Source organism: Coloeus monedula (assembly GCF_965178545.1).
Source record: "Coloeus monedula genome assembly, chromosome: 4".
NCBI lineage: Eukaryota > Metazoa > Chordata > Aves > Passeriformes > Corvidae > Coloeus > Coloeus monedula.
Genome location: NC_138784.1, coordinates 44,056,732 through 44,345,089, shown reverse-complemented (window position 1 = coordinate 44,345,089; position 288,358 = coordinate 44,056,732). Strand labels below are relative to the sequence as shown.

Genomic DNA, 288,358 nt, shown 5'->3' with positions numbered 1-288,358 from the left:
AAAAACTAAAATTTTAAGTCAACCTCCTAGATCCAAATATAGGAACATAATAGCAATAAAATCTTCAATCGTTTTGAGCACCCAGAAGACCTACAAACAGCTTGCATCCAGTTCCAAATTTTTTTTTTCTTTTACCTTAGTTCTATTACTAGTATCTGTTACTATCTCACTGTAAGGATGCTAGCCTTGACATATCATTTCTGTGGTAGATTTTGTGTAAGTAGGCTGCTGGGACCAGGATTCCAGTTTTGCAGAGCTGTAGCCTATTTTGAAATAAACATTTAATGCAGAAGGTTTTCCTGAACCTCCATTCATAGAGTTTCAACTGACTGCATACCAAAGGACATTTTTCCAACCACATAAAATAGATTCATAACAAATTTAATGACCAAAACCTACAATTATTACATCCGAAAGGAAAGAAGTGGGAGAGAGCAAAACTTTTTCAGAAATAAACATATCAGGCTACCTGACACCTCAGGGTTAGAAATGCTCACCTTCTCAAAAGTACATCCAAAATAAATTCACTGGAGTTATTTCAGCCTGCAGCAGCAAACTGAAGAGAGTTTGACCACAAGGCCAGAGTTCAGAAACATTGTTAGAACTGTCTTATACTTTGAAAAATCAAAGTTTAAAAATGTCTGGTAGCTACAAAACATTGACATCATCTACTCAGCATGGGAATAGGTAAAATGCTGATTCATTTCCAAATATAGTGGACTTTACTGTTATTCTCTTGTAAGTACCTTCCTAAAATAATCTCTTTCTAACAGTCTTTAATGTGCCTCTATCCTGCTGGAGAAACTTGTGATATTTTCTTTTAGTCAAAGCTACTTTCAGAATATTTTGATTATTCTTTCTTCCCCCACATATTTGATGTTTCTAATTTAGATTGTTATACCAGGAATAAAACTAATTAGTTCATGGAATCAACTGATATGCAACTTAAAGTAATTCATTTTTTTATTTCAAGGATATCTTCTGATATCTCCTGAACCATAATTGGGCCACTGGAGAGGTTAATTAAAACTTTGTAGATTAATTAACCAAATTCCATCTACTTTTCTCTAATTTAGAAATTCTCAGTTAGTTTCATTCTATTAGTTGCACTGATGTGTCTATAATGTTCCAAGTACTGAAAACCTTATGTTTTTATTATAGAAATGTTCTTTTACTCTCAAAGCTAAAAATACAAAAAATATAAAAACTTTGGCTTAGTCTGAATTTCATGATGGCGATATTGAACTTTATTTTTCCTCTGTGTTTTTGCAGTTTTTTTAGTGTTAGAACCAAGAAATCATTTAGAATCAGAATCCCCTGTGTTGGAAATGGCCTTTAAGATCATCAAGATCATCAAGATCATCTGTAATACAGTATCTTTCTTTCACTTGACAATGAAGTGTCACTGTCCCCACACATGACTACCTAATCACCTAGTTCTTAGAACAGCTCCTGGGAACCAGGGAAGTTTTGGTTCTAGGAGGACACATTTAAACCCGTTTCCCAGAAGGGCTCTACTTCCCAAATAATTGTCAAGCTTACAATGAACATCAAAATTACTTTAATGAGAATGAGGGCATTGCTGCATTACCCAAGCGAGACAGATAAATGATTCTGACCACCTGTTTGAAACATGTTTTAGGGAATTGTAGAAAATAGCTTCTCTGTTCTGTCACTGGGATGAGAGATAAGCATGCACAGAGAGATTTTCACTTAATGGTGAAGCTCCATCTTAAAACTTTTTGAAACATGACAATTGTACCAGCCTTGAATGCAATACTATCAATGCAATGTAAAAATGCATTATTGTTCCTATACTACTTTCTCTACCAGAAATACCATGTAATAGTAATACTTCAAACTACATTTATATTTTTATATCATGTTAGTGGTTCAATACCACATTTACCAATCAATAATATCCAGATATTCTTCCCTGCCATTTTCCAAACCTGTTAATCTTCCAAAAAGACTAGATCCAAGACTGAGGCATCTGAAAACACCCTGCAGTGAGCCACAGCTCCTGGTTAAATGGTTAGTTTCCTTAGTTAAGACCAGGGAGTTGATAAATAGATTAAAATGAGATCCAAAGTCCAAAGTCCAAGACACAAGTAAGAACTGCTGAACAAAGGGGTGTTTTTTAAATCTGAGGGTCATCATGCAGGGGTGTTGGGAGGTGGTGTTATCCAGCTATAAACCTTTGACCTGGAATCTCTTCCTAGGAATGATGCTTATAATGTTTTTCTAAAGAACTAAGTGACATTCAGTCAGCTGAAACATAGCTTTGTGAGAAGGGTATGATGGTGCTCACTATTCCTAGAGCGAAGAGAGGGGCCTGGGTGCATTGTCTTGCTCCTGCTGAGCAAACTCTGATATCCACTGTTCCTCTCCCAGGAGAATGCCCTTGCCACTAAGATTATAATGGGACTTAACCCAGTATCCAGCAGTTCTGTAGAGTTGTGCAGCAGAGTTCACAGCTCTCTGAGTCACAGAGGAAAAGCAGATACATAAGGAAAGTAAGAACATGACATGATACAAAGCAGCATTCCCTGGGAAATTAATCCAGGCCTTGTTCCCTGCATGGTTTCTACGCTTCATATTAAATAAATAAATAAGCCAGTTTACTATTTATGTAAATTGCTTTTAGCAGTGAGTCATAACACATACGAGGTAGAAGTGTTTCAGTAAAGGAATTACTGCATGTTTACTTAATGGTGCTTCTGTCACAAAGCAGGCATAAAGATGCTCAACACAAGCAAAAAGAGGGCACCCTAGGGAATGGTAAGATCCTGCTATGAAATAATGAGGTAGTTAAAGCACTCTGCAGCTAGAATTGCACCCACTGCAAGGTTAGAGTTATGTGTTTGGACATTACCTTTCACTTGACTTCACTAATACTAGCTTAAACTCATGAGTAAGTATCAGGCCCTTGGTAATTTACTTTTTTCTTTTGCCTTTTGCTAGCATTACTCTTTTTATTTCTAGCTAAAAATTGATTTATATTGACAATGAACCAAATGTTTCTAAATCAGAAAACTTAATAACACTTTTAATTTTAGTACAATTGTGAAAATATTGATCAAAATTGATCCAGAGACCAATCCTTAAAGTAGTCCCTGGCAACTTCTTTTAAGCCTGAAATTTCACCTTTTGTCACAGCTTGTGCTGCTTTTTCGTCTCTACCATGTATTATACTGAGTTCCTATTCTAATTTGACTAACATTTTCCAGTGAAGACACAGATCAAACATTTTGTGGCAAACAGATTTACTACTTCCCTTTATGTAAGGAACTATTTATTTTAATCAAAGAAGGATAATCTATTATTCAGACATGAGTTGTCTTTGATGAGCCATGCTTAGTTGTTCTATGCTTTCTTTTCACGTCCATGTCATTAATTTACTTTCCTGAGAAAGATTTCCTAAAAAACACACAATATCTTTTGAAAATGAACTGCTGAGTCACTCTAGCTTCCTTTTCCAGCAAATGCAGTGTTATTAGAGAGCCTTTGTTAAGAAAAGTTATTCACAAGCTCATAGATTTGTTAAAAATTCTGACTGACCTACAATTTGATTCACTGTGTGAGCCAGATCCTCAGTTCTTCTTGTGTCAAGCTCTCAGAGCTTTGCTTTTTCATGTGTTACTCACTTTTTTCTGTCCTTCGTTCTCATTAGCTCTGCTTTCACTCCCATGCTCAAAGACAGTAACTGTACTGAAACAAAAGTAGTAATTTTATCCTACGGCTCTAACTTCCCTACATCTTTAACCTCTGGCCTGTCATCTTTGTACTTACTTTCACCCTCATGTTTGACATGTTCAATAGTATTAGTCTGACTAAGACAAATTTACTTACTAATTTTATTTCTTTATGGAAATAGAAAGCCAACATTTTCTGATATTTTTTTAAATTATTATTTTATCTCCAAACTCCTAAAAAAGGAAAAGCGAAGATAGATTGTCACTCAGTTTCAGTTCTCATCCATATAGATTTCTTCCCCAATTATTTTTTTTAAGACAACACTTTTACTAGAAAAACTGGAAGTTTTTCTTTATAGTTTTCAAACACTTTGCTTTTAACTTGTACATGGAAGAATGTAATTTCTTCATGTCTCTGAATCAGTGGGTAGTGAGTATTTCCCTTAGATTGCTAGAGTTTAAATTTCAAGGATTTAATTTATTTTTAGAGATGTTTCTGGAGCCTCGAAACATTGAGGTTTTTCAAGAAGTCTTGACCCATCAAAAGTCTGTATCACGATTGGGTTAGTGTTCCCCTAACAGGTTTAGAAGACAGAAGGAATATCTCAACAAATGCAAGGTCTTTTCATTAAGTCTACTTCTTTAGGTTTCAGTACTTGATGACATAAATCTTCTAATAGCCAGCAAATTTTTTACATAAGTGTTCAGGATTAATCGGGTATGATTACTTGTCCTCTTAAGGAGAGCTATTATTTTGGTACTAGATCAGTAACTAAAGTATTACAAATTCATTCTTTCATAGGTCAAGACCTCTGGAGCTGTGCAAATTATCTTGCTGTGCATAATGTCAGTCAAAGATAATATGCTGGTTACCATGTGTTTTTTTTTTCCATTTTGCAGTTTCAACATGGTATCATTTGACCCTGCATTGAGCCACAACTCTACAAGCTAAAGATTGCTCTGGACCAATCATAACCAATGGCCCAGGTCCATCTATACTAGAACTCACTTAAAGATCCATTAAATACAAATTATAGCTCAAAGTCATTATTGTGCATAAGCACATTTCAGTGCAGTCTGTAAGAAATAATTTTATTTCATTTCTGGATTCCTAAATACTTCTACTTCAAACAGACACCAACAATGTACCAGCAAAAAAAAGGAAATTTAATTTTTAGACTTATCATATTTTGTGCTCAGCATTACAAGGGCATCAAGGAGAAAGTTTCAAGGTTTCTGACAAAATAATTACCTTTTCTTTCTGTTCTCCAGCATTTTCCAAATAAGTATGCGCCTCTTGATAGTATTATCTTGACTTAAAAAAATTGTACCTTGAATATTGCCATATATTGCAAAGATCTTTCTTGTTCATGCAACACTGTTCTCTTAAATATCTGTTCTGTTACATATGTGCACACACAATCATGGTCTTGCTGCTGAGAGTCCTACTCCCTGAAAGGCATCACAGCACCATCAAGAGCAGGGCATAACTGGGCAGAGGCATGACAACAGAACCCCTGAACCTCTGTGGTTTGGGATTCTGCGCACAAAGGAACGGGTATCAGAGGACACTTTACTCAACAGGAAAAACATGCACAAATAAAGGGTGAAACTCCAAACCCACATTCTGAGGCTTGCCCACTGCTCATTATAGCTGTTTCAAAGCTAGTTATTAAGGCAAACTCAAACTCAAACTGTCTTAGTGCTACGCTTGCTGCATGCTTCTACTGCAATCAGTGCATTTCCTTGGGAAGCTGCTGTCTGTCCTGTAGCTTCCTCATCTACAGCAAAAACTTCATTCATCCTGGGTTTGGTGTGCTGAGGATTTTGCAGGGGTTGTCAAAAGGAAGACTGGGGTCTATGCTCTGGACACAGGGGAAAAAATTAGCTAGAGCAGTTCTTTTCACGTTTAATCTACCCACTGATTTTTTCTAAGGATCTAATATTCACATTGGAAGTACTGAATATCTGCCTGTTTAAATTTCCTACTATCCCCTCCTCAAACAGCCCTTCTTAATGTCTCTGACTTCAAGTAGATAATAACAAGTAGGTCAGATGAATTAAACTAAATTAGCATAAAATCTAGCACAGTTCTCATTTTTATCTTGAACTATATAATTGAGAATTGAGAAAATAATTTATTTAATTGAGAAAAGAATCCTAAAAACTTGAATTTCAGCTCTATTGGTATGCTAAATATGGAAATCATATAAATCAACTGCAACTTTGAGCATAAAAAGAAATAAGAGCTGTAGTGGTAATTGTGCTCCAAACATGATTTTGAAGCCACCATAAAAAGTGAATTAGCATGTATACCAATAAGATTTTAGAAGATATTCTTCATGATTGCAGGATTCTATATTAGTTGATTTGTTGGTATTGGTTACTTGAAATATCTTTGCAGTTCTTTCAAGATATGCACAGGCAGAAGTATATGAAACCTCAGCATAACCTCAGACACCAAAAATCAGTGTGCAAGAAAGAAAGAGAGGAGTGGTTAATTGCCAGAAACTCAACACAGCTTCTCAGAACAAATTTTTTTCAATAGGTATGATTCTGACAGGACTTTTCTTGGTTTTAAAATGCTCCAGTATATTATGTGACTTTTGATATGTGGAGCATCTCTCTTACAAAGATAGGATGAAGAGCTGGACCTGTTCAGCCTCAAAAAGCAATGACTGAGGGGGGACCTCATCAATGTCTTTTAAGTATCTGAAGGGAGGGTGCCAAGAGAAAGAATCCAGGCTCTTCTTGGTGATGCCAAGCAACAGGACAAGAGGCAATGGGCAGAGACTGACACACAGGGAGTTCCACCTGAACATGAGGAAGAAATTCTTTACTGTGCAGGTGACCATGCACTGGAACAGATTACTCTGACAGGTTGTGGAGTCTCCCTCACTGGAGATATTCAAGAACTGTCTGGGTGCAGTCCTGTGCTCTGGGATGATCTTCCAAGTGGTTTTGTTTGAAAGGATGTGACAGGACAGAAGGATTGGAAAAGTTTGAAAGCTGTTGTTTGCCAATATTTCTTAAGTAATAACAATTTTAGGAACTTCTGAAACTCAAAATGGAAGTCTTAAAAAATGCTTCATCAAACTGAGAAGCTACAAATTGCTTAAGGTGAAAGAAAAGAAAGCTGATTATATGTTAAAACAACCCTAACAGGGGGTTAAACAAAATGGTTAGATGAAACATTCAGATGAAGAGTACTGAGGAAGAAAGAGAACAGTAGCTACTCTACAAGACACTTTTTATATCATTGGGGTTTACTTTTATTTGTTTGAGTGACTCTAAACTGCATATCTTTTTCGTTTTCTGCAAAAAAGTTTAGAAAATATGTTCCCTATACAGACCTGGAGATGATGTCCACTGCTTAAACATAATAAATTAAATTGAGCCCTCAATATTGTAGATAGCTGTGTTTATGCCTAGTTATATTAACATGAGTTATCCCATTATAAAAACTAACAAAATAGATGTATGCAGCATTCCACACCTCATAATACTACTAGAGTTCAGAGGGATAGCAAGGATCTCCTTTCCTTTGTGGGACTGGGTTACAAATTCAGCATTATATTCCCCTTTTTACAAGTGAATACATTACAGCTGTATGTGCTATTAGAACTTAGGAATTTCTTTACTGAACTACATATACAATTTGTGAACTGTCAAAAAAAAAAAAATCTCATCCTGTATTATAGAACAGCAAAAGTAAAGCTTTGTGATTTCACACACTTTCCATATCTTTTTTGACATCTCCATACATATTTAATCATTGTTTCTGATGAAAAAAGAATAACAGGTTTTTTCCCTTAGTGAGGAAAAATACTGAAAGCAATAGTTCACCAGAAACAACGCATAATACTTCTCACACTCTGCTTATGCTAATGAAGTCAAACCTGTTCACACTTTACATGTATGACAAATAGCTACAGAAAAAAAATTCAATATTTTTCATTTCTAGATTTTTTTTCTAGAGCAAACCATATTTCTAACTTAAGTATGCTTAATACTGTCCCCAAATGAAATGACAGCACCCTGAACCTTGGACCTAAAGGAAGAAAGATGTTAAAAAATGCTGTTTAAAAAGGAACTTTCTTTACAAATTTGTACAATATATAAAAACTTAATAAAAAAATATGTTTCAGTCAAGAAAAAAAAAACCAAAAAAGTCTGCATATGCACAGGATTCATGATTTTAAGCTGTGCAATTCTAACTCTAATGTTTCAAAGTACTGAATCCTTGGGAAACTGTAAGAGGAGCATACCTTGGGTCATGGATGATTTTAAGTTCCACAATGTAGTTCACAAATACATTATAAATTCCATAATTTCTGTAAACTATTTCACCCTGTTCATTTCAGTATTTCTGTCAATGAACACGGTATCAATACTAACTATAAAATAAATATTTATGTCAGTGATGACCTCACAGAGTAATTATATAATCTATTATAATACAGGAATTCTAGTTCAAGGAAATAATGCTCTAAAACAATAAGATAAGCTAAACTGCATTCATGTCAGTTTTGGATCATTCTTGATTTTTCTCATCTTTTACAAGGAGAGGACTCCAGTTGTCCATCAAATGTCATACACTTAATGTACATTGGTCAGCTTATGTTTAAGCAAAGATATTAAAGATGGTCTTTAAAACACTCAGTTCAGTAGTTGCATGAATCACTAACCACTGATAAAAACATCATCAGGCTTGTTCAAGGATTGGGTTAGTTCTTACTCAGAGCACCACACAGCTTTCTATAGCAGTGAATCAAGTTCAGTACTGTTAACTATTATGAGGCATTGTGCTGCTCAAAGTCTCCTGAAGAACTTGCATACAAGGGATAAAATCCAATTGCCTTGAAAGCTCAGATAGCTTTTACTTAATGACTTTTTAAAATAGTAATTATTGACTCAGTTAACAACACTGGCTTCAGAGGTGCTTTGACCCACTGTGTAGATGGATAGGCAGTAAAGGGTTTTTGAGATGCCATAATGGGACTAAAGGAATAATTTTGGTCAATTGTGTAAATGTTTAGCCTACATAATATTGACTTGAGATATGTCACCTCCCTGGAGACTTAAGACCCACATGGTATTGAATTCGTCAAACCACTTCAGTGTAGAAATCAACAAAAAGTCACTGAAGGTGAATACCTTTTAAAGAAAAGCATCCTTGTAAAACACATAAAATCCAGAGGAAATTGGAAAGAGTAAGTTTTAACTAGACATAAAAAACTTCTAAGCATTTAGCATTGATTGCATACTAGAAAAATAACATGAAATATTTAAAAAATGTTTGAGCTGAAAATTGCAGAGGTTATTGCTATGAAATATTTTTCTCAGTTTAGAAAAATAGGAAAAAAACAGTTCTATTTTCTTTTGTATCATGCAGTTAGTTCAGTGCAAATGCTCTTTCTCCTCCTCATCCTGCCCCTCTCTTTTTTCCCTTTCATTTACTCCTCATGTATAATGACCTTAGGATCAGGGCTGTACCTGAATAGGTAGTATCCTTTAGTACCACAATCTTTTCAGTCTAAAGAAACTGGCAAGCAGCGCACAGCAGATACCTCACATGAGAACCAAAGTGGGTGACGTGGTTTTTTTCATTTAAAAATCTTCACAAAATAACAGTTTTTTAAGAGGAAAGGAATGTACTTTGTGGTTTTTCCACTTAGTGATCTCCTAACCATATTTTATGAAAACATGCACATGCTTCTGAGATCAGAAAATAAATTTAATACATTAAATAAAACCTTGCATTATCCTAAGGAGGAAAACAGTACCTTGCCTTGGTAAAGTGCTCATTTCAGGGGACCACATGAAAGGCTCTGTTCCCTTGCATAGTTAAGCGTGCCCAACTTTGAAGTCAGGTAGTTGGACTTTATATACGGAATTTCCCAATTTCTTGAAGTGATCCAAGACTCCACTGTCTAGCAGTATTGCAAATCCCAGTTACTGTAATATAGAGGTTGAGAATACACTTACTGTAAGAATGTCACTACAAACATTCAGAATGCCAAATCTTTTGAGGGAAACATAATAATACAAGACCATTATGATCTACAAAAGCCTGGATTTAGGTCCTGATTATTTCTTCATGGAGACATGATCCTCTATACAGCCAGGCTCCTGTCAGATTTAGATAATGGAGAGTAACTTCTTCAGTCAAAAATAGTGGATTATGTATAATGTTCTTTTGAACCTTCACATTTTGAAAAACAGTATTCTCAATGTCCAAGTGTTCACTGATCATCTGCTATGACAGCTGCCTATTACAAGAAAGAACAAATCAACTCAAAAAACCAAGAAATAAGGAAATTCACTGAGTAAGGGATTCAGCTCTCATCTAGGTGTCTTTATATGTAATCTGAATAGATCAAGCCTAATATTAGGTCTTATAACTACTGCTCTGATGAAGAATCTGCAATTAAAATTATCTATTAAATAATGGGTGTTCATCTTTTTCGTATTTAGATTTCACTCTTTAAACTGGGTATCATCACTATCAGTATTATAATGCAAACGTGAAGTGAAATCATGCGAGAAGCTTTAATGATTCCCAGGTTCCACATTACACAGATCTTGCTTACGTAAGAAGCATTTGGACTCTTCAGTACAAAGAGTTACAGGTGAAAGATAGGTAAATAAGCTGAGAAAAAAATAGATGAAATATTGTCAGGGCTCGATGTTGGCTAAGCACCAGGCAGTCACAAAAAACTCTCCACTTATTTTTCTCTGCTTTAGCTGAGCAGAGGAGTGGAAATTAAAAAGAAAACTTCATGAGTTAAGATAGGATTAGGGGAAAAACACTTTAAAGCAAAACAGGTTCAAAACTTAAACAGTATAAAGAAAATTTATTATTAACAGAATTAAAAGTTAAAAGGGTAATGAGAACTAAAGCCTCTAGAACACTTACTTTCTTCCCAGCCCCTCCCTCTTTCCCACTGACTGCAGAAGGAGACAAAAACATGGGATTTTTAGTCAGTTTGTCACTTCTAAAAATCTTTCTTCAGTTCACTTAGGGAGAGGAGTCTCTTCTGCTATGTCATGCGGTCCTTTCCATGAGAGACAGTCCTCTGTGAACTTCTCTAATGTGGTTTTAATTTTCACAAGCAGCAGTTCCGCTCGACCTGCTGCAACATGAGTCCCTCCCACAGGCAAACAGTCTTCCCACAACTCTTCGTGGGTCATTTTAGTTCAAGGGGTTTAGTCTTTTAAGGATGAGCTATTCTAGTTTGGAAGCAAGGGCTCTCTCTATCTCTAGAAACAAGGGTTTTCTCCCTCTGTTCGAGTTTCTTACTAGATTACAGCTTTTCAGCATCCATGCATTCCAGCATGAGCACTTTTCCTCACGGGCTGCGTGTGGATCCCCCCATGCACCTCATGAATAAGAGGGAAACTGTTGCATTACAGTCCTCACTACGGCTTGCAGAAGAATCTCAGCTCCAACACTTGGAGAACCTCCTTTGTCGCCTTCTTTTCACAGACCTCAGTGCTGCCATGTTGGTTGTCCTCACATGTCCTCACTTCTTTTTCTCCGACTCAGAAGAAAACTGTTGTCCATAGGGATTATTTTTCTCAAGTACTATCAGTTGAAAAGTTCTTACAGAGCTTCGCTGCACTGAAAAGGTTGATCTTTGTCTGTGTTCTGTATTGGGGAATTGTTTGCCATGTTTTTGTTGCTGGCCACATGGTCCCCACTGGTACCACACAGGTGGCCCCAGCCATGCCACTCCTGACCCTGGGAGGGCTCCGGCCACACTTCTGGCCATGCTGCCCCAGCCACGCTGGGATGGGCCCCGGAGGCCATGCCAGCATCGCCCCCGGCATCCGCCTCAGCACTCCTTGGGAGAAGAAAAGAAGAGAACATCCCTTGGTTTTTCCTTTCTTAAATATGCCATCACAGAGGCATTAGCAACTTGTCTAATTGAGCTAGTAACTTGCCCATCGTCAGAGCCTTCAGCGATTGGCTCTGTGCCAGACAGTAGAAGTTTCGAGCAGCTTTTCCAGCCCACTAAAAACCAGGCTGTGTTAAACCAACAGAAATATTAAAGATGAAGACAAAGCATGAGGTTGGACTTGATGTAAAAGGAAACTGGAAGCCAACAAAGAAATTAAAAAAAACAGGAAGAGGTATGTTCAGTATAACAGGAGAAGAGGTAATCCTGGCAGCACTATAGTTGATTAACTAGAATAGGGAAGCAAGCTGGGCTTCACAGTAAATTCGAGTAAAGATAGCTGTGAATGAAAATTGTTATTCTAAAACAACTTGTGAAAATTTAGCTATGGACACAGATACAAATCTGGGGTCTCAGTCCTGCAAAGAGATAAATGAGAGCAACCAATGTCAACATGCATTTTTAATAATGAAAAATATGTACATGCTTGTGATGATTGTTGAGAAATTTTGGATCAAATATGTTACCTGAGCCTCAGCACAAACTTTAGTTACAACAAAACATGAGCAATGTAGGATCAGAAGTTTAGTTTGACTATACTAGGACATTTTAGTCCCCACACTCCTAAAGAATCAAAGATAAAGAAAAGCTCTATGTTTCACCATCATCAGAAGGATTTTGTTGGTACCATACACTACCTTAAGCTGTTTCTAATAAAGATCTAACCAAGCTGTCATTATAAATGATGCAATGTACCATTTAGAAATATTATCCCTGAAAATGAAAACTGCAGAAATTTAGAACTCAGAACTCTTGAATCAGCATTCCAGAACATGTCACAGAATAGGTAAGATTTTTTTTCTACCAAAATGTAACTAATAATGTGAGCAATTAGCACTGCCCATAAGAAATTCCTCATGTTTGTTTGGAATCACTTATATTATTTTCTTTTGATATTAATCAGTCAAACATTAAACAAGAGTAATGTATTTAATTGACTCTTATGTAGATCTACAGCAACAAAGCCAAATGCAGAAAATCTCTTCCTCTCTTTCACCAGGACCTCTACTGGCTTTACAATTACTGTATCACGATATAAGAAGATTGAAAGACAAAAGCAATAATATACAATTTATGTTAAGAATTCTTTACAATAACTTGAACAATAATTTAGCAGTGTAGCTCTATGTGGCAGAGATGTGCAGGGGATCCAGGCTATAAAGAGAATTATGGATGTAAGGTGAGGTGCAGATATAGGCAAAATGTTTCCTGAAGCTAGAAGAAAAAAACATGAAGGGTGAAATTTGTCGATACAATCCTCTGAAATGGTGCCCAGCATCCTGGTTATAACCCTTTCATGGGAAGCTGGAACCACTGGGTCCTCCATAGCTTGCAGCTTACTCTGCGCTATGGAAGCTTTTATGCAAGTATATAATCCAAAGGCTGCAGTGGAGTAGGCCACCCTTTTGCTACTCACTATCTATAGTAATAGTTATTTCAAGGCAATGATCTAGTACAGATCTGGACAGGTTATAGAAATAGGGAGGACTGTATTTTTGGTGCTTTTCAGTGGATATGAGAGATCATATCCAAAAATTAACAAAATTCTTCTTTATATGCAGTACATAAATCATACAAGGCATAATATTCTTGGTATTAGAAATTGTATAGGGACCATAGGGAATATGGGAAATTGGGTCAAACATCAACCTCAGATAAATTTTTTAAAGAATTATAGAAAGTGTTACTACCACACATATTTAATGTCATTAACATTATTGACTTCAACAGGTGAGTTAAAATAATCTATTTCGTTTAGTTCTTAATCGCTTGTTATTTTTGGTATAGACTAACTTGAGGTATAGAGACCTTTATCAACCTATTCGATTGTCATTTTGTCTCATGAGAAAGCTTTCATCTCTCCTGAGATCTCTCATTGACACTTATATAGACTTGAAGTAAAACACTAAAGAGAGGGGATCCTGTTTATTTTTGAGAGAGCAGCCTATGTAGGAAAAAAATTAAGGAATGGCGACTTTGACAAGGAAGGAGCTGTGAAGGAGTAGTGGAGCTTCCAACCATAGGACAGCTTTCTTATCCAGTTAAAGAGGTGATATTTTAGGGTTCAATAGAAAAAAAAGAAAATACAGAACAACTGAGTTTTCTAACAGAGATTTCATTTGTAACTTTTACATTATTTATTTAAAGAAAAATAAACTTATTTTTCTTTCCATAACAGAAGAAAGCCACCATGAATTTGAAGAGAAGGTTTCTTCATTGGATTGAATTTATATTTATGCAGATTATATTATTTTTAAAAATCTGACCAATTATTTAGTAAGCACTCAAGGCCTAAAGAACAATGGTTTTTAAACTCTTCTGTCTGTATTTCATCAAGGAGAGTAAATTTGAAGAGCTCCAAGGGCATCATCTCTGCTTCCACTGTGGTCTCCACTGGAGTCAGAAAGAAGCGTAGTTGCCACTGCTCATGTAACTCCTTTCTCCATGGTGCCTGTTCCACAGACAAGGCAAAGGAGGAAATTAGTTGACAGTCCTTCCTTGCGCTATTCCTTTATGAGACTATTTGAGTTGTAATAGGCCAAAGAGCTCCAGAACTGCTAGTGGGTGCTGAAGGATAGGAATCACAAAGGCATTTCTGACATTGTCTTAGTGTGTTCTGTATATAAGGCCTCAGGCAACCAAAAGCAGTGGAAACATTCGCAAAAGAACATCTTTCATGCAAAATTTTTCAGTGCTCCTCATGCTTACCTCTTCATTAGAGAAACCATGATATGAACATCAAAAAATACGGAGCAGGAGGCTCAATGGCCAGCAGCCTTGCACCTACTGGGTGCATTTGTGAAAGCACATGGCACTTCATGGGAACAGTTGTGTTTATCAAAAATTACTTTTTGAAGACCATGTCAACCAGTTTAAGAGCATATCATCAAAATAACATTTTTTATTGTAAGGAGAAACATCTGGAAGGCCCAGACTTCTTAGGCAGTAAACCTTATTCTCATGTACTGCTAATGTACATTTTGTCAGTGTCACAGGCGGAATGGAAGCTTTGGACAAGGTTTATTAGAGGAGTCATCCTGTTGAACCACAAGGTTCAGAACACACCTTGCTTTCTAAACTCCTTCTCAGAGAGGAGTCTAGGTGCAACTAAATTCAATCCTAGTCCCACACCTGGTAAGCAGTTTGTATCTAAAGGATTGTATAGATGTAATTGAACCTTTGTGCAATTTTGACCTGCAAGACTAAGGATGGCAGACATAAAGAATTATTTATTTGAATTGATTATAATAATGATTAAACTATATTACCTTAATCAGAAACACTTTCTACTCAATATAGGTAGCTATAACTACTAGTACAGTGCACTATTTTTTGAACAATAGTGAGGCAACAATACTAGAGCTAGAAAAATAATTATTAAGTAGTGGTTGATGTTGCTCACCCACACCAATGACCATGGGCAGAAATCTTTCACTCAGTTTGAGGAGTAACCTTGAGGGGTGTCCCCACTCAAGGGAGAAATCTCCACACATTTGTAGAATGGGTGTGTTAGAAGATCCTGCTGTTAAAAAGTGAGACTGTGCTTTTATAGTACATAGTGATGGACTGTCAGTCATATGTTTCTAGGCTAGCCATCTCAATTTGGCAGCTCTAAACAAGCTGTCAGTTCTATCATTTGTTGGTTCCTTTATAAGGAACTTTTTCTGACACATCTTCACCAGTGCAAGTTTCTGTTCTTCATATCCTCAGAATGTTTAACTTTGGGATTGATGAATCAGGCTGGTCTCAGCATTCTTTAACACCGAAAGCAGTGTAACCCCCTTTTTCTATCCACCATGGATAACTTTTGCAAATTGGGTAAAGTTCAAGCTGTTTTACCTCCCACTTAGTCAGAGCATCCTACTAAACTCAGCCACACTGAAGACTGACACAAGCTTTCAGATTATATCCACCTCAGGTATGCATTCAGAAGTCTACTCTGTATTCTGAGATCTCCAGCCTATAAGTATTAATTTGCAATTATAAACAGTCATTATCCATAGTTACTGGAAAGGCAAAGGCTGTTCTGAAAGAAATAGAGAAAATAATTTTACAGAAGTGTATTCATGGTAAATTAGGGGCTCAGGCAAAGTTCTGATTAAAGTCAAAATATCCTTTATTTCTTTTTTTTCAAATTATTTCATTGATACGTATGTCAGGAATTGGTTCAAATAAAGGAACAGTTTCTCATCTTGTGCAGAAGTAAAACAGAAGACAAAAGGACATTTTATAAATAGATATGATGAATACCATGGACAAAATAGAGACGTTAGTTATTGTAAGAAGCAAAAAGAGGTGTATAGAAAAAAGAGGTTAAAATATTGGAAGATAGAATTTAAACTACAAACAAAGAAACGTGAAAGTAATTAACAGAGAATATTAAACTAAAAATACAAATCTGACAATTGAAGGAATAAGATCACAAAGAATATAGAAAACTTGGACAAAAAGCCATACTAAAATCTTACAGTAAGAGTTGTGTGCAAACACAATATTAATATTGCTGTAGAAAAAAAACTTAGATCTGGGTTGGGTTTTTTGCTTCTCACATGCTCATAAAATTAAAAAGTAAAACAAATGACCACTATTCTACACGTCATCTTCATTTTATTTTTTTACCAAAAAATGTCCCGCTACCAATATCTGAGAAGAGTTGTCAAGGACTTCCTCAAGAAAGATTCTTCTGCTCATAAAATAACTCATAAAAGGTTCCCCTGATCATAAAAGTAACCTGTTGTCATTTCACCTTATCATTTTTCACTAACAGTGATTTTTTCATCAGAGAAAATTATTGTTTAACTCCCAAATCAATATAATGGAGAAAATCACGTATCTGCCAATACAGAAGACAGAACAGACAGAGAAGTGTAACTTTATGAGTGAGGACAAATAGAAGTTTGGATAAAAAAACTAACAATGAAAGCAGGAACATTGGGGAGAGGATGGAAAAAAAGAACAAGGCATACAAAGGTTATAAATCTGAAAACATCCTTAGTTATCTACTTAAATGTTGTGTTTATAACAAGAAAGCTTTATTTTTGCTTAATTTGATTCTCCTTGCCCTTCATCAGTGGCATATATCAAGGAATTTGTTCTGATAGTCAACTGTTAGTACAGAATTCAAGAATTGTGTGTACCTTGAGGCAGGAGAGGCAACGAAGAGAAGGTACATTTCATATTACACGTTTAAAACTTTCTCAGCTAAGATGGGGTACCAGTAATTCCTTGTGCTGCATGAATGTTTCTGAGACAAAGACATTCTGAAAGTAAAATAAGGGGAAAAACAACTCTCACAGGACAACCAACATGGCATCCAAATGATGAAAATTATGGTCAGCAAACATAGTTTAGAAACAGCTACAAAAATATCCTTCAAATTAAATAAAGCTCCCATTTCCTGTTTCCCTGGAAATGCAACAAATATATATTTCACAAATAAAGAATTTGGAGTAGTAGATTTCAAAAATTACCTTATAGACATGTCATATTTTGTATTAAATAGATTATATTTAAATGCAACCTTAAAACCAGATAAGTATCCTATAAAGTGTTTTTAAAGATTTTTATTTTCCTAAGATTTTTTTTAAAGGTTTAAATGTTTTTTACACAGATACTCAAGAGCTGCCCAGGCAAGCAATAGCAGTTCCAATTTCTAAATCAGAATAGCAAATGCTGTGTAATCAGATATGAATCTGATAATAGGATCTTCAGCTTAGGTCCATTATACTCAGAAGAGTAAATGTACAAAAAGTGGTAGGCGATGGAGGGAGTGGAGGATTTTTCACCAATGGCCTCTATGTCAGAGTGCTGTGATAACTGAATGAAGTTGTGAATTATTATCTAACCATTATATCCTATTCTGAATAATTGACAAAGGCAGCCACAGTCAACTTCATGCACTTTTTATTTCTCTTTTTTCACATTAAATTGAAAGTAAGTAAGTGCATGGATAGGGAGAAAATAAAGACGTTCTTTATCATGGACAGTACCGCTAGAGAGGGTAAGGAGAGTAATAACAATTCAGGGAAATAATCTCCTTGAAGGCATATAAAATGACAATAAAATACCTAATGTTCAATATATATGGAATTTCATAAATATATTAGAAAATATGTTGGCAAGTATCATAAGTAAATGTTGTGTGTCCTGAGGAGTAAGAGGGAAATTTAAGAAAAAATTTAAACAGAAGGCTACAAATGACAGCCAGATATCAAGAGACTACTTCAGTGGCTATCTTCTGTCAAATAAACATCTGCCAGTTTTTAACTTTCTCTATGAGGTAACAAATCTGTTGTTAGAACTAAACAGCAGCTATCTAACAGAATATTCATAGTGAAAATGATAATAGTTTGTGTTATCGCTTCTATTTCCCATGCTTATTCATTTATTCTTTTGTTGGTGTTTGGTTTTGGGGTTTTGGTTTGTTGTCATTCTGTTTACTTTTTTTTTTTACATAAATATCTGCATCAATTTCAATAATTTAAATTACTGATATCATTTTAAACGGAAAGCTGAAAATTAACCTAAACAAGAATGAGATAAAATAAACCTCAAAACTTTGTGTAGGTGTCTGTCTATGAGGTGGAATTGCTGGTTCAGATTACACTGTCAGATTACCTCACTGATGTTTATATTGCTAAAATTAAAAGGGAAAAATCACAATCTCAAATCCTCCTACCACCATAAACAGCTCCCTGAGGTCCTTGTACCCAGGACATGGATCTGCATCATTTACTCATGCAATAATCCCTAAAATTGCTATCACAACATACTTTTTACTTCTGATCCTCTGCAAAAGGTACTTTGGAGTGGTGGTATTTAGCAGTTTACCAAGGAATTCCTTATACTCAAGGAACATAATTATAAGTTGCAAGCCAGGTGGGTCATGTCCGAATTGTATTATTGGCTAAATCAGGACCACGGATACTAGAGGACTGAGGTCCACACTGAGGTATTTCAGGATGTTTTACTTGAGACTTTTTTAGTGTGGTCCTGTGCACTGAACTGCCCTTGGATGCTGAAAAATGAGCTTCAACCTGATTAACCAGAAAGGCATTCAAAATTCTTATCACTTACAGTCTACAATCTCAATAAGGGGATTGCCTCAGAACTCCACAATTTTGTGTATTAAGGTTTTCTTTCACAAATAGGAGCTCTGCAACTTTGACATCTTGAGCTTGGAACCAGCAGCACACTCAGCAGTGCTCATCATGCAACAGAAGGTGCACAACACACGGCAGCCCTTAGCTTTATGTGCTTGGACTTTGAGTGCACCCTTCTAGAGACCTGAGATCCCACACAGAGCTAGGATTTAGCAGTCCTGGACTGGGGTCTTAAAACTGTGTTCTTCAAGGTATATCAATTCCCAGCTTCATGCATACCTATAGCTGTCCCTTACTTTGGGGCATTTGCCATGAATTTGAGGCAGCCTAGTAAGTCTTTGGGGATTTGGTGGCTGATTAGATATTACACAAGAAGCTCCATCCCTTTCTCCTTTTTTCTTGTTTGGTTTTTTTGTGGTTTTTTTTTTTTGGTTTTTTTTTGGTGTGGGGTTTTTTTTTTTGCTTTGTTAAAAGGTAAACCCAGGTGATTCTCTAATATGCTTTTAATGTCTCAATTTTTTTCACTGCTGAAAAGACTAATTTTCCTTAAGAATCAGAATAAAAAATTTTTCAAAGTCTAATTTTCCTGCAACACAGAAATTAAATTTCACCCTCTCCACTGCATTTAATTGGTAATTGCAAGCCAAAGGCACAGGTGTCTGTCTCATTCTTCACAATAGCAGCTCTACATGCACTTATCTATATCTCACACACACACACCTACCAAAGACTAATGAATACTCAAGAAATTGTCTGTGATCTTTAAGACATCTTCCACAGATGGTGCAAGGACAGGGCAAGCCTAGCTTGAAAAGAACATGAAGAAATTGGGAAGTCTCACTTCTTTTTCTTTTAAAATTAAAAGCTGCAGAACAGGAGTAAAGGGAAGCAATAACTCACGGGGAAATAAGGTTCATAGAAGAAATAATACAAAAGCTATTCTTTTGAGCCCAGCAAAGCATGTGTGAGAATGTACTAAGTAGGAATGATGTTTTTCAAACTTATTTCCTGTTGACAAAAAAAAAAAAGTTTGTCAGCAGATCAAGGGTTCCCTAGATGAATTCATTTATTAAAATAATATTTCATAGAACTATGTTCTGCCCTGTGGATTGATTACCAACATCACATTTTGAATATCTCATATCTCCACAGAAAGGCTTAATTGGATGTATCAGTCATTTGATACACTCTTCTTTCCTGTCTAGATTATTTTAGCTTTTCAGCAGACAAGTTACAGTGAAGGTGAATAAATTCAGAGAAGAGTTGAAATCAAAGTCAATGTTGAGAATGAATGAGAACAGACGGTAATATATCTATACTGAGAAAGAGAAAGACACATACATTGATAATAATAACATCCGTGCACACAGTCCCAGATCCCTAATATTTCCTTCATGTTGGCACAGTATGCTTCTTATACTACCTTGAAACTGTCCTAAAATACTCATGTATTTTCTAAGATCAACTGCCCAAAATCAACCTCTCCCCCTAGCACTCAGTAGCTACAAACTACTAGTTTGATTCAAACCAGTTTCTCAAATGAACTTATTCAGGCAGGATGCCTAGTAAGAAATTTAACAGTGTGTTAGACAGCAGTCTAACAGTGTTAACACTGTTTAGACAGCATATAGGACCATGAGGCCTGGACTAAGAATGCAACCAGAGAGAAAACAGCAATCTGTTATTTCCAATAATTTCCAATGTTATTTAATGACTGAAGTAAACCGTGTGTTGAAAAGGATTATCCAAAAAATGTAATAAACTTCCAGTTGAGAAAAACATCTGTATTCCAGGCTTAATTGTGTATTTAACTTACACTAAAGCAAAAGCTGATGTGCTCCACAGTCTTACATGCTTTCTTAATGACAGACAACGAACCATTGCACTTGAAGAGCAGTAATCCTTCTGCTCCCCTACCAGGTGTCTGCCTTCTAAAGAAGCTTCTCTCCTGGTGTAAGAAGAAATAACACTCATTTCCAGCCTTCTTTGTAAGTACTATTTTATTCATCAGGTTGGTGTTACAGCACTTTGGTGGAATGGAAATCACCAGTTAATTAAGGTTCTGGAGATTCGAGTCATCTACATCATCCTAAGCATTCTTTTGCCTGGCAGCATGTAAAATGTCAGCATCCCAATTAATATTTAGTTTTTAACTGTAATTTTAAGGTACATTTGGAAAAATTATGTGAGAGAATTATGCCAAATAATCAGATTGTGCAGACCTTAAAAATATGCTTAATGGAACTTCTTACTCTCAGCCTTGTACATCTGAACTTTGATATTCAAGTTTTATGTGCCAGCTTCCTAAGGGACTTGCATCACAGTTTGAAAAAACTCAGGCAACATTTTGTATGAAGCATAAATGAATCACCAGTAAAGACAACCATAATGAAATAAACCATAATTATGTTAGACACTACTAAGGAGGTCAGTGGGTATTATGAACAACTATGGTGAACCCAAAGAGAAGATTGAATCAAATCTTAACAGGTAAGTGTCATCATCAAGGCTGTCATATAGGTCAGTTCTTGACTTTGCTGGTGGCAGGGAACAACAATTTCACCCATGGTCCTTAGATTTTCTATTAAGATTGGCACTGAACTTATTTCTTAGGATGCCCTCATGGAAAGCCTGTAACTTCTCTTTTGAGGTCTTCCAACCATAAAATCCTTGTTGATTCATTGAAGCTTTCCTGATTTACAAAGCACCGCAGAGGTTTGATCCCCTCAGAATCAATACTTCATTCACACCTCAGACAGCAAAAGTCTATTGGTCTTCCAGGAAGATAGAAGGGCTGCCACAAAAAGCCTTAAAACACCTCAGCCTGACCCTGTCTGAGGTATTTACATGGACTGAGAAAAGCACATATAACCACAGAAAAAATCTAAGCCTGTGATTAAAATCTTGTTTTAAACGAAAACAACTACCTTCTGCACAATTTTCACAGTGTGATCTGCTACAGGATAAACATTAAGATGAAGATAAACTTTGTATTAGGGTGTTTATTTTCTAATCAGTTAAGAGAAGAGAAAATATTTATGGGTTCTTTTAGTATCTGACCGTTGAATATGCCTTACCTCCTCAAAATGAAAATGAGGACACATTGATCAAGTTCTCTGCTTGGAAACCAGATTTTCAAGCCCTGTGGTCTTAGCAGAGCCTTAGCAGATTCATTCCAGCATTGTGACTATTGACAGTGAAGTGGATTAAGTTTTTCTGGCAACAGTCAAGGATATTTTGCTTTCCCCGCTAATCAGCAACTCCTCCTTGCACTGGGAAGCTCTCCCAAATCTGCAGGGTGATTTGGCACTCAGCTTTCTTCTGCTAAGGGAGTTAAGAACACAGGTCCAATCCCACACTTAAAAGCTGCTGGAGGGCTTATATAGGCTCTGGAGTGATCCTAAGCCCCGGACTGAATTTCATTAAAGGCTGTTGACAACCACCAAGTTCCAATTTGTAGCAGATTGGGAAGAAAATTATATTCATTCTGAAAATATGTACGAAACCTTTATACAAGTAAAATCAAACACACATATACACAATATAGTTATCTTTTATTGGATTTTTTTTTAGATATATTGATTTAAGATATTGTGCTATATTTATATATATGTATATCACAATGTAAAAAACACATGGATTTGTTGGGCTATATAAAATTACAATTGTAGCCTCTTCATTTCAAATCTGCGAAGTATTGCTAGGTCTTAACTCCCTTGTGAAGAAATTTAAGTATCTAAGAGACCTGTGAATCTAGTTGTCCTGCGTGAAACAAAATCCATGGAATAGAATGTTTCATCACTGATGCATTGTTGTTCTTTTTGGAAATCTTAGCTAAAGACTTAAGGATTTGAATTGCCTAGATACATGCTAGAGAACAAGTCTCGGCAGTTGGAGTTTGGGATTTATTGTTAGGGGAATGCTGGAAAATTATGTGTACTAAACTCTTATCAATGGATAAACAGAAGTTCAAAGATGCTAACCTGTCTGCTTTAGCTCATAAATAGGATTTTCCTGCACATGCAAAGCAGAAAGACAGAACCCAAATTCACAGGTTAATCAGTGTGTCAACAATGAAATTTCTTGATTGCTCCACATATACAAGATATAAGAGACTCCACTACAAAAATAAACACAATATTAGGTATAATAGAGACACAGAGATAGGCTTTAAACAAATTCTCTACCAGAAAACGCATACAGACCAAACCAGAGGCCCTTTTCCAAAGAAATAAAGAGAGCTGCTAGATGAATGCTATCTGACTATATCACCGACAAACAGAAACTAAAATCCTCACAAAACTAAATTAGGATCAGTGTGTAATGTTTATCACACTGAACACATAGAGCTAATGAAAAATAATCTTGAATCAAAATGTCTGATTTAAAAAAATGTAACTATAATCACTCTTTTTAGTATTCTGAACCATATTGTGTGCAATCACATACACTGATGCAGAGTAACTAAATACTTACAGACTGGCTACCTGAGGACACCATGCTGTTAGGGTCATCCTCCAAGTATCAATGATCTGCATTAGCAAGGGAGATAGAAGCCTGAATCTCAGCAGTTGTGTAGCCTATGAGAGCCAGACCAAGATCCTACGCAGAGGTGTAGTATCGTTTTGGAATCACACTTTCAATTTTTACTCCCTTAAAAGATGAAGATTGTGTCTACAACTGAGTACCTGGAATTTCATGCTCAACTATCTCAAACATTCAGTATGGTTTTGTTAGGTTCACTAGTTCTTTCTCTCTCTACCCCACCCCTCTTCCTTCTCCTCTTTCTTCCCTGTCACTTCTTTCTCATACTGCATTTAAAAGGAGCAGAAAAAAACCCTTCCATTTTCAGTTTAGCTCATGACATCTTCTTCAACCTTTAAGCCAGCTCATTGAGGCTCACATCATTATGAACTCAATTTCTGCCACAGTGCTTAATACACACACCCACATTACCTCTCTAACATCTTGTCTAAAATTGCATCCTGCTAAAGGGTACCTTTTAGACTACAGACATTCTCTTCATTGTGCCCTTTTCTGTATTTCACTGATACCTGTTCGCATAAGTGACTAAAGCAGGAATTAAACAATTCCTGATTCACCACTGCACACATCTAATCATATTTGAAGAATGTCATAATTTATGGAAAAACTAAGCATATAATAGAGGTAAAATTTCAAAGATGACAATATACAGCTTTTGTCTAGAGTTATTATTCCATAGTCAGACAGGGGGCTCTAGGGGAAAACAGGGTTTATTTGCATTCTAATAGAAGAAGAATCCTTTTTTGAAACCTGCCACTATTTCATTGTAAAGTAAGACATGCCTGAATAGACTCTTTTCAGCATTTCTCAGACACCTTTAAATTACCATATCCATTTAATTTTCTCAACTGAAACTCCGGTAGGATAGCAACGTATAGCATGGGGTTAACACACTGGGATGTTCAGCAGAGAAGAGCAGTGTGGCAATATGGTTCCATTGCAGAGAGGTTCTAGCAGGCAAGATAGACTCTTATTCTTCTAAATGGTCAGACCCCAGTGAGCTGTGATAGGGCTGACTACAGCACATTGCTCTTCTCAGGAAAAGAAGGCAAGGAAGAATGAGACAGGGAATGTTGATTACATCTGCATCCTTCTGACTGGCATATCTGAACTAAAATGAATTGATTCTGTTAAATATTTCATTTTTTGAAAAGGCTGAGTAAAGAATATTCAAATGCAAAAGTATGCAAACTGTGTAGGCAAGGTACTATCTATATAGCAACAGTATCAGAGAGTTTAAAATTGTATTCATTCCTGTGAGAAAGATACCAGAACACTGAAATTTAGTACTGGTCCTGGAAATACCGTATCACTAAAAGTCTAAAAATGCTTACTCCAGATATTTTTTTAGTGCTATTTTCTCTTCTGTGGGGGGGAAAAAAAAAAAAGTTGAAAAAAAACCCCAAAACAAAACACCCAAACATACAAAAAAACCGACCCAAAACCACACACACTGTCCCACTCCCCCACACACAATAGAGAGATCTTTTCTGTTCCTGCACTTCTTCAGGTGTAATTGCAACATTCTATTACTGGTTATTGATCTACTTCCATGTCATGTGCTGCTTTTCCTCATGCCAATAGGGAAAGCAATCTTACAATAAGAAGCTACATCTCAATAGGATGGGTCCTAGGAATTATTTAGCATCTAATATTTTCCCCAGGGCAAATCTTGCAGCATAGCAGAGTGTAATTCCAAGGAAGATTCAGAGAATGATTCAGAGGAAAGATCTGATGTCTGTCCCTTGCCTACAGAGCAACAAGCTGAGTTCTCACCAGGTTTTCACTCACAGGATGTTACTAACCTAAAGGCATAACCCAGTGATGTGTGCAGGAACAAAATATTCTGAGGACATTTCACAATTTGATAACCCTTTGGAGTAAGATTATCGGAAGTCATTTGTGACCTCCAGCATGATGTTAGCAATACATAGTTAAGTTCAGGAGCTGACTGAAACACACACACAATTTTCTCATTAAAGTTTTAAATTTAATCCCCCGCCTCTCACAGGTTTCCCAAAGGTTGTATTATAAAACAAGGGACTACCTCACCCCCAAAAGTTATCCCCTAATTCTTATTAGTTACAATTTATTCATGGTACTCTTCTTCTTGAACAAGGATTGTACTCTTACACACTGCAAAAAAGCAACCAAAAGACAGTCACTGTCCTTGCATCAACTAAATATAAGAGATAAATATTAATACAGATCGGCAGGGATATCACAGGAAACAATGAGTTATTATTGGTCAGGACATTAGGGGTTGATCTCAGTATAATATCCTAAAATGACATATTTTTAAAAGTATCCTTAGGCCTTATTGGCAGGAGCCTTTTTAGGGTTAGTGGTCAATCTGAAAAAGCTCAAGAGTGGAAACTGCAGAGACCAATAAATACACAGGTTTACAGAACTTAGGAGATAATGACTGAACGTATTGCTTGGTGCACAGTAGAAATCAGCAGGGCAATTTAGTATTCAAACTCTACAACTGGTCACCAAAATCTCATTATATGGCTTCTTTTTTAATTAGAGCTTTCTGATCAGAAGACATGATGAACTCACCAGGGACTTTTGATTTTTTAAATAAGTGTAAGTAGGTAGTAGTAGATCTAGTGAATAAAATTAGACACTCAAAGTTTCCTTTTTTTTGTAAATCAGGAAAGTATTTTGGTGAGGTATATAGACATCAGATTTTTCCAGCATGAACAAACAGAAGAAAGGATAAGCTCACTAGAAAATAGTTCTATTGACTTCGTGTAGCACACAGTATTCTACTGTCTCCTGCCACATTCATGAAAAGTAATTGCATTTTCATATACATGCAAAATTCTTTTCAGCACATTTGAGTTCCATTTATTCTGCCTACACACCATACCTTTCTGAGAAATAGTACGCTCACAGAGCACTTTGGCAAGTAAGAATACAGGCCCTTCTGTAGCTGAACAGGCCTGCCCATACAGCATTATACAATTCAGCCAATGTTATCTCATCCTCACTGATTCAGCTGTTTCATCCACTTCACCTAAAATTATCATCACAGAAGAAAAACAGAATTTACCCATAGTAGTTTTTCAAAGAAGAGACTGCAGATTTGGGGAGAACTGTTCATCATGATCTTCTAGGAACTTTAACTGATGTAAGCACTAATGGAAGCAGGAGTCTAAATAACAGCTTTTGAATTGACCTAGGAAGACTTAATGGACAATCTCTCTCCTACAATAAATAACACAGAGACAAAAAATCTTCACGAAGATCAGAGGAAGCATACATACAGCAAGGAGAGGAAACATTTACTTACATCAACAAATAGACTGATTTTTTTAATGTGACTTTATATATCTAATATGCACTCAGAAACATTAAAAATTAGGCATTAATATGTAAAGAGCATATTGAAATAAGTGAGGGTATACAAACGCTCTCGGATCTAAAATCTTTTCTTACCTGGAATCAGAGAATGGTTTGAGTTGGAAGGGACCTTAATCATCATCTAGTTCCAACCCCCCCTGCCATGGGCAGGGACACCTTCCAGTAGCACAGGTTTGTCAAACCTGCATCTAACCTACCTGATTCAAAAAATTAGCAAACAGGTCTTGGTATCATAGAAACCAGACTCATCACTAAACTCATCAAGCTAAAGTCCATGTTCTTCTCAACTTCCTAACATCTCTCTGTATCTGGAGACTTCTTCCCCACACAGAGCTAGCACACCCATGCTGGGTGTGGTCCTAGCAGGGTATCCTATGACAAGAGAGTGCAATGAGCAGAGGTATGGGGATATAGACACCATCGCAATTCAATTCATGCCTAATTAAGTCTGAAGGGCTGTGCAAAGAACTAGACTGTGTCAGCTTATAGAAGCTGATTGATACTTTTATTGACTTTTAAGGCTCTGACTCAGCACACAATCAGGTCCTGGAGTTTTAACTCAAGCAGTGTACTCAAGAATATGTACTACCGCAGCAGGGCCTTTTCCCTTAAGCCTGCACATCAGCATAACACTGAAGCTCTCCATAAATCTGTGTTTTGTTGATGCGCATGAAAAAGCTGCTATCATGACTGAGCAATTTTTGGTGAATGGAAATATTAGCTTAATGGCAGACCTCTATTACACTGTTTCATTATGTAGCTGGACTGTTTTTAAAGGGTTCAGTTCCCACTGATTTCAGCGTAGAAACACAGTTAGGCTTTAGTGCATCTGAGATTCTACAAGATTTGAGCAGATTAATTACAATCTCTTATATTCTCTCATTTTAAGACCAATTACAGGTATAGCAAGCTATTGTCTACATCTCCGTGTATCTATAATATCAGGTATATTTTGAAAGTAGACAATTTACATTAATATTAGATTTTGAGAAGCAAAGTATATTTAGATATTTTCATTATGAGTGTAATATAACAATTATCAAGGAAGGACATACATAGGAAGTACAGACTGCTTGAAAATTTGTTCCTTTCATAGGAATGTGCAGTATCAGGGCTCAGGTCTTGTAGATGAATACATTATCATGCATTACACTGCTCAAATGCACACTCCTAGTTCATGGCAAATGCAACGTAATTCAGCTCAGCCTTCTTTCATTGTAGACTCCTGCATTTATTGTGTTTTAAGACATGTGCACTCAGTTCTACTAAGGTCACTAGACTATTTGTTTTGCCTCTAATGGTAAGAAACCCCAGCATGGGAATCTTGGCAGTAGCCAAGGAAGAAATCCTGGCTATGAAGGATGTTTTTTTTCCTCTCCCCATTCCCCTACAATGACCACATTACAGCAAATGTCATCCACAGAAGGAAGTATTCTCCTTTGGGGTCTCAGTAATCCAGATTTTATAGGAGTGTACTTAGAATTAGTCCATATTTGAAATTGCTTACAGAATGCTATACATATCAATGAAAGGTGGTAACATGACACAGCAACAAGAATATAGATGAGGCATGAGAGTTCTCTGCAATACTGGAGCTTAGATTTACACTTCAGTTTCAAAACATCAGATCATTAGTAAAATCACTGAGTAGAATTCTTCAAGAAGTATTTGTATCACTCTCGATATTAACCATTAAAATTTTTTTCACGGATTACAGGAATAGAAAAGACAGAGAGTAAAAGGAAAAAAAGAGAAAAGACAGTGGAAGGGGATTATTTGAATCACATCATACAGAGAATGAGACCCTTATCTAAAAAACAAGAAAAAATAATCAATGGAAATAATTTAAGTACCATCTTATTTGGTACTTAAATAGAAAACCCAGACTTTTTCAGGTTTTATTGCCATGCAGACTTTAAGAGGCTTAAGGCTCCTAAACAGCAGTTCTTCAGATGGAGTTCCGAAGGATTTTGAAATGTCAGTAAAAATTTTCTAGGACTGAAAAAACAAGACTCCAAAAACCCCTGATCAGCACTTGTAAATTCAAATATTTATTTTGTTTTTAAAACACCAAAGATACTAAGACAGAGACAGAAAACCTGGCAGCAGTTTTCATGCAGCTGCTTAATTTTTAAGCATACTAAGGAGGGCTCAAGAAAGAAAGCATTATCAGCACTTTAAGGATTAAGTGTCATTCACTAAGGAAATTGGCTTCAATTTTCCCCTGCCCATCCTCCTCCAATTCAAGATTTATTTAATGTGGTCAGACTGAGATTGATCAAGGCAGAAGACAGAACTGCTTGCATGCACATCTGGTCCCAAATTCCAGTGACTCATGAGAGAGTCTCACTCACATTAAAATGAAATTTTTTAAACACGCTTACATATCTTCTGTCTTTATGACTGATCTTTATCCCACAGTATTCATACTTTTTAACATTAAGCAAAAAGTATGTAAGCAGGACACCAAAAAAATCCATTTCTGCAGCTCTTCTATAACCAGTCACTGAAGAGCTGTCATGGAAACTGATTATGAGCAGTAATTTATTACTTATGAGCAGTAGTTCATTTCCCATGAACCTTTCACAGGAGGGCATAGCTCTTGGTGGAACATAATAGTGCAGCTCATATGGATCTCTGCCATCAGCTTTGGATACAACCCCCAAGTGAGGGCAATTGTATCATAATATGTCTCTTCCACCAAAATTCCATTTCAACATAAGTTAAGGTCTTGTCTGTGTTGAGTTATCTGGCCTCTTCTGGAACCTCATTTAACTTTTGATTAGAAGCTCTCTTGTTTTGAGGCTAAACATTAAACTTCTTTCAACTTTGGGCAAATCTGGTACATAACATCAGTACTGGGAGGATGAACTGTTGAACTCCTTTGATGTTCTGAGAGAAAGTTACTATATCACTTTCAAGTCTCTCTTCCTGTGTTAAGAAACGGAGAGGGGAAGATGTTATCTCTCTTCACAAAACATCTGTGACCTGTTATCATCCTATCTTCCTTCTTCCAGATCCCAAATACAGCAGAATTCCTCTTCTGTGAGAGAAGTATAGGTATGATGTTCCCAAATCCCAGCTACTGTACAGCAGACTCATTACCTCTGTAGCTCTCAGGGTGAAATCCTTTGCAATACACACTCTAGGATGACATATGAAGAAATATTTTTGAAGAAGACATGAGAAATCAGTAAAGTAAAAATGTAGGCCTTAGTCTCTGAAAGTTCATAAAGAGATTCAGGATAGTTTCTTGTCTTCTTCCTTCATAATTAAGAGCAATATTCAGAATGTCTAGTTATAGACAGTTTGCTCACTGATATTTCAGGAAAGAGCACCTACAGAAATCACTACTGAGTCCAGTTACATGTTTGAAGAACAAACATCTAGTGTCAGTATTCTTGATTTTCTGAAATTAGGAACTAAGAGCTGATTTTTTAATTAATAAATAAATAGCAGATGTTCAAATGGGTGAATATACTATGCAGATGAGCAGAAAAGATTTTTCAGTATATTTATTAATACAAGAGTAAGTATGCTTTGATGACTTCATTGGCTTGATCACACTTTAATTTCACCAGCTGCCAATCACCTAGTTACAGACTGAATTCAAACTCCATTTTTAATTTAAGGCAAAAATTAAGCATCCTGTGTCATCACTGTCTTGCCAAGCAGAGACAAAACCAATTTGTAACAGCTGAATCAGCAGGGTCATTACAAAATCCAAAACTATGGCGAAGTTAAAGTGGAGTTAAATTAGCTTAATTTCTATCTCATGCGCTAACATTGCGATCTTCACTGACTCATACCTGTACCCATGCCATGTATTCACAGCGGGCTCAATCTGTCACCAATACAAACAGAAGTGCTAATGTTACTAGAAAGAACATCTACACCTTAGTCACAATTTATTGCAACCATGGATGCACATTTTATATGCAAGAAAATCCCCAGTACCATCTATTTTTACCCTTTTCCTTAACTCAGAAATGCTTTTTCCTTCTACTACTTTTTGACACTTCGTATGCTATCTTACTGTAGGAGAGAATATACATAGTCACCTGGAGTATTCAGAGGAATACTCTAATTAAAATTCACTGCTAAAGAATTTTTATTGTGGTTACAAACTTAAATTATGGGGGGGTGGGGGGGGAGGGGAGAAGGAAGGAATTGTTTCTATTGTTTAGTTACTTTTGAGAATAAGAACTCATGGGTGACTTCCACTTTGTAATCTCTGTAAACTAGAAGAGACCTGCCATTGTTTTGAAAGTTTTATCCCTTGAAAGAGGAATCCTGTCATACAAAATAAACCATTTTTGTAGAACTAAAGAAAATTATGTTCTGTTCTTCACTTACTATAAATTTTCCCTTATGAGTTTTTCTCCTCAATTATTAAAACACTAGAAAAATATACCTGAATTATTAGAAAGATTAACCAGAATTCACCTAGGCTTTATTTTTAAAAATTCTTGGATTTTTTATCACTTTTATTTGAATAACAAAAGTTAATTTTGGATATTACTACGTTTTAATATTTAGAAGTGTCTAAGAAGTCTAAAGTTAGTTAAAGACACTAATGTGTCTTTAAGAGTATCTTAACAAACGTTGTTTAACTCAACATCTTTTTCTGAACCCATGTCTAAGCATAATAAATTGGAAGTTAATTTTAATCTCATTCCAGATTCTCAAGCTTTTAGCCAAATATTAAGGTAATATTCTACATGCCCACAATTGCAACTGCATATAAATAGATGTTAGCAGGGTTGGGGTTTTTTACAAAAGAAAATTAGTTACAGATGGTTGGAGAGTTAAAAATGCTATAAAATAATAAAATGCTAATGTGAAAAGAAACCATAGCATCAAATATCAAGATCTTCAAAATCTGAATGAAGAGACTAAAGGCCATATTTTCTGATACTAACTTCTCCAGTTTCCCAAGCAAAATATGCATCACTAGCCTCTTCATCCCACCATGAAGTAACCCTAGCTCAAAAACGAGAGAAAAATGCTTTTAAATTTCTGCTGAAAAATATATATTTATGATCATTTTTTGGGAGACTCTTTAAAATATGTCAAAAAAATGAGATGAATGCACCACTCAGACAGCATTCTTTCTTACTAGGTTCAAATAAATCTTTGTACCAAGGAAACAATACATATTCCCTCAATTCAATGAAGTTACCTACCCCATCAAAAATGAATGGTACTGCTGATAGCTTAGTACTATTGCTACTAAGAAACATCCTACTAACCTGAGACTGGTTTAACAATTTATTTCAATTTCTTTGTTGGAAAAACTTGCCCAAAGAAGAAAAGTTCAAAGAGTTCTTTAAAAAAAAAATGTTTTCACCCAGAGGGTGGTCGGGCACTGAAACAGGATTCCCAGGAAAATGGTCACATCATCGAGCCTGACAGAGTTCAGCAAGCATTTTGACAATGCTCTGAGGAAGATGGTGGGATTGTTGGTGTGTTCTGCACAGGGCCAAGAGTTGGACTCTATGATCCTTGTGGGTCCCTTCCAACTCATCATATCCTATGTTTCTATGATACGTCTCCTTGCCAAGTCTTGCATCTCTGTTCGTTCCTACTGGCAGCTTTAACTCATTTGAGTCTAAGTACATCAATTTTATGGCTGGTAAAAAGTTTCTGTGTAAAAGATACTTATCTGGGAGAGAAGAAACAAACCTAGATAATGCTTTTAGTAGGCTTCTACTCAAATAATATTTTCTTTTTTCTTTTTTTTTTTTATTAGCTCTCATTTTTTGCATTAGCTCTCTGACACAAGCTTTGTCTTTCCCTAGAGGTAGGTGTTACAAACACTTTCTCAAATTGCTACCACCATAATGCTCTTGGTGTTTGAGTTCCAGTGAAAGTTAGTTACAGCTTCTAAACAATATTAGTGACTCTTAAAATTAAATAAACAAAAAGGTTGTGTTTCAAAACACCATGCTCCATCAAGCAAATTTGCCTGTGTTTTGAAACTTCTGGTTACAGAAATGTACTCTGAGAAAAGCTTGTAGCATAGCTGCAGTGGCATGGGGTCCTCCACAGGCTGCAGGGGAACCTCTGCTCCAACACCTGGAGCAGCCCCTCCTTTTTCTCTGACCTTAGTGCCTGCAGGGTTGTTTCTCTCACATTCCCTCTATAACAGCTTCTGCACAGTAATTTTTAGCCTTTCCTTTCCTAAATATTATCACAGACATGCCACCAGCATCACTGGTGGACTCAGCCTGAATCAACAGTGAGTCCATTTTGGAACCAACCTTAACTGGCTCTGCCCTACTTGGGGACAGCTCCTAGTATCTTCCAACAGAAGCCACTCATAAAACTCCCCTACTACCCAAAGTTCACCACATAAACAAAACACACTCAGTTTAAGAGTGATTAAATTTGAAATTTTTTTAAAGCAGATGGTGACCTGTCCCCTATAATTCCAGGGGGATAAAAATGCCTTTTTACAAGGGCACATAGTGATAGGACAAGAGGGAATGTCTTTAAACTGGAAGAGGGTAGGTTTATATTAGCTATTAGGAAGAAATTCTTTACTGTGAGGGTGGTGAGACACCGAAATGGGTTTCCCAGAGAACCTGGTGATGCCCCATGCCTGGAAGTGTTCAAGGCCAGGTTGGATGGGACTCTTAGAAACCTGATCTAGTGGAAGATGTCCCTGTTCATGGCAGCAGGATTGGACCCAGGTAATATTTAAGGTCCCTTCCAACCCAAACTGCTTCATTAAACTGATTTTTTTCTGTTTTTTTAAACTGATTCTGTGCTTGAAAGTAGAAGCATGTCACACATGGACTTCTGTATAATACCTAGACTGAATAACAGAAGTAAATATAGTGCATTGTCTTTCTACACTCAAGATTATATACAATTCAGTGACTGGCAGAAAGTTCTTTTAATTTCCCATCTCTATACAGTGAGACAGCCTTAATAGTGTTTTCTCTACAAAATTAGAGGAACTTTAAATTTGCACTAACTTTTCCAAATAGTATTGCAGTCTATAGGCCGGGTCATTCTCATCCTCTCAGAGGAACCTACTAAAGCTGTGTTTCAAGTACTGCACATGTATGTGATGAAACTGTCACCAGGTACTAACCAGTATTTGCTCAATACCAAGCACGTCTCTAACTAGTCCTAACTAGTGTTTTCTTGTGCTTAAGTATAGCACAATTATCTCCTTACTCCTTATGTAAATACATGTCATTCTGTAATTTCCAGTGCTTTGTCTTCATTTGAAACTCCTAAAAGACATGACATATTTTTCTGCAATCTTCCTGAAATTAGTCTTTCTAGATTTTAGATTCTGAGGACTAGAAATAAAATCGGTTCATACAGAACTAGATTTTTTGCATTTGATTATTTTATTACAGTTGTCATTCATAGAATCATATTTTTGAAAACATTCCATGTTTGTAAGTCCTTGCAGCCCTGAAAACCACCTTTACAGCATAGCAGCAAAAAAAGTCCAGAAACTACACTCTCTGCCCCCAAACAGCTTATAACCTAAGATACTGTCAACATCAACAAAAATTATTCAAGAGCACTGCAGAAGAAAAGAGAGCTTCTAACAAGGGAAATAAATGATGTAGGGTAGATTTTAAAAAGAATAGGGTCTTAATTAGGGAGGGATTTGGAGAGAGAGAGAGAAAAAAAATCTTGTAATAAGATAATTAGTGGCAGCAGTCTACATCAGCACAAATTAGGACAGGCAGTTGGCAATTAGAAAATACTGCTTCCTTGGTGGTGTCAGTCAACTGGCACAGAGCAGCAAACATTTCTAAACCCAATAAAGTGCCAGATATCATCTGGAAACACAACCATCTTCTCTCTCTTTGTCACCATAGTTTTGAAACTCCTTTTCTTTAAGTACTTTGAAAATGAAATGGAATATTTGAAAAAAAAATACTAGATACTCCCTAAAAAGGAGACTATGAATAGGCAGAGAGAAGGGCAAAAGGAAGTTGTCAGATTTTCAATTTGGGCATCCATCATATGTGGTGCCCAGGATGCTTGTTCAGATAAGAACAATTTTATGCCCAGGAAGGGGTTAAGTCTGAAACAACACAATTGAAAACAGATTAGTTAGATTACACACAAAAGGCTTACTATCTTTGATCTTAGTAGAACCTAGGCAGCTCCTGCATTTTTGTCTTACTGAGGCATATATTAATGTTTTTGCCAAAGAAATGAAAAGATAATTTACAACCAGCTAAGCAAACCCTGTCTGTCCTCTGGCTCCCTCCTGAAATGGCTTTAAAGACTTGGAAGCTACAGCAAAGCATCCTCTTGTCTAACCTGTCAGAGGCAGCAGAAATATTCACTATGACTTGTACTGTTTACCCTCTATTCTTGGCACTTGGTAAATAAAAGATCTTTTTTTTTTTTTTTACAACCCGTGTCTGTGGCTCACTATAATTTCTGACACAGCAACTACCTTGCATCACAGTGAGTCTATTTTGGATGAGTGCTCTGAGGTGTGTGCTGACTGACATACAGCATTTTGGCAAATCTTTCTAGAAGCCAGTGCCCCAGAGCATCTTGTGGTGCATCCTACACCAGCCCTAAAAGGGTTGTCACCAGCATTGTGTTTGGGAATTTACATTTACAATTGTAAAATAATAATAGGAAGCATTTACAATTTCTTGCTCTTGAGGAAAACTATGCATAGTTCTAAGATGGTGGAAATCTCCAAATATTAAACCAACAGATTCAACTGCTTCAGCCTTCTATTACCTGATTACATTTCTCTAATATGCCTCTTTGACCACCTTATCTTTTTTCCCTTTCCTCACTGTGTTGAGATCTCCCCACAGAAATTCTGAAGTGACCTTTCTCACTACCACTTGTTCATTCCTCCCACCTGCAGCCATGCACTTCCACAGACCATGAGCCTTGTCTGAGCAGGAAGAGCTTGAGCAGGGGCCATGTAGATCTGTGTTGCTGAGCCGAGTCTGCCAGTGAGGACCTCCATCCGCATGGTACCAGTTACAGCTCTTGGGCCTAAGGAATAACGGGGATAAATGCTGTCAATTATTAATATCATACTCCTAGTCAGGCCTTTGCACAGAGTGTGCATTACTGATTGGCACTACATTTGGGGCTTTTCAGATGCTGGAACATTCCAGCTGTTGGGGATGAATGAGGACAAAAATGGCATAGAAATCATTCCTATATTTACAGTAATGGGCTAACACAGAAAAGAAACCATGGGCACAGCTTGTGTTTCTGAGTGGGTGAATGGGATGGTTCAAGGGCAAAGGGACAACCAAGGATTATAAACATCAGGGAATTTCTTGTACATTGTGTTAATTGAGTCCATCAGTGATTTTGCATGCTCAGTAGTCTGGTTTTGTTGTATAGTGATCCTGACGTAAAAAACATACACAAAAAAAGGGCAACTAAAACTCCTGCTCCCAGAAGAGATCAGTTTAAAAGGAATTCCATGTTAGTGAAAGCCACTGCCACACTGAAGGGAAGGCAGGTACTCTTACAGAAATACATCCTGTTCTGGGTGACTGGAGTTGGTCCTCTTGAAAGTAAACCATTGGGTTATTAATCACTTCTGAAATTTAGGCCACTGCCTTTAATTTACTCTTCTGGGAGCAGTCAAAGATTATGGAAGCAGCAGGAAGAATAACAAAAGAAATTCATTTTAATCTGAAAATGGCACAGGGGTTTTATCTTAATACCATTTCCGTTTGCAGTTTCTATTCACCAGGGGATCTGCTGTAGTGTTTAGCATATTTGATACCAATGGCACTGATGATTCCAGGAGCTGAGTCAAATGACGTAGTGAACTGCCACCACAGCACTTTGCTTGAATGAAGAAAGCTTCTGAGGCTCAGATATCTCACGGGCTTTACTTATGACAACAGTAAGACTTTACTATGCATTAATGTTTCAAATACTCATACTGCTAAGCTTTTGAAAGTTAACAGCACACAGAAAATCGTTTATTCTGGCATAGCAAGATAATCTTTGAGACGCCTAAATCCTCACACACTCTCTCCCATTCTTGTCTCCTATCTTTCTCTTGGACTATACCAAGCTTATACCGGGGGGGGAGGGGGGGGGGAGGGCTAAAATATATTTAGAGCTACTTTTTCTGGCAGGTAGGAAGAATCAGCACTCACCTGCAAAGCCTGCATAGGCACATGAAAATAGTTTAAAACAAATGGGATGCTACATATCTGTTAAAATTTCCTTACACTGTAATGACTGTTTTTGACTGTAATAACCAAAAGTTAGATTCTTTCTTAAAATTACAGTCAACTGAGAATTAGAATAGAAAAAAAATTTTCTTACTGTCTAAATAGAGGTGTCTGGGAACTTCAAAGGAGAATAATTTTATAAAAATATTGTGTCCATCAAGCCCAAAATTTTTTTCATAAATATCCTGATGACAAGTAATTTTCATTGCACTGAAGGCAAGGTTTCAAGGTAGTATTTTCTCTATTTACCATACGTGTACTACAAAGCCAAGTAATGTGGAAGTGGTGGCCTACTAACCCTGTCATAAACAAAGTAATAATATAGAAAGAGCCTCAAAACCTTGGCTTAGTGAATACATGCACTGTCCAATATGTCCCAAGCCAGAAGGCTCTAATACCTCCTATATTACTGTCAAAAAATAAAAAAAATTCAAAATATGGAGAGTGCACCAGGGCCTCCTCAGACCACCAAAATTCCCTGGGAAAACAGCATGACATTGGCCTTGATACTGAGTAATCCTTCCAGTGTCTCAGAAGGGAAGAGAACTTCAAAGATTTAGAGGAGTTTGAGAATTTTTCTTATTTGCTCTAATTCAGAGTGAATAAAAAACAAACAGAACAAAAGAAAAACCCATTGAAAACTAAATATTACTCACTGGCCAACTGTGTAAGGAAAGAGACATACAGTGTAGTGTAGCAGGCAGTGGGCATGGGAACAATGACATGACAGAGCTGTGCAGATGTCTTGGTTACCTCGGGCCATCTCTAATGACACGAAGACCCTATAATTAGGCAACATATCTATATGATGAAATAACTCTAAATTAAAAGATATAAATGTTAATCTCCACAAATTTAATGTCTAAACTCTCACTATAATGGATACAGCCAGTGGAACAATTCAGCTCATCCTGAAGTTCTTATTTAGCATATGATGACCGAATTCTCTCTCTAGACTCCACTCGTTGGTTTGACTGGATATTTATTTGCCATAGCAGATGTTTGGACTTCACTGACCTGCATACCCATAATTTTAAGTGTCTTAATTTCTAATTGTAATCTCACACCAGTGATTAACCCCTTATCCCTTTAGAGAAGAAATTCTAATTCTTCCAGTTGAAACCACCTTTTCAAATAGATGCAGGTCTCTCCTACTACTTTCAAAGTTAGGGACCCACATGATCCATACCAAAGGTTGACCAGAACCTGATTTATTTCGCAGTCCAGTTAAGAACATGTGGATCTGACATCGTCAGTTTATTAGGATGGAAAAAGTTCAAAGAAATGAAAATAATCAGGGTCAGTTAAAAACAATTTGCATTAAGCAGAAATAAGCAGATTAAGGTTCAGGTAACATCTCAGAAACCACAGGGCAGTTTGCAGAATTAATTCAGGAGCAAAGGCAATCTCCACATTTCAAGGTGAGCTTGTATATAACAATTTGGTGCTCACAGGAAGATATGTCTACATGGTGGTGACAAAGATTCATGTTGAAGGGCACACTAGTCCTATGTTACAGCTGGAGTATGTTTCATATTAAAGGTCAGCACTTTAATGTTCCACAAACTTTGTTACACAAACCTCATTCTGAAAAAGCAGAGTAATACTACTTTTAGCACTTTTCATATATAGATTATACCTGTTAGTCTAATAAAAAAAAAAAAATCACACAAAAACCTAATAAATAAAATCTCTCTTGGAATACCAAGGGAAGTACTATGAGAACTCAGCTCACAATGAGGGTCAGTACCTTGAGCAGGTCAACAAACATCAAGTAGAGTGCCAAGCACTGTTCAAGGTGAGCAAAACAATTAGAATTTGAGCTACAGGAGTGGAAAAGAGAAGAAAGAGAGAGAGTGAAAGAGAGAAACAGAAATCATATATTTGAAAGCACTTTAGTAGCTTCTGCATCAGATTCTAATGCACCTGCTCAGGTATTCTGAGTTCCCGAAAACACTGAAATAGATCCTCTCACAAGAAGCGCCTAAGAATAATAAATCCACATTTTAATAGGACATATGAGTGACTCTGCTAATGAAAACTAGCGCTAAATTTAAAAAATAAAATTTACTTTCTGGTATGCACCACTTGCAATGAAAAACCCATCCTTGGAAGTCTGAGTAAAAATCCCCAAAAGAATGCAAAATAAACAAGCAAAGCCATCATGTAACACGTCTATAAATAACTCTTCAGACCAACCTTTGGGTAGGGTAACATCACACTCGGGCATGTGCTTTACAATTTGATTTTTAAAAAAGCTTCCCACATGAATAATCTATATTTGGTTTATCTTTTCCTCCTCTACACTCCCTTTAACACCAGGTGTTTCTTGTGGTAGTTTGGCCCTGGCTGGATGCCAGGTACCTACCAAAGCTACTCTATCACTTTCCTCCTCAACTGAGCAGGGGAGGGGAAATATCACAAAAGCTTCATGAATTAAAAGCAGGCAGAGAAGACTCACCAATTAGCACCATGGGCAAAACAGCCTCCACTTAGAGAAACTAGCTGAATTTATTACCAATAAAATCAGAGCAGAATAACAAGAAGCAAAACAAATCCTAAAAACACCTTTGTCACACCCCTCCCTCCTTCCTGGGCTTAGTTTTATTCCTGATTCTCTACCTTCTCCACCTTGCTGGTGGAGATATGGAATGGATGTTACAGTTAGTTCATCACACACTGTTTCTACTCCTGCTTCCTCCTCAGAGAGAGGAGTCCTTCCCCTGTTCCAATGTGGGGCAGACAGACAGTCTTCCACAAACTTCTCTGATTAGATCATTCCCACAGGCTGTACTTCGTTCAGGGTGGGCCCCTTTCTATTCCTTCAGGAACAGGCTGCTCCAGTGTGGATCCCCCACAGGGTCACAAGTCCTATCAACAAACCTGCTGCAGTATGGGCTCCTCTCTCCAAGGATCCACTGGCCTCTGACAGGGGTCTGCTTCAGTGTGGGTGTCCCACAGTGTCACAGATGTCTTTCAGGCAACCACCTGCCCCGGAGTGGGGCTCCTCCACAGCTAGCAGGTGGATATCTGCTCCCCCATGGCCCTCCAGGGGCTGCAGGGGCACAGCTGCCTCACCATGGTCTGCACCATGGGCTGCAGGGGAATCTCAGCTCCAGGACCTGGAGCACCTCCTCCCCCTCCTTCCTCACTTGGTGTCTGCAGAGATGTTTCTCTCATAAATTCTCACTCCTCTCTTCTCTGGCTGCAAATGTGTATGCAGAATAATTTGGTTTGGTTGAGGTTTTTTTCCCCCTTTCTTAAGCATTTTATCACAGGTGCATTTGGGTGATCTGGCTACCCAGTGTTTGCTCAGTTTTCATCAGCAGCCACCTGTGGAACTCATTATAGTGAACTACCCAGTCTGACCTTGCTGACTTCAGGGTTTACTGCTTATTTTTTTGTATTAGCGCTGTTGGTCTGTTAAGTTCACAAAGACATCACAGAACTATCTAAGGTCAACATACAATTATCAGGATTTTGCTGACACCTCTGTATTTGAAGTGCTACTGTAGTTTATACAGTCACAGAAACAGCATCTCCTATTTGAGCGCAATGAAGACCACCCAGAAACAAGTTTACAAACTATTTTAAACAGACATTGGAAAATACATCAGGCACATACACTGCAATTATACAGTTGCCAAGTGGAGATAGTAATAATCAATTTATCAAATGGCCAACAAAAAATCTCAAAGCCTAAACTCTCTTTCCAAAAACATATGTGATCCTGGAGGAACAGTAGTTGCCCATGACACTGGCTCTATCTGAGGGGCTCCCAGCATAGCTATATGTCAGCTAAAGTCTATGCCAGACAAATTTTGAAGCACAAAGAAATCTGAAATGTAGCTATAAATATATAAGTCGCTAGTGCTCAGGTTGCTCCCAAGACTGATCCAGCCCTAGCACAAGCAGGTTTCACTCAGTTTAGATCCTGCAGCCTGAATGTCCCACTGCATCTTGTGGCAGATGCACGTGGATGTGCCAGTATTGTCCTCTGCAACCTGCACAGCAGCTGCTGGGGCTCTCCTCATGGCAGATGTGATTGCAGCATGCTGGATTCCATTTCACAAGACAAACAGGAACACCCCATCAGAGATCTCAAGACTGATGCTGTCAGCATATGATTTGCTGTTTTGCCAAGACCAAATTGAGAATGTTCTAAACAGGAGTGTAAATGTAGACAATCGATCCACAAAGACCTGACCAAATGTCAAAGTATTTTGCTGGTTTTGTAGATTGAATAAATATAGTCTTACACTACACAGCTTCCCCAAGGACTTATGTAGCAGAGAAGAGTAGCATTGGCTGGAATAAAAGGGGGCTTTTTAAGAAACTGCAGAAGACTCTTGGTGTTAAGTAACAGTAGAAACTAGATACTTAGCTACTATTGTTGTGGTAGAGATCAGATTACTTGTGAAACATAGAAAGTTCTATTATTAAAGAAAGCTGAGAATTTGTTTTTTCTTTTGTGCTTATTACATCTTCATGTTTTAACATTGACAGCACAACAAAAATGACCTGTGCCTTCTGAACTCAGGAACTGAGTTCCTAAAGGTATTTCCTGCATGCCCTAAGAAACAAATCAGCTATACCTTTTTTATGAATTAAATTATCATTCATGCCCTTTGGACTTAGGGCACTCGAAAAAAGAGATCCCCATATCATTGCTCCTATCTAAATACCTTTATCAGATCTCAATTCTCTCTGTGTTACCACCCTCCCCTCCATGTCTGTTCTTCGCCTAAAAACAAAACAAAAAGCCCACCCACAATGAAGAGGCACCACCCTATACTTCAAGATAGTGGTTTCTCAGATTGTGTAAAGTAACATGCCCTTCAGTCCTGCACCTGCCACCATGTTTGATCTCTAAGGTGACAATGTGTTATACTTGGTAAATGCAGACTAATGACACCAGGAGAGTGAAAGCCAAATTTTCCTGTGCTGAGACCAATAGGGACCATTCACCAGCCCGATTTTGTCTGTTCTCACCAACAGACAAAGGAACTGCATGAATCTAAATTCAAGATCAGTATTTTTACACTGATTGACTTTAACAGAGCTCAGACAACCGAGAGGAATCAATTGCCATTTTCAGGACTAGATCTGTGCTGAAAAAATGATAGAGACAAAGAGCATGATGAGAAGGTGGAATAGTTTACTGTTGGTGAGGCAGGAGGGACCCTAGCATGTTTCTTTAGCCATTTCCCATTTCACCAGCAGCATTATTAGGAACTAGGTCAGAGTGACATTTTCAATATTATTGCAGCTTGCTCTCTGCTGTGGTTTGATCCCAGGTAGCAGCTAAGCACACACTCATCTGTTCATACACTTCCTTCCCCCAGCAAGACTAAGAGAGAATAGGAAGAGCAAGAGAAAAAAAAAACCTGATTAGTTGAGATAAAGATAGTTTAATAAGTGAAGAAAGGAGGGGAAAAAACAAGTGATGCAAAGGCAGCTCTCCACAACCCACAAGCAGATCAATGTCTAGGCAGTTTCTGAGTAACAACTGGAACATAAACCACATGATTTTTCTTCCTACCCGTTTTACTGCTGAACATGAAATCTTATGGTAAGGAGTATCTTTTCAGCAGTTGGGATAATTTGTTCCAGCTGTGTCTCCTCCCAATTTCTTGCCCACCCCCACCTACTAACTGGGGTGGGAGGGAGCAGAGAGGAAAAAAGAAAAAGCTTCTAGTGCTCTGCAAGTATTGTTTGTCAGCAGCCAAACACCAAGTGGTTTCAATCACAAATCCAAACCAGCACTGTGTGAAGAAATTTGACTCTATCTCAGACAGGTATTGCACACTCTCTGTGGGGATTAGAGACAAAGGACAGAAATGCATGTTCCACCTCCCCTGTTTGGAGATGGGATTCCCACATTAGAATAGGAGTGATTTGCTCTTCACTGTCTCATTTCTTTCACTGTTCACCAGCTACACTGTATTTTTAGACTACCCTACACCAGGATGTCATTAACCATCAAACTCGCACCACCTTTCCAAGGTTTTAACCCAGCAGAGGACAACTAGTCTTTACTTACTCTGCTGTTTGATTAGTAAAGTACACATTACTTCTGGTCCCACATTCAGTTGTCATTCATCCAGTTCACTTTATAATATCTTTGATCAATTGGCAGGCTTCTAGAAATATATAATAAACTACTTTACAGCTCTTAACCTCATTACCCAATTTGCAAATAAATGTGAAGTGGCTAAAGGTCACTCTAAATAATCCTGCTGAAGTTCAAGAAAGAGGAAGAAAATATTTTTCTCCTATATCTTTTTATGAGTATTTTTATTATTCTTACAGTACTTAAATCCTTTTCTTACAATTTGAAATGACTGAAATAACTTAGAAAAGGTAATTGCATTCCAGGTTTTAATCTGAACCTGTGTGCAGAGAAGGGCAAGTTATAGTTTTCATCTTTACATAATTCCAAAATTTTTGAAAACTGAGGTATTACTTTAGTTACCTATTGAAACTGGTGAATGTAAGGTGTAGCGGGTTCGGTTTGTAACCGGGCAGAAACACCAATTTAGTGTAGTGGTTTGGTCTAAAATACTAATTACTGTTTACCTTCTGTGAGATAAGAATTAGGAGAAACACAAAGCAGGCACCAAACTTGAAAGAATATAAAGAAGTTTATTAACAGACCTAAAAGAAGAAAAAAAAATCATACCACAACTTCAGAACTCTTCTCCTCCCCCCCCCACCTTTATCCCTTCTCCCACTGATAATGTAAAAAGACAACCCTTGCGATGTTCAGTCTGTTTATCACTTCCATAATAACCTTGTTCAGTCCATTTAGGAAGAGGAGTCTCTCTTGCCCATGCTATGGAAACATTATCACAACGAGACAGCCGCCCTGGTTGGTTCTGTGCTCGCATGTGAGTCCCTTCCCATGACTTGCAGCTTTTCCCACAACTGCTTTCGAGGGTCCACTCTTGAATTACTGGGGTGAAATTTTAAGGTTGAGCCGCTCAGAAACAAAAGTTCTCTTCACCCATCTCTGGGAGCATTTCATCTGTAAGAACAAAGGCCCTTCTCCTTCCCTGGGAGCAAAGGGTCCTCCTCATCTTCATCTTTAGGACTATCTCTGGGAGCATCTCTAGGGACTGAGGTTTTCTCCTTTCCCATTTGGAGCAAAAGTCCTCATCGCTTCCATCTCTCCCTGTTCAAACTTCTCAGGAAATTACAGCTGCGTCAGCATCTGCCTATCTCAGCGCAGGTGCTTTTGCTCACAAGTTGAACACTCCACCCCCCCATATCTTCATGAAATTACAACGGGTACTCTGATGCATCATAGCTTTACAACAGAATTTCAGCTTTAAGCATCTCCTCTTTCTCTTCCCTCAGGTTTTCAGCTCTTCACAGCACTAAAAAAAGGGTTAATCTCACCTAGGCTTTGCAGCTGGAATGAAGCTTATCGCTGTTGGTGACATGATCTTTTGCTGGACAGCAGGGCAGCTTCAGCTGAATCTTGGCCGCACTGGAGAAGGGGAGCCGGGCCGCTCCGGCTGCAACAGAGCCGGGCTGTGGGGGGGATTCCGTGGGTGGAACAGGGCCCATCAGCTCCAGGATGGCCGTGGCCCCGCCCAGCCCGGCCCGAGCAGGGTCTGGGCCGGGCCCGCCGGCCCCTGCATGGGGCCCGCAGCCACCTGTCCCAGCACCAGAAACAAGACAGAGACTCTGCCTTGGGGTTTTCTTAAGTGTGGATCACTTAAGAGGCGGTCACAATTTTAAGTGGCTTAAAGAATTGTCCATATTCAAACTGACCAGCGGATAGGTTCTGTCTGGTCACAGAGGAAGCTGTAAGCACCCCTTTGCAAGAACATCACTTCCGGGACTGTGCTTGCTAACCCATGACAGTAGGTTAGATATTGTGATTGACAATACTATGGGGAAACCTTAAAAATAAGTTCTGAATATGTCTCTGTCTGGACCCTCTTACTGTTTCACACCTTTAGGATTCTATGAACTACACTGGACTTTGAATGAAATTGCAGTCAGTGAATCTGCAAATTTACAGCAACTGGGGAGATGGACCATTACTTTGAGAACACTTTCTGTTGCTGAATACCAGAGTAACTGTTTCTGTAGTAAGAAGCTTTCAACAGCTGAAATGAATGTGACAGCACCTCACCTCATACTATTTATTGTATTTCTTTATCACTTGAAATAGAGAATAAGCTACCACACTATGTGATCCTTTGTGGAAAAGCTTTGTGACTGATGCTCCCAAGCATGCCACTAAATCTTAGGAAAGTCACTTCAATGAATTGAATTGTGAATATTTTAAAACTGCTGACAAACACTTTTAAGCTGAAAGGCTTATTAGCATATCCAAGTCTGTTCAAAAGGCGTATCTTGTGAGCTGTTTGAAGGGGAAGCTTTAACAGAACAGTCAGGCATGTAGTTTCAGTGGTACTTGATGGTTCCTCAAAAGGACCTAATTTCTTTTAATTGACTAGCAGACTGTGTTTTCAACCCCACTTTATCATTTGGAAAAATTTGCTCTTAATCCTTACCTACTATTCCAAACAGAAATGAAATTGACATTTCTCTAATATACAAGTAATCCCTGCTTTTCATATTCTATTAAATGCTTCTACATCTTGCAAAAGCTGATGTTGTGGATGCTTTTGGAAAATAGAGGATGCTTCTGTTAAATCATCTAAATAGAAATGTACATTTTGAAAATTAAAGCTGCCGTAACTTTACTCCCTAATCTCTGCAACATTGCAGGTGAATTAAAGGACAAGGCTTGAAAATGATACAGCATCCTCCAACTACAGAATGGTGTTTTTCAACTTAAGTTCAGAAATATCTGCAGGACTGTTATCCTTACATATGTCTTAGGTGTTAGCGGACCAAGCTTCACTTCAAAAACCTGATGAGTCATAAACCTTGGACAGCAGATACTGTTCTCACTGAGTGGCACTGTTTAACTTCCCATAGCTCATATAAAATTTTACCAGAGCAAATGTGTTGCTGTGCGAGATTTGGTTTAACAAGCTTCAGCTTTCCCTGGGAGCTCAGCAGGGCTGCTTAGGGCAGAGCAACTATTTCATCCTCCCAAAGTCTTTTTCAGACAGCCCCACACTCTTGCTCTGGCTAGCTATCAGCTCTACAACACAGTGACAGCAAAGGAGGCAGAGAAGGGACCTTCATTGTGGCTTCCGAGGCCCTTTAATGGTTACATCTTCTCCCGGCGATCACCAGAGGCAGAGAGACCTGTGATCCCAGCACAGGGGGGTTTTCTCAGCTCACAGGGGCAGTACATGGGTGGAGTTGGGGTACAGGAACCAATAGGCAGAGCCCAAGGGAGTGGCCAGGGCTAGGGGAAGGGGGAAGGGGGCAGGGGGGGAACAATGTGAAAGTGAATCAGTGGGAAATACAATACCACATCTCCCCCTTTCATATTAAATTGAAAAGGGAAGGGCTTAATTTTTATGCAATAGAAAAATGGTAAAATAATGCAAAATATTTAAATTTAAAATGATGAGGCAGCTGGTTGTTGTTGACTTTGGAGATCGGTGCTGGTTGAGTTCTCAGACAGCAGCTGCTATTGTAGCTTATCACGTTCCTTCTTCTGCTGGGTCTGCTGAGATGGCATCTTTTTGGTCGCTGTTTGTTTCACTTCTGGTCCATGCAGCATGGTGAACATGTGAGGTTACGCCGCCACTCCCACGCCATGCGGCGTGTGGAGTCACAGCTCCGCACCCCACGCCGATACCACTTGGGACAGGCCAGGTCGCACGGTCCCCAGGCCAGGTCTGCCCTGCAGGTTTGCTCCAGGGCCAGGGCTTTTCTCCGGCACAACCGCTGCTCCCACAGCGATACTAGTTGAGGCTGGGCCCGCCCCACGCACAAATGTACTAATAAAAGTGGAGATGCCCATGAACAACCTGCCGAAGACACAATGCCCCCTTTTAACATTTGATTTCCTTGATCTTCTTTAACTTTTTTCCTCATAAATGAAACTCTGTAGGGCATTTTGATAACAATCTTTGTGGCCAGCATCTATGTGACATTTGATTAAACCGGTCCTTCTGGGCTTTAATTTTGAAGTTACTGGATTTTTCAGTGTTAAGAACTTAATCACTTTGTTTCTGATGTGAGACCATTTGTAGATTCAACTAATATTTTCTGTTCTCTGGATTACTTTAACTCAAAGCCTTCCCACAGCTAGTTAATGCTTATACTTTTTCATAAGCTGAATCTACTTATGACACTGAATCTGAGAGCTAATCTTATACTGTATTTTTTAAATCCCATTAACTTACTGTGAGTCTAGGTATATTGTGCAATACAGTGTTTGCTAGAGGTATAGTGCAGTGCCCACACCATTTAATATCTGCTAGACTTTACGCCCATTAAAAAACAAAATGCGCTTTTTAAATGTAACTTCTTAGATAGGGTCCAGTTTTGAATAGCACTGGGAAAAATCTGCTTGATTTTTCACAGTCCAAAGACTAAAAATACCTAGGGTAGACACAGAAACCTAGACAACATATGTAATGACCTTCATCCCTTCACAATAACAAAAACAAAAACAACAGGCATTCAGCTCAGGAACCTTGACTGGTAAGTGTCGGCAGGAAACGGACATCATCTCAAATCTCGGCATGGGCCAGATGAATTTGTAAAAGCATGGCTTCAAAGCCTTTTTTATCAGCTTCTGCTATCTCTGATTCTCAGAAAGACAGCAAACTCTTTACATTTGTCCTTCCTCTCTAGGTTCACTGTGTGCAGCAGGCTGCTTGGAACAGAGTCTTCTTATTTCTCATGTTCTATGTCCAACAGAGAATTTAGGTTAGCTGTTTCTCATCTTGGCATATATAATTAGTATACTAGTTTTCTCGTGAAAGAAATCTGCAAGAGGAAAGCTTCACAAGAGAGAGGATAAAGATATAAAGGAAACATCCCAGAGCAGTGGCTTGTTACTGCAGGAGAACTCACAGTGCCATGAACTGACATCACCAAAATACTCTAAGGGCCCTGTCATGGTGAGGGAATCAAAAATTAAGCTTTGCAACCGAAAAGCTGAACTACCTTCTAAGTATCCTTCTTGATCAACTCATTAAGAGAAAACTGACAACTGCAAAATAAGTATATTGACAAATAAGAAACAGGAGTACAAGAAAATAGGAAGGTGGTCAATTAGAAAATCCATGAGTTACCCAGTTAGCAAATGAATACCCTATCCTACTAGCAGGTACTGCAGCACATGTGTAGAAACTGCAGGTGCTGAATAATCTGAGATACAGCTAATAGAGAACCAGTGTTCAAAATAAACACATGAACCCAACAGTTATTGCCTAGCAAACTTCAGGTTGAGAAAAGATGGGCGTAGTGGTTTGGTCTAAAATACTTATTACTGTTTACCTTCTGTGAGATAAGAATTAGGAGAAACACAAAGCAGGCACCAAACTTGAAAGAATATAAAGAAGTTTATTAACAGACCTAAAAGAAGAAAAAAAAATCATACCACACCTTCAGAACACTTCTCCTCCCCCCCCCACCTTTATCCCTTCTCCCACTGATAATGTAAAAAGACAACCCTTGCGATGTTCAGTCTGTTTACCACTTCCATAATAACCTTGTTCAGTCCATTTAGGAAGAGGAGTCTCTCTTGCCCATGCTATGAAAACATTATCACAACGAGACAGCCGCCCTGGTTGGTTCTGTGCTCGCATGCGAGTCCCTTCCCATGACTTGCAGCTTTTCCCACAACTGCTTTCGAGGGTCCACTCTTGAATTACTGGGGTAAAATTTTAAGGTTGAGCCGCTCAGAAACAAAAGTTCTCTTCACCCATCTCTGGGAGCATTTCATCTGTAAGAACAAAGGCCCTTCTCCTTCCCTGGGAGCAAAGGGTCCTCCTCATCTTCATCTTTAGGACTATCTCTGGGAGCATCTCTAGGGACTGAGGTTTTCTCCTTTCCCATTTGGAGCAAAAGTTCTCATCGCTTCCATCTCTCCCTGTTCAAACTTCTCAGGAAATTACAGCTGCGTCAGCATCTGCCTATCTCAGCGCAGGTGCTTTTGCTCACAAGCTGAACGCTCCACCCCCCCATGCCTTCATGAAATTACAACGGGATACTCTGATATATCATAGCTTCACAACAGAATTTCAGCTTTAAGCATCTCCTCTTTCTCTTCCCTCAGGTTTTCAGCTCTTCACAGCACTAAAAAAAGGGTTAATCTCACCTAGGCTTTGCAGCTGGAATGAAGCTTATCGCTGTTGGTGACATGATCTTTTGCTGGACAGCAGGGCAGCTTCAGCTGAATCTTGGCCGCACTGGAGAAGGGGAGCCGGGCCGCTCCGGCTGCAACAGAGCCGGGCTGTGGGGGGGATTCCGTGGGTGGAACAGGGCCCATCAGCTCCAGGATGGCCGTGGCCCCGCCCAGCCCGGCCCAAGCAGGGTCTGGCCGGGCCCGCCGGCCCCTGCATGGGGCCCGCAGCCACCTGTCCCAGCACCAGAAACGAGACAGAGACTCTGCCTTGGGGTTTTCTTAAGTGTGGATCACTTAAGAGGCGGTCACAATTTTAAGTGGCTTAAAGAATTGTCCATATTCAAACTGGCCAGCGGATAGGTTCTGTCTGGTCACAGAGGAAGCTGTAAGCACCCCTTTGCAAGAACATCACTTCCGGGACTGTGCTTGCTAACCCATGACAGTAGGTAACCTAAAAAATGCCTGTATTAAGACATTAACTGAACTTAATAAACTCTTGCTTTATTAAAAGTCTATTATGTTGGATGAAATTAGTATGTTATGGGAATACAAACACATGGAGGCAATTTTCAATTTTACAAAAGTTTCATTAGTGTTTTTGGGCTATCTGTTAATGTTTAATCAATCTGTCCTGAAAATAAACAGGTCATCATCAGAAAACCAAATGAAGAAAACACAAGCAGTGGAGTCATAATATAATAATAAATAGCAGTAAAATGAAATAGACAGTTTTTTACAAGATCTGTAAGTGCTGGATTTGTACTCTTTTAACATATCATTTTTCATTGGCATTGAAAATGGAAAAATGTAAGACATTCATCTTCATTAGCAATCAGGAAGAGGTTAAACAGCACAATAATTAAATTAGCAGATGATAATAAATTGGGAAGTGTAGTAAATGACCTTTCTACAGCAAAGGCACAAAAATGCAGTATAGAATCTCCTTAGATTCAACTAAATATGTAGAAGAGGAAGAAACCAGATTAAGTTATTTTTCAAAACACGAGAAAAGAAACTGAACTACCAATATTACCGCAGTACAGTAAAGTGTGAATTACATAGTAGTATATTGCACAGAAAGGACAGTGTGATTTTGAGCAGCACGTATAAAACTACCTTGACGTATGGGAAAGAAAAAATATTTCATTTTACAAAGTTAGTAGAATTTAGACTAATGTATTCAATTCTAAGCACAGCCCAATAGACATTGAAAAGCTGAGGGAACCAAAAGCACAAAGGCAACAAGAGTGTGAAAAGAGAACAATTTAACAGAAAATACTTAGAGCATGAAATATCTATAGATTGATTAAGAGAAAATGCCTAAATAATCTAAATGAGTTGAGAAGTTATTATTGAGGTCAAATTAGGCAAAATAAGTAGGTTGGGTTGCAAGTGTTTAAAAGAATTTTTGGGAGAAATGAGATCTTTCAAGTTGTGTTTTGTTGGAAACCCTTTTTGAAGTTTAGAATAAATTGTTGGAGACCATCCTACCTTTGCCAAGATGTTAATTGCTTATTAAATCCACCCACACTGAGCAATTTCTCCATACCCTTCAAAAACAAACCAAGGAAAGGCAGCCAAGCAGGAAACCCTAAGGGAAAGAAGTGGAAGTAACTGAATGTCTAGCAAAAATACTAGATTTTCAAGTATGTAGTAATGCCCATTGAGTTCAAAGGTCTTCAGCTTACTTGCTCTAAAAAGTAATTTAAGTAGGTTATCTGACTCTTCGGCTCCTTATATGTATCTAGAAAATCATTACCCTTAAAGGCCACATTGGTTTGTTTCCATTAAATATGAAACTTCACCACTTTTGTCACTTTTTCGCAACACTATTTTACATTTAAGTGCAGACACACATACTACAGACCACAGACTGACTTGACAAAAAGGTCACAAACTCATAATGCTGATCCAAGACTGATCTGTCAGCAGAAAAAATCTTTTTTTTTTCTTTTCTTTAATTATCAATAAGCTAGTCTATGGGCACAATTCCAGAAATTCCCTATTCTTTCAATTTTTCATAATATCTTGCAATTTTAAAACTTACATAACACATTTTTGTTACGTTGTTTCAATTTCTCATATTATGTCAAAAATGGTACTTTGAATAATAAAACTATTGCATGTCTACTGCAATAAAACGAGTTTCAGATAAGATACTGTTTAGGTACATTAAAACTATAAAACATGCATTTTATTATGTGTTCTAAGAGAATTATTATTATTATTGTGCAAGCATTGCATTTGTAGCTCAATATAAATTAAAATGTTTTATGTTTAGAAACTAGCAAGACCACATTTTTCTGAAAATCTTCAAGATAAAGTTGAGACATTTACACCAAATACATTGCATGGCTGAGTCCCTTAAAATTTTCATTGCAGTTTAAGATGCAAAGAAAGTTAGCAGGAGTTCATTGTACTACTATAACAACTAAGCATTCATACTCTAAATTAAAGAAAATATTCAAGGAAAATGCATGCAGCAAAATGCCAAAGTCAAACAAGTTCCTGAAAAGTTAAGCACATTTCAATCTTTCTTTTCTCTTCTATTCCTAATCATGTCCACCAAAAATATGTCTAAAGTTCACAGGTTTTATTTTACTAGCACAGCAGGTACCTGTAACAACAGGCTCGCCATCAGCTGCACAGGCACAGCTGACTCATTAAGCCACACTAATTCAATCACTTTCAACCATGGTCAACTACACTCAAATGGAGACGAGGGCTCTAAAACAAGCACAGTGCATTCCATATCTGTACCAAGAGGCACAAGAGAGCACACTTTGAGAAGGTATATTATATGGTATTTTTAGGGTAAAGCAAAGTCTCCATAATTTTGAAAAGATATTTAGTTCCTGGATTTAAACTGAAGTGTGTAAGGGGGTTTTCTCACGGAGAATCAATTGAAGTTCATGTTCCCTTTTAAAATTTAATTCTATGCTTCCTCTGCTCTATATTGCTCAAGTGCCACATGTGACAAGCACAGCCTTACCCAGCCCACCCTGTTGGCCTGGCTGAGGCACACCGGCTGCTGTTGCCCTTGGACTGACATGCTGGAGTGCTCCTGTCTGTTTCTAACTACCAAGGCCTCATTAGATATGTTCAATGAGGTTGAGTGGAATGATTTGATCTCCAATCGGTGTCTTCATTTCCTTCCAATGATTCATAAAAGGTAAGGGAGTTACCACTGCCCAGGGCCCCATACTTTTTGAGTAGGAGCCCCATATTTACAAAGGTCCTTTACTGATTCGGAGCCACATTCAACTGCTTATAGCATTCCAAGGTGGAGTTAGCTTGCTACAAAACCCTAATGGACCAGAGTCACTACAGGGTTAATTGACTTTTGTACAACTGACAAGCAATACTCTCATAAAAGTCTTTTCCCACCCAAAATAGGATGAATTTTTATCTCGTATCAGACTTAACAATACCAGAGTAAGAATTCCTCCCCCCTCCTAGAAGAAGTACCTTTTGTGGTACAATGAAAGATTTTATATTTGAGAAGAAAAGTTTCTGACCTTCATGCTTGCTAAGAAAACAGCAAACACACAGATGAACTGCCCCATTTTTTCCAGCTCTGAAATCTGAAGATGACAATTTAAAATGTCAGAATTGTTAGCTACTCTAGTGCACAAAGTTCTATAGATTCAGGGGTATTAAAGCCAACAGGCATTAATGGGCTAACATAATCTGACCTGCATAATATATGTCACTGAATTCCACCCATCCTTTCCTGCATCAAGTCAGTAACTCCAGGAAAGCTGGTGCCTGTACCTCTACAGCTGGTGCCTTTACCTTTAGAAAGATGTTGAATTTTTGATCCGAAAATTTTCCATGATAAACAAGCCATCATATTCCAGAAAAACTTATCCTTGGCATGAAATAAAAATAAGATCACTTGTGTTTCCATTCATTTTTCTGCCTCTATCCTTTAATTAGTAGCTTATTATTAAACATTTAAATTACTTCCTCTATAAAGGTTTTTTCTCCACTTAGGAAGCTACAGGATGTGTGTGCACCACACAGCAGAGTTCAGTGCAAATACTCCCAAGTTAATGGACAGTCAGCAAATCCATATGGTTCAGCTTCTCAGTATGGCTTTTAAAATGCAGATCAAGAGCCATATGAACACAGCATAAAGGCCAGAAGCATTCTCTTGCCTTACACATATTTCATGAGTCTTTGGATCTGTCAAGTCACCCTACAGCTACAGAATTCCAGTGAAAAAAAGCCATTTTCTCAGTACTACATCAATTTCCTCTATTCTTTATGAAATTGCTGCAATACTGAGAGATTAAAATTAAAGAGGGTTTGTATCCCATAATCCTGGCAATATTATTCCTCTTTGTTCCTTTCATGAAAAACTGCAGTAATAACGTTATCACAGACTTTCCCTGTTCTGAATCCAAGGTTTCTTTCAAGAGACGCAGGGATCTCCACTCCTGGCTATCATTGCCCTAATCCTTTCACTGAGCAGTTCAAAACCCTACTTGGAGTCAGTTCCCCAGGTTTAGCTCTACACCTCTATGTATTTTTCCACAACTGAGACTCTTTCTAATTAAAGAATTACAGAGTAGGAGGTTTCAGAGCAGTTAGATATGCCAGAATGCTTAGTTCTCTAATGCAGTCATTCATTATTCTACTTCCAGGTTTCAGATTAAAATAAATGAAAATCAAAGTAACCTCCCTCTCTCTCCAGTCTCATTCCAATACACACATACTGCTATCAGCCTTTCCCACAGCAGCAGCAACATTGTCCCTGCAATGATAACTTTCTTTATTCTCCTCTCTTCTTTATTTCAATGGTCAGTTCTGAAAATTGATGGAGTTTTTGCTTCCATTGTTTTAAAAATGTATGTGGGACTTTCTGTCCAGAAATCTCTTTTCTTAATTATTATTCCTCCATTTATGCAGGCTTTTTCTGCTTATAGCTGCTGTTTTCTCTCACCTCTCTCCCCTCTGCTGTGAATCTCCTTTGAATCATTGTTGCTACATATCATACACATGCAGACTAATCAAAGAAAAGGTCTCCTAATCTAAACTGACTCCCTAGTATGAGAATGATTTGCTGTAATTGCAGGCAGTACTCAACCCATGCACGAACATATTAGCTTTATCTTTCTTTTCCAAAATCTACCTTCTAGAGATATTTTTCCTACTTTAAGTCACTGCTGAGTACAAAAGAGATATATTTCTTGTCCCACCCTTGCTAGAAATTAAGACCACAAAGGTAAAAACAAGTTGGGTTTTGTCTCTGAAGAAATGTTATGTTGGAATTTACCAACCAAGCTGAGCTAAATGATATTATGCCAACACCCAGAGCCTGTCATTCATAGTTTAACAGTAATGCAGCTTGAACAGTCATTTACTATAAAAAGATAGTGCTATGAATGAAGCTCAAGCCAGTGAAAAGGAAAATTAGCTCAGACAACAGCAGTTTTATTAAATCTCATATTCACTATGGTCTAGGTTTTCTTCTTTCAGCAAATCTTTTTTATAATATCCAATATAATATGGACCATGTGACAGGACTCCGATGGAGCCAAAGCTTTGAGATTAATTTGCTCCAGGTTATTTCTGACATGTTATAGTAAACACACTTAGGTCCCGCAAATCCACATCTTAAAAGATGCATTTTACTTGAATTCAAATTAGAAAAATCTGACATTTAAAGTAGAAAAAACTGATCTGCTGAGTGAGGAAAAAAAAAAAAAAACAAAAAAAACCACCAAACTAAATCCCTTTAGTCCTGTGTACTTCCTAGATCAGTGTTGTTCTCAGTCCAGCAACTTGCAAAGGCTTTCTATGGTACATTGCCCTATCCCTGTTAACATTCAGGGCCAGGCTGGAGAGGGCTCTGAGCAACCAGTTTTAGCTGAAGTTGTCCCTGTTCATTGCAAGGGTTTGGACTAGGAGACCCTTAGAGGTCCCTTCCATTATATGATTCTAGGATTTTCCTCTGCTCCATGGGGAAAAAACTACTTTCCATCACAGCTTTGGCTACACTTCAGTCTAGCATGCTTTTCAGTAGCCTTCCAGTCTGGCTGCCACTGGAGCATCCTGCAGAGTATGCCCTTCTCTCTGCCAGCTCCCTCTGCTCTCCTCCATATCCATCTGCCCAGATAAAGCCTCTCATCTTCTGCCCTGAAAGGACTCCACCTGACAAAGGAAAAAGGCAGCCTTCCTCTCTTCTCCTAGATCACAGTCTTTAAAGTAATATATTCAGCCATGAGATACAGAACAGGCTGAAGGAAGATGTTTAAACACAGGCTGTCACAAGCCACATAGATATTATCCCCTGGCAAAAGACCTGGAGAACACATCTGTTTTCAGTACTGGAGGACTGTATTTGAAGGTTTTATAGCAGTACTCAGGGCAAGTCAAGATTAATGCTCAGGCCTTAGTAACAGAAGGGCATAAAAATTGCCAAACTAGGTCAGTCCTGCTTCCAATAGTAGTTTCCTAATAGATGCTTTGGGAAAGATTATATCAGGAAGAGTAGGAACAGTGTGATCCAAGCATAGCCTCACAGCTTCCAGCAATGTGTGTTTAGGGATTTCATGAGCTGGACATTGCATCTGTCCATCACATTTAATAGCTACCAGGGGAGCTGCCTTCCATGAGCTTGTCTAATCTGTCTTTGAATCCATTTTTACTCCCGGCCTCCACAGATTCTTATGACAACAAATGCAGTAATTTCATCATGAATTACATGAAAGAAGTGAAGACAGACATCTGTCTTCACCAAGCTCCTTGCTTCTCATATGAGGAAGCTATCAGCTCCCATTCACCTTCTCTAAACCATTCATGGGTTTATAATCCTCCACAACATACCTTTTCCAAGCTGGAGTTTTCCTATATTTTCCTCTTATTCAGAAGCTTTTTTTGTAGTTCTTATTAAGGAATGTCAGGAGCAACTGCTCCCTCCAGCAGCTGTGGACCAGGACTCTTCTGCTTGACCACTGGACCCCAGCTTGGTATGCCTGTGGGTCCAGGGTTTCTACCCAGGTTTGCAGGTTCAGTGGGTAGTGAAGGTGAGCACATACCCCAGGCACACACACACACACAAAGGCACACACAGGACACTCTCTGGAGTCATACACATGCACAGATTTTCAGGTCCCCTGAATACACTCACAGGCCCCCCCAGCAGCCTGATTCCATGCCTAAACCCAGGCCTCCATGATTGCTGGCTGCTCCAGCCTGAGGTTTGCTGGTGAATGACACAGTCACACCACACCCATCCCAGTCTGGGGACGATGCAGACTCTGGCTCCCCCAAAAGTTGGCATGGGGCACGTGGGCTGTCCCACTCCAGCTGACAGCACTGAGCCCCTCAGTGACCTCATTTACACTGGTCACCCACAGTAGCTCGATTTTTTTGGAACACACACCACAATGGAGAGAGGCAGAGATGCCCCACCCACTGAGGCAGCTGACACTGAGATGCCCCGTGCTCCAGTAGTTGATAGCACAGACTGTGGGGCACCCATACCCCCAGTCTGACTCCAGATGGCACCAAATCTGCTCACAGTGGTCGCCCTAGTAATTGGCACGTAGTCTTTGCAGGACTGGTGGGGTAGAGAGTGACATGACAAAGAAAGATACTTAAGAAAGGATTAATATAATGGTCCATCAATTACTGTGTCTGAGGAGGTGTGTTCTGCTCTCTGCCTCCCTTATATTCATCTCTCAGGTTTGTGTCTGTATATTCTTTTTATGGCTTCTTCCTTTTCTTATTATGCCCTTTTGTATTGAAAAGTCCTTGACCAGATACCCTCAAGGGAGTATCCACTCTCTCCTTCCACACACCCTTACATTTCTTAGCCTATTCTTTTCCACAAATTCACATTTCTTCCAGGGTTAGTATGCCAAGCTTGAGGTCCCCATAAACTGTTATAAAACACTGAAAAGTGTTTTCTACTTGATTCTTACTCTATAATTCTTGAAACTCAACTTGATTTTTTAATTGTCATGAAGATAATTTCTTATGTCTTTAGAGAATTCTATGTCACAACTCTCAGATATTTACAATTGTGACTCTGAAATTTCAGATGGTTGTGTATCACAATGTTTCACCATCATAGTATAAAATAATATTTCATGTATTTTTCTTTTTTGCACCTATAATTTCAAAATAGAGAAATAACAACTTTATTTTCATGTAATACCTAAATGAGGGTGTTATATTGATGAGTAATTTTAAACGTTTGCTTTATAAAAATAAAGATTTTCTTTCCTATCATTTTCATATAATATATCTATTTTGTGACCCAGCTCATAAAATAAAAGAAAATGAAACCATTTATGTATTACTTTTATGTTTTAAATGGCATTGTTTGGGAGACCCATATATGACTGCCTAAATTAGGCAACATAATTGCATTTCCAGTGACACCATTTCTACCAATCTATGTTTGTTCTAATTTGACTGCTTGTGGGTAGAGGTCTTGGCTATCCTTTTTCTGACTTGAGAACAGCCATATGTTGGTGAATGAGATACTGAGGAATTTCAGTCACATGGGCTTTTTGCATAGCTAAAATTTTGGGAGTCTGGCGAGGAAGAGACTGCTGGAGTACTAAAATTTAGTTACTTTTCCACATTTTCAGTGGTAGAATTTCAAGGTAACTATTTAAGCAGCAGGGTGGCAAACAACTAGACTAAGAAAGAGATCAGTAACTAATGGTGATTTTGCTCATACATGACAGAATTAGGAAACAAAGGCATTATGAGATAAATTCAGGGCAATCAGAACTGTTCATGTTATTTCTATATTAATTATTATCACTAGTGAAGGATGATATTATGTCAAAGGTTTTTACAAAAAAAAATCAAGATAAGTCCTCCTTTAAAGATATTCTGGTTCGTGCAAAACACGATGGCTCAGAGAGTGGAAGGTGTGCCAAACAGTATAAGCATGGAGGCCAATGTGTTGATTTGCAAACACCACAAATATTTTCTGCACTGGTTTGTGGACCATGTTGCAGGCATATCAAGTCTCACACTTCCTGTGATCAGTGCAGTTGTTCACACTTATGTTCTCCTATCACACACTGATATTCTATGTTTGGTACTAAGGCATGACAATATTTCACTCAGCATCTGTATCTTGTAGAACAATAGAGAAGCTGTGGTGCTGTATTGCATTTGGGAAACTTTCCTAGCAGGGCCACCAATCAAAGAAAAGCTCTGCTATAAGACACATTACCCATCAGCAGCTTAATTTTTCCTGAGCGTAGCCTGGTGCCTCTGTGGTCTGACAAGTAGCATTTCCTACAGTGGGGTTCAGAGATCTAGATGATTAAAAAAACAGAGAAAGGGGGAAGGAAAAATCCCAGAGGGGGATTTTTTGTGGATGGAAAGAGGGGGGAAATACCCCTGCTCTTTCTTAAGCAGAAGCAGGACAAAATTACAACCAGTAAAGAAGGCTGTCCAAGGAAATTCTAGTTTAATGCAATCTGGAAAAGCACTTCATCAGTCTCATCATCTGTCATCAATATAAACATATGCACATTTTTTGGAAGCCATATAAAATACTATCTATTTTTAAAAATCAGAATTTGCAAGCATAAATCATTTGGCCAGTTTGCACAGAATGTTTTTATAGATCTGCTTTAGCATAAAAAATACAGTGAAAATAGTAAATTCTTCTAAAGGCAAAATGACTAAAAGGAACAACAAACTTACATGCATAATAACAAAGTTCTTTCTAATTAAAGTTATCATATTCTCATTAAACATTAGGTGAAGATTATCATTCATAGAATCACAGAGTTCCAGGTTGGAAGGGACCTCAAACATTTTCTGGTCCAATTTTTCTTGGTAAAATCATATTCTAGATAAGATTAAATTGTGCCCATTACTCCTCCTTCTTTCCATGTGACTCCACATGAGTCTCCATCCTCTTTGTAGACATCCTTTAAATACCGGAACATGGTGATAAGGTCTCCCTTAAACCTTCTTTTCTCAGGTTGAACAAGCTCTGTTTTCTCAGCCTTTCCTCATATGGCAGGCTTTCCAGTCATGTTTGTGGCCCTTGCCTGGACCCTTTCCAGCCAGTCCACATTATTTTAGCATAGGAGAGACCAAAGCTAAATACTGTGTGGCCTGAGAGGTGCTGAGTGGGATAACGTCTTTATCTCTTGGTGATGTTCTTATTAATGCAACCTGTTGGGTTTCTCTGCTGCAGAGCACACTGTTCACTCATACCGAGTATGTTGTCCATAAGGGGCCCTAGATCTTTTTCAACAGAGCTGCTCCCAGTCAGGTAGATCCCAGTCTATGCTGCACTCCTGAATTATGATTCCTGTATTGAAAGCCTTGGGGAAATCCAGGTAGACAGTGTCCACCCTCACCCAACATCAGCTGAGCAGGTTACTGTTTCCTAGAAGATGATCGTGTTTGTCAAGCATGATTTGCCCTTGATGAATCCATGGTGGCTTTTCCCAATCATGTTCTTCATATGACTTGTGATAGCCCTTAGGGAGATTCATCCCAAAACTTAATTCAGTGTTAGGTAACATAAAATTAGCAGGTCAGTAATGAATGTAACTGAAAAACTAGCAGTCTGGAAAAACTGCTGTTAAGATTGGCTGTAAGAGTTAAGTTTTGTTTCCTTCTAGAAGAGTGTCTCATTTACAGTCCACTTTCCTGATATCAATACTTACACAGGTGCACCTGTAAAGTTGTAATATTTGTTTTCATTTTAGTAAACTCAAAGAGAAGAAGAAGAGTGAAAAACTAGCAATATATTACAGGAGAAAATTGCTTGCTGTTAATAATTAGTGTTTTCCATTTCAAATAGAAATGTATTTCATTCTGTGAAAACTAATAGTTACAGAATTTTGTTCTTGTAATTTAGTCAAGTTATTCTATTTACACTTTTAGAACAATGCAGTAGAATGATAGCATGATATCTTCCCATGAGATTTTTGAACATAACAACAAGTAATGTTGTCTTTTCACTTACATAAACTGACAAAGTTTAAGCTTCATTCAAACAAGAATGTTTTTTCCACATAAAGGCAGCAAAAAACATAAGTGTCTGATGTCAATTATAGCAAAACCTACTACTCGACTTTGTAACTATTTAAGTGTAAAATAAAATGTTGACATTCACAGAGGAATATACTCAAACAAATGATAGGTATATACCAAGCAATCACTTCATTACTGTCCTTTGAACAACTACTTTATATAGTTTATTAATATGTCAGTCACTGGAAAACAACAGACTGCTGTAGACAGGCAGCAGAGGGAGTTCAGGTTTATGCTGCTTCTCAAAAGAAATGCAGTACTTGGAGTTTCACAAGGGAGGGGGAACATGAAAAGGCAGTTTCTAAATCAGTTGCACTTTTTTAAAATGTTACAGCAGATTTACAGGATTTACACTTACAGTCTTCCAGATTCTTAGTCCCTTGTGCAGAAAGATTTCCTACATGATGGTAATGCTGAAGCTGTAATGCTGCATATTTTGCTCTCCTGAGGGAGCATGTGGTAGAAATGTGGCTAACCAGTTTCCATAGCAGAAGTCCTCCTGTTCTGGCCCACTTCACCTTCCTTGTGTTAGTCCCCTTCTCATGGCAGTAACTGTTTCACTGGTCCAGTTCACTATCTTCCATGTTGGACCACAACTCTTGATAAATGGCCACATCTTTCACAGAGACACTTTATGGAAAAAAAAAGGTTCACAGTCTCTAATATGTTTCTACCTTTGATCCTGGTTTACTACAAAACATGCTAAGTCACTTTAAAAAGCACAACACAAATAGTAAGGTCAGAGCAAATTTACCTTCACCCTATTAAAAGTGGTTTTTCACCAAATATGGATTTGTTGAACATAGAGGCTTTTCCCCAGCCTTTTTGAGTTTCATGACTTTTCTGGAGACACTATTGTGTGGCAACTTGAAAAGCCCTCTGCTGATTTGTTACCATTTTAACTTTTTTACTAGCTTTGTGGCTTTGTTTCCACCAGAGGACAGAATAGTTAATTTAAGTTTCACATCACCCCATTCATTATCTCCTTGGGTAAGCTTGGTTTCAGTTTTGACCAGCTCAGAATAGGTACTGTCCTGGGGTGACTGTATGATACTGTATTCCCTATCATCTGCCCTATGTCAGACAGGAGTTCTGTGCCTTTAAAGCTAGGTCCAGGAGAGGGAGGGGGAGCTGGTGGAATTCTTTCGGCAGCTGTGTACAAAAACACAGATAACTCGTTTGTTTGCTCACCAGCTCTCGGCTTCAGAAGCAGGGAAGAGAGTTACATTCCTTTTCTTTTTATCTAGCTTCTTGTTCATTAGCTGAGGAAAAAGGTTTTCTTGGGACTTTGGCTTCTTCTTCTTCTCTTCTGGACTGTTCAGCAACACCAGAACATCACTGGGAGGCTGTACACTGCAGCCTGGGCGGGCCCAAGCTGCACCCCAGCTCCAGAGGGAGCACAGCCATCACCTACAAAGAGCTCTGAATCTCCCCAAGTTTTCTCCACAGCGAGAGGTTTTGTTATTTAACATTATTCATTCTTTTTGGTGCCTGCGCACACCCTGCTTCTTAAATAAATAACTTTTTTTTCACTTTCCTCCGAAGATTTTTTTTTCCTGAACCTGGTGAGGGAGGGACAGCTGAAACTTGCTTTCTATCAGAGGAAGTTTCTTCCAATTTGTCTCAAACCAGGAAAAATAATTTTGGCACCCAATGTAGGGTTTGAGGAAAGTGAAAAAAACCTGTACTAATTACATTTTGGCTTGGTTTTAATTACTTTGTATTGGGGTAAAGTAATCACCATGTTGTTTGAGGAACTAATGTCTTTCTGGTTTCAGGTACTAATGTCTTTCTCGTCCTTAGGTTTGAGGTACTAATGCCTCTCTGGTCCGTAGGCCTGTTTGCCAAACCGGGACAGGTACTGAGTCATTTAGCACAGGGAGGAACACTACAGGCTGGTGGTTCACATTCCTTTCCTTGTGCTGAGGACAGTGGAGGTGTATTTTTCAGAGAAGACACTGTCAATGACTCACTCAGATTGACTTTGGCAATATCAGCTAAGTGAAGGGGGTGAAGGGGGAAGAGGATGCAACTGGGCTCTTCAGAAGTGAGCCCAAGGCTGGTAAGCCATAGCCAGGGGTGAAGTCAGCAGCCCAGCTGAAGTGCATGTACACAAATGCATGCAGCATTTGTGCAACAAGGGCTGGAAGCCATGGTACAGCAGCAAAGCTGTGATGTAGTCACCATCAAGGAAACATGGTGGGATGACTCACATAACTGGAGCACTGCACTGGATGGCTACAATCTCTTCAGAAGAGACAGGAGAGGGAGAAGAGGTGGAGGGGTGGCCCTTTATATTAAGGCCATTTGATGCCATGGAAATTGAAACTAATGACAATAAAGTTGAATGCCTATGGGTAAGAATTAAAGGGATGGCCAATAAGGCTGACATCCTGGTGGGAGTCTGTTATTGACCACCCAACCAGGAAGAAGAGGTGGATAACTTATTCTACAAGCAGCTGGAGGAGGTTTCAGGATCACCAGCCCTTGTTCCTGTAGGTGACTTCAACGTACCAGACATCTGCTGGGACCTCAATACAGCAGAGCAGAGGCAGTCCAGGAGGTCCTTAGAGTGTGTGGAGGACAACTTCTTGTCACAGCTGGTGAGTGAGCCCACCAGGGGAGGCACTACGCTAGACCTGCTGTTTGCCAATAGGGATGGGCCGGTGGGAGATGTGGTGGTTGGAGACCATCTGAGGAATACTGATAATGAAATTAAAGAGTTTTCAATATTTGGTTAAATAAGGAGGGGCATCAATAAAAGTTTCACACTAGACTTCTAGAGGGCAGACTTTGGTCTGTTTAGGAGACTTATTTGGAGAGTTCCTTGGGAAGCAGCCCTTAAAAACAATGGAGTCCAGGAAGTGTGGGAATGCTTCAAAACAGAGATCTTGAGGGCACAGGAATAGACTGTCCCTGTGTGCTGAAAGATGAGTCAAAGAGGCAAATGTCCAGCCTGGATGGGCAAGGAGCTTTTGAAGGAACTAAGGAATAAAAAGAGGTAACTAAAGAATAAAAAGAGGATGTATCATCTTTGGAAGGAGGGTCAGGTTTCTCAGGAAATATTTTAGGGGGTTGTTTGGGCACGTAGAAAAAAAATTAGAGAGGCCCAAGCTCAGAACTTAATTTGGCAACTTTTGTGAAGGCTAATAAAAAAAGTTTTTACAAATATATTAATGGCTAAAGGAAGGGTAAGGACAACCTCAGTTGTCTAGTGGATGCGAGAGGGAATTTAGTGACTGCAGATGGGGAGAAGGTGGAGGTGTTTAAGGCCTTCTTTGCCTCAGTCTTTATTGGAAAGACAGTTTGTCCTTAGGAGAACTGTCCTCCTGGATTGGTAAATGGTGCCAGGGAATAGAATGTTCCCCCTGTTTTCCAAGAGGAAGCAGTCAGAGAACTGCTGAGCTGCTTGGATGTTCATAAATCTATGGGACCAGATGGGATCCATCCCAGGGTGATGAGGGAGCTGGTAGGTGAGCTTGAGAAGCTGCTCTCCATCATTTACCAAAAGTCCTGGTTCACTGGTGAGGTTCCAGATGACTGGAAGCTGCCCAATGTCATGCCCATTCACAAGAAGGGTAGGAAGGAGGATCCTGGAAATTATAGGCCAGTTAGTCTGACCTTGGTACCCAGTAAGGTAATGAAACTGTTTGAGTGCCATCACACAGCCCCTACAGGATGCCTGGGGGATCAGACCCAGCCAGCACGGGTTTAGGAGGGGTAGGTCACATCTGACCAACCTAATCTCCTTTTATGACCAAGTGACCCGCCTGGTGGATGCAGGAAAGGCTGTGGATGTTGTCTATTTGGAGTTCAGCAAGGCCTTTGACACTGTCTCCCACAGTAAACTCCTGGAAAAGCTGGCAGCCCACATCTTGGAGAGGTGCACTGTTTTCTGGGTTAAGAACTGGCTGGATGGCCAGGCCCAGAGAGTCTTGGTGAACGGTGCTGCATCCAGTTGGCAGCCAGTCCTCAGGGATATGGGCTGGGGCCGGTTTTGTTTAATATTTTTATTGACGACATGGGTGAAGGTATTGAGTCTACTATCAGTAAATTTGCAGATGACACTAAGCTGGGAGTGTGTGTTGATCTGTTGGAAGGTAGGAGGGCTCTGCAAAGAGACCTGGAAGGGTTGGATAGATGGGCAGAGTCCAGTAAGATGAAGTTTAACAAGTCCAATGCCGAGTCCTGCATTTTGGCCACAATAACCCCCTGCAACACTATAGGCAGTGTGGCTGGGCAGTGCCCAGGCAGAAAGGGACCTGGGGATGCTGGTCGACAGCCAACTGAACGTGAGCCAGCAGTGTGCCCTGGTGGTCAAGAAGGCCAATGGCATCCTGGCCTGTATCAAGAATAGTGTGGCCAGCAGGACCAGGGAAGTCATTCTTCCCCTGTACTTGGCACCAGTGAGGCTGTACCTTGAGTGCTGTGTCCAGTTCTAGGCCCCTCAGTTCAGGAAGGACGTTGAGACACTGGAACACATCCAAAGGAGGGCTGCAAGGCTGGTGAAGGGCTTGGAACACAAGCCCTATGAGGAACAACTGAGGGAACTGGGGTTGTTTAGCCTGAAGAAAAGGAGACTCAGAGGTGACCTTTTCACTCTCTACAACTACCTGAAAGGTGGTTGTAGTCAGGTGGGGGTTGGTCTCTTTTTCCAGGCAGCAACTGACAGTACAAGAGGACACAGTCTCAAGCTGCACCAAGGGAAATTTAGGTTGGATGTTAGGAAAAAGTATTTTACTGAAAGAGTGATAAAGTACTGGAATGATCTGTCCATGGAGGTGGTGGAGTCACCATCCCTGGATGTGTTTAAAAAAAGACTGGATGTGGCATTCAGTGCCATGGTTTACTTGAAGTGGTGTTAGGGCATGGGTTGGACTCGGTGATCTTAAAGGTCTCTTCCAACCTGGTGATTCTGTGATTCCGTGTGATTCTGTGATTCTGTGTGATTCTGTGATTCTGTGAAGTGCTTCATTTATCGTCTCCCCAGTGCCTTTGCACACCTTTGCCAGGCGCTCGCTGAGCACGTAACTTAGTTCAACAGAGACCACACACTGCAAGAGACACATTCATATCCAATGAATTTCAGTTTTATGAATTAATAGTATTCCAGCAAAACCCATACACAAGGGTGGCCATCAAACCCAACAAAACCCAAACACAAGGTGGAGCACAAGGGGGAACATAATCAGCTCCCATTTTGAAAATTCTGAGGCTAATAAAAGAAGGAAAGGAAAATTACTTTCCACCCCTTTCTTCTCCCTCTTTTTCTTATTCAACTCTATTTAATCCAGTCAATTTGTCTAAAACAACGCAGATTACTATTCACTATATAATAACAACTTCCGCTAATCTCATTTTAGCAGAGGACTTCTTGCTATTTGAAAACACATAGTACTGCTTTTTCTCATTCTTTCCTACAATACTGGTGATTTTGAAATCACGTAGCAAAGGTACCTTTTATTTTTTTTTATTGATTTGTCAATTCTTCAAAGCATACACTCTGCTACTTCTACATCTGAGGAGACAACTTTCAGAAAAAAATTGTTTTAAAAGGATCAAAAATCATTAAACACAGATCTTGGCATTTCATTACAAAGAAAATATATCTCCTGGGATGGTTTTCTTGCTTCTGGAGATGGTATAATGGTCAACAAGTTTCTCAGTGTACAACTTATCTTCCAAGAATTTGTCAACTGGTTTTTTGCACCCATTTGTCAGAATGGTGCAAAATATCTTTATAGATATTCAATTTCAAATAATGGAGGATAGTAATTTATTTACTTGGTTTAAATGACTCAGAGTTGTCATTACCACTGCAGTTGTATTTCTGGGAATTCACCTGCTCAGAAGGGAGATAGTATTAGACTAATTGCATATGAAGAAGAGGCATATGTCTTCTCTCTTTACCTTTTCCTCCTAAACAAATAAAGCAGTCTGGGTTGCTTCATATCCTGTGGGACTCATTTAACTAAAAAGTGCCCATCTAGATTTTCTCATAACTCTCTCCCAGTTAGACTGGACTAAGAGAGAATCTCCTCTAGTCTATTCTATGTACTAAGGCACAATTCCCAGAGGACTTGAGGAAAGTGTATGAAGGGTAGGAATAAAGGATGAATGTTATATTTTACATTACAAAACCAGACCCAACATGTGATCTAATAGCTGGGAGTATGAATTCCAAGCGAGGAAATGCAGAAAAGTAAATTAGCAAAACATAAAACATCATAAATAATAATTAAATAATAACATATAAACTTTTTCATTTATTTTATATATATATGTGTATCTATATTTATATCTATTATGCAAAGAAAGAGACATTTGACTGCACTGTTAAGTGCTCTCAAGTAGAAGTTCAATGTTCATAGAGCAAGCACTTTCCTGGGCCAAACCCCATCATATCTATAACACAGTCATCCACCTTCTTTTTTCTTCATTTTAACAGTCATTGTCAATCCCAGCCAAGGTTTTGAATATAAATTTCTTCAGTTTACCACTCAGCTATGTCACCATGGTGCAATAAAATTACAACAAATACTACCAAGAGTCATCACCCTAGTGTCAGAGACTGAAAATAGTTCATGCCTCAAATATTGATATAAAGTTTTGCTCATTATAAAGAAGCTACAACCAAAGAAGCCTCCCTGAAGAGTGGGACTTTGAACTGAAACTCAAACTGTTGATTAAATAAAGGGAAATGCATTGTTCAATCACCTCAGGCTGAGGGAAAGATATGCATCCACAAAAGGCCAAAGCCACCAGCTGCAACTATGCCCAGCTGAGTTTGGGGTGAGGGAAGAGCACAGCTCACAGAAGCCAGGTTTACACAGACTGCCCCCAACCGAGGAGGGGGAAGGAGGAGGTTTTGGGTGCATGGTGCAACCTCTGGTGAGAGGCAGTGAGCACCCATCCTCCGTTACACAAACCGGCCCAGCTGTGGAACCCCCAACCCCACAGGGCACATCCACAGGACATTCCCGTGAGAGGCTTGGCCCCACAGGGCTGCACGTGGTGCAACAGACCCAGACTCTGCCGTGAGAGACTGACCCCCACCCCAGGGGACATGGCCGGACATGCCCACCCAGCCTGAGCATGTACACCCCTGGGACTCTGTGCCTTCTCGGGGACCTTCACCACCAAGAGACCAGCTGGAGAGGATCAACAAACATCGCTGGGATCCATGAAGTGGGAATATTTTCCTTATTCTGTCCTGTCACTCTTTCTGTCCCCCCCCCACCTATTTTCTACTTCTTTCTTTCCTTCTTTCTCTCTCTCTCTCACTCTCTCTCGTATTTACCATCAAATAAAACCCTTACTATTGTCACTGGCATATGGTCTCTTTTGCACCTTAATTTGGGCAGAGGCATTTCTAAGAACCTTAAAACTGGATCATAACACCTAGTTTAGGTCAAAAAAAGTCAAATGTTTTTTATTTCACAGTGTCAGTGTGATGTGATAGAAGGCCCTGTTTTGATTTAAGCCAGTAAACCATAAGTTAACACCATTCCAAAACACGGGGTTCCTCTTTTCTTTTTATCTGTCATTTCCAAATTTCAAGCTATATGATATTATTAACTAAGAAAGAATTCCATTATTTATCCAGAAGACAATATATTTAAAAACAAAAAACTCCATTAAAGAGGTAGGTATCTCAATTATATAAATATTTAAACAGACACAGCAACTTACAGTATCAAAAACTGAGGGCCATTGAGTACTTAAGCTGACACCATTTTGAGAGATCACAGAGCAAATTCTTGGAGCTTCCTGAAGAAAATATCTTTAAGATCTCTTTCTCAGGCTGCATTATCTAAATTTTGGAGGACTCCAAATTATTACTATGTAGAAGATTAGATCTATTGAGCCAGTTAAACTTTAATTAGGGAAACTAAATTAAAATAGAAATCAGGATTGTCAGTATAATTGTAATCAGTCGTGCTTAAGAAAAATACACTCAAACTAGAACTGTTGCAGAGCATGGTACTATGATGATGAGGGAAAAGGAGACTTGTTTAGCCCAACAGAGTTTATAATGATATGCATTAGCAGAACAGGGGGACCACAAATTAGTACAAAGTGACTGTGACTAAATTTAGGATGGAAACAAAAAGAAGAAAAAGGCTGTCACAAAGTACAGGGCTATGGCAGAAAAATGTAGAGTTAATTAAATCTATTACATGATAGACTGCAATAGCAGCAACTTCTGAATTAATTTGCCTGCATCCAGGTACAATTCTTCCTTATCGCAGTATCCCGCAGTGGTAGGGAGGAGAAGAGAGATCCAGCAGGCAGGAATTGTGCAGCAAGATTGATTTATTTAATTATTTTACAACTCTTTTATAGACATTTTTCTTCATAGTCTAATTGGTCAAAGGATCAGCCACCCCTTGGGGTGATTGGCTAAAATCGTAAAACATCCATTGTCAAAATATTTTTCTATTGTGCTATAAACAAAGGTTTGCAAGGTCGCAGGTGTTCATAGCTTACAGAACACTACTAATATCTTCTGTGAAAGAGAAAACTATCTCACAGGACTGGAAGGAAGCAAGAGAAATTCTTGCTAGCTGCATATTTGTATCCACACTTCCTTTTCTTTCTCCTAAAGGAAAATTCACCAGGAACTCTTAAACTTTCAAATCTTCACCAAGTGGATTATGTGGATGAAGGTCTTTTTTGGTCATACATATCCAGAGTTTTTTCTCTATTCACAGGACTAGGAAATACATTCAACATAATTGTTTGTGGTGCAATTTGGTACCATTCCTGAATTGTCTTTGGAAGATTTTGATTATGCAGGTGAATTCATACAATCCTGAGATTGAGATATATTCCTTGGACAAAAGAGGCAGTCATGGGAAGTCATGTAAAAATCATGGGAGGAAATAATTTAGTTAAGCCTAATTTAGTTTCTGCTTCAAAACTCTTAATACTGAGCTTCCTTTATGACTCCTCTGCTACTTAAATGTATTGCTTGTTACTATAAATATGACAACATTTCAAAAATTATTCATTTGTGGCTGACTGCTTTAGTGGCTTAGTGAAAGTCAAGTGGATTATTTTTGCAATATGTTCCCCACAATTAAGCCTTCTGTCCCAGCCTGACAAGAACCAAGACTGTCCCAGAAGAACTCTAAACTGTAGTTTGAGGAAACCAATAACTCTGCTGTGCTCGTTTTTATTAACCATCTTCACTAGATAGCAACGTTGTCAAAGAACTAGGCTTTTGTTCTTCACTGCAATTGTGACAATTGTTTCCAGTCCAGGGCATTAATTTTTGACCTGTTAAACCAGGATTCCCCTGGTGGCAAAAGGGCAAATTCAGTCTGCCCTCTGTGAAGCTTCATTTAGTTCTGTCCTAAATGTTGTCCAGAAAGGAGCTGGAAAGGTCAAGAGAAACCCAGAAAACAGAGAAGCGTGTTCTTTCCTCAGCTGAAATCTGTATGTTGAGTTCAAAAAGCAGCAGTGACCTTTCCTCTGCACTCTGGTTTTAATCAAGGGTTGTCAGTGATCCTGGTTTCAGTGTAGTCCAGGTAGCTGTTAAAGAGTGAATGTACCACCTGCAGCCATCTGCTTTAGTCCTCAGGCTGTTATGGATAAAGATGGTGGTAACACCAACTTTTGCTAGACATCATCCTTACATATACCACAGAGCTCAGTAAGGTTTCACAGCCACATGAGAGTTAACTCACTGTACAGTGAGATAGTGCTTCTTACTAACTCTGTGCCGAGCTTTGCATGACCCAGCACAGGATACAATTTATTTATAAAAGAATTATAGTAGAAATATATAGAATAGGAAACAGCAAAGTAGCTATCTTCTTCTTGGATGATTTTCATGGCCAAAGGCAAAATGAGAAGTCATGACAAACTCCTCAGTAAATTAGGATTCAGGGTTTCTCATCATATTCTCTTTAGTGAATATTTTAGAAATGTATTTTGCTGCCACCAAAAACTGCAGCATGTGCTAAAATTTCCAGCTCTATTGATGCAGGAAGTAGAGAATCAAATAGAAAATATCCTTAAAAATTGTCCATGACATGACAGAATATTTACCTCTCACCCTGAGTCAGCATGTGTAGGTCTGTGGCAAGCAGTCAGACTTTTTAGGAGGTTTCCATATCCATGCATATAGCTGCTAATAACATTCTAACCTCTGACTTCTTAATTACTACCTTCTACTTACATCATTCAGCAACTCAGTGTTAAGACCCTATTAACATATTATAAGACATTAATAGATTTTTTTTTTATTACCAGTTATATTTCAGGATTGCTTTTCATATAAATTTCCTACTGCTAAGTGCATGTCATCTCCATGACTCTACTCTGACGTATCAACACAGTAGTTAAAAAAGGCTAATAACTCGCTCATGTAACATTACAGGTACATTTGGTACCTTTCCTCTGATTATAGGCACATCAGCTCATTAAACACTAGTATAAGAACACTAGCTGAGCCCTTCCTTTTAACAAACTACCAGTTTGAAACTAGAAGCTACACCCTTCTCTTTTAATGTATAGGTAGCTCTGCCTCCATAATCAGGGGAGGCTAGGAAGTGGTGTAAGGAGACCATACCGTATTTCAGACAGCATTTATTGCTGCAGAAGTAGTGGGTTTTCATGTCTGATTTCAAGCATGTTTTTAAACGTCTTCATGTGCCCTTTCCAGATTGTTTCTTTTATTAATAATGTTGATGTTCACTCTCAGAAAGATTACTATACCTGTGTATGTGCCACATTGAAGGTAATTATTCCATGCAATCATTTAGAAGCTGTATAGTACTACAGATACAATGAAAAACTAGTATAGCTTGTAAACATGTATTCTAAATAATATACCATATAGTTATTTAAGTATGTACAACAATATATGTTGTAACGCTAAGTCAGACTCTAATTTGGAACCTTCAGTGGCCCCCAACAAAACCCCATTTGTTTCTACAGAGAATAGGAAAGTATTTTGTGTGATTGCTTTAATAAATAAAATCAGTCATTTTTTGCTCCCAGTCCAATCATATATTAACAGTAAATTGTGTCATGGCTCTTGTGGGTTTCCTCTCCTGAAGATTTAAAAGTGTAAAAAGGCTTTATCTTCACTGAGAATTGAGCCTGTAACCTCTGGAAGGTTCTCTACCCTTACCATTGGAAACAGCCTTCTAGCTATTGACAAGGAAGTCCTTCCTTTCTGGGTTTGTCAGTGATCAGAAGGAAAAACAGATGCAGAAATAAACACAAAGTGAAACACTCTTCCCTTAGAAATTCTTGTCCCTTAGATACTACAAGGGCATGCAGTGATAGGACAAGGAGGAATAGCTTAAAACAAAAGGAGGGCAGGTATAGACTAGATAGTAGGAAGAAGGTGAAGGTGGTGAGGCATTGGAACAGATTGACCAGAGAAGCTATAGACACACCCCATCCCTGGAAGTGTTCAAGGCCAGGTTGGATGGGGCTTTGAACAAACTGGTCTAGTAGAAGTTGTTCCTGCCCATGACAGAGGGGTTAGAACCAGATGATATTTAAGATGCCTTCAAAGCCAAATTATTCTATGATTCTGTGATATTCTCTGGTGAAACTTTCCACCCAAGACATGGACCACAGGGCCCCTCCTCTATCTGCAGAAGCATACAAGAAAAGAGTCACTGCAGAGACAGTTGTACACAGTCTTCCCTAGGCACAGCAGACTCTCCATGAGCCTATGCCTTCCCATTTTACACTTGCTCATGATTTCTGTTTTCCTTTTCCTTCCTTTAAGTCTGATTTTCATACTGGTATGTTGGGGTAGAACTCCTTGATCTCATCACAGCTCATCAACCCCTTGTTTGGCAGTAGCATACCTGCATAACTGTTCACAGGGCACCACTGAAAGGTACAAAAAACATTTCATCAGAAATATATGCTGCAGCAATATAACAGTGCCCATCGGACTCTTGGCTGATTTTCATGACTGAAGGCAAGATGAGAAGTAATAACTAATTCTACAGTAGATGAGGATTTAAGGTTTCTCATCTTTTCTTTGCTGAATATTTAGATAAAATGCATTTTATAGCTGCCAAAAAATTAGAGCACATACCACAATTTGCAGTTCCATTACCCAAGATAAATTAGTACAGTATGACAAAGTGATTCAACAGACTCACCCTGTTATTATTACCCATTTCAGAACTCCCAAATAAAATCAGTCAGCTGTAATGTATGCTGTGCTTCCCAGAGCTCCATTAGTTGTTTTGGTACCTTAAACATGAGTAACTGCTGGAAAGGGAAAGGTTTCATTAATGTTTCTAAATACTGTACCAAATAATTAAGTTGTCAAAAACAAAAGTAACAAACTTATTTTAGGACCTTCCCTATGCTAACAATTTGGTAATATTAGCAGTTAATGAGACACACATCCTCAAGGGCTATTAAATTACTTTACAGATGACAGTCCGGGAAATAGCACTATTTGCATCTTAAACTGAGGAAATTCAGAAACAGAAATGCTATTAGACAAAACATCAATGGTGAATCACATTGAAGTCATAAAAAAGAGAAATGGTGACACAGATTAATTTAGCTGAATTTAACTGCGTCAAGCTAGGAGTATAGTCATACCACACTCCCTTTGTTGAGATAGAGAGTATCCCAGTAAATACATTTTTGCTGTTCTTAACAAAAGGCTTCATATTGTCCTTCCAGTGCAAGGGTCTGAGAACTTACCAGGAATTATCTTGGCATGGCTTAGCCATGATATCAATTGTCTAGAAGTGAGGCAACTATCATCAAAAATTTCTTCATCTTAGTTTTAGTTCATAACAACTGGGTTAAATAATCTAGAAGTCTAAAGCAAAAATTGAAAGGTTTATCTGAGGTCCCAGACTGCAAATGCTGATGACAATCAACAAGCAGGCAACAAGTGGTCTTTATATAAGTGCGGCCTCATGAGTAATGTGAAACTAGTTGTAAAGGAAAAAGCAAAGAGAAAAACTGAATAATCTGGAAACTATTAAAATAAGCAGCATATAAGAAGTCTGTGTGAAGAAAACATGCAAAAGTAAATCCAAGCAGATGCAGGACTGAAGAAATCTCTGTCATGAACATCACGCTCCATCTGACGAAGACGTGAGGAAGCTGATGACATTTTATATTTCCCTTCTCCACTCTACTTCAAAAGTGTTGAAGGGTCAACCTTGGACTCAGAGGGATACTGAAAGCACCACTGAACAAAGGATAAATGCTAGGAAGGTTTAGTATAAAAATGTTAATACTATTGATGAAGATCCACTGTGTTAGTTTGAGTTATTAGCCTGTTAAAACATTGGGCTAGCAATAAATTCTTATCTCCATATATATGATATTAATGCCTTTTGCTCATAACTGAATTTTGAGCATAGTGAGACACAAAGCATGGTCAGATCCTAAGGCACACAGACTGCCATAAAGTACAGGGGCCTTTCATTCCCAGAGTGAAGCGCTGTAAGTTCTCCAGGAGCTCATACATTCCCATCCAGCAATAATACCCTACTTACAGACTCAGCGATGAATTCTTCCTCTATATTTAGAGGAAGTGACACTATTTCAACATATAATAATTATGGAACATATGAATGCGAAATTCATTTTCTAATATGAATTATCAATCAAGAATATCCATTTTCAGAAGGAGCAACTGAACTCCTGGTCAGTTTCAAAGACAGTAATCTGTGAATTTCAAATAAAGCTTTTTCACAAAAAAGATTTCATCCTTCCTGGTAATGGCTCTACTGATTTCAGTCTTATAATACACGGTATTGCTGTATTCTGCCTGCACTGGAATGGTTGCATTTCAATAGGAGTTGAAATAACATTCTTCTAATACACATGCCAAAAAAAACCCTAGCATGTACATAAAATGCCATTTTTATTATTAGCTCCTTTCCCTTGCATTCTTTATAATGGAAAATTAGTACTTTTCAGCAGACTATCACATTGTAAAATATTCTCTTTCTCTCTTATATTTGGTATCACAAAATACCATGGCAAATTAGTCCTGTTCGGCAGCATGATGCCCCAGCAGGAACATAGAAAAAAGATACCCCAGCTTTTTAAAAACCATAGGTCCTGCAACAGGAACTTTAGCTTTCATTTCTTTAGAATTCAGGATTTCTCATGAACAAGAATAAGAGTAGGAAATTACTGTTGATGAGCCTAAAACAAAAACAGAAAAATAAAATCAGTATTTGGTAAAATCCTGAGCAAGGGAATAGTGGGGAAAATTATTTTGGTACTGTAACCAGTGCAAAAACAAACAATATCAAAGTAAAACAATTCCAAATAGGAAATGTGGTAAGACTAACTTGAGCTCACATGGAGCTTTCTGAGAATTTCAGAATCAAATAAGGATTGTCCAAAAGTATAAACAGGAGGAAATCGCTTAGGATGATTGAGAAAGTAGTACAGAAGTACAAACAGACAAAACAAGGAGTCGTAAGTGCAAATATGTAAAAGCCAGCAATGGGTAATAAGTTTGCAAATGGTAGCCCCAAAAAAATAAAAAAAAAAAGGGAGATAGAGACAATATATAAAAGCTTTAGAGGCAAAATGAAGTAAAATGTCTTGAGCCTTATGGGGAAAGTGAGATATTAACAGATAACATATCAGAGGCAGAGATATCCCAGGGTTTTTCACTTCCTTTTTCACGAAAAGGTTAATAGTGATCAGATTATTCATAAGATTGCTGTTAACAACAAAGGGATGTGAACATAGGCCAGAGTAGAATAAAAATAAATCAGAGAATATTTAGGTATTAAGGGAAGTTATATATATTCAAGTCACAAGGCTTGAGAAAATTTATTGTAGAGCAAATCAATCTTTGAATTGTTAGTGATTATCTTCTAGACTTCATGGAGAATAGATTAAATCTGAAAGGGATGGAGAAGGACAATTATTGATCTAAACTTTAAGAAAAGGAAAAATAAACACCTGGGGAATTAGAGATTAGTAAACATAACTTTATCTTAGCAGAATGATACTGAAGTAAATGATTAAATAATCAATTTATAAGCTCCTAAAAGCAATGAAGTAGCTTTAAGCATCCACTATCCATTTCTTGAGACAAAACCTTTTCAATGACCAACCTGTTTGTCTTTACTGGCTGCCTCTCCCTCAGTAAACAGAGTAGAAGGGCAGGCCGAACTCCGATGAAACTGGGAAATGTTTTTGGCACAGTCACTCTCAGGAGAAAAAAGCTGTGTCTGGTATTTTGGTTCTGGCTGAACACAGGTGCCTAGCAGGTAAAAGAGCCAGTTTTAACATAATTATCACTAGGTTGCATCACACTGTAAGATCATATTTGGTGGGAACAAGGTAAGGCTGCACTACACATAATTCTAGTCAGTGTTCTCATGGACAATACGAATAGTGGAAAAGCTCCTTAAAATATTTGTAGATAATTGAGCTGGGAGGGACTTCAAGCACTTTGGAGTGTACATTTAGAATTCAAAACAATTTTGATAAAGTGGCGAAATGGGCTCAGATCAGTACAGCAAAATTCAGCAACAACATCTATGAAGTACTGCAGGAAACTCAAATGCATGCACATAACAAGGCAAACAAGTGACTAGATAGCTACACTGCAAAAAAGGATCTGAGGTATATAAAGGCTGTAAAACTGGATACAAGTCAACAGTGTGCTGGCCTTGCAAAGAAAGGTTATATTATTCAGGGTATTATTATTGAGAGCATATAAGAAACAGAAGGCAACCATCCTGCTGTCCAAGGCACTAGAGTGGCAGGCACTGGAGTCCAGTTTTCAGCAGCACACTTTCAGAAAAATATAAGTAAATAAAAGAAGACAGTACTTTTAGGTTGAAAAAATCAAAAAGGAAGGCAAGATCCAATCTGTCATTGCTACTCCTTGGTCTGTCACAATCTTCATGGCTCAGCTGACTCGTCCTGAGTAGGTCTTTTCCTTGACAGTTGGTTAAAAAAAAAAACTAGACTAAATTCTTTCATATTACCAGCAAACTAATAGCTGTGTGAATTAAAACTGAAACAGCTTACTTCTCCACCTAAATCCTGATTTCTTACAGCTTTTCTTAATAATTCTGTGACTGTAGTATGCAAATTAATCTGCCTTTGAAAAAGCGCAACTAGACATTACTGACGGGATTTAGTTCAGTGCATGACTTATTCACTGATACATTTATGAGCATAAATTGATCTACCACTTTTAGGACCAGATACTTGATAACATGCACAATCCTTAAAATATGCAAGATACAGATAAGAATACAGTCTGTTATCAGGAAGTTATTCTAAATCAGCTCCAAAATCATATCAGTTGAAATCATACTTCTCAGCTGATTTCTGCTTTTTAAATGCTACCTCGCTCCCAGACTATCATAAGTGATGCATTCTCACAAAAGAAACTTAGGTATTTTGTGGCACTTGTGTGACATTTCTTACAAGACTTCAGGTAGATGGAAATAACATATTTTATCAGCTGGCTCAGTAATTAGAGAATTTCAGCTGGAAATTATACACCCTTGTTTACACTGGAAGATGAAGCTGGAGAAATGGTATCCATCATATCACCCTGTATGCCATGAACTACAAGAAGCATTGAAACTTTGTTTGAGTGCAGAGAATGTCAAAAGGAACCTTCAATTTCTTTTTCATGTAAGAATCAAATAAATGTTGGAAAATTTTCAGACCAAACACCACCAGATACAGATAACATGCAAAGCTGACTGTTCAGTCAGATAATAGTGTGTTTTCAGACACTTCAGGGTGAGCCTGTATTTCCTCTTCCATTTTGGTTTTCCGTTGCTGGAGACAGCATTTCTACATTTCACAGCATATTTCTATTGCAGACAAGTATTATTTATAGTTTTTTAATTTTTCTTTTTAAATATTCTCTCCTAACCTCTGACTAGGACAGAGTGATGACCCTCTAAAACTCATGAATAAGAACTAGAATGTTTCTTAGGAGTTTTAGCAGTGAATTTATCTCTTCTACTATTTTTTTTTCTACTTTGGGCTGCAACCTGACATGACAGCACACGATCTTAATTAATTGCTAAGGATTCACAGATAGATGGATAGATAGATAAATAGAGAGAGAAAAGCAGTAAGGTAATTGCTCCTAATGGAGGCGGCAGGAGTGGTGGCAGAGAAGGCAGAGATTATAAATACTCCTAAATCAGACTGTTTCTTTTCTTATATCAGTGCTTGTTCTATTCATAGTTACCAGTGGAGAAAGACCCACATTTTAAAGAATTTTAAACACATCATCACAGTGAAGGAATGAGAAAGTTCTTGGAAAAATGCAGTTATCAGCTCCCAAGTTAAGCCCAGAGTAAAAGGCAGAATGTCAGGAGAAATCAGGCCAGATTTAGCAGCTCAGGGGCTCTGAGGATGCTCCATGAGCAAAACCTGGGTTCAGCCAGTAACAGGGCTGAGTGTGGGTTCTCAGCTGGCATATACAGAGCACATGTATGCATTGTACATACTATGAAATGTATGCAACTGGCTGTTCAGATAACATGCACAACACTCACACAAACACACGCAGCACAGCAGCCTCGTCCCGCTCCCCGCTCTGACTGAGCAGAGTGGAGTACCAATAGCAAAAATGTACATATATCTCTCCATCTCAGACAGAAAGAGAGAGAGGGAGAGATTCATGCCTCCCATGGTTCCCTGCAGCCAACCTTGCTGTGTTTACCTTCTGTGTTCCTTTTGGGTGTGTAGACCATATTTAACTAGGCAGTTTAGCTAGGACAAGGCAGTCAGTGACTGGAAATTACATTCAGAGATGGGAAGGAGGTAGTTAATTAGGCAGGAGAGAAGTCCATTCAGGATTGTAAGGAGGGAAATCTGCAGAAAATTGAGGCAAATTCTGAAATTGTGGGAGAGGGTTCTTCAATAAAACCATAAGAAAACAGATTAATATTTAGGGACTTGGTTTGGTTCTGAAAAACGTATCTCAGTAAGAACAGTTATAGAATCATAGAAAAGAATGTTTGGGGTTGAAAAGGACCTGAAAGGTCACCTAATTCCAACTCTGCTGCCATGGGCAGAGATGTGTTCCACTAGACCAGGTTGTTCAAAGCCCATCCCAACAAGACCTTGAACACTTCCAGGGATGGAAAATTTCTCTGGGAAATCTATTCCAAATATCTCGCCACCCTCATAGCAAAGATTTTCTTCCTCATATCTAAAAAATATCTAATAAAAGGTTGCCAAAACACACAGTGGGCAGAAGCTCAAACTAGTGTTTGGGAGTGTCACTCACCCACCACATACTGGATTGGGACTGGCAAAACAACTTTAGGTAAAACAAAAATTTTCAACCATTAGTTGCAAAGAAACCAAAAGACTGTGATATATGTACAACAGGGAAGTGCCCTACAGTTCATAACAAAGAAAGCCTGCCAGATGTTTGCCAATTTATGCATGCCTCATGCCATGGCCCTTCATAGAATTTTGTATGTAATGGAAGAGAAGTCTGCACAAGGGGAAGACAAACAAAAGGAAGGAGTAATAGAAATGGACGTTTTGAGCAACAGAATAGGGAAAACAAGTCCATTTTGTCAGACACTTTCCCAATATTAATCTTCCCTCCATTAAGATACCCCATTTTTCCTAATTAGACTCCATATGAAAACACCACTGAAAGCTTTATTTAAACAGTCATGTAGTCTCCATCCTTGGAGATTTTTAAAACTAGTCTGGATGAAGCCCTGAATAACCTGGTCTGATCTGAGAGACAACCTTGCTTTGTGTCAGAGGTTGCACTAGAGACCTCCTGAAGTTTCTTTCAGTCCGAATTGTTCTGTGATTCTGCAATCCTAAGAAACTTTGTACATCAAAAAGTTCATTTGCATATCTGAAAGCAGTCAAGGCTGTGGGCATGTTCTGGTAAGTTTTTAAACATGTCATATCTGCAGATGTCTCTTTCTGCAGGCTATCAGTTTCAACTGTAGATAAATGCATGGCATAGAAGTTTGGGGCGGTTTTACCTCAAGAACTTTTGAGTTCAAACCAAACATTCCATTGAGCCTGAACCCAAATCATCTCAGAATGTCATTTTGTGACATCTGTCAGTAGAAATATCATCAAACTATGACACAAGAAGAGAGTGAGTTTCAGGGAGGAGTCACCCGCTCAGAGGAGCTGTCAGCTTCTTTAGCTGGCAGGAATGAGACAACAGACCTTGGACTTGTACCAATAGCTCGTTTCTTGACAATTGTCTCTAAGCAGACTCTTGATGGTTTTTCTCATGGTTTTTCTAGGCTGCCATAACACAGTTGGTGTAAGATGATGTTTACATTATTTTTTAAAATTCATTGTGACTTTCTAAGATGGACTTTTCTGTCAGCAAAACCCACTTTCCCCTGTTCAAGCTGCATGAAGGGTATAATTGATAACTGATGAGAATTATGCCTTTGCCAAGGAGCTTTACATTGGCAGAAAGATGTGAAGGCAGAATTGTCACCTCTCATGGCACCCTATTTCATGTAATGGATAGAAAGGAAAGCTCACAATAATGGTTCTGAAACTGTGCATAAAGTCAACTGATAAATACAAACTGGAGGTGTGCTTCCAGCAATAGAACATAAAAATTAAAAGTTATAAACATCACATTGCACCTGAATAAAGCTCAGATGTAGTTTAAGCTCTCTTCCCACTGTCCCTGTTTAATTTGGTTAACTGCCTGTGAGTGGTTCATATTTTCATTCCAAGTTCCTTCACCCCTACCTTAAAATTTTCTGTAAATATGGAAGAGAATGCGAAAGATACCTAATAATGCAAGAATTGGGAGAAATCAGAACAATTACTGAAAAGAAGATGTCCCTTCCATAAATAGGGTGTTAAAAGTGTTGACATGAACAACAAGAAAGCTTAACTGTGAACAAGACTGTGATTTCTGTTCAGGCAAGCAATTGATTCCCTTTAAAAGTGGTCATTCATAACACTGGGGGAAATTCTCACTATGCAGCAACTGGTGGGATGTTCAAATGTCATGCTTGCTCTGTGAGAGCAGGAAACTATTGAAGAGTAAATATGTTAAAAGTAAAATAGAGCTAAGCAGGGTTTTATGGGCTTGGGAGATTTGTCCTGAGAACAAGGTTGTTCTTTCCATTTAAGTTATGCCCATGGCAATTACGAAACATTTTTTACTGTATGGTGGATACGCATGGACGAAGAAAAGCTAAATATACTACCTTACTTGAAAAGTCACATAAAGATTTGTATAAATTCTTCCTTATAATCCTAGTTGCCATCTCAGCAAGATGGTTATAGTGGTAAAGAATTTTCACATTATGGTATGGAATGTTATTATGGCATAAACACTCATGTTTTTATACCAATGACTCATTCTTATTTCCCTTCTTCTGAGCATATTATATATTACTACATATCATATATTACTACAATTTGGTTTTCAAAAACAAATACAGAATAGAGATCTAAAAATATTAGAGCACGCACACACTGAACACGAAATACAGGTGGATGATGATCATGAGTCTATTTTCTGCACTGGTTTCTGGACTTCATGTGTTAACGTCCAATCAGAATGTGCTGCATGTGTCTCAAATCCTGTCAAATCAAATAACTTCTCATCTTTCTGGAAGCTAATCTTTAGCTAATATAAAAGTTGTATTTAATAAAATTGGATCAAATAATGGCACATATTTTGGTTTTTGCTCAGATGTGATAATTGGTAATACCTTTCACTACTATTTTCCATTTCTAGCATATATTAGATTACACTGGTTGATTTCATCTTGTAGATTGAGGAGATTAAACATTGCAGGGGCAAATGAACCCACTTTGAGTCTCATTTCTTACGGTTCTGTGAAGGATAGATTGTAGGGGTGATATAACCATAAAAATTACCCATTTGTTTGCTGAGCATTTTAAGCAATTCTGCCTTCATGCTTTTAGTTATACAGCTGATTATTGACAGTTCTGGAATCTAAAAAGGTCTCCCAATTCGCTGAGGAGCGAAGTGAAATTTAGTGCTTGAAAAATAGTATCCACAGATTACACTACATACAATAAAGGGTCGTCTTGAAAGTGAGGATCAAATACTTTGTGATCATTCTACCCTTATCCTTTTTGATAAAGCTGCCAACACAACATGTTTAATGATGATGACTTTGAAATACAAACATTCATCCAATAGAAATGAGTGAAAGACTGAACAGATTTGTAAGATCCGCTGGGGGAAAAAATCCCCATCAAATGGAAACCACTTCCTGATTCAGAGCCAAACTGCAATTTGTATTGGTTATTAGCTCTATGGTAGGATCTTCTCTGGCCCAGGAAAGGCTTACTGGAACTACATCCAACACACAGACAGTAAGCAAAATACTTCTATCTCCTCCTTATAAATTTGTCTAAAAAAATCCATAGCACTGAGTACCTGCATTGAAATATCCCTACTGATTCTCACAAGAATCTTGTGCAGGAATGCCTTCAGAACCATCCCAGATTTGCCAACAATTTATGGAACTGTACGAAAAGTAGTTACATGATGAACACTGGGGAAGGACTCCTGTTAGTGTGATAGGGATTTTTGTTGGTTAACCACACTCATCAGTTCTGTGTCTCTGCTGTCTAAAGCAGGATACATTGGAAGAGCTTTCTGTAAGCTCCAATGTTAATCATATCCAAACACCTTTCATAGGGCCTGCACCTGTTCTTAGGCACCAAAGAAGCACCGGCATCAGCGAGGATAGCAATTTTTCTTGCGGAGTGGGCTTCACATAATTCAGTGTACTCCACAGCACATTCACAGCCCCTACAATGAATCCTAGAAGCAGTACAGTCCCAGCATGAAGGCAGGCAAGAAAACTCTGGCACTCTCTGAATGCTGATATCTATGGCACACATGATGCAATCGTTGATTGTACATGCATATATTTTAATGGAAATTACTTAAAACCTGCTGTATTGATATCAGGTTTTTAAAGAATTGTGTGTTTAATTTTTTTTATTGCTGCGGTAAAAGGACTGCTAATCTGCACTTAGTATATTGCATCTGATAAATTTTATGGGTTTGACTGTATAAGGGTTGATTTCTTTGTCAAAGAAAGTATCAATTTAAGTGCAAGCCTCTATGGTTTTTACTTCAGGGACATAGAGCGCTATTTAATTGTCTTGTGTATATTGCTTGCTGATTTTTGATACTTTAATAAAACCCTTAGGCATTGCTGTGGTTTCTCATTTCCTTACAATTAAGCAGAAAACAAATCCTTAATAAAAATGCAGAACTTTATTAGACTTAGAATTATATGCAATAATAAAATTCCAGAGCAGTGCAGTCTAACTTGTGATTGCCAAAAATGTAGGAAAGTGCTTTTTTTAAACTATCAAACAATGCTTCATCTAAAAATAAGTAAGAAAAAGAAAGGAAAAGTTAAAGTTAATTAAAGCAAAAGTACTAAACCACAGTTTGTAAATAACACTGTAAAACATCCTACAGGCAAACTGAACGGCACTGATCTCTATTTTCTTCCCTTCACCTACCTTTTCTGTTATGCATGCTGTAGAGCCATTGCAGAGCAGAATGAGTAGGGAGTTTTTGTTCTGTTCCTCCTACAATTACTCCAGCTGTGCATCCCCTAATATCTGTGAATGTAGCTAGTAAATCCCACATTGGGGTACTCACTTGCTCCCTATGTGATGGATTGCCAATATCATGTTCCCTGCTTCTCTCAGCTCATATTTTGAAACTTTATGAGGAACCCAGAGCTGGGGAAAATCCAATGCATCTGCAATAGCTGACATTTCATGATGTCATGCAGACAGAAAGACCATAGCAGAGTCTCAGTGTAAAGCGGAAATTAACTGCATTTGGTTGCACATTTCAGCTGCAGCAAACTTTATTTGTGCATAGGTTTTAATCCTGATCAGCCAGAGAAGAGAACATAATTGGGTGGTCCGTGTTGCTTGTGACCCCGTGCAAGCTTTGTGTGCTTAAGCACGTGCTGATAACAGTGCCATTCTCTCACCTGTGTTGCTCTGTTTTGTATTTGTGTACCTTTATATCTTCAAAGTACATGCCCAGCCTTGCTACAGCCTGGACCTGGAATTGAGACCATCGGTGGCCATGTCTGGCAGAGTAGGAGCAGAAACCTTTTGTGTGTTAAAGCCCTCAGGATCTAGCTTCTCCTAATCTTACTAGAATCACAGCTTCAACATACAAGTTCTTCCAGAGGCCAGTTTTTTATGCATAAACCAATGTGACATTGTGATAAGGAGAAACCTGGCACAGCTGGGAGTACTTTAGCATGAACTTGATTAACTACAAGAGAAGTTCCCAATCAACAGGGAAGCTATTTTGTACTGGCTTGTCTATGTGTGGTGAGAAATGTTCTTCACTGACAGCAAGGCTGGTCATCTGTCCCTGTAGTGATTGGCTTATAATAAGGAACATGCATGCTGCTGTGATTCAACCCCAGCCAGCAACTAAGTACTATGCAGCTGCTCACTTACTCCTCCAGGGAATGGGGATGAGAGTCAGAAAAAAAGTGGGTTAAGATAAGAACAGTTTAATAGTTGAAACAAATTTAAATGATGGTGATGATGATAATAATAACAATTACAATAATTGTAATTTTAAAAAAAGAGGAAAATAAAACGCAAGAGAAACCAGTGGCCCAAAATACAGTTGCTTACCACCCACTTGCCAATGCTCATCCCAGTGATCACCCCTCCCAGTCAACTCCCCCCAGTTTATAAACTGAGCTTGATGTTCTGTGGTATGGAATATCCCTTTGGTCAGTTAGGGTCAGCTGTCCTGGCCATGGCCTCTCCCAGCTCCTCACTGAGAGCATGGGACACTGAAAATTCCTTGACTTGCAAACCACTTATATACAAGCAAAGTACCAGTGCATTATCAACATTATTCTCATACTAAATACAAAACACAGCACTGTACCGGCTACTCAGATGAAAATGAACTCTATTGCAGGACAGATGTGAACAGATGTCCTTCAAATTCTGCTGGTAATATCAGTTCTCCTTCCCTTCCTCACAGAAGAAAAAGCAGCAGAATCTAGTTTTGTTAAAACTGCAAAGCATTCATAAGTCAGTGAAAGGTTTACTGCAATGAAAATACGATTCCTCTGTTAAAAAAAAAAAAAATTAAAAACCCAAAACAAAACACAACAAAAACAATCAGAAGCAGAGGAGAATTTGTCACAGAGGCAGATCTCAGGCTGGATTTCAAAAAAGGGGGATTACACGCAATGGTATCGTTGATAGAAGTACAGCATCGCATGGCACCGCAACTGCCTCATCCTGTAGTCTGGACCACAAACCCCATTACACCTACTCCAAATCTCTGAAAAGTGAGTTAGCTCATGCTGCTGGGCAGATTATTGCTCCTGCTCACACCAGCTCATTGCAAGCTGGCTCAGGCATCTCTTCAGTTTGCCACATGGATGCCCCACAGTGCCACAGATCAGCACACTCTGCAACATTAAACTCCTCAGCTCAGACACTTAGGCATTCACACAGCATTTTTTGTTGTAACTGTGAATGAAGCATGTTGAAATTCTAAGCAAGCACCATTCTACAAGCACCAATATTTCAACCAAACCCATTTGTGCACTTAGTGGTTGATCCACAGCCCACTAGAGACAATGGGAAGACTGCCATTAACTTCACATCAGGCTCGTAAAAAATGAGGCAGATAACTTCCATTAATGTTAATGAGAGTCATGTGTATAAATCACCTAACCACTGACGGAAGAAGAAACCTTCTTCTGTTCTGCTTTTTACACAGCTCCCACAGTCTGTGATCTTCATCCTCCTCCAATAGCATTGTGAAGACAAAAGGTTTTTCAACAGCCACATCTTCCTAATGATTTTGTTTTCTGTCAACATGAGTCAAGCTTCACGTAGACAGAATACATCTAATCATACAGTCACGAAACAATTACATTTTAACATTGTAATGGACAGATTTTTACTATTATAAATTTTTTTCTAATTACTTCTATTTGTATAAGTATGTATGTAAAAATTTTAAAACAAGCAGAAATTAATCTTCTCCTTTTAAAAGGTCATTATAGGGTAATAATATAAAATGGCATTTATCTCATTAATGTTTAAATTTGAGAGGAGCTTTAACGGCAATCCAGAAGCTGCATTTTTCATGTACATTTCAACAATGGATGGTTGAGACACAACGCAGGAAAAATGACTTATCGTTAATGACTTGACACCAGCAGCAGATATTAGGATTCTAGAAAGCATTGCAAATGGATTTTTAGTTTTCAAGACTAGACTGCAGCTGCTTTGCTCCACCAGGTTTAGTCTTTCTTTGGCTGCTTATCCTTAACTCCTTAATGTGACACATTAATTATACCCTCTCAACGGTTTCATTCCTTCAGGTCCCCATGTCTAGAAATGATGCCACTCAAATAGCAAAGTGCAAGGTTTCCATCATTCTAATAGTTAAATAATGGCAAGGCTATGCAATTGAAACAGCATGAAAGGTCACCTTGACAATATTCTGACTGGTAAAATGTAGCTTAAGGCACCACTGTTCTTTATTGTGAATGAATTGACTGAGTTTATTACTACTTGTGATATTTGAATCATTTACAAGTTTGAAACAAAGTAAGAAATACCATTTTGGAGTTGCTGCAAATTATCAGATATATAAAATTTAAAGACAATGTTTACAAAGCATACTTTTTACTATATTGATCAACAAAAAAATGAGGAGATGCAGGACTTTGAACCAATGATAGTTTTTGGAACAGCTGGCACAGGTAGTCAGTATGCAATGTAAGCCTCATCAGAAGTCCATAAGAAGCTTTAGTCATCAGCAGAGTACCCAGAAAGCTCTATTTTCAGGATTTAAGGCGCACAAACACGAAACAGAGACCTTACACTGGGGTTTTGAGAGGGAAAGTTTTGTGCCAAATGACATTCATAAACCACCTTTGGTATGCATTTTATGGCAGGAATAAGAGCAGGGCAGGACTGAATTTCACAAATTTCTCTGTTGGAGGTGGGACCAGGACCATAATTCCCACAATTATATACCAATATGATATCTGGTGAAACAGTGAAAGAAACCTAAATTTTCTGTCATCTTTATTTTATTCTTACCCAAGCCCTTGAAGTTTCACGTGCCCTTTAATGTAAGTCTTCAAATTAACTGCAGATTAAATTTCTGAACTATTTATATAGGATGTTAAAACTAGATTTACCTGGAGAATAACGCCACTAAAGACAGTGGAGTTAACCCAGGCATAAACAGCCTTGAACTTGCTTTTGTGTGTCCTTTCAGATCTGCTAATTGCAGAAATCGATCAGTTTAAGGTCCTTATGTTACGTGCTTCAACAAAAGGTGAGGTAAGATCTAAGCGACATGGACTTGAGCACTAAACACATCATTAACTGAAGTACAGTGAGCACTTCAGCTGCAAGTCTTCTGGTATGTCTCTATTTCCTTCCAAGGACATAAAAATGTAGAAAATACTTGCTACTTTCCTTATCCATTGGGAGCATTAAGTAAAGCCCTTGATTTGAAATGTGCTGGGTACTTGATCACATACATCAATACTTAAGGATCCATCTTTCAAGTCACTATTAATCTTTTATATTGATACTATTACTGCCCAAATTTCTGTATAATCAAATTTGAATCAAAGCAGAGGGCTGGATATTCTGAATGATGGAATACAATCTTACACATAGGAGCTATAACTTCCTTCACTAATCAAGGTCTATTTGCCTGAGATTAATTAAATCAGTACATCTTCAAGGCTCTTTTACTACTTCATCATCTAGTTTCTCATGCACGTACTGACAGAATGAAAAAAACACAACATGCTGATGAAAGACTTACCACCCATTGACCATTTTCCTCCAGTGATTAAAAAAATCACTAATGGATGACACTATTTTAAAAGGTGCCACCAACAGCTGACAGAGAGACTAATATATATATAGCACAAATGAATAAATTGTAATAAGATAAACATACAAGAAGCTGCAAATACATCTTTTAAGTGTATTGTTCAGACTGGTGCAAAATTAAAACTTTTACATTTTCACGTAATAATAAACATTTTTTCTGTAGCTGTCAGAAAAAAACCCACAAACATAGAGAACAATCAAGGTTGTCAGTATTAAGACAAAATACGTGTGATAATGAACATTCTGCTTCCTGCTGAGGCTTGTCGGAGTAAATATTCTGTTCTGAAAGGTGCAGGACAAGTGGTGCAGCTTGCCAGCAGTGTACTGTGTTACTCTGGCTTAGAAGAACAGTATAATAACACAGTCCATTTCCAGCAGCAAAGGAGGAGGGTTGGATCTGAACTTCTGGAGGCCCTCTCTCACAACTTGACACCAAATCTTGGCTTTAGGAACCCATATTGGCCAGGGAATACATACACAACTCTACTACAGATACTACCTAAACGGCTATGTTCTGTCTTTTTTATAAAAGGCAGTGACCTAGATGGACATCCTGTGGACATATCAGACAATTTTAAGGCCTGTAGAGCCACACTGTAATAGATGCCCACACAGTTTCTCTATGTCCTTCTCTATTGATTTATGTATAACATTTGATTCAGCTCCATGTAGTAAGAGACACCCTTTTGGAGCTGGGCAACAGTGATGCCTGCAGAAGCGTTTATCTAGAAACACTTTCTACACTTTCTCTAGGTGGTAGGCCATATTTTACCAGCCACTGCACTAAGGTCATAGACATCAGTCTATCCACCTCCCACATGTCTAATGCATAGCTTCTGCTAGTGCCCACATCTACTACAGGGACACTTTATAGTACCCCAAATGCTCCTTGTTTAAGCCAGTTTCATGGTCAGTCTTGAGTGAAAAATAATAGAAAAAAAATACCGTAAAACAGGAAGGAGTCCTAAGTGTAACTAAAAAAGCATACAAACATTGGTGTATAATACTTTGAATTAAAGTATGATTAGCTTCTTTTTTGCTGTATTTAACTATTATAGAGGATAAATAACTAATTAATAATACTCAGTAGTCATTAAAACAGCTCTGCACTGGATATGATCCCCTTCCATTAGTCAGCTGAGCTGGATGAAATAAACATTAACAATTCTTTCGTGAAACAGAAACATGGTATTCATCAAAGAGATTATGTTGACACTGAAATCAACCCATAGCCAAAGGCCTGATCCTGCCAACAGACTTGTATGGGTGGAACTTCTGGTCATTCCTATTAGTGAAAAGATCTGTTATAGTTTAACCAAATATTTGGAAAAATGTAGAAAATACAGAGTTGTCCTCAAATTAGCAGCAAAATTGCCACTATTATCCCAGGTTTTAACCCACCATCTAGAAGTGGATTTGAATGCACTGAGATAACAGCTCCATAAATGTCAATTTCCTTATGAAGTGGAAAGAAAGAGTTTGAACTTTCTCTGCTAAGTTTGCCTGTGCACAGAGGTCTTTTATAATATAAATTTAAATACACAATCTGTTTTATAATGTTTTCCATCATCTCTCTTCTCCATATGTTCTCCCACTAGGAATCTAATGAGTTCTACATATGAGGGATGACAAGGGAATATGCCTGAGAAAGAATTCCAGGAATTACAGCATATGGAGGCATTGTTTTTGAGTCATTTTTGCCATGAACATTAGGCAGAGCATCTGGGACCAAATTATGTCTACCTGCCCATGGACATTAGCAAAATCATCATCTTCCATTTGTAAATTCTGCTGAGGTAATCTGCCATACAGAGAGGACCATTTCATCAGCTTTACGATCAGAGAGCACACTGAAACACAGTCCATTTATATTTAGGAAAAAATGTTTCTCTTTAGAAAGGATAGTTTAAACTGGAAACTATTTTGAGATAGAATTATAGAAACTTATCATCTTTCTCTCTTCCCTCCTGCGTTCAGTTCCAGGCCACTACTTACTAAAAAACTTTTCTCATCACTACTGGAGTTTTGTAAGAACTAACTGGATTGTGGGACAGGAGAAAATGACCAAGGAAAAATAAAAAGAAAAACAAAAATATGCACAAACTCTAAATCAGTAATAGTAAGGATTATGTTCTCTGTGCCCAAATACGACAAGGTATTGGTAATTAATTATAAGGAGGAAACAGACTAAAAAAACCTACTTTATATGGAGACATAGTGACTGAAATAGTGTGCATTTTGTAAATTCTGATTTAAACACTAAGACATATGGCTGGAGAATTCAAGTACAGTTTCTATCATGTTTCTTATGACAGTATGGAGAAAAGAGATCAAGAAATTCAACCATTATGCTCATATGGGGTAAACTTGCAACTCTTCATATTCCTCATACTCAAGAAAAATGTCTCAGCAATGTAAGTAACATAAGTATTTTTACGTGTTGTTTTCCCAGCTGTGCAGCTGAAGCAGTGAAAGCCATAAATCCTGAAATACAGTGTCCTTAGGTTACCTCTGTGTTTTAGCAGAAAAAAGAATGTCCCTGCTGTTATAGAGGATCTAAACCAAATTTGACATTTTTCAGTTATGAATATAAATATAATTTAAAGAGCTAATATAGAACTTTTACTGTTAGGGTTACATATAAGCAATAATATTTCAATTACACAAACTATTTATTTAATTTAGTTGGGCAATAAAATGGTTTTCAGAACTGAAAGCCAGATTTATTTCACATCTTTCAGTCATGGCTAATATTGATGGGGTTAGTGATATTTCATCAAGAGAATCTATTATCAAGGAATGACTGGATTTCTCTTCCAATTGCTACACAGGTTTCCCTGTATACTTGCAAGGAAATAGAGAAAATAGAGAGTAATTGCTTTAACCATTAACTTGAACATGTGAACTTTAATTAATTTGCTCATTCAGAATTTTCTAAACAAAATACTGAACATTCATCTGCATCTGAAGGCCTTATCCAAACCATACTGAAATCAACAAGGTGCCTTGCCATTTCTGTAATCTGGCTTTGGAGCAAATCCCAGAGACACGAGACAGACCTTTCCTCCACCCCAGAGAACTGGTCTAAGGTCCTCCTGTCACCCCCACAGCCTCAGGTTCAGGATGCTGACTGTACCCCTGTGGTCATATGCTGGATCCACTTCCCCAGAACCTACATCTCTGGTTATGAAACCATACTACAGTGGTTTGACTCTCCTGGCATCCTATTCACAGCAGTCTGATAAAGAACTGTCACTCCCTTATACAAGAGTTTCCAGTGTCATCATCAGTGGCCCTCCTACCAGTCTTGTTAGTTTTGGATAAAGAGACATTGAAAACACTTGTAGTCTCATCTCAATTGTAATCTCATCTGTCAAAACAAAGTTGTGGGAAGTTCAACCTTTTCATATACAACCTCTTCTGTAGTATAGATGAATACAGAAGATACAAAAATACCAGCCATATTTTTACTAAAATATTTGCAATGACTGTCTGTAAAGTAGTGTCCAAAAGTTACATAAGCTCCTACAGAAACAAAGATGTAATCTGGAAATATTTGCTCATTCTGTGAAAGAATAAACAGAAAAGTTTATCAGGATACAAACTGTGTTATAAAGACAAAGTGATTAGGAAATTCTTATTATCAATTTAAGACCGCTGAATCCATGAGAAATCATTTATTGCATCAGATCCTTCAGGTGTCACAGGTTTGGCAAAAAGAAACTAGAAATTAAGGCAACACTTCTCTTGCAAATCAAAACTGTGCTCCTTTGCCAATATCTTGGTTAACAACAGATGTGTAAAGTTTGAGGCATGAAGGAGGAGACAGTGAATCAACAGAAAAGGATGCCAATCACATATTTTTGTTTTGTTGTTACAGACTTCCATGCATTACCTAGAAATTATAAAAGCCAGCTGTACAATTATAATGAGCAAAAAACCACTGCATATATTTTTATGAAATCTAACACAATAAAATGCTTTAGATCAGATTTTTTAGTTTCAAAATAAATGTATCTGATGCACTCTTAAAGCATATAGATTCTGCACAAAACAGAGCTGCATTAGTTTGGTGAAGTATTGAAATGCTACACCAGTAACATTTTTAGGCAGAGCTGAAGGAGCCAAGACTTAAAAGACACAGGATAAATACAAAAATTTAATATACATAAGCACAATAGTTGTATTTATAGGTAGTAACAGTGGTATCTGCAGCAGTGCTGTTTTAAAGGTTCATTATGACCAATAAACCAGATACAACCAAGATCTAGACTTGAATGTCTTTTAAGCTCTATTTTAGATTTAATTGATCTGATATAGCATATTTTTTCATTAAGATTCTTATCAGAATTTCCTGTTGTGCTTTGTTGAAATGATCCAATACATTTAACTGTGAAAGGTATGAACAAAGCTGTGATTTTTCTTTCCCTCTCAATGCACTGCCACTTGGAACTGCAAAACTGAAATGTATATTCTGCAGTTCAGAGATCTTGATGATTATTCAATTCGAAGGGTAACTCTAATCATAATGCCTGATCACTTTTGTAATCAGATGAAATAATCTAGGAAGTAGTATATAAGGAACAAATGATTAATTGAAGCAATTCACATGCCTACAACATGAATGCACATAGCTGATCCAGTCACCTGTACTCTGTTTTCAAAGGAGCACCAAACCTGCTTGCTTCCCATCTTGCTTCAAGCTGCACAAGCACATCTGACAAAAGGGCACTTTTTCATTTTTCTTTTAAACAGTTCCACAAATTAACCTGAAACATTACTTTTTCAGGATTGTCTATCACGTCTTGTTGCTACTTAAAACATCTAAATTATAAGTTTTCGGGATTCACATTTTGGGAAGAAAAAAAATTTTACTCAGTCTGACCTGAAAACAACAGTACACCCACCAGAATTTGCCATAGGTATCAGTTCCTTTCAAAAAGAACATTTCAAAGTGGTAGGAGGTATTCTCAGCTCTACTGAAGAAATATAAAGTTAATATAACCTTTGAGATTCTTATTCACTAAAAAATTATTTTGTTCCATGAGTAAACAGAATAGATCTCCAAAGTGCACATCCATACAGGGAACTCTATTTTATATTACAATTTTATTCACTTGCTATGAATAGTCACAACATTTATCTAGTGCAGATAATCTATTCAGTATATTTGAAAATCCATTTATTTTCATTTATTGGTATGCATGTGTTACACTTGTATATAATACAGTATTTTCAGAGCTGTTTAAGAACAAGGAAACAAAGAAAACAAGTATTGAGAAGCATGATATAGATTTTCGACCAAATAGAGGCCATATTCAGATTTTACAAAACAGCACATTTATACTTTGCACTGTCCCAGACAACCTCTTTAAGATTCTTCCTTTCTGAACCTGTTAGCACAAATCCATATAATACTAATCCATCCTAAAATACCAAGATACCTAGTTTCTGCTACAAACAGTTTATTCTAATTAAATTTTAATCAGAAAATAAGATCTTTTTCTGTCAACATTTTTTTTATTATTTCCCCGCAGAATGATAGAATATACTTCTCAATTTTATTCCCAACAGTAATTTATTTTATTTAAGCTCTCCTGTGCAATAGTAGAGCAGAGGTAATGAAATGGTTTTGGAACAGCAGGGGCTACAGTGACAGGCAGAGCACTCCAAGGTGTTCATCCATCATGGAGCATAATATATAACTACACTAGCCACATCAATGGCTTGTAAAGTTAAAATAATTTCCTTCTATTTTTTTTTTCTTTTTTTTTTTCTTTTTTTTTTCTTTTTTTTTTTTTTTTTTTTTTTTTGGTTTGCTGTGTCTGGTAACCACACAGGACTTAAATAAGCTTACCTCTATATATTTTTGACTACCATTAAGTGTGTGTGGCTTTGATTTCAATTCACCAAAGCATACAGTCAGAACCCCCTCTAGTCAGTATGTTTATGCAGTGTCACTAAAAGAAATTGCCAAATTTCTTTTGTATCAACATTACAGGTGGTACAATATATATTAAATGAAGTATAAAATTATACATTCTGTAATAACTTAGAAAAAAGCTCAAAGACGTTTAAGGCCTTTAAATATTGAGGATTTCTTTCATGTAACAGCACATTGCAAAGTTCAAGAATTTCTAACAAAACAATACAAAACAAAGAAAATGAAATTCTGGCAAGGGTCAGATCTGAATTGGATGACTGTAAGCAAGCAAAATACCCATGAACTAGGTGAATCTGGGAGAGCATTAGGACTTTTTTCCTTTACAGCAAACAGACTGAGCAGACATCTACATAAGCATCCATCAGTACTTAGGTTCAAGCAAGAGATTTTATTTTTTAATAAAAAGACAAAAATTCTGAATGATTACCATCCAATATCATAATTGCAAAACTCATTTACATCCCTGCCTACCTTTATAAAAAAAGGGATGAAATGCTGTAATTGACTGCTTACCATTAATTTAAATGAATTAAAGGTTAGGAAAGTAAAGTACATTTTGGGAACACCCATTTCCTTCAAACTAAATGGAAATGTATATCTTAAAGATATAAAATGCCTTATAATGAAAGTGGTAATTGAGTTTTGACCACTACTTTCTTTAACTGTTAAGCTGCAGTAGTTGGTTAGCCTTAGGGAAAAACATGTTAACTTGACTGTACATTCTAATATGACTGATGTATTCAGATAACTATTACTTGTCAACAATAATTATTAACAATGGATATATAATTCCATTCCTATAACAAAACAACTTCAAGATGTTGAAATATGTACCTTTGAGAGCTGCAAGATTAGAACACAAATAAAAATGTCTAAAACTGCGCCATGCCAGAGGACAATTTCTGCAACAGAAATTTAATTAAAGCAGTGTGCAGTCCCACCAGCAATCTGAAGAGTGGACCAGGGATCATTTTAAAGTGAAGGATCCAATACATTTCAGAGGTTGACTTCATCAAGATGAAAAGCCACTGATCTGCAACGGAGAACCCAAAAGTTTGCTGCTTTTCTGCACCTTTAGAATATCAGCTCGTGATTACAGCTGCAAATTCCTTCAGCAAGTGCAATTTTACAAGTGTACACAGTTCAATCAGTTGAAATATTTGTGACACAGAAGTTCAAAATAACTTTCCAGTAGTTTAGATCTCAAGGCTGTTGCTGATTACAAGCCAGGTTCTCATTGAAACAATTGATTCTGAAGGATACACCCCAGCAGTATAAAATTTCACTTCAAGGATTGCCTGGAGGAATGAAATTCCTATGTGTTGTATTTAATGTTATCAGCCTTGAGACTGGCTTGATTTCTCTTTAGCTATCGGGTTACCTGTAAAGAAAAAGAAAATCAGAAAATCAAAGCTGGACATAGTGAATCTACTTCCGAAGTACTGGAAACTGAGACTGAAATGTAAGATCTCTGTCCAGCAAAGCTCTTTAGATTGTTTTTAAATAAGTGAATAAAACCCAATGGTATTAGATAGCATTGCTCCTCAACTTAAATTGTGTGTTTAAGTGCTTTGTGGGAATAGGATTTGACAAGGAGAAATTGAAATGTGACCATGCCTAAAAAATATGATAAAATCATGAATTACCAACCCACAAATTTCTGTTTTCTGTTATTCTTTTCTTGGTTTTTTAAAAAATTCTGCGTGGTAACAGCTTTGCTTTTAAAATGTGAGCCATTGAGTATACAGTGACTGATACTGGAACTGTATTCTTCCATTCCTTGCATGCTTCTTTTCGAAAAAATCATAACATCATAGAATCATTTAGGTTGGAAAAGGAAATGTCCTGTTAAAGTTTTAATGCATCTTAGCAAGCAATAATCACTTAGTGGAGAAACAGGACAAAACTCACACACAAATTAGAAAGAGATAGAGGTCCTCTTATTCACAAAGTACAAAACTATCAAGGATTTAATTTAGAGTTGTTTCACCCAGCCTAACATGAAACAAGAGGGAAACAGAAGGACCACAGAGAAAGAGTGGGAGACAAAAACCTTCACAATAATTGGATTTTGCCTCTAACTGATTTAGATTTTAAACTTTAGAAGAAAAAAATCTGTCTTATCAAAGAAACATAACTTTGAGGAATATTTCTGCTGTGTCAGTGGATACAATTAATCATCACGCAACCTTTTAATACCAAACTGTGTCAGGGAACAGCTTCCCAAGGCTTGAGGAACAACTCATTGGAATGGTCACAACACTTTGCGGCATCAAGGGGCATATGCTTTTCATTTTGATCACAGAGAGAAGGGTCATGCTCCTTAATGAAAGATTCTTTTGCTCTCAGAAAAACTGTTTGCATATAGCTCTTGTCAGCTCTGCAGAGCATAAACGTAGAACAAACAGAATATTAAACAGACTGTTCAAGGAGTTCATTACTTCAGTTTGCCTTCTCCACAGAGTTGTTTCTAGGAACTGCACTTAAGGCAATAATAAAATTGTGCTTTGTGATTTTTATGATACATGGGCTTATTTATTACCCTGCTTTTATTTCGCTTTGGTCTTGCTGTTGGAAACAGCCTCATGTGGCCCCTTCTAAAGTAGAAGATTGCCTGAAAAAATAATAAAGAATTAATTTAAAAGTCAGGCAACATGTTTCTGTGCCTTGCACCAAAGCTCAAAAGGCTGATGCACTGTCTTATTGTTATTTATTTTTTGCTTCATTGTAGCAAGCTGGAATTCTATTCATGGAACCAGGTGCCACTGAGCTACACAAGGTAAAATATACATCTTCTGATACTATCCACAGCTGGATTTTTATTGACTTCATTTGTGATACATGTCTATATATCTATATCTATGTCTACCTATCTGTCTATCCAGTAAAGAGCCACGACGGCGGCTAAGACATAGGAGCATCTCATGTGAAGAAAGGCTGAGAGCACTGAAACTGTTCAACCTGGAGAAGAGAAGGCTCAGGAGGGGATCTCATCAATGTGTACAAATATGTGAAGAAAGGGTGCCAAGAAATGAAGCCAGACTCTCTTCAAGTGGTGCCCAGCAGCAGGACAAGAAACAATGAGAACAAACACAGGCAGTTCCCTCTTAGGAAAAAGGTTTTTACTGTGAGGGTGACTGAGCACTAGCACAGATTGCCCAGGGAGATTGTGGATCTTCCATTCTTGAAGATACTCAAAAGCTGTCTGGTCCTCGGCATGTGCCTATATATAGATGGCTCTGCTTGAGGCAGGGAGTGCCACTTCAGAGTTCCCTTCCAACCCCAACTATCCTGTGCTGTATTATTTCTGTTACACCCAGCTCTGCCATGCCTGGGCTAAGGTGATAAACTGAAGCTAGCAAACCCAGTATTTTTGCAGATACATGACTGCTCAGTTACATGGCTGTTTGGAAGTGCAAATATATTTTCAGTCACAAAAAAACTCAGTAGAATCATAATCTGCAGGCCTATCTGCTCCCCCCACCTAGCACTACAACCCTGTGGTGCAAATACCCCCATGAAAGCAACATACACTGGTACATAAATTAAATAGGTGATAAAAATGAGAAAAAAAGCAGATTGCCATTCAAATTTCTGCTCTATGTGTTTAGTCTATGTCACTGACATACCTATATGGTCCACATTTGCCTCTGTGTAAAATGGTAATACCTGTTACATGCAAGCATAGATTGCACATCAACATTAATAGAAGCTATCTATCCATACACCATGCACATCAGGGAGTGAATAAACCTCTTGGATATTAAAGGCAGTCTCATATAGGAGCAATGAAATTTTAGCTAATACCTAGTGATGGTATTCCCAGAAATGTTTAATTTTGGATATAGTAAATGCTATTTAATTTAAGTGTCTGGGAGGTAAGGTATTAAAGTATTGTGCCAAAGGCCTTTATAGGAAAAGAGGGACCAATAACATTATGTGCCTGATCTTTAAAGTCCTTAGAGAACTGTAAATAGGTGCAAATCAAGTTTTCAGTTAATAATTAATATGTATGGAAAATTAACAATACAAATGAAAAAAGTACATTAAACCTTTAGCATCCTAGGTGTTATTTGAATTAGTTTGTTCATTCTTGGAACACAATTACTCTTTTATACTAATAATTTTTTTCACATCATTGTTATATCATAAATACACCACATTAGATTCTCTTCATTTTCTTGTCCTAAATGTGCAATTAAAGCATAATTACTCTGCAGTTGCAGACTTTTTAATTTAAATTAGTGAGTGGCTGCTGTAAATTGGCTGTAATTGTATGTAGACTCACTTGTTTTATTTTAACATAACAATATATAATTAAATGCACCTGAAGGTTTCCACATTATTCTGCTCACTAAATGTTCAGAACAAACTAAGTCTTTGGGTAAAACATTTTTGCCAGGGTAATGCAGAATGGACCAGAGATGAAAAGTCCTCATGACATCACATTAGAAAAGCTACCAGCCTCAAGAGATTTTTTCTGGACAACCTCCATTCCAGTGCTGCTCACAATGGGTGAAAAATATCCTCACTTGTGAAATCCACACAGTGGATGAATACAGCAGATAATATTGTTTATTTCATTAGAATAGATTCTCAATAAAAACCAAGTCTGATACCTTTATTCAGGACTTTCTTCTGCCTTAGAAGAGGAAGGAAGAAAAATCAAGACTATAGGATATAAAGAATGGCTGAGTGAATATTCCCTGAACAGTAAAGCCCTTCTCCCTAAATTCATGCACCTAAACATCAAAGTTACAGAACCACAATCAGGTATAATAAAAGTCTTCTGTTTGTTCAGAGAAATAAATATATCACAAATCATTAGCTAACTACAGAATAGCTTATATATCCAAAATCAGGCACATAATTAATTATTATTTAATAATGTTAGAATAAAATAGGTAACAATATATGTTATATTGAAATTGTGTGCTGGAACATTTCATAACACAAATTGTACATTACTATTTTTTGACTGGCAGCTTTTTGAGTTTTTTCTGTGTTTATCATAAACCATACTCAAAATCCATATTGAAAACTGGCTCTTGAGTTTGCAAAGTCAAGCACTTGAAAGTTAGTAACTTGCTTTTTTATATGTCCCCTTGCAATTTAATTCTCTCTCTTTTCCGCCATGCACAGTAAAGAAGAGATTTTAGCGGGTGAGGAGAGTTGGAGAGAAGACAGGACTATGTATCAATGCAAAAGCAGAAAAGGTAAAATTTTTAAGCCAATGTTTTTTGCTTCAACAGATGATTCCACATGGATGGACTCTCTGTTCTAGGTTTTCTCCAAAGAAAGTACTTCATAAAGGAAGTTTTCTTTTTAATTAAAACTGTTCCATCAACCATATAGGATTGTGTGTGGTCATAGGCTGTGTCACCTAAGCATTCTCAGGCTTTTTCTTTTCTTTTCTTTTTTTGCTGAGATACATAAGACGCAGAAAGGAAATTATTTTTTGTGAAAGCAGTTAATAGCTCACCCTAAGCTAAGTGGAACTTCATGAGACAAAGTCATCTTGGCACCCCTTCCATTTTTCTCTAAAATATTAAAAGCCTGTGGGAAACAAAAATGGTATGGGGATTTGAAGCAAAAATAAAAGGGGTCTCACAAATTTATTTGATGACCAACATGAGATAAGCTAAATACAGGGAATGACACAAGCTATAAGGAATGGCTTGAAGAAATGCCTAGCTATGGATTGTCGTCCAAGTCATGGAGAAAAGACAGCAATGCTATACCAGAACAGCCCTTGTTTCTATGCAGTATATTTCTGTTCATTTTGTGTCCTAATTGTTGTAGTCTTTCTTATACTGTATGCAAAAGACCACAAAAAATTAACAAAATGGTGAACAAAGTGATTCTTTAGCAAACCTTTCCTAAAGAGGAATGAAATTGGGAGGGCTATATCAGTCATATTTTTCTAGAAAATAAATAACTTTGCTGTAGTAGTAAGAACTTAATGTAAATATTACAATGTAGAAACCAGAAGGGCACAATAACCAGAAACAAACATCTGCCAGTGCATTTTTTCCACTCAGGCCCTCTGAGAATGAGGTTGAGGTTGGAAATGAATCTTTTGAACAGATGGAAGCACACTATTTACTGGAACTTTAAAATCCATACAGCGTGTTTGCCATGCACTATCATTCATACATGGCTTATGAAAGCAAATGACGGTTTGCATTACCACTTGTGCATGTTCATGCACTGAAACAGTTCAGCTTGTAAGCTTGGAAAATGCTTCTGTTCTAATACTACTATGTTGTACTAGTGATAATCCAAAGTATTTTGAAAATGTTAACAAAAGACAGGTTCACAATTTCCTCACAGATGGATAATCCTGTAATTTATGTTCCAATGAATTGAGGAAAGTGGACAAAAAGGTGTTAAGGACCTTTCTGCAATAGGGCTTCTATATGTATATGCCCTTTACAGTAGGCAGGTGTGGATTTGGGTGTTTATTGCTAGATAACTAAGTTTCTGGAGGCAGGAGGAACCATTTCAAAAACCTGAGGAATGAAGGTGACTCAAGCACATTTGAAGGGAACTGAAACAGAGAACCATTAATTAGAGCATGGGCCCTTGTTTTAGTATTACAGATGGCTCTTTGACTTGGGCTACTGATAAAAGGCAAAATTTGAGTGACTTGTGAGCAGTCTGAGAAACAGATATTTAATGATAACTATATGGATTCAATTACCTTCAGAGGAGGTTACGTATTGGAAGACACTTTTTCAAGTCAAACGTTTCACTTCTGTTTATAAAATTTTGACCCTACCTAACTTTTTATTTAAAGACGCAAGAGCTTCAAATTGTTCCCTTAGTTTTATTTTAGGCACTATAGTATGAAAAGTATTTATCTAAATGCATTCCCAAGCCTGTTATTAAGCAATCTAGAATTCTAGATCCTCATGCTTGTCCTTCAGGAGCTATGACTGGCTCATTTTATTAATTGAAATGAGTTATTTCCCAGTACATGACTCAAAAGGTTCCCATGCCTTTGATAACCGTAAGACTCTAAAATCTTATCATTCTTTTATATTTTTATTTCATAGTGACGAATTGGAGCTGCATTTGTGATAGCTCCTGTGTTTAGGACTTCCATTATAGAGAGACAAACATTTTGAAAATTCATTTCATGCAATGCCATTTGAAATATAACTCTGTACTCCTTTATTTCCCACTGCTCTTAAGGATTTCAGCAGGAGATTTTTGGTGGTAATGTGGAGAGCTAGACAATCAGTGTTAAAAATTGTAATTGAAACTAAAAAATGCTTTGGAAATCTTCCACATGTAAATTGAGCTTTCCCCTTACGTCAAATAATCTGAAAGGTAGGACTAGAAAAGTAGGTAAAGGAAAAATACTTCAGAGCATGGCATATTTTCCTGTAAATGATAAAGGTCTTAATCTTTAACACAGCTTTAAGATAGATAGACAACTTCTAGCCTATTTTAGGAATAAAATGGAAATACCCATTTCTTAGCTTTTTTCTGAAATTTAAGTAATTCAGTGTGGGATACTGAGCTTTCAACTACAGATGCCACACCAGACTGAATGTACTAAGATGGACTTCTTTTCCAAGTGCTGTTCTCCAGAGCATCTGTTGTTTTCCCATGAGAGTGAGTGACTTAAGTTTACCAACTGGGTCTACCTTTGACACTCAAGTGTGTGAAGATATTTTAATGCTCCTAGAAACACTTAAGTAACACTCTGAGGCTGCTTAGGAGCACAATCAGAGTCTCTCCAACCACCCTCCAGCAATTGTGTCTACAGCAAACTAAGCAACTACATTGAGGAGTAAGGTACAACAATTCCTGTTAATACTATGTAAACCTGTATTTGTACACACCTGCTGCTCTGTGAGTAATAAACCGGGGCTGGAACACATTTTCTGGAGTGGTTTGACTCTTTATTCCTCAACGAACGTTCTGGCCCTTCCTTAGAATCCAATCAAGACTAGGATTCATCACAACTAGTGCTCCAACGTGGAGCCAGAATATTTTTTGTGTGTGGAAAAAACAAAAATTGTCATCAGGCACAGCAGAAACCTCCTTTCTCTACTTCTCCATTCGGACTTCAGGAATTTTACACGTTTGCCTAAGAAACAAACACATGTCAAGTACTACACTGTTATGAAATTAGTTACAAAAAACAAAACTGGGATAGTTGGAATATTTTTTAAACTTACAAGGAAAAATACAAAATGACAGGAAAAACAAATTTCAGAATTAGAGAAAATTCTTTTGGAAAAGTGCACGGTCTTCAAAATACCCAAACATACTCAAGTGCAAACCAAAAAGCAATAGAAACTGATAGATTACACTCATTTTTTAAAGTATATCAGCAATATTTAAGTATGACAAAACAGGAATCGAAAAGTTCTTTGAGAATAAGTCCATGCATAGACCTGTGGTACAGAAAGGAGTCATGAAGTCAGAAGACACTTCCTTCAAAATGAAAGTTTTGAGTGTGTTCTTCTCATATATGTTTAAAGTAAAAAAAAAAAAAAAAAAAAAAAAATAGAAGGTTACAGGAAACACCATAAAATAACAGATGACACATTACACATTTCAAAAGACAATATTCAATTCAGACAGATAGTTCCTTATCTAAATACTTGAGGTAGATTTTGGACCCGCTGATAATGATTGCTTCTGAAAAGGGTTGCACAGTATCTCAAAAGATCACTAACATTTCTTTAAGTCTTCTTCTTTTATTTTCTTAACCTTTTTAACTTAAATCTCATGGTGCAGTTCATTAGAAGTATACAAGATTAAACTCAGAACTTCAATAATTTCTTCCTTAAATAAAATCTCTACATATTTGAATACTATGGAACAAATTAATATGGTCCTGTGTTCATATTTCCTTGAACTAGATAGTTTACAAAATAAAATTATTTGGTACAACTCACTGGGACAATTATGATAATGAACAGCTGATGAAGACATATGAGTTACATCAAGGCTAAATCCAATTCATTAGTCTTTCATTTGTACTCATTATTACTGTCTTCCAAAAGGTTATGCCACTATATTGAACATACCCTAGTTTTCTCAATGTTTCTGTAACTCAGTAGAAAACTGAGTTTATGGTAGAATTATTCTAACAGAATGTTTCATTTACAGACAACAGTTTGTATTAAAAGAAGACTTAAACATAAACCTTATTTTACTTTCTGTAACAGATAATAACAGCAGCGATTCAGACAAGGATATATCTTCTTGAGGTTTTTATGGTGATCACAACTCCATAGTGGAACTGCAGCATGGCGGCATAAAAGGCTGCAAGACAATTAATTACATAAACATAATTCTTTTCTCTTCTACACCACTTATCCCACCTAATCATCCCAAGTGGGAGATAAAAAAAACCTCTTTCCTTTTGACATATGAGGACACTGAAGCATAATAAAGGGTCATGTTAGCCTTTCAACTGTCAGGAAGTGGAAATGGAGAGATGGGAACAGAGTCCTTCTGTCTTTGACGTTTTCTGCATTCACTTACCTAAAGAAAAGCCTACACTTGTTTTTGATCGGAAAGGAAAACCTATAACAAGTGCTTTCCTATGTTTACATTCTAAATATGAAAAAGCAAAACAAATTTTAAAAAAACTAAACCCAGCCTTGTTTTAAAACTACATTGAGGTTTTAAATTGTCTAACAGGTATAAAGATTTTCACCTTGTAATATATTTTTCCAGAAATGGGGTCAGACTGAACTTCAGATTATCCCCACTAAAAAAATCAGGTAGCCTAAGTTGCTCAAATTTGAGACCTTTTTCTTCTTCAAATTTTATGCTGTGGGGTTTTTTCCTGGTATTTGGAATGGAGAGTAACAAGCCATTTGGAAAAGTTCAAAATAGAAATGTAAATTATTTCCTTACCTGTAATTTTATCTTCTCTATAAGAGTACCTGCTGTTCTGTTAGTGCAGTACTGATGTGTTTTCTGCCTTTGTCCCAAGCTTCAGAGATTCCTCTGGTGATTTTTCCCCACTTGCCTACCAGCTTCCACTGCTGGCATTTTGAGGAACTGCACTCACATTTGGCTCCAGGAGTACTGCCACAGCTGAGGGAATATAAGACAACTAAAAAACAAGTTAGAAAACAGCAGAACCAATATCCAGGCTGGAAAAGAATGCTTAAAAACAATGAATCAGTCATCAACTTGAAACCCTTTGATAATTTTCTTTTCTCTTTTCATCTATTTAGAATTTCCACAGGAAGAAAAGACTTTTCTGTGCTTGGAGAAATTTTAGCCTAAGTAATGGGTACTGACAGAGTAGTGGGTACCCATTCAGAGAATATAAAATTATTTCAAGGAAATCTAATTTTAACTTTCTCCTGTATGAGTACCCATCATGCCATCACTCCAGTGCAGATAAGAAAGAGAAGAATGTGGCAGATTTGAAGGAATATGAGAAATCCCTGTCATCTTTTCTCAAGTCCTAATAGAACTGTGAAAAAGGAAGAGGCTGTCATAGACGAACAATAAGAAGGATTTCTCATTACCCAGGAAAATAACACATAAAATCTCTTTCACTAAGACATAGTCAAGATTGTGGTTGCTGATTCCCAGCTAATATTTGTAGTCATCTTGGTCAGAGATGAAAAGAACAACTAGTACTGTCAGCTTAATAAGTAAATGTTTTCTTGCTTGAGCATTATGGAGACATCCCAGTGAAAGTTACAACGCCCTATAACACCTCTCTACTCAGGATCATCTGGATACTATTTTTGAACTTCACAGTACACAGAAAAGGAGTATCATGTCAAAGCTAAAAATGAATGCTAGGAGTTCTAAGAACCTGCTGTGGTATTCATTTAATTTGTCTTTCTAATAGAACCTGTCAAGTTGTCTTCATGTCTGCATCTTCTCATTATCTCCTAAATAGAATGTAGCCTAAGACAAAGTAAGTATGAATGACTCAAAGAAGCCAACTGCAATTAGACACTGGTATTCTAAAATCTCAAGTAATGAAGGAAAGACCAAAAGGCTCAGAAGAGGTCGTTGCCTTCAAATTTCAGGAATGTAAGTACCAATGATGTGCTTTAAGGTTGCAAGAAAGAAAAAGGACTCTGGCAATTTCCTGAATGACCTTCAAAAAAGGACTTGGCTTTCCAAGTAATAAGCTTCAAATTTTTCAGGTTGCATTCTAGAAGAAAGTCTGTTGTTCCTTTTTTGTACTTTTGAGGATAATGAACAATAATTATTAGCAAGTGGAATTGGAATGATGCCTTGCAGATGATAAAGTTGCATTTTCCAAGGTCACTCTGAAAAGGTGACAAAGAGTCAGGATAGAGAGCTTTCCAATTTCTAGAACAACTAATCTGATTTTGGAGTGCATTTGCCTGAATTAGGAACAGCATGAGCAAAGATAAAGTCCTTTGGTCTTCCTTTGGCAGGAACATGTTCCTAAGCCATAAAGCTTGAATTCAGGATGAAGAAGCAAGTTCTTCTGGCTGGCATCAGTAAATTATCTTCTGACGTTCTTCATCCTGAAGAGAAAAAACTGCATCTCTATTAAAATTCTCAGATCTATTACTACTGAGTTTGTAGATACATGTTGGTTAGACACAATCCATTGTTTTCTTGAGTTCCCATTGATTTTCATAAGCTGGAGACAAACTTGTGTTCGGTCTTGCGAACATAATTTTACAGGTTTCATCAGGAAAAGAAGCCCTGATGAACTGGGTGTTTTGTAGCTTCACACAGAATCTGCACTTCAGAGCTCTATGGCATTTATCACTGCAGAAATGACAGATGATGGATGATAATTAGGACTGTAAGATCTGAGAAGGGGTCATCTGTGTATTATGCATAGTATATGCATAATAATGCAGTAGAAGAAAGCTCAGAGTCCATTTTATAGAACATGGAAAATCCTTAGGAGTATTTTCTCTATACACAGCAGTAGTGTCTTTCCTGAAATTGACTTGGTGTTCACTGGGGTGGAAGAAGGAATAAACTACAAGTCATGACAAATATGAACAATTTTGAAATTCTCATGGAAATTAACTCTATGTTGATTGTCTTCTTTATTAATTTAGTCATAGGCAGCAATTTTCCACTTATTCCTGCCTGAACTTTTTCTTCATTTTGAAGAGATCTCACTAAGGATGGGACTATCTTCATCATTCTTAGGGAGAAATATTTACGATTTACCACCATGCTCACTTTGCTGTGCAAGGGAATAATATCTGAGTAATCTGATTTCAACTGGTTTGAGAATTGTTCACTCCTCCAACAGTGACTGTGTAGGCTCAGAACGCTCTGTATGTCTGACTCTCCATAATCACTTGAGAGTGATTATTATCTATTTCCTTCCCTAACAGAAGGCAGAAAAGCAGACCTGAGACAAGGGGGTGTTTTTGATGTTTTCTATAATCAGTCCTCATGAGTAAGGAAATACAACAAGAAAACTATGTTATTTTGAAGAACTAAAAGTATTACCTTTTGAGCAATTGAGGGCCACTTTTCCACTCCCTCATACATTTCTGCAACTAAGCAGTGATGCAGAATTTGTGAAGCCTGTGCCAAATACCCAGGGAAAGAGGCAAAAATTCTGCCTGCAGCTATTTAGGCAGCAGATAATGTGAGGTTTCAGAACATCACAGTCTCTCTGACCCGAAATGTATCATTTCTGACTTGTAGAAATGATCCAAAGAAGCCCCTACAGACTAAAAAGGAAGGTGAGACAAGGAAGAAGTGAGTTTTAGAGCATGTCAGCATGACTCACATGATACTGGCATTTGAATATCGTCTTGTATGGTAACTTCTGAGATATTAGAAGATGAAAAAAATTTTCCAAGAAAATTTAAAAGGACTACTAGATATTCAAAGAGCCCTTCTTGCACAGCTGTGAATGGCAAAGAGACTGACAGAATGAAGCTGCAAATGGAAGTGGAAACATCTTTGCTTTTGGTGTCAGGACACCGGAAAAGTAAAAATTCATGGAGAAGTGAAAAAAATCAGTCATTAACAAACGGCCTTAAGAACTTGTTCTTATTTTCCATCACAGAGGCAGAAAATTATTCTTCAGACATGAGGTCAATATCTCAAACATGCCAGCAAAGGACAAGGCAGAAGAATAAAAAAAATAAATCACAAGTTGAATCTTTTGGGACAAAGGCAGAAAACATCTTGGCTGGACAGGTGAATTGGAGGATTTGGACATGGAAGAAAGTAATGGTTGCAAAAATCACTGATTAGTAATTAACGACATGCAACTGCAATCTATTTGCATTTTTCTTGAAATATTGCAGAAATAGTTTCCTTTGATTTCAGTGTAATTCTGTCAATGTTCAGGTTCTGCAGAAGCTAAAATGGTGTTTTACATTGCGTCCTAGCTGCAGTCTTACCTTTGGAAAAAGTATTCCCCGATAAAAATGCATAAACTACAGCATATATTACTAACACTGTGTGATGAAGGGATTGCAAAAGATTTCATTTCTCATGATTTTCACAGTGTGTCTGCTCACAAAAAAAAATTAGATTACCTCTCCAAATATCTTGAGACCAGACTCAGTGTATTGACAGATAGATACAGCAAGGTAATGTATAATCAGGCTCCCTTTTTTCAAAAGATCTGTACCTGTGAATATTGCCTTTAACTCATTCTCTCTTTTGATGTTACTCACTTTCATTCTTAGTTTCAGTATCCATAGGGATAATGTCAGAACAGAACTAAACAAAATTTGAAACTGAAAGTGTCTTGGGAGTCAAATGTTTGGATTATCCTCACCTGCCCAACAAGTTTTACTGGCCTTTCAGTCTATGCTTACAGCATTTCACACCACAGCACTTCTTCCTTTAATCCTTTATTCCATGACTAGTCTTTTGTAGGTATTTTAGAGTACTTTTGCTTTTGGGGAAAGGACCATGACTTGTCTAGATTTCTTTGATCACAAATGAACATCTTCAACCTGTAGGCCTAGGCTCCTGTCAAAGGGACACTTGCAACTTTACATAGGATAGAACTAGGCACACCAACTTCACATTAAAGAAGCAAATTTGGTATATAAAGGCTATTTTTAGGAAAATCAGTGAATTGCATAGCCCTGAATACTGATGATTCCTTTTAACATGTGTTGGCTGGCATGCTACCTACTTTCATCAAAATGTCCAAGTGTCCCAAAAGATTAGTGTTTAGGTGCCCTACAAAAAATACAAAGCTTTAAAATGAAAGAACTGTGATGCTAGATCAAAATGATAATTACTGATTAATAAAAAAATCCTGCTTGACCCTAGAGAATGTAATCATATTTCCATTACCAGCTCATTTGCCCCTAAAATTTGTATTTATTCTTAGAAAATATATGCATACCACTTACTGCTCTTTTAATGACAGGTTAGATACAGCAGTCTCCGAGTTAGCAATGAGAAACATGCTGAGACAGCTGCAAATTTCTCCTAGTGACAGATTAGCCAAAGGCATGGAAAGAGATACCATAGCAACAAAGAGGCTGTCATAAGTGCAATCACTCTTTACCACGGGTAATATTTTGCTACAGTCTGTGCACTCACTTATATTGTAATCACATCATTTTTATGAACCACAAGGTATTGCTGGCCACTGTATATGTACATTATTCCTATAAATCTTCATTTGAAATTAAAGTAGGAACTGAGGAGTCTATACAGAGAGGCTCTGAAGTAAGGCAGGGGAACAGAGTAGTTTTACAGTGAGGTGGTTTCTTCAGTTATATAAACCCTTATATAATATTAGGAAAACACTTCCTGTACCTGACATATGGCAGATCATTGATCCATCCTATAATTATTTCACATTTCACAGCGGTCAAAACAAAAGGCAAATTTTTTAATGTGATGTAAGTTAGTAGCAGTTTTACACTGTAAAACATGTCATGTGAGAAATACACTGCCTTATTAGCACTCACTGACCCCAACTACCATACATCCGGCCTATCGGAAACATCCTGGAATAGCCTATACATTGTATTTAGACGATGAATTTCTGCTTTTTCTAATTGCATATCATTACTACTGCTGTTTCTGAAAAACCAGGATGAGGAAGAGCAACAAAGACATGAGGGAAGAAGCTATTACAGATTTATTTTTAACTTTGGCAGAGAAAAGAGAAACACTTAAAGAGCCTATGGATCTGTTGCTTCTGTGGAGAAGTACAGACCAACAACTAACATTACTGCATTGCTAACGCTAGGTCAGGCTCAGTTACAAGAAAAATGCCATTTTCCTTTCATATCCAGACACATTTTAGCTCTCTTGCATTGTGCTGTCTTACTCAAGCAGCAGTTATGACAGCACTGGTAGTGGTTTAGTCACCACTTTATGCTGCCTCTTGATACTGGGAATCTGAGTAGCCCATTGAAATGCAAAGGTACCAAACAGAGATGCTTTCATTGCTTATGCTAAAAGGGTTATGAACAGCATATTTTATAAATTGAAACATAAATAAAATTACTGTCTCTCCTTTCACCAGCTGTAATTAATTTAGAAACAACACAGCATCTGCAAGTGAGAAAGAGGAGATAGGGTAAAAATGTAAGCAGTATTTATAGATAGCAACAAAACCACATTGACTGAGAGCAGTGGGATGCACATACTGAACACAGTTTGGTTTCATGTGCAGCCAGTTGGTGTGTTTGGACAGTACACTTTCTCTTCTTCCAAGGATCTTACTCAATTTTGAGTTTCTTTTAAGTTCTGGATGCTATAATGTAAAATTAGATAAATAGGAATATTACAAATAACTGACTTCAGGCTCTCTCCTATATTGTTTTTGAATGTATAGACACTTTCAGTATGGATTTCTCACCATCCTGGCAATATTTCTGTTTTTTTCACACCAGTTGTCTATCTCTGGTATTGATTTGGAATGCAGATTTGGGTTTGGAATGTAGATGAATATACTCACTATAGATATTTTTTTGGCCCTGTCATATTTCTCTGTTATTTCTCTCTGCCCTTGTAATATTTATTTTATTTTATTGCAGTACTCTATTTCTGATATTGGTTTGGCATACAGTTACATAGTAATATGCTAGGTATTGATTTCTTTCTGTTTTGCAGTGTGCTTTCCTCCACATGTTAAAAAATCTTAGCCAGTTTTCAGAGCAAGAATTGCAGTTCCTTCAGTCCATTTAAAAGTGTGGGTGCTCAGCTATTTCAGAAGCTGAATGGTCATTTCCAAACAATAGCTCTTTACAACCTAGTTGAAAATACTTCTTTCACTTGTTTATAGGAAAAATTACTCACTTTCATTTTCTAGAGATTTTCAGAGGTTAATTATTAATATCTGCTATGTACCTGATTATTTTGCTGTTGTTGATTTATATTATTAGTATTGGTATTGCACCAACAATTCCTAAAGAACATGCACTGTTGCCAACTTTTAGTGAGTAGTAGATACTGGACATGTTGCTCATTACATTATGAGTCACTGATTTAGCTCATAGATGTGTCTCTTCAGACTGTGAACATTTTTTAAACTCCTATTTTATTATATTGCATTTTATAGTGGTCAAAGTCCAAAGCTTCCCAAACTGACAAGGAATGAATGGGTTTTTGTGGTCATCTTCCTGCTGAAGACCACATCAAAGTGACTAAATTATCTAAGCTAGTTGCTTCCTATTCAATATTGAGTATCTAAACATTAGGGGCTAAGTTAGTCATGGTAGTTTTCCTTTAGGTTATGTGAGAGACATAAGCACTTCCAGAAGACAATTCATCTGACTTACCTTAGAACAAAATCAATTGTCCTCTGGAACTGAACAATTCTATCTAAAACTAAAAAGACAGCCTAGAGCCTGGGCTAGTTGTCTCACTCTAGAGAGTCCTAATCCAAGTAAAGTCCAGTAAATTCTACCCCACATATTTTAACCAGAAGTCAGTGTTAAATTATGCCTCATTCCACAAGCAATTCTACCAAATCAAATTAAAAGCTTGAGGACAAGGTACCATTTAATTACTGTGCAATGGTTCAAAGCTGCACCAGGGAAGGTTTAGACTGAACACTAAGAAGCTTTGGAAAGGCTTTCTAGAAAGGTGTCCAAACCTATCATTGTTTAAGAGACATTTAAACAATGTCCTTACTTACATGTTTTAATTTGGTCAGCCCTGAATTGGTCAGGTCGCCAGATTAAACGATCATTGTAGCTTCCTTTCAACTGAAATAGTCTATTTTATTCTATACTTTTTCTCATGAAAAATACTGTCAGAGACTGAAATACTATATTTTATGACTTAAACATTTTCTCAAAGGACTCTTAAAACGGTATTCCAAAAGCTGCAGAGAAGACTACTGGACCCTGAATGGGGCCCTGACTGAGGCCTTACACTGCTCACTGATGAAGATAAGATAAAGTAACAACTCAGGGCTGGGGACATTCATGGAGCACAGGCTTAACACCTCCAAGGTGGAGACCACAGCCCCAGGGCTATCAGCTGCCAGGCTTGAACAGACCCTCAAACCAAGGGGTGGAGGAAGGAGAGGCTTTGGGTATCTTGGAAAAGCCTCTGGTCAGAGGTGCAGTGACTGCCCATCCTCCACTGTGCAGAGGAGCCCAGCTGAGGGATCCTCACTGGGGAAGGGGGGGAGCTTATCCACAGCAGAAGGGGTGACATGGTGCATCAAAGGGGGACCCCCCCAAGGGGTCCCCAGACCCTGCACCAGAGCACCAGAGATGATGCAACAGACCCTCAGTGTTGCAAGGGACAGTGTGTCAAGCTCGCCCCTGCAAGAAAGACACGTGGGAATTCCCACCTGGTCCGAAGTGTACATTAATCCATGGGATTCTGTACTCTTTGGCGTGTGGTGTGGTGGCATGTGGCATGGCGTGTGGCAGCATGTAGCGGCGTGGCCACGGCAGCAGGGGACCCTGACCACCCTGACCTCCATCAGATGGAGGGGAGCAATGAGATGTCATCGGGACCCTTGGATGGGTGATCTGCTTCCACCTAAGCCCTGTCACCTCTCCCTGTTCCCCCACCCCCCACGCACACTTCTTTTTTCTATGTCTTTCTTTTCTCTTCCCTTCTCTTTGCCTCTCTACTCTTAAATAAAATACATCAATATTTTGGCATCAACACCTAACCTCATTTGGTTTTAATCTCGTTTCTGGGGATATTTTGAACCTTCTTTCCGGTTTATGCACAGAGACTTAGCTTGCTTTGCTTTTCTGGGTTTAAACAGGATCGTAACAAATACCAATGCACATTTCTCTACATCTTCATAAAATATCAGCCCAGGAATACTGTCCCACTGCCTGGAGCAAGTACACACTTCTTCAGTCATGTTCCACCTCCAGAATCTCAAGATGAGACCTGGGATACAGCACTTTACCTTGTTCTTTTTCTCTAATTTCTGCAGGAAAGGCAAACAGGTTGATGAGGCGCCTAGGAACCATTACATGTTGCAGGCTAGTCCCAGGGTGGATGCCTGGAGAACTGGGACCCCAGGAGGCACTGCAACATGCACTTTCATACAGATTATGTGCACTTTCTGGTGCTCTCATCTAAAGTCTGCCTGTTTGATAGAGATGGCGGGCAATGTACTGTTCTTAAAATTACAAATAAAGCCTGGCATCTAGATCTGCCCAGGGAAATGCCCTATACAGAGAGAGAGATCTGATGTGGAATATACCCCATAACGAAGAGAAATATTTAGTTCTTTCTCTTCAGCTGTTATCTGACTGCAAAATGTTAGTTTTCCATCTTTGTAAAGGGTTCATCTGTTTGATATAAACTCAGAGAATTTTTTAAATGTCATTGTCAGTTTTATACATAATAAAGATATATTTTTCAACTGATGGAAAAATTAGGGTTTTTTAATACAGACATTTTCCTATATTGCAAGAAAAGAAAGGAAACACAAAAAAGAAAGGAAACAAAGAGAACTTCTGAAACTAAAATAATTATATTAGAAAGAGGCTGTAAGAAGAAAGAGTATTTCAAATGTAAAAAAAAGTTTAGATTTTCACTTTTTTTAACCACTTTTGTCCCCATTTAAAGAGGGCAATGTGACAAAATTTTTGGGTTTTGTGTATCAAAAATTGACACTAACCATGTGGAAAAAAAATGCAATTGTTTCCTTTCGCAACAGTTTCTCATCCTGGAAGAGAATGCCCAAGTGTGCCTGGTAAAATCTCAGCTATGCTCATAATCATCTCATAATTCTCCTAATGTATTCATGAACATCCTCTATTGTTGTGGTATTACGCCCAGGAACACAAGCCCGTATTTCTTTATATGAAGTCAAAAAAATTACTGATTTACCTAAGTTGTCATTGGCTTTTTTCCCTTTCCTCTCCTGCAGGCTACATAGACCCAAAATAGTCAATTCTAAATCAACACAAGTTAACTCAGTACTCATCTGATTCATACACACTTTTTCTCTCTATTCAGTTCTTTTCTATGGTTAATTCCTAACATCAGCCTTTTCTCACCAATATGCAAACAATTAGGAAAACAATACCTGGTTTTGTATTCTGAAGGTAAATAATTTCCAAATTAGTTTTCTTAACATTTGAATTCTGAGTACTTCTAATTCATTATTCATGTATGACCTTATTAGATCTCTATAACTGAACAAAATGTAAAACCTCACGTAGACCCCATTTTTAAAAAAACAATTCGTTGTCTCCCATTTTTCATCCGCCCTTTTTACTTAGTGACTAATACCATAAGTATTAGGAAGTCAGTATCATAATTTTTTACAATAGTGAGATTAAAAATGCAAACAGAGGTGGACAAGCAAAATATCTCCTTCCTCTACTGTTTTTGTTTCTAACATAAAGGTTAACTATTAAGAGATGTGGAAACGTAGGTGCTACCTTTGAACTTGGTATCCTGTAGAAGAGCAGACAGTACTTCAGCAGGTAATTGGGTTAGGATTTTGGCACATGAAGGAGGCAAACTTACAGAAAATGGGGGTTTTTTTGCCTTTCAGGAAAGCCTTGACAAGGCTTTTCTGTAATCCACTTAAATTGCCCAAGCTGTTCAGTTGCCTTGTTTTCTTTATGCTCCTACATTATACATGATAATTGCATATGGCTTATTTCATTTGACAGTCAGAAACTTATTATTCATGACTTCTTAATACTGGCTCTCTGTACAGTTTTTTTGGTTTTCTTCTCAAAAAAAGGGGGTGGGTGTTTTGAAACAACAGAGCAATTTAGAATTTTTCCTTTTATTTATATAGAGTTTAGAGAGCAGAAAGAGGAGCTACAAAATACAATAGTAACTACATATTAAGGAAAAGTGCTTGTCCTTTGATAATAATCTATTCTCCTAACACAAAGAACCACTCATATTTCCAGTAGCAATATATATTTTACTGACCATCAGAATGATGTTTCTTAAAATCACAGCTCCCTGTACCTGAAAGACAGAGACTTTGATTCACCTGTCACTGACCTGGTTTCAATTACTTATGTCAACTTTTAGTCAGAAATTTGAATTCAAGTTTGTTATTGTCTCAAAACAGCCTTGCAGCCCTGTGGGAAATGAAGGAAGAAGGAGGAAATCATACAACATCTGGACAAACAAGAAAGCAGAACAAATAGTGGGGATTTAAGGTGACTAGTACTTCCTTTTAGTAGTGCTAGGTCTGTAAGCAGGTTATGGTAGCCATGATACGGAATCAGTTTTTATCACAGCAAATATAAAAAATGACTGGCTTTTCCAAGCATCATTACTGAAGAGGTATGAAATGAGTCCTGAGGACTGCCCCCACCATGGAGAACAAGAAAATTCCAGCTGCTGCAAAGAGACAAACCTAAAAGTCTCACAACAAGGGCATAAGCTCCTGAGGATAAGAGCCTTGGGCTTCTTTAGATCACTAACACCAGAAAAAATTCCATAACCTCAACCAATGCAGAGAAACCTATACTCTGACAAACTTTTAAGAAGCAATCTCATCAAAGCAATCATAATTGATTTTTTCCCCTTTTGTGACCTCTTTTTTTCCTACAGAAATATAATCCAGGTCCACATTTTGTTAAACACTCTCAATACATATAAAATGTCAAGTATTCTGTAACACTAATAGTGTCATGTAGTAGTAACCAGGAAAAATTTCAAAACACACACAATTCTATTTCTATTTCTATTTCTATTATTAAGTATCTGTCTAGTTCCTTTTGATTATATTATACATGCACATACATTTTACACACATATAATCAGATTTGCATTGGCATGCACAAAGTTAAGTGTGGGCAGCATTCCATCAAGTTTATTTTCAGAAGAAACACATCTGAAAGCAGATTCAGGAAGGGGACTGTAAAACAAACATTTAAGAAGCATCCTTCCTTCAAAGAATGTCAAAATGTTTTAGAGACTTATAAATACAGAAACTGAGACACATAGAGCTCTCTATGGAACAGAAGGAATATAATTCAGTCAGTGCATGCTACATTTCACCACAACCAATGTGTACCAGAAATGTAGTGCCTATGCAAGGAAGAATTCAATAAAATTATGTAGCTACTCAAACACCTGCATAGAGTAAACACCACTCTAGCACATTATGGACTGACACTACAAACTATTAAATACTTAAAAGAAAAATCAGTCATGAGTATATGTGGTGGGGTGCAGGGGGGAAGGTGTTTATACTTAAACACATGCATATGTGTCTTCAGAGTACAGTTTGATCTTTTGTATGTTGATGAAGAACTGTGTTGACCCTGCTGAGATACAATGCTGTAGTTTTAGGAAATTTGCGTGTTCAGTGCTCATCTGAAGAATTTTTTTTCTTCTGTTTCTCTTAGCCACTAAAATGCAAAGATGGCAGGATGTTTACTTTGTTGTCAGGCATTGTATATGATGACTGTCAAATATATTTCTGTTACTGTAATTTTGAACCAATAATATGAAAAGTGTCAAATGGAGGAAAGTAACTCCCTGAAACTCTGTCAAAACTTTTTAGTAAATCCCAGTCACACAAGATAGAAAGAACCAGATCATACTGTAATGACACATCAAATGCTTACCACACTCAGCACTTTCTATGTAGAAATATGATAATTCCATGTAACTGATAAAAATGCATTTGTTTGCTATCCTGTGAACTGAGAGCTTAGCAAAGTGTACAGACTTTGTGCAACTGATTTCAGAGAGAAATACATATTAGATTATAATACACTTGATCATTACTGTTAGTTGAAGGGATCAACTCTACTATCCCCAGTGCTTACCTGAGAAGGTCTGGCACACAGCTTACTATGTTCAAGCAATTGAAAAGTATGCTGAGAAAAGTGTGCAGGACCAGGAAGTCCAATCCCAGTACAACTGTCTTCCCATGCTTCTTTAGTCTTCTCAGCGTAGGTCTTCTTTGTGCACCTAATTTCCTGTGCACCTTTTTTTTTTTTTTAACTTGTTGGTAACATGTCAGGTTGGTATCATACCTACCCTAGTTGTTTTCACTTTATTCCCAGAGGAACAGCTCCATCCCTTACGATCTGGAAGAACTTTACATTCCTCCCCTTCAAGACACGGTTGCATGTGGCACCACCATTTCTGCTCCACTATTGAAGCTACAAGAGAAGAAAACAAATATATTTGCATTTTGTTGAAATGGACACTTTAATATACCATTATGTTGCAACATTTATTTTATTTTCCAGGAATATATTAGAAATATGTTGAGTGACATCTAGTCTGTAATTTTCAGCCACCTCAGAACCTTCATAAGAAATTCGGTTTCCAATTTGCAAAAGGTGCTATGTGTTTCAAAGTCAATCTCTTCACAGCAGTTCTTTTCAACCTCATTTTTATCTTGCTCAGCCAGATTTTAAAGTTTTAAGTAGAATCTCTTCTTTTGCTTGGTCTACAATATAGCCTAGCATAGCTTGATTAAATTTATTCCCCAATGACAACATATTTACAGCTTCTCTGACAGCCAACAACATATCAACATTAAAGAGATCATGTAAAGGGTGATTCCTGCTACTCTTTCAGAGAAAGAGATGTGAAAAATCAGCTATTATTTTCCCAAATAAAACATATGAGACTACCAGAATTGTTAAGACACTAATATTGCACTGTGAATAGGAATAATAGTGTAGGTCTAAAAAGATTTAAAAACAGAACTGTGTTCTGTTTGTCTGCTTGTTTCTTTCCAGTGTGGTAAATATATAAATTAGGTGTAAGACTGTAGCACATAAAAATTATGTTTATGTAGGTTTTGCATAAATACTTTTAATTAAGTGAATTTCATACAACTCCAAGAATCCTCTTTTAGTTAGATCAAATTTAGCGTCTCAAGAAGCCTCTTTCACTGGCATCTAATAATTTTGTTTAGCACTTCCACAGAGCAAGAGCAAATAATTAATTTTTCCATCTTCCTCCCATTCACCTTGGACACCCCCTTCAAAATGCAGCTTTCCTACTCTTACTTTAAATAGTTAACTGTAATGGAGTGGGTCTCGTTAATGACCTTAAGCCAGCAAAAACTCCTAGGAACACAAAGAGGAAGCAATAGAAGGAGTCGCACCATCAACACAAGAAGGAGCTGCCCGGGTGGTACCTGCTACCTGCCCAGGGAAGCAGGAACACTTCACCGTCTGTGATCTTTCTTCTATCTTATTCTTATTGCAGCATCTGTGAAGCGCCACCACTTCACAGGTCCCAGTTTTAACATGGTGAGCTGTGAAAATAAGAAGATGAACAATTTGATAACTTTGTGAAGTAACATCATACTGTTTCGTTTGGATTCTTTTTAATTAGAAATGCATTAAACTTGGCTCTGTAAGGTAATCTGCCACACATGAAAACAGAAGTACAATGGTATTAACACTAGAATGAAGAGTTGATTTCATTTCCAAATGTAGTATAACTATCACAGGCAGAAAACACTGGCTAAAGAAGAACAGTTGGATAAGGCTGCATATGGGCCTGTTCCAGTGAAGCAGGAAGCAGAAACATAAAACTAACCTAGAAACTACATTAATTTCTGGACTCCCATAAACAGCTGTGTATCTTTACCAATTTTTTTTTTCTTTTTCCCTATGGGAGAAACTTTGAAATGAAAGTATATCAATGGTAAAATACCCCTATATGCATATGTTTTCAGAATCTATGTCTTCAGACTTTATGCCCAGAACACACTTTGACATGGTATTCCAAAACCTTCCTACAGGCAGACAGAGAATAACTGGCAGGATACAAGGAAAGCCCTCAAATGAAACCCAGAAATAAAATCTACTAAGAAATCACACTTGAAATTTTTCTGCCTGGCACTGCAAAGTTTGAGAACATGGGGAACAAAATCTTTCAAACAAGGGAGGCAGCAGGACAATCTTAATTATTCCATATCTGTACCTATCACTCCCATTCATGCTGCTCTAACTGATCACCAGAATAATACTGCTGGAGTTCAATGAAAGGACCAATTTCGTAAGAGGAGAGCTACCAAAATACTCTTTCTGGTTCAGCAGTCAGTTACCAAATGATCTGGAGTTCGAAAAAAGTAGTTTTAACTGAACTTTCAGCGGTTACTTATACAAGACCAGATATTCTTGGGGGTAGTTCATTACCATCAGAAGAAAGAGATTAAAAAATCTGAACTTTAGCTGGTATTGACCTACAACCTTGTATGGGCAGGAATACTAATTATGTGAAGCAATATGTGTCCTTTATTTCTGCTGCTATTTAAATTTTTGTGTGCTTTATGCAAAGCCTGTGTACTGAATGCTTCAGCTACCTTTAATATCCCTAATGTCAAACAATAAACAGCTTCCACAAGGAGAAAGCCCTAAGAACAGGAGCCCAACACGGATCTGTGAGCTCACTCAGTTGTTATTGCACAGTGTCAGCTCCTAAAAGGCCTGAGGTAGGAAAAAACTTGATGTAGGCTATGGAACCCATGAATGTTCCTAGAGGCAAAAGCCACAGACATCAATTAGACTCCAGGTCTTCATCAACAAAACATAAGCTGCTAAATGTTTCTTGGGGGAATTATGCATTTTTCAGTATAACAAATTCCAGTGAACAGTCTGTGGTCTTTGCCATCACTCAATGTATTGTTCTATGTCAGGTTTGATTATACTCCACCACATCATGCTGTGCTACAGCTGAAACAACTGTGCTACAGCAAACAATTAACCCATGATCCATCATATTTTGATATGCTTAAATGTTACATTTAAATAAAAAATCTAGGAAGAAAGAAAATCTCTTTATGTACAAACACTGATTTTCTTCACTTTCTAACTGTAATTTTTAATTCAAGAGAGGATGAGGAAAGCAATTCATACTATCTGCCTGAACTTTGCAATCTCTGGTATTTCTTACCTTTGATGACAATGAGCAAATATTTTTACAGCTACCAGCACAGGCTGCACCAAAAATTACTTTTAATTATTTTTCAATTAATTCCACTGGCATACATGCCAATAAAGCAATTTAAATAAATACATTCTCTTTTTTTGTCAATAAAACACTTGTAAAGTTTTTTATCTGTGAACAGGAAAAGAAATTATTCTAGGATATATTGGGAATGTATAATATATAGTAGAACAAACACATCCTGCTTTTGCATGTTCACATTAACTTTTATTTTGATAGGCAATTACACATCTTATACCCACTCATCCTAACACAAATTCACTAAATTGTATTTTATTAAAGGTACGTTACAAACCCGAGACACTGAATCTACAAAAGAAAGTAAATTTAGTGGTAGGATGAGAGCTTCAAACCACTTATTTTTTCACTATATTAGTTTTAATTTGTATTCTGCATATCGCCAATCCTGAAATTTTGTGTCCTCACTCACTTATCGTATAACTTTACACTGCTTTACTGGGTCTACAGAAATGCTGTAATACAACTGCTGAGGAAAATAAAGTACAAAGTACACCAGTAGCCATCAGGAATGGAAGACAGTTAAAAGAGCTATTGTAAAATTCTGGGGGGGAAATTTTCACACTGAAACAAAAATTTTGAAAGCTTCCTTTGTACTAATTAGGAGGACAAAATCAGGCATTGTAAGACTATTATGGAAAAAGAGTGTAATGAAATGAAATGGTCATAGTCATGTACAATACATAAAAGCATTTCAAAGGGTGAAAAGACGTGAATAATGGAAGACAACAAAAAATAACCACATACTATTTATTGAGAGTATTCAGGGAATCTTTAATAAAGCTGCCTTGAAATTTTCTGGGTATAAAACCAAAACATCCTAGAAAAATATACAAAGATATTTCAAACATTGAGTAATCTAGGCTAAGCAACCCCTAGTTTCTATTTGCCATCTAGAATATGCTATGAAAATTCCTTGAGAGGAAAAGCAGGGATTTCAGGTCCTTATGCTGTCAAATAATTAAGTTCCAGTGCTGTAAGTACAGTATCTGTCACATTCGTGTGAAATTAAAGCTTCTATGCAGTAGATAAAGGATTTCCCACAACCTAAAACAAATTAACCTCATTAAGCCACTGAATCATTCCACAAAAGGAGGATAGTACTTTGGCAGATTCACATTTTGGTTTTGTTTCTTTTCCTCCTAGCACAGACTTCAAAGTATGCTGCTTGCTTTGCAGAAATTGTTTGAGGAACCGAATGTCATTTCTGTAATCCTACAGAAATTAGTTATTCAAAACCACTGCAAACAGTATTTCATTCCCTGCTAATGCAAGTAGTCCTCCCTGCAATCAGTGTGGAGAGGGACTGAAGAAAGAGACTCAGAGATCTCTATGTGTACAGACTGCAAAGTTTTCCTGATGATTGTACATAACATAATATACATATAAAAATTATGTTCCAGAACATATAGCACTGTGGAGCTTGGAAAACAGGCATAACCATATCTCACCTGTTAATGGTATGTCCTGTAATTAATCTGGCACTTTTACAGCTTTTTTTCATGTAGCAAAATCATCAATACCTATTTCATAAATCAGAACCAGAAACTTAAGTGATCAGTATCATGTTCTTGGAAAAAATAAAACTAGGCAATTATTAGTGTTCATTTTACAGAAAACTTTTCTTACTCCTTCATGGTAGGTTTAGATTTCTTTCCTTCAGGTGAATAACATTTCAGTCACATTTGCACAGTTCATCTGGAACTAAGTTATGACCCTTACTCTTCTACTTTTGTGGAAAATTGCTCCAGGGAAGAAGGGAAGTTACTACTCAAGATTATTATTTTTTGCAACTCAGCTCACAAATATGAATGTAAGGTATTTGGTGTAGGTATGCAAACCTTGCATTAAATCAAGAAAATCTTCTGAATGCTATTGTTCATCTTGATCACTTTTTCCTAGCCTCAACACTTAAACACTGTTGTTCAATTCTGTCACCCATCTGCTCAGTCATTTGAATCTTTTCTTTCCTGAAAGTTGCAGAGGTCATGCATCAACACATACACTGGCCATTAACAAAGAGGAAGAACTAAACAAAATAAAGTCACAGCCTGTTTCTGTCTTCAGGTTGCCTGTCATTTCAGTAGACACATATAAATAGCAGGGAAAAAAAATACCAAAATGCTCTATTTTATGCTCTCTGAGAAGACACTGGCACAGCTGGGTGATACAGTTAAATCCATCTAATGACTAACAGCTACTGCAAGCAAAAGAAGATCCCTTGTCTCTTGTCCAGCACTCTTCCATCCCTTGCTTGCATGAATACTGTCATTTGATAGTGAAGATGGTAAGCCAGGAATTTGAACCGGCAGAAAAATTTCCCTTTTTTTTGTTTTTAGGGTTAGTTCTCAACCGGTTTAGCTCCTACAACTGGCTGCAGAGAACCAGTAAGAAGCAATTTCAGCCATCTGGAAGAGGAAGGAGCTGGCAGCCACAGATACATGATTAACTCTTTTTGCAGAAACCAGCTCCTGTATCACCTTACAAGAACTGCAGCTCTGTACTCTTACATGAAATAAATGTATCTTATTTTATTCTATATCAGGTAATTTTTCTAAGGTCACAGAGACTATTTAAAATCTGCAAAGCTTTGTTTGTTTGTGACTCTTTTACAGTTGAAAAAAAGAAGCATCAGCAATAAATAGAAGAATGGAAATTACACTTAGCCATGAGTCTCAATCCATATTGCATCCAATATTTTATACACTTTAGCCTTTTTGTCACCTAGGGTACGATCAGGAAGATGTCCAATATGAAATAGTACAGTAACCCTGTCTTTCGAAGTAGAGTACATATGCATTTTTTATTTATGTATATTATATCCACATTAAGGATTATAATGGAACGACTCTTTTAAATAATCATCTGTAAGGAAAAATAGACAGTATTTCAGGACATTGTCAACTTACTTCATCCATTTCCCTAAGTGACTAGTCACTACTCTATACCACAATACTCAAACAAATGTGTGATCAGGTGTTATTGATAAAATAAGTCAAATTAGTGGTTATAATCTACCATTTTTCCAGAATGGGCTCTAGATCATTGCCCTACCCTTAAGTAACCAGGAAAAAGAGGGTTTTCTTGTTCACATGGTTTATTTGCTTTGTTCATACTGATTGACAAGGAAAACAAATGTAGGTTATTTTTCTGCTACACTTCAGCAATTTTAGTATGTCATATCAGTCTCAGTGTGTCACTGAGGAAGAATACAAACGAGCTTGCAAAATCTCCCTCACATACACAAAACACACACTCTCACACAATATTGTTGCAATATTTCAATAGTTTAATAAGTGTTAGTAGCTGCCACTGCTAAGCAATCAAAATCTTATACAACCCCAGCCAAGTCAGGATTTCCATCTAAACTTTCTCTTTAAATGTCAGACAAAAATATATGAAAACAAATACACTATCCAATTCCTACGTTCAATTAATTTTAACATTTTTCAATATTTTCTGTAATATCCATGTAACAGCTGTTAGGGAAAAATCTGAACGTAGTTTATTTCAACTCTACCAGCAACGGTTCTGATATTACTGCAGTTTTGTGATCTAAGGACACAAGCAATGTAAAGTTTTTTGTTAAGGATAAAATCTTTGATTTGACCAGTAATCAGTGCAGCTGGGAGAAAAGCAGCCAAGTGTAGAGGTGCAAATGGCTGCAACCACCCTGACCCCTGAAGATCCACCAGACACCAAGCTGCGGTGGTCAGGCACCGAAGCTTAATGCCTCAGTCTGCAGTTAGGGTGAGAGCCCATAATCCCCCCGTCCCGCAGTTTATATATTTTTATGTGATAAGTTCATGTTTTCCCCTCCCTGTTTTATGTGTAAGTTTGTTAATAGTCCTTTCCCCTAAGTTAATACGTATTAATTCTAGAAAGCTCTGTTGTACATGACACCCCATTGGTTCCTTCCCTACATCCCTCCTTGGTGTCATTTCCATTGGTTCCCTTGTGCTCAACCCCACCTCCTGTCAAGCATCCCATTGGCTGTATCCCTTATCCCCACCTTTCCTTTCCCCACTATAAAATCCCTGGACACCGTCAGCTCTTTGTCTCTGCCCCCCATTGTTTCATCTCAATGAACCTTCTGCGTGGAACTTACATGGAGAGTCCCCTCTCTCAACTTCTCCGCTTCTGCCTGCGTGCCTTCCCATCAGCTCAGGGACAGCCCCCTCGGGTGAGCACCGCACCCCCGTCTGCCTGCGCTTCTGTGTGTGGCTGTGCCTGCCCTAGTGCAGTCAGGTTGCAGCTAGACTTCTGGGCTCTCTTTGAGCTAGGATGCAAAAACCTGACAGCCAAGATTTTGGGAACACAAGATTCAGTTTGCTTTTGTGTACACAAAACAAAGCCCACCTCCATTTCAGCTCCATGGGCCAGAGGGAGAACTGGCAGCACAGACATCAGGAAAAGATGCCTAAATCCCAAAGCAGCAGTGGTAGATACACATCAACAGTAACCTTAGTGAACATTACCTTTAAAGATGAAATTCAAAACATTTTTGTTTCGATGCTTTTGGTTTGATAGGTGATTTTGGATCAGAATGCCAATGACAGACTAATTTTTTTTTTTTTTTCAATAAAGGTGACATCTGGATTTGCAACAGATTCTGATAATTGAGTACGCAACACGTCTTACAGTGATTGAGCAAATGATGGTATATAGCCTAGACACGTGACTGAAAAGTATGATGAATTAAGATTATTAGATAAAGAGAATTGTATCCACAAGATTATTTTATTTTGTACCATTTTTTAAATTGGTTTGAAAAATTTATGAGATTTTTTAAATTGCAAAAATTATCAAAAACAGAGGGGTTTTTTTATTTTTGAAAAACTTACTTGGTGTTTTTCTTTTTGTTTGTTGGATTTTTCTCTTGTTTGGCCAGTGAAATGAAAAATCAATTACAGACACGGCAGTAATTCCTCAGTGGTAAGTCCTCAGTGGTGACAATGAGGCATGACACAGTTGTGGTGCAGCTCAGGAAAGGTACTCATGTTGCTTTATTTTCAGGTGAAATATGGGGTTGTACTATAGAATCAACAGGAAAAAAATGCAAATTTTGTGCTATCCTATTCTACACTATCACAGAATCATAGAATGGGTAAGGTTGGAAGGGACCACAGAGGAGCTCCATCCTTTTGACAACCTCCCTTCAGACATGAGGTATATTGGATATATACAAGGTGTCATGAGCCACGGTTGTTTCCTTGTAGCCAAGAGGGCCAGTGATATCCTGGGGTGCATTGCCAGGTTGATGGAGGTGATCCTGCCCCTCTACTCTGCCCCAGTGAGGCACATCTGGAGTGCTGTGTGCAGTTCTGGGCTCCTCAGTACAAGAGAGACATGAAGTGGGGTCATACAAAGATGATTAAGGGACAGGAGCATGTGTCTTAAAAGGAAAAGCTGAAGGAATTGGGCCTGTTCCTTGAGAAGAGGCAACGGAGAGGCAACCCTCATCAATGCATATATTATATATTCCCATACAATTATTTCTGAAAACCCTAAAAACACACCTGATTGACAGGTCCTATTTACTACAATCACGTTTCCATGCTTTGTAGCTCAGCTACAGTTATTGCGAGTCACTTGGTCACTTTGGGCCCTGAAAAGTTCAGATAGACTATGCTCTACTCTACACCAGTAGAGAATCAATTTAGGTTAAAAGTACAGCATTGTTTTCCATTTCTCTTTGATGTGTCTTGCATCTTGAGATAGGTTCTCAGGTGAATTGCTAAAAAACCCATAGCTGATTGCTTGGAATACTTTAGCAGTGCCACTTGTAGGCAACACACAGAGAAAATATTGCTAACTGCATCTCCTCCCAGGTTTCTTGGATTCAACATAATGTTTTCTCTCCTGAAAGAATCATTTTAAAATAACAAGAGTCATTCTTGATAAGTGTTTATTCTGCAGATGCTAGCCCAGCTCCTCTACCCCTCAATTAACCCGGTTAGTCCACTTGGGTGAAGGATGATGAGCAGAGTTCATACAACAGCGCTATGCACACGGCATCTCCACTAGCCGTTAAAACCTGAACTGATGAATGGTTTGCCACAGTCACATTGCCAAGCATGATCTTCTGCACAGTGCCAAAGAAAAATTTCATCCATCAGTTTGTCTGCCAGCCATCATTTACCGCCATCTGTACAGAAAGGTATTTTCCCTTTTGGAAAAAAATCAAGGAAAACTGCAATATAAGCATTCCCCTGAGAAGAGCTCACTAATGAACCAGTGAGATCTAGCCTCAGATATTCCCATACCAAAACCTATGTACTGAAATGGACTGAAGGACTGAGTTTTGTCCACTTAGAGAGGAAAAGACTTACTGGAATAAAGTAGCAAGCTGGCATAGTCACAGCTGTTCTCACAAACAAAAACTAAAGATGGAGAACTTCATGTAGGATCTCTCAGTAGGACCTGGAGAGTCCACAGTCATCTCCTGGCCTTATTGAGGCTAATTGTATTCAATCAGTCCTCTGGCAGGAGTGAGCCAGTCTTACTCAAATAAGCTTACCTTCGCTCTCTCAGAAGTCAGTTCCTTTTTATGGCAATGGCTACAAACTATGACTTCATACCAAACTTTTGCCAAAGAAACAGGAACTCGAAACATAACTAGTTTTCAGGTAGCCTGAAGAATAATTTCCTCTTCTCCATATGAGCCTAAAGTGTTGCCCTCCCTCGGTCCGACTTTTTAATTTTGAAATCAGGTAATCTCTAGGTTCACAAAACCACAGAGCATTCAGAGACAGGATCACAAGCAGCAATCATTTTGGAGATTTACAGCTCTTTATATGTCCACTCACTGGAAGAGGAGGAGAAGAAGCTTCTGCATGTTATCCCAGTCCTCACCATGAGCTGGGCTCCCTGACAGCAGCCTGCCTGCCAGATCTTTCCCCACCTCCCACTGCAGGTGCCCATAGAGAAGCTGTTCTGCCACAGCCACCCCGTTTGCCAGGCAGTGGAGTGGATGAAAGGATGATGACAGCAGCAAAGGCTCCATGTTTCCTTATGGGACAGAAATGGAGCCACTTTGCTTTTTGTAGATTAGATTCTTCCCACATTTCTTCTCCAGCAGCTGTGGGCTGACACAATCCATGAGAAAGTTTGTGTAGAACTGGTAGAAAAACACTCAGGGCGAGGTGCAGTTTATAAATACTACAAGTCAAAAGCCCCAGTATCTCTGAGGTTGTTATCAAACATGTTAAGCAAACGATATATTAAAGTGTGCAGACATTTTGCAAATTACCAGGCTGATGCTTGAGATTACTAATTATATGATTTCACAGAGAAAAAAGACTAATCCAGCTTTCAGGCACTCAAAAGAACATTTGGCACAAAGACTTTTTATTTTCTCGTACTCTCTGTGGGCCTTCTGCCAAATATCTCAACTCAGCAAGAAGCAGTAGCACATGTCTCAGCGCAGTCTTCAGCCTTTGGCAGAATACAAAAAACCCCACATTTTTTCCTCAATCTCAGCATGTCAGAAGCCTGTAGTTTACACAATTATGGGGAATATATTTCTTGTTTCCCTAGATTACTCTCATTATTGATTTTCTTTTCTTTCTAGCTGACCCAAATGGTCTCAGGGCATATTGTATAGATGACAAATTAACAGGTTCTTGGGGATGCATCAAAAAAAAAAAAAAAAGAAAAGAAAGGGTGTTTCTAATTCCCTGTATTTGTATGACCCTCTGGCACAACACCTTCACCCTAAGTAGTGCCTTAAGAAAAAAACTGTGTATGGAAGTCTCTATGGAATAGGATTAGTGCAACAAGATGGAGAGGGATATTCACCAGTGCTTTTGAACTGCTTGCTTGCAGCCTTCTCATCCTTGTTAAAAAGTATCTCAGGCCCTTAGAGGTGCCTCTACGGAGACAGCAGCTGAAGCCCAGGGAAGGGGAACCGTGATTTCCCCAAAGAGAGGTGCAGCTGGGTCCCTGTGTTTTATTTCCATTGCAACACACATATAACTGCTTATGTGTGATCTTGCTTCTGCAATTAAGATATTTATTTTTTAAGGTCCAGAAACTAATTTCACAGAATCTTAGAACGGCTGGGTTGGAAGGGACCTTAAAGGTCTTGTTCCTAATCTCTCTGCTGTGGACAGGGATGCATTCCACTAGACCAGGTTGCTCAGAGTTTCATCCAACGTGGCCTTTAACACTTCCAGGGATGGGGCATCCACAGCTTCTCTGGCCAACCTGTTCCAGTGCCTCACCACCCTCACAGTAAAGAATATTTCTCTAATATCTAATCTAAATCTACACTCTTTCAGTTTGAAGCTATTCCCCCTTGTCACTACATCCCCTCCTAAAAAGGCCCTCTCCACTTTTCTTGTAGGTAAAGACCTCAGTTATAAGATGGTCAATTCATATTTAAGCACCCGAATGTCAGCAGGAATTCCATTATCAAACTATTCATGTTTTATTTCATTTTTCAAAAAATTATGCTTAGCACCCCTTATTCAGCCTATTCTAAGATTTTTCAAGCTTTGAAAAATGACAGTTCCCCAAATTTATGTTGAAAATCTAATAAATCCCACCAAATAAAGAAGAGTAAAGAGAACGCCATGACTTCCAAACTAAGCAGCATTTTTTTTCCTGAAGATGAATATGAACATCACTTGTTTCATACCTATATGGAAGAATTATTAAAATGATGAAACCTGCTATAACTGAAGTGCTCTGGGATTTTAGTGATGACCTGATAGAAACCAGTCAGTGAAGTTAAGGTAAAGTTCTGAAAATTCTGTCAGTGTCAAGATAACCATTGTGCAATATCTTTCCAAAGATAATAATCAGAATAGTGATGTTACTCACTATCCCTCTTCTATACAGAAAGATATTCAGGTACAGCTGTGCACTCACCTAGGAAGTACATTTAAATGAAAACATACAATAAGATACTGAAAATACCTTTAAACATTTATTTTTGTGTATATATTCATCACATAAATACGTGATGACATTTAACATAGCATCTATAAAAAACATTTAATTTTTGAAATTCCACCTTTTAAAAGCTCTGCAAGACTTTTTCTTGCTTTCTTGCCTTGATCATTGTCTGGTTGGCTCATTTTATTTTATACATAGAGTTTTAGATGGTATGTTAATATTTTTTGTTTTGGGGGTTGTTTTGGTTTTGTTTTTCTTCACCTCATCTATTTTCATGACTGAATAGCATGTACTAATTTAAAGTTTCTTTAATTCTCTAATGTATCTTTATAATATATTGCATTCCATTTTTCAGCTCTGGAATACATTTTTACTCAATCTGTCAGTTAAAGCAAAATATCAAATATACTTTGAAATATTCCTCACACAAACCATAGGCACATGTATACACAGTCACCTTCCTGAAAACTATGTAACTGCTTTTTTGTTCATTTTTTCTTTTTACACCCCTGCCTTCTAGGACTTCCATGGTCCATCAGACTCCTCCATATGTGTTAAGGAAAACTCTATAGGATATCCCAGCAACATAGTTCACTGCCTGAAAGAAAGATCTTAATTTTAAGTTTCAGCTTGCTTCTCTAGAGCCCCAGGCAAGCTCTTTGAAGTGCAGAGTCAGGAGGGAAACTTAACTCAGGCCTTCAGAAAAAAACTGCTAACAAGGCACATGTCTAGTATTATGAAATGCCTTCTTTTGGAGTGATCTCCCCTGCTACAACCTTCCCTCTACATTATTGATTCCATATAAATAGCAAGTCCCTGAGCCATGGGTATGATGAATCAATAAGGATCTAGACAGAGTCTATGAATTGAAACTGGATGGCCTGAGAGGAGGCTGCCTATTCTTCAAGACAGAGGAAAAGCAAGCACATTCCAACAAGCCAAGTAAAAAAGGAGAAACTGCCAGGAGAGCCATTCAGAGCAGTGCAGTGAATATTTTTGCTCAAGCAAAATAGATAATACTATCTAACGGGATCTTTTAAGATGTTCCTAGCAGACTCCCTGGCATTTGTTTCTGAAGGAACTCTGTTTAACAGAAGCTGTTGATAGGAAACATACAGACCACCCTCATAGCTATCCAAAGTCAGAAGCTACAAAAATATTACAGTCCCAGAACTCCAGAAGTGTGCTTTTCAACTACTGTCAGGTAACAAAAGCACCTGATGTAATTCACACCTTCAAAAAAGCCTATTCAAAACAATATGGACCAAAAAAATCGTAATTATTCAGGGACATTTTCAGACAACAAAGATTTGGCTTCATGCTTGTCATCTTAATCCTATATCTTTATGGAAGCTCATACATTGCACACAGGGATGTAAGAGGCCACACCAGGCCAGCTCAGGATCCTTTTTCCTTACTGCCTATCCACAAAATTAGCCATGCACCTTGTGGAGCTAGGGAGCTAGACCACTGCTGGGACACAAGTACAGAGCACAGCAGAGCTTGGTGGGCAGCTCTTGGGCATGAGTTTTCTGGGACTATAGAAAGCACACCTGGACCACAATAAAAGCAAATTATTAGTAAACTAATTTTCTATTACCCCAGAGAAGTCAAGCCTCCTGCACTGAATATGAGACTCACAGACCAGCCAAGCAACTCAGCCATGGAGCAGAGGGAAGCCTATGGTGCTGTGCTGTTGCTGCTGAAAAGGCTGGTGAAGGGGCTGCTACTTGAGGCAAGCTTCCAAACAGGTCCAGCTCCCACAGCTCCTCCTCTGCCATGTTACCCAACACCCAGATCCATCATTCTCCCACAAGAGCCAGAGAAATACTTCTGCAGGTGCCAGGAATGAGGCATTGTCCAAGATGTTACGTTGGTGCCAGAGACTGGTCATGCCAAAGGGTGAGTCCAAAGAGGCATCCACAGCTCTCACATCTTTCTCACCATTGTGAAAGGGCAAAGGGGGAAAAGGAGAGTGGCTGGCTCTCAGGGAGATATGAAATCTTAAAAAAAAAAAAAAAAAAAAATTGAATCTTAATGCAGCTGTTGCCAGTAGGAACTTGCAAGGAAGGCAAATGACCTACTGCACATAAAATTATAGCATCCAGTACTGGCTGCATACATTTTTATGACTGCGTATTCTTTTATCTTTTTGCTACTTTAATGTAGGATTTTTCTCACAGAGGTCAACATTAGAACCCCAAAACCTCTGACCTCAGTGCACTGAAGAGTTGTTTTTAGTTAAATAACTGAGAGATTGGGTAGCAGTTGTTATCTGTGGGCTATTTTGACTCTTTCAAAGTCCCAAGTGCAAAGCTGAATGCCATGTACAATACATTGCAGTGCAGTGTATTTGTCTGCCAGTGTCTAACAATGTGTCAAAAATGACAGCAGACTATTTATAAATATCCATAGGGCTGTGCCTCTTTCCAAGGTTAGATGAAATTGTAATGGGGAAATAACTGACTACCCACAATTCCTTACAAATATCTACACTGCCTCACAAAAATATTTTTACTGCTTTAGTTCTAAAATGCACACCAGAAAAAATACATGAGTGTTAAATAACTGTCCAGGTCCACAGCACCGATATGCTGTGAAGGGAGCCAAGTGTAATCTTCTTTAGCTTGTGGAAGACTGTCACAAAACCAGAAGAAATTTGCCTTCCTTCAATTCACCACTTTAAAAGCTGAACAGCAAGGGGATACACCAGAGGATTTGACAAAATGCCATTCATGAGACACCTTGCCTGATCACATACACAAATCTAGCAGGAGTTTTATCTTTACAGGGCTCACAAGTCAGGGAAATCTTCAGAATAATCCTAGCACATATCCTTCAGGTGCAGCTGTAGTTAGCAGATCATTGTAAAACAAACTAAAAAGATGAGGAAATCAGAAACTGAAGATGTAGCAGAATGAGTCAGCATTTCCCAACTTCAGTGGGACAGCCTTGCTTTAACACCTAATTCTTTACGTGGAAGTGGTGCCTTGTCTAGGAATTCTATGTTGACTAGGCACCTATAATTTCTAAAGCACTAGACCCACAATAAAGAAGTAAACATAGGTACCGTGAATCTCCTTTTATTTCACACACAACCACTCTGATATTTGTGGTTTGTGACTGCTCTTCACTTGGCTTTTTACTTTAATGAACATGCTTCATAACACAGATGTATTCTGATTATTTTTGATCCTCTGCCTCATCTCTCCAAGGGAGTCACATGTTCATCCACCTTTCCTCTCTCATACAGTTGTTTCTAGAGTCTAGCAACACACATATTACTATTACATGAATACATTGTCATCTGATAGAACAGAAACCTATTTCAGCAGTTCATGCATGGTTCAGAACCCCAAAAGCAGTGCACAGCACTGTCCAAACCTGCAAACTGGGAAGACTTGCTGGAGTTTTGTCCCTGATTATTTTTTCTCAAGTACTATACCTATGCATACCTACATACACACATATACAATCAAGAACATACAAGAAAGTGTCTCTAGGTAGAAGCATCCAGTGTTTTAACACAGCATTGCATCTTGACATTTTTATTCACTTTCTGAATCTTTATATCATAATTTACTATATTATTATTACAATAAGGAGAGTGGGGTTTCGACTGTTCTCGACAAAACCAAAGACATGTCACCATACACTGGATGTCTACAGTGTCTAATTTAAGCTGGACATCCCTGTATAATCAATGCAGCTAGAGAAAGAAGCACCTCCAGAAGGTATTACCCAAATTTTAAGTGTGCAAGATTAGATCCCTCCTTAAGGGAAACAGCTACATCAGGAGAGATATTACTTGATCCCTGGTTAGTCATTTCATCTGTGAGACGGCCCTCATTGGAGTCTGACATTGCCACAATACTGATACAGGCCTAACAGAGGTCAGTGCTCTGTAATGACCACGTCTGCTCTAAGAATGATAATATATATGTATAACTAAACCAAGCTAAAATATATCCACTGATTGATCCTCCTCTGTAAAGCTGAATTTTAAGATCTACATTTGCCAACACCCAGCAGAGGAGTCACTTGTGGGTCCAAATACAACACTAAAGTCAGAGGAAGAAACACACTCCCCTAGCTTTTATTTCAGGAGCTTTTAATACTTTACTAGTTATAGTAGTAGCATATCAATACTAGTTTTCAAAGTTCTCTTTAAACAGTGAACTTTCTCCTTCAAAGAGAAAAAAAAAAAAACTTAGATGACTCAGACATCTTGCATTTAAAATACATCACCGATTTTTTCTTCATTGTATCAATAAAAGAACACAAAAATAATCTGGAGCCTTTAAATCCCACCCTATAGCTGTAAAGTAATAGTTCCACATTTTTCTCCAGGTTGCCTGTAAGGAAGAAATCTCATTTTTCTCATCTACATCCTCTTTAATTATTCATATTTTCTATGCCTAAACCTAGGAGAGTTTTCCATAAAATAAGCAAAGTAAAAAATAAATGCCAAAAAAACATAAACACTTCATTAAAAACTATTGAAATTTTTACCCCCTAATGATTATTTTTATGAAAAACTGAATGATATTTTATAGTTTAACACTTCTCTCCTACAATGACTCTATTAGGATAAGCCATAATTTGGCATTTTCCTACATTTTTTGTGTGGGTCATAATGCTGCTGAAGTGTAGACTGTTGTATTCCTAGCATCCAGCAGAAGAGCAAATTAGTTTATAATCACTCCTAGAGATCTGTTCGAAAGATAGATTTTTAGGAGAGCTTTTCTGGCAGCCAAAAATAGTCTGATTATTGGGACCTTTTACTTTTTTTTTTCCTCCATACACCATTATTTAGTGTGACAGTTTTAAATGGGAGCTCTTCACAGGATTTATTGTATATCTAGGTTAAAAAATGTTCATTAGGCTAATTCATATTTGAAAACAGAAACAAGAACTAGACTGGAGAAATATATTTCCTTCAGCAAAATCATTATTTTTAAAAATACTTTCAGTACTTACTGTCAATAATGTCCAACAGACTAGCATTGTTTATTTCAGAAAGACAAAAAAAAAATGAGGCTAAAATATTGCCTGTGATGAAATAAACCACATGTACTGCAAAAATAAAGTATGATTTCCATATGCCATTCAGCGTATTTTAATTCAGTTTTGCTCTCACTTTCAGAAAAAAAAAGCCAAAAATTTAAGTTCTAAAGGCCTTTAACATGAAAAAAAAATTGTCTATATGCTATCAGTGGAGGTCTTAGTCCAAACTAATTAAAATATTTTTGTGCTTTGCTATTTCCAAAAATAGCTGACTGATTCTGAACATTTTAGGATGCTTCTATAACTAAGAAACAGCTGTTCTAGAGTATGGCATTTTTATAGGCAACAACATGCAGTGCTCCTTCTAGTTTGTGTTTTGAGATTTTTGAAAGAAAATTTTAAATTACATCAGTTTAAAAATTCTTCCTTTTTCTCTACTACTTAGAGAAAAGTACCGCACACTTGACTGCACACTTGTGAAGTAGAATATACCTACCCCCTCTCCAGTGGCCATGCTCTTTTCTTCAGTCATGTTCCTCTTTACAAGCTCTTCTTCAGAGTAAACCCAGGAAAACCTAATGGCAGAGATGTTGTGACAGAAGAAGGGTAGAAAAAGGTGTTCTGTCTTTAAATCTCTGCAGAAAATGCAACTTGCAGGGCAAAAACTGAAAAGTCAAGAAAGTCGTAAGACCAGTGAGCTATGTGTAATGGGGTTTCTCCTAATTCCCCACTTTTTAGCTGTTTGTATCCAATCCCAGCTTCTTCCCTAATATTAGGCAGAGGGCCTGAGTGCACTTCATTCCTGCCATCCCCCAGGATTCCAGGACTGGTGATCTTCTAAACGATACTATGAACAGGAGTACCCTTGAAAGGTCAATTCTTCTCTCAGATGTTTCCAGAGCACAACCTCTGCAGGATGTCCTCTGTCTTCTGCAACACAGCTTTCTAGCATACTATGTGGTGTTACAATGGAGGAGAAAATATGGACCATTTACTTTTCATAATTGAGATTTTCTGAATTTTCCCAGACATAGACATAGGAAACAGTATTTTAACTCTCCTAAGACAATTTTTGACCAAAACTAGCAGGAAAAAAGAGATTTGCATAGCCTTCATATGCACAGTGTGCAGCAGTGTAACAAGATGGCACAAAATTACTCTTCCTCCTTCCTTATTTAAACTTTTATCTTCTTTCAGATGTAGTCATATTTGCTCTTAATATCTTTGGCAGATGTTCTGGGGTGAATGAGGCAATTAAGAATCCAAAATTCCCATTTCTTCCAGATGCTTCTTTTCTCAATATTCACTCCCTGGAAATATATTTACTTTCCACTCTGCGGTGTGTACATTTAGCACACCTTCTGGGTTCCATTTCACAAAGTTTCCACAGTTAATCTGACAAATGCCAACGCATCTTAGATGAAAGTTTAGCACCAGTAATATTTTTTTCTATTAGTAGCATATTTACATAATAGAACATAATAGAACAAAATTTAGTGAAGTTTTAAATAAGAATTTTACTTTAAAAATATCTTCATTTTGTTTTTCATAGGTACAATACTTTCTGCTGTCTGATTTTTAAAACTTAACTTTGGTTTTCCTCAGTCTTTCAGCTCACTGTAGGGATTTAGTGATAGTTTTGGTCTTTTCTATGATTATTTCTATTCACTGAGATTGAACTACAGGCTGAAGTGGTTCATCCTTGCTCCTTACTCATCAGACACAATACATAGCCTTGGGTTCAAAACCTGGATCCAGAAAAATTCTGACCTTCTCAGTAATTCAGATAGCTCTCCTCTCATACATTGGTCTGGAGCACAGACTCAGCTGAAGCAATTCTAATAACTTGCACCTAAAAATACCATGGCACAATGCACCCAAGATATGTGTTGGTCTTAACAGAATACTTGTATTGTGCATATCCTTTCTGCAGCTCTGCATTCACCCAAAATAACCCACACATTCAGCTTTATACTTCAGTCATTCCAGGGCACTTGATATTGAAGCCAGAAGTATTTTGCAAAAAGAATTCCAAGTCTACTGCATTTACTTGAGAACAATTTGAGTACAAGAGTTATACAAATCTATGGGGAAAAAAGAACAAGACAGACTTGGCAGCTCCTGCCTCAGCCTCCTCATCATTACAGACAGAATTCTTGCTCAGCCTGGTAAAAGAGAGCTGCACAAGGCAGACTGCTCTTTTATGATTTTCCTGCCTTGTGTCATCTGAACCCCCAAGCCAGCCTCCATCCTCCAGTATTGCTCCCATTTAAGTAGAGAGGTGGTTTTTCTTGGCCACAGTTAAATAGTACTTTCACACTCCCAAACAGAAGGTCAAAATTTCACTACTATTTCTTTGCAAATTTAAGAGTTCTTCCAGATTTTCTCTGCATGCACACAAATATCTTAAGTGCTGGTGCCAAGAGGATGAGGCCAGGCTCTGTTCAGTGGCGCCCAGTGACAGGACAAGGGGCAACAAACAGAAACTGAAACAGGAAATTCAATCTGAATGTGATGAAAAACTGCTTTCCTGTGAGGGTGTGTGAGAGACTGAAATATTATGGTTAATGGCTTAAACTTTGTTATGAAGGATTTTTTGCCCAATATGACAAAACTGTACAAAGAACTTTTGACCACTGAAGCCCACCCCTCCCTGAACATGCATCCTGACTGGAACTTTGGACTGTGAGTGGAGCTGCCTAAGGGAACTTGAGACAAGATAAAGGTGACACTGGGTTCAGCAATCTCAGGTCTAGGGAGAAGTAAACAAGGCTGAGGGAGCAGAATGTATCCACAAGAAAACCAAACCCAGCAGCTATCCTGAAAATCATCTTGGGCTGGGTTCAGGATGGGGGAGGCCATAGCTCACAGACCCATCTGCTGAGAGCAACTTTGTACACACTCCACCCCAGTTGGGGGCAGTGGGGGGAGGAGAGTTTTGGGTGTGTGGAGTAACCTCTGGTCAGCGGGAGTGAACACCCATCCTTCCTTACACAAACTGTCTCAGCTGTAAAACCCCCCCACCCTGGGAAGGTCACATCCATGGGACATTCACATGAGGGACAGCTGAGGGAGTGTCATAATCCATCAAAGTCTCCCAAAGCTCCTCCCAGACTCATTCCTGAAGCCTTGCACCAGGGGATTACACATGATCCAAGTGATGCAACAGATCCAGAGTCTGTTGCAAGAGACAGTGTCAAACTTCCCTCCCCCAGGGGAGGTACCTGGGCATTCCCACCTTGCCTGAACATATATTAATCCACTGAACCATGGATTAATTCCATTATTATGGAACCCTCACCACCAAGAAGACAGACCAGAAGAAGAGGATCAATGGGACACCATCAAGTTCCACCATCAGTGAAATTTTCTACTTAATCTGTCCCTGTTTTTCTGACCCCACCACTCTCCCCCCCCACCCCTTTCTATTTCTTTCTATCTCTCTGACTCTACCTCATATTTACTTTTAAATAAAATCCATATTATTGACTTGAGCATATGGTCTCATTTGCAGCTTAATTCAGGCGAAGCATCTCTCTAAAAATTTTAATTAAATATTATCCCAACAGGGTAACAGACCATTGGAACAGGCTGTCCAGAGAGGTTGTGGAGCCTCCTTCTCTGGAGAGACCTGCCCGGACACTATCCTGTGTAACCTGCTCCAGGTGAACCTAGATGAGCTCCAGAGGTCCCTTCCTACCCCAAAAATTCACAGATTCTGTGTATTTTAGCTCAACAAGGAGAAATGGAACAAATGTAAAATCCAGGTTTAACAACTAAACCTTTTTTAACACAACAGAATGACATCTGCAGATGTTTGCAGAATGATATACAGATATAAATAAATCTGTCACAGACCAGATTTCACTGGCTTCTAAACTGTAACATGAGACTCTATTTGAAAATTAGAAATAAAATAAGACCTTTAGAATTTTATTCTATGACCCTTATGCAGGAGAAGAGCTTTTAGGCAGATAAAAGAATGATATCCAAACTGAATCCTCCTGCTAAGAAACTTTCCCAAAGTTCCAGAAGCTATCCAATAGGTTGTGAATTATTTGCTATAGGAATTCAGGGAAGTACTCACACTTACACTTAAAGCTTGAGGTCTCACTTTTTGAAAGGAATGAGCTCTGAAGGGTGTTTCAGAGAACCTAAAAGAGATGCCTAAAACTAGATGCTGTGGAAAATTCCCTGAGTTTTCAGTTAGTTTTGAAAAGTACCACTATTTTGTGAAACTCACATAAATAAATTATAAGCACTTTTAAAAACATTAAAATGGTCCACGTAAGCTATTTCAACAGCGATGACCTTGCATTTTCCTCTTTCATCCAGGTCTCTCGTACCTTTTCACACATATGCATACATATATGCATTGTCTTCTAAAACTATGATAAATTTTACAAATCTGCATTGAGTCTTTTATGGCTGGACTAACTATCTCAAAGGCCTTTTCCCACCCAAATAATTCTATCATTCTATGATTCTAAATCTCTACTTCAGAGGAAGACTGCCTTAGTGAACTTTAAAACAGTAAATTCCCTCAGGCCCCCAGTGAACAGAACTCAATTTTTTATTCAGAAAGAAACTTTATAAACTGCAAACCAAAACAAAGAAATTATTTTTCTATGGATACTTCCCAGAACAGCTGACTGCTTCTGAATGTCTCCTTGGCACCTGTATAACTAAAGAACATCTGTTCTAAAATATGACATTGTATAAGCAATTACTTAACACTGTTGTAAATTCAATGAAGAGTGTCAAGAGAGAAGGGCACAGTCTTTATACATCATCAGCAGAAAATTAATACAGATGAAAGTTAGATTAACACATGCCCTGAATGTTATAGAAATAATCTCTACATGGGATGTGCTTTTTCAGGCACAAACCAAACAATCTGAATATGGAAAATCCTTTGATTCAGATTATGGGGTATGCAGTAGATACCAGCGTTTATATGGGAGAGTCATTGCTGATCGTATGGAATGTATATTGGAAAGTCTAAGGAACAGTGCGAAAAAACTTAATACTGGCACTAGAATAGATGTCCTCCATACATGAAACCTGATCTTGACTTTGAAGATGGAATTGGTCCTAATCCTGCCATTACAGTAACTTTACACATTTGGATAGAATGGTTTTTGTTGTAAGGGACCTTAGAGATAATCTAGTTCCACATAGATAGTATTAAGGATCAGACCATAATTATAACATGATATTGATTCATTATATTTGACCTATAAATATGATATGATCTTAAAATGTTGAATTTGAAAATAATATAATGTAAAGGAAACTGTAAACTATTCAGATTTTCTTTTCAATTATATTCTTGTTTGATAGTCCCAGACGTATTTCTCCAAGGAAAAAAGACAGGAAGAAATGAAGTTGTCACACCAGTGGAGAAAAATCTGCTTGGTTTCTCCACCACAGAAAGCTGACTTCAGGGTCTTGGACATAAACTTGTCATGATCGTCCAATATATCTCAAGATAATTCAACCATTGGCTCCAAAGCCATCAGAAGACCCAAACACAGCCTGTTCTACATTTCATGTCAAATTCCAAGGCTGGAAACTTCAACCATAATGAACATGCAGAGCTTTCCTGCACATAAGGATTCACACTCTCAGAGTAACTCAGTAGACTCTTGTTACCAGCATTAAGTACTTACACAGGGACATAAAATGACAGTTCCTCAAAAGGTTTTTTTGGTTAAACTCATGTGATATTTGCCTTTAAAACTTTGTAACAATTTTCCTGTTTACAACTCCTATATTAGGTCTCTACTGGAAAGATCATTTTTAAAGAACATGTAGCCAGTATACTCAATGAGTAAAAATGTTTCCAGAAAGGGGGAAGGTTCTGGGGAGTGGGCACAGGCAACTGCAGCAATGCCATTGGGTTGCTGTGACACAGCATCCTGCTCCATGATGTTTAATAGGAGTCTAAAGGAGGACTAAACAGTCCTTCTCGTACTTCCTGATCACAGCTGCATGTAACATCCATTGTTTTCCTGTTCAAGTCCAAAGAAAATTTTATATAAGATATTCTGTATGACATGATACACATTTAGGCAAATGAAAAATTCAGAATATAACTGCAAGCCCAGAAAATAATATTTTAAATATGGAAATTATAACAAAAATATGTGCTACATTATTTGAGCACTTAAAAAGTTAATGAAAAAAGGAAAATTCTGATCAACAGATCCAAGAGAGTTTACTGTGTAACAATTTATTTCATACTATTTTTATTATTTTAGTAAAAACCGTGGCATGCAAATGTAATCACTCTGTTTTCCTAGGCATAAGGATAAAGGAATCTAGCAGAATGCATTACTCAGTACGCGTAACAACTCTACAGGAGGAATTTGGAACCAAGAATATAAAACTGGAAAAGTAGGTCTGATTCCAGTATTAGGGAAATGTCAACATTTACTCATGATAGGAACAAGTAACAGAAAGATAAGAATACTATCAATGTTTTTTCAGTCCTAGCATCTTACAATATATTCCTAACAAAAAAGTATAGGAAAGCTTAATCTTCTGAAACAGAAAATGGCTAGAGAAACAGTTGATTGGTGGGACAGTTATCTAAAGGAAGATAACATTATTATAAATGAAAATATTAAAAAGTTTGGAATTTGAAACTGTAAAATCAACTATATAACATTTACAAGAACATACCATTTTTTGCAATCATCTTCTTTCCTCCACAACATAAAATCTGAATGTATTTAAGAAAATTACCCTGGGTACTCACTTGTAGAAACTTAATAAAAATTTGGCAGTGGGATTACAAAACCAGACCAAAAGGAAAACCCTGCCCTTTTTCTTTTCTTAGAAAAACCTCCAGAAGCCATACCACTTGCCAAATAGAAATATTTTTAAGTGATCAGTATAAGGGAAAATGCATGATATGTCATTGCAACCCTCCAACTTGTATCTCCATGGCTGCTTCAAGGACAGAGAGGATTCACAGCCAAGGTGATGGTGGGAATAATGAAGGCAGTCATTTGCTGTGGTGGAGCTCGCAGCATAGGGAAAAAATAGGTACAACTCTGCTATTGCAATGATTTCTGCACTCATGTCCCAGTGAACCATCAGAACTACTTGCAACTTGGCAATTAAAGAACTTTTTTTTCCTTTAGAGCCTGGCAGAAGGCCAAGGAATGTTATCTCCTGAATTCTAACAGATATGGTATTAACATTTTAGATTACAGTGACAGATAGTGATATAAAAGTGTTTGACTGACTGTTCTATTTTATCTTTAAGCAAATGGCAATTTTTGGATTAGGTTCTGATCCTGATGACTGAAGGTTTCAAATCATGCTCAAGCTAGATAAGAACATCTAATATCTTTCTTCCCTATGACTGCTAAAATAACTATTATCTTCCTTTGTTTCTATATTTAAACATTAATTACACTTAGAATTAAGTTAGTGAAAGCTGCACACAAAGCATTCTCATTTAAAAGAATCCATCTCTGGGCCAAACTTCGACAAGAGATAAGATGGTCCATGTTTGAGACAGCAAATATGACTAAAGAGTTTGATGAAGCAGTACTGAGAGAACAACAATACATGAGTGGATGTGTCCACCTAATATTTTGATAGACCCTACTCACAGTTTCCAGCCTCACCTGGTAGCTCCTAAGGCATACACACACATTCCTCTGTATGCCTGCAACTTCCCTCATTTAAATATTAGACAATTTGTTTCTAATTCCAGTAAAAACCAGGGAATATGCAGAAAAACTCTTCTGTCCTTTGTCAGGTCCACACAACCAGAAGGTGCATTTTTAAAACATGCAATTTACCCACAGAGTCAGATCCCTCACCAAATGTCACAGTGCAGGTACTTCAAAAAAGTGCAAACTGAGGAAAAAACAGTACTTTATCTGCTTACCCTTTATATTAGAGCCCCCATAGTGGAACTGGGAGACCTGCATTTGGTGCCCTCTTTAGCTCACAGTTCAAACCACACATCTTATGTCCTCAAACAAAAGCATTACCTCCAATCAGGCTCACTCAGAAGGAAAACAACCAATCTAATGGTTACTTAGGTAGAAGGAGAGATGTCTTATATGTGGTTTCTGTCCTCTGCACTGAGGTTACTTTCTGTTTTTAAAATTGAATACAAACACCCTCTATTTCTGTGTTATGAATGTGGTCTTCTACACTGTGTAAAATCTTCAACAGAAAGGACAAACATAAATCCATAAAACAACTATAACCTCATGATGAAGGTATTTCTACAGAAAGTTTGAATACTTCAGAGATGCCCCATGTAACCATTAGGGCTATTCTCTATTCTTAGCCAGACAGAGTCTCAAAACACTAGGCATATAGCTTCTTGCTTCTCGTAGTCACACCCATTTCCAAACTCAGGGCATGTGTGGCACAGGCTGCACCACAACATTGGTGTCAGCAGTGTTCCTGCCTCAGCAAGGCAGCTGAGGAAGGCTCATTCATCCAAGAAGGGTGACCTAACCCCCAGCTTCAGAAGCTCAGTAGCTCCTTCATTCAGCTGGATTTCAGAATAGCTCCTCCTCTGCAAGGAGAAACCAAAATTCATTGTCTCCTTGTGAACAGAAAGACATTCCCTCAGACTTCTACTTTAGTGCAAATTCACAGACAAGTAGGAGCAGTAATTCTGCATCACATATCATAGTTTAGTTTATCTATATGATAGGTATCAGATGAATAAGCTCAGCTTCTGAGTGACTTTTTTTAAAGGAAAATTAATTATCATGACTTTTCATGATAAATCCAAAAATACTCAATTACTTACCTACCTATAGTGTTTTCAGGTTCCATAACAAATTCCTTCTGGCATGAAAGTATTCATCATTAGCCATATTTTTAAACTATTTTTTTCCAGGTTTTAAAATTAATATTAAACATATTGTTTTGTATTTTGAGAAGTAGTAAACTATGCTTAGATTCAAAAGCACTCTTCATTTAATTAGAATATTATATTGTATTATCAATGTAAAAAAAAAAACCTAGTGATCACAAAAGGTTCACAGAATTATGTATTTTGAAAGGGTTTTTCATTTTAGGATAGAAACTTTGTGTCACAGTAGCCTCTTGTCTAGAAAGGAGTGCTTGTAAGGCGGTATCAGTACATTTTTTTCTCAAAAGGACCAGTCCAATACTTGACACCTTAAACATGGGCTGTGATACAATGGTCGTAAAATCAATTCATGCTCCCTATGACAGAAATAGCAAGCAGGCAGTGGTGGTAAACTGATGCTTCCCTGCCACATCTGCCAGCAAACACTATATGTTTGTACAGGTTTGTTTGTTTTCCAAGGGTTAGCAATGTGTAGGAGGATCAGGATCAGTCGTCATCAGTTTTTCGACTCATATACTTGACAACATCCTTTTGGAGATTGATATGCCTCTCTCCTCATACTGCAGCACAAATGCTTATGTTATTGTGAGCTGATTCTCAGGTGCATGTGCCTGGGTAAGGCACCCATCACCACGGTATCTGGGTCCACAGCAAAATGAAAAAAAAAGCAGAGTTAGTGGGATTTTTTTACAGAAGACAGGATAAATGGAATATAAGTATGTGCACAGCCAGGAATCACACAGGACGACTCATAATCCTGTGTTCAGGGGGAAAAAATCAAGCTTTGAGTTGTTTTAAATGCTGTTTAATTTTTTTAGCTCTTGGACTTACTGTCCAGAATGATGAAACTTGAACCATCAGTCAAGATAATGGGAGCAGAAGTGTATTCAAACCAGACTTCTCAAGAGAAAGAAGGATGGATTTGGCACCCACACACATCACACTGAAAAGATGCAATCTGAAATCCCAGCTTGTAACCCTGTTTCTCAATTGGTCCTCAGAGACTGGTTTCCCATGCCCTGCCTTGGCCTCTCTTTTTCTTGCTGCTGACTTGGGAGTTTTCATTTGTGCCATATCCCTGAAATAAGTGCAACAAGCCTAGAGATAGCCTGTCAGAGTCATCTGTTCATATTCCTCCTGAAGTCTGCCTGGAGAGCAGAAAGCTCATTAAAAAAATTTTCACACACTGATGATCTTTTTCTTCTTTTTCTTTTTCTTTTCTTTAACAATAGCTTTTGAAAAAGAGATGGGTTTGAAAGTTAGTGCAACTAGTGAATAATATGAGTAAGTCAATAGGAAAGTAAAGATTTTTTTAAAAGCAGATTATGGATTTTTGGAATTGTAGGGGCTCCTTCAAAGTCATTAGGGCTTGTCATGTCAATATGTTAGTAAGGACTTCTATAAATGAAGATTAATGATGCTAGGGATAATTAGTGCTGAAAAAACTCACATATTTCTCAGTATTTGGAAACTCCATGCAAAGGTGAACAGCGTCAAGCTCTCCTTCAATGTACCTTAGCTTCATTTCTGCCATGAGAGCAGGGGGAAGATTTTTTATGACACAACGGGAAATTAAACTCCCAGTATCTTTGGAAATGAATGGTAATTGAGCTGCATAACTCTGATTTTCGCTTTTTTAAAAATCCCCTATATACAGTGAGGGTAGCTGATTTACTAAATCCAAAAGCCAAAATCTTTCTGAATATTTTTTCTTTCCAAAAGAAACTGAACAGATAAAGTAGCTGTTTTTCCAAACTAAACACTCAAGTCATGCTTGTTGTTATTATTTTTCCCTGCAAGACTTCTTCATATATTTTGTTAAAGACATGAAAAGATACAAATTAAAGAAAAAGGAGCTTTTTGTTAGCTAGCAAGAGTTTAAAGAAGTCCCTGCAGCTAATAATCTGATTTTTCAGGGGGGCTCATGAACTTTCCTTTTTTTTGGTTAAAAAAATTAGATATTCCCCAAGTCATCTCTGCTATAAGGCTGAGGCTCAAATGACAAACACTGTTCACATAATTAATGGTATAGTTCTGCTGGGTTTTCCTTTGCACAGAAAATCTAAAATTGGTGGTGGATGTTTTTATTCTCAGTTATGAAGCACTAATTCCCAAAATAGTCCTTATGATTATAATTTGTTTCTATGAAATACTTAATGATAGATGTTACTCATCAGTTTTTCAAAAATAGTAGCAAGCATACTTTGGCAAAGTTTGAATTCCATAGAAGCAAACACAGCTTGACCAGCCCATGCGTATGGAATCAAAATGGTCTGGATATTGGCTTTTTGGATGTTTAAAGAGAAATAATCAAAGCAAAAGAATTCTGAATGCTGGCTAGGATATCTTGGCTCTTTTCCAATAGACAACTAAACTGGGAAGCCACAGCAGAAAACCATATTCTGGTTTAGAGGGGGAAAAAGGCTGAGCAAAGGGTGTCCGCGCAGTTCGTTTCTGGCATGATGCCCATCTTTGGTGGCCTGCAGGACCACATCAGATTCTGTTTTGTCTGCAGTCAAATTGCAACTTGCAAAAGACTTTGCAGAAAGTGTCTCTGCATCCTGAAGTCCTGAATCAGTGAGGCATTTTGAAGAAAGGTATCTTCACACAGCAGAAAAATACCTAGCAGATTGATACATAAAAATACCTGCTCATGAAATGCTATCATCAGAGTGAACATTATAAAATCTAAATGGAAACAGAGAAATTAACTGACTGGGTTTTTTGGAATCCTTCCTCTGGGTTTAACTCCTTAGCTTGTGGTAATACCTTTACTTTATCCAGGTTGTTAGAGTTTATTCTGATCTTGTATAAGCAGATAAACAGCTGACACTATATGATGATGACAAATTCAAAATCCTATTATACTGCAGATCACATTTCAAGTTATATTAGCCTATAAGAAGGCATTAGTGTGTGAATCTGGAGAGCTTGTTCATTGTGTTAGGGTTAACAGAAACACATGCAAAAGAAAGACCTTTTTACAATATTAAATAATCCATCACAGCTTGTGCTGGTATGTATGCATAGATATTAAGGGCTGGAATGACCAAGAGGAAACAACTCTCACATTGTCACAAGCTACTAAAGTTCCTGGTCAGCTGTTAGGAGTGAAGCATAGAAATCAGGCAACGCTGCAAAGCAGCAGTCTTTTTTTGATGATGAAATAATCTCATTCAATACACATTATTCATGAAGTTAGTCTTGGCAGATAACTGCACACAGAAGCATCATATATGTTACTAAAAAGTGTTCCTTTCTAGGGTTCATTCCAGGAATTCATTTGCATCATACATATCTCCTGATATAAATATTTGTATGAGACAAGAAATATTCTTTTTATTTAACCATGCTTTTTTTAGCATTTTCCAACTATACCATCATTACAAAATGACGTAAAATCAGAGAATGCTGAAAATGGCAGTTGAAATACTTAAACTGTCAATAGATTAATAAAAGTCTATCCATTGAAAACTCTGATTCTTTGGTACTGATTAGTGAACCAGTGTCAGGAGACACAGATACACACAAGGAGAAAATGTTGCATAGACCAGACCCTTCTGAATTTGTTGATGGAGGCCACAGATACAACAGTATAGTAGAACAGGATAGAATTTCTTACCTTTATGATGATTTGCCCCAGATGCTAATTTCCCCCACAGCGTTACAACAAATATTATTATTAGCAGTTTTCCTTTTGTTGCTTTCTGTAAGTATCTCTTATTCATCCTGAAAACAAAAATACACAAAAAATAAATATTTATCTTAAGATTTCTTAAAAAGACATCTTTTTCTTAATTTAAGGAGAATTGACTAATTTTTTATAAGTGGCCGGCTGACAATCCTAAAGTTTTAAATTCTGCTTAGCTCTACATGAGGTACATAGAGCAGCAACATAACCTCCCTCCCTGGCCTGACAACATTCCTACACCCTACACCAGGAGAATTCAACATCATCATCATCATTTCTCCCAGGGTAAAAACAGAGTTCATAACCACAGCAGACTCCAAAGCTGGCAAGAAGGATGAACCCCTGCATCTCTGAGCAGGTTTTGATAAACAGAGCAGTTCCACTAGTGTGTCTGAAGCCAGTCATGGTAATGTAGTTCTCTCTGATTATACAGTGGTGTTTTAACTTTTGGGATTGCAGGTCTTCTTGGATTGAGCCCATGAGTCATAAGGCAATAAGAGATTTGAATAGACCTTCAGCTCATGTACCAATCCTCCTGCAGAGAAATCCTGTTAGGAAGACCTAAGTTGTTTGGAAACATGAAATAGAGCCAGGCAGATTCACTACCCTCTCCCCTGTCTACCTTTGGGTAATGAAAAGATATGATTAAGTGCACCAAGGGAAATCGCACAGAGCCCCCTCATCTCACTCAGTGATGTTTTCACTGTGACAGCAAGCCACCAGGGTGGTTCAAGCACAAGATAACACATGACTTATTTCTCAGTAACCTCCTCCAAAGACAAAATACCCCTCCACCTGCAAAAAAGACAAGTTTAGGAATGTAGGCTCTGGTGCTTAAGGATTATAATTGTGCAGAGTGGCAAGAGGTATAGTAATGAGTCCTTCTCTCACTTCTTCCCTGTAGAAGAACCCCTAGGGAGCTAGCTATGAAACAGATCTACACAATCGTCCTGTTTCTGCTGATAGGTCAATAGAACAATGATAACTGTTTCAAACCATTTATACTAGAAAAGCTGAAAATTTGATCACTTGAACAAAATTCTTGCTCTATTGTAATGCCTGGAACTAGGTTGCTTTTCTGAGCAGAAAAAAATGCATTGCTTCATTATGGTTGCACATTTATCTCCTATTATGTTCATAAGAAACCCAAAGGAATTCAAGTGTTTTCCCTCTGCTCATGTACAGTGCTGTCCTGGGCAGCCACAACTCTGAAATGCAGACTGCTATAACACAGAATTAACCAGTACTTTGTTCAAAGTCCCAAATCATTTTCCACTCCTTCAAAACAATTCCTCTCCTCTCAGCAAATTTCTTTCAAATATAACACCACATGCTGATAAGGCAACACACACCTCACAACTCCACTTATGATTTCCAGACTTGAAACCAGACCACTTCCCCCAGATCTGCCAATCTTGCTCTCCAGGAGATTGATGAGCAGGCTGTGTGTAAGAAAACACGACTGAAACTAACAACCCACTGAAGAGTGTACTAAACCCTTTTAAACATGAATTCAGAGCAAACAGAACTCAGCATTCTTTTACGGAAGTCATACATTTATTATGTGTTTCCCAGAGGTTTAGATATCACGTTTATCAAGCAAAAAGAGAGAGGAGTAAGCAAGTGCCATAGCCAGGATGGTGCATGTGCCCCTGAAAGCCTGACTGATTAATAATCACAGCAGAGGTCACAGTGTGCTGTGAACCACTCTAAGGTCTGCTTTCTTGCACTTATTCCAGTGCCTTTGGAGTGTAAACTGCATATTCATCATCAGCTCCAGGTTTATGAACCACTCAAAGCTAAAGGGAAATACATTATTTGTCACTGTAAATAAGAACAAAAAAATGAAACTGGAATACACATTCAGCATATGCCCTTTCACAGCTATCTCTGTGAAAAGAATATGAATTAACTCTTTCACTCTAGATTCTCATGGTGCACCTGTTATGCTGCTGGTGCCAAGTCATCTCTCATTAAAATCAAATCTTTCTTCCTCACCTACATAACACTGCTCAAAACCCAGTGGGAATTGCACCATTAAAGCAAGGTTGAATCTAATACAGTTTCTTCCTGTATTTTGCTGATGCCAGATTCCCTCACTGTGCTGCGAGACTGGCAGCAAATGCACATCAGAAAATGCAAATGCATCAGGAAAAACAGTAGCAGCAGGAGAAAGAGAGAAAACCAACCTCTCTGCCTATGAACCACAGCCCTCAGGATGCATGGCAGAGTGAAGATAGAAACCTCTGCACACAGCTGAGAACACCAAAAAGGAGTAAGCTAGCTCTGAGTGAGACTGTTTTCTGCTAAGGCAGGGAATGGTTTCAGCTTTGACACAGAAAATCTGGGCTCAGTGCCATTGCCAGGTTTCCCAATTATGAGAAAAACTATACACCATTTTCTGCACCACAAGCCTATTACATTATTCTGCACTAGTTATTTGTGGTATTCACCTTTAGAAGGATAAAAATCTGAACTGTGTCTAATAGTAGTCCCATAGTAGGCATAATTAACAGAAAAATCAGTGCAAGTAGCAGTTCTGGTTTGGGACTAATAGTTCAGAGGCCACCAGAAGAACTACAAAAAAAATCTGAGCAGTTAAAGCATCCATAACATACAGCTGCTGAAATTGAAAAAGCTGGGAAATTATGTGAAGCATCAAACTAATTATGCTGTATAACCCTAGACCTAGACCTGTGATTGTGTGCATTGTCCACTCGCAGTGGTTAATCCAAGGACAGACGAGTGGCTGCATAAGCACAAACAAGATATGAAGATCTCTGCTCTGAGCAGTCCTGCTACACACAGGGACCACACTGTAGCAATACATCCCTAGAAATAAAAAATGAAGGGTCTGTAGTCCAAGAAGCTGAGTGGTTGGGATAGATGCACAACACAGTGTGTCAAGACCTAGAAAAGAAGGAGCATGCATTATCACCTGGGCTTGGAAACTCTGATGCTGGTTATTTTGTTGTTGATTTGCAAAACAGCCCATGATAGAGCACTGAAAAGATACTGGAACTAGATAGCATTTGACCCCATCTCTGAAACAACTATTAGCCTCTTGCAACCCTGATCGATGTCAAGTAAGCACATTCAGGAAATAAAATTGAGTCCATTTCAGTACTGTTATTGCACTAACATAACTGGCTGTGTTAAGTAGGACAAACGAGCTCTGAAATGATGTCTTCTTTTACTAGAGGTGATGCAGAGCTCCACAGACAAACTATAGATATTAACCTGAACAGTTTCCTTTTTGAGACATTTATTCTTTTATTTACCTTCTTTTCTGCGGAACCTCTCCCTCACTGTGATCCGTCCAGCCTTCAATAATGCCACAAAGCTGATCAAAACAGAGAATAGCCATGGTATAGGAAACACCTGCATCTGAAATTCAATTTTACACTAGCTTTATGTGTAACAAAAAATTTCCTTCCGTTTCTAACCCAACATATTGGAAATAAACCCAAGGAATTCTCAGCACTTTCACACAAAAGAGGACATGAAATTCTGCTGTGTCTGAGTTCATTTTTCAATGTGCTTTGAGGCAAGGAAAAAGAAAGATAGCTCCTTTTGTGGTTCAGGAACACATTCAAAATATAACAGAAAGGTATCACCCACATAATTCAAGCAGGCAGTGGCTGAGTGTGAGATGGCTCTCTTGTGCCCAGCTCTTCACTGACACCATACACAAGGAATACATTCATAGGATTTGTTACTTTTGCTCCCTAAGATTTCTTTTCCCTGAAGCGCACTTCATGACACCAACACCAGTCTGCTATCAAGAACTCAAGAACAGACTGTTTTGGTGATTAGTGACAAAAAAAAGCCTGCAGGACTTTTCTTCTCAGGGAGAAACCATATCTGATGCTGCAGAGGAGTTTCACAAGCTGCCATGTCAGCAGAAATCCCTCTCCCAGCCCTCTGTGGCTCAACAGCAGCAAACTGTGAATACACTCCTAGGTTGCACAGGCTGTCCTTGTCACTGCTTCACCTCAGTGTCAGTCCACTTTCAACAGCAGATGTGGTCCAACCATTCAGCTGTACTGAAAATGCTATGCACAGATGGGTATTTTCACTGTAGCATCCATAAGCTTTGAGCTTCTACTTTCTTCCTTCTTTGCTTCTGGACTTGAGATCAGCCATCTTTCCAACAGCTCAGAATTAGAGAATCACATGGGAATTACCTTACATCGTATGGCCAGTGCTAAATTGCCTTGCTTTCTGATTTTAGGTGAAGCGCAAACTCATGTAATCTTTGTTGTTGAGGAGTAAAAAAATGTAAGGAAACAATAGCTTTCATTCTTCCTTTAAAAGCTTATACACAAATAAAATTCTCATCTGTTTCCTAGGAGTAACAGTATTTTTCTCTGTTGCTCCTTGTTTTTCTTTTCTTTACAAACAACAACTTCTCTGAAGTTGTTCAAAGTTCATTTGTTCCTGCTTTACGTATGTGGGAAGTTTCACTGTCAGTAAGATCCATATGCCTTTTGCAAACACACAGAACCTGTGAATGCAAGTGTTCAAAAAGAGATACAAAAGCCTATTTCTCTACTGAATCATAACAAAATGCTTAAGAGACAAAAATCTGATAGAAAATTAGTCCCACATCCTCTTACTTTTCTTTCTATGACAAGTATTTTATTTGCTGCTTCAGAGAAACCCTAAATGAGTAGTAGAAATCACTTGAGACCCCAAATCTCTTGTACAGAAATAATGCAGCCATTTAAATTATCTTCTCTGCTGTGTTGAATCTTACATTATTTATTAGTTGTGTTAGTTTCTACGTCCCACACAATGCAGGTATTTGCAGTTTTATTCAGCCTTTCCTGTGTAGACTAATGCAGATTTAAAAATGCCCCCCTGGTGAATAAGGTCGCTTTGTAAAAGTAACACCGATGTGACCCCTGGGCATTTGCATATATATAAATTCCCTCTCTGACATTCCTGTCATGTTTGCTCAGTGAACAAGTAATTTGCCACTCTCATTACTTCAGGTACAAGGTACCTTGTGAAAATCAATCTTCTTTCTGCTTCATACATCACAGCCTGTAAAAGACACAAAGTGTACCCTGATTCCAAAATGAAGCTGGGGGACAAACATGGACACGTTCTCGCACATGTACTTTCTTTGATCAAAAGAAAGAGAGTAGGCATTTAGCCCAGCAATGCCTACTGCCTATGAGACAGCAGTCTCATATAGGAGATGTGGGAAATCCCTTCAGGCAAAGCAAAGGGGTGGGGTTTGTTGGGTATTTTTTAAAAAAGTTGTTGTTTAACAGTGTGGATCTTTCAGTAGACAGAATAAGTAGCCCATGAGAGCTTAGCCCCACTACTGAGAAATATTCAGAAATAGTTAAAGCACTGTAAGCAGACCAATACATTAATGTTGTCACTGTTACTTTCAGTAAAGTGTAGCAGAGGAAGCTGATTGAAGATTTTGAGGCTTTAATGCCATAAAGAGGGTTTTTGAAAGGCTACTGTGCTAAAACTTAGGACACTGAGGCAAATTAAATCTTGCCAAAAGTACTTTAGCATATGATTGATATGCATGCCCATATTTGTCTTTTACTTAAATCAGTGTAACTTAAGCACATACTTAAACTTAAGCACATACTTTCCAGAAATGTATGTACACAACCTGAGTTCTTGGAAACTGATTAGCAAGTAAGCTTTTGTGAGGAGAGACAGTTTCAAGAAAAGAAAGCCTCTCAAATATCTGAAAAACAAAAAGTTACGGAATGTATGAAAACATGGGGGAAAAAAGAAAAAAAAACAAACAAACAAAAAAAAAAAATTCTTCTTTGAATACTTCAATTAGTTTCCCAGCAGAGGGAAACTGTAGACAGATGCACATACAGGTAATTACATTTGCCAGCAGTCTCATAGCACTTGGATGTGAAATTTACATATATATTATTGTTTCCAAAATCTGATAAGCATGAATGTTCAAATTACCAGAGGTATAAAATGCTTTAGCCACCTATCTGTATTCCATCTCCCAGCTAGAAACACTGAGAGATGATGGAAAGAACTTATTCCTTCCAAAAGGGTATGTATGGTTGTGATGATACCCCCTTACAAACTTAGATGATAGTGATGAATGGTCCTCCCTCTAAACTGCTATCAGTGTTAATATCCCTTGTTTTCAGATTAACCTCAGTTCTCTGTACACACAGTTGATTGTAATTTTCATCTTCATTAATTTTCCGATACAACACCTAATTGAAAGCAGTAAAGAAAGCAAAGAAATTGTAAACAAGAAATGCACAGCCCTTCTAGCCAGCTTCAACTCAAACAATACAGATGTATTTAACTGTGTATATATTAAATTTCCTTCTTGATCATTTCATGAGGACCGGCAAAAGAATTTTCACCTGATGAACATAAATGCTGACATGTTACTCAGTATGGAGAAATAAGATGTCATTAATTTTGGGGAGGTTAGGTTCTATACTTCTATGTATTTACAAAACCATAAAACTGAAATAATAATCTAGCATTAAACCTACACATTCCATTCAATGATTTTTTTAAGTGCTAGCATAAAACATTATGGAATATTTAAACATCCAAAGTATTAAAATATCTTGAATCTGCCCAGTGGAGTCCAACACCCTTGTGAAATAATCTCTGACCATGAAGCGTTCAGTATTAGAGGGTGCTTAGGCTCCAATTCTCATCATTTTCTCTGATATTATCATGCAACTTTAAACTGTTTCTCTCCCAGTTTCTATGCTTAAGGGAGCTTTAAGTTGCTGGGGGTACTAGCTATTCACTTAATCATCAAGGCAGCAGTATTTGCTTATATTTTACATGTGATCCTCCTGCAGATGGTTATTTAAATTTTCTTTATTCATATCTCACTAACCAATCAAAAGCTTAACTGTGAAAAAAAAAAAAGATAACTCTGCAATGAGCTTTGAACAAAGTGTCTCACAAAGACCTGAATCACTAGGTGTACTGTGATTTCATAAAGGGCATTGCAGTGGCAGACATAAGCCTCCAAATCTATGAAGGCAGAGAAAGCATCAAATATTAGTGGAGAATGGGAACTGAAGTGCCCATATTTAAAAGCAAGGACAAAAATTATCTGGGCAAGTGTAAGCCTATTAGTCTGACCTCTTCAGTTTGCAAGAGCTTTGAAGGCTTTGAAGAAAAAGATAAATTAAAGACAGGGAAGTAAATAGAACATAGGATAAAATGAAGCAGTGTTACCAAAGGTAGCTCATCTAACTTGGCAGCTTTTTTGATAACTGATTTTCCAGACAAAGAAATGAAGTAGATATAATTCGTCTGGTTTTAGATAAAGCATTTTCTACAGTGTCACTACAGAACTTCTACATTAATCTGAAGATGCTGTGGATTACTATAAAAATTGAAAGGTGAATCCAGGTGCAGTAACAGTATGTAGTACTGAAAGGGAATATCAGGGATTAATAGCATTTCTGCTACAAGTCGGGAACTCATCATCTGAAACAACATGTGTAAAAACAATTTATTTAAACTGATCACCAAGGGCACATCAGTATCAATATCACACAAGATGGCTGTGAAAAAAGCAAATCCTATAAACAATTAAATTATATCTTCCTAATAAATACCAGAAGGACAAGTATGAAGTTTCTTCAACTATCATTTGGAATAATCTCTACAATTCTGGCCAGTCATCTTTATGAAAGTGAAACTGAACCCACAAAAAATATGGGGACAGTCTTCCAGCCGGAGGAATAAAGTCTCCACTACAGGAGCAGTTTTAAAGGGCTTGGCTTGTGCAGCAAAGGAAAGGCTGAAGGGAAACAGAGAAATCAAAAGGAAATAAACACAGTGAGGGCAAAAAAAAATATCCATAAGAAATGCATTAGATGATATCTTGCTAGCAGGCAGGATCAGGACACTTAGCTCAGTGATTCCAGAGGTCTCATCCAGTCTTGTCTCTATATCAATATCATGATTCCTTTCTTGTACTTTAGTACAAGACAAGGGCTAGTTTTTTTCATGAAAAAAAACTATAAGCAAGTTCTTTGCAAGTTCATTAGTGAAGTGGTTTTTTCCACGTCATTTCATTCTCCTCAGAATAAACCCCCTAAAGTCACAGAATTTCACGGTAAAAAACCTGTGAGTCTCCTCACTAATTACCTGAACCCACATTGTGTTCCATCCAAAAACTGACCATGCTGATGAACATCTGATTAAGACGAACATTCCTTCTTATTATTTTACCATCTTCAAAGTATGATTGCCATCTCTGTGTCATAAAATTTAAGGTGACCCAAAAAGTCACAGTACTATACTGGTGGATCATTCAGTACCAAAATTGCTTTTTGACTAACTTCAGTGAATTAAAATCATACTGTTGAGAATGGGTGACTATTCCATAATTAAGACTCCCTCACTTTATTTAGAACTCACTCTCTTTTCTATCACTTATGTTTTAAATTTAAAATCTTTGCATTGTCATGCTGTTTGTAACATTGACAACATGGAAATGTTAAAACTGGCAAGCATAACAATTTTCAAGACATGAAGAGGTCTTGTTTTCTGCAAGAAACAAAGAAAATGTAGAAAATGTGGAGATGTAGACACCAAAAACTATGTACTTTCAAGTCCAAATATTTTCAGATAATAGCAGAAGAAACTATACCATTAGAAGTATTTTGAAAGTGTGGATACAGGAATTTAAAAATCTCTGTTGTTATTAGATCTATTTAAAGCGGCTACTATCTTAAACATAGATAGTGTTTCAATAGATAAGATTTTCAATAGATAGTGGAGGACTAATTCTGTGATTCTTACATAGATATAAGAGTATGGATGAAGGCGATCATTATATTGCACAATCTTGCCAGACCTGGAATGTGTATCTTCAGTCAGATTCTATTGCTCAAATATCCCACTGAAAGTTAAATTTTGTTTTTCTAAAGAATTCTTCTGGCAAATAACACTATGACAGACCTCTGCAGATGAACAGGGAAGCGGGACTCAGACTGAGTTCTCCCCTGCTATTTTCATGACAATTATATCTGTCAGTAGGCATAGTAGCACTTCTGACAAATATTAGGTCTGAGCCTAATCTATGTTTTATACCTGACTCCTACACATTTTGGGCCACACTTGGAAGTAAGGATTCAAGTGTAAATAAAAATGGCAGGTTGCTCAAATCACAGAAAAATATGAAGCTTGCTTGTGCAATGACCAAAATAGCTCTAACAGCTGACATAACACACTAAGAAGACAGGAGAGTTGTCAACTGGGAGTAAACCTAGTTGAAACGCAGTTGGAATATGTTCCTCCACTCTTTTAATGTCAAGTCCTAACACATGCTTATTTGTCACAGCCACCACAGGCATCAACCACTTCCAGAGAAAAAAAAGTGTGATCAAAGTTAGATCAGACTCTTCCAAAATATGGATCTGGTACATAATGAAAATCTCTATTTCTGAGCAGATGCATAGGAAAAGACATTTTCACTCTGAGAGATGCTGAAGAAAGGCATCCAGGCTGCACAAACAACCTTCAGCTACCAGCTGGGAAGTCAAACATAAAGTCCAGCAGGTAATCCAGATAGGGAGCTTTGTACTCAGCAGAGGTATGGCCACATGGAAGAAAATATGAATTTTCTACTCAGAGAAAAGAAAAATGGCTTTTTTCTCTCTGCACAGGGCTTTATCAAATATTAGTGGGTTTTTGGCTCTGGCACTTTATCTAAGCTGTTGCATAAACTATAATAACTACTGCTATCTTGAGAATCATCTGATATGCTAGACAATTTTGACTCTTAGTCTCTACTTCCTTGTCAGTATTCTAAAACAGTAAGATATTATTAATACCAGCTCATACTGAAAAAAGAAAATTCAGAGTATTCCTGTGATGGCTCACTAGGAATGAATTCAACCCAGGTCATTGCTTAATGATAGCTGAAATATCTAAATGGCACCCATTTTTCCTTGAAAAATCTAATCAATTTCCCATCCCCTTTTCAAATATCCCCTTTTGATAACAGCAGCTGTGTAAGAGTTATATGGACCTTCAGCCCTGATTTTCATCCAAGTGAGTCTACCTCAAGAAATAATGCACTCTTTGGCATGTACTATGCCTGCCTTGCAATGGCATTTAATATGGCCAGGAGCTCATTAAACAGCCAGTCATAACCAGCACTTCTCAAAAGTCTACACCCAGCTTCCTGATGCATGATATGTATTTTGAGATTTGTAGGTGGAGTACAACAAGAGAATGAATGTCAAAAAAAATCAATAAATAGTGTTTTGTTCCTCGAGTTCCTTAGACTCTTACAAAGTGCATTTATTTCAGCATTTCAGTTTGAAGCTGGACTTCAATTTTCAAACAAATTTTCAAATTGTCTCCATTTACTATGATCTGGATCACATCATGGAATGATTCACAGCAAATTAATCCCTTTTAGATGAAAATTAAGTACAAGATGAGCCTGAGAGTGCACCTAATGCATTCCTACAGTTGAGGGGTATTCAGTTCAGGACCTAAGGGCTAGTCAAAACAACCTCCTCCACTAAATTAATATAATGTGGACATCATGCCCTCAGCAACAACACTTTGGGTCTACTAAATCACTTCTGTAGGGATAAACTGTTTGCTAATGTAGATGCAGCCCTATAATCTCATGAGGAAGGAGATAATTATTATAATTATTTTATCCTTGGATGAGATGCCCTTTTGGTTGTGATTAATCTGAAAAGCCTTTTCAGATCCTCAGAAAACCTCAATGGCATGTTTAAAGGGACCTGTCACTCAGGAGGCCCTCAAACAAGTTCTGATCTGCATTTTAGGGCCATTATTCCTACTGTGACACCATAGCAAAGGGAAAAGACAGCTTGTGTACCAAAGTCAGGGAACAGTTACCTGCAGTATATCCCCTAATTTAGAGCGTAGAATACAGAATAAATTACTTCAAATTACCCAGTGAGTTGTTCCCTTTTGTGAAACAGCAAAAACCCTTGTCTTTCAATGCAATTAACGACAAGAGCCTTTCTGGTTTTTTTTTCCCAGTGAGTATTACCTAACCTACAAGCAACTCTACTGTTAAGAAAAGCACAGCTCATTGTAAAACTGCCACACTGGATGCTTTACTGGCTCCATACCTGCCATTTTCAACCATCAGATTATTGACAGTTTTTCCCTGAGTCTCATAGCCAAGCTACCAATAGCAGCACTGCTAAGATGAGTAGGTCGACCCTTTTAGGTGAATAACACACAGAAAATGACAAGCTAAAAGGGAAAGCCTAAGAATTTACTGACTGGCAGTGGGACAGACAGACTTGCCCTGCTCACCCCTTACATCCCCCAGCTCTGGCTTCATGTAGCCCTGGCAGACTGGACTTGAGTAAAGGACCAAGCTGAAGTACACTTCAGTTGACTTTGTCAATAAAACATTAAGGTCATTATTTATAATTAGACCAAAATCCTTTTATTCCAGCCTAGCAATGTCCTTGAGTTAGAAGTTTATAAGAGTGAAATAAATTTGAATAAAGATGATTTTGCTTCCTAATACAGACTTGGCCCAGAAAATACTCAGATGTTCCCATATTTACAACAGGTTTAAATGTTTCTAACAAATTGTGCATTTGCATTTTTATGCATGCTTAGAAAAAATTATTTACTTTTATTTGCATATTATTATTAAAGAGAGCTCTGTCATTATACTTTCATAACAATTACGTTAACAGCACCAGTATTAGAGACAAGGATATTCAGAATTTCATCCTGCTTGTTTCTAAACAAGAGGTTACAGTCAGTGTTTGTAGTATTCATGATTAAAGAGAGGGTTGGTTTTTTTCTTTTCATTCTTCATTTTATAATAATTAATTGGAACTGTATAGGAACTCAACCAAGTAATGCCTAATTTGCTGCAAGTAGCAATCTAAATTTGGTAACATACAAAAAGCAGTACAGTCGACTACAATTCTTTTAGTGCTGTCTTAGAAAGGCTTTTTATGTAAGTCCTATAATAAGAGAGCATTACTCTCTAAATGTGCAAGACCTGAAAAGGGTCTTTAGGTAAGAAATAGAATTATCTAGTACAACATGGGCATGGCCATAAATGAAAGACATCAGAAAATTACCAAAACTTCTAAAGATAAATGGTGAGGTAGAAGGGTTTAGAATGCTGTTTCAATGAAATGATGACTTAATTTTAATAAGGGAACGTTATATTTTGCAAGAGCACCAGTATAATACTGTTCAAATATTACTTGCTAAGAAAAAAATGGTATAATAATATTTCCATATCATTTCAGTCACAAATATAGCTATTGCAGTGCCATCACCATCAAAGGAAATGATTATGCATTTGCCAGACTTGGAGGAGATTGTATGTATGATACTGAGATCAGCAGTTCATCATGTGTTGTTTTAATTTTGTAAAATCACCACAGCTTTCAAAATTTAAAGAGAAACAAAATGCAATCTAAGCCGAAGTGTATTTCCTTCTGCATCAGTTAATTTTATTTCATTTTAACAGCTATCTGCCTTGTGCTTCCCAAAATCCTTGCCAGTTAAAGGTGAAAGCCCTTCTTAAAACACTGATTCAAGAAAGGACATTCTCTGGTTTTATATTGCTCCTTGCATACTTTGCAGCTGCAGTTGCTAACAATGAGTCTCCATTTCAGTATCCCGTTGCACATTTTCCCTGGTGTTTCTCTTGAGTCTTTGATATTTGGTGTTTCTCTGAAAGCTTCCGAAGTCCAATAATTAGACAAGAACTTCAGTTGCAATTATCTTTTGTGGTTTCATAGAAAATTGGATTTCTAAAGGCAACGAAACAAAAGGATCCATTTTCATGTATTAAAGCCTTAAGAACTTGAAAAAGATGAACCAAAATTTCTGGACCATCAGATTTGGCAAGTATTGCCAAATTTCTTATTTGGAAGTAATCAGTGGAGTCATTTATTTTATGCTTCTTTTTCCATATTATCTACAGATGCTGTATGGAAATTTATTCTGGATAACTATATTAAGTATAATAAATTCACTTACGTCATTATTGTTCATGTTTAATTAATATAAATGCTGAACCAGGAATATAAATAATTTGCATAAAACAAGTCACAAATTCTGGAAAGGGGAATTTTCCCATAATTTCCTTATGTAAGCTTTGAAATTTCAGAGAAAAATAAAATTGATATTTCAAGGTCAAGGTGTGTTAGCAGCCAAGTGATTTAAAAAATGCTACCTAAACGATGAAAATTACTTACCACATAAAATGTTAAACATAAAAAAGCTACTAAGATAAATGGAAGTAAAAGTCTATTAATCAAGACTGATTCTTCTGGTTTGGGTTTTTTTCTGGCTTTTTTTAATAGGAAATAGTATGTCCCCCTTCCTCTTTTACTGGTATCACAACAATGCATGTTTGATTTTCACTGTCTAACCCAAATGCTGCTAATTCTCCTGTGAATGGCAGGAATGAGGATGAATTCACATCTCAGAAACAAATCTGGAAACATGAAGAGCTATGAATCTGTAAAGATATTGTCTTCAGGTATTTCCAGTGGCTGCCTTGCTCCTGTATGTCCAGTCTAATATACTTCATTTGATGGTGGCAATTCAAGTTTTGTCAATAGAAAAAGGGGACTAAAATCCAGTTGAAAGAAAGTGTCTAGAGGACACTTCTCTGCACACTGAGACCAGTGTCCTTTTCCAATCCTATGTTTCCATTGTATTTCACCTAAGATAGCATAGAGCTGATGAACCTAAAATGCATGCCATGACCTCAAAGTTTAGCAGTCATCTCAAACTATTCATCATCTCATTAACTGCAAGATGTGCAAAGTATTTACATGAACAAACAACAGAGTGAAGTAGGAAAGCAATTCACCCAATATGTATTGGTCCCATAAACATAAACCACTATATATTTCCAGTGCACTGTCAACCAAATTAAGCTCATCAAATACCAATTCTTTGCTCAGCTATAATGAAAATCTTTTACGTGAGGTAAAAGATAAATGGGACATTTCTTATGATTGCTGTAATATGGAAATACTCATCTACAGGCAGTACAAGAAAAAAAAATGTTAGTCCTTGAGCCTCACCATAAGCTTTTTTTCTATTTTGGCCTGTTCCTCAAAGTATGATATTTGTCAAATACTATTTAAAAATTAAAATACTATGTTTTATTATTGCTTGAGTGATGCCAATACGTATATATGCATTAATAATCTGAAACGCAGGGATCGATGAGATGAAGCCCACTCAGTGGAGTCCTTTACTTATCCAGCAAGAGTATATTAAACAGCTGCAATTTCCTCTTTTCACACAGTTATGATAACTCTTTCCTCCTGGTAGGAGCAGCACCAATTGCACACTTATGCGAGATACTGCAGTGTGTTTGTGTGAGAGCATTTTGTTCACTCTATTGTTCTCCCACACAGAGTTCTCTACTCAAATTATTGCTCATAGAACACCCCAAGGCACTGGCTCTGGAAACTGAATGCCCAAATGAGATATAGAAATGAGTCTCTTCTTTGACACCATTTTCCAGAATATCTGATGTTACATTTTGCAATACCCTCCAAAGGTGTTCTGTGTTTGTTAGCTTTCTTTATTACTGGAAAGAGCAGAAATGACATTTCATCCAGCAAAAGCTGTGATTTCATTATTTCAAAAACTGGAAGAGAGCCAGAACTACTATGTTCTGGTGCCCACCTTAATCTCTGTAAGATTAGAGAACTGTTAAACTTTCTGCATTTTTTACTGTCCTATAAAAATAATTCTTAAAATATCTAAAAACAAAAACCAGAAAAATAACCCAAGGACAAGAGCCCTTAATATACAGACTTACATGTTTTACAGATTTTTAAACAATTGAAATAAGAACTTTGCTTTTCTAATCAGAATTTACCTCCTGTTTCTTTAAAATTCATCACTAAAAGTGTATTCCAGTTGAGGGTATTTGACAAGTATCAAGAGTTTTGATTTACCTGGTAGCCAGATGGCAACTCTTGGTCTGAGATTTGGTGTTACTTAGCTGGGTTTTAGTTTTTGTTCTTAATAGGTATTGCAAATATTGTGTTCTGCCACTACTATATTTTAGCATATTTAATTACCAAGTTCGCAAGAAACATACCCACTCCTTTTCCCAAACAGATGGTGGAAGTTGATTTTAAAACTGTAGTGAGACTTGTTTTCCAAAATGCTTGCACAGCTTTATGAAGTCTAATTGCTGTTCGGTATGCACATGGAGTACCAGCTCAGGAGCATGTATGCAGTTAGAGGCCAAGTATGCAAGGTGTTGAGCTCTCTAGCCTGGAACTCTGCACTAGGAAAACTTTTTGTATTTAAAATTCAGCACATGTTCCAGTTTCTGTGGAACTGGGGCTACACCTTCTGTTCCTAGGAGACACAAGATCTTAATAAACACTGCTGTCCATTTTGGACTTTATTATTTACCCTTTCATTGTATATTTACTCTTTTATTAGTTTTAAATATGGGCAATTTACAGCTTTACTAGTCAAATAGGCATACAGTAAAAACTAATTTTTAAATGAATTCTACTTCCAAGCTAAATCTATGGGTGCTGCAAAATCAAAAGTGATCTAGAACAATGGTATAAAAATGAAGAGTTTACATTAACATCTTGGCAAATAAAAAATATGAAAAACAACACTAGGTGACATAAGTCAGAAATGCAGGTCCTAATATCTCCCAGCAGCCTCTGAAGTTCAAATCTGGATCGGAACCCAAAGCCCATGTCTCACCAATCATTATTAACTGTAATATTTGAGAATAACTTGAGTGCAAATAAGGAATAAAAACCTAAAAAGCAGTAAAGCCACCGTTTGACAACCCACATATAGCACAGGAATACAGCTAGGGACATGACTTGGATCAGCCTGTCTGCCCTGATGTGACCTAAGAACTCTGTCCCACAGCAAGGGAAGCTCCTGCCCCCCCACCCAGTCATGGCAGCCCTCGGCCGTGGCTACAGCAGCAACCACAGCCCATGAACTGCGCTCTGCTGGAGAACAATTGCCAGAAGCAAAGTGCACTGCCAACAGCCTCCTAAACCTCCCCTTACCTCAAAGGACCTGACCCATATATTTTATAAGAGAAACTATTAAATACAGTTGTTTCACATAAGTACAGTCCGATTCACGCCGAAGCCATATATAAATGCCCACAGCTTTTGCACCGTGCTCAGCACAGCACTAACTCCAGCAGCAGATGTCCAGAAAAATAAATAAGAGCTACAACAAATAGTGTCCAAGTAACATGAAATCCTACCAGGAACTGAACCATCAAGTTAACAGGTCACTGATATTAATTTGGATTTTTGAATACTGCAAAATATTATTCATTTGTACAGTGAAAGTCTGATTCCTTACATCGTTACACAAAGACTAGGATAGAATAAATATAATGGATTAATGAATAATATGAGAGAATTAATAGTATGCATTATGCTGTGGGAAGATAATGATGTGCCATTAAATAGATCCGCTATTATGCTTCCTAGATTTCAATAATGTAGTTAAGGAAGAGCAAATAGGGCAAAAAGAAGGAGTGCAAGAAATGTAATTTGTTATTAAAAATGTGTGCCTAAGGACCTTATGTGTATACTCCCTCACTATTTAATCTGATTAACAAAATGTAATAATTTTCAGCTCAGCGCTACTTATGGGAAAAAAACCAATTTTTCATCTTATATAAAATTTTGTATAAAATACTTCTTAGCTCAAGATAGCTAACAAGTTAGCTATTAGAGAGCCTGCATAATTTTATGACACAAAGTAGGGCTTATCACACATTTCACATCTAGACTCTAATGTAAAAAATTGTATCCAGTCATTGCTGGGTTTGACTGACTGGAACTAAACATGGAGGGAATAAAATGCACATTCTTTTCCAAATGCAAGAAGAAAGGATGTTCTCATTAAAATGATTTGCTGATATGACTTAAAACAATTTATTTAATCTTCACCTTTTTTATGTAAATATCCTTCAACTGAGAATTTAAAAAGTATAATTTAAAATAGATTTTGTAACTATAATGAGATGCTCTGTCAGATGGGAAGACAAATTAAAAGTGCAATTCACACTGTTACAGCAGCACTGCCACCACGGAGCTACTAATCTTTTGCACAATGCTCACAGTAGAATGTACTCCAGTCTCTGTAGGGCACGTGATTATAGACTTGCAGGGACACTGAGATTTAAATTATTCATCAATGCAGACTTCCTTTTGCAGAAAAATTAGTGTGTCACATAAATAGCAAAACTGTTAATTCTTGGCCTTTTGCAAATTAACTGCCTGGTAATAGCATCTGCTATTACAGGCTAGTTTCCCTTGCAGTTACAATAGCAATATTCTTTCAAACTGAAAGCAGTATACAAAAATAATGCAGAACATCCTCACTGCCAATTACATGTCCAGAATGCATTAGGTCCTCTAAGTGCAAACAGCCATGTATAAGCCTGTCAGAGACCTGACAAATGCCAGAATATGGCCACAACCTTCATGTCCAGAGAACAATGCCATCATAGCTACAGCACGCCTTTATGTATGAACACCCAGAGGGAATAGGATATCAAAATAATTTGCCTGAAAAAGACTTGCAATTTTCAAAACTGACAGGTATGGATTTCCAGTGAAGTGATATGTGCTTTCATCCACCTATTAACCACAGAACAGTAGAAGCCCATTATTTACAAAGTGAAACTCCATTGACATGTAAGCAGTATTTATTAAACTTCCACACAAGTGGTGCCTGCTCCATTTGGGCAGCAGAGGTTGGCAACATCTGTGGCATGTCAGATCTATCAGCATTTCAGTGGAGCAATACCAGAAGTTGGTTTCTTCTACATTTGAGGGAATTGTCATAAAACTTTCAACCTATGAGATAGATTTAAATAACCTACTCCTACCAGCTTCACTGAAGGTATTCATTGGGCACAAAGATAAACAGATACCTAAAGTTTGGCCATTATGAAAAAAAAGGCAGAACAAATTAGTGAAAGGCATGTCTTGGCTCCTTTCTTCATGCCTAGAATGGTACTTTGGACTTGTGGCTCAAAAATTGTAACCGACAAGAAATTATAAAAAATGAAAGGCTACACAGAAAAACACTTTTGACAGTTACTTCAAAAAAAGCAAATATCCTTGATTTTAATACATAATTTAATTTACTGCTTCTGTATTAGGAATGAAACAGTCAAAACAACTAGTGTCAAGAAGGAAAATATCGAACTCAGCGAAATCTGGGTGAAACACCAATATTAAAATTAGAGAAAAAAATAATCAAAGACACTACCTAAATAATTAAGTGCAAAGAAGTGCATGCGTGTTGATACTGGGCCGAAACACATGATCTCCAGTTCAAAATGTGAAATCTTTACCTTTGAAGCCTGAACAGTTAACAAAAATGTATCTTCTGCCTATACTTCAGTTAAACAGAAATCAAAACTGTCCATAATGAAACACAACATGGAAATTTGTCCATTATGTCAAATTTCAGTTTACGGTTCTGAGAACTCGTATGACAATATTTTGGTCTCACAGGACAAATTGCCTTCTCATTTTAGTATAGTTCTTTAGGTACCACAGTAACCCTGCAATGGAACTATAATGCAAGTGGACCAGTCCTATGTCCGACCAGTAAATCCAAACATTTTGGTTAATCTTGATCATTCTCTCCCGGAAGGCCAAAACCACCACACCCAAAAAACTTTGGGAACATAATCCAGTCTCCCCAGAAACACAGTTGTATCTAGTCAGCCTGCTCTCCTGCCATCTGAAGGGCACTCAGAGGATACGCAGACCAGCCAAGACTCGTCTTTTTCTCATGGCTATCAATGGAGGCACCCTGGCACATAATACTTCATTTCCCACAATAATAATCACAACACAAATGTTTACAGCTCAAGGAGATCTGTCTACAGGAGCTGAAAACATAATTTGGGACACAAACCAGTCACTTCTAGAGGAAGACTTTGCTGTCTTACACATTGCTTTTCTTTGCTGACTTTTTAATTTTTGCAAATATGTTCAGGATACTGAAGAAGGATGTATTTTATTCTATAAGAACATGGTTGATCTTAATCCCTAAACTAGTAAATATCACTGATTCTACTGTGACAAAATCCATGAGGAGTAAATTGCCACCACCAGCAAGTTATACAGACTGAGACACTCCACCCAAGAATATAGACCTGAACCTAATCCAAGAGGAAAAATGCACTGCAATACTCTTCCCAGTTTTTAGTCCAGATAACACTGTAATTTAAAAATATATCAGGTTTCATTATTTAGAACAGGTTTATTTGTTACTATGAACAATTCTGTTTTGTTCAAGAACAATATTCAATTAATTCACCTTCCCTCTTACTCCATGACAGAAGCAATGCAAAATAGCACCCATATGGAAATCAGCCCGGATTCCTAGTTATTTTATGACAGTTTGAAGCACTGACAGATGAAGATGCAGTTTTTATTTCAGTTAGGTTTCAGGTGTGAAGTTAAGCACCTTTTTTCACCAGTGTTTATGAATTGAAAAATTGATGCTGAAATTATTATTAGGAAAAAACAATTCACATAATCATAGAATGGTTTGGGTTGGAAGGGACCTTCAAGATCATCTAGTTCCAACCCCCTGCCATGGGCTGGGACACCTTCCATACGTCAGTTTGCTCCAAGCCGCATCCAACCTGACCTTGAACACTTATAGGGGCACTATAAGCACCATTTCTCTGGGCAACTTATTCCATAGTCTCATCACCTTCACAGTAAAGAATTTCTTCCTAGTATCTAATCTAAACCTATTCTCTGTCAGTTTAAAGCCATTCCCTCTTGTTCTATCACTATATGCCTTTGTAAAAAAAGTGCACACGGTGACAGGACAAAAAGGGAAACTCTAAATAATGTTCAGGGATTTTTTTCACATAATCTTCCCTACAAAATTTCTATTCAAATTATTCTAACTATCTTCACATAGATACAGACAGCATATTTGACTTCTAACGGACAGAACACCACACAGTGGTGATGACCTGAAGCATTTCCCCTGCAAGCTTAGATATCCTTCCAGGAGAGCTCCAGAATGCCAATGTTTTGGACACATGTAAGGATAAAAGAATTAAATTTTTTTATTTAAGTGTAATTGGTTTTAAACATAATATTTCCCTTTTAAATGCCATTTATTTTCAAATATGTATTTCGGTCTTGATTTCTCTAATTAAAAAGTAACTGAGTTAAAGTCCTATTGTCTTACCCATATCTCTGAAACTAACAATCCCAGTACTTGTGATAGACCTGTACATTGTAGGTAATGTAGCAACCAGCCTAAATACAGCTCCATGCCACTGCAGCTGGTTTTATTCTGTTACTCCAGCTAGTTCATTTAGCAGGAGATTAAGTACCTCAACACTGCACAAAGAAGACTGAAGGCCAAGTCCCTCGGTAACTTTAAAGAAAGTCCAAGCACAGAGGAAATTCCTTGCAGATAAAGTACAGCCTATAAACTTTCCAATTTTTCTATTCCATTCCTTTCCTCAAAGAGAGAAGAGGGCTGAGCCTGGATAATAACATTGTCCTTTCAGCATAATTACCCAGCTTTGTCACTGCTTCACACATAATTAAGTATTAATATTACCCTATAAGTAAACAATACGAACATGATATCCCTGCAATGGGCAAGAAAGCATTGCCTTGTACACATGCTATTCACTGGAGTAAAATTGCAAATTGCATGCTGAATCAGAAGCCATACTATACTGTCAGATATTTTTTATTAAAATGAATTTGCTTGCTCTTCAGTACAATGAACCATTAAAAAATAATTTGCACAATGCTAGAAGTATTCATTATTTCAGGGATTCCTATACAGCAAACAGTGTGTCTAAACACATGCATCATCACATAAAAGCAGATACTGGACACAAGACTGCTGTTTAGAAACATCATTATACGTGTGTCCACACTGTAAAACTGCCTGTGATGGCTTAACCCCAGCCAGCAGCTCAGCACCACCCAGGTCACTCTCTCCCTCCAGAAGGATGGGTAAGAGAATCAGATGGCTAAAAGGGAGAAAACTCATGGGCTGAGATAAAAGAAGCTTAATAGGGAAAGGAAAAGCCACACACTCAAGCAAATCAAAACAAGGAACTAATTACCTACTTCCCTTAGTCAGGCAGGTGTTCAGCCATCTTCAGGCAAGCAGAGTTCCATCACACATAATGGTGACTTGGGAAGACAAATGCCTTCACTCTGAATGTCCCCCCTTGTTCTTTCCTTCCCCCAGCTTTTATTTTTGAGCACAACGCTAGTCTGCATTATCCCTTTGGTCAGTTGGGGTCAGCTCTCTGTGTCCCCTCCCAGCTTCCTGTGCATCCCCAGCCAACTAACTGACAAAGTAGTAGGAGAGGCCCAAAGCCTTGATGCTGTGTCAGTGCTGTAGAGCAGTACCTAAAACATCCCTGTTTTCAGCACAAAAAAAAATTTCCAAGGAATAGGGGCACTATATTAGATGTTCTTTGCCTAAGTGCTGATGACTGCGTGGGGAAGGATGCAAATGACTGTTTTGAATGAGGTCTTCCATGTTCACTTGTGAACTTTCAGACAAGTCAAGGTCTGACCTCTGTCCTATATTTAAAAATTACCAATCCAGGACAGAGTTCAAACAGCATGATTCTTCATACAGCAGCCAGCAGTGCATGGACTCATGGGTCTTTTGCTGTACCAAAACCATTGATATAATAACTATAAATGCCTTATTTTCCATAATTTGGTTTCGTCACTTTCAGAAACTCTGTCTGTGTTTGCCTTTCAAAATATTCTACAGTGATAAATTTTAGAATTTACTTTTCAGTTGTAGGAAAAAGCACTTCCATTTATTTGTCTTAAACGGCTAAAGGTGCTGCTCCTTAGTTATAGTGTAACAAGAAAGAATGATCATTTATGATTTTATACATATTTTAACATTTCATTGCACCTGTCTGTTTTTCAAAGGAAAGAGTCCTATTTTGCATTGTCTTTTCTAATAGCACAGGTGCTCCATGCCTCTGGTTCATATTTGGTTAAATTCCCTGTACCCTTCAGACCTTTCGGAGATAAAATGAGTTAATCTTCTGTGTAGTATTCACACAAGCTGTGCAGCATGTAGTTGTGTTAATTTGATGAAGTTCTGGTGTTTGTTCTCAAAGCTGTACCTTTAAATTTTCAACACCCTCTTCTCTTTTTCACTCTTTAGCATTGAGGTGACATTCTGAATGAAATATCTGCTGTGATTGCAATATTGCTAAATGATAATATTATCATGATAATAACAATGGAAATTTTGAGGTCATTATTCTGTATATGTAGTTAAGACTATTTCCTCTGCATGCATCACTTGGTATTTACTGACACTGAATTTCATTTACTATTTTATTACCCAGTAACTCAGTATTGTACCATCAGAATCTCATCAAAGACTGTTTTAAATACTAGGCATTACTTTGTTTTGCCTGCAAACTTTGTTGCTATAATGTTCATCTCATTTTCTGAATAATTTATGAGTCTGTGATATTCAAATTTATGAACATGTTTAACAGCCCACGCTCAGCACAGACTTCTGCAGGATTTTATTTGTAACTACACTCCATTATAAGAACAAACCATTGATTTCTACCTAGCAATATTTTAATAAGGTGGAAATATGGGTGTTTCTTACAGGAATTTGTCATAATCTCTTTCAAAGTTGTAGCTAGATTAAATAATCTGCATCATCTTTAGACAATTTTTACTGACATATTCAAAGAACTCTAGAGTTTTGATTCATGACATCCCTCTAGTTTCCAAGCCATATTAGTGCTTACTGCATCTATTTTTCTATGTGTCCACCAATCTTACTCTTTATAATAATGTCTATGAAATTGTTTAATGCAAACTTCAGATTTACTGGTATGTAATTCTCATCCTGAGAATTCCCATTTTAAACACTAGAATCATATTTTCCACCTCCTACTCATTCAAAATCATAGGTTGCTTATCACTATTTGCAGGCCAGCAGCTTTGTATTTAAGTTCCTTGGAACATTTGGATGAAAACTATCAGAACGTGGTGAACTGTTACAATTAATTTTATTGACCTGTTAAAAAATGTCTTTTATTGACACCTTAATTTAAGAAAGTTCCTCAGATATATCATCCATAAACAATAACTCTGAAGAAGGTATTTTCCTAGCCTTCTCTGCATAATACATAAATGCACACAATCAGATTTTCTGCAAAATGGCCTTATTACACTCAGTGGCTTTGATTAGTTCCCTGTCGTCAGCATTCTCTTGCAAATTTCCCAGTTCTGTTGCAGGGTGGGGGACGGAGTCTGTCAGTTTTAGGTTTCCCTTAGAAGTTGTCTCTCAAAATGTTTTTGTCTCATTTCATTGCAATTTTACATTTGACCTGCCAAGTTTACATTTATTTCTTCATTTGAATGCATGTCTGTGGGTTCTAGCAGTTTCTCTCTCATTCTTATTTAACATGTTTTTAGTATTTCAAAAGTATTTTCCAATTAGCCCTTAAGTTTATAGTTTATTTAAATGTATTGAATTTACCTGCAAGCATTTTTATCCATGCTGCTGCTTCCTTCAATTATTTTCTTTATTTTTCGTCTTTCTCACAGTCCACCTTTTTAGTGTTAAAAGGACCACTGGAACTTTTTAGATTTCTTTTGTGCAACATATTTGTAGGCAACGGAAATATCTAAACATTATTGTTTTCTGCTCTAGTGTCTGGTTATTCATCTGGGGAATCGTCATTTACTGTCTCTTCCAGTATAAGAATTACAAGTATCTATGTGAAACTGTAAAATAGAAACTTGACAACAAGCAATGGAAAGGACACTTTTCATCCAGTATTTCTTCAGACTATGGAATTCATTGTCAGATTTAGGCTAGGTGCTCAATAAGACAGTATAATAAACATTTCTCTACTTAGGCATGTCATGGCAACCTCCATAAAAATCTGTGTCTTATTTTAACAGATACTGTATAGGACTTAATACTCCCATCAATCTCCATTGTGTCTTAGCACATTATCTCTATTTGCTTTCCACTCTACCAATGCATGTCTCCCTCATTATTTTCTCTCCATTTTACTCCATTGTCTTTTATACCAATAAAATTTAAAGCTAGCCATTTTCATTTCTAAATTTGGGGTTCAGACTTGAAACGCTGAGATGGAGCTGAACATGGAAGACATACACAGGGAGTTATATGGAATATAACTAGTATTGCTTGTACTCAAGTTAAGTGCAGGATTATTTACCAGTTACTCCAAAAACTAGAAACAAAAATTGACTAGGAAAATGTGTTTACTTACAAGATACTAACTGTATCATATTAATTCCATGTGTGTATCTTCTCATTTTAGAACAAGACTTATCACAAAACAGTTTACTCCTGGAAGTGTGTGTACATATATATAACATTAATCAGACGACTCTACTGCAAACAACTTTTCAGAAATCTCTCATCAACTAAAGTCTTCATTTTCTTAAGTCATAAATATTCAGTGACAGTTGGTTTTACTTTTCTCTAAAAATTTATACAAAATAAACACAATGTTGTTTACTTCACAGAACTCTCTAAAATAGACTGATGTGTACTCTCAAAAAAATTGTCTGACTTCTCTTCCCAATTCAAATTCTGCAATAATAATTTATTTTTAATCTTCTAGTTGAATGGAAATCTCAAATTAAAATTGCAAAGGTAAGGGTGAAGTGGTCAAACTGAAACTAATCACACAAAAGTGAAGTGGAATGCAAATAAAATGGAGGGGCAGGTGTGGCACTTAGGGATGTGGTTTAGTGGAGGGCTTGGTAGTGCTGGGTTAATGTTAGACTTGGTGATCTTAGAGGTCTTTTCCAACCTAAACAATCTATTATTTCAAACTTTCTTCCAGAAGTCGAGTGAAATATAAAATTATACATGCACTTCATTGGCTTTCAGTTCTTAGTATGTGTTATTACCATGTCATACTTGTGCAGACATATAAAACAGACAGACAGAAAGGCTATAACTTTTCTTCAGTCCAGAAACTCTAGTCTACTATTAGGCAAGAAGTGAACATGAAATCACAAGAAAATATTTCGTCCTGTTTCTCTCCATAGGAACAAGGCCTAACAAAAGGAGAAGCAGCATGTCAGACCAAACATTCTTATAACTCAATATCCTGTCTCTGGCAATAGTGTAATGACACCTAAGGAACAATATAAAATAAAGCACATCATGGCAACGCCATTATAAACTCTCCTTTACCCATGGAATACTCCAACACAGAGCTGGTCAAATGCAGCTCTTTCAGGTTGAAGTACACTGGCACAGAAAGTCACTCTTAATTTAAGGAAGTCATTACACACTTTTCATGAGTCACATCCTCTTTATCTTTTCTATTTCTACTATATGGTTTTCAGGACTAGAACCCTAGAAGTGTACCACTTCTCAAGGATGAAGATAGGCCAGAGATTTGTACAATGCCATCATGATGTTGCCTGCTTTGTTCTCTATTCCTTCCCAGCACTTTTTTCCACTTTATATGACGCTTTTGTGTGCTGTTGAATCAGTGGCTATTTCTATGGACTGAGCTGACTTTATCATAGAATGATCTATTATAATTCCAAGATTTATACCTTGAGTGGAAATAATCATTCAGATCCCATCACTATGAATGCAAAGTTAGCTTTTCTTCCCAATGTGCATCACTACCAACACTGAATTTCATCTGGCACTTTATCACAACATCCCCCTGTATTGTGAAATCTTTTGCAAATGTCATGATTTCCAATTTTCACTTCACAGAATAGATTAGTATCAACACACTTTGTCACGTCCCTATTCACCTCTTTTTCTAGATCATTTATGAACATCTTGAACAGATAGGCTTAACACAGATTCTTCTGGACTCCACCAATCTTTTCCTACTGAAAAAAAAGAATTATGATCTTTTTCTTAACATTTAACTATTTATTAGTCTAAGAGAAGAACTTCCCTCGTCTCATTGCAGCTTAATTTGTCACTAGTTTTGATGAACAATCTTCTAAGAAACCTCTCTTCAGAATGCAAGTGAAAAATAATTTGCAAATATTTTCTGTTATTTTGATGAAAACAAATTTATTTATTTATAATTTTCTGATTTTTGACCAAATTATTTTTCCATAAAAATACGTATGTTGTTGATTAAATACCAACAACACCTCAGAATCATCTTCTGTTACAGTTCTGTGCATTGTGGCACAATGGCCTTCATTTGGCAAGCACCCTGACTTTATGGAAGTGGCTCTATTCAATTAAGAGCATCAAAAAGTACTTCACAAGAGTGACTTTTTTATAAATCAGGACAAACAGTAAGGTAATTAAAACCAAAATATGAGGTTTTCTTATATGGCAGTGGATGCAAGTCCTCACTGCTTTCAGTTTCTACACATTGAAATAACCACAGTCTACACAATACCTTTTTTTTTAAGTTATTTACTAGTGAGATGCTAGATCATGGTTCAGAAGGCCTTTTAAAATTTACCAAAGAAAATTACACATTGTGGTCAAATCCCAGGACATCTAGAAGTACCAGCCTAAGACCAAAGAATGCAGAACAGCTTACAAGCTTTATCTTTAGCTAAGTTAGCTAAGCTCTAAAACCACCACCGTTCATGGCGCTGGCCTCTAGAAAAGGAAGCATATCAGGATTTTTTTCCCAGGATGCTGTTGTAAGCTACAATTTACTGGAGAAAGTGCCAAGCCAGCAGAGGGTCACAGGATTCCAATACTAGCAGGAATCAAAAAATCAAAAGGTATCACTAAGAAAGCAAGGTGACTTCACTACATGAGAATCCAAGAAAATGCTGGCTATGTAAAAGGATGGCATATGCATAGAACACAGCAGATCAGGGAGAGACACAGACAGCAGTTATTCCCCTCTGGACTCCTGCCATTATAACCCTGTCTCTCCATGCATGGTGGATGTTGCTAGAAGTCAAGCCTCCTAAAGTTTAAATATACCTATTATCTGCTAAAAGTGGCATTTTTGCTATACAAGAAATCTGTCATGAACTATTATTGACTTATGGGTCACTTAGCTGTTCATTAATCTTGGAAAACATATAAATTATACGTCTCTCTTACTTGTCCCACAATGCCATGCCTACTTCTTGCATTAGGTACTTAGAATGTTACCAAGGTGCTACCAGTAGGTTTCCAAACTAACTCTCCGTAATGAGATTATCACTTCTTCTTCAATACCCTCACAGAAGACTATTTACTACCTGTCTTAACATTACAGATTCTCAAAGCAGTGATACTCAATTATTTTTCTTCTTGTTCGAAATGAGGTGAATTAAACCTTAACAATAGATAAATTGTTTCTGAAATGCAAGAAACCTGCTTAAAGAAATCTGCTTAAAGATATCTGTTTAGTAATCTGCTAAAAAATTCTGAAGCAGAGGTCAATGTTAGCTTCTATGACTTACCTTCAGGCGGTTCTATGCTGATTTTACTTTAATACAATGCAATTTTTATATGAGTATGCTGGCACAATATCAACATGAATGCCACAACACTAAGGGATTTATATCAAGAGATTTAGCTGACTTTCTATGACCATTATTCTTCTAGTTTTTTTCAAACTTGTTTAGTTTTTCTATTTTGTACTAGCCAGATGATTTCTACATCTTGTGCTTTTATATTTACCACATCAAGTTGCCAAGAAGATACCAAACATGGATGATCTGTAAATGTTATAACTCTTTGTGCTTTTACTTTGCAGATAAGCAGCTGAAGAAAGCTGGAAACTGTACTGCTGCTTTTCATTAACAAGATATCAATATGATTTGCCAAACTAGATGCACAGATTTCTCTGTTTCAGTCACAGAAGCACCACAGAAGAAAGATAAATTGGAAGTACAACTTTATGTTTCTGCTCGGTCACGGCCTTTATAATCCTTATCAATAAACGAATTGAGCTCAGCCAGCTTGCTCTCTTACACTCTTCATGATGAGGCAAATATCTAACTTCAGCAATTCCTACAAGACAGTTGCTTTGCAGTAAATTCAGGAATTTTACCAATAGAAATTATTTTGTAGTGCTTGAACCACTACAAGGCAAACTAATCTTGTCACTCAGTCCAGAACAGATAGTCTTTCCAGCTAAAAAGGGAATCTGGAAGAACTGTTCTGCTTAACACCACCAGTGTCCAAGCTTCCCTTGGCTTTCCTAGGGATATGCCTTCTTTGCTTCTTTCAGACCACAGGGATTAGCTACACATTGTCCAAAATATGAACCAAACCCTTCAAACCATCAATTACCTTAATTGTTCAGTTTCTCAATATAAAAATGCAACATGCACATCAGGGTACTTTAGTTCAGAAAGAAAAGTTAGTAACTCACATGAGCAACATCCAAAATTATGTAGACAGTGGCAACTGAGGGCATACACTCAAACAAAAAATGAAGGGGGGAAATATTTTTAGTGAACAGAGAAGGAGACTTGTTTCCTTTCTGTTTCTCTTGTTTTACACAAGAACTGCAGCAAAGTAAGCCAGAACTCCCAGTATCTGGCCAGTTTTAGGAAAGAGAAAAAAGAAAAAAGGAATGAAAAGAGGAGAACTCCTCAAATACCCAAAGAAATAAGGCTAGACTGCACTGAAGCACAGAGACACAAGGATAGGGGGACAGGGTCTCAGAGACAAGGAAGCAAAAAGAGGTAATGCAACAAGGAAAATTCAGAAAGTTTTGTCATGGCTTGAAGGAAACTGTATGACTGTATTTCACTGTTCTGCTTTGTGCAAGTACTGCTTTCAGGTCCTGCACTGCTGAATGCAGGGAACTTTCCAAAATGTAGTCAGTAACCTCTGCAGACACCTCCATGCAACATGCCCCAGCATAAGCAACAACTCAAATGCATTTTGGACTTAAACGCAGTTTTTCCATGGGCAGTCAAGCATGGAGCATATGGCAGCACCTTGCTGTTAGCTGAAAGTCTGCAGCCCTGTACATTCTATTCTGCCTCTGAGTGTCTGACTGCTAATTTCAAACTTTTTAGTAGATATTTGTTGGTTAAGTTGTAACTCTCATCACATTTTTTTTCTTCCTATTCTAAGGCAGTACATTTTCATAGGTTTCTAAGGCAATAAATTTGTTTCATTTTTACTTTTGGTTTAAATTTGAATTTAAAGAATAAAAATCTAGTAAAACTTTCATAAAATCTGTAAAAAGGGCCATAAAAAATCCCCAGGAAGGAAAATAAATCCCACATAAAATCATTTTTATTTAAAATTATTTAAAGGTATGTGAAATCTCCCTTGATTCTTTTCATTTACTATTAATGAGTAATAAGTAAGAAAAATTATACAAAACATTTTAAAAATAAGCAGTTTCAAGTAGGAAAATGAGCTCTTATCCCAAACTGTGCAATACAGCATGATCACCTTTGATTCTTTCTCAACTCCTATAAAGGGTCAAGAGAATTGTATGAATACAGCCAAGCATCAACTGTGCCATCTCCTATTCTATCATTGTGCTGTAGCTTAAATATTTCTCTGGAAATGGAACATTTTCAAAAAAATCATAGAATCTTTATGTTGGAAAAGACATTTAAGATCACTGAGTCCAGCCACAGAATGGACAAATCCCAATACACATAATGAGGAGTGAATTATTGTATAACACTTTAAAAGTGGTAAGATTCAATTAGACTAGATGAATATTGGGTTAAAAATCTAAGTAGGTATAATTACCTTTTTTAAAAAAGAGAGGTAATGTGATGATTCTCATCTACTTGCAGATCAGTATAGTGGAATGGTGGAAAGGACTAATGAGATGCTTTCCCAGAAAAGCATTTAAAAGTTCAAATGAAAAGCAAGATTAAAAATTATATATTTAAATATGTTTCCATCATACAAATTTGAATAGGCGATTTAGGGAGAAAATCCTTCAGGCTTTAAATCATCACATTGTGGATAACAGCAGAAGAAACTTTGAATCTCCCTTTACAAAGAAAAAAAATTATTTTGAGCTTTCCTTAAGAATTTTGTGGGTTTATTTTGCCCTAAAGCACACACAAATACTTAACACAGTTTTATATCTATCAACTTACAAAATATTTTCTTCAGTTGATTTCAAGATGTAATTTTAAAAGTAGTAATAATTTTCACTGTTAATGTTGTTGTAACCCTGCCCTGCAGACTCTATTTATCACCTAGTCTTCAATGTATTAATATTGGGAAAAAGAGTGATGGTCAATAAAAGGAAAGAAAAGATTCAGCTTTGTAGGACATTGGAATCATATTTGGGTGACATCAAGGAATGACATCTAGTGATTATGTAAGACAAGTGCATCTACGTACGTGTATTACAAGTTTATTATATAGTCCAGGAAGCACTCGTGAATTCATTCATTAATTTTTCAATAATCTAGAAAAAAAATGAAATAAATTTTACTTAATTTTTAAAATCATCTTATTTTTTTCAAAATAAAAATACAAAATATGTCAATGAGATATCCCTGGAGACTGTAATTTTGGATCAGTATCTCATTGACCACTTGTAAATCTTGGAAAGTCTCCAAATACTATTTTTCAAAGTGCAGTAAGGCTTTCTCTGCAAACTGTTTGCTTGCAGCAAACATCAGACAGCCATAATTCCAATAAATATTGTTCAGTAAATCCTTTCTTTGTCAAGAGACAGCACCATTTCCCTTACAGTCTCCAAAGTGCACAGTTGCCCCGAATGCAGGTAACAGCTAAACAACTCTCCCTCAATCAACTGTGTAACAAGAAAGCCACTCATTAAGATAGTGAAAGGTCAACTGAGTTTCCCAGGACAGCAGCAATAATCATACAACTTTAATATCCACCAAGCAAAGAAATTAATTCCTTAAAAAAAAAAAAAAAAAAAAAAAAAAAAAAAAAAAAAAAAAAAAAAAGGAAGAAAAAAAAATTCAGACCATTCAGTCTTCTGTGATCAGCTGGACTTTGTAGTTCAATGGAAAATTATTTCTTTGTGTTAACAAACTCAGATATCTAGGGCAGAAGCAAAGATAAATATTAATTTTATCAGCATCTACTATAATTCAGCACGCCCACATTCTTAAATCTCCAAACTCCTGAGCCAGTGGCTGATTACTAGGTTCTCTATCAGCATACATATATCCATTCCAGGAGCTTGAAGTCTATCTACCTGTACTTCAGCTGCTACCTAGAGATGGTAGCAATTCTGGACAGTGTTAGTGCATACTGCTAAGTAGTTTAAGGACACTCATAGTGGTATCTCGTTTCATGAGGATATCCATAAATCTGAGAGTGGACTTTATGGACTGCAAATCATTCCAGATCTAGACCATTATTGTCCATCATCGGTCTGGCCTTGCCTCCACACATTCTTGTCTTAAAAGTCATATAACAGACAGTATTTCAGATACTGCTCTGTGTGCTCCTCTTCCACATGCTGTCCATGCTCTCCAACACTCTCCTGCTGCTTCACCCACTACAAGCAGCTGCCAAAACTACTTGAAAATCTGTTCAATACTGGCAGTAGGCATTGTACTTGAAGCATCTGCAGATGAACAGCAAATGCAACACACAGACAGTTTCAGGGCTGCAATAGCCATTTTTCCATGCTGAAGAGATACAAGCAATGTTTGGTAGCAAAAATACATACCTGGAACTGGAATAAGTCAATGAAAAATGTGTCATTTAGCCCCAAATTGCAGAATTCCTATTTATCCTTGCAGATTTCCAGTTTTGCTAAACCTCTACCATAGCAGGGCACCAGTGGCAGGGTAAAGAGACTGAGATCTGTTATCTTGTTTTCAGTATACAAATTTATGCAATTATGGAAATCGCATAACCAATTATGAATAATCTATAGAATGAAAACTGTTCACCTAAAAGCTCTGTACAACATCCAATGAATTCATTTAGGGAAATAAATTATTCTAAGTCATAAGTCATTTGCCAAATAAATTATTCACTGTGAATTGTTCACCCGCTAGTAATCAAGAGCTAATCTGCTGTTCCCCCAAAGACCAAGTCAGCGGAAGAATGCAAATTAATCTGGAAATTGTAATAACCATTGATCCATCTCTTTGGCATATATAACAATGCAACTTGATACTTCCTGTTTCTTTATAAAGGCTATAATAATTCATTTGATGAAGATCAAATCTAGAAAGCAGAAATACTCAAAAGAAAATAAAAAGCAGAAAGAAGGGAAAAGTTCTTCTCTTGCAACAAACAGTAATATTCTGCCCAAGCAGAAACCATTCTAAACAGTTTAGGCGCTTACACTTATGTTGTGCTATTATAATCCTCTTTGCTCACTCAGTTATTCACTCAGATCACTTACACAGCTTAAATTCGCTAGGTACTATGTTGAACAAGAATCTTTTTCTCAAGATTTTCAGTGAAGGAATTTGATACCTGATTTAATTTCACTTTCACTTGGAGAGATAATCTGGGAGGCTGCTGCAAGAAAAGCAAAAACCAGTGTCTGAAGGTAGTTATTCCATGCTTCTCCAAGGAGAAAGATCCCTGAGGCAATAGCATACTTGTTAAAATGATGCTAAATGATTCTCATGAAATCTTACCAGAAATAAAGTAGCATAAATGATTTGAGTATGCATGGTTAAGTAGTGACCTTGCACTGGAGCTTGGGTTTGGATTAGTAGGCTTCTTTTGGTTCTTATTTTCTGTTATTCTATACTTAAGTAAGTAGAGGCTTCTACCCTAGCTGCAATATCTGTATTTCTCATGCCTCTTCACTGCTACAGTATCCTCACCTTCTTTATGTTCCTTACTTTTACGTGCAATACACTTGTCTCCTGGCATATCCTCTATCCTACTCCCCTTGGTGACTCCTAACTTTCTGCATTTTTGTTTGTCCCTTCCTATCTCCCTAACTACATTTATTTATCACAAGTTTGTATTTTGGTTCCCCCTCTACTATCAGAGTACTTGTAATTCCCTGGAAGGGCTAGCCTGTGGTCAAACCACTTCCCATGGCATGCCAGCTCATCATCTGGCAAATCTTCTGAAGGCAGTGGACACAGGCATGTTATTTGTGAAGCAGTTCATGGATTCCCAATTCATGTGCCCTCACTAGTGAAAGGAGCATGTGTACCCCAAGAGCTCCAGGTCACCATTCCCTTTTCAGATACTCCAGATTCTCTTGCTGATACTCTGGATGCATTGGTTTCCTCATCTCTTTCACTTATGTTCTCTCTGAGGCCCCACAATCTCATTGCACCATGTTGTCCTCCTGGCTCTGGCTTGCCGGGATCAACACCATCAGAAGGAAGAAAATAATGGCAAAGATCCTTCATCAGCTCACCTCTCCGAGCAAATCACCACCAAATGTTTCTGCAAACAGTGGACTCTCTCAGACATGCTCTGCTCCATGCCTTTGTCCTGAACTCAAGCAATCCATTTTTGAGCCCTTGACCCTCTAAACCTTTCCTTTTCTTTCCCTTGGTTGTTATCCATCATCAGTTGACTATTTACTTTATGCTTGCCCAAGAGATAATTTAGGAACATTAACAAAGGAAGGCTTTAGCAGTGTGGGAAGGCCATCTCTCTTGACTGATATGCCTCAAGCTCCACTCTTGTCCTCAGTGGATTCCTTAGGGTAGCTATATACTATCCCTTTCCATGTACTGTAACAGATCTCAATGGGAAAGTAACTTCCTGGCACACAAAAATATTCATGATTTCAACTGCTTTGCTTTCCCATTGAGAGGAAAACAAATGCCAAATTCGCCAATCTTTTGCAACTTGAAAATGTCAACGAAAATATTTAGTTTTTAAAATTCCCATTCCATTGCTGATATTACTATAAAACAAATACATGTTTCAAAACAATTGTTTCAACTAAGAAAAACTAAACTCTTCATTTGGAAAATGGCAAAGTGGGTTGTTTCCACAACTTTAAAACTTTTTCAAAACTATTTTAAGCCAGGAAATTAATCAAAATGGATCTCCCACAAGCAGTTTAAGTTCAGTTCTGTCAATGTTTTCCAACTAAAAATGGTTGAATCAAAAATTACTCTGACTACTGTATCTTGTACATTATTGAAGCTGTATTGATAAGTAGGTTTTTTAAGTAATTGTTTCAATTTGGTTGTTCTAAAAACTTTATATTAAAAATGCATTAGTACACAATATGGATCTTGTATTAGGTTTCTCATTGCATAATTCCACCAAGCTCAGGTGATGTTCAAATAGTCCCAACATTTTCAAACCTTACCTCTACTCTAAAAATGGTGCGCTCTATACTTAAAAATAATCTGAGAAACAGTAAAAGATTCATTCTTTATTATAGTTGACATCCCAAGTGTGGTGAGAGCTTCACAGGTTAACACAGGTGCTTCAGAGAACTGAGACATAAATTAAAACTTAGCTCTATAACCTCCGTTCTGAAAATCAAATCCTACAAATGGATCAACTGCAAATACAGACAATTCAGAAAGACAGGACCATCCAGTATCATGTCTTCAGACTATAAAATCTTGCAAAGAGAGTCTGAACAGAATATATAAATTGTGTGTGTGAACATGTGCCTACAAAAGCACAAAAAATAACAGTGAAAATCTTTCTGACTAAGCAAGCAGCAATTCCAACAAACCCTTTCACTGCTGAAATTTCATTTAATTAAAAATAGAATTTTTGCTGGGATAAGGGAATATTATTGTTGGTTTATATAATGAATCCTAGGTTTTCTCACATTAAAGGAACAGACTAATTTGTTTTTAATTGGAGAGATTAAAAATTCACCAACATAGATATCTACAAAATTATGCCACCTTTCACATCAATAAAATTTACTTAAATTCAATAAAAAATGGTAAGTATGCAGAATCACTTGCACTTAACTTGATGTGTATTGACAAAATCTTTTTCAAATTAAGTTAATTTCAAACAGTAGAAAGCAATCTGAAGTAAAAACAGCTGCAGTACATAGCTAGATATTTCTGGTTGCTTATGAGTTAATCTGGTCAATTGGTCACTAAAAAATTGTATCAGTCTCTACACTAGGTTCAATGAACACTGAGATGTAAGCTTATGATTGTAACTTGTTTTCTCCTCTGCTCTGGATGTTGATTGTTAAAATTAGAGAATGCTATCTACAGGCTAGACATCTGGAACATGAGCAAATAAACTCTGTATCCTCTAGTGCAAATCCACGTGACGGCAGAACCTGTTTCCTAGGATTGTTGAAAAATGTTACGAAATTAAAACCCCTCCAAATAAATTTAACCTATTACTTTGTTTTCTGAATTTCAGAACTGCAATCTACATTTGATGAACTCCTCTTTTATTAAAACCAAAAGGCTCCTGATCAGACAAATTCTATGTAATAAAAAATTAAGCCACCTCCTTTTGCAGCCTCTTGGTTTTTATCCTAGCCTGTAGCGATAGCAGCTGAAGTTTCATAAGGATACAGGTACCAAAGCCTTGTACTTACATTTCCCAGCAGAAAGAGCTGCAATTTTTCACATAGTCCATAACACCTGTGACAGAGCTGCGAGGATCCCTTCAAGTGCCCTACTGAATTCTTTAAGCAGCAAAAACCAGTGCCCACCATGCTATATTGTTTTCCTTCTTTTATGACAGTGATAAGTGAGGCCTTGCAGCAGGAGGACCATTCATTCTGCACTATTAGATACAGCCCTTATTTGGTGCCTAATGTTCCATGACCCATAAGCGTTAAAAGAACTGCTAAGAAGTATTTGATCAGGTAAAAGGAGGCATACAAAAGAACATATTGGAGAACAAAAATGTTTCTTATAATGAATAAAATACAGCACAGTCAGGTAATAAAAGAACAAAAGGATAGTTTGAGTTGGAGGCAAATTCTTGCACAGAAAAACCACCACATTCTTTGGTGGTTTCAAAGCCACAGAGACTGTCAGCCCCAGGCATGAGAACAACCAGCCTCTCCCAGACATGCTGTTTGACCCAAGCGTTGCAACACTGATAAAAGATACAAGAAAAAAAAATCATGTCATGTTTTATATTAGTCCATTAGTGCCTGGTTTCCTCAGGATTGTTGATAATCCTCTGAGAAATAGACTTTCACAAAGCCAGCCACAGGGTTAATCCCTCAGGAATGCATTGGTCTGGCAGACTAGCAGAATAGGACAAGCCAGAGGAATAGCAATACTATGTCAAAGCCATACTTGGTGGCCTACACAAAATAATGGGATATACAGGGACAGTTTCTCTCTTCACCTTCCTTTGTTCACTTCTCTTCCACCAGCAAAGGAAAGGTTATTTTAGTCAGGCAAGGCTGGAAGGGACTTCAGGAGGCAGGAGGTCTCTAGTGCAGCCACCTACTCAAGTGGTCGCCTTTGAGCTCAGACCAGGTTGCTCAGGGCTTTATCCTACTGAGTTTTATAAACCCCCAAGGACAGAAAGCACAACTGGACAGTCTGATGGTAAAAAAAAAGGGGTTTCTTATGTTCAGTCTGTACCTCTCCTCTTCTAGCTTACACTCATTATTTCCCAGTCTCTGAAAGAGCCTGTCACCATCTCCTCATTAACTACCACACAGGCATCAAGAAACTGAAGTTAGGTCCCCAGTAGGCAGAGTCCTTCACACTCTCCTTGCAGGGCAAATGCTCAGATCTTGAGCCCTCTGCTGCACGTGCTCCCGTTTGTGTCTTTCTTTTGGGGGACCAAAACTGAGCACAGTGAGACAAGGTCTAATGAGTCCTGAGTAAGGGAGGATGATCCCTTCTTCCAGTCTACCACTACCACTTGTGCCTCTATTTGTGCAGCCCAGAAGTCCAATGGCCATCCTGGGCCAGGGAACAGGGCTGCCCATGCTCAGCTGCCCACCAGAGCCCCAGAGAGCTGCTCCCCAGCCAGGAACAACCCCACAGCCTGGGCTGCTGCAGAGGGGCTTCCTTCCCAAGGCCAGTGACGGCATTTCTCCTCCTTGAATTAATATGGGTCCAAACACTTCACTAAAATGGGTAACTGGGACTACCAGCAACAGAAAGAACTGAAGCTCTTACAATAATTGTCTGCCCAACAAAACCACTCATTTTCGGCCTGAGCAGGGCCAGAGCAGCAGGAGCAGCCACTGTGCCTGTAGGAGTATCACTGGCTCTGCTGCAGTCATAGCAGCAGCAGCCACAGAATCAGGTCCAGTCGCCATCCCTATGCCTGCTGGCGCAGGAAGCCAAAGATGAGTACAGACAGCAACTCAAAGGCTTGCTTAAGGATATCAAATGAAGTGGCAGTGGCAGTATCAATGAGCAAAGTCTGATGAGCTGTTCAGGGAAAAAGCAATCATCTTGTTAGCCCTTAATCTGACAAAAGTAGCACAGAGCCCATCCTGAGAGCTGAACATGATTAACAGTTATTCTAAGGTACCCCTGTGTAATCAGGAAATGCTCTGACAACAACTCCAGGAGGAGATTAAGGTCTTTTCTCTGCCTGAAAAATAGGTAAGTCTGCCTTCCATAAGCTCAGTAAAGAAAACACCTGTTTTGCAAACAGGCAAGAGCTGGCTCTGCTCAAGCTCTATACTGGCTCTGCAGCCAGAAGCTGTGGTTGGAGTTGTTCTAGTGATAAATCTCCTAATGTGCTCTATGAAAAAATGGAATCTGTTGGTTCAGACCTAGTGTTACACCCTTCACATACACACAGAGAACAGCTCGTGTCTGTTCAGCAAGCAGCAGAGAGGCAGTGGAACCTTCCTGCTTTTATTTAGCCAGAGCACAGCAGCCCTGACCCTTCCCTTACTCCAGTGCTCCCTCCCAGCACATTCCAGGGCAGCCCAGACCATGGGTGGCAGTAAGGACACAGCCCCATAAGGTGGCAATTGCAGAAGGGTGGCAGCAGCACTGAGCCCAAGGAGCTGCCTCCCACCTCTGCAAACCAGGGCCCTGGGGAACTCACCCAGCCCAGCTGCCTCTGAAACACAATTGACAGCAACCCCAGATGCCTGGACAAATTTATCTTGTTGCTGCAGCAACCATTATCTCTGGCCCCACTTGGCCTTGCCACCTCCTCCATTGCCTCTAAAAAGAGATTTCTTGGTAGGGGAGGATGGGAAAAGTTCCTAAAGAAAAGGAAATCTGTGAGGGAAAAAATCCATTTAGATCTATACAAACTGTAGAGCCAAAGAGATCCTAAAGACATTTTCAATGAACAACCACTTGAGCATTCCACATTGAACCTGGGAAGAAACCAGAAAGGAAAAGAAAACCAAGGGCAACACAAACCACAGCACATTACCCTTTGAGCTTTTTTTTTTTTTCCAAAAGATAATGCCATGTACTTCATCACTGCACTACTCCAAAAGAATTAGTTTCTTTTCCTTCTATATATTGCTGTGCCAGCTGACAAAGCTAGTAACAGATTTCAGTAGAAAAATTTTGCATATGTGTAAGTTTTACTCACTAAAGGTTGAAACTACACTGCATAACTCCCTACAACTGCAGTAATCATTTAATGTCTTTTATTTAATGATACCAGCAAACCAGCCTATGCTAAAAGCTGGCTTTCATAAAAAATGAGGCAATTTGTTGACTTGGCAAATCAAAAATATGAAGAAAAAATACACAAACAAGGTAATAAACAATTACTTTCAAAGAACAAATCATCAATTTAGTAACTTACATAATAAAAAGAGATGGTGACACAAATATAGTGTAGCTGCATCTAGAAGATGTGGTTTAATTGGTAGAATAAATCAACTACAGAAATTAATGTGAAAAATCCAGGATTTTGGAAGTTTAGGAAGAAGGTCTCCTTACTGGTTTAATGCATAGTATTGTTGCTATTCTGCTCCCATTCTACTGACAAAATGTCACTGATGTCTACTGAAAGTTTGTCAAGTCCCAAATATGTAACCACCTTGCAGCCTGCTAAGCTTTTTGACCCAGGCATGTACTCAGTAAACACTCACTATTCTTCATCATAATGTAAAAATTCCTTTCCACATACAACAGGCCCATATAAAATTTGAAGTTAGGCCTCTCAAAGCTCTGCATTTTTGCAATCTTTTCCTCTATTTTACCTTCTGGCCTGACAAAATTGATGTGCCCTGAACTGAAATAATACATTGAAGATCCCTCCGAATGCAAAACATTCTGTGATTCTATGAATTAAGGAATTGTTGTTTAAAATAAACTCACCTTCTTCTTCCATGGGATCTCACACTGAGTCTCACTAACTTTCTACTAACAGTGAAGGGGACTGTGCAGTTACATGGCTGCAGCCTGGCATGTAATTTACCAGCAAGTATTAAGGAAGGATTAGAGCAGCCATGATCATAAAATTTTAAAAAAGAAAAATAATTACCCTTTAATTATCTAGAGTATTCTGGGTTTGTTAGATGATGTTTTAGGAATCCAAAGTCAAGGAGTCTCCTCTATGACAATTTATTTCAAAGTATCTTCCTGACTAATGCTTGTCTCTGGAAGATATGTTAGTCATTCCTAATGCCTCAGATACAAGATCTGAAGTATGTTCTCCTATGGAGACATTCCCTTTTGGATATCCTCAAGGTGCACATCCTGGGGACCTGGGTGCTTCCTACCCTTGTAGCAGCTGGGCTTTAAGGATCATTATCCTTTTGTTTGGGAACATCCTGGCATTTCAAACCACCCATTGTTCAGGTACCTGTTGCACTGTTTGACCATACTTCTGGGGGAAAAAACATACAACAAAATAAAATCTCCTATCTAACCTCAAATTTCTCCCCAACCTTGCTCATCTACAGAAAATCCAGAATAAAGTTTTAATATTCCTTCCACTAAGTTCTGAAGTAGATGGTATATAGGACTCACATATTTCTTCAGCGGGCAGGTACTATTCTTGTATTTAATGTATGCTTGGCCAATTAGGAGTAGAACTTTCCCCATATTTCAGCGTGGATTGCTTCTATCCAGTGAACATTCTATTTTGCATCAGTTTGTAGTGCAGCAGATATAAAAATAGAAATGTGATTTATGCATGCAGCTTTTCACTGTTTCTTCACTGAAATCAGACACATGATAATCAACCATTTGAGATGACTGTGAGTTTGAGATTGCTAGACCCCAAGTCTTCGAGGAATAACAGTTTTCTAAACAGTAGAAATTCTCATCCTGAACCTTTTCTATGGCTTTTTAAAGTTAATGTTGGAGTTCTTCTATTCTTGAAGGTTTTTTCATTACTGATTAAACTGGTGTTTGGCATGGTGACAGCAGCATCTGACTGTCAAGGATAACATGACAAAGTGCCTTAACAAAGATTACTCATCAGGGACATAAGGGAAGTTTTAATGTCTACTTAATCCTTGCCTCTTTATTGAAACTTGAAAGGCCATAATTAGTACAAAACAAGAGGGCAATTTTGTGATTTGGATCTGTCCACTATGAATTTAAGCCTTTCATTTCACACAGGCCAAACAAAGACTCTCAGGTGATAACTACATTCAGAGAGTGCCAACCTAGCCTGCGATATAAATCAATGTCCTAGAGGTGAAACACTTCAAATCCTGTTAGTGTGTTACTAAACAATCTATTCTCCCATCTTAAGGACCCTTGGGAGCTGTAAAAACCAAGGCAATAACATAACCTGACTGAAGAACAGATTTTCACACATCCCTTAGTATCCTGTACTGGTCAGCTTATTAAGATTGTCTGCATGTGTCAATACAGAAATATTTGGCCATCCAACTGCAAAAAGAGTTCACAAAAATTAATGGCAGCTATAAAAACCTCATCACTTTATTTAGACTGAGTCTATTCTTACCATGAGCTTTGGAATGTGACAGCTATATGTGCTGTACGCATGATACAAAATGCGCTGTAGCAGAACTACAGCTCCGTGAAACTTCACAGGAAGGTTGGTTGGAGTTTTTTTGCAGAGAACTCCATAAGCAAAAACTCCACCAATTCATGAATTCACCTTGAATAAATCAAAATATTTTAAACAAGTATCTGCTTCAATTTTTAATTTTTTAAGATTATTTCAATTAAAAAACCTTATTTAGTTTAAAACATTCAAAATCAAAGTATTTCCTTTTGATTCAAAACACAATAGTTTCTAATTTTTAGTTAAAACTCACATCTTCCAACACATTTCATATTTTCAGTAGCCCTGGACAATAAAGAACACACCTCATGCAAGCATTCCCCATTCTCTGCATAGTACAACTTACGCACCACCTCTTTACTTATTTGTTAAAAACCTTCTGCTTTGATAAGCTCAAGGAACCACAGTCATCCAGTCAAATGCAAGGAACATGGAATAATTTGTATGCCTTGTAAAAACAAATTAAAGTTACTCTTTCTCGTTCTCTTCTGTGTATAATATTTTAAAATATTATTACTGGTTAATTTTTAAAAAAGAAATATTAAAATATTGCAAAATAATTCCTGAACTAGAATGTCATATCAAATTGAATGTGTGACACCTATATAGTAAGGCACTTTTGCTTACCAATATAAATAATAATTACAGCTTGCTCTTCAGATAATTTGCATTTTCAATCTTCAGCTGTGGCAAGAGTCACTTGTGTGCTGCTGGCAGGGGTGGTCATGTAAGAGCTCAGAATTAACTAACAGCCTTTTCAGCTTCCAGTTTTCCTCTCTGGTTCTTTAGGTCATGTCAAAAGCAAATTTCTCTGCAGGCTCATGGAAACACCAGCCAGGGCACCTTGTGCCCTGCCTTGCAGCAGGGTAGCTTTTCTCCCTCTCACCCCAGGATGCCACCCAGCAAGCTCAGCTGTTTTGCAAATGCGATGCTGCGACTGTTTGCAGAAGCTGCACTTTTCAATTTTGCTCCACAACTTTTAATACTGCTTGGAGAGACATCAGCATTTCCAAACCAGTTACTCAAAATTTACATATAAATAAATGGCTTTTATACATAAATACCTCCTTTGAATATTTAGTAGATATTTATTAGGATAATGTCCTGGAAGACATTAAGATAAATAGGATAGGATACATATTAGCAGAACTTGATACAATTTTGAAAGGGAGGATGAAGAAGCCCTAGAGAAAATAAGTGAATTTCAGTGGTATCTACGTGTGCTAGTGAATGTGATACTACTGTTATCACATTACCTTTACATTGTGAATACAGAAATATATTTTTAACAACAACTGGCTTTTCCTTGATCAATTTTAAGTGTGATATAAATATTTTTAAAGACAGAATGTAGACACAGCAAAAGAAAACTACAAAATGCCTGTTTTCAGATATGAAGCTCAGATCTGAAAATCTCTTACTTCACTTAGAATTTTATCACAAACCAGGCAATTTCCACTTTTTTTTTCCAGATTAATACCACCCAAATATTTTCAAATGACAGAAAAAAAAAAAAAAAAAGTTGTAGTACCCTGGATTTTTTTTTCCCCAAATACTTCATTTTGACAACCATTCATTTAAATCCCATATTAAGAAGACATGGATTTGGGAAAATTACATGAAAATAATATTATTAGGTAACTACGCTTCTGAAATAATCTCATCCCTGATGTTATCTTTTCTAAGTCATAAATACTCATTTTACCAACTGTTTCCAGTATAATGCTATTTCAAGTAATTTAGCTAAGTATATTAGTAAAATTCTAATTATGTGTTTCGTAGTCCACACAATCTGTTACTATGGCTTTGTATATTGCTGTCAGTTGACTTGTCCCAGCTGGGGAGCTGACTTTTTGTTGTCACTGTTTTTGTCAAACAAAAATATTGGAGGATCAAAAGATCAGGAGACCTTTGGAGGGTATATTTTCAATCCATTTGTGGCACTATGTTCCTCTTCATCAGAGCATTTGCACGTTCCATTAGCGTGACAGTTCCAGAGATGGATCAAGCAGCAATCTCTGGTGCATTCTTCTGCATGGCATTATGAAACTGACTAATACAAGTTGTCTTTTATTTTTTAAGTGTGGAAATGCTAAATCAGCATTAACATTTCTTCTTGTACATGGGAGGAAAGAGAAGAAGCAGCAAAAGGGCAACTAAATCTAGCCCTCATTATTTTAGGATCACATTTTGGGGCCAATCTCCTCTGGCACTGAGTAGCTGAACTCTGCTGAATGAATGAATTTAAAAGTACTTTTTGTTGGATATGTATGAAAAAATTTTATGCTGCAGCAAAATAGAATCATAGAAAAAGGTGTGGTTTATACACCTAAATAAGAACTGAGATGCTAACATTAATCCACATTCACAGATTTTCAAACATCTTCTATATACATATATACCTATGAATACCTATGTATATTTGCCTACATAGGTCTATACATATATACTGTCTCTATTTTATGTATTCAGGAATTTAAGCATCAGCTAAAATTTGGTCAGTTCATATGTTGTTTTCAGCTTACAGATATGGAAAAAAAAACTAAATGTAAAGGAATATCCTTTAATTTATGCTTTACTCTTTAAACTACTTTCCTGTGTAGACCCATCAAGATGATTCATTTGGATAGCTCTCAAACCAGTGACTACAGCTTTCTCTATACCATATATAAAATATAATGACATATATATATATATATATGAGATAGATATATACATATATATCTCATATAATGACATCTATATATATAAAATCAATGATAGCCTTGTCTGTTATTTTTCCTTTCCAAAACACTACTGAAATAATCTTGTCTAAACACCGAAGTAGTCAAAACCTCAATCATTACAAACACAAATCTTGACCCGGATCCCACTGGGAAATGTTCAGTTTTTCACAGAAAAGACCAGAATAGAAAGTCACTAGATGTTCTCCCTCCCCAAAGAGGGAACCAGCTGTATTTATGTCATTCTTCAATGGCTCTACATCAGCCCCATCTTTTTCAGCCTCCCTTCGATAAAATGTCTTACCAAAGACCATGAGAGATTCCCCAAATAGTAAAAAATAAACAAACACCCTTAGTTCCATTTTAGAAAGATATTTTAAAAATTCCTCTTCATCACATCCTGGGGAGTCTGGAAAAAATCCTTCAAATCCTTCAAATCCTTCAAATCTATACTCTAAGGAGAGGATTGCACCTTCACTGCAGAACAGATTTGCAAGTACACTGCTGCAGACAGACACTGCAGTAAAAATTTCCCAGTTAACAAAAGAGCTGCATAGCCTTCACACACACACACACACAGAGAGGCGCTTTTTTGTTGCAATGTTGCAAATTAATCCTTTGCCCGGGAGGCTTCCGTGGCCCTACCGTTAAAATTATGCATGTTGGGAAAGGCAATGTATGGATTACCTGAAGATGCTGTCAAACAAATTAAGGCTATTGTTGAATGTTTGCATTTCAATGTCAAACACCAATCGGCTTCACTTGGACTATCTGCTACAAATAGCAATGAAAATGCAGGACAGCAAATTATCCAAAATTACAATTTATAAAAAAATACCAAAATAATTTAAACCTTTAAATCTTGAGAAAGATACATTTATCTCAATGCACTGAGAGAAATCAAGATCCATACTCCGACACATTTTTTATTATATCCTCGCAGTTCAGCTTAATAGTGGAACAAGAAATTTTCATGGTAAAACATTTCTTGAGATATAATTTAGCTAAATAAATGTAAACAATTAAAATTTAACAAAAAAAAAAATAAATAAAGGCATGCCACACCACTCTAATGTGCATGAATAGTAAAGTTAATGAAGAAAAAGTCAAGTCTCTTAATTTTCCAGGCAAGGAGCTACAGTCTGACATTCAAGAGAGGTCTCATCCCAATATCACAGTCTGTTACACCTTATGGTTTCAAAAAAAGTTATGACCCTCAATTTTATCTCAGTCCAGATAAGACCATCTCCTTTCACACCATCAATTTTAAAATAGAACAGTGCAAAGGAATCAGTGAAGAGCATACTTAATAATTAATATGGCCAACCAAAATTCAAGCACTAGCCATTGTACAGCTGCCCTAAGACATGCAATAAACAGTGGCTATTATCAATCACAGTAATTAGACTTCTGCAGCATAACCATATATTGGGCTGTATAAAAAACCCTATTTGGTGTGTATTGTGATTCGTTTTAGATAATTTTCATGACATATCCATTCCAAGAACAACAGCAGACATAGCTTCTGCTATTTGTTTTCGTTAGTACTACAAGATAACATGCAATTTATTTCAGTCTTCAGTGCAAAATAACTACATGTGTTACTAAAAGTATGATGATTATAGATATTTCATCTTTCTTAAATAGCTAAAATTGGTAGCTCTGCTAATTCAACACGGAATAGATTTTAAAGAATGAAATTTAGTGTTTTATTCGTATGTTCACTATGGAAAAGTTGTTCAAGAGAAGACAGGTGACACAGAGGGTTGAGTGCAAAAGCTCTTTGGCACTGAGTTTAAGTCAGGACTGAAAATGAGCTTTACTGTTCTCATACAGCTAATCCAAAGGAAGTCGGTGAGCTTCAGAAGAAAACATCAATTTGTCACAACTGATAGCCTGTTCTACAGATATATCTTAGTGAAATAAAAGAAGGTTATTCCAGGGCAAAAATGTCAGTTACGTGATGAAACTCCTATATAAAAAACCACCTCTCTAATGCCAATAGGGTCTGTCTAATGAGTTGAGAAAGGAAATAAAAAATGTTGCAAGGCACTTAGGATCAAGTGAACAGCTCTAACACTTTTTACATATTCTTTTTTAAATGTGACAAGAATTAGAATGTTTCTGCCCCTTCTATATTTAGATCCTGTCATTATAAAAAAGCAAAGCTTATTAACATGGATATTGAATTTTTTAAATTCAAGATACAACTCTTGATTATTCTTCAAAAGCAAATTATTTTATAAGAAAAAGAAAGAATTTCAAGTACCATTTTTTTTTACATTGGACTACATTTTTAAATTAGCACAACTGGCTCCTAATCAAATTAAAAGAATAATTTGATCAAATAATAGAAATATGCAGTTTAACAAAGCTAGTGCATACTATAGGGAGAGAGGGAGTAGCACATATTTTTTCCTGCAACTTATTATCATACCATCAAACTGTTAGATTAAACAGAAAACTACTAAAAAGTTTTGAATATTTTGGATATTTATTGAAGCTAGTTTAACTTCAGGTATGTATTTGGGACTTTTGAAATCTGCCATCAGCTTCACCAGGTGGAACACAATGTTTATTGTCTGCCAGTGACAACTGGAAGGTTGTTATCCAGAAATTGTTTTGTCCTCTGCTAAACCGGTAGGTGATATCTCACTCTGAAATTTTTTAGTTCTTTTACATTTCATTTCATAAGCTCAAACATAGAGTTTGCAGAAAGTAATGAGTGATCTGTTGTGCAATTGTCTTGCTTCTCAATAACTGCATTGAGCTGGCTGATATTTTACACATACCTTCATGCATAAACACAAACTTCAGGCTGAAATAAAATCTTAAGACAGTAAGTATCTATCAAAGCTATAAGAAACTGAAAATGGGGCCCTGTGACAGGACTTATTAGGGGTTCTGATTATAGGCAGGGCTAGTAATCCCATTAATGAAATAGATACATACACTCTGTATGACACATTCATTGTTTATGATGACTAAAACTAGTTCATGGCAGCAGAGAATCAAGCTTTGTAACTTTAGAAGTCCTCTTCTGTATTCTTGCTTTAGCCTTCATAGAAATATTTAACTCTCCATGAGATGTGATGTGAAATTGCACAGGCAATGGTTTGTTTTGGGGACAAGTGGTTGATGGGAGTTGCAGATGAGGCTTGTAATGGAAGCAAACTTCAACCTTAACTGTACAATAGCTATAACTGTTCCATAATAAGAAAAAAGATTAAATCTAGGTATATTGTTTTGTCACTCTGGCACCCTGGAGTTGGTAAGGACCATTTGCACAATCCTGTCAGGACATGACACGCTAAGAAAATTGAACGAATATAGGTTTCTAACCTTTCTAGGGGAAAGATTTGTCAGATGCCTCTTTCTTCTAGTTTTGTTCTGGAAAAGGCATTTCAAGCGATTGGGGTGCAAAAGCATGTACAGTACTGCAAAAGTGAATGGCAACCTCTACAGCCACAAGACAGCCATTTATTTACACAGAGGTCATGGTGCAGAGTTAAATAGGAGAAATACTGAATATTGCATTACACTGCGTATTCACCAAATGGATTATGATATATCTGTATCTTATTCATACTTCAGCAATGATTAAAAACTATTTTCTTATATATTTGATATTTTGAAGGAATTTGAACTTGAATTTGCTTCTGTGTAATGAAAATAAAGTCAACAGAAATAAACTACTCAAAATATGCAGTGTTTAATATATAATTATACACTGTATAATTATGCACTCTGCATAATCACTGCTTCTGAGCAATTATTTTTCAGCAGACCAAAGCACTAATCCCATGCTACTACCAAGCACATTTTTTTTAAGGTCTGCTTCAGTGGGAAGACAAGACACCAAGTTGCCAACTATTGCTACTACACCTCCAAAAGAATGAGAGAAACAATGAACTGCTCTTGACCACAGAATCACAGAATATGCTGAACTGGAAGGGACCCACAAGGATCATCAAGTCCAAATCCTGGCCCTGCACAAGACTTGTCCAAACGCTTCTTGAACTCTGCCAGGCTTGGTGCTGTGACCACTTCCCTGGGGAGCTGTTCCAGTGCCCAGCCACCCTCTGGGTGAAGAATAATTTCCTAATATCCAATCTAAACCTCCCCTGACACAGCTTCAAAATGTATAGGAAGGCATTATTAATTAACATGCAAGAGTTACCATTCTACAGATAAAAAACCACCCTTACTAATGGTCATTAAAGTGTTCTGGTCATATAAATTTTACATTTGCATAGCACAAGTCATGATGCTTTAAATCTCTTCCTCTTAAGTCATGCCTAATGTCCTGTCCAAAGTAATTTCAAGATGCTGAAAAAAATCCTATATAGTCTTACAACAACAGTAAAAATATTTTCAGGAACAGCTTCTGCTGTAATTATTTTTACATGGCACAGAACTAATAAGTATCTCAGAAATGTGAGAGATTACTTATATTCATTAACAAAAGCTAAGCTGCTATCAGCTCAGAGAGTTTACAAAACATTTGGATTTTGTAGTATTTCAAACAAAGTGTGAGAAATGGGGCCATTTTCTTTTGGTTGCGGAAAGAAATCTGAATACAAACAATTGGATTTCTCATGTCTCCAACTGTTAAATTACATCCTTATCATTTCTGACTAATTTTCTTGTGCCATAAGATTAGGAGACCAGATAGTTCATTATCTCCTTTAACATATTTTGCATGTCATAAACACACTTAAAAACCGAAGTCAGAAGTAAAGCAGCTCTTAGATTTGGCAAAACTCTGATTATAAATAAATTAGTCTGCATAAAAGTTATTATTTTCTTCATTCTTACAAAATACTTATGTTCCCAGAAATTCTTTCAAAACATTTTACTCAGTTGTGACTTTAAAAAATTCATCTTATTTACAGCACTTTATAAACAACGACTCCAGAAAAGTTCATAAGGATCTTACTTTTGTAATTCAAATGAGGTCAATAAAAATGAACAATTAAAAGATGGAGTAACAGAATTCAATTGTGAGTGAAGATAAATATATTTTGCTTTGCTGTTAGGAGTTACTATACTGACCTCAACAAGTATAAAGGTGCCCTGGGTACTTTGAAAGACAACTGGAACATTTTTGTAAGCACCATATAATTTATTTCCAGAAACGCAGGCTGGCTGACCTTGAGATGTCATGTCTGGACACACAGTCCTCCTGTTGTAAGACCAAGTCAATGATTACAACTTTTATTGCACCAGACAGAAGGTATTTGTAGAAAAATAGGTATTTGTAGCTAAATCTTGTTTTAGAAAATGTCTTTTGAATATACATCCTCGACTGGATCAGAAAAAGCTGTATCACATACTAAATTCCTTATGAATTGTAACATAGGCACATAAGATTTTAAGAAGATTAATCACCTAAAAATGCAGACAGCTTGCAGGAAAATGCCTGTTTGAATCTCCCGGCAAGGCTGGTAGCCATGTCAACAATAGGACTTAGGCACCATTTAATCAACTTAGAAAAAATGGGCCACTTACAAAGTCCCTGCATCCAAACTCCTGTCATCCCTTAGTGAGAAAATAATCAGCAAGTACAAATTCTGTGTTCCAGTCTCAGCTTCCAATGCATATTATTCAGCAATAGTTGTATGTGTAAACTTTGTAAGTGGACTGGATCTGACAGTACCTTGCCTCTACTCAGGTGGGCTACTTGCTCTCATTGCTGGGCTACTTGCTGAATCCTGGTCCCTGGAAAAGAAGACTTAGATCACGTAAAATACCCAAAAGACTGGACAGAAGATGTAATCTATATATAACCAACTAAATCACCTAATGGAGAAAAATAGCAAAGTCAGGAGAAAAAATACTTTAAAAAAATGGCCAGATGACAAATCATTCTCTGGAGATGCCTGTTTTTCACCACTGACTAAAAGTAGCCTGGGATTACCAGTTTAGCCTAGCTTTAAAAACAAAAACTGGACTCTCCCAAGACCAGAGTTGCAGAGCAGCAAGATGATTGCTCAGCAAGGCAGCAGCCACTCCCACTATGGAGGAGGATGGGGCAGAACTTTGACATATTCCTCAGTGGAGGATTCACTTTATCTTTTGGAGGTTCACAAGAAAATATGACTTTGTTTCCTTTTATCCTCTAGGAAAGAAAACACTAGTTGTACAAGCCTGTTTAATTTGGTAAGTGGGGAAGTATTTGGCACCTAACAGAGTTTTCCTGGGCCTCAACACAGAGAGATACAGTGCCTTGCACTGTAGAGAGGAAGGCAGTGCAAAGCTTTAACAATCCCTTGAATCTGGTCTTTGCTATGGCATATCAGAACCTGGCAGAGCTATCATACAAATAAATGTAATAATAGTGTTAATTTTATCAATTATGTTGTAAATTTCATTTTGCATGCTTTCCTACAACTTCTGGGATTCTCAAAGAACAGCAAACCATACCAGAAGGGTGGCATAAAGTGGTCAAACACTACTTAGCCCATATTTTTTCTTCACAGAAGCTGGATGGTGCAATACATGCCTACCATATCAGTAGTAAAGTTTGTTTTGAAGGGACCAAAATTTTCTGCTGTAAACAGTAAAAAGCTGAGCTCTCTCGCATTAGTCTCCAAATGATCTCTAGTATTATAGAAAGAAGGAATTTATTAAGGATTTAATGAAAACTACTCTGTTTCATCAAACTCCCTGCAGACAAGAGAACTTAAATGATATGCCGTCAATAAGCACTATAATTATGTGAAGTTCAGAAACATCATAAAGTCAACAAAGTAAGAAAGAATATTTTAATTTGTAGCTTTAGTGGCAAAAACATTTACATGTTACATTTTTTTTAAAAAAAGAAAGAAGAATGCACTAGAGTCATGTATCTACCTACTGCTCCCTGGACAATCAAACAGAAATAAAATTATTTCTAAAATTCTTTATGCAATCTGTTGAACAGAATACTATAGAAACTTCAAATGTTTCAGTAAGAAAACAGCAGTACCATAACAACACCATGAATTCAGACAGAAGAATGAATTTCCATTGCTGAAACTAAGTGTTGGTTTGACTTAAAAGAACAAGTAACCGGCCTTTTAACACATTTTACTTTTTTTTTACATTTAATTATCTATGGTGATCTTGTTAAAATACTTTATTCCTTACTGTGATTTTCACATTTTATGATTTTATCTCCAATAAATTTTTTAAAAATCCTATTTCCAGAGAGATCCAGCATATAGATATCCTTATATAACCCCTTTCAAATTCACCATCTACTGTTTGCATTCTACTAACACTACCCTCATAAAATCCCGAATGATTTACTCAAAGCCTGTGCTTAAAACCCATTGAATCCCCATCCGCCTTGATTTATCCAACAACTTCAAAGCATATATAACCTTTTCTTCTTTTTAAAACACTTAATTACAAAAATTTGACTGAGGAAAAGGTTGGCACTTGCATCAGAGAGATGAGGACCAAAAGTTGGCCCTTTTATTTTTAATCTTTTTCTCTGTGGCTTCACAGAAGCTTGACACCGCTTCGTTGAAGTGGGATCCACTTACTTGGGATGCACTTACTTCTTTGTCAGAAGGATAAATCAAAGAATGATTAAAATAGTGAAAGTTTTGAACTATTCAGACTAAATAATAAAAACAGATTAGGCAGAGGAAGATACACAGTATTTCCTTGATACCCCTTTGCAAAACACAGGGGGAAAGGGCAAAGATCTAACAACCTACAGAGAATTCCTCTCCCGGAAGACTTGTTGCTCAGGGGACATACAAACAAAGTCAAAACCACCACAGTCACAGCATTTCAACACTGTTTGCAAAGGGCTTCAAAACTGGGAGCCCTCCTTTGAAGGCCTCTCCACAGCCCCAAGTCTGAACAGAATGGAGTTAGAAACTGCTCCTTAGGCTGAAAGGACAAGGACAAGTCAACATCTAGGCTTCTCACATGCCCTGTTTACTGTTAGTTCATTCAAGCTGGGTAGTCAGGGCCTTTTCTTTGGATGCTTAAACATATTAATACGAATGTTGCCTTTTTAAATTGAGTTTCTCTACACTAATAGAACTTGAGGGCACATCAAACCTCTGTTGAAAGCACAGATTATTTTCTGTTTGTGTATTGAGAGAGAAAGGAGAAAACAGAACTTTAGAAATTGAACTAGGGTATACAGTACCACTGAGGGGACATGGTTAAAGAAAGTACCTCTGTATTTCACGCATATCCATTTTTCTTTTGTCAGTCTTCCACTATTACTAAAGACTGTGAAAAATATAAGAGGATATTTAAAATCTGAAGCAAAAGGCCAGAAATAGGACAGAAATTGCTCAGTGTTACTCCCCTCTTCATAACAAAGAAATACAATTCATAAATAACCACACAAGTCAGGGAGGCTGTGTGGTTTACAGAAAGAACCACTGACCATCGTTGGTTGACAAATATTCCTACAGAACAAGGTATTACTGTGTTCATAGCAGGCAGGACAGTAACAGCTCTGTTCATCCATGCCATCCAATATCAGGTTCCTGTGCTCCTTAATAGAGTTTTGTGACCAAAAGCAATGGTTGGCTCTTTGTAGTCCTTGGCATCAAGGGATGAAGCCTGATGGCTACCAGCCTGATGTAGTTTCATGCTGTGGGACCTCCATACATACTTTGCAAGGAATGATGTTTTACACAAAATCACTTCTCCTTAGAGGGAGTAGGTTTAGGTCCAGACAGTTTATTGTCTGTCTGGATCCAAGGAAGCTGTCTTTACTAACCAAACATATGTCTCCACAGATGTGAGCAGTTCCACACAGAAATGCTCAGATTAGTGTGGACAAAACTAGCCCAGTTACTAGAAAGCACAGAACTCTCTTAGCACGGTGCTCCATGAGTAGTTCACCCAATTTCTCAGTAAAGCTGCCTGGATGGGCAGTGAAATGCCCTCACTGTATGTCTGCTGGCACCTCTTGGGCAGTGATCACATGTTGACCACTGCTTTATAGACATGTCATTTACAACTTGCTAGCTTGGAGAAATAGTATTCTTTCTCTGAACAGAACTAGCACTTTTTTCTCATTTTCAGACTCCTGCTAGAGGTTCGCAGGACTCTTCATATGTGAGGGTTGAAAACACCGCTATTTATCCTATGTCCAGAAAATGAATCAACAGATCCTTGATATAAATGCTTGGATCTTCCCCTATTAAATCCTTTAAGATGACCTTGCAAGGTCCTCTCCAGTTGTTTTCAATCGTAAATTCTTACCTGGAAGATACAATCCCATGCTGCAATTCCTTCAAAAAGAAACTTCTCTGTTCCTGTCAACATCAATGCTTCCTTCAAAAAGAAGACAAGCCTTCACTTTCTTTATGGTATGACAGGAAGTAGAAGCTCCATGAAAAAAATTCTCCACAGACCAGAAAAAGAAAGAAATGCTCCTTTTCAAAAGTGTTAAAAATTGATATTTAAAACTATTTCTTTTGGTTTTTTGCATCAAAGATCAATTAGGACACTGATGCTACCAAAAGACCAAACCCATAAAAATGGTATTACTTCAATATTGGAATAAAAACAACCAACACTGTTTATAAAATTAAAGAAACAGAAGAATGACAAGCTAGAAGAGTAAATCTCAATGTGCTTCTAGAAGAAACAGCCCAGTTCATGGAAAGAGAGAAAAAAGAAATGTTTTTTCCTTCCTGAGTATTTGATCCAATAAACACAAAAAAAAACATTAATAACTTCCAAATTATTTCCTCTTACTTATGATAAAAGACTCACAACTCCTACAGCAGAACTCCACAGAAACATTGTCTTGAGGATGGTTTATTTTAAATAGAGCATTACCAAACTATGATGCAGAATTATTTATTTGGGGTTCTTACAATTATTGTGTATGTCTTTTTATAAAACTAGTTATACACAGCAAATAACCTTGCAAGTTATCAGGGTTAAGTTGGATTTTTTTAATAAGCTAGAATTTAAATATATGGAAACATACAACTTTGAGGAAAAAAAAACAGTCAAGTCTAAAAAAATTTGAATTTAAATGCTCAGCCATACTGGCTTCACTTATGAGACAATCTCTAGCTGCAGGAGATAAATCAGAGCACAGCAGTAAATTATAGTCTTAATTCATCTGATTATATAATTTTATTCTTCTCTTTCTCTCTCTTTTTAAATCAGTGCTTGAAGGAATGAATTTATTGCTGAGGCTTCTCTTCCTGTTCTGAATGATGGATTCTTCATTATTCTTGGAATTACATATATCCATAATTTAGTCTTCAAAATAATTTTCTTTGTTTTATAACTTAGCTAAAAATATCTGCCTCATACTTATTACTGAAATATTAGAAAATTGGGGAACTTAGAGAATAATAAAAAATATGTAAATGTTCTGCAAAAATGAGATTTCATCGTATTTTACATTTTTTCTTATCAGACCTTATTTACTGAATGAAACTTTTCCAAAAAACTCTGATGTGAAAATCTGAAAATATAGAGTAGCCCGGTTACATTATTATGATGAAAGACTCAATTGTGCTAAAACTGGGAAGTTTAGAGTAAACAGATCCCTAGATAATAAAATTATTCAAGAGCTCAAGTCTACAACACACTGGCATTAGATTAAATTGCTGCAGATACAGCTTAATTGTGGCATTAGTGGGAAGAGGGTAAATGCAAAAGGTGTGACAGGTGAACACAGCTCAGGGAAAGGAGCAGGTGAATGAAGCCTTGCTCGGAGTATTCTTCCCTTTACTCTTTTCTAAAAAAAAGTAGCAAGACTTTCTCTGTGCCCTGCCTTTCTGAAGATGATGCACAAGGAAAATGCTATTGAAGGACTTAAGAAAAATTCCTGCCAAGAGGCAGGCACTCAACACTAGCAGGACCTGCAGACTGGTGAGCTTGGCAGGTTGCCCTTCTCTTCTTACCAAACTGGCTTTTTAATCCCTCTCTTTGGATTAACATCCCCTGGATTTCAAATCTCCAGCCACTTTGCTCTACTCATTTTCTCTAGCTTTTTCTTCCTTTTTAGATAGATCATTGCCTCTTTCCCTCACTAACTCCCAATACAACATCATTCAATGAAAAAAACCCTTGTATTTTAACTAGGTTTGAGAGGTACTTCTCATATAAGAGAATAATCACAAAGCAGCCAATTCCTGTAAAACATTTGCTGTTTGTCCTCACAGTTTATACATTAGGAGAGGCTGAAATAATTTGTGTAATAACCAGCTGGATCTCAATATTTTTCTCTCAAGCTGTTGGTTTGCTCAGTTTTCTCTCTCTTTTCAATACAGCAGTTTCCCCACTGAACTTGCTGCTCCTTAAATTCCATCTGTGCTTTCAAACTATTACCCATCTGTGCAGCACGAACTCCAAATGAACCTTTGACCATGTGCTGAGCAAGCTTCCTCTGGTTTTGTTATACTCTGTAGCCTCTTTCATGAGCTGGTGAATAATCATTAAACAAGACCAACATTAGCTCAAATCATACAACATGGCTATTTCTCTGTCGTAAGAAAAGAGGAAATTAATTTTTTTTCTATTTAAAAATACTGGTATATTTAAATGTAAAAGTAAGATTTCATCCTAAATACACTAAAGCACTTGTTGCTGTGTCCTCTGTGTAGTTGGCTGTCATTTTCAGAAGTAGATAGTTATTGCCATTGTGCTGGTTTTGCCTGCAGTAGAGTTGATTTTCTTCATAGTAGACAATATGGGGCTATGAATTGTATCAGTGCCCAGGAGTAGCAGCCAAAGGGACTCTCAGAACTTTCTTTCCTTGGCACCAAGCTCAGCTCTGCAGTACCACTCACCCCACCTATCCAGCCCCACTGCACATCATGAAGCCACAGTAAATATTTGCCCACAAGATACGTCACTCAGTGTGTCACAGTTTGTGACTAGCAAACAAGATCAACAGCTGCACATCTCAGCAACGCAATGCTGTTAAAGAATGCTTTTAAACAGTAAGCAATGCAGCGATATCTCCACTCTATAGGTGTTTTCTTTCTGATAACACAGTTTTCCTTTTTAGTAGAAATGAAAAAACAGCAGAGATTACATATTTGGCCTACATGTATCAAGAACTTTTCACATTTAACATGTTTAGCTAAAACCACACTGAATGACAGGACCACCCTTAAAGATACAGTCTAGTGGTGAGGTCATGTGTCAGCCCAGGTTTTCACAAAACGATATACAAGAAAGCTACAACAAAGAACAGTCACTTGGATCACAGAACATGACAAACATGTTTTGCAGGATTATACAGGATTTGATTTCTATTGCTTCCTTAACAGGCCTACTCTATAATAGCTCCAGTGATTCCTTAGCAAAAATGGGATATGATATTTGCAAATGCAAAGCTATTAACAAAGCAAATGTGTTATAATACTAATTAAGAAACCACTAAGCAACCATGCATGACCTATTCCTGATTTGTGCCATGAGACTCTACACACTGAAAGCAAATGAGAAAATTCAGCAAAGAGGATGACCATGCTAAGTTAAATGAATTCGTCATTCTTTATTAAATTAGCATTTATATTCTAAAGTGTTGTTAATAACGTTTGGTTCAGTTAATACTGAATCTGAATTACAGCTAATTATGTCAATAAAGTAGAAATCTGCAAATCCATAGCATGAATTCTGTGAAATTTTGCATTAAAAATTGTTATTTTATATTCCCCTAATCTTTACTACTACAGTATTCAGAATTCTATTTAAAAACTATCTATGTGTTTGAATTAAAAATACATCTTTACACAAATATAGACTGATTCCTTTTAAATTTTTTATTTACAAAAGCATGTTTATGTCTTAAAATCTCATACTATGTAATTTTTTTCTTATACTTATCATTTTTCTGAATTTGTAAAGCAAAGACCTTGTAGTATTTCTAATATTTCAAAACAGGACAAAAAAATTGCTGAGGCTTTGGAATGAATACTGTGGGAGCAGACTGGAGACTTCTGCTCAGTTATGTTGTAAGACATAGAATTTTTTATTTAATACTGAGAAATACTATTTTAGTATTCTCTGAATGCACAAGTGTCACATCCACTGTGTGCACCAGATCTTGAAATAACATTTTAGGTTCTGAAGTTGAACTGACTGTTCTCACAGCTATTTTCTTCATCATTACTCTTATTTCTAGATGCCTCACAAAAAAAAACAGATTTCATCTAATTTTCACTGGCAAAATTGTAGTCATGTAAAGAAAACACTGTCCACTCTGCTAGTGAAATGCTTTTTTCTTCTTCTTCCTTTTCAGTGTGATTGCTCAAAGTCCAACTGACAATTGGATGCACTACCATCACTATAGCAGGACAGTCTCACGGTGTGGGGCAGGACGGTCGTCCTGTGAGAGAGAACAGATCCTCCTTTCACTACCCCTCTATTGCAAGCCTGCTTGATTCAAAGCAAAACATATGCATGTCCAGTTTTGCACCCAGGCTTAGTACAGGACCACTTGATTTAGGCTAGATGAGTTATTTTGTTAACACCTGCTTTCTTAGCACAGTTGCATAAGAATAGGAAAACTAAGATTGCAGCACTCAGTCTGCAACTACTTGAAGGTATCCAATAACCTGCACAACTCTGCAAACTTCCATATGCACCTGAAAAGACCAGGATGCACAAGTGCTGGGAGATAACACCTGCCTGGACAAGGTGAAGTAGCTTCATTCCCACCTGAGGAAAAATGAGGTAATCCTTTGATCCAGACTTGTCCTAATCCACAGAAAACGTTTATTCAGATGTCAGTGATGTCCAGATGACACCAGATTAGTGTAGTTTTGAGGGGTTTTGGTAAAAAAAAAAAAAAAAGATGATACTAATTTCAGCTCCAGTTTCTCTCATTGAAGAGCTCTGGAGTCAGGATATCCTGACCTCACACAGCTGAGAATCACCCAATGTTTTGGCCATCAAGCCCAAACACAACATTAGACTTGCAATATTGTGTACTCAGAGTGTGGCTGATTTGTTTGACTAATGCTTGATTTCCAGTTGTTGAGCATAAGAAAAGGCTTGTTTGAAATTTTGAGATTTGTGTACTGCCTCAGCCAGACTCTTGTGTAGAGCCATCACAGCAGCCCCTAACTCCCTAACAGTAGCAGCTGCAACACACAGAAATGAAAGCTGGTATCTGGAAGGGCCATACATTTGGTGAGAAGTATTTTTCATCTACCTCTTGCATATATACCTGAAAATTATAGTACCCAGAGTACATCCTTTCCAGAGGTTTGAAAGAGATGAAACATACTTATTTTGAACTAATTTTCACACATGGGGTATATGTATGTAGGGAGGTACAATAACAAGATCCCAAGATAGGTTTTCTCTTAAAATTCTCAGAATTTTAGAATTAGGACTGAAATTCAGTCTTTAATTTCTATTATTTACATATATAAGTCCCTAATTATACTAAAGCTTCTGAGATGAACCTTTATTCAAAGAGCAGGCCGTTACATACAAATATGTAACATAACTTTATTGGTGACTTGCAATCTAAATTAAATCCATCTAGGAAACATTTTACCTTTCAATATTCATGCAAGTTGTGTTTAGCCAGTGGCTATCTGAATTCATATAATTCTACATAAAATTCTAATTCAGTTCATACATATATATTGGGATTCGATATACTTGTTTTCCCCACAGAATTTTTTTAATATCAATAATAGTTATGGAAAGTGGGAAACCAACAGGTGAGAGGTTGACAAGTTCTCAAATAACTGGGGGCAGTTAAGAATAAGGGCAGCAGTAGTACACATGTGGCCTACTAACAGTACCTTTATTACTAGGTACAAAAAATAGCTGGCTACACTGTAAAATGTCTATTATTAAGTAGTGCAAAGCAAGTTCTACATTACAAATCTCTTTCAAGAACCCAAAGAAGAACACAGAGATATTGTTTGAGGAGAAATCTTTCGGGATGTGTGAAAAATTATTTCTTTAAACAACAATAAAAACTGTGGTTAAAAAAAGTAAATATTTGAAAAATAATTGTACATCTTCCATTGAAAGCAAAAAGGCTCTTTGGGAATTCCCATGATATTACAGCTTGGCTGTGAGGAAGGTTGATTAACAACAAAACAGCTTGCATGTCACTGGAACTCTAGGAGACAGCTCTACTGAGAATTGTAAAAACTCCTTTGAAATCTATAGATAAATAGAGAAAAAAAAGTCTACTGACATTATAACAGAATGTACATTAACTGAAACCATGACATATCAATGCAAATGTATGTAACCTTTCAACAAAAAAGAAACTAATATTTCCGAACATAGAGCATACATGTTCTATGAACTTGATGCAGTTTCCTGGCACAACCAGGAATTTTACTATGCGCCAGTGGAATTCAAATTTAGTACACATTATATTAATTTGCAGTTAGGAAGAAAGAAACTCTGACAGTAATAATTTTCCCTCATACTGAAGGTGAAGGAAATTTGTAGCCATTCTGGATTTTTATGCAGTATCTACCCCCAATGTATCTCTGTAAAAGATCTAAAAGTATGAGGTCAAATCAAAGTACTACACACGAACAATCAACTCGTGATCCAATAGTGCACTGGAAGTTCAACAAAGTTGTCTGGAAAATGCATACAAACAGCAAGTTTTCTTTCTGGTGAAAAATAACCCACCTTATTTGACAAGTTGTGTGTCTGTTTTTTGCCTCTGGCCTGAGTCCTACACACTTTGAATCACTGTAGACACACATTGGACAAACTTTTTATCATGGAAGCATTCTCTGCTAATGATGACAGCTACCAATCAAGTCAGAAGCTTTCATAACGTTTTTTAATACATCTGTACTACAATATTTTTCAAATACTTTTAACTATTGATATCAAATCAATAGCTTTTATGTCTAGCTTTAGGTTTCAACTACTGCATTTAAGCTCTCTGTTGTCACTGTTAAATATGCTAAACATTTTAAAAGTCATAGTCAAAGTACACGGCTTTGATCACAAGTAAAACTGCGACGGGAAGTTTAAATAAAGTAGAATAAACATGAATGATAGGCTAACAGGAAACTGGTAGCTAGTATTAACATGTTCCGTCCAGGATTTACCACTAATCCTGATAAAAATAATATTAATATTCTAGAAACATCATAAATTACTCTGGAAAATAGTAGGAAAAAAGAGAAACACAGAAGTTGATCTCTTTTGTTGGAGAAATGCTACTACAATCATTTTGTTATACACCATCCTAGCAGTATAAAATCTAATGAGTTGTATGTTACTGACATGCAAGGTATTATGCAAATTATATTCGAACCACAATGACTGATAGCAGGTCAAAGCAGCATGTATTAATATTCTACCAGTGGCACTACAATTACTGTAAAGTACTGCCTACACACCACCAAGACAATTAATGACATTCTCTACACGTACACTAATCTACATTAATTTTTTTCTTAATCTTCTTTATTTCAGTCACAGTGAAAAGAAACCTACTCACTACTTGAGCATTTTTGCTTTCAGCAGGACATACAGAACATTTCCAGCTAATAAGCACTAACCCTTCTAGCATATGAGTTTCCAAATGCCACCATCGCACGTTACCCACAAGATACACATTTTAATCTCACTCTTAATATGCCTCTGTACCAGTGAGCCAGAATTTTACTGCAGGCTAACTAAGCAGGAATATAACTTTTTGTTTCATTTTCCCTTTCAAACCATATTACCTGTGATAAAATTAAGATATCATTACACATAACAATGCACAGTCACTGTGAAGAATAACACAAGAGTCAAGTATTTAGCAAAGAGTGGCAAAGACCATGTTCTCCAAGCAGAGCCACTGCTCTTTAGCAACCACCTCACACCACTTTGGGAGAGCATTTATACATAAGAAAACTGACATTTTGAATGGAAAACTCATCTTAAGCCAGGAAATTAGCATGACGTGACAAAAACAGCACAGAAAAAAATAAAAGTTATGGCTAATAATAGAGGGCTGCACATAACTCTGATGAAATTTCAAACATTTTCCCTAGATGGCATGAAGTGATGTAGACTGACACTAAGGCAACGCTGCTGTTCACTAAGCAGAGATCTCCAGGTTCCAATGTTAGAAACCAGACCCCTTTCAACAAGTCACTTTTCTCTTCTTATCCCATTCCAATTCTTGTAAGCATCATCCGTTCTCACTCCTCAGACAGAAGGGTAAAAAGCAAAATCATTCCTTACTTGTTTCAGTCACAACCTAGGTCATCATATGAATCATCAGCCACAATCCCCTCCTTCAGATGATTCCCTTTCATGTTATTTTTAAGAGTCTGCATAGATTAAATATCATATCAATTGGTGTCAGATTAATGTATTTTGAATAGATCCCATTTTGGAAGGATTTAATATTTTGGGAAGTGTTCAAGGGTTCACTTTTTTTGGTAAGAAAATTCTTGGTACAGAACAAAAGCCAACTTTGAAATCCCAATATACTGTGGCACAGACAACTCTACACAATGACTACTTTTTTATTTCAAACAAATCCATGTTCTAGTTTAAAGTTTTGTATGTTTTTCCATAGTAGTGCAATAGTTCAGGAAAAATATAATTTTACTTGATTTTAATATCATAACTTCTTTAAAAGTTTGGGGCTACTCTTGCAAGTTATCTCCTCAAGCACATGCCAAGAGAATTGATTTGATACCAGTTGCTACTAAAAGATCACACCAGCTATAAACAAGCTAATTAATTCCCCAGCTGCAGATTATGTCTATTTTATGATGTTCAGCTGTAGTCTTGTAGCTAATCAGTCTCCTAAGTGTGGGTTCTCTCTATTCTACCACAGCTTCCGTAGTGTTACAATCTGATTCACAACTTTAAAATTTGTAATGCTGCTACTGGGTCTTCTGCACACACATGCACTAAACATATTCTTTGGCCATTCCTAACATTAATGTTGGCTTCAACAGGCCAACAAGACTGAGTAGAATGAGTCAACCCTTAAGCTTATATTTTTAATGTCTGCACAACAGTTAAGCACATACGAAAGTGCTGTGTGCTGTTACCCACACATGGTTTCTCCAGCTGAACTGAAGCAGAATTCACTGGACTGTTGGCAAAAAGAGCTGCCCTTCACTGTGTTCTCTCTGCTTCTGGCCTCTCTCTGTCCAGCTGTGCATACTAACTCCATCATAGTTTTGTTTTCCAATTAAAATTTCACTGAGAATGAAGAAAATATGACTAAAGAAAAATATCCACTGGGAGAGCAGTGGATATCATTTACCTCAACTTTAGGAAGGCTTTCAACACTGTTTACCAGAATGTTCCTTAACAAATATTAGGGCATTACACTCTGGAGGGGTGGACAGCCAGAGGTGTAAAAGATTGGGAAGATAAGGCTCTGAGAGTAATGGTTAATGGGACATACTTTGTCTGCAGGCCAGTAAGAGGTGATGTTGCAGGAGGCTCCTTGGACCTGCCCTGCTGAACACCTTTATTAGGGACTTGGAGGAGTGGCATGCACTGGCAGGCAGTCTCTTCAAGACTGCAGCTGATACTAAGGTGCAGGGCCAGCTGATAAGCTGCGAGGTAGGCCTGCCATTCAGTCATCTGTCTCTCTGTCACACATTACTGCACACACACTTTTCCCAGCCTCTCCATCTTCGCAATGAAAGTATTACATGAAGGGCATTTACCCCCTTCTAAGCATTAGTTTACACAGAAATACAGATCTTTTGAAGAATTTCCATTTCCTCTATCCAAGGATTGCTCAGTACCTCTTCATCCGGTTCCAGCTACTTGGATTCTCAGCTCCTGAAATGTCCTTTTCCTTCAGACAATTCAATATTTAAGTATTTTCAGAAGTACTGGATACCTGATGTTTGAAAAGAAACATGCTTGAAAAGAAACAGTCCTGTATTTGTGTGTCTGAAGTCTTTTATCAAAAGCAAAAATATTTGCATCTTTGTGAACAAGAGATCAAGAAATCATTTGCATCACATATTATGAATCCTTCCAAGTAAGTTAATTTCAGTACAGCACAGTAGTCTGGAACAGCCATGTTTCCTTTGACTTGAGCATCAAGGATATAAGACAGTAAGAAAAGAGAGTTCAGTGACTGGACCAACAGTTCCAAATTTATAAGAATCTGCCTCAGTTCTCTAAACTTCTATAGGTTTCCTACAGGACCTTAGGGGACCCAGTCAGTCTTCTTATATAGAGACCACATCCATAAAACTGCAAGGCATAGTAAGACACGTAATCACCTTACAGTATAAAGTAAAATTTTTAAACACTCAAATATGATGGTAACAAAGGTGGATCATGTACCTACCATCAATATATCATCTTCAAATTGTGTCATGATACAAATGTGGTGCATTGTAAATTTCTTGAGTAACAAAGAAAAGAAAATCAAACTAATTTATAGAGGTAAATTAAGTCTGCTGCAAAGTAGATTTCCAATCGATAAAAATGGTGTATGTGCTTGTTTTTAACATAAGAAACATCAGAAGTTGGGTTCCCAGCAGTACTTGTGTTTGTTTTGAGACGTTTGCTGAAGGGCTAGCATTGTCTAAAGAACTCGAGCAAACAAGGACATCATCCTGAGCGATACCTTGCTTAGAGCTTGTCTATGTGTGACACTGTACAAAAATTTGTCTCTGTTTTCATCAGCCATATCCTAGAGATGTGAAGTAACATTTAGGGGCAAAAACCAAGCAGGTGCTAACAAAATAATGATTATAGGATGGAAATGGCAGTTAAATTACAGAGATTTGCTGTGAATTTTGGGGGACCAAGCGCTTCTACTATTTTAAAGAGACTACCCCTCACATATCTCACTTATTCTTGCAGTACCGTTCCTAAACACGCCTGGTGGGTACCTACCTGTAAGTAAAACAAAACCCGTGCTATTTTCCCAGGAGCACTTTCTTAACACTCATGATTATTTCTCAGGCACTTATTTCTTGTTTGGAGCTGGAAGTGGTGGGGCATGATTTTGTTTGCTGCTACTCTGTGAAGTCTTGTGTGTGATCATATTTCAAGGAGGCTTGGCACAAGCTCAATACAGAAAATCAGATCCTCTAGAGAGACCTGTCCATCCCCATATCTTACTTTTATTTCTACAGAGGTGTTCCCAGAGGATAAGAAAGTCATTCAGCATAGTTTTCCCTCTAGGGAACATAGCCACAAATATAAACTCAAGTAAAAGATTGCAATCATATTCCAGCTATTTTAATAACAAGCATGTGTTTTTCAAAAAAGCACTTTCAAGTATCTGGCCTATTTATTTTAGAAAAGAAGTGCTCATTATTTGAGCACTTCACTGTCTGTGAAAGGAAGCACAAACATCCGTCAACAGTTAAATGCCAGAAACAATCTGATTGGGATGGGGATTTACTTGATTCCCTCTTTACCACGACGCCCAGCCAAATGACAGGAGGACTTTCAAGATTATTTACAGAAAACAGTTGCTCATTACGATAAAGCCTGTCTTCTCAGCATGAGTGGCTGAGAAGACAGGAAGCCACTTAACTGTCCCTTCAAAGCCTACTAGGAAGGTTACACACAGGCCATGATCTCTGCAGTGAAGAAGACCTCATCCAGGGCCTCAGTGAGCAGCAGACAGATTTCAGTGCCTCTGTTCCTCTCTCATGAATTGCAGAAGACTTAGCCTCAACTTTTTCAAGGCAGAGTATTTTCTTGTGTTCTTACAGCACATAGAACAATTAAACCTGAGCAGAACTGTGTCTATAAGATGGAATCAAACTGAACACTTTCATTCCATCTTTGTGCCTCAGGTGTGTGTAACTAATAAGAAGTCCATTGCTTCCCTTCTGCTGATACCGATTTTTTAGTGGGGCACAGAAAAAGGTTGTAATACTCTCTTCTTCTTTGATGAACATTACACAACCATGTAAATACCACTTTTGACAATCCTGTTTCCTGAATTCTACTCGCTTCTTCTAAAAAAACCCCTTCCATTAATCTATTTTAATTTCCTACATAGAGTGAATAAATAAACAGAAAAACACAGTACTGATCACCAGCATCAAGATAGCCTCTGTTATGGTCCTTTGCACTACAAGATGTTCATCAAAAATCATCAGTCATTCTTTCAGCTAGGGAACAATGCTAAAACCAAAAGGGCTCTTTTATTTTCTCATGAGGGCTTATAACTGGAGTTTTTAACAGCCATCTTTGCATCCCCAAAAAGTCATTTTATTTTATAAAGGAATCCACATCAAAGATTTCATGCACTGTCAACACATTCTCATCATTGTTTGCCTACACTCTTTGAACTGTCTCATTTCAGCTACTGAAATACTAAAATTGCATTTTCCTCTGTTCTGTCAAAAAGTTGTGCAGATTAACAGGACAGTATTCTATAGTTCCTGAACATTTTGTTCTCCCCAGAGAAAGTGAAAGTGAGAATTAAATGCATTATTTTATGAAAAATAACCATCAAAATATAAGAATGATGGGTTTGCAGTAGCATGCAAAAGTGAAGAGGAAATTATCATCCATTGGTTTTTCATAATAAATAATAAATGCTACTTAAGAAGTATAAGATGAAATCAGACAAAGTTAAAAACAAACATGAATAGCAATGTTTGGACAGTTAATATAGCAATCACTGTAATAACAGGAAATGTAGATATCTAAAGTTTATATGGGTTCAGCTAGGTCAGCTCATGCAAGAAAAGTGTCACTGTCCATCCAACACGAAGATACAACCTCTGATTCCAAAAGTCCCCAGATGCAGAGAGCTGCAGGGGTATTACCAAGCAGGCAGGACCTCTGAAAATCTGTCCTACTCTCTGCAATTCCACAGGTCTCCATTCACCAAGGAAGCCCAGGCTGAACTGATCCAGTGAAGCTGAACTCATATAAAGCAAGACTCATGCATGAATTTTAAATAACCACCCAAATCCAGTAGTTCAGCACAAGGCACAGAGAGCAGAGCTGTGACAGTCACACATGATATTATGTGTTTGAAATGTTTGAACTTAGCTTTAATGACTAGTTCTTACTAATTTGTTGATTAGGCTGATTTCATCATTCTTCTGTTGAGCATAATGCTGTAATTAATAATGGAATGCTCTCACATCCCTTCTTCTCATAAGGAAGGAAAATGTTCATCCTGTTTTACAGCTGAGTAGTCAGAGAACAGGGAAATCATTAATTCCTCTTAAGATGACCCAATTTCAATGGTATATTTGGCCAAAGATTTAAGTCTGCTGAGAGAAGTTAAGGAACTTTAAATCGCTTAAGATCAGTCAGAACCATATTTGGAACACAATTATTATTCTCTACAAGGCAGGTAAATATAAGCTAACCACTTAGTAAATACCACCAATACACTGTGACCATTCTTATACCCTCTGATCAGATGACAACTTTGCTAATAAATCAGAAGTTCCTCCATGTGAGCCTCATACTTGCACAGAAAGATAAGGATTTCATGGGATACAAAGGTAAGACCCCAACCATAAGATTCAGATTGCCAAATGTGTAGTACATGAGTTCCTTAGAAAAAAAAATCACAAATAAATAATGCAATTCTGAAATTTTCTCATACCATGCATATTTCAGTACATGCTTGGAAAATTTATTTTATCCACTGGATTACAGTTATTTGCTTCACAGAGTCAAAGTGCAGTGAGTACGTAGAAGATAATAATTTTCATGGACTTTTCCCACCAAATATTTTGAATAGTTTTTATTTTTGATAGTAGAACTTTTCTAATCATTAGATCTCTAGACTTTTATGAGGCATCAGATATTTAATGCCATAAGATTTAAGAATTATACAGAAGTTATAGCTGCAATCCCAAAAGTATTTCAGACAAAATAAAGTCTCTGGATGCTGCCGGTGCCAGGAGAGTCAATGAAAAGCTGGGAGTGATTTCACACTGACAATATAATTCAGAGTGATTTCTATAGAAACAACCTCAGAATTCTCATTGGGTTTGATCCAAAGTCTTATTAAGTTTGTGGTAAGGCTTATCTGTCTTCTTTGTCTTGGATTTTTCCTCTGTTCAAAAAGCAGTGTGTTATATTGCTCTGTTTAAAACCTGTTTCTTTTGAGTGCCTTCATTCATTTTTAAGGTATTTATAGAAACATCATCATGAATTATTGTACAACTGCTAATAATGAACAAATAACTCAAAAACTCTTTGACCTCCCAATGTTTTCCACATTGCAGTTTTGATAGCTGTCATATGACTAATCAGTGAATTACTGAACAGTTAGAAGTGTTGATATACAAGTCACTTTTTATTAGTGCTTCTGTTAAAAAACAGAGTACTGGTGAATCCAAGCAAGCCAATAGAAGAATTAACCCTCCTGTGTTCCAAAATGCTTTCTTGTAGACAAAAAAAAACCTGAGACACAAATATTCATCACAGTCTTTTCTAGAAAGAAAACCTAACAGGATGTTCTGACATTATGTCTGATCTACACCCCAAAATACTAGCTTGCAATTTTCTCCAAGAAAGGTCTCAGAGATACTCCTGTCTACATCTTCTAAAATCAACTTTAAAAATAGATAAATAAAGGCAGATCTAATAGTACTGGGATCATCTTAGAAAAGATATGTGAGAAATTTCTGAAGCACTGGTCCTAGAAAAAGAGCTTACCCTGTAGCACTGGGACTTCAGCAGTAAGAGTATTTTATGTTCATTTTCATTAATAGCTCTTCATCACAGTCCTATTCTTACATGTCAATGGGGGGGTTTTTGTACTGCAAAAGAAAAATTAAAACCCCATTAAAGTTCCAAGCAGCCTACCCCCATTGTCTCATCTATAGTGCCCAACAGCATTCATAGCCCTCAAGCTGCCATGGTTCAACTGCAAATCCTAGTTTATAACAAATGGATGCAAAAATGCATTGCTTCAAGGACACCAATGTAAGAATGACAGTTTGGCATATTAGAAAACACTAAAAAGTTTTTAAACACTTTAGTAGTTTTTATTTCATACTTCAATAGCAATGAAATGTTATGTTTAAGTAACTCTGAAGATATTTCAAAGCTGTATATGCTTGATACAGGAATATTTGGAGAGCATTAGAGAAACAATAATTTTATTTACTATAAAACAGGGTGGTTTATATTAATTAAAATATAATATTGCAATAAACAAAATAGTATAAGAACAGCACTATTAGCCCAAATCCAAGACAAAATAAATAAAATAAATCATCCTGTCACAGAAACATGGACTTCTCCGGTCATGTTCTACCCTTAATATACCTGCAAAAGCAGCTATACTACCCTGCACACCCCAAAATTCAACAGCTTCAAGTGAAGTGGAAAACATCAGACCCCTTCCTTGAAGAATGTTGTTCCAACATGGGAACGAGGAGAGATCCAGCTTGCCTGCTTTTGGCAGTGCCTAAGAGGTGACCTACTTTTCCACAAGGATTAAAAAACAATTATTTTAGAATAAAATGTGGTCTCACACATAAAACTAACAGCTGACTATTGTCAAACAGTATCATATAACATATGCTGGAAGTGCCTCTGTTTAAGAAGGCCACTGCTGCAGGCTACACCTTTCTAGATGTCTGAATATGTTCTAAATTAATCTTAACATTGAATGAAACACAACAGACTCCTATCAGATCTGCAAAGGCACCAATGACTACACAAAAATTACTCTGTATCAAGAGGATGAAAGAACAATCTCTTGGTGAGACAGAGGACTGTGGAAAAGAAAACAGGCCACATTTGCTCCCCCAGCTTAGAGAACTGGGGATCAACTGGGATCTCCATAACAAGGGGCACTTGCACATTATCTACTACACTCTCTCTTTTTCCCACTGGGAAACATCATCTTTATCAGCAAAAAACTGATTTCTCAGCACCACTGATGCTGTGTAAACTGAAGAGGAATTTTATTGCAGTTATGCAGCTGCAAGCATACCTCTTTTGCCACTGTTAATTCCCTAATACTTTTTCCAATATTTAGAGCAGTGGGATTCTGCATATCAGAGCAAAGTCCCATCTCCTTCACTCAATGCTATAAACTGCAGTATAGGAGCTGTAGCAAGACTAAACAGTATAAAGTTAGACATGCTAAGGAATGGTTCATGGCCACAATCCTTTGCAGTTGCCTCATTTATGTAAGCAGCGACAACAGCGTGTCTTGACACACTGCCACTGTCAGCAGGAGTCAAGCCCACAGCTTTTGTCACTGGAAACACACACTGCTGCCTAATGAACTGAAGGAGAGCTTAAGAAGCTTAGCAAGTCAGCCAGTAGAGAAAATACGACTTGAAAGAAGAGTTTATTTGAATAGACCTTCAAATTGTCTGTTTAAGGAGACAAGTTTCAACTAGTTCTACAATTATTATCCTGTATATATCTATACAGTAATTTATTATTCTAAAGTATCTAAACTTTTCATGTGGGTAAAGTCCCCCAAACTTTCTCACAAAGAAGTACCACAGTACTTCAGCTAAAAAGTTACCTTTCTTATATTACATTTACAGAATAAAGGAAGAAATTTAAGAAATATTTAGTAATAAATAAAATTATGTCAGATATTTGGTATAATATCAGGTTTTTTCCAAAATTTTCATAGAAAATCAACAGATTTCAGCAATATGAATGCTTTAAAATATGACAGGTTTACTGAGGACTTAAGGCTGTTGTTTTCCAATTTTAAAATGTACATCAAATAACCTTATATTGCAAAACTTTCCATTTCAATTCTGCTCCTTTTAACAGTGGTTTAAATGAAAAAAAAGGGGCAGTTTTCCAAGATGTTGGCACATAGGAACTTGTTTATTTCAACTCTTGTGATTTCTAATGCTATTAAATTAGAAAATATAAAACAAGCACATTAAAAGGCAGTAACTTCCCAAAAGAGGTAATGACAAAGGTGGTTCTGAAAGCAATAATGTATATCATAAATCCATGATAATAAATCTAGACATTCACCAAAACATGATGTCCTCAGCTCAAATCCCACTGCTCTTATGTAAGCCAAATTCCACATTAACTTGGCTGAAAAACAGGTTGTTTCCCTAGTGAAGAGATGATTTCTTGCAAATATGATTAAACTCCAGGAAAAGCACGCAGCACTCAACTAAATGTAAATAATATGATCTCCACCCTAAAGAATTTACAGCCAAGAAATATAAATGCAGGCAATCACTGAAGTACCAACCACCCAGGCAAAGGGGCCCCCCAAGGAGCCTTTTTGCTTTCTGCAGTAAGTTTTAAATAAATCTTACAGAAAAAGAAGAAAATCCTTCTATTGTGTTGGGAGGATTATCTGGTTTGAAGTAAGTTATTTTGACTTTCTCACTGCGGTGTTTCAGGGTTTGTCTCTGCTGCCAGCTTCTCGTGGGACAAACAGCAACAGAGCTGGCTCTGCCCTGCAGCCAAGTCAGCTACCCCAGCCTCACAGCCCCATGGTGCTCAGCATGGCGGTGCTTCCCAGCTCCAAGCTCCCTGCAGCTCGCAAGGTGATTATATACATATATCCAGATGAAAAAGCCTATATATTCTGCTTACTTATAGTAATTACTCCTGGAGAGAGAATACGTTCCATCTTACCATACTAACAAAGACTCTTACAGTGCTTTGCAAAATGGAACATGTTTATTTTAACAAGGGAATTCATTACAACGCTAGAAATCCGACTACAGAAAGGAAATATTCTAAAGTCCTTCTTGGCTACTTTGGTATCTTACATAGAAAATCCTTTAGAGCTTGTCTCAGAGCTTTAACCCAGAGAGAAACCTGTACAGCACACTCACCTGAGTGTGAATCTGAGCCTGGGCCCTTTCTCTAGGTCTCACTTTATGACAAACCCAGCCCCTACATTTTTTTCTTCTCTCTTCAGCAGGCAACAGACTTGATAAACAGCTAACATTTTCTGTTGGTTCCTCATTTTATGCAGTCTGGGGCTGGTGAAAAAAAAAAAGGCTAGATAATAGTGATTCAACACAAACCAAGTCTCAGCTCCCATGTTCTGGAGGCCATCTGCCTGTGCATTCTTCTCTTTGTTCAAGAATATCACATGTTTCAAATAGCAAGAGAATGCATTGGAAATGCTTTCTCTAGGCATAGTAGACCGAAATGAAATACTACATCCCAGGCTAAAATCTGAACTCTCAGAAATATGTTTGAACACGTGGATTCACTGGAGTGAATTCTTTGAGGCTTTTCAAAGTCTATGTGTTACTGTAGACCAAAAACTAGGTACCCAAGAGTCTATTAGAATGGAAAGCTTTCATTTAGGCTTTGTAATATAAGGCATAAGCTGCTTTTCCTTTGAAATCAACCTTTTAAAATTACTTTTTAGAGGTTCAGGCTTGCTCTTAGAGGGAAAAGACTTTACTAACATAAGGTTGCTAATGAAACAGGGCTGACTGGCATGCATAAAAAGATTAGCACTATTACCCATACTGATAAAATCACTCTGATTATTCTGCTTAGGAAAGCTAAAAACCATTATTTTCTCACCTATGTAATACTGAAAAAGAAATCCACTCAATAGAAAGGGAATTATTTCTCCTTTTTCTCCTGTCGAAATTTAAAATAGCTGAGAAAAATTGTAAAAACAACACTTTTTACTTCTTCTATGAAATGCTAATATTCAAAACTATCATGAAATCTGGACTGTCGTGTGGTCAATTTCAGTATCTGTGATTAATTAGCTTTTAAGAAGACTCATCCAAGACCATGTTATATGTCAGGGTCCCTCCCCTGCCATGTAGCCCTGGCAGAGGGGCCCTGAGGGCACAGGCACGGGGTTTCCCTGCCCCTGCTCAGCCTCGTTCCCATGGGTTGGTTTGTGTTCCCTGCGCGGGCAGAAGGACCCTCGGTCCGGTGACTGGAACAGTTCCTGGGCAGAGCCCCGGCCATGCGGCTGGAGAAATAAACATCCCTGAAACAGCTACCAAGAATCTGTCCATATATATTTCTTTTCCACAGGACTCCTTGTTTGATATGCGTGTTACAGAATCCCCACTGTAACAGTTATACACTTGCCAATTAAAAACAGGAGTAAAAAAACCTGCAAGTCAGATGTTCAAGTAAACACAAAGCATTTCCATGTTGATTGAAAAACAACACAAATTCAGCTTGGAGACTATCCACAGATAATTTACTCTCTTGATGATGTACAAATATTAATAGACTTCCTCAAAACAGCTCAGTAAATCGGATGATTTATAGAAACTATAAAATGATTACTCACATGACAGGCTTACAATAGCAATGGCCTAAGATCTCCCAAATGCATAGAATCATAGACTCATTTAGATTGGAAAAGACTTTTAAGACCATCAAGTCCAACCGTTAACCCAATACTGCCAGCTCCACCACTAACCCACATCCCTAAGTGCCACATCTACATCTTTTAAATTCCTCCAAGAATGGTGACTCAAACACTTCCCTGGGCAGCCTGTTCCAATGTAATATAATAATCAATATGAATCTTTCTACAAACAATAGTTTTTAAATTTAATAATACATTCATATAATCTCATTTTGGAGAGAATCGTCATGGCAGCATAATGAGTCAGCTGCAATTTCCTAACAGTATGGGCTGAAAGTCCCTAAAAGAGTGAATTACAGTAATCAGCCCTTGAGATGACAAAAGCATTAATTGGCATCTCTGTTGCTTTATGCTGATCAAGGTCTCAGCTTGGCAAAGATATAGAGACTGTAAAAAGGAGCTTTTGAAACAGATGCAAACACTTCCTAAATGGTAAAACTAAGAGCAATGTGATAATTTATAACCAGATGTATCAAATGATGCTAAAAGCGTTACAGAGTGTAATAGCAAAAGGGAAAGACTAGAGGAAAAAATTATTTTAAATATTCTGCAACATAATTCACGCTCTGTGAAGCATACCATTAGCACCGGTATTTTTCCAAATAGATTACACTTCTATAAACGAGAACATAATTAGGAATAAATGGAATAACTTCTAAATCACTTAAACACTTGGTCACCAAAACTGGATTATTGTTGTTGGCAGACTTCTCCATTCTTCTAATTAAAGTCAACTATTTAAAACACTTTCTTCCTATTAATCTGACACATGTGATGAAGTAACTATAAAATTTAACACCCTCTAATGAAACCATTTCCACCTTGCACTTCTTGTCGGTAAATTGTGACATTCTGTTCCCCAAGCAAAAGAAACAGCTATATGAATTTCTTGGAGAGTGAAGCCACGGGCAGTGTTTGACAGGTGAAAAAACAAATAAGCCACAGGCTGCTTTTCAGTGACTTTGCTGAGAGTAGAGAAGGATGGAGACTGCACAGCCTGTCTAGGCAACCTGCTTCATTGCCTGGTGGTTCTCAGAGGAACAGCCTTCCCTTAAATCCAGTCTGAACACCTCATGTTGTAACTTACATCATGTATTTCCTCTTCCTCCCACCATGCACCAGTGCAAAATGCCTGAGTCTGTCTCCTCGTTGACATCCCCCTAGGTATGGGGTGGGGAAGTCCCCTTGATGTCATCTTTTTTCTAGGCTGAACATCCCCAGTACCCCCATCTTCTCACAGGACAAATGCTCCAGCCCCGATCATCTTCCTGGAGCTCTGCTGAAATCACTGCAGTTCATCTGTGTCTTCTCCCACTGGGTGGCCCAAAACTGGATGCAGTATCTAGATGCAGTGCTGAAGAGGCAGGTAATCCCTTCCCTTAATCTGCTGGCTGTACTGCTGCTTACACAGCCCAGGAGGCTCCTGGCTGTCTGTGCTGCCAGGGTACATGGCTGGTCCATGCCTATCTGCCCACCAGGGCCCCAGGTTGTACCAGGCTGGGTGACTCATCACACAAACAGGAACCAGGAGCGCCTCTCTCTCATGTCAATAGATGAACCATGTCACCTGGAGCCATCTTTCCTGCAACAACACTGTCAGTATGACTGATGGGTTAATTGTAGAATCATGCTTTAAGAGGGAAAGACAAGGAAAATCCCAGGTTCTTTCTAAAAATCTGGAACAAAACATTTTCCTAAACAATTTTTCGGTATGTTAGGCAACACAGTTTCTTTGGGGACCATAAAATCACTGAGATGTACGACTTATCCATCTGGAACTGGACAATAGTAAGGCCTCTGTAAATTTGCCATTAACTGTCCTTAAAGCTTCTGTGCACTCTCATGCACCTTAGGTCAGAATTCTTAATGCATCAAAATCATTCTTCATGGACATAGCATCAACTGAGATGAGAGTAAAAATATACTACATAAAGATTCACTACTGGGAAATCCCACAAACAGCTCTAGATAAAATCCTCTGCTAAAATTGATTAACCACCCAAGCCTCTGTTTCACCTACTGTAAATTATGCACTAATTAATGTTTATTTCCTACTAGAGAGTGGCATTAATATGACAAGAAACAAGATCACAAACACTAAAAAACACACACAAAACATCTGATTAGCTCCCATTACTGAAAAAGGAACCAAACAGATAATTAATTAGTCTTACTAATTACAGCTATTCCTAGATCTTGTAAGAGACCTTACATCAGTGTAACTCCTATTCCTACACCAGAATATCTTCTGAGGACCTGAACAAACATTTGCCTGTCATTTTTAATCATCTCAGCTGTCATTTCTAAGTACAGCACAGAAAGTCACCACCTCACTACAACATGATCCCACCTCACTGGCACTGGTGAGGCCGCACCTCAAGTGCTGCATCCAGTTCTGGGCGCCTCATTTCAAGAAAGACATTGGGGTGCTGCAGCATGTTCAAAGAAGGGCAGCAGGGCTAGTGAAGGGTCTAGAGAGTGAGTCCTATGAGAAGTGTCTGGGATTGCTTATCTTGGAGAAAGGGAGGTTTAGGGGAGACCTTATTGCTCTTGACAACTACCTGAAAGGAGGTTTTCATGAGGTGGGGCTTGGCCTCTTCTCCCAGGCAACTAGCGATGGGATGGGAGGAAATGGCCCCAGGGGAGCTTCAGATTGGACATCAGGAAGAATTTCTTCATGGGAAAGGTTGTTAAGCACTGGAATGAACTGCCCTGGGAGGTGCTGCACTCACCATCCCTGGTAGTATACAAGAAACAACTGGACATCATCCTTAGTGCTATGATCTAGCTGACAAGGTGCTGATCAGTCAAAAGCTGGACTCAATCTCAAAAAACTCAAAAGCTACCTCATCGCTGTTTCCAGTAAGTTGTTCTTACCCCAGCTCCTGATCTTCACCTTTTATGCCTCCAACTCTTGTCTCCAGGCCAACACAGGAGAAGGGGAAGCAAGCAGGAGGCACATGGTTTGGAGAGCCTCAGTGGGAGCACCAAACTGGGGAATACCATTGCTAAACCATGACACCATGCAAAAGAGAAACTGGATACTGAACCAAGAATTATGTTAAATGACATGCAGTACATGGAATTACATGTAGGCAGTAGTGTCCCATCTCATCAGGCCAAAAAATGATGGTAGATGGGACTCTTTCCTTCAAGATATTCTTCTAGGTCATTTTTTGAAAATACATTTCTACAAGCAGAATTTAGTGCATATAGCTTCACAAACTTAAGGAAAAAATGCAAACAAGTAATAAAAAAAGTAAAGTGCTGACCATACCAACAAGTTTTCCTCATTTCATTAACAAGGATGTAGACTTGGAACAACAGCATGAAGAGTTGATATTAGTAATTTCTCAAATGAAATTGTGCTGCTAGGTAATTCTGACAGCTTTCTACCACAGATAGCTCATACTAATGAAGATGGATGCTATATTAGCAGGGAGACGGTGGTAAGTTAAAACATTGCACATCAAGGGAGTTGGGTCCTTCTCTTGTGTGACTCAGGCTTCAGACTCATTTTGACAAACAGCTTAATTTACCTTTTTTTTTTCTCTGATGCATTGGAATTTACCCCCATGGGTAAAACAAGAAAGAGAGGATCATCATCAGTACATGGATGCTACTGTCTCACTGGAACTTCAAATGACTCTCCAATTTCACATCAGAATGAATTTCAGCTTCTCCTTCAGAAGAATCAGTGGGGATCACCAGACTTTTGACAATGTGATTGCCTCTTGAGATTACACAGGAGCTGTAGCTGGATAAATCCTTGACATCTCAGAGACATGGGACATGGGCATGTCCCTCAATCTCTAGTATTTGCTTTACTGTGACACTGTAGTTGTCTCTTTTCGGTCTTTCACTACTTTTGTCTTAACATTTGTCATTGAGCAGTAGGAATCACTTTGTTATGGATGATATGTGACTATCTGTGCAGCAGATGTTCTCTAAACATCAGATTCTATAAGGCAGCTCTTGTATGAACCCCTGAACAAGACATTTGTTGTAATAATTGTAATAATTCACAGTGATTACAGGGGATTAGACTTAATGACAGAGTGGGTTTATACCTGCCCTATCTCACCTCTGTGTAACAAATTCCTTCTTTGCAACTGATAAATAATATTCCCCACTCTTGAAAACTATTTCTAGCCAATGCATTAATTGGAAAGTATTCTGAAATCCTCAGGTCTGAGAAGGAAACAAAGTCAGTTAGCCTAAACTCTAGAAAGTGCATACAAAACCTGTATGCAACAAGTTACTGCTTGTTGGAAAATAAAAAAGTCCGTGGACTCCAGCAGGGGGAGAAATTGCAGTCCAAAACCAATGTGGTTGATAAAAGCAAGCTCCATTTATTAGCAATCCAGAGGCACTTATATAGTATACCAGCTTGTTAACTCTTAAGTGGCTTAAAATTTATCAAAGCGCATTTCTACTTCTACCTAATTGGACTTACATTAGCAAGCTTCTACAGTTATGTTATGATTAAAAGAATTCAGAGTTCACCTCCCCTCTCCAGGTCTTATCTGCACAGCTGTACGTCTTCAAACTCCCTCTTTGTTTCTCAGGCTTGTTTTTCACACAGGGATTTTCTCATGGAGCGTCTTTCTCACACAGGCCTTTTGCTTGCAGGCTCTTGCTACAGTTCTTTTATTGATCCCATAATTCCATCAATGATCCATGCCCCTGATCTTTTAACTATCTCCCAACAACTGCTCCAGAATCTCCTCCTTGTTTCCCCTATGCAGAATATAGCCCCCACCACCTTGTAATGGAGGAACAGACAACTTCTTTAAAGCAAAGAACAACATCCAGAGGCTCTAAATTTTCTCCTATTTCTCCCAAGCCCCAACATATCTTTTCAGCACAGTGGATCTGCAGCTTTCCTTACCACACACAGCAACAGCAGATAACTGAGAGATCACAGAAGAAGCAAAAATAGGTATTTCAAAGCCTCAGAACTGCTTTCCCAAAGCAACCAGCACTAGCTACAGCTAAGTACATAGGAAGTACATTACTATTTTCTGCCAGGATGGAGTTTTGCTGAGTTAGTTGCTTGAGATTATTTTTGTGTTTTGTTTTGGGGGGTTCCTTTTTTTACAAGATATTTTTGCCCATTACAGAGAAGCTGTATGAGAAACACTTCAGAAAATCATCACATTCAAAGCAAACAAGATTTTGGGGATTTGGTCCCATTCTTCATGCTGGCACAACAACAGAAAAGAACATCCTTTCCACAAAGGAACACAGAGCAGCAGTAAGTTCCTGTCACAGCAGCACAGTCCAAGCTTCTCTTGACTACTCTTCTTGTGTGGATGGCAAAAAATACAGACAGAATGTAAGAGGCAGGTATAAGGCAACTGCTCAATAAAATGCTTTTACCATTACCAAAAGAAGTATCTACTCTAAGAATGTGTCTACCTCCACTGTCACTAAAACTGTGAAAGAGCTACTGCTATTTGCAGCCTGTTCTGTCATCTGAAAAGGTTTGGACCTCTTTCAAAGAGCAGCATCAATTCCCACAATGCTAACATTAATCTCTTTGCCATGATATTTTGCTCAAACTTCTTTGCCAGGGTCTCAGCACCAGGAAACAGGCCTCAGGCAAACTAGGATTATTCTTTCCTAGTTTTTGAAGAAAAGGATGAAGCGGTTAAGTTACCTTTACCAATACTGTGGGAAATAAGAAATAATGTTACTTAATTGTCAGAAAAGTAACACTATCTACAAATTCTTCAATGACCCAATTCTATCTTTTACTTCTGAATGACTTCAACTGAGAGGACTCAAACAGTGCTACCAATCAGAGAAGACATCAAAGAGAAAGCAGAAAGTTCAGAATATTGATATTGATGTTTTACTACTTAAGAGCAAAGTGATTGATGGATGGCTCAAGACTGTCAAAATCTAAATTCTATAAATAAAAAGGAGATTTGTTCTGTTAAAAAAATGAATTACCTTGGGAGTACCAGCCTTGATAAGAAACAAATGAGAATGCACTCTTGCCCTGTCCACTACTTAGCTAGCTATCTTCACCTCTTTGTTGTCAATACTATTTTTAGACTGAATGACCAGAGTAATTTCTTCTCTACTTTCTCTGTGCAGCCAGGACAGGGACAGGATATGCATGACAATGGATTGGTTGCATACAGTGGGACTCTAGTCATCAGGAATACTTCTGAGGGAAAAAATAATTCTAAAAGAGGATAGTTGTTTTCATTATTACACAAGAACCCTTTTTTCAAGAATTACTTTGCAGCATTCAGAAGTCTGAAAAATATATGCTGATTTTAGATAGCACCTCAATTCTTTGGGATTGATCCTGACAAAACCTTTTGAAACTGATCAGTGCTCTAACAAGAACATCACCACACTGGACTGCTATACTTATTATCTGACTACAGGTCAATACCATTACTTCTGCTTAGACATTTACAGGCAACATATTCTCCTCCTCTGCTCTTAGGAATTTTATTTAATGCTGTTCCTGAAGAAACATACTGGCACTTTAGTCTCACATAATCATCATTTGGTCAATGATGTGGTATTTCACTTCATGTGCTTCCACCATGAAAGGAATTCATGCACTTACATAGTGCAGTAGGATGATCTCCCCTTCAGCAGCCTGCAGATGCACATAGAGCTTCTCCCCAGACAGTACTGACCAGTTACATTTTCCAAGACATGCTGAAAAGCTGGAAGTAATGATACCGAGTTGCTATTCCCAGTAGTTCTGTTTCTTTGTAGAACATCTTGCTCAAAGAAATTAAGCACCATTAACACTGTCCTTTTCATGACCCAACAGAGTACTGTCTCATGTAAAGAGGGAGGAGCTTTGAAGGTCAGAGCATACAGAAATGAGTAAGACCAGCCCTTATTCCTCAAGTGTTACACAAACCTGAAGTAAATAACAGATATCATCCCTTGTAAGAAGAAATCCATATATGATCATGAGATGCACAGATAAACATGGAAAACTATCTTTCTTTTTCTTAGTAGCTTAATAAATCTGCAACTTCAGAACTGTAGATGAGCCATGAGAAAACCCACAAACTACAGAGTGATTCAGGTTTATTTCATTAATGGAGTTTATGTGATCATGAATTCTTTGGACACAGTTAGCAGAATTGCCTAACCAGTATTCAGAAGGTTAAAAAGAAGCAAGCCAATAAAGACTAGAAACCCACAGTACTTCAGTACACATGATATTGTTATCAAAAAATTGATAAATATCAGATGACCATAAATTCAGTATGTCTTACTCTGATACACAATTACTGTCATTTTTGTTACTATGTAATCTCTAGGGCAAAAAATCATAAAAATTCCTTATCATAGGACCACAAGGTGTGTCACAGGCAATTAGGTTTTTTCCTTACTTTATTCTTGAACACATTACCACTCTGTGCTTGAGATGTGATAATTGCGTACTGCAAGACTCCTTTCCTTCACTGGACAGCACGCAGAAGTCATGTTTCCCATGAAGCACATCAAAATTAATAGGTATTTTGCCTTTTGAGAATTATTAATGCTTCACATTTACTTTAATTCCCTTTTGGCTATATTTCTATTTTCCTAAGGTGTCATCCTTCTCCTGTTTCTGACAAGCAATGAGAAAAAAAATGCTTTGGAAAAAAACCAAGCTGAGTGGAATTAGGAGGAGTAAACAGCATGCTCTCTGGGAAGTAATTAAAAGCCATAAAGCAGGAAGAAGGCTGGAGGTGCCTAAAAGGCATTATAATTAAAAACTAATGTATGTTAACTGTGAGTGAAGCATTGAAGTCTTTGACATCAATGACAAAACTCCCACTGAATTCAGTTGGGGCAGGATTTTATTCTGTGAGAGCTCAACAAGAAGGCCAGTTCAGCTTCAGAGAGATTGATTGGAGGTTTGTGGATAAAAAGAAACCTTGCTGAAAATGGGAACTGGTGATTTATATACAATGATTTTCACAGTTCTGAAATAGCCACAAGAGAAATGAAAAGAGAAAATTAAAATCAAATCAGTTTATCCTTAAGAAAGGGGAAGAAGATTTTTTTTTTAAAGTATGATTTGGGAAAAAAACCAAAGACCATTACAAAGGAGACAGAATCAAGAAAAATCCTGAGCATGGAACAACTTTATCCAAACTAATAACCAGGAAGGAAGTGATGAAGCAGTTAAAAAGCAGTGATAACTTTATAGAGCATATCTATTGATAAAAAGCTTATTGGGAATACTTAGAAAATCTGAATTCATTTGATAGCATGTAGTCTATTTAACCATGAAACAGAAATGAATTAAGAAAGAAAAAGAATTTGCCATTCAGTATATCTAATCTCTAGAGCCCAGTTAAGTAATGGAACCACTCTTCAGAAAGTTAATCCAGTTTCAGTGGTTTTAGCACCATGCTGTCAAAAAGTGACAACATAATGTAAATTTGCCTAGATGTAGTTAATGACCTATGATATGGGTTTACAAAAATCCCAGAAATTTAAAAACATATAACCACTATCCTATAGCAACTATTCCACCAAAAGTACTACTGGTACAGGGAATCTAGCAGGCTAACAAACTAGTGTAATTTGACAAAGTCAAAGAAATTTCGTACTGGATTCACTGCATGTGAATAGCAAAAAACATGCAGAAAAATAGGTGCAGAAAATTGGATAAGAACTTGGAGTACAACTGTAGCAAGAAGGGAATTGTGTTAATTTGGCTGGTATATACAAAAATCTGACATCAACAGTCCGGAAGCAATGAAAGCACTGGCAGCCTCTGAGCCCACGGAGAAATGATACTCTGTGTGTCTGGAGAACACTTACAAAGTCACTCCTCACCAGAGCAGCAAATCTTCCTAGCAATATAATCTTAACATTGAGTACTGATTCATGAAAAATTATGAGGTGGAATTGTGAGCATACAACTTCTAGAAGGGATGTGAGAAGCCCTGAAAAAGTGGTGGAAAACAAGTATTTTTAACAACACCAGCAAGCAGACAATCTCCTAAAACAACATGCAGTCTTTCATTATCTGATTCTGCAAGTCAGCAACTAAAAATATGCACTTAATTACTTATTTAATTTGTCTGTGTGGGATTAAAAAAAAAAGACAGAGAGCCAACTGAGGGAGATCAAGAGCTATGCATTCTTAAACAGTGTCTCTGGAGAGCCCTAGTTGGAGCTTTCAGCTCTGGTGAGATTTCAATACCAGAGAAAGGGCAGAGGATGGTGTTTCTGAGGCATCATAAGTTCTGTCTCCACATCTTTTACTCAGTCGGGCTGCCTAAGAGGTAGTGGGTCTTCTGCAGACTCTTGCAGACATCATTGAAATTCCTATGCAACTGTCCTTTCTCTCAAAGGGGTGGCAGATGGCTACCCTACTGCAGCAAGCACAGGCACTTCCAACTGCTCTCATCTGCACTGTATCCTCATGAGACTCTCCTGGTATTTCTGCACTGCACTGAAAAGGCTCAGTAAGAAAATATTCCCCTCAGACATGAGGCGTAGTCCCTCCGCAGACTACGCGGTTTGTTCTTACAGCCATGCAAACACTCCCTGGAGACCTGGCGGATATCCTCACGCACATTCTCTAGGGAACTCTATTTTTCTCTCTTCCCAATATCCACGTACAGTATACAAAGTGCAACTAGGGCAGTCTAAAACTTCCAAAGAGCACACATTACTTGTTTATTCTCACTGTAGTTCCACAAGGACGTAAGAAAAAGACAACCCAAACAGCAATTGCCCCATTTCCTTTGTCCTACATCTTGTACCCACTGCTTTATATTTACATTTCCAGCCATTTTTAGAAGAGTACATTTATTTTTATGTACAAGGTCAGGTCATTCTAGACACACAATTGGTATTCTTTTCTGCAAATTTTTGGAAGGAAAAGGTCTCTTCAAACACTATGAAGAGCTGAGAAAATGTTGATGAGACTTAGATTATCAGCAAGAAAATCACCTTAATAGTTTTGCACATCCATAACTAGTGAGGAAATAATGAGCTTCTTTTTAAGTAAGAAGTCGCTTGTTTCTGTTCCTCTACAGAAGTGATATTCAAAGCTAAGACTAGAACATAAGAATAGCTTTGCTCGTGAGTTGCATCATACACACTGTGTAACATTATGCATTATTTTTAGAGCTGTGAAAATCAGACATAAATCATTCCTGCTTCACAAGTCACTTGTAAGGAAGTATTTAATGGTTTTTTTACTCTACTGTGACTATATAATTGAAAAGTATGTACTAAAAATGTTTAAACATGAGATTCAATGGCTTAAAATGAATACTGACATAGTAAAAATAGATTCCTTGAGAGAATTAACTAATCATTAATAACTTGAATTGACAAAGGTAGCACTAATCAAATTCTGGCTTCATAGTAATTCTTATAAAAATGGGTGTAAGGGGAGAGCAAGCTAATGAAGGGAGAATAATTTCTGCAAAAATAGTAATGAATCTACAGCACATTAACTCATTATAGAATTCTATTTTTATTTCAGTATTTCCTTTCCAGGTCAAGAAAATCACAGGTCACTTAGGGCAGGCTGAGAAGGGAAAAGATCATGCTTTTTATTACCATAAAATAAAGGTCAGTTTTATGTTAGAAAAGGGGATCAAGTGTCTGAAAGGTGCTGACCTGAAAGAATAATTCAGATAGAGACATAAAGTACAAGCTATGTTGAATACAATTTATTTGAAAATTTCATTTTTAACTAGAGTGCCCAGCTAGCAGGATTGTTATGCCCCACTAAATTAAAGACAAACCTGAAAAAATCACATTCTTATTTCTGAAAAGTGCAATACTTGAATATGACCCTCTAACGTGACAACAAGGTCTGAGATCTCCATGGGAACCAAATCAACTTCCATGTACAGGATTTACCAGGCCGAAATGTGTGTGCACTGTAAAGCACACACTTTTGACTTCAGAGAGTGATCACAACCCTTGTACATGCATAAACAGCATGGATAGTAGAGACCTGGAAGACCTTTCAGAAGTGTCAAACTTATAATGCATGGCTCTACAACAGAGCACACATGTTCAGAGGCTTCAAATAAGATCATTCCTACATCCAGAGTCCCAGATGAGACTACTATGAAATGCTGATGTGCAGCAGCTGGAGAAGGGGCATCTGGGCTACAGTTATCAGCTATCCCTAAATCCCAGGCACGTTTATGAAGTATTCAAAATGTGCCTAGATATCTAGAGAATACAGGTGAGAAAATCCAGACATACATATGTGTGCTGGATTTGGCTGGGATAGAGTTACTTTTCTCCACAGTAGCTTGTATAGGCCTGTGTTTTGGATTTGTGCTGAAAACAGTGTTGACACGAGGATATTTTAGGTCCTGCTGAACAGAGCTGACACAGCATCAAAGCTTTGGGCCTCTCCTGCTGCCCTGTCAGCAAGTTGGCTGGGGGTGCATGAGTTGTTGTTAGGGGACACAGGGGGCACAGCTGACCCAAACTGACTCAAGGGATATCCCATACCGTATGGTGTCCTGCTCAGCAATAGAAGCTGGGACAAGGAAGAAACTGGAGGACATTTGGAGTGATGGCATTTTTCATTCCAAGTAACTATAAAGCTTCATAGAGCCCTGCTCTCCTGGAGGTGGCTGAACACCTGCCTGCCCATGGGAAGTGGTGGATGAATTCCTTGTTTCGCTGTGCTTGCATGTGTGGCTTTTTCTTTACCTATTAAACTGTCTTTATCTCAACCCACAAGTTTTCTCACTTCTACCATTCTGATTCTCTCCTCTATCCCATAGTGGGATGGAGCAAGCAGCTGGGTGGTGCTGAGCTGCCGGGTGGGGTTACACCACAACAGCCCTTTTTGGCAACCAACATGAGGCTCAGAAGGTTCAAGATAACAACAGATTTGATTGGAATGTGCCAGATTGGATTTATGGCTGTTATTGCTGTTTATCTATTAGTTGGCAGACTCATGTGCTTGCAAGGGGGCTTGCTTGCCTCACTGTAAATTAGTCTAGTGCTTGTTAGGGGCTGGTTTTTTGTGTAGTGCTGTACTGCTTATGACCTTACTGTATGGTGCCTGGGAAAATGTTCCTCCCAGCAGTGCCCATGCACTGGCAGACCATCAAGGCATTGCTGCTGTTTCTGTGCTGCTGTACTGGACAGCTGAAACTCCAGTGAGAGGTCAAGCTGAAGGGACTGTGACCTATGGCTATGTCCACATGGGAGCAGGACATCTTGAAGAGTCTGGCCGTGGACAAGCCCATACCAGACCAGGTACCTCTTGAAGCATCTGCGCCCATGGCTATGTCAGGTGTACCTCTGAAGGGACTGTGGTCCAAGGGGAAGTCTGTGTTGGAGAACATACACCTTGGAGCATCTGTAGCTGTGCATGAGGACATGCTGGAGCACATCAGAGAGTGTGGCTATAGATAAGCCCATGACAGAGCAGGTACAACCCTGGAGGGACTCCAGCTATAGGTCAGTCATGTTGGAGCAGGTTTATTTCTGAAGGGGTTGAAGCCGGTGTACAAGGCCACACTAGAACAAGATGCACCTTAAAGTGGTTGTGGCTGTGGATAAGCCTATGTCACAACAGGTATACCCCTGTATCGACCCTGGCTCATAGACAGACTCTGGTGGATAATGGGGAAAATACTATTACCTATGTTCTACACATGCACACACTGAGAGTTCAAATTACTTCATGAACCTCCTAGCCAGCTTCAATTTAAAGTGTTCACCTAAAAACTTCATTTAGCCTCAGCAGCTGCTTCAATCACTGAGAGTCTTTTGCTGGCTTGGAGTTGGTCAAGCGAGAAAGCAAGCACAAGGAGTTTGCAAAAGCTTCTTTTCGTTTTTTTTTAAGTCTTTACTTTTGTGTCAGTAAAGTCAGTTGCATTTATATTCCTTGAAATAAATCTTATTTGACACAGTTATTCTGTCTGACTCTGCAAGGCAGACTGGTTTTTGCCAGAGATAAAAGCTGTGATCATTATAAAACTGTGAGAAAAATCAATGTTATATAAAAGGAATGGTTATTTTATATATGCACACAAACACTGCACACACAGATAATATGAGACCTTATCCTCTGATCACACAAACAAGGAAACAAATTGGTTACATTTGCTGAGGATGCCTTCTAACGCTACTACTACATATTTTCTGGAGGTGGGGCTGAGAGAAAGCACCAACACAGTTTAATCAGAGCTTGCCATTTTCTCTTATTACCATCATGTTTGATAATTCAGTTTATGGAAGCCTATGGATAATTTAAAAGATCACTGTAATGCCAATTATGCTAATGATTTTCCCTTTAGATTTCAACAGATCAGGACATTTCCCATCAGTTTTCTGTTTGTAATTCTGCCTTGCACAATACTGATTTTAATTTAGCTATTTTTAATTTTGTATTTAAAAAAACAAATTATTCTTCTAGGGAAATTGTATCTGCCTCTAGTAGTATTGTACTTAGATTTTCTTACTAACATACCAAGCCCTTCTACTTTCAATGTTTTTTATTTTTCTTACTAAATTCCACTTTAATTTGACTATGTATTACCTTCTGTTACAGCAATTCTCTGCAGAGAGTCTGAAATAAACATAAAGAAATGCCATAATTTTCAAGTCTCTCAAGAAACAAAGTATGTCTACACTTATGCAGTCGTACTTTAGACTGAAAATATTTCAAAATCTCAGATTTTACTCAGTACATTACAACATATTTTGAAATCTCTGGTTGCATTTGATGTTGCAGATTGACTTCGTTATGCATAAACATCCCTCTTTGTTTGAAGGTTCTTCAGTCAGACAGTTCTGGCTGCTTTTTGCTTTTCCTCTGTATTATTTCAAGGACTAAGAAAAGCTCTCTTGCACTATGGCTTGCCATAATTCTTAAGCCTCTTGTTTTTACTCAGCCTGCCTTTGAACACCAGCAGACAGGCTGCACACTATAAGAAATCACTTCTACAATTGCCAGCTTGCAGAAACTCCCTGCACAGCCTCATTTTGTCAGTGGGAAGGAACCACACACTGCTGCTTGGTGGCCAGGGGATGTCACATTAACATTTTGCTCTGCCTCCCCCCCCAGCAGTCCCTGATGCTGCCTCCAGTCCAGGCTGTTTCGTGTGGGGGGGAGGGTGCTACCACGTGTGCCAAGGAACATGTCAAGCACCCTAGTGGCTGGACGGGCTTTTCTCTGGCTGCCTTCTGGGGAAAAACATATCAATCTTCTAGCAAGAAACATGCCTAAAAAAGAAAACTAGCAAGGAACTGGTAGTTAAAATGTTTCTCTATCTTAACTGACACATCGGTTCTGTACATTGCCAAACAAAGGAAGTTCTGACTAAATATTTGTCTCCCACTCTCTCCGCCTATGAAAAATTAACATGCACAGCATCACTCTGATGAAGAACAGCATGAAAGGGGCTAACAATAAAAGAGTAGTATGAAGTGACAAAACATTCATTAAGGATTAAAAAAAAAGGGTGTCTTTACACATTGCCAAAAGTTTTATTTAAACAGGCTATTCCATCTTGCCCCCCCTATACAGAAGCACACAAGGCTGACACTAGAATAAATCTCAACTCTATAAAAAATTTACTGACAGCACAGAAGAGCTTGTTTACCCTCATCCTCCAGCTCCTGCCTTCCTGAAAAATTCAGCAGTTTAGTGCTGCATAAATCTGTGTAACACTTTCTGGGACTTCTCCATCCAGCTAACAACTCTGGACACACAGACACCACAGGCGCTCCAAGGAAAGGTGGGCAGTCCCTCACTTGCTGTGCTAGAGAACCCCACCGCAAGACACCTAGAAAAGCAGAGGAGATAGAGAGCCAAGAGGAAGGTGGTATAACGCAGCTGTATCATTTTAATTTTCTGAAATTGGGGCTGGTGGGAAAGAAGGGCAGGTCCACAGAAAAAGAGCATGCTCCACACCACCACCTGAAGGGCTTGGAGTGGTAGCAGTGCCATGTTTCATATCAGGGACCCCACTGAGGCGAAGAACTTCATTCCCAGTGTGCCTTGCAGGGCTGTGGCATGCAGGCACCAGGGGAATCCCACTGTTCTTCCAACTGCCACAACCCAGATACTCTCATGCTGATTCAACTACAGCCACAGCCAGGGCTCCTCTGGGCTTCTGTTCATAGTAACAGGATAATTTTTCAATCAAGCAAGTAATTCAGTATTAATCTCATGCCTGAAAGTTTCAGATTCCAGTCTAAGCTACTCGATGCCGCCCTGCTGTTTGCCTTCCCTTTTTTGCTGGCATGAGGAACATTTTCTGTGGTAAAGGCTAGTGAAACCTTAAGAAAGCTGGCCAACCCGAATACTGCAAGTTTTTGTGAACAAACAGGCTGTACAAACATGGTCCAGGATGCTTTAAATTCAGTTAATCCTATCTTGGGGCAGGATGGATAACATGACTCAAGAGACCTTGAGAAAACCTATCTGATGCTCTTGTTTGTTAAAAGGTTATCAACTGCCTTCTCCCCTTGCCTTTCCACCATATAACACAGTACCTTCAAATCTAGTTTAAAAATAAAGTTTATGTTCTGCGAGTGCAAGAGAGAGTTGAAGCTGGCATCTTTTTATGACAAAGGAAAGTCATCCAGTGGAAAACATGCCAATGCTGAACTAACGTTGACATAAGTGAAAAAAGAAGAATTCATAGATTTGTTGGCTTGTCCACCTCCACAATCCCTGGAGCCCTGTCCATGTGGTCCTGTGACACCAGAGAGTGACATACAGGAGATTAAACTGGGCAGTGGGACAATAAACAGAATGGACAATGTCTGTCCGATGCTCAGCACAAACTGGCAACACTGAATTACAGTAACATGGCATTGGGCACTGCCCATGCTCTGCTCAACACTCCCATTGAGGATTGATGAAAACAGCTCTCCCCAAGAGGTGATATGGCAGATGATCTAAAGTGAACAATGAAGTACATGGTGGGGGAAGATAAACATAAGGAAAAGGCCCAGCCTGTGACTGGACTTCCATGCCAACTCAACAGCCATGCTGGCAACATGAGATCCCATTTGCAGGCAGCTCCCTTCAATGGCCTTGCCATCTCACTGGGAAGGGATGTCAAGGATTCTCTACCTTTGTATCAGGTTTCTATGGTCAGGTTTTGGGGGGCCTACAGGGGTGGATTCTGTGAGAAGTTGTGCCTCAGCCCATGAAGATCCATGGGGATGCAGAGATCCACCTGCAGCCCACGGAGGAGCCCCACACTGGAGCAGGTGGATGCCTGAGAGGAGGCTGTGAACCCATGGGAGGCCTGTCTGGAGCAGGCTCCTGGCAGGGACCTGCAGATCCATGGAGAGAAGAGCCCACACTGGAGCAGATTTCCTGGTAGGACTTGTGACCTGGTGGGGGACCCATGTGGGAGCAGGCTGTGCTTGAAGGACTGCACCCTGTGAAGAACTGACCCTCATTGGAGCAGGCTGTGGGGGACTGTAGCCCACTGGATGGCCTCACACTGAAGCAGTTCATAAAGAACTGTCTCCCGTGGGAGGGACGCCACAGTGGAGCAGGGGAACGACTCCTCCCCCTGAGCAATAGGAGAAACGATGTGTAATGAACTGACCATAAAGCCCAGTCCCTATCTCCCTGCACTGCTGGAGCTGAGAAGGAGGGAGGGGTGGGGCAAAGTGTTTTTAAGGTCTTATTTTGCTTCTCATTATCCTGCTCTGATTTTGTTAGTAATAAATTCAATTAATATCTCTAATTTGTGCCTGTTTTGCCGGTAATGGTATTTGGTGAGTGATCTCTCTGTGTCCTTAACTCATGAACCCTTTGTTATTTTCTCTCCCCCCTGTCCAGATGCAGAGGGGAGTGATAGAGAGCCTTTGGTCTTCGGTCTGGCATCCAGCCAGGGTCAACTCACTACACCCTTCCACGTGTCTCCCTAGAAAAGGATGTTCTAGGCCACGCCAAAAATACCAGCATGGCGTGTTTCCACACCACTGGCTCGATGGTTTGATCACTGCTCTGACTGTTCTGACAGGGTGAAAAAGGAGGCTGAGAAAAAAAAAGTCAGTTACATTTTATCTGGAGAATCATTTGACAAAAGTTTGATGGAAGAGTGTGAAGCTTTGCCTGGTACTGGACTAGGATATGCACTGAACTGGAAGGAGGCCAAAGGGCAGAAATCAGAAGGGCTGTAAAAGATTCAAGTGGAAATATCTTTTAGCAAGAGACCTTTCATAGTTTATGCCCATTCTTTGAAATACCTTTAAACATTAAAGTGTTTAAAACACCCACCCAGAAACTAAGGTTGAATATTGTCTCACCCTTAATGTTGGACATGTCATTCCATAAACTTTTTTAACCTTGTGTTAAGAAAGATAACACTTCCAAACAGTGAGAAATTAACCTGAGTTTTTTGTATTTCTCTTTAGCCTGGCTCTGACAGTAAGAGCTGCATCCAGAAAGCAAGCTTTAGAGAACCCTAGCAGGCACTGATATTTGCTCAGATAATCAGAGGTGTTCAGCTCCCTAATCTATTGGCTTCTGCCTCCCCCAAAATCTCACTGTAGGGAAAAAGAGGAAGGGTGCCAAGCCTGGTGGAGCCAAAGACCTCTGCCCCAGTGTGGGCCTAGAGTCCCCACAACTGGGAGAGTTCCAGGCCACAGCACAGGGACATCAGCACTATCCTCGTGAGGATTTTGCAAGGATCAGAGAATCCAGTGCCTCACACCTGGAGCAGTCACAGCATCTCTCTGCCAGGAAACTAAACAGGCTTCAAATGATGCATCAAAAGAACCCCCCAGCTAATGTTTTTAACCAAGTCCATTCACTCCTCAGAATTCAAGAAATGTTAAATATTTTTCAGCATTTAGGTCCTTTAGGAAGGGACTTACACATTATGTTGAATTAGGACCAAAGACTTACACCTGAGATGTGCTTTTCTCAAGACAAGACTTGGATAATATACTGGACAAAGTGCATATTTTCATCCAGAAGGTTATATTAGTTTTAAGGTTTTTGGTCAAATTTTGGACATAAACAGGTTAACAAGAATACAGCAAAAAGGTTCTGCAAAAGTCAGAGATGTGTCCTTGAATGCCTTATTCTCTCCCGCCTTTAATTTTTTTGTCTTTTTCTCCTGCTAAAAGACCCAAACAGCAGTGTTAAGAGGGAAGATTTCAAAGTCTGTAAGTGTTACTAGATGAGGAGCCACAACATATCATATGGAAACTGCAACTGAAGAGGAAAAGATTTCTATCATTAAAGACCCTGGTCTTGCCAAAAGCAAATGTAGATGAATGCAGACTGACAAGCCCTGAAACAAAGAACCAAACTGACAGGCTATCAGCTAAAAGAAAGATTCTGCAGCATAAAAAGAGATTGGAAGTTATTACAGAAAAATCCTTTAAAGCCTTTAGCCAAGTATCCAGTTGAAGTAAAGAAAGTAAACAAGGTTAGGTAGTATTGCTAAAGGAATAAAAATCAAGGCTGTTGATATCACTATAATGACGCAGTAGCTAAACTTGCAGAGGAAATACATAGTACACTTCAGTGTACATGCACTAGAGGAAAATACAACCTCCTTTTTGACAGGTTGAGCAAAAGAGCTATGAAATACTAACAGCAAATGCAAGGTTTGAATCAAGCTCGTAGTCAGAGGAGGTATCTGTGGTCTTTCCATCAGTCAATCTGATTTTTTAGATGAAGGATTATTTCAATCATTAATAGTAGTTTTAATTTAAATTTTGGAGATGCACAGCTTAGCACCACCATCAGAGAGTGATAAAGCAGAAATTTGACATTGAGCATACCCAAGAACTCTGTGTCAGAGTCATAATTGCTTCTGTAGGACAGACTGGCTACAAGTGACTTTTCCCTTCCACAAAATGGTATCTTTTGTAACAATTGCTGTCCTTCTTGATCTTTTTCTCCATCATTTTCCAACAAACACTGAAAAATAAGGAAGAGATGCTTTCCTTCTCTTCAGTTACAATGTGCTTTCCAGCCTTATTTAATAAGGGCAAACAGAAAGTCACTGAAATTGCTGAATTTTCTCTTATTGCCTTTGTTAAACTCCCTACAGGTCACTGAAGGTCTAATTAATTATGACCAGGACTGCATATGCCTGGGATATATATCTTAAAAATAATTACTGATATGCAAATTACACTGTTGCCTAATTTGATATTGTTTAACATTAAAGCACTTCCCTTTCGTGCAGAGTAAGAAATTCTGTGCTGAATGTTCTCAGATCATGGGACTTATAGGTTTCATGTTTACCATGTACAACTGTGTTTGTCTAACTGTTGTGGTTAAGGAATGGTATTCTCCATTATAGTGGTGCCACTAGACAAAATCCACACCACTACTTGCTTCCCCTCCTCTTCCAGCTACAAGCACAAAATACAAAGATCACAGGCTGAGATAAGAGCAATTTACTGGAAACAGCAATGGAGCCCCCTTCTTCTCATAAGTGATAGAGTCCCTTTCCCCCACCCCTGCCAATGACAAGAGTGAGATGGTATTGAATAATATCATTAGGGTTTTGGCCGTGCCCACAGGGCTTCAGGCTCCCTCATAGCTACTTCAAAAAATTAACCCTGTCTTTGGCCAAAACCAGGACAGTAACTTAATTTAGAAGGGGAAAAGAAAGATTTGTCTGAGTGGGTTTTGTTTTATTCCATTTTGTTTTGTTTTGGGTCTTTTTGCAATACAATGAAAATAACTCTATTCCTGAAAGTCTTTTCATAGAATTGAATAGTAACATATTTATCACAAGTGAGACCACTTACTATGTTAGCTGTTATTTTGGTTAAAATTTACCTATTTATCTGTTTCTTGTCAGAGACACAAAGTTAAAAAAAAAGTCAATCCAAAAGTCATTCATTTAAAGAAATTTAAACAAGTACATATTCATAAAGAGCTACAGGTTTTGATCAGGCATTCCTCCCCAAATACAATTACCGCTGATATCATCAGTAGAAGAAAATCTCTAACAGTGGATTCCCTCACTGAAAATGGAACTTCTTCACCAGTTTCCAAAGGCTCATACAAGAAAACTGTTACAGAAAATACACAGCAGCTAATTTCAGAAGTTGGCAAAACACAGAAGGAAGAAAAAAAGTAGATCTCATTTCCCCTGTCAAATGTTTTTAAACAGCGTCATGAAGCTAACTGAAACAAGAAGGAAAATGAAATCCAGGGAAAAAGAAGCAGCAACATCCATTCAATGGAAGACTATACAAGGAAGAAAATACAAGAAGAAACTAATATAGGAAAATTAGTATGATGACAGTTCAAAAGCCCAGTAGCAGTAGCTTTCATGCTCTTTTAAAATATTGATGACTTGGTTGTCTGGTTGGTTGGCAACACTGCATGATGCAACATTTCTGTTTTGGACTTTGCTATCTGCAGGCCGTCTTAGCCTAGTAATCACTCTGAGTTTGATATCAAATTTCCTCTGCCAGGTCTTCCATTGGGATAAGAACTGGAGTGGTGTATACCTGCTGGGAAGCCAGTCATTTAAATCATTGTTTTACTCTGCTTGTAACACAAGAGGTGATTTTGTCTTTCAAGCATCCTGGAGGCCCTTCTCAAGACCAGACCTGGCTGTTGTGCAGAGGAAGCCTGCAGTATCCCGTCGGCAGAGCTGGTGTGACACAGACAAGCACCGGGGGCTTGCCTGCCTGACCCGATGGCAGATGCTCGCTGCAGAGAGCACCTTCAAGGCAGCACCATATGCCAGAAAGGGAGAAATACCAACTGCATGCTGCGGATGGCTGCTCCCCAGCCTGCTGCCATCCACCCATGGAGGCATTCAGAAAAGCCAGGCTTTAGTTTTGCATACACTGTAAACACACTACACCTTCAAGTCCAATAAGAACAGACAGCATGCCTGAGAAACAAGCACCAGGAGCTCCACCTTATCCATACAGTACTGAATTCTGTACCTGTGTCTCCCCGAAGACGAGTGTGAACTGCTGGTGACTGGGGAGGACTCCGTGAAAGCCCAGCATGACTGAAGAATAAGCTGTTCACTGCCACTTTTCTGTACAGAAAGCTATTTCTAAATATATTAACTAATACAAACTCTGGGGCAGGTATCTTATTTTGTTGTGGATTCATACAATTCCCAAGAAAATAGGGGTTGGTCTATGACTGCAGCAGCGTAGCCCTGCCACAGCAACAACATGAGAACAATGTAAATGGCAGTCACAGCACTGAGATCCTGCAATACATCTGCCCGTGATTCAAACAGGAACTCAGCAGATTCTCAAACAATGCCTGCCATGAAAAAGCAATTTAAACGCCAAATCAGCTGAAGCATAAAATTCTTTCTCTCAAAAATTTTAAGAAAACAAAGCTGTAAGGAAGTGTCAAATTCATTATTAAAAAAATACAAAATGTTTCTCCATTTTTATTTTATGCAGAGTTTTTCAAACAAAACCAGCAGCCTGCTTTGCTGTGTACAGAACTGCTTCCCTATCCCGAGCTAAGTGAATAATGCCTTTCACACAACAGCAAGATAAAACAGTTCATGCAGACTTTCTTGGTACTTCACAGAACAAAGCATCCTAAGAACACAAACAATTAACAGCTGCTAATTCTTGTTATCTTTCTCTTTAAGAAATGAGATGCATAATAATTTGGCTAAATTGTTGAATACATTACACATTACTTCCTCCCTGGATTTTTAAGAAGTAGATGAGCAAGCCTCACTCAAGCTAAAAGTCATGTCTTCTCATGTTCCTGATCATACAGGTAACTCCCCCTTCCTTTTCAGTATTTCCTGCAAAAATACTCTTTGTCAATCAGATATGTGTTTGATGAAAATCAAATCCTTAGTGAAGACAAGATGTAAAATATCATGGAAAACTATGACAGCAACTGAAGACATTCCTCAATTTCCAGTGTTTTGTCAGCATACGCACTGAGCTTACTCACTTACAAAGATTTGCATTGTTCAAACACGCCTACAAGCTACAGGGTGGAAAAAAAAATCCTAAATTATAGTTTAATTAACTGCTAAGCCGTATTCCTGGGGCCATCTGCCCTTCACTCAGAAGCCACCATTGGCACCCTCCCACATGACTAACAGCCATTAAAGGTCCTCTTGCCTTCAGCATCCCCTGGCACAAAGCAAATACTTAATCTCATATAACAATACCATCTAGTGGTAAAATATATTCATTACACTGGGAATCTCGTATACAGCACAGCCGGATAGACACAAGAGCAGAAAACATCTCCTTACACAAGTAACTCTGCCCAGAAACAGAACAAATTCATAGCTATTCATGTCATCTCAACATATTCTTAGCGTTAAGCACATTGCTCCATGTAGAGCAGATGAGCTTGTTCTCCTCTGAAGGATATTAATGTATCAATGCCATAAACCATACCTAAGGAGCAAAGACACCAAACCAGGCCAGAAGTCATTGCAAGGCACAGCACTACCTGTTACAAGTGTGCTGGCCACACGTGTGGAGCAACACGTGTATCCACAGCTGCTCTATGACATGTAATGATACAAGAAATGCAAATTTCTCCTGTTCTGAGCAGAGTAAATAGAGAAAAAAAAATGCTTACTCCTCTCTACATAAAGACAGAAATTGTATTCAGCTGGCATCCTGAACCAACTTCCCCTGTATGACTCCACTTATCCATGACAGCTAAAAAAGAGTGAAAACTGAACATAAAGGCAAACATTTAGTTGCAAAATCTTTAGGAGAACGTGAATGGTTTGAGAGAGTAGAAAAAACCTGGAGTGAGTCAACAAGGCAGAAAGATGACTCATGGGAAACAGCAACACTTGTTTTACAAAACAATAAATACTGTTTTATTGATGATGTTGAACTAAAAAGCTATTTGACATGAAATAAAATTATTCAAAGACAGAATCCTGTACTAATGCAATGGGACAATTTGCTCTACTTCAGTGGCCTTTGTGGGAACATTAGCACATTGTAAACAGAATATTAACAAAGAATGCATATTTTTGAATGGCAAACTTAGCCAATACTGAAGGAACAATTTAGCACATAAAGCAGTGTCATGCACAAGTCTGGCTTGTTATCAGCTTGACTTCTTGAATGTTTCTCTCTCAAAAAAGACCAAAAGCCCAAAAGTCGAAGCACCCTCATACCCAGGAAAAAACCAAACATTAAACTTGCACCCTATCAACTTACATGAGATTCATTTGTGGCAAGCTACAAAGTTCTGCTTGTACTGAAACAGAAGATACTACAAAAACCACTGTACTGTGTGAAATACGTTCTTATAAAATCAAGTCAATTGCTTTCACAAAACATCTTCTACAGCCTTTAACTGCAGCTGTTGTTTTCTTGCAATATACATACTCATCCAAGAATCTTGAAAACTATTTAAATGCTTGTCTCCTTAATTATCTAATTCAGCAAGACTAATAATGTAACTATCATCCCATGAAAAACTGATGCTCTTCAGAACCTCCTTTAAGCAGCCTTTCACTTAATGAAAAGATCAGCAAAAAAGCAGATTTCCAAACATGAAACATTTATTAGCCAGCAATAACAACTTCCTATTAAAATTAGCAAAAGCAGTGAATCCAACAGTTATTCAGAATGTTATAAAGAGTTATGATATTAACAAGGGAGTATGGGGACAACCTCTTACAAATAACAAATGATGGCTAATACTATGTTTTAAGACATTTTGAACAGAAATGTCATTGGGATCATACCATTTCTCTCCAATGTATATTACTGCCACCCTCAAATGTACAATTACAGTATCACAAGCTTCAATTTATTATTTTAGATGCTAGTTATCAGCTCTAATACATTTTGGATTTTTAAATCTTTTCAAAAAGCTCTTCTTATGGACAACTAAAATTAATTTGAAATTCGTTCTTTACAGAATCAATATTTGGTCGGCATCTGTAATTTATCAAGACTGTTTACATAGGGAAAACATTCATTTCACTGCTAAATTTTAGGCAGGAATTGATGTATTCTATTTCCCAAAGTTTCAAAAATTGAGTGAATTAGGATCTCAAGTTAGAATACTTTCTGAAACAAGATTCCTGAAGCAGAATACCTGCTCTGCTCAGCCCACCTGCTCAGTCTACCTGCACTCTGCTTCTCATACCAATAATCCATACCCTGGTCTCTACATAATTTCAACCTGTCAGTAATGACTATGGACTAACATAATTTCATTCAATGAAATAAAACTCTGAAAGCAGCGTTTCAGATCTAAACTATACCACTGAATGAAATTCCTTTTCATTTTTCATTTTCAGAGAAAAGTTGTATTTATAAATGATTCTCTATTCCTTGCTGTTACTTGCATTTAAATGAATACCTTATGAAATAAATTTCTTTACACAGAACATCAGACTGTCATAATTGTTATAATCATATCATAAAAAAACTTCTTGCATATTGTAGAAGCACTACTAGTAGTATTCAATCATGGAAAGTAGCTTTCCGTCATTCCCACCTTCATGATTCTTAAGACAAAAAATTGCAAGGGGTCGATCATCACACAGCATACAAAAGCAAATATTGAACAGGAAAATATTCATATCTGTGGAGATTTATTACAGAATTATAAATAAAATTTCATTTAATTCCTTAATATCTTCCTGTCTTAAAAACTGACAAACAAACTTCCTAAAATGTTTTAGCAATTCAAGAGATATGATTGAAAATTTTCATTATACAATTTTCAAGATTCCGTGATGTCTGCTGAAAGTGCTTCGTGGCAGGACACACAAGCAGTCAAGATTACTGAAGGTGTCAGGGACAACTTTGTGCTAGAGGTACTGGGCGATGCTTGCACATACAGGGTGATGCTTGCCAGCATCTGCTGTTCACTGACAGGGAAGAGCTGCCTGGGATGGGATAGTGAGAGGCAGCCATGGCTGTACTGACCATGCAATAGCAGGGTCCAAGATTCTGAAGAGTAAGGAGTGCAGAGTTCTAGCCTGGGACCTGTCCTGCTTAAAGTTTTTATCACTATCTTGGAGGAGACAGCGGAGCGCGCACTCATCCAGTTTGCAGATTAACACCAAACAGAGAGGGGCTACTTGATATGCTGGAAGGCAGAGCTCTTTCAGAGAGATGAAGGCAGGCTAGAGAAATGTGCTGAAAAGAACTGTGAGAAATTCAGCAAGGAGAAAAGCCAAGTGCTGCCCTACAAAAGGAAGCCCCCCTGCTGCAGCCCACAATGGGAAGGGATAGGCTGGGAAGAAGCTCTGCAGAAACTGCCCTGGTGGGCATGGGCCAGATCTGTGCCCTAGCCAGAGGGACAGCCAGCAGCCACTTGGGCTGTATTAGTAGGCACACAGCCAGCAGATTGAGAGAAGAAATCATCCTCCCTTAATCCTCCACTCAGCACTCACTGGACTTCAGCTGTGTCCAATTCTAGAAGGACGTGGACGAACTGGAGGGAGTTCAGCAGAGAGCCCCCACGATGCCTGAGGCTGAAGCACTTGCTCTACAGTGAGAGACTGAGAGAACCAGGGCTTGCTTAACCTAAAAAAAACTTCGGGGGAATTTAACAGCAGCCTGCCAGTGCCTACAGGGAGGCTGACAAGAAGATGGAGTCAAGATCTTCATGGGATGAGGACAAGAGACAATGGATGTAATGTGAAACAAAAGGTTCAGAATGGACTTAATGATAAAAATTTCACCCTTAAGGGCAGTCAGGCAGGGGAGCAGGTTGCTCAGAGAAGCTGTGCAGCCCTTTCCTCTTGGATGTTTTCAAGACAAGACTAGATAAAGCTCTCTACAATTCAGTCTGACTTCAGACCTGACCGTGCTTTGAGCAGGAGCGGACTTTGAGGTACCTTCTCCTGAATTACCCTGTGATCTTATGACCTAAGACTAAGTGATAACCTATCTCTTTCTTATCTTCCTATAGGATGCAGCATATATGCTGGGTAATCAACCAGAAGCAAATAGATTCCATTAGTTTGAAAGCAGAGTGATCTTTACCCATGTTAAAATTAGCATTAATAAATACAACTAAGGTTTTACTGTCAATGTTCAAATACTTCCATTTTGGCATTTTACACATTGCCAAATATTCCTTATGAAGTTTTGCTGTGGTTTTGAAAACAATCATGCAGATAATGGATTACCCCCTTTTCAGCTCCATAGTAAAAATAACTCTCAAAAACATCTGGATATTCCAGAGTTTGAGGATTCATTGACCACAAAGAAACTGATGCCCTTTTCAGCTGACATTAGGTATTTTCTCAGCTAAAAGAAGAGGAAGAATACTCATGAAGATTTGCACTACCAAGGTGTACATCTGTTCTGTTCCAAGATCAGACCAAAACTACTGTTTAATTATTTAGATAAAGATTAGTCACCACAGATTTTACTTCATTAATCATCTTGGGTATTTCCTTATTATGACATTTATTAGCAACCAAAAACTTCTAAAATTCTTGGAACACGTTAGCATTATATGCCCCACTACACATCTTATATATGAGCAATTAAGAAACTACTTCTACATAAACTGCAGTGAGCTTTATGGCAATCTTCACTAATTCCTGGGGGGAAAAATTCACTCATCCTGGTAACCTCAAATTTATTCTCACTCTCTGGAGCATTCTGACTTTTTAACACATATTAGGCCACAATCACCATCATAATCACAACCTAGAAATAAATTTTACCAGGTAAAAGTTATAATGTTCAACTCAGCATTACAGCACACTTGCTCTGTTACCTTTGCAACCTTGTGTCTAAGCCAACAAACTGAAGATATTTTTCTCTGTTTATTCCCATGAAAAATGAAATGAATAAAACAATGTTTGGACACAAAATATATAAGTACATACATAATCCAATTTGAAGTACTTTTATGTGTACCATATGTATTCCAGGAATACAGTTCAAACCTCATCTTTTTCCATTTCTCTCATCCTGGTACACTGTTTAAATGTGAGATCTTTCACACTCCTGAACAGGTGATATGTAGAAGTGAGGTGTTGACGCTTCAAATCAAGTACACAGGACTGCTCTGATGCTCCCTTGAAGAGGTTCCATACGACAAAGTAAATATTTATATTATTTCTCTAAGTCCTTCTTAAGTTGCTAGTGAGGTCCATTAACCTAATCACAAGATCTGAGAGATCTTCTTCTTCAATTCTCTTTTTGCTGAAACTCTCACCTAATCCTTGTCCTCAGTGAAAAAGTATCCAACCTCTCTCCCTCACTCTACCCTGTGCCCTTGAAGCATCCCTGTAACAGTCATTTCAGCAATTCAGAGCACAGGAAAGACACTGCCGTGAAGATGAACAGGGTATGAGGTCAGCTTCTTTTTATGGGCTGCAGAAATCAAATGGAAATACCAGTGGCTCTGTTACGGCCACTAAATATGAATTTCCATGTCGCATCAGAAGAAGATGGCCTGCTACTGTACTGCATCCTGCACAAAATATCCACAGAATACTTGAAATAAAGCTTACAAATTACTATATCTGACAAACCTTTGCTCTTTACAGAATTAAATAAAAATTTCCGAAATTTTTATCTTTGCATTTTCTGATTTAGGTAGCAAGTTTAAGAGCATAAAAAAAGCCAAAACCAAAACAAACTATACCAAAAACAAGCCCCAGAGGCCTGGTGTAATATCAAGTTCTAACAAGAAAGATCTGAAATATGAAGCTGCCACCATAACCTCTATTTTCTGCTTCCAACTTGGTACAAGGATACAAAGGGAGAAGTTCCATTTGGATGTATTTTTAAAATCTTAACCACAGAGTTCAAAAAAATACAAAGTTTATTTTATTAGTTAATACAAAGGTTGATTCTAAAATAGAATTACAGAAAAAGACAGAATCCACAGTTACATTGTTTAGAGTTGTTCTGCAGAAGTTTGACTATTTGGTTCAGGTTTCCTCTTACACACGCAAAAGAAAAATGAAACACAGAGCATACCCTTAGAGAGAGGGAAGTGATCTTCATGGTAGAGTGGCACAAAGCTGACAAAAAAATTGTCTTCAAAATTTCAGACATTCTCGGCAGAACCCTTTAATAGAAAGATTTGTTTTTGAAGACTAACAAGGATAAGGTACAGATCATCTGCAGGACATCTCAAAGCACCTAAGGTGGATGCTCTGAACTGCATATCCTCTGGATGTGTGGTCCTTATTGACATAGGAAAAGTCATGGGAGGACTGTGATAGATGTCCAGAGCAAAGGAATACTATGAATTTTTTTAAGAAAATAATGATTTTTGGATATCTGAAGTAGACAGTAACAAAATGTCCTCTGCTGCACAGACATACTGTCCCACTGTGGTTCTGAGTAACTTCGATGCACCACTGAATTTTTGTTCCTCTCAAAGAGCATTTTAGAAGCACAACAAATACAGAGGTGTTTCAGTATACAGGAGCTTAGATCTGCCATACCGTGCTCTGTGGAAAGCTCACTCAGACCGAGGTTTACCATTACACAGTGCCTAAAAAAAATGAGCAGCTTTTCTGGGAAACAGGCAGGTAACCAAATCACAAAATCACTAAAGTAACTAAATGCTATTAAGATTATATGTCAGAATAAAGATTTGGTTTCCTCATCTTCTAAGCTACCCTCTATCTCTCCTTTTCCTAGTTTAGCTGAAATTAAAATGGGGTTTCTTGTCCAAGATGATTGCCTCTCATGGAGGAGGAGAGGAACCAAAGAAGAACCAAGACTCTCCTCTGCAGCCTTGCAGGCCTCAGAATTGCTTCATTCTCTTGCACTTGGACATGATACTATGTGTGAGGATTATTTAGTGAGAATTTAGCATCAGGAGAAATACTAAATGTGCAAACTGCTTATTTCATTCATAGCTGCTCTTTTGCTATTAATACCATACAAAGACTGATCACAGTATTATGAGAAGACATGAAATTCGGAATGAGAGAGTTCAACACAGCAGTGCATCTCTTCTGCCTGGTTTTGGTGCTTCAGGGTGCACTGAGGGACACTGTCACCCAGGTTCCTGTTCCTCTGAACCTATAATAAACAAACACCAGCAGAAGCATGTACGTCATGTCAGCTTGGGCTTCCTGAGTCTGCACACAAGCTGAAACCATGACTCAGTGACAGGGACTATCTCACTGCTCCCTCTGAAGTGTCACACAGGCACAGTCTGTAATACTTTGACAAGCTAATGCAGAGAAAGGGTGTCAAAACAACACCAAAGGTGTGCAAAATGGGAGTCTTAGCACAGAGGAAAGCAAGCAAAAGGCACGAAGACTGGCAAAATGCAGAGAGTCCAAGTGACAATACATACAAACAAATTTAGGGACAAATGCATTATTGTCCCCATGACCTCCACATGAGTCCCCCTGACATTACAGAGAACTGTGGAGGTTGGTCTCAGCCTGTACTCCATCTGACAGGCTATCAAATAAATGCAGAATCTCACCTTCTCCTCTTCATGAATTTGCCATGCCAGATCAAAGAAGTGGGAATTTGGGACCAGTGCAGTACTGATGCAGCTGGCAGAGTTGTTTATTTGAGAGGCTAAATTCAACCTTCGCTTGGTCGAATAACTTAATTGTGCTTACTGGGAGTCTGCTTTTTAAAAGGTTCAATTCTTTCTGCTGCCAAGAATCAGAGTTTGCTTTCAGCATGAAATTATCTCAGGGGAAGGCTTTTCTGAGCCAAACCAGTCCAAAAGTATTCTTAATTGCTTTCCATGCTCTTGTGAAACATGAGATTATGCAGCAAATCCACATTCTAAACCAGAAAAATTAAGGAGAGAGAAAGGTGAAAAAACAACCTGACAGAAGAAAATAATAATCTTAACCACATACCCTAAATAACAAAATGCAACTTCAGACATTTAGAGTTTTTAACAATTATTGTGCCCCGCATGGAAAACTACAATCGGGTTACATTAAAAATGGAACATAGACTATGCAGACCTATTTAAATAAGAATTTCATATAGAACACTATTTGAAAACTCTTTGACTGGATACAGATGCATATTATATTTTATTTGTAAATTGTCCCATAAATTTAACTGAACTTATAAGATAGAGAAAGCCATTTGAAGGGTAAATAAATTTTCCTTTGTCTTGATTTGCTTTTACTAATACATCAGAAGTTTCAGGAAAGAAGAGATTATCTTTCATGCTAGAATAGCAATGCTGACACAACAATATCCAAACGATCATTGAAAAACATTCGTCTACAGATAGTTTTCATCTATTGTACTGAACTACAAACATATTCCTTCAGGGTTTGGTGGCAATGCCTCAATATGAAGGTAGACAAAAGGAGCAGTGGAATACAGCTTCTCTAATCAACAGCTTTATGCTCTTCAAAATGTCTAGGATTATGTCAGGAAAATTCAGAGAATTTCTCAAGTTTAGATAACAAGGAACTAGAAAGCTTTGAAGACAGATTAGTTAGAAACAGAATGTCTATAAGTCTTATGAACGATTTAATACAGATATGGGTGCAGATGGGTCAAATAGATATCAGTCTAAATCATACAGGATGTGACAAGTTTTGTCTCTTCAGTGATCCTTCTGTCAGCTTGAATAATTTGCAGAGGAATATATCTGGTTTCCCCCCTCATCTACAGAAGCATCTCATTCTGTCATTCTGTAAAAGTAAGTATCCAAGCAGAAGCCTTTTCTAAATCTATTCACAAACACACTCATGAGTATGTCTGAAAATAATTGTACAGGAAACTCTAAGCATTGAGGTGACTTAAATACTTACTTTAAAAAAAGGTATAATTTATAAATGTTCCCTGATCATTCTCTCTGTAAACAGAATACAAGAAGAGCAATCCATAATTAGTGGCAGCTCAGCTTAAAGTCAGGGGATGTCAATATACTAAGAAAATTAGGAGTCTGACATAAAATCTTTCAGGCTCGAAGCAATCTTAGGTGAAACACTTGCTAAAACAGGCAGATGACAGGAACATGCAACACAGGTTGGCCAATGCACACCATATGAAATACTCCCGCCTACAGCCATGTTTAAAATTAGCATGCCACTCACCAGAAATAATAACAGTTTTTCAGTACATGATGCCATTTCACATTAAGTTGGAATGAGTTGGGCTGAAGCAATGCACATAGAAAAGTAAAAGATCTGTAGTCTCTCCACTATTCTGTATAAAATATACAGTATCTACAGGTCTCATAAGCGTCCATGGTAAGGTGTGTCTGCTTGGAAGCAATTTAGAGATATTTGACCAAGTCCTCAATTGAAAAGCAGATTTTATTAGATTCAATCTCATTAAATAACTTAATATTAAATTTCTTCTAGATTAGACATACATTCTCAGAAGCTGGATATTTTTCAAATTCAGATGATGCAGTACCCTATAAGTAAGTTAGACATCTATCATCAATCAGCATTGAGCCTGTTCAATAAGCATTTGGACAATGCCCTCAGGCACATGGTGTGATTCTTGGGGTGTCCTGCACAAACCCAGGAGTTGGACTTGATGATCCTGATGGGTCCCTTCCAACTCAACATGGTCTGTGAGGCCTTAGATGCAGCACTGTCTGAAATACTAAGGAAAATGCACTACACAAAATCTGTTTAGCACCTCTTAAATGATTTAACAAATAATTCTTCTCCAGTGGTGGTGCTTCTAATGGAATCATAGATACAATTGATTACAGAGAAAAATATTACTATATAAAATTATTTTTCGTAAGATTTGCAGAACACTTCTTAATCCAAAACAATGATAAGAAAAATCTAGATTCTACAAAGTGACTTGATTTGGTAAATCTGGCTTATTTGAATTAGGGGTACTTTTAACAGAACTCTGTGTATCAGGGATGAACTATTCACATTGCTCTTACTGTATGAGAAACTTAAAATAATTTAGAAGATAAGATGATTGATTGATTCATCGATTGATCGATCATAGGTGTGCAGCATGGTACAGTGTCATGACATATATTTACTTTTAATAACTGTTGAATGGGACAGTGATGGAAATGTTGTACTGTGCACTGTAAGGTACTACATATCACAAAGCCCATCTGCAAAGTGAATGAAAAGGAACAAGGAAAGAAGTTCCCCAAACCTCTCTTTTTCACCCCTCAATACTTTGGGAAGAGAACTCATTTAGAAAGTAACACCAGGATATATAAGCTAGATCCCAAGTAACTGCATCATGACCAACAAGTACAAAAAAAGAATGACAGAATTTTCACATATGTGGAAAAAGGAACCCATTGTATTTGCTTAAATTAGTATAAAAAGTTCAGACCCCACATAAGTTACCTTCAGCAGATCTGTACAAACATTAGAGTTTGTAGCTGAGGCAATAAAGAAGGGAAAAAATAGAATAAAACAAAAAAAGGTTTCTCTTCAGCAAAGAAGAATTACAAAAATTCTCTTTAAACTTTTAAGTTTTGCCTGACTCAAAAGGGAATTTTTTATGGTTTTGGTGTCACACTTTTCAATCATTTTATAATCCAGGTCACTTAAAAAAAAAAAGTCATTTCAAAGCAAAATTGAAGTAATTTCATTTCTATAACATTAGAACATTGTATAGGCTTTAATACATGTATGTTTCCCCTAAAACCTAAGAACATTTTTATGTTTTCAAAAAACCCTTTTACTCCCAACCAAATCTGTTTCCCAGACTGCAACCCATTTCACATTTCAGCCTCTCCTTACCACATCACTGAACCTGTAAATCAAGTAAAAACATTTCTCAGAATATGTAAAATAAAAAGGTAACACTGTGTAAATTAAAATCTCCAAATGTCGATTCTACATTATATCATACTGTTGTTCACTGATCTTTTCCATCATTCCCTTTTCAAAGGACTGTGTGTAAAGGCTGTAGAAGAGGTGATGTTAACATTATACTCAGTGGTATTTTTCTCTTCTGCAATAATTATACAGAGAGAAAGTCAAAACAAGTGTAATGACTCATAAAAGATTAGCAAAACACTCACATGTAAGTAGAACTCTTGTGATGGCATCTATAGAGGAACATCACTGATAATCTTACATTTGACAAACCAAAACCATGAGAAAAGGTACTAGAAGACCGGACAAAACTCTCAGCCTAATGCAGCTCTGAAGGGAACTCACGATTGGCAGATTAAGATGGGAAAAAGTTGTTCCACTCCAGTAAGATCGTCATGGTATGCATAAATAAAAAATGCATATAGGTACACCTTCATGCTCTGGTCACTCTTGAGGTATTGATTTTCAAAGTCCCTTGGAAGATTTCCATAAGAGCTGCATAGCTAAATCCCAGAGACAGCAATAAAAATCTCAAGTATCCATTCAAAGTATTTAAAGACTGCTTACTTTTGAGTCTCATTAGGTATGATGAAATCTCAGACCTGTACTTAGACAAACTATATGCAAAGCAAAAGTAAGAGCTTTTCACACAATGAAAAAAAAGAACAAAACTTAATCCAAAGTTTAAAACCCCACTCACTAAGAGTAAGCATTTTGAAAAGTTTGTGCCATCCATGTTTGACTGAGCAGAACAGAAGCTTAAACATAAGCTTGTGAGGCCTTTTTGGATACTGATAACCTTTTATTAACCTAAACTTTCTGTTAAAAATTGGTTTCTTCCCTGTATTTTCAAGTGGGACTGCCGCCTGGAGTGGGAGATTTTCCCACCATTGTCACTGATACTTTTTAATTTCAGTTTGTTTTCATCTCAGTAACAGAACCACAAAAAATAGATCAAAGCAAAGTCTTGAAAATTTGTAAATAACATTACTTACATTTACAGTTAAGAAACAGCAAGGTTTTATCAGTCTAAATGAGCATCTTAAATCGTGTTTAAAATTCAGTGTTTTATAGAAATGTTTTTTCTGATATTTTAAAAATAATTCAAAATTAACTTCTAGTAGGAGAGAAAATCATCAACTAAAACACCAGTACAGAGGTGTTTTTATCCTCCCTGGTGTTAAGGTGATATGTGGCTTCCATATCATGCCTCACATTCCCACTTAATCAGAGAAACAAGACATCTTTTGAAAACATTTTCCCAAGTAGCAAGTTTACAGCTCCTCTAATAAGAGTTCCTACAGAATTCACATATTTTCTGAGGACTTTTACTTTACTTTGTGATCCAGAGAAAGCAGACAAAAGAGAGTCTTTCCCCTTACCAGAGGGCAATTTACTCTTCACAGGTATCTCACTCTGGAAATCCAGTCTGCTTGCTCATGAGAACAGTTGTACAGGACAAGACTGAAAGTACATCTCCTCCCATAAATAGTTTCTAGCAGGCAGCAGCAGCAGGAGCCTTGCAAGAAGTTTATACACTGCTTGTAAGAGGATAAACATGCAGTGATCATTTCCCCATGCTCACAACTTCTAGCAATTTGCATCTCATTTAATTCCTGAGGCAGAAAGGGCATTTTTTATTTTTTATAAGAACTTGGTGGAATTTTCTTCATGGAAGTGACCATTTCTGAGTCAAGTACACTTTTAGAGCCCACAACAATCTGCAGCGTGCAGTTTTGCACCTCAACCACAAACCATACTAAGAACACCCTCTGCCTCTCTACAAGGCCCATCGTTGTTCTTCTCTTTCTTCTCCATCCATACATACTCTGGCATTTCTTTCACACTCTTCCATCACTCTGTCCAACCTAGGGAATTTCAAAATTTCCTGATCCCTAGCTGATTACTCCTGCATGGAAGACAGCTGATCTGCTACAAAGCTTGAACTCTCTAAACATTATGAATTACATATGCCACTTGCCTGTCATATCCATCTTGAGATCAAGACAATTTCAGGGCTCTTCCCATCTTTATAATTAATATTCTTGTCCTCTAGTGTTGTTATGTGAGGAAACCATAGGTCACAGTACCACCTTATTTGGGTTGAATACTTACAATCTGGTGCACCTGTCGTCTTACTGTTTTCCTAGATAGTTAAGATGCAAGATCAGATAAACAAAGATCAACAGCACCACCTTGAATCAAAATCTGTTATCAATTACACTCTAAAAAGCCTAAAGAATTCCGGAAGCATGTTGTAATATATTCCCTTCAACCCACACTGCTAAGCATATGAGACAAACACCTAGGAGTCGTGACATTTTTTTCAATTATTGGACTTTGAGTGAGATCCCCAGCTAAGAGAACATGCTCTGCCAAGTGCCTGAAGAAAACCATAACCTCCATAGGGCATCACCTTGGAAGGTACAGGATCTGTTGAGAGCCTGAAGGAATAATTAACTAGAGATGGTCATAACACTGCAGACAGATGGCAAGGAACTAGCCAGGGAATGTAGAAGTTCTCCTACAATGCCTTTTTGACAATTTTATGCAGCCTGCCATTCCAGAATAATCACATACACTGAACCCAAAACTAAGTACTTTCCACAATCAAAAGGCCACCTTTGTCACCATACCTGTTCTTTCAAAAACCTCAGGTTGAATTCCAAAACAGATTTCTGACTTTAGAGGAAAACTTAAAGGAAAAGGTTTCTATTCAGTTCCCTATCAGAGTAATGACATATTCCAAAAGCATGAAAATGATATAGCGTTGATACTCTCTGGTAGTGGTTATTTTTTTTTTCCACTTTCAACCTTCATTGGGAATCTCAGTCAATTTATATCACAGAAGAATCGGTCTCCTACCTACAATGGGCAATTTGTCTTTTTCTGTTTGAAAAATACTTTCAAGAATGTATCCCTACACAGGGGAAACAAGATTGCATTAGAAGCCCTGAGTATAGGTAACTCCTTCACTCAGACATCTTCTGGTATACACTGGATGAGATACTCAAAATACCCATCAAAACCATATGCTCATCCAAAAAAACCAATTAAGTTTACTGTCCATTTACAAAGATTTTTTTTTGTCAGAATAATGCAAGTACTCAGAGAAAGACTGCCATACAAAGTTTTGTCAAGATCCTTGCTAACTTTAAAAATCTTAAGCAAAATTTTTAGTTGAAAATAAAAACAGGTATAAACAAAATTGGCCCAGTTTTGTATTTGTACAAAGTTCTCAAAGTCTTGTCACTTCTGCAAGCAGAACATTTAGAAAGAATTTTATGGAGGTTTGGAACCCTGAGTATTCAAACATAGGCCTGAGGTCTTTTAGAACATCACAAGTTTCCAGAAAACAGTTTTAAAATCTGAGCTGCAAAAAGTATAAAGTTCTGCAGAGATGACTGTCTTCCCTGAGACATGACAGGGTGTTTCCCAGCCTTTTTTGGAGGCTAAACAGCCATGTGTATTTCTGCTCACTCACGGACACAAGCCACTGTCCTAAAAGAAGGCTCAGCACCTGGTTTGGTGCAAATTGAGTCCATCTTCTTCTAAAGCAGCAAGAATTCTCATGCAATAACAAGCGTAGCAAGTATATATATTCTCAAATGTTTTTACCAAAGCTGGTAGAGATAAAGACATCATTTGCTGCACCCCTTTGACAATGTTATTATTTGACTTCTCAGCATGTCTTGTGGGTGATGAGATCTCCCAAACCTGAGTTCAGTCCCCCTTACACATTGAACAAGCATTATCTTTCTCACATCTATAATCTTGTTATAAACTGTGTGAAAACTTCTATGAAGTTATGCTGCTGGAAAGCAGCCTAACTTATCTGCAGTTTCCAGGAGAAAACCTTCTTGTATAATGCACCAGGACAGATCCCGGTTCAAAAATAAAAGGCTACAATGTCTTACGTAAATCTGGGGGTTGAGTGAAGAAAGGGCAGCGATCTGGAGGTCATAAATATTCTGGCTATGCTCACTCCATATGCTCTCAAGTTCAACTATAAATAGCCTTCAAATAGCTACACACTTCAAGAAAGTTGAGTAACTCAGCTTTCACTTTGTAATGTGAGGGTAAAAGTCTAATAAAGCCACAGAAGGGCAGAGGAAAAGAGCTGCTGAAGCCATGTAGACATCTGCTGAAAGGGTCCTAGCTGTGAATTTCCATAGAGAGAACCAGCTGGCTTTAACACAGACAAAGAAATGAGAAAGTACAAGGCCAGCCAGAACAAGGTCAGCTCTGTGTGGGGAGCAAGCAAAGCAGGTAACACTGACATGAGTAGTCTATAAGAGGCAGAAAGGAACAGCCACATACACCTCTGCCTCCACACATCTAATTCACACCAAATTCTACAGCCAATTATGACTTTAGACTATTTTCTTTTTACATATCAATACAAGTTTTACATATTTATATGTTTGGGATCAAAAGTACTGAAAACAGAAGCTGGGTCATCTGCCACCCCTTTCTGGCCAATTTATTAGTAAACTTTATTGTCTTTGAAATACATTTTCAAGCAAAAACTACTGATGTGCTTGACCCTACCTGTAGCCTGCTGGTTCCCTCTTTTGAAAATTTTTGTGTTCCTTCCAGCTGCTGGCACTGCCTACACAAACTATTATTCCTGGGCATCCCAGGTAGCAGCAGCTGAATTTGGACACAACCACCAGACCTTACTGCGCCAGAGTTGCTTCTGTCATACGGCCCTTGTAACAGCTCTCACTGAGTTCTCAATGTGGCAATGAAAAGGACTTTGTCATCTGTTTGGATTCATGCACAAGTGCCATCCATCACTTCAGAAATCACTCTTCCCACACCCTAAAATTACAATTTTGGATAGAGACGGAATTGTAAATAAATATCCCAAGAACACTGAAAAGAGAAGCTGACTCTTTTCCCCTTCCATGACATCAAGGCAGGTGAGCCACAGCAGTAAGCAGGAAAGAATCTAATCAACATTAGCTTCTTCTTGGTCATTCATACTAGCATGCTACTTGTCTTTTGACAGTTACATCTAAAAGTCCTCAAAACACCCAAACAAACAAACAAACAAACAACAAAAAAAAGAAAGAACCACCCCACATTATATCTTAGTTCTTCTTCAAGGACATTACCAAAAAATCTCAATTTCAATAAACTCTTAGTAATCACAGCCCATTTATTTTGAAAATAAAACTTTTTTTTAAATGAACAGTCTTCTCTTCCAAGCAATCAAAGAAAAGCAGATTATGAAATCTAGTATTTGATCCATTTTGCACAGGCGTGGTTCAGAAAACATTTATGCTTAGGCCACAGATCCATACATACACCACTTCCTCTCAGAAGTCTCTAGATGAAGTAAGCTCATTGATCTAAGATTTTGTGGATTTGAAATTTTTGAAGGGCAGCCAAAACTTTCACATCGTTTTTCTGCTCTTTCCAGAACTTGAGGTCTCGCTTCATTTTCCTAAAATATTTAGACGTATTTACATTGTAAACAACATTATGCTGAGAAGTATGAAGTGGGAAAGGTCAAAAAAAGAAAGGCATCTTTAACATTTTGTTTTGTATTTCAAGTTAACCATTGAGGGCAGATTTTATTCTAAAAATAACTCTTGAGGTCTGTACTGAAAAACAATGTGGGTTCGCTTTGTTTGTTTGCATGTTTTTTTAAATGTTGTCACATTCCTCTATCTGGCACTATTTGAAGATGCACAAGTTCAATTGCTTGGCCTCTATGTTTACTGTAAAACACTTTCAGATAATACGGGGATGACCTTTCTCCACAGAACTGCCATCTCATGAACACTGTCTCTCCCTAAGGCCTTTGAAGGTCACACCCTAACTGAAGTGGGTAATCTAATTGACTGCTAAAGATCCTGAAAGCACTTACTCAGCTCCAGACAGAGCACAAGAGCTGCACACTGCTGAACTACTCATCAGTGTTAGATGCTTACTAAGAATTCAAAGTCTTTTTCCAAGAGTCAGCTACCCCCAAGCAGCTTCCAAATGGGGGATGTTGTCTCCCATGGAATATGTTTTTCTTCAACCTTAATTAGTACCATGTCAGAGAACACATTCCATACCCAACTTCTCTGTTTCTGGAGAAATTTCAGTCCTCCAAACTGAAGGGTTGAAAACCAGTACCTTCAGTCCAGACCTAAAAAAAATACAAAGCCTGATTTGTAAATCATCTGCCTACAAGATGAGGGGTTCCAATTTGCATAAGTCATCACAGGCACTCAGTAATGCTCTAGTGCACCTGGTACGAGACGCACAGTATATATCCCCAACAGAGGACAGTAAATTTCCAATATACAGAGTCATCAACAATACAGCAATCTCATGAGATCAAACAGAATATGCAAAAGGTAAGATTCATAAAAGGACATACTTTTCCTTTAAAATTCAAACACATCAATACAAAATGTCCAGGTCACCATAGACAACTGCATGGCTATGCAAGCTCTCATTTTCCATAACTTTGAAAATTGCTCTCCAAATTATGATATCAAAATACAGCATTTTCAATAATTACAAGCAAAGTCACAAAAGCATTCCTCTGTAGAATTTTTAAAAATTCAACGTATATGATGGATCAAAATCTGTTAGTCCTGAACCACAGAAAAATCTGAAAAGTTTGATGACCTGGTTCCAGGACTGGGCAAAGTTTTTCTATATTCAGGAAGGAGCATGACTAGGACACAGAGATTACTTTATATCACCTCACATCATTTTTGGGAGGGAGCAGGAGGAAGGGTCAGGGAAGTGCTCCCTTCAGGGTTGGCACAGCTTGGGAAAGGGAGTGGCCAGGTATTGCCTGTTGTCAAGGGGTTTCTGTGTGAATCATTTATTTCTTGTACCCTCTGTCATTAGTACTGTTACTGCTGCTGTTAGTTTTCTTATCTCACTGCTGTTTCCAGTAAATGTTGTTATCTCAGCCTTTTGTGCCTCCAATTCTCCTCTCCATCCCACCACAGGAGAATGAAGTGAATGAGCAGCACACGGTTTGGAGAGTCCCAGTGGGAGCACTAAATTGGGGAGTACCACTCCTAAACCAAGATATTTGGTCAGCTGTTTTTTTCTGTTCGCAAACCAACTTTAGATGTATTTACGGACCAACAAAAAATACCTGCAGAAAACTCAGATATGGTCCTTGGGGTAACATACATGTATCCTGATAGCTTTGTCTCCCATGAGCAGGAAAAGTGATTCAGACTCTGTTTGGACTAGTTAAGGTGAATATTGCTTCAAGGTTGTTTCACTAAGGATTGAAACAGTGAATGTCACAACTCAAAATGCATTGAATTTCAGTCCTTGCACTTAAGAGCCACATCTTTTTATCTCAAGGCTGTAACAGCTCTCTCAAGCATCGGAAGTCCACAGTGATTCTAACCTTGTAGCTGACACAACAGCATCCCCTGTCTAACTAAGCTTTCTAACTAAAGCACAAAGGCAAAGGACCTTCTTGTCACCTGTACTGCATAACAGCTACAGTCACTGAACTAAATAAGCTGAACTAGAAATGCCAACCCATCCTATGTTCCTACAACAATTTGTTTAGTGGTCGACACCTAAAAATGTCTTACACCACATTTGGCTAGAAGCCAAAAATTTCAATTAAATGAAATGGGAAAAAAAGAAATTCAACACACTACTTGCAAATTGCAAACAGCAAACTTCTCTCTCAGGAATGTTTCACACAAGTTTTTGGAGAAAATACCCACTGCAGGTATCATTACAGCAAAGATGCACAAAAACATTATTTAGGCAAAGATTGTTTGAAGATGGGGATTAGTTTGTCTGAGTAGACTACTTGAGCAGAAACCTTACTAATGTTCATCTCCTTTTCCCAGGACTTCATGACAGCCTTTTAAGCAAGCTGTACCTCCAGGAAATTTTCAAAACTTTGGCCTGCTTAGTGTAGAGAAGAGTTTCATACAGATTTGAGAGAGGACTCTTCTGGGCAGATAGATTAGCAAGTAGTTTAAATTTGATTTAACTAGGGAACTTGATTAAAATACAGTGTTGTTTTTTCAGCATATGGGCTGAATTGTATGCACATAATCTTTTTACATGCACAAATGACAGTAAGTTATGCAGGCTGTCTCACAATTTGCACATGCAATCTTAATTTGTGCTCACAGAAAGTTCCCACTTGTAGTTGCAGAACCACAAATTATAACTGAGGTCAATGGAAGCTCTAAGAACTTCATATCCCTAACATAAAGTACCATGGGCAGGCATCAGCTGAAAATGCTGGACCTGCTGTCCAAAAAATGTTTTCACTGGGGATGATTTGGTTTATTGGCTCTGAGAAAGACATCTGCATTACCCAAGATAAAATCTGCTGTCTCTTCATGTTGAAGTTTCATTCCCATGAACACTAAGCAGTGCTGCTAAGGTAGCCCAGAAGGTCAGATGGACACTACAAAAAAAAAAAAAACAAGTGAGCTCCCCAGAAAGCAGACTTCCTGGTCTACATTTAGAGTGAAAGTAGGATGAAAGTCAAGATTTTAGTGAGAGTTTTTCTGATGCTCTCTTCTGTGCTGCTATGAAAAGGATATAAAATTCTATGTAGAATTAAGTAACGGTAGCAAAATTTCTTTTGGGAAATGATGCTGATGTACTCATTTGGGGAGGCTTGTGAGGAAATGAAAGGTGAAGAAACTCAGAAGAAATTGAAAAGTTCTGTAAGCTCCCTCATTTTTTTATTCTAGAAATGGCAATTGATTATAAATACATCTATATAGCAATCAAAATAAAACCTGCTTAAAGCTAAAAAAGGTAAATATTAAATTTTATGTAAATAGTGACTCCAACTTAGTAATGCAATCTGCTTTTTATGGAGAAAGAATTTACTGACTCTTGACAGATATTCACTACAAACACAATATATATGTATGCTGATTAATATGGGTCCTACAAAAGCTGCCACAAAAATAGCCTGAAAATAGGTAAATCAGTTTTATTTTCTGTGTTTTTGTGTTTGCTTACAGCAGGTACTTATGCATGTGTACAGCATGTGAGCTGCTTCCTGAAGATCATGCACTGTTGCAGCCTTCAAATACTTCTATCCCATCTAAGAGATAGAGAGAGTGGTGGTTTGGAAGTTTGGAAGGCACAGCAGAGATATTTCGCTTTGCACAAGTACTGTTTGTACTTGTTATCGTGAAACGAATGCATTTGCACAAACTCAGAAAAAAAAAAGACCCAAAGCAGATACAGCACTGCCTTGTTGCTAACCATCAGATACCTTATTTTAAAGCTGTTCTCATACAGCTCAAGGGAATTCTAGCCATATGCAGGCTCATGGCTCAGTCAAAACCTGGTCCAATATGTAATGATGCTTTGAACCAGGGCTGAACAAAGTTCATCCCTCATTCATTTTTACCTAAATAGCACTCACCATCAGTGCAGCTGTACAAAATGCAGATGCTAATTCTTTCTATTATAGACAGGCCCTGGGGTTTTAAACTGCATCCATCAATATATGTATGTCTATCCACTCTAACATTTAAAGACAGATTAGGTCATTAGTTTTGAAGCTTGCAATTACAGTTGTCGCAACATACCACAAATAATGTACCAGAATTTTTAAATTTGTATAAGCATTCTAAAATCAAATTTAAAAAAACTTTTTTTTTTTTTGAAGGGGACATGTATAGAAGAATGGAGCTAAGTACATAAGAAGGATAATGTTTATTCACTGAGAGAATTCTAATCCTCAAATTCCTGCAGGAGCTTACAATTTCACCTGCCATAAAACATTTTATGTCTGTATTACAATAGCATGAGAAGCCTTTTTTTTTTTAAATGTTATATATTTGGTTATTTGCAGAATTTCTTGCAATTAAAATAACTCTTCACAAAATGGCATTTAGGATCCTTCCGACCATAATTAACATTTTTGCCTGGTTTGCAATTAATTAGTAAGTTAGAAAACAGCATTACTCAATACTGCCTGGACATTTCATCTCTCATTAGTCAGATATTGATGTTCTGCTAATAGAAGTGTCCTGCAAAAAAATACTTCACAAATATAACTATTGGAGGAATCAAGGCAGGTTCTTCCTAAGAGCCGTGAAGAACCTCAGCAAATAAAAATACAGTCAAAAATTACTTTGCAGCAACTGAGAAGAGAGTAATTCTGCAGAAGACAAAAAAAGGGGAATATGGGGAGAAGAGGGTACATTGCCTAATCATGTCAATAATGGGGCCCAAGCTTTTTGTTTACTAAATGAGTTCAGCTGTTGCTGTCTACACTAAGAATCACTTCACCACACAAATGATAAGCAGAAGTACTTCTTCTGTATAAAATGCTCTGTAATTCTGTAGTAGTGTTTAAGAATCTAAGAAGTAGCAAAGCATATGTATTCTTTATATTACTTACTCCCATTAGACAAAGGAAGGAGAGTTGCTTTGTTTTATGTTGGTCATTTTTTCTGTTCCATAGATTGATGCTATCCAGGGCCAATGAGCACAGTGGGAGTTTGGGGACTGATGCCAGTAGACCTGTATTCTACAAAGAGCCAAAACTAGAGAAGCTTAATGAATCACAGTCAAGTTGCTCATTAGAAAATCAAAACCCCAAAAGAAATCCTTCTAACATTCTCAGTATTTTGATAAAACACTAGTAGATGTCAGGAATTATATACTTCCCACTCCTCATAGGCCAAGACACATGGACCACTGACTTAGAGCTGTACACTTAATGACAGGCAGATGCAGTGAGGACTGAGGACTGAAAGGCATCAGTCTTGCAAGTGAACCAAAGCAAAGGACAGAAAAATGTTTTGTTTTACCATTGTTCAGCACCTCATTCCTGAAAGATCATGCTAAGTGCCACTGTCACAAAAATACTTAACACAGAATATACCTCTTTCAGGACTCCGCATTGGTTTATTGCTGTGAAACTCTGTAAGTAGATTTCTACGCACATTCAGTATATGGTTATTCATTCTTGTGGAAACTTTTTCTCTCATTTCCTGCTGTTATATCATAGTCCAGTAAATGCTTGTTCTGGAATTAACTATCCTTCTAGATGATGGTCTCAGCAACAAATCCTGATCTGAGAAATAAAATTTAATTGATGTCATGCTCCTTATAAACTTGAAGGAAAGCTGGAATCACCCTTTCCAGACTGACTTATAAAAGCCGATTATTTCTTTCTTATTATTACATATATGTATAATATGTGTAACATATTATATATTATTATTTTATTATTAAGAGTCTCTGATTATTTGTTTCTCTTAGAATTATCAGAAACATTAAATCTAGCTTAAACAGTTTGATTACCAGGCTTATAACTTGTAAGATATTCCAGACCTCAGCTTAATATCCAGACTTTCAAGGGGGTAACAGAGAGCTTTTTCATACATTAGGATTTTGTATTAGACTACAGCACTGAACGACAGACAAAAACGAAATGAAAATAAAAGTTTTAGTAGAAATTGCCTCCAACGTTAATTAATTTCATAATTGTTTTATATGATGCCACTATTCTTTCTGTTTTCTATCAGTAACAGAGGTACCAATATGTTCAAGATTATGGCACCTAAATTTAGGCATTGAAATATAAGTACTCAGTTCAGTTAACTAAATCACAGAATCATTACGGTTTGAAAAGACCTCCAAGATCAAGTCCAACCTTTGTCCAATCACCACTTTATCCAATAAACCACAGCACTGTCATGTCCAGTCATTTCTTGAAGACCTCCAGAGATGGTATTCCCCCACCTTACTGGGCAGCCTGTTCCAGTGCTTAACTAACATTTCCATGAAAAATTTTTTCCTCATGTCCAACCTGAACCTCCCCTGATGCAGCTAGAGGCTCTGTCCTCTCATCCTCTCACAAGTTGCCTGTGAGAAGAAGCTGACCCCCACCAGGGTACAACCTCCTCTCAGGCAGTTGTCAAGAGTGATACAGTCTCCCCTGAACCTCCTCTTCTCCAGGTTAAACACCTCCAGCTCCCTCAGCTACTCCTCATATGCCTTGTGCTCCAGACCATCGCCAGTTTCGTTGCCCATCACACCAATATCCTTCTTGTTGTGAGGGGCCCGCATCTGGACACAGTCCTCAAGTTGCTGCTTCACCTGTGCTGAGTAGAGAGGGAAACATGATGTCTGACATGTTATTGATCTGGTACACTGTTATAAACTCCATCCAAGTATCTTAAATATTTTGCCACATTTAAAATGTTCACTACAAATAGTTAAAATGCTACCTTTAAGGCAAGTTATTCAACTTAACCAACTTGCTGTGATTTGAAGTACAATTTAGTTGATCCAAAGTAGATACCATTTTAAAGCAAGCAGAATCACTTTCTAGGTCTATTGATAAGCTACAGGATTCAAGTGCCCAAACATAACCATCTAGGGCCATCTAAGATGCCCAAGAGAAGGGATCAGCAGATGTCATGCAAGCTATTTTGCATCTGATTCAAATATGGTTCTGCAACCATCTGAGGCAGCACCTGGAGGCCAGACAAGATGCTCTGGAAAGTTTTAAATTATGTTTTGCATCTGAACCCTACCCTGGATGTCACTTGACTATGAAGCTAAAGCACCTACCTCTCATGTAGGCAATTGCAATTGGACGCCTATTTTAGGTGTCAATCTCAAGCTGAATCCTGCCTCTAATGCCCTTTTTGGTAGGTTATGACCAAATTTCCAATGCCTAAAGCCAAGCAGCACTGGAATCTTCTTTAAACTTCACAAAGCAGCAACAATGTGACATACAAAGTGGTTTACTCTTTGCCGAACACTGAAGTCTCTAAAGAAGGAGTTTCTTTTACCATTAAAATAAGATACTGTAATTTCAAATGTAACTTTGCAAAGGTTCATTATCTGACAACAAAATAAATCACAATTAAAGGTGTATTCACTTTCAATCTTGTGTAGCTTCTGGTTTTTGGGAGTTTTTGAAAAAGAGAGGGAGATGTCAAAAAAGGTGTTCTTTTCAGGTTCTGTATGCTGGCCAAGGAATTTTATTTGATGATGCACCATTATTACTCTTCTCCAAATACCAGGAGGTTTAATAAATTTTTGAGCAGAGGCTTCAAGATTAAAAAGAATAACTTCAAAAAAAAATTACTACCATATGTTTGAACAGGCAAAGAAACATAATACTATGAGACCTATGAGACTGCTATGTCTAGCTGTATCATTCCAAGTCACAAAATTTAATTGCTGGAAAAAGATATTCAGGCCAATCAAGTAACACAAGGGGGTGGTAAAACACAATTGTAGCTGTTATCCAGCTTCTGGATTTGATAATATCAGTGAAAAGGTAAATTCCAACCACAAGTTTTATTAGTGCTGAAAATGCTGAAAGGTGGCTCCACCTTCACCTTTTCAGTCAAAATCAACCACCCAAAGAGCTGTTATTATATGAGATTCTCAGAGTGAATTTCAGAGTATCTGCAATGGTTATGTGAAGGGCTCGACTTTCTTTTCTCTGACAGATCTAGGCCATCTGAGCAGGTTTTAAACCTCCTTCATCACCTTTGAGACTGAAATTAAAAGGGAGATGTGCAGTACCCAGTCTGAGAGCTTTATAGTATTGTAGGCTAGCAGAGAAACTGAATACATGAAGTTAACCATGAAGGGATATGATACTATTTTAAAAACCACTTTTAATGATTGTAGTGTCTGTTGCTCAAGTCCTTTAGCTTTTTTCTGAAAAAGCTATTGTGTTACGCAGATCTTTGAGCAACTGCAGATGTCAAACCAACCCAGGGTACCCACGAAGAGGTAAGCTGAAGAGTAAGATAGAAAGAAGAGACTGCATTTTAAAATCCATTTTATATTTGCTATATTTGATTATTAATATTAAAAATAACTTTGGATTTAAAATGTTTCTGTCTGTTTTATTCAACCCTGACCACAAATCAGTTAGACTCATCAAGGAAGCCTGGTGTTCAAAGTCAGTGGAATGGCAAAATGTTAGCTATGCTCAAAGACGGATAAAGGACTAGGGGCTTGAAAGCACTCAGAGGTATGAGGAAGTGCCCTCAAATGGCAAAGAAAGGGAAAAAATTAGACCTAGTTCAGGAACCATTACAAGCTCACAGCATATTATACTGGCAAATTAAAACCCTCACAGAAAATTACTACTATAACCCATTATGCTGGTAAAAAGAAAACCAAGGAGTTATCCTCCTTTATTACACCACTACTTAATGCAACTGGCATTTATTCATTGGAGTGAGTGGTATTCAACTCAGAGATCCAATTTTTGTAGAAGAATGTATTTGTAGGTATATAGAAGTTCCTAATTGTTAGTATGTTGCTACTAATCAAAGACTTCATTTCATTCAACAACAATTAAAAAAAAAAAAAGAAAAAAAAAACCCTGCCAAAAAAAATCTAGTAGAACAATAGATTTGGTTTCATTTTTCAAAGGGAGTGTTTCTTGGGTAGACACCTAAGTTAAAGATTGTTTAAATTAAAAAAAGGAAGGACATGGACATTCTCCTGTTCCCCAGTTATGGTTTTGTTTTCTTCAATGCTAGAAAGCATTTACAATAGTTAAAAATGAAAAGGCCTCACAAACCAGGCTTCCATAGAAAGTCATAGGCAGACATGCTTTTCTACAATGCATGGTTAGACACTTCTGGGAAACACTAATAAAATGTCTTCCAAAAATATGAAAAGAGCGTAAAATAAAAATAGAACAGAAGGCAGAGGCCAGGTACAGTTTCTTTCCTCCAAAGTGGAAACAACTATTCAATGCCTGGACAAATTAGCATTATATAAGTCCTCCTGTAATGGTGCTTTGTGAAACACTGTCTGCCACTAACCAACAGAAAGAATATGACAAAGCATTCATCGAAGTACAAAGAAGTACTTTTCTTACATTGTCATTTCCTTCTTTTGTTAGATTGTATTCCCACTTGTTCTCTGACTCTGGCCATTACTGAAGTACCTTAACAGGAAACTTCTCCTTCACAAAAGAGATCTAATGGATAAAACTGGAAGTCTTTACCAAGACCAGACTTACTGGAGAACCTCAGCAACAGCTGATAAAAACAAATCAGAGAAATTGCTTGTCCACTATACTATCTCCTTTTCCAGTGGGCTCCAGTCATTTATTTCACGGACAATGAATTAAGTTCAAGAATTCCCCTGATCTGAGGGGAAAGAAGAAACTAAAGCAAACAATGATTTTCGAACAATAATTTCTATCAGAAGCAATCATATTGTGGGAACCAACATATCATTATATAGAGAGTTCCACCATCCATTTACACATAGTCCAATACCTGAAAACATTACAGCAGGTCTGATGCACTCTTTGGCAAAGACCAACTAAATAATGTTAATTAGCCAACAATAACAACCCCCAAAGTGGAAGAACAGAGAAAGATGTACCTTTAAATCTTTCCAATGTCTCACCACTATGATGATCGTCACTGTGGGTCTGAACTCCACAGCCCACTGCTGAGTTAGGAGCATATTGTATATACAGCAAAACTATGTATGTTTATCTCATGGTTTCTGTTGATAATGTAGACTGATATACACTAATTTTCTGACTGTCACATAGCTCTTCATATACAGTCAGTACATAATGTGTTAAGGACTGTTATACACATGGGGATGTAAATGCATTTTACATGCAAAGACAAGCACCAGCTGTAAATAAAAAGAAGGATAATTATATCTGTGGAGAGACAATAACTTAAAGTCATAATGGCTTGGTCAGTAAATGGAAAAATATTCTTTTCAGGTGTTAGATAAAAGTTATACAGATCTTCTGGTCAAAACCAGAATACACACAAAAATTAGAGGAACTGGACAGCTACAAATTGTCTCTCCAGGAAGGAGGCCATGAATTACCAACAATTGCTTAGGACACTAAAAGAAAGACACAGAGACAGAAATATGCAGCTCAGAATAGCTGTGGACATAGCATGAAATCATAGCTTTTCACTTTTTCCAGTAAAACAATAAAGTTTAGGTAGGATTTGGTATACACAGACTATTTATCTCTTTGTTTAATGGGTAGGAAGTTTGGGAGAGTGAAAAATATTTTGCTTTAAAAATCTGGCTTTGAATCACCTGAATCATTCACTAGTGAGAAATATTTCATTATTTCAGCTGACAGAACTAGGCCTGTCATGTTACTATGATAAGAAACCAGAAAAGATTGCAACTAAACTGAAGCAATGGTGAACCAAAAAGTTCCAGAGAAATGAGGGGAGAAGTAAAGCTATCTGCTTGACTACTTACTCACCTGCATATATTAGCTACTTACTCAAACAGGGGTGCAAAGGTGCATAAGGCACGTGTAAATTGTGATCTTACAGTATCCAAGACAGAAAGGAATACACATCATACCCTTCAGCTACCAAGGTGACAAGGATTCTACATAATACGAAAACTTCTCAGCACATTTTTCAATCGTTTGTATCTTACATTCATTTTGAATCTGCATTTAGCATCTACGGATTCAGAGAAAGGAAACTTTCTAGCAGGAACATTCTCAATATTGTTCCCACAAAATAACTGTGAGAATGAAGTATGAGCTCCAATACACAACCAATGAAGGGAGTCTATTAGAGACTTAGTTTTACAACAGCTGGGACATTTCTACCAATTTCCATGGCAGAGTCATGGATAGGTTTTCCTCCTGTTAATCATTTCCATATTTTGCTAAAGTGGAACTCTAAGTAGCAGAAAAACAAAAATATTAGAATTCATGGAAAGGTTATTAGGATTTACCACAAGGTGATCCTTTGGCAGGTTGCATATGCATTTAGTTTGTATCTATTAACTAGATATAATTAACCATAATGACAAAAACAGGATTATATAGCCTGCACTAGTACATATTATTAGATTTAATAAATACACAGATGTAAGGGAACCTGTGAGCCACAAATGTTGAACTCACTCATTCATTTTTACTGAGTCAGCTGCAATTTTGCCAGCTTGTTATTAGACAACCACTTAATTTGAAGACTTATCCTAATAAATGGAATATTGTAGTTACTAAAAGAATATATGAGAATAACATACCAATTCAAAAATGTCCAAAACTTTACAATACATATGGAATATTATTTGTGTTTGTGCTCAGCTTAAGTTTACTCAAAGTATTCTCCTGGGTTAAGAAAGCATATAAACTAATTTTTTTTCATTTAGACAAAATAAAAACTAACTACTCAGCCACCCATGTACCTACTTTCATTTTGTGTTTTATTAAAATAGCACATGCAGTAGTCTTGTCTGTATTATTGATGACACCGTGGTGGGTATTGGACTGATATAGGGGTCTCTAGGAGTTTCCAAATACAAATGAATTCTAATGAGATAATCCCTAGTGCATGGAGATGGAGGAATGCTATCTAAATAATGCCACTTCTGTTGCAGAATTGGTTTCAAATTAATTGTTTCTTTCTAAAGCTATAATTATCAGGAGGAATGCTGTTAGTCAGAAAAAAATGAAGTTAAAAAGTGCATAATGTCTAATAGCTCATTAAATAGAAAATACATTGTAAATTTGGGAATCGGGATGATTTGCAGCTAACTGTGAGATGATGGGTCATGCACATGAAAAGTGACTTTTTTGGCAAGAAAGCAATTTGGTAATGCTGACTGTAGTCTGCATTTACTTGACATTCGGGAAGATCATATGACACCAATGCAGATGAGGTGAACAGTGAAAAGAAAAGGAAGGGCAAGGAGAGCTAGAGGAGAAGAAGTTAGGTTATGAGCGGCTGACGCATAATGAGGAAGGGGAGAATATGAGTGCCATCATTAGGTGTTCAATTTTGAAAGTGGAAATGGGAACAAAAAGGTATCATATTAAAGAGACTTGGAGTATTCAAGCAACTATAGTGATAGCTGGGTCAACATTTTTCTCACAGAGGGGTTTTATAAAGAGTTCATTTTGTGATTAATTAGCAATTTTTAAATTCCTCTTCCAATGAAGAAACATAGTAACTGTTATGTACTCATTGTTCTGTTTGAAAAGTTTACTTCATTTTTTAAAAACATGGTATGTATTTACTCAGTGTGAAATATATCTTTATAATAATGCAACAAAACAAAGCAAATCCAAAGAATATTTGAAACTCTTAAGAATAATTAAGCAGTCAAAAACCCCTCAAACCTAAAACATTATACCACAGCCTCAAAGGGAAAGAAGCTCAGAATAGCTGATTTAGGCTTAAATTTTCTCCTAGTACATTTTCCATAAGCAGTGACCCCAACAATTACACAAGTGGATGCAGACAGGATCAGAATGGGAGAAGGCAGCTATGCATTTGCATGTACACAAACAGGTGCATGCCACACCAGCCTGCACAAACGGGAGGGCTAAAGCCACCTAAAACCTCACAGAGTCATCTAAAGGCCCAAATGTACAAAGAACTGCAGGCTGTGGGCTCAGAATCACAGGTGATGCAAAAGCAGTATACAAGGGGAAGAAAGTTACCCAGAGTTACATTATTTTATATTGTTAGGCTTTGGTCACAAGCTGATCTATGTGGTAAAAGAAAATCTGGAATACAATCATCAAAAACACTTCTATCAATGTACTGGTTTTTGCTGGGATAGAGTTACCTTTCTTAACAGTAGCTCATAAGGCGCTGTGTTTCAGATTTGTGACCTTGAAGTGACAGTGACCATGGATAAGGCCACAACACAGCAGGTACACCCCTGAAGGGGCTGTGGTTCAAAGACAGGGCCACAGCAGAGCAGTGGAGCACACTTCAGAGCGATCATAGCTGTGGATTAGTCCACACTGCAGCAGACATACCCCCAAAGAGGCTGTGGTCTATGGATAAACCCATGCTGGAGCAGTGGCAAGCAGAGAAGTTCACTGCAATGTAAAACTTTATGGCCTGGTCCAAAGGGACCAGGGATGGAGACTGCAATAGATACACATTTAAATTGCTGTAACCCACGATTCGAGTTGCATGTTGTAGTAAGTACTACAGCAAGAACCATCCAAACCACTTGAGGACAAGCCTTACAAGAACCAGTGCAAGTGCAGCAGTGACCCAACCTGAGCTGGCTTTGGTGCCCACACAACACTCCGGTAACTCCACACAACAACCACCTCTCCTCTCCTGAGTGACCACCATAACAAACAGAATCCAAGTCGGGGACTAAATGAACTCAATGGACATTTTATGGCCATTATACAGTTGCAGATCATAGACTAGAGGAAAAACACCTTCATATAGTAGTGAGTGAGAAGGGAAAAGGGGTGGTTAATGACGGTATATTGGACAATGTGGGACCTAAGCATGATGCAAATTGTAAGAATACGTGGTAGAGTTTGTACAGGGTTTGGCTAGAATAGTGTTAATTTTCTTCATAGCAGCTTTTAAGTTGCTCTGTTTTAGATTTGTGATCAAAACAGTGTTGATAACAGAGATGTGTTTAGTTACTGCTGAACAATGCTTACACAGCATCAAGGCCTTTTTTCTGTTTCTCACATTGCTCCACCAGTGAAAAGATTGGAGGTGCAGGACTGCTAACCACATATAGCCAAAAATATCTTTCATATCATACGAGGTCATGCTCAGCATATAAAGCTAAGGGAAGAAGCAGGAATGGGCATACATTTGACAAGTCACCACTACACGTGATGCAGCCCTGCTTTTCTGGAGATGGCTGCATCCCTGCCTCCCAATAGGAAGCGCTGAACGAACTCCTTGTTTTGCTTTGCTTGTGTGTGCAGCTTTTGCTTTACCTGTCTTTACCTTAACCCACAAGTTTTCTCACTGTTACTGTTCAAATTCTCTTCCTCATCTCACTGAGGAGGAGTGAGCAAGTGGCGGAGTGGGCTGAGCTGCCTGCTGGGGTTTAAACCAGAACAATCATAATGACAATGTTTATAAACAGAAGAATAAAATCTCATTGCCATAAAGGAAAAATGAATCTGCATTGGGGAAAAAACTCCAAAATTTCCTAAATCAGAAGCTCAACCAGGGTTCATGGCCACTTCTTTATTTGAACATCCATTGCACAAATAGCGACATAATGCCTTCCTTATGAAGGTTTGGACACTTTGGCAGTAATGCATTTTAAATATTACCTTAATTCCAATGCAAGGTTTATCCCTCATGAATCTAGAGTGAACAGAAAAAAGCAGGATCATAATAATGAGAAATGTCAGTGTACTGGCTGATAATACCGTATCTAAATTTATGGCATGTTATGTTAGCATATAAATACAATATTTCTTCTGTCTCGATTCCAGTAAGCCCATAAAATTGAACTTACCTCTCTGTATTCGCTGCTGTTACCAAATCTCAAGATAAAACTTCCCATCTTGTTTAATAATAGCTTATTTGTTACAACACATAGGTTGAAATTTTTACACTAAATTTGCACAGGTAACAGAGTCCAAAGAGAGGCTATAACCCAGAGAGGGTATTCTTCTCTTATGATGGTGCTGAAACAGATCTTTTTTTCTGCAATTAGGCTCTAAATATGACCTAATTTCTTGCACAAATACCACAGCCTGATCTACTTAGTCAGAAAGTTATATTTTATTTTAGTGCCACACCAAAAACATCATATTTGAAAATTTACATTATTGTAATGGTAGCCTCTAACACTATAATGCAGAGTACCCACATACCTGTAGAATCTTTCTGAAATTTACATGCTGTTACATATTCTCTGTTCTGAATGTAATGGGATTGAAGGTGTAGGAGTGGTAAACCACTGACATAAAGCTCAAGTCTTAAACTTATACCCAGAATACAGACACAAACGTAGTTGTCAAAACAGCACCCCACCTACATGCCTTCAGCACAGATCACTCTAAGCAGTTACCAATATTTACTCAGGTTCACTTCAGAAAAGACTTAAATCACATAATTAATTTGATTGCTCCCATTGAAGCCACACCAGCTTAAATGTCTCACATGATCAGACCTCAAGTTTTCCCTCTCTGCACACAGCATGCACACATCCTAATTTTTCCCAGTGATGATTTTTGGGACTTGGACACTTCTACAGTTCAAACCAAACTAAGACTACTAACTTATCTTAGATAAACCATGAGATAAGCTTCAGATGGTGCCTGCTTTCATCCCTTACTGGAAAAGATCCGAATTTCAAATTATTTACAACATACAAATAGCACAGAAAGACATTAGCTTTCCTCAGAGCCATTGAGCCATTCTGTGTGACTTTGCAGTGTCATTAAACACAATAACACAATAGCCAGTGACAAATTATGGTTGAGCCTAGAACCAAAGGCCAAACATTTCATAAATGGAAATAAACACAAAGTCTCAACTGAAAGGGGATCTAGAGTACATAGTTTGACTGCAGTGCTCACAGCTCTCCCAAATGCACAGTCACGAGGCAGAAGGCAGCATCTATCCTAAGACTGCATGACTGCACATCAGAGGCTTTGGCACAGGTTCTCTCATACATGCAGTTTCACATGGTGAGGAAGAAGGCAGGGACAACCTGTAACCAGGAAGACTGTTCTGTACAAAGATGCTCAGACAAGCATGAAAATCCATTTGGTGACCCAAGGGCTGAGCCATACCCTCTACCCCGTCCATGATACAACCTGTCAGAGATGAGGGAGAGCACCTGCTACATAACTGACTGGTTTGTGGCAAGATGGATCAGAGGCCACAGCTCTGCCTTATCAATATGTGATGCAGAAACTGCAGTGAGGGAGTAGAAGAAATCCAATATGAGAGCATCACTGCAAATGTGAGAGACTTGTCAGGTCTGTGCTCCTGCCTCTAAAAGAGTTGGTGTGAGACTGCATGTTACTGACAGATTTATTTTAGAAATGTTTTATATCCTGCTTTTAAAAGTGAAAAATAAAGCAAAAGCAGTACACTAAGCAATTGCAGCTTGGTTCTAGTAAGTAAAATAAATATGCAGTACTGCAATACTGCCTCCTTGCATTTCAAGAAAGAAATTGCTTTATTGGATCGAGACAGTGGTCCATCTAGTCCAGTACCTCATCTTCAAATACTGGACCTTAATATAGCAACAGAGGAGGCAAGAAATATTCCACAGAGAGAGAGCCCGGCCTACAACCATGACTAAAAATTTATCTATTTTAAAAGGGCTTGATATTTACTGACTCACTTATTAATATTTCACTATTCATACAACCAGCTGGTTTGTTGAACTGTGATTGTTCATTATTTACTTGTGAAGTTTGCCAGTGTAAAGCACCTTTTGCAGCATTAGCTTCAATTTGTGATATAGGCATAGAAGATTACCAAATACCCAGCAGTCAAAAAAAGCTCTGTGTGCTTTCATCTGAGTGCTATCCTGTACTGTGGCTTTCCCCTTGGCACTGTTAAAGGGATGCTCACAGCTGAGGCGGCTGTGTACAACACTGTCCTGGTGCCGAGAGACCTGTGTTCAAGTTTCCTATTACAAGATCAGCAAGATGTGAAGTGAGGCAACTAGAAAATGCAAGCTATGAACATGGTACAGATTAGAAGGTTTGATAAACTTCAAAGATGAGTGGAAAAAAATTTCTAAGTTTTTACACAAGCAATTATATAAGTGATTCTTCCATGCCACAAATCATACAGGAGCTTCTCCTATAAGTGCTTACTTAAGGACTAAGGATTAAATCCATACAAAGCATTTTCCAGTGCTACTTCAAGCAACAGCTACAGCTGCAGTGCATTCTACAAATCACTGTACTAATGTATCCAGACAGTAGAAAAAGCTAAGAAAGCTTTTTTCAGTGACATCATCCCATTTTATCTAACTACGTAGTGTCATGCCATAACTGGTAGTTATGCTAACTACTACAACTAGTAAAGCATAAGGTCTTTACTTTCTCTTTTCTATCTCCAAAGTGTTTTTCAAAACACATTCTATGAATGAAGCTATACAAAGATGCCTTGAATTGTTTATCTTAAAAATGTAACTGTTCTGCACTCATAGTATGAAAAAGTACATTAGGTGGCCATTATTATTTTGTCATGTCTTTTGATAAATAACTTACTATATTTGGCAAACAAGAGTGGCTGGCTTGGGTATATAAAGAAGCAAAGCATAAAGCCCACTATCTTCCCAAGTTCTACCAAGAGCAAAAGGAGATAGCTTTGTAGCTGCCACCAGGAAAAATGAACAACATTACTGCTGATGTTTCCACATTCATTCCTATGTCTGGTGAGTGTTATATATCTGAACTCAGCCATGAGGAGAAGTGTTTTGAAGTAAATATTAACAGTTTATAAAAACAAATCACTGAGCCAAACTTCCTGTTGAAATAGCTCTAAGAGTGAGCTTGTGCTTTTTAAAAAATATTTCAAATGTGAAGATGTGTGCTTACAATGGAATCTGTGAAGCTGAGTATACCATGTAATTATTTCCTCATGCTTAAAAAAAAAAAAAAATCAAGCAAAATCCTTTTAAAGTACACTCTTAAATTCAGTGATCTAAGGATAATGGAGCAAATACTCCAGCTGGTTTAAAATGTCAGAGCTGCAATTACTCCAAGGGAGCAATGAAAGTCTACATCAGTCGGGGATATCCCTCAACACATAAAAATGGTCATCAACAGGGACAGGTCAGTATTCAGTTCTGCTGGCATAGGACCTTTCTGCTATATTCATCCTTATACAACTTTTGCCTCAATGCCTTCAAAATTCAGCATTTCAAAAGGTAAATGAAAAATGCATTTTCCAATGAAAAGCTATTGCTACCTGAATTACTTGGACATGCAATAGAAAAATGATGAGAGAAAGACATTTAAATGAGATGTTTAAATACAGACTGTAAATATGAGACTGAACATTAATTAATTAGATTTGTAGGGTTTTCCCTTGCTTTAGCCTCTGTATTACCATGCAGTCTTTGTTTACTGCCATTTATCTTCTTTGTTTGATGACATTTGACTAATAAATACATTGATGAATTGCATCTGTAAATGCCATCCATATATCACAAAAATAGGATGTATTCAGTGCTTCTGGCACACTGAAGCTAAAAGATTTTGTTTTATTTGAACTTTCAGTACTTAACAAAGAAAATACTACTGCTCTACTGGATAAATTTCCTGATTTTTATTTTAATTTTCAGTGAACAAACAGCTGCAGAATAATGTGACTTAATGAAGCATTTCTAATAAAATCCTGCAGAAGATAAAACAGGGGCATAGAACTACTTGCTCACTGATAGTTGTATCATTCAGAATAATTTTTCAAGATGGTGATCACATTTCTGTGTAGACGAGTATTAGGTAATGTGATTTTCTGTCTTCCAAGTCAGTGATTTCCTTTAGTGAGATAACTAGTCAGCACTGTTGCATTACTTATTTATAGTAAGCAAAACATACAACATAATAAATGCAACATCTTTCTAGTACATTACTTAGGCTTTACACTGGCTGGTAAGTAGCAACACAGACAGCAATAAATTTAAGTGTGAAGATGCTCAGATCTGAAAAACTTCATGGTTACATTTTGCTTACCGAAAATATACTGCCTGCATTTGTAAAGATGTCCTTTATCAAGTCTGTCATCACCTGTGATGAAATTATGAAACTTCTTGGCTGCTACATTTTCCTCTGCCACCACAATTCAGTGTAAAGTATTATTTGCTTTATGTAAATCTAGATAGGGCTCAATGAATCATCACTTTGCAACCTGCCAGTAAAACGATCTCCAATATCCGTCTGTACACACATCTATTTACATTCATTCAGAACAAGTTTTTCATGTATTCCCCACCAGAACAATTAAGCGCACTACAGGCGTCTACACATAAAGCTGAGATTCCTCACATCATAAGAGCCAGGTAAAAAGGTTACCCCATGTGTCCAGTACAGTAAAAGACACTGGCACCTTAGTCATCATTCTCTGATTAAAACAGCAAGACAGAATCAAGATTTTATCTCAGTCACCCACCACCATCAGTGTATCTAAAATTAATACCACATTTTTGAAGGACCTTCCATGTACAAAAAAAATATGCAGAACCTCTGAGTAGTAAATCTGATTTGCTGCATCAACTAACTGAACAAAGCTTTCCACTGAAATTATGGCACTTAGTTTACATTTATAAGAATAACTACTCGGAACTGGGACTATGTGAAACAAAACCCACATGGTTTTCAATATTGCCTCAGCAGTATCAGTTCTCTGAAATAAAATATTAATAGTGAAATTTATGTTAATTACTACTGTTAATTATACACTCACAATACAACTTAGGCATCAGTATGACAGCATAATTACTGTGAAAAAGTATAATGAAACTTGTAACCTTTGCCACCTCTGATAAAAATACCTTAGTATGCTCTTTCCCAACTTCAGCTAAACTATCCTCCTAGTACCACTGAACTACTATGTTTCTAGTAGCACCCAACACTAGAGATAAGAATCTTAATTTCTCAATTTGACTTAAATTAGCCCATTAAGTAGTTTTAAAGTGTTAAACGTACAGTAGACTGAATGCTAAAGTCTGAAACTAGTTGGTAAGACAGAGAAACCAGATAACAATTATCATTTAGTCAATAGTAATTTAAATGTATCCACTGTGGTGCAAAGACCCTACGACCCCGAATCCTTTATGGGGTTTTCAGAGATAGGAGTTGAGTATGTTTATTATTTAAATTGACAGTTCTACAGGAGTCAAAGCACGGTTCTTTAAACACTGAGCCAGTGTCTGCTGGGGGGGGAGGGAGGTGGTAGAACTGAGGTACTTAAAAAAAAATACTGATAAGCTCCAAGCAAAAGCTGGAAAGAGAGAAGTGTAACTACACATATAATTTAAAATGCTTTAAGCAATGATTTTAACTCCCATAGGAATGAAACATACAGAAGACCCATGCATGGCAACTCCTAATAGGGCAGTGCAAGCTCTTGCTCTTTATTCTTTGTATAGATAAGCTGGTGTCCGAACCTATAACTCCACAGGAATAAAGCAGGTAATTTTAAAACTTTGTCTTGCTACACTATAATTGGGATGGGATAAGGGAAAATCTCTCTCACTGTGGCATACAGAACCTGCAACATATTTAGTAGGTAAATAAACTCACTGAGATGCAAAGAAACGTGGATAGACAAGGTGTGTTTCATACTATATACCCACAACTTGGAGAGCAATACACATAGAAGGAAACGGAGCCATGAATCTTCCCTTTATCGCTTTTTTGTTGTTGTTGTTTTTAGAGGACACATAAAGGGACTCCCCGCTCCTTCAGCCGCTCACTGAAGGCGGCCGATAAAGCGTCCGGGCAGAGTAACCCCCAAGTGCCCGAAGGTCCTGCGAGTTAGCGGCCACCCTTTCCATAAAAGTGGAAAACCAGGTGCGTTCTCCTGCTCCCCCCCGCCTTCCTCTCGGCTCTGCTGAACTGTTCTTTTAAGTAAAATCAAAGAAAATTAAAAGGAAAACCAAAACCCTTGAGGATCGCCCGGCGAAAGGCTGTAGCCGGCTGTTCCAGGTGCCGACCAGACGAACGGCAAAGCAGCTCCTCTTTGCATTCGGCTTCGTCCAACTTTAGGGCAACGGGAGGGTGCAGCCCGCTCTGCAAACCTCACTCCTGGCCCCGCCGCGGCCGCTTGTGCCCGCCGCCCGCGGGGTCTCCGCCAACGGCGAAGGATATCTCCCGGCGGCCCCATCAGCGCCCAGACAGACACACAGACAGACACACGACCCTGGAGCGCTCCGCTCACCTACCTGCAGTCCCGATTCGTGCTAGAAATGCCTAGCGATCGGCCGCCTCCCGTCCGGGGGGAGCTCCAGCCTTACCGCCCGGGCATCGCCGGCACACGCCCCGCGCCCCGCCAGCGCTCGGGGGCATGGAGCGGCGCCGTGCCGCGCTCCGCTCGGCTCCCCTCGGCTCGGCCGGGCTGGGGCAGCAGCCGTCCGCGGAGCCCGGCTCTCTCCCCCCGCCTCTCTGGGAATACACCAGGAATCCGGCTAAGAGATGCTAGAGGAAGGGTGAAGTAACTGAGAATGGAGGGAAGACTTGAAGTGTTTCTTGTGCACGATTTCAGAGTATTAAAAAAAAAAAAAAATTAAAAGAGGACGAAGTATGGTTGAGCTATTGGAAAAGCGGAGATAGGGAAGTCCTGCAGCCCAGTACGGCTCCGACCCCTACGCCAGCTGCGCGTGGTCCCGATTCAGCCCCGGCGGCAGAAGAAGGAGGAAAAGCCGGCGCGTCCTGCAGCAGTCCCTCCGTTAGAGCATCTCTGATTGGTGTGCCTTCCACACACAGCACGACTTCCCCCTCCTGCTGCCTCCTTCTCTCTTTTGGGAAAAGTAATTGGAGAGCGAGAGCTTCACCTTCAGCAGCAGCAGCGTTCTGCGCCCAGCCTGCGCGCACCGCACCGCACCGCACCGCACCGCGGAAGGGCGCGGAGACGCCCCAGGCGCCCGGACAGACAGAGGCAGTTCCAAGCGCGCCCTCCGCGGCAGGGGGGAGGGAAGAGGTGGAGGGAGGTGGGGAGAGGGAGAGACGCCCTTCTCCCTCCCCCGTATTTATCCGGCCACTCGCGGCTTTCCTCCCCAGCCCTTACGAGGGAGGAGATCCCAGCGGCCGCCGTTCTGTCTGACCGAGCAGCGGGGCTCCGCCGGCAGCGCCCACCGCCGCCACCCCCGCGGCCCGCGCACACCGGGGCTGGGCCGCCTCCCTCCCCCCGCGCTCCGCAGCGCACCTCTCCCTTCTCTCCCCTCCGAGCAGCGGGGCGGGGGTGCGAAGTTTACGCACAGGCGCACGTGGCCGGGGAGGTCCCCGTGGACCCCCGGCGGCCCCGCCGTCTCTCCCCCGGGATCCCTGCGCCCCTGGGGCGGGAGGCTGGGGCGCCGGGCGGGGAGGGAGCCGCCGGGCTGGGCTGCGCAGGGCCGGGCAGGGCAGCTGCCCCGCGGAAGGGGGGCCGCGGCTGCCGGAGCAGGGGCAGGGGCAGGAGGGACGCGGCGCCGGCGGCAGCAGCCAAAAACTGGACTGTGTCTCCCTCCAGAGGGAGAAGGGAGTCACGCACCGCAGCTCCGGCAGCGGGAGCGCCGAGGACTCGGCCGGGCCCCTCTTCCCTGGGCGGTGGGATGGCGAGCTTGGTCTGTGTGCCTGCGCTCGAGAGGTAGTGAGGAAAGGTAGTACGGGTCAGGTCCCGAAGGTCTTGTTTCTCTTAAGACAGCTTTAAAGATGGGTGGCGAGTCGCAGTCGTTTGCCACGACTGTTATTAAGGGAAATGTTGCTGAGTGAAGATAACAAAAAGCAGAGTTTTGTAATTTAATTTGCTGTGTTCTGTGCCGTTTGAAGGGTGGTGCAGATAAGTGGAGGGGAGAGAGCCAAAAAAGGTAAGAAAGAACCCTTGTTTGTTACAGTAATATCAGAATAAAAGTCTCAGTTTTGTCGTGTAATTCTGGTCCACTCCTAGATTAAATGGGGATGAATGCATGCAGCATTGAGAAGTACTAATATACCTGATCATCTGTTGGGGTTTTTTTTAATTCTCCAAGCTAATATAATGACCAGTTCTCAGAAAAGAACCTTTTGCTGAGTCCTTAACTCTTATCACATCTTACATGGTGTTCATAATCAACTCTGTCAGGAACAGAAGAAGGAAGTTCTCTTCTTGTTGTTGTTCATGCTAGAGTTCTTCCATGCAAGTAAGCATCTGTAGAATGTCTGAATCCTTTTCTTTTTTTTTTTTCAAAGCAGATATAGACCTAAATGTACATGCAGTCAGAAAAAAACTTTTAAAAAAGGCAAAAGGAAGGCTTAATGTTGACCACCCCGCATGCAGTGATGCAGCTGTAGGATGAAATACAAACAGGCTGGTATCAAAACAGCGAGTTAAAAGTAGCCTGGTATGTGACTGTCACAAGCGCTGTTGCAGAAAGCACTGCAGTACACATACATGCCTGGATGCTTACTGCAGCCAAATTAAAAGGCTGCTGGTTGTAAAGACAATATGGTCTTGTCTCATTCATTGGAAGCTGATACAATAACTTCAGAATTTCCATTGTCAGTAACCATGTTTCTAGATTTGCAGAGACCTGAAAGATAATTTAGAGGGAGCTGGAAAAAGCCAAGATCGTGCTGCTATCAGCACCACAATTTCAGGAAAATAGAGAGATCCAGACTAAGGTGGATCCACAGGGGTGGGATGCTCCTGTCCCACCAATTCCAAATTACCAGGGATCCTGAAAACGTAGTGGAAAGGGTAATCTTTCCAGCTCCCTGCCTCAGTGTAGGACCACAAGTATTGCTACTGGGTTAGAAGCAGTGAAAGCACACAAAAAATCCAACTACAGCAACTAAAATGCAACTACAGCAGCAGTTGCACTGTAGATGTGGCAAATGCCTTGTTACTATAGGAGCACGTATGTCTATTTCACCTGCTTGTATCATTACACTCCAGTTGACTGCATATTGTAAGACCAGAAGATACTTGGTAGTTTCATGTTGGTGTCCTGCTGTTGCAGAAATCTGGTAAACACATCTGAAGACACAGAACTCTTATCATCATGTTAAAACAAACAAGTCCCATGCAACAACCAAAGAAAAAGTAGCAGACAAAGCAGTAAGTAAACTGACCTGTTTTGAAACCCAAGAATTTTGTCTGTGAAAATACTGAAAAATATTTGTTTACGTCATGATGCTGCTGTGCATGAACAGTTCCACATCTCTCTGTACAACATCTGAAAATCTGAACAAATCTGCAGCACTCACACACAGCTTGTGTGACACCGTGCATATGAAAGTATGTGCTGAAAGACATGCTTTCAGAAAGCTCCTCCATACTGCTTTCACAGTATGGTCAACACTCCTGGGAAGAACCGAAACGATCTGTTGCACCTATAGAGTGCAGCTGGTTTTACAGATGCTTACTTGGTAAGTCTGACTCATCTCCAAAGGTGCCTTTGTACATGCTGCACATGTACAATATGATAGATTTACCATTTTCTGGAAACACCAGATTGGCAGTCTTTGTCTTGCACAGCCTGTATTTATATCTTTCTGACTGGAAAATCCCCAGCAGAATACTGTGGCCTTAGAACACAATACAGTTACGAACCACAATTATTACATGAATGTTCTCGCTTTATTCCTTCAGCTTGTTTCATTTTTGAGTTAGTGTCACTTTTTCTTACTTTTCATCCATTTGTAGGGCTCTTCCACATGCTAAAAAACAAGCATAAAACATGAAAATGGGCATTGGCATTTGCAACAGGTGTAGTATTTGGAACAACTTCAGCATTTCCATTTCAAGGTGAACAGCACAGCATAAAAATCAGGAAAGTAAAAACTTGTTTCTGACTAGTTATATGTGGATCTGGTGCGTATATCTTTTAAACACTGATTTTACTCAGAAGCATGCACGTTCTGAGCTGCTAAATAGAAAAAAAGGGAAAATTTATATTTTGATAGCCACATGTAGATTTAGTCTCTAAGACTTGACATCAACATCAGTACTATTCAGTAATGTCTAGCAAAAATTTTGCTCCTTCATCTTTCTAAGGAGACTCTTCCCCTCCCACCACTGACCATGCTACTAATCTAAATTAACTGAAAGTGCCAGTTTTGGCACTGCTTTTCATTTTAGCAGTTAGGTTCTTGGCTTCTCATTTTGTGCCTAAAGATTGGGATTTTGGTTGGGTCTTCCAACTATATTAATATTGAGCTTCACATACTAAAATAAGCAGCAGTTCAGACCACAGCTCTCACCTGGAATACCTCAGTGTAAGGAGATAAATAGTGACGTAGAGCCTGATGTACAGTGGCATCCTACAGCATTCCTTTATTGCCATCCCATAAAGCTGGGGAGGAGGAAGCAAGGATCTCAAATGTCAGCTGCTGTAAACAATTTGTGGTTCTCATCCTGACACTGTGTGAGCTGAGGCAGCCCAACAGTGCCTACAACTCCCCTTTACAATGTGTGTACAGATACACAGACACACAGTCATGCTTTTATCACAGGTGAGAATCTGGTCCACCAAATTTAGGTTCTTTAAATGCTCTGCTACATTCCAGATGTTCACATACAAAAATAAAAGTAATTGACTCCTGAAAAGCTGATGGAAATGAAAAGGCAATGGAGCAAAGTTATTCTGGGGTTCTTTAATAAGTCTCCCACAGGCATTTACTAAATTCATGCTGCTTGTTGCATTTTGAAGGAAAAAAGGTTTTTAACTAGCATGCTGCAGTCATCATTGATTTCCACATAAAATGGAAAAACTGACTGCAAAAAAAACCAATGGAAGTAACCAGTCTTTCTTTTCTACAACACGTAAGTTATACAGATAAACACTATAGTTTGGGGGTTTTTTACCATTTAAAACCATTCTCCTAAGATATAAATCAAATTTATGCTTATGCATGCTAACATAAATGCTGCTTACAGAGTAATGACATCTTCCAGAGTGGGGAAACACAAAAACAACAACAACAACGAGAAAAAACAACCCACAGATACATGTATATTCAATGTAATTTTGGGAGCAAGACTTTGTTGCTTTCATTCAAGAGGAGAGAAGGCTGGGAATCAGGGAAAAAATGGGTTGAAAGGGATTTCTGGAAGTCTGGTTGGGCTGAAGATCCAAATCCCAGTCATGCGTGGGCTGACTTCAAAGTTAAATCAGGTTGCTCAGGGCTGTCTCCAGTGGTTTCAGATACCTCCAAGGATGGAGATTGTGCCTACCACTGTCTTTGTCCCTTTTCCAGCCTTTGACCTCCCTCACTGGAAAGGTTTTCCTTCCTTACATTCAAACAAATTTCTCTGAATTTCTCTTTCTGCCTTCTGTGTCAGTTGCCTCTCAACCCTTTGCTGTGTACTTCCAAGCAGCCTCTGGTTCCATTTTCCTTGTAACCAGCCATGTGTAGTTGAATACAGCAGTTATTTCTCCCTTTTCCCTTCTTTCAAGGGCCTGAGCAAACATAGCTACCAGTTTTCTCATATGTCATGCCTTCACCGCTGCTATGACATATGGCTGACTCATGTTCAACTTGTTCACCAGCATCTCCAGGCATTTTTCTGCAACAATGTTTTCTAGGTAGTGCCAAGCTTGTACTGTTGCATGGGGTTATTCTGTCCCAGGTGCTGGACTTGCATTGTCTTTGAACTTCATGAGATTTCTGCAAGCTCAATTCTCCAGCCTGTTTTGAGCCTTCTGAGCAGCCCTCCACAGAACTGACAGCTTCCCTTCCCCAGCCAGCCAGCCATTTCACTGTAGAAGGCAATTATGTTGGTCAGGCAGAATTTGACTCTAGTAAATCCATATTGGCTATTCCAAATTACCTTCTTGCCCTTCATGTGTGTGGAAATTACTTCCAGGAGAATTTTCTCCATAATCTTCTTGCAAAATGAACTCTAGTTCCCCACATTCTCCTTCTTGACTTACTGAAATTGGACATATTTACTATTTTCCAATTATTTGGGACTTCCTCCTGTCACCATGATCGTTTGCAGATGTTAGAGAGTGGTCCCATAATGACATCAGCCCACTCCCTCAGGGCTTTTGGACATACCTGGTCCCACAGACTACTGCATGTCCACTTTGCTTAGTTAGTCCCTACTGATCATCTCCTATCAGGGGTGATACTTGGCTCCCCCAAACTCACAAAGAAACCCTGAGATGAAGGCTGTTTGTCTGAATTACCCCATGGAATATCATATGATCAGGTCTTACGCTATTTCATCAAAAAGAGTAAAATCCCCCAGACTGTGAGAACTGTAGCTATTTTGAAATATAAAGATGCTTCTTTCTAGTACTTTGTAAAGCACCCAAGCTCCCTAAAGGGGAAAGATTTAAAAGCCTGTACTCCTCATTTCTCATATGCTAACCTCCTGACAAGTCACTACTGAGCTTTTTAGATCTTTTATATATCATCATAAGGCACCTTACTTTCTCTATGCATTTGAGACCCTATGCTGCCAGGCATAGCTTCTGAATCTTGGGCTGGGTGAAGCACGTACAAAGAAGTCAGGTGTTGCAGTATTACATGCCATGGCTTCTACATTTCTTTTTGAATCTAGACTGTAATTGCTGTGAAAAGCAGAAAAAAAGAACACCAGAAGAATTCAGATCAAATGTTGAACAACACTTGGCCAATTCACCTTTTGCATTTAGTCTTAAACTTTCTTTTTAACAAATTATTGACTTGGCTATATTAAGTATTTCATAAGTAACAGGTCTGAGCTTTATTACACCAAAAGGAAGAGTCCATGGGCCAAATACTTGGGAGTGCCTATGGGGCTTTATTGCACAGCAAAGTTATAAATGAAAAGAATATTAAGTGTAGTGTCATCTTCTTATTTGAGATAGAGTAAGTATTATTCACATATTTGGGAAAAGCCTCAAACTATTCCAGAAGGCAATATCAGCCATTTTCCCGTTTTTCTTTAAAAAAACAACCAAGTATCCCTCCATCTGCATCTGTGGGACTTAGAACACCAAATAGAAACAATCACTAAATCAGGAATCCAGAGAAAGAAAAACTAATAAAATCAGGACCAAAAGCGTTCACATACATTTGGCCTAAATTTGGGTTATTATATTACAGAGGCCATTCATGCATGCATTTTTCTTAATCTGGTACTACGTGATAGTTCCTATTTTCCTGTGTATCAAAAAGCACCAACTCCTGAAGTCATGCTAACAAAGAACTCCAAAATGAATCAATGTTTTATCCTTGGTTGTAAATATGTTCTGTTTCAACTTTACATTAAAGATTACATTATAGACAAAATAGGAAACAAAGCAGACCTTCTTACCTAGTGAAATTTTTCATTCAATTTTAAAATAAATATAATTATTCCCAAAAATATGTATTGAATTATTTTCGTGAATTATGTTTACATAATTAAATTATTTTAAAGGAGACCTTGAGAAAACAGGAGGTTAGGCAGACTAATAGTAGTAAGTAGGAAAGTAAATTCAATGTGATTTCACAAAACAAATCACACTTATTTTTGTCTCAAACAAGGGCAACATGTGTTGGCAGACTTGTGAACTCATCTACAAGGATTAGACTTCACTGTAGACATTCAGGGTGCCATTTATTATCTCACGATGCAGCATTTTCTAATCTGTGTGGTGTTGTTTTAAAAACAGGCATCCCACTTTCTGGTTAAAAAGTTGTCAAATCTTATTAGCCCAGTAACCCAGTTCCTTCCAGGCTGGAGATAAACTAAGGCATTGTCAGATGTGTTGTTTGCTGAAAAACAAAAGGTCACCTGGGTTATTTTTCCCCTGTTTAATAGTTACACGTCACTTTTTAAACAGTATCATCAAAATTTCAGAAAGTAAGTTTAGTGAAAGGTACAGTGCATTCAATTATTAAATAGGATTAAGTTGTTCAGTTCCCCAGTATTTCTTTCTGATTTTAAGTCTTTTATCCTCTAAGTTTTAACCACCTATGTTTTAATAAAGGAAGAAAAAATAAAATTGCATTCAGGCTTGTGTATGTGCATTAAAAAACATTACAAGATGGCCTAAAGGTTGCTGAAGACTTTGCATTTTATGATGTTTTAATAGTAAGGCAAAAAGATGTATTTTGGTATCATCTTTCTGCATACTGAGTACGGGCAAAAGTAGAGCTTTTCAAGAGTCAAGAGCAGAAGAAGTAGTAGTATTTAGAATATTACCATATTTATTCCAAAACCTGAGGGGTGGAAGTGGGCAGTGGAGAGCAGGATGGGATCAAAACATAAATAGAATATGACAATTTTTTAATGTTCTGAATTGCAGATTTCAAGATATTTTCAAATGCATAACCAAAAGGAAACCTTTTTTTTTTTTTTTGAAAGAAGAGAACTAAAGAGCATTTTAGCTTGGCTGAAGACAATCAGCTATTAATTCAGCATGAAAAAAAATGCCTCTGATTAATACAGAATCAAAAAAAAACCAGTCCTTACATATAAAAGGTCACATTATCTATTTAGAGTTGCTCTACCTTTCAATGAGATTACAAATGTGGAGCTAATGGACTACATAGTTAATGGTCTGATTATAAGTAAATTCTCTTGTGTAAATATGGCAGAAAATTATATATACCTAAAGAGCATTACAGCCACTTAGGATGTGCAGGGCTAGGAAGTCGGACTGACTGAGCTTTGCCTTCCATCTCAAGCCTTTCCTCCTTCATCACAAACACAGCAGGAAAAGCTAAAGGATGTGCACCTTTGAATTTTTCTGCTTTTATGGCTCTCATTGACTGATTCCTTTGAAGGTAGTAGTAGACAGCCTTTTCAGAGCTTGGACTGCATGGAGGCAGGGCACTGTGATGCCATGGGGATGCTCAGAAGACTTTATGTGCGCCTCTCTCAGACTTAAGTCCACCATCACCTGACAAAAGTGAAATTAGTTTCTTGTTACCCATGCTAAACTTGTGGATGAACATAAATGACACCACCTGACTCCTGCACATGCATGCCCTGCCTGGCATTCATCATCATGCCAAAACATTTGCCCTGAGGGACTGAGTGCCTCACTTCTGGCCAAGCTGCAGAACTCCACCACCTGCCAGATTGCCTCACATAGCAAGTCAGTTTAAATTTCCATTTCTTTGTCACCCACAGGGCATCGTAAACATAGCATAAGTATCTTGGATTGATCTTGGATGTACATAATTATCATTTTCTGAAACCCAGCCCAAATACAATGTAAGGATGATAAGCAGTGAGGGAGGTCTAGATCCTTGGGCATATATCTTTTATGGTCATGAGAATAATTTTGACATTTTTGTTCTGACCAATGATTAATCATGTATAGTTTTCTTCTAAAAATATATTCTAGGACCAGTCATGTCTGTATGCACTGTGGTCCTGAAATTCAGTATTCACAATGAGCAAAATTAGCACTTTTACTTGTGGTTGGGGGACACAGATCCATAGTAGCTGCAGTGTCAGGCAGGTGTGCTGGGATTTGGCAACTGGTAGCATGTTCAGTGCTTAGAGCTTGGTGTGGAAAAACTTGCTTTTCCAAGCAGTTCAGAGGTATCTCAGATGTCTCTGCTCTACACAGAAGGCATAGCCCGAGATGCAGAGAGACGCTGCTGCTAGTGTGATAAACCTACTATATAAATCTTCTTTGTTTTCCTCCCACTTTAAGCATCATGGCATATCTGTTGCTCCTGACAGCCCCCAGAGCAACCCCCTTATCCACAAGTGCCCTGGCTTTCACTGCCATCAAGCGCCCATAAATGACAGAGAAGCCCATAGAGTTCTGGGGGAGGGATTCCCGAAAAGTTCAGAGCAAGCATTGCAATGGAGAGGTTTCGCCAGCAGATGTCAGAAGGCAGACCGCAGATACACACCGCCTCACCAATTCCTGAAAAATCACATTTCGGTCCCTTCATGCTTCCCCTGCCTGCCTTCTCCACTCCTTCTCTCCTGGCACATACATGCATAACCATACAGAAAGAAAATCATTAAGGGAATACTGGCTGGGTTTTTTTTTGTTTTCATTGGAGCCTCACACATATACAGAAGATCCAATACCCTGTTAAGCTTCACATGACATATGCAAGAAAAAGAGTTGTCTAAAATTTGAAGTTGCTAAACAAGCTGAATAATAACAAGTTCTGTGAGCTCTGGAACTAATGAAGTCTCATTTTTTATGGATTTTACCTCATGGTTTATTGAAGCTTTTCCTATGCTGTGAAACTTCAAATCTTTGCTTTTTTGTGTAATGGTGATCCCAAGGGACAGGTTTTCAGAGAGATGCTGAAACATCTTTCTGTGGCTTTTCTCTTTTCTTCCCAGGCATCCTTCCTTACTGAAATTGAATAAATTTAAGACTACTACCCACCTCTCAAATTTTGTTGAAATCACATGGGGCTCCAAAGTGCACAAGGCTTTCTTCTGTAGGAAACCTAGCAAAAGAAAATGCAAGGACAGCTTAATCTATTACAGACTCAGATTAATGAGGCCATTTATTTTATAGTTTAACTCTGCTAGAATTACTTAAACACCTGAAAATTCACTGGCAATTTAAATGTTCCATTAAGTATTCTGATGATTCCTCATTTTTCTACCAGACTATGAATTTATGGAATATACATAAATGTGTCTGATTGACCATCAATCTCTGCTTTGAAACCGTGTTCCTGTGACCGCATGTTAGTAGGTTACCTCTTCTCCCTTGTTTCTCCCTCCTTTCCAGAACAGAGAGTGAGTAGATCCTGGACATCATTTCCACACCCCTCCAGCAAAACTAAACAGGCATCATTGGTAACAGTGAAAGGGAGCAATTTGCCTTCTACTGGTGTCCTGCAACTTCCCAGCTGAAGTTACTCTGAATTTCTACAATGATCTCAGCAAGAATAAGATTAAACGCTCAGCACTTTTCTCTTAATGTAAGCTTGTGCTTATTCCAGCTCTTTTGAGCATATGTTTTTACTATGCCAAATTAATGAGTTTTGTTTTATTATTCTTTCATAATTTTAAGCTTTGATTAGTCTAGCTCTTAATATGTACATAAAATTAGTTTGATTTTACTAGCTATTGTTTAAATTAACACTCTTAAATTAATATCTTTGTATTGTGAAGCTGTTTTTTGTTGCATTATAATGGTTACTTATCCTTCCTGACCTGAGATTATATTGCATCACAAAAATATAGCAACAGATTTTTAAAATTAAATAGAATTTGTATGAAGCATGAATAATAGTCATGTGGACTCATCTATATTCATCTATAATAATGATCCCTTTTGAGCTTTTTTTACAGAAATGGATCAGTTCTGTGAAAACTTAGAATGTAGCTAAAGTCTTGTAGCTGAACAGCTAAACAGAAATGTTAAATTTTATCACTTTCACATTTAAAATATCATCCTCATCAAACAGATTCAGAGCCATTTCAGTGTCTGGTAACACAACTGTACAGTTACTAATGCAGTTGTGGGAGTCATAGCAAGCAAAATTTCTTAATGGTACGCCTGGAAATTGCACATATAGGTAAGTGCAAGCCAATTTACTCTTTATGTAAACAAGCTCAAGAATGATGATGACAATTGCTCAAAACCAAAGTCCATACACCTTATTAATTTTCTGGAGTTAGATTTGGGTGTGTTGGTCATGCACTTCAGTGATTTTTTTAAATAATGTAATGTCCACACAACACAAGCCAATACAAGCCTTCCCTTCACCTCCCTCCACAGTGTCACAGCTCATGCTTATTCAGCTCACCTCCATTCTGACCTCCCTGTCCCAGTGCAAGTTCTGTCTGCGATGGTAGGCTTGTTCTTCATTTTAACTCCTCTCCTGTATTATCAAGGGCAACACATACTCTCATTATACCTTTTTAGGCCAATGAGTCCATTTATGGAGACATCTGAATCAATCAGAACCACTGACAGAATATATGACATTTTAATGCCATTGTTTTAACGAGACAATATTTTTAAAGTACTTACACTAGTCTTCAAATGCACATCCTGCTTATTCTAAAGAAAATTCAAACCAGCTTAATTGAATTGTCTCAAGAGCATAAAAGAAGGTTTCCCACTTGCCATTATCAGCCTTCAAAGAGACAAACAGGTGGACAAGAAATGATGGAAACAGGCTTTCCAACAAAAACTGAAACTAAGGACTCTTGGGCTGTCACGGATTAGGAGGGAAGAACAAATGGTCAAGAAAAATGGTTTTGTTTCTAGGAGTGTAGTAAGTTAAGCTATCTCATCCAGTCCAAACTGAAAGCACAAGAGTATAGTGGTGTTCTAGTGTATGGAAATCCAGACCTTCAGATGTTTTCTTGAATAAAAGCAACACTGGGTTACACCAAGCAAATTACTTTAATTCTGTAGGCTGTTGAATGTAGCTAAATCTAGTTGAAGTTTGTGTGTCTGTCCTTGGCAGATCGTGGAGTATCATATTCCAGTATTCCTGCTTGAATCAATAAAAGGTGCAAATGGCTGGGGAGATTGAAATTCACCATTTTCTCAGAAAAAAAATAAAGCCATGCAGGATTCTACCAAAAGGACCTGGATGCAGAAGTGTGGATGACAAAAGGCTGAACACACATTTAGTTTAAAGAGACCACAGTCTCATCCTCAGTTTAATTGCTTCTAGCTTCAAGCACCTTTTCACACCAGGTATTTCCCTATATATTCACACAGATCACCCCAAACAGAAAGGGTGAGGAGAGTTTCTGTGAGGCCCACAAGGTTAATGC

The 288,358-nt window shown here is 37.9% G+C and overlaps 1 protein-coding gene across 1 annotated transcript; it reads right to left on the bottom strand.

The window, feature by feature from the left end:
- Positions 1 to 94,397: 94,397 nt before the first annotated feature.
- On the bottom strand, positions 94,398 to 276,015 carry TAFA2 (TAFA chemokine like family member 2; the record flags this gene model as incomplete). Its single annotated transcript, XM_082280360.1, has 5 exons — positions 275,919 to 276,015; positions 144,772 to 144,878; positions 116,511 to 116,663; positions 115,427 to 115,551; positions 94,398 to 94,409 (listed from the first exon to the last, which is right to left on the bottom strand). Exons 2-5 carry the CDS (start codon positions 144,875 to 144,877, stop codon positions 94,398 to 94,400), a joined length of 396 nt encoding a protein of 131 aa, XP_082136486.1. The 5' UTR covers position 144,878; positions 275,919 to 276,015.
- Between the last annotated feature and the right edge of the window lie 12,343 nt (positions 276,016 to 288,358).